The sequence below is a fragment of the Bos javanicus genome, chromosome 11 (assembly GCF_032452875.1).
Source record: "Bos javanicus breed banteng chromosome 11, ARS-OSU_banteng_1.0, whole genome shotgun sequence".
Lineage (NCBI taxonomy): Eukaryota > Metazoa > Chordata > Mammalia > Artiodactyla > Bovidae > Bos > Bos javanicus.
Window position 1 is genome coordinate 45,682,298 of NC_083878.1, and position 257,981 is coordinate 45,940,278.

At 46.1% G+C, this 257,981-nt stretch overlaps 3 protein-coding genes and 1 long non-coding RNA gene across 6 annotated transcripts; 1 reads left to right on the forward strand and 3 right to left on the reverse strand.

Moving 5' to 3' along the window:
• Positions 1-27,342: 27,342 nt before the first annotated feature.
• ECRG4 (ECRG4 augurin precursor) lies at positions 27,343-37,399 on the reverse strand. Its single transcript, XM_061432552.1, has 4 exons — positions 36,570-37,399; positions 31,864-31,911; positions 29,789-29,946; positions 27,343-27,713 (listed from the first exon to the last, which is right to left on the reverse strand). The coding sequence occupies exons 1-4, from the start codon at positions 36,991-36,993 to the stop codon at positions 27,555-27,557; spliced, it is 789 nt and encodes a 262-aa protein (XP_061288536.1). The 5' UTR covers positions 36,994-37,399; the 3' UTR covers positions 27,343-27,554.
• Positions 37,400-51,605: 14,206 nt separating this feature from the next.
• Positions 51,606-77,108, forward strand: LOC133257075 (uncharacterized). Its single transcript, XR_009739394.1, has 3 exons — positions 51,606-51,767; positions 58,148-58,318; positions 74,388-77,108. It is a non-coding gene; the product is annotated as an uncharacterized LOC133257075 (long non-coding RNA).
• Positions 77,109-94,245: 17,137 nt separating this feature from the next.
• Positions 94,246-104,552, reverse strand: LOC133256584 (uncharacterized). Its single transcript, XM_061431375.1, has 6 exons — positions 104,444-104,552; positions 104,066-104,170; positions 97,783-97,868; positions 95,838-96,059; positions 95,432-95,561; positions 94,246-94,984 (listed from the first exon to the last, which is right to left on the reverse strand). Exons 1-6 carry the CDS (start codon positions 104,550-104,552, stop codon positions 94,257-94,259), a joined length of 1,380 nt encoding a protein of 459 aa, XP_061287359.1. The 3' UTR covers positions 94,246-94,256.
• Positions 104,553-117,337: 12,785 nt separating this feature from the next.
• Positions 117,338-232,583, reverse strand: NCK2 (NCK adaptor protein 2). 3 transcript variants are annotated; one of them, XM_061432554.1, is made up of 6 exons: positions 232,356-232,583; positions 166,485-166,665; positions 143,988-144,229; positions 136,970-137,183; positions 130,811-131,520; positions 117,338-118,563 (listed from the first exon to the last, which is right to left on the reverse strand). In XM_061432554.1, exons 3-6 carry the CDS (start codon positions 144,211-144,213, stop codon positions 118,556-118,558), a joined length of 1,158 nt encoding a protein of 385 aa, XP_061288538.1. In that variant the 5' UTR covers positions 144,214-144,229; positions 166,485-166,665; positions 232,356-232,583; the 3' UTR covers positions 117,338-118,555. The 3 variants fall into 3 exon arrangements, with proteins under 3 accessions (XP_061288538.1, XP_061288537.1, XP_061288539.1); XM_061432553.1 differs by lacking the exon at positions 232,356-232,583 and adding an exon at positions 232,019-232,109; XM_061432555.1 differs by lacking the exon at positions 136,970-137,183 and having other exon boundaries at positions 232,356-232,467.
• Positions 232,584-257,981: the final 25,398 nt, after the last annotated feature.

A 257,981-nucleotide genomic window follows, 5' to 3' on the forward strand; every position in this document is an offset into this window, starting at 1 on the left:
CACCTAAAGCAACTAGAAAAGGAAGAAATGAAGAACCCCAGGGTTAGTAAAAGGAAAGAAATCTTAAAAATTAGAGCAGAAATAAATGCAAAAGAAACAAAAGACCATAGCAAAAATCAACAAAGCCAAAAGCTGGTTCTTTGAAAGGATAAATAAAATTGACAAACCATTAGCCAGACTCATCAAGAAACAAAGGGAGAAAAATCAAATCAATAAAATTAGAGATGAAAATGGAAAAATCACAACAGACAACACAGAAATACAAAGGATCATAAGAGACTACTATCAACAATTATATGCCAATAAAATGGACAACGTGGAAGAAATGGACAAATTCTTAGAAAAGTACAACTTTCCAAAACTGGACCAGGAAGAAATAGAAAATCTTAACAGACCCATCACAAGCATGGAAATTGAAACTGTAATCAAAAATCTTCCAGCAAACAAAAGCCCAGGTCCAGACGGCTTCACAGCTGAATTCTACCAAAAATTTAGAGAAGAGCTAACACCTATCCTGCTCAAACTCTTCCAGAAAATTGCAGAGGAAGGTAAACTTCCAAACTCATTCTATGAGGCCACCATCACCCTAATACCAAAACATGACAAAGATCCCACAAAAAAAGAAAACTACAGGCCAATATCACTGATGAACATAGATGCAAAAATCCTTAACAAAATTCTAGCAATCAGAATCCAACAACACATTAAAAAGATCATACACCATGACCAAGTGGGCTTTATCCCAGGGATGCAAGGATTCTTCAATATCCGCAAATCAATCAATGTAATACACCACATTAACACATTGAAAAATAAAAACCATATGATTATCTCAATAGATGAAGAGAAAGCCTTTGACAAAATTCAGCATCCATTTATGATAAAAACTCTCCAGAAAGCAGGAATAGAAGGAACATACCTCAACATAATAAAAGCTATATATGACAAACCCACAGCAAACATTATCCTCAATGGTGAAAAATTGAAAGCATTTCCTCTAAAGTCAGGAACAAGACAAGGGTGCCCACTTTCACCATTACTATTCAACATAGTTTTGGAAGTTTTGGCTACAGCAATCAGAGCCGAAAAAGAAATAAAAGGAATCCAAATTGGAAAAGAAGAAGTAAAACTCTCACTATTTGCAGATGACATGATCCTCTACATAGAAAACCCTAAAGACTCTACCAGAAAATTACTAAAACTAATCAATGATTATAGTAAAGTTGCAGGATATAAAATCAACACACAGAAATCCCTTGCATTCCTATACACTAATAATGAGAAAACAGAAAGATAAATTAAGGAAACAATTCCATTCACCATTGCAACAGAAAGAATGAAATACTTAGGAATATATCTACCTAAAGAAACTAAAGACCTATATATAGAAAACTATAAAACACTGGTGAAAGAAATCAAAGAGGACACTAATAGATGGAGAAATATACCATGTTCATGGATTGGAAGAATCGATATAGTGAAAATGAGTATACTACCCAAAGCAATTTATAGATTCAATGCAATCCCTATCAAGCTGCCAACAGTATTCTTCACAGAGCTAGAACAAATAATTCACAATTTGTATGGAAATACAAAAAACCTCGAATAGCCAAAGCAATCTTGAGAAAGAAGAATGGAACTGGAGGAATCAACCTACCTGACCTCAGGCTGTACTACAAAGCCACAGTCATCAAGACAGTATGGTACTGGCACAAAGACAGAAATATGGAACAATGGAACAAAATAGAAAGCCCAGAGATAAATCCACACACATATGGACACCTTATCTTTGACAAAGGAGGCAAGAATATACAATGGATTAAAGACAATCTGTTTAACAAGTGGTGCTGGGAAAACTGGTCAACCACTTGTAAAAGAATGAAACTAGAACACTTTCTAACACCATACACAAAAATAAATTCAAAATGGATTCAAGATCTCAACGTAAGACCAGAAACTATAAAACAAAACTCCTAGAGGAGAACATAGGCAAAACACTCTCCGACATACATCACAGCAGGATCCTCTATGACCCACCTCCCAGAATATTGGAAATAAAAGCAAAAATAAACAAATGGTACCTAATTAAACTTAAAAGCTTCTGCACAACAAAGGAAACTATAAGCAAGGTGAAAAGACAGCCTTCAGAATGGGAGAAAATAATAGCAAATGAAGCAACTGACAAACAACTAATCTCAAAAATATACAAGCAACTCCTACAGCTCAACTCCAGAAAAATAAATGACCCAATCAAAAAATGGGCCAAAGAACTAAATAGACATTTCTCCAAAGAAGACATACAGATGGCTAACAAACACATGAAAAGATGCTCAACATCACTCATTATCAGAGAAATGCAAATCAAGACCACTATGAGGTACCATTTCATGCCAGTCAGAATGGCTGCAATCCAAAAGTCTACAAGCAATAAATGCTGGAGAGGGTGTGGAGAAAAGGGAACCCTCTTACACTGTTGGTGGGAATGCAAACTAGTACAGCCACTATGGAGAACAGTGTGGAGATTCCTTAAAAAATTGGAAATAGAACTGCCTTATGATCCAGCAATCCCACTGCTGGGCACACACACTGAGGAAACTAGAAGGGAAAGAGACACGTGTACCCCAATGTTCATCGCAGCACTGTTTATAATAGCCAGGACATGGAAGCAACCTAGATGTCCATCAGCAAATGAATGGATAAGAAAGCTGTGGTACATAGACACAATGGAGTATTACTCAGCCATTAAAAAGAATACATTTGAATCAGTTCTAATGAGGTGGATGAAACTGGAGCCTATTATACAGAGTGAAGTAAGCCAGAAAGAAAAACACCAATACAGTATACTAACACATATATATGGAATTTAGAAAGATGATAACAATAACCCTGTATACGAGACAACAAAAGAGACACTGATGTATAGAACAGTCTTTTGGACTCTGTGGGAGAGGGAGAGGGTGGGATGATTTGGGAGAATGGCATTGAAATACGTACAATATCATATATGGAACGAGCCACCAGTCCAGGTTCAATGCACGATACTGGATGCTTGGGGCTGGTGCACTGGGACGACCCAGAGGGATGGTATGGGGAGGGAGGAGGGAGGAGGGTTCAGGATGGGGAACACATGTATACCTGTGGCGGATTCATTTCGATGTTTGGCAAAACCAATACAATATTGTAAAGTTTAAAAATAAAAATTAAATAAAAAAAAATACTACTACTCACAGCTTATTAATTAGTCTTACAACCCTACTTCTTAAGCAATTCAATAATACTCTTAATATTTCATTAGTTTTTTCCTCTGACTCCTTATCTATACCACTACTAATTTTAACAACATAATTATTGCCTCTGATAATAATAGCTAGCCAATATCACCTATTAAAAGAAGCATTAACCCCCCAAATTATATATTACATTAATTCTAGTTAATACCATATTAGTTATACCTACAATTATTTCTAATCATAACTATGCACAAAATTTATTGCTACAGAATTAATTCTCTTCTACATCTTATTTGAAGCAACACTAGTCCCAGCACTTTTTATTATTGCTCGATAAGATAAATAGAACATCTTAACTCAGGCCTCTATTTCTTATTTTATACACTAGTAGGATCCCTCCCCCTTGTAGTAACACTGGTCCCTATCCAAAATACCACAGGGTTCCTGAATTTCTTAATACTTCAATACTGAACCCAAACAATATCCAACTCTTGATCCAATGTTTTTGTATGATTAGCATGCATCATAGCCTTTATGGTAAAAATACCACTACACTGTTTTCATCTTTGATCACCTAAGCACGTGTAGAAACCCCATTGCAGGTTCCACTGTTCTTGCAGCAGTGCTACTAAAACTTGGAGGCTACAGCGTATTATGAATTACAATAATACTAAATTCACTAACAGACTTCATAGGATATCCTTTTATTATATTATCTTCTTGAGGTATAATCGTTACTAGTTCAATTTGCTTACGTCAAACAGACCTAAAATCACCCATCGCATATTCTTCTGACAACCATATAGCACTAGTAATTGTAGCTAGCCTTATCTAAATACCTTGCAGCTATATACGGGGTGAAAATGAAATCATTAATCACAGTTGTGTCCAACTCTTTGCTACCTCATGGACTGTAGCCTCCCAGGCTCATCTATCCATGGGATTTCCACTTAAGAATACTGGAGTGGGTTGCCATTTCCTTCTTCAGAGGATCTTCCTGACCAAGGAATCAAACCAGGGTTTCTTGCATTGCAGGCAGATTCTTTACCATCAGAGCCACAGGGAAGCCCTTATATAGGGGTTACCACTCTAATAACTGTCCACGGCCTTGCACTGTCTATACTATTCTGTTTGGCAAATTCAAATTATGAACAAATTTACAGCCAAACAATAATTCTAGCCCAGGACCTAGAAATATTTCTCTCATTAATAGCAACCTGGTGATTATTATCAAACCTGGCAACCTACCCCTCTACCATTAATTTAACTGGATAATTAATTATAGTAGTATCTTTTTCATGATCAAACATTACAATTATTCTAATATGAGTCAATATAGTAATTACTGCCTTATACTCCCTATACATATTAATCATAACATGGCAAGTTAAATATACACACCATACCAACAATATCTCATCATCCTTTACATGAGAAAATGACCTCATATCACGCCACGTCTTACCCTTCCTACTCCTATCACTAGATCCCAAAATTGTTTTAGGTCCCTATACTGTAAACATAGTTTTTTAAAAATGCTAGATTGTGAATCTAGTAACACAAGATTATCCCCCTTCGAAAAAGTCTGCTAGAACTGCTAACTCATGCCTCCTTGTCTAATAACACGGCTTTTTCAAACTTTTAAAGGATAGTAGTTATCTATTGGTCTTAGGAACTGAAAAATTGGTGCAACTCCAAATAAAAGTGATAAACTTACTCTCCTCTTTCACACTAGCCACTCTATTCACATTAATTATACCAATCATAATGACAAGTAGCAATATCTATAAAACTAACATATACCAATCAAATGTAAAAACCACTATTTCATATGCCTTAATTATTAGCATACTCTTAACAATAATATTTATTCATACAGGCCAAGAAATAATTATTTCAAACTGACACTGAATTACTATCCATCCAAACTCTTAAATTATCACTCAGCTTCAAAAAAGATTATTTCTCAATAATATTAATACCAGTTGCACTGTCACATGATCAATCATAGAATTCTTAATACGATATATGCACTCAGACTCCAATATCAATCAATTCTTTAAGTATCTTCTCCTTATTACAATATTAATTCCTGTTACTGCTAATAACCTCTTCCAGCTCTTCATGGGATGAGAAGGAGTAGGAATTTTTTCTTTCCTACTTATCAGATGATGAAAAAGACAAGCAGATGCAAACACAGCAGCCCTACAAGCAATCTTATATAACTCTATTGGAGATATTGAATTTATCAGAGCAATAGCATGATGCCTATTCAGCAAAAATTCATGGGATTTATAAGTTTTTGTGCTTGACTTAAATAACTCCAGTTTACCTCTGCTAGCTGCAACTGGAAAATCCATTCAATTTGGCCTCTACCCATTACCTTCAGCAGTAGAAGGCACCACCTCAGTCTCAGTCCTACCCCACTCCTGTACCCTAGTAGTAGCTGCTGCTGCTAAGTCACTACAGTCGTGTCTGACTCTGTGGGACCCCATAGACGGCAGCCCATCAGGCCCCGCCATCCCTGGGATTCTCCAGGCAAGAACACTGGAGTGGGTTGCCATTTCCTCCTCCAATGCATGAAAGTGAAAAGTGAAAGTGAAGTCGCTCAGTCGCGTCCGACTCTCAGCGACCCCATGGACTGCAGCCTACCAGGCTCCTCCGTCCATGGGATTTTCCAGGCAAGAGTACTGGAGTGGGGTGCCATTGCCTTAGCAGGTCATCTTTTTTACTCATTCACTTTTATCCTTTGACAGAAAATAACAACTTTACTCAAACAATTATATTATGTTTAGGAGCCATTACCACACTATTTACAGCAATATATACTCTTACCAAAATGATATCCAAAAATCGTTACCTTCTTTACCTCTAGTCATTCAGGCCTTATAATAGTAACAACTGGCATTAACTAACTTTACCTAGCATTTCTTCACATTTGTACTCATACTTTTCTTAAAGTTATATTACTCATAAGCTCTGAATCTATCATCCACAGCCTGAATAATGAATAAGACATCAGAAAAATAGGACATCTATTTAAGGCAATACCATTTACCATGATGCAGGAGATCTGGGTTCAATTCCCTGGGTCGGGAAGATCCCCTGGAGGAGGGCACTGTAACCCACTCTAGTGTTCTTGCCTAGGAAATCCCATGGACAGAGGAAACAGGAGCCTGGTGGGCTACAGTCCATGAGATTTCAAAGAGTCGGACATGACTGAGCGACTAACACTTTTACCACAATAGCCCTCACTATTGGCAGCCTAGCACCAACAGGAGTACCTTTCCTCACTGGATTTTATTCCAAAGACCTAATCATCAAAACCCCCAGCATGTTTTATATTAATGCCTGACCCCTTTTAATAACTCTAATCACTACCTCCCTCACGGCCATCTACAATACCAGCATTATCCTCTTTGAACCTCTAGGGCAACCTTGATTCTCTGCCTTAGCTATCATTAATGAAAACAACCCCGTCCTAATTAATTATATTAGATGCCTACTGATTGGAAGTGTTTTCACTGGTTTTATTATTCTCAACAACATTCCTCCAACAATTCCCCAAATAACTATACCTTCAGTTCAGTTCAATCGCTCAGTTGTGTCCGACTCTTTGCAACCCCATGAACCGCAGCACGCCAGGCCTCCCTGTCCATCACCAACTCCCAGAGTTCACTCAAACCCACCCGAGTTGGCGATGCTCCAGCCATCTCATCCTCTGTCATCCCCTTCTCCTCCTGCCCCCAATCCTTCCCAGCATCAGAGGCTTTTCCAATGAGTCAACTCTTCACATGAGGTGGCCAAAGTACTGGAGTTTTAGCTTTAGCATCAGTCCTTCCAAAGAAATCCCAGGACTGATCTCCTTTAGGATGGACTGGTTGGATCTTCTTGCAATCCAAGGGACTCTCAAGAATCTTCTCCAACACTACAGTTCAAAAGCATCAATTCTTTGGTGTTCAGCTTTCTTCATAGTCCAACTCTCAAATCCATACATGACCACTGGAAAAACCATAGCCTTGACTAGACGGACCTTTGTTGGCAAAGTAATGTCTCTGCTTTTGAATATGCTATCTAGGTTGGCCATAACTTGCCTTCCAAGGAGCAAGTGTCTTTTAATTTCATGGCTGCAGTCACCATCTGCAGTGATTTTGGAGCCCAAAAACATAAAGTCTGACATTGTTTCCACTGTTTCCACATCTATTTCCCATGAAGTGATGGGACCAGATGCCATGATCTTCATTTTCTGGATGTTGAGCTTTAAGCCAACTTTTTCACTCTCCACTTTCACTTTCATCAAGAGGCTTTTTAGTTCCTCTTCATTTTCTGCCATAAGGGTGGTGTCATCTGCATATCTGAGGTTATTGATATTTCTCCCGGCAATCTTGATTCCAGTTTGTGCTTCCTCCAGCCCAGCATTCCTCATGATGTACTCTGCATATAAGTTAAATAAGCAGGGTGACAACATACAGCCTTGACGTACTCCTTTTCCTATTTGGAACCAGTCTGTTGTTCCATGTCCAGTTCTAACTGTTGCTTCCTGACCTGCATATAGGTTTCTCAAGAGGCAGGTCAGGTGGTCTGGTATTCCCATCTCTTTCAGAATTTTCCACAGTTTACTATGATCCACACAGTCAAAGGCTTTGGCATAGTCAATAAAGCAGAAATAGATGTTTCTCTGGAACTCTCTTGCTTTTTCGATGATCCAGTGGATGTTGGCAATTTGATCTCTGGTTCCTCTGCCTTTTCTAAAACCAGCTTGAATATCTGGAAGTTCACGGTTCACATATTGCTAAAGCCTGGCTTGGAGAATTTTGAGCACTACTTTACTAGCGTGTGAGATGAGTACAATTGTGTGATAGTTTGAGCATTCTTTGTCATTGCCTTTTTTGGGATTGGAACTGTACAAAAAAGATCTTCACGACCAAGATAATCATGATGGTGTGATCACTCACTTAGAGCCAGACATCTTGGAATGTGAAGTCATTAGAAAGCATCACTACAAACAAAGCTAGTGGAAGTGATGGCATTCCAGTTGAGCTATTTCAAATCCTGAAAGATGATGCTGTAAAAGTGCTGCACTCAATATGCCAGCAAATTTGGAAAACTGGTCAGGAAGCAACAGTTAGAACTGGACATGGAACAACAGACTGGTTCCAAATAGGAAAAGGAGTACGTCAAGGCTGTATATTGTCACCCTGATTATTTAACTTATATGCAGAGTACATCATGAGAAATGCTGGGCTGGATGAAGCACAAACTGGAATCAAGATTGCCAGGAGAAATATCAATAACCTCAGATATGCAGATGACACCACCCTTGTGGCAGAAAATGAAGGAGAACTAAAGAACCTCTTGATGAAAGTAAAAGAGAAGAGTGAAAAAGTTGGTTTAAAGCTCAACATTCAGAAAACTAAGATCAGGGCATCCGGTCCTATCACTCTATGGCAGATAGATGGGGAAACAGTGGAAGCAGTGGCAGACTTCATTTTTGGGGGCTCCAAAATCACTGCAGATGGTGACTGCAGCCATGAAATTAAAAGACGCTTACTCCTTGGAAGGAAAGTTATGACCAACCTAGACAGCATATCCAAAGGCAGAGACATTACTTTGCCAACAAAGGTCCGTCTAGTCAAGGCTATGGTTTTTCCAGTGGTCATGTATGGATGTGAGAGTTGGACTGTGAAGAAAGCTGAACACCGAAGAATTGATGCTTTTGAACTGTGGTGTTGGAGAAAACTCTTGAGAGTCCCTTGGACTGCAAGGAGATCCAACCAGTCATTTCTGAAGGAGATGAGACTTGGGATTTCTTTGGAAGGACTGATGCTAAAGCTGAAACCCCAGTACTTTGGCCACCTCATGCAAAGAGTTGACTCATTGGAAAAAACTCTGATGCTGGGAGGGATTGGGGGCGGGAGGAGAAGAGGACGACAGAGGATGAGATGGCTGGATGGCATCACCAACTCGATGGACGTGGGTTTGAGTGAACTCTGGGAGTTGGTGACGGACAGGGAGGCCTGCCGTGCTTCAGTTCATGGGGTCACAAAGAGTCGGACACGACTGAGCGACTGAACTAAACTGAACTGACTGATATCTTACTACCTACAATTAATTGCCATTGCTGTAACCATTCTAGGTTTCACTCCAGCACTTGAAATTAATAGCATCACACAAAACCTAAAATCAGTTATCCATCAAATACATTCGAGTTCTTCAATTTCTTAGGATATATCCGCATCATTATTCACTGCCTTGCACCCTATCTAAATCTATCAACAACCAAAAATCAGCATTCACCTTTCTAGATTTAATCTGATTAGAAAATATTTTACCAAAAGCCACCTTCCTTATTCTAATAAAAATCTCCATGTTAGTATTAGATCAGAAAGGCTTTAATTTAAATTATATTTCCTTTCATTCTTCATCACCCTTCTCCTTAGCATGATTCTAATTTATTTCCATGAGTAATTTTCATAATCACCACAACACCAATTAACAATGACTAACCAGTGGCAATCACCAATCATTCCTATAGCTTCTTCACTAAAAAATCCAGAATCTCCTATATCATAAATTACTCAGTCCTCTAAATCATTAAATTTATACACAATCTCCACCTCCTCATTCTTTAAGGCATAGAAAACTATTGAAAATTCCATAGTTAAACCAGGAAGAAATGCCCCCAGTACAGTCTTATGGGAGACCCAAACCTCACCACTAACATCCCCACCAAATAAATTTAAAGTGCTATTAAATGTAAAAATGACCCGCCAAAATTTAATACAATACTACAACCAATACTACCACATACAACCAAAGCAAGCCCACCATAAATAGGTAGTTTTTAAGAGAAACCCACAAAACCAATCACAAAAATAGTACCTAAAATAAATAAATGTATGTTATCATTATTCTTATTAATCTAACTATGACCAATAACATGAAAAATCATCATTATTATTCAACTGCAAGAATACTGATGACCAACATCCAAAGATCACACTCACCAGAAGATAAGGGCTTCCCTGGTTGCTCATTTGGTAAAGAATCTGCTTCCCAGTGCAGGAGATTCAGGTTCAATCCCTGAGTCAGGAAGATTCCCCAGAAGGGAATGGCTACCCACTCCGATATTCTTGCCTGGAGTATCCTATGGTCAGAGGAGCCTGCTGAGCTACAGTCCACGGGGTCACAAAGAGTTGGACATGACTGAGCAACTAACACTACTTACTTTCAGAAGACAATGGCATAATAATAGCGAAATAATTAAGGAAAATGATTGTTGACCCAAATTCTAAGCTCAGGTAAACAATAATCCAATTGAGAGAGCATACTTAGACAATATAAAGGAGAAAGAATTTGCCACTAACTAAACCTCACTCAGAGAAGGCAATGGCACCCCACTCCAGTACTCTTGCCTGGAAAATCCCATGGATGGAGGAGCCTGGTGGGCTGCAGTCCATGGGGTCGCTAAGAGTCGGACACAACTGAGCGACTTCACTTTCACTTTTCACTTTCATGCATTGGAGAAGGAAATGGCAACCCACTGCAGTGTTCTTGCCTGGAGAATCCCAGGGACGGGGGAGCCTGGTGGGCTACCATCTATGGGGTTGCACAGAGTCGGACATGACTGAAGTGACTTAGCAGCAGCAGCAAACCTCAGTAGAAAAATTACTAAAGGATAAACTCCAGAAAGAAGAAATTTCAACTCAGAAGGAACAAATGAGACCAAAAAAAAGAAAAGAGTTGACCAAATAAATCAGCAAATATGTGAACTAATCTAACTATAATCAGTTGTATAAAATTATAATAATGTCTTGAACAGTTTGAAAACAAATTGGAAATAAAATACCATAAAAAAAAGAAAATCACACCCACTACTAAAAATTATTAATAATACATTTATTGACCTCCCAGCTCCATCAAACATCTCTCATCATGATGGAATTTTTATTCTCTGCTAGATATCTGTTTAATTTTATAAATCTTAATAGGCTTGTACCTAGAAATACGCTACACATCAGATAAAATAATCACCTCATCAATCACACACATTTGCCAAAACGTAAATTACAGATGAATTATCTGATATATACATGCAAACAGGGCTCCCCTTTTCTTTATCTGCCTGTTCATCCAGGTAAGACGGCCTATACTATGCCTTCTTAGAAACGTGAAACATTGGGGCTATTCTATTAATACTGGTCACATAGTCACAGCATTTATAGGCTATGTACCACCTTGAGTACAAATTTCATTCTGAAGAGCAATAGTAATTGCTAATCTCCTTTCAGCAATCCCATGTATTGGCACAGTTCTTGTTGAGGGACTCTGAGATGAGTTTTCAGTAGATAAAGCAACTCTTGCACAATTCTTCCTTTGCCTTTCTTTCACTTTATTCTTCCCTTTGTTATTGCAGCACTAGCTGCCATCCACTTAACTATCCCTCCATGAAACAGGATCCAATAATTCAAAAGGAATTTCGTCTGACATAGACAAGAAACCATTTCACCCATATTATACAGTTAAAGCTATTTTAGGTGCCTTGTTACTAGTTCTGATATTAATAATATTAGCCCTATTTTCACCTGACTTATTAGGAGACCCTGATAACTATACCCCAGCAAACACCCTCAATACACTACACCATATTAAACATGAATAGTATTTCTTATTCACATATTCAGTCCTTCGATCGATCCTTAAAAAACTAGGAAGGGTTTTAGCCCTTATCTTTTCTATCCTGATCAGTACTAATATCATTGCTTTGTACATCTAAACAATGAAGCATAACATTCTGACCTCTTGTGCATAGTCGCTCAGTCACGTCTGACTCTTTGTGACCCCATTGACTGTAGCCTGCTAGACTCTTCTGTCCATGGAATTCTCCGGGCAAGAATGTTGGAGTGGGTTGCCATGCCCTCCTCCAGAGGATCTTCCCCACCCAGGAATTGAACCCACGTCTCCTTTGTTTTCTGCATTGCAGGTGGATTCTTTACCTGACCCCTTATCCCATGTCTATTCTGAATTCTAATAGCAGACCTATTAACACTAACAGGAATTGGAGGACAAGCAGCAGAACAGGGTCATCATTATGATCAGACAGTGAGCATCAACCCTGTATTTTTCCCTATTCTAGTACTAACACCAGTAACTAGTATCATGGAAAAAAAGTCTCCTAAAATGAAGAGTCTGCATAGTTTATTTATTACCTCAGTCTTGTAAATCAAAAAAGGGGAAAAATAAATCTCCCTAAGACTCAAGGAAGAAGCTAAAGCTCCATCATCAGCACCAAAGCTGAAATTCTGCTTAAACTATCCCCTGAAATTTTTTTGTAATACATTGTCAAGATTTTTAAGTACTATGTCAGTGTTGAAATAACCTAATTCCTCCAAACCCCTCATGTACTTCATGCATACTTATATTTCCTTCTTCTATTATATATATGTAAAACATATAATTATATATTGTATTATATATAAAATATAGAGAATATAATTATATATAAATACATATATAATTATATTAACTATATATAATTTTATATACTAGTTTTAGCATGCCAGGCTTCCCTGTCTTTTATCATCTCCTGGAGCTTACTCAAACTCATGTCCATTGAGTCAGTGATGCCATCCAAGCATCTCATCCTCTGTCATCCCCTTTTTTCTCCTGCCTTCAATCTTTATTGGCATTGGGGTCTTTTCTAATATATATTAAATATACCTAATTATATTAGCTATATATAAATACATTAACTGTAACATCTGCCTCATACATGGGCTGCTTCTTGGTTTCATTTTTAATTTAATGTTATTTATTTATTTTTGGCTGTGTTGGGTCTTTGTTGCTATGTGGACTTTTCCCTAGTTGTAGAGAGCAAGGGTTTCTCACTGCAGTGGCTTCTCTTGCTATGGCTCCCAGGCTCTGGAGCACAGGCTCAATAGTTGTGGCACAAGGGCCTAGATGCTCCACGGTATGTGGAATCTTCCTGGATCAGGGATTGAACCTGTGTCTCCTGTACTGGCATGCAGGTTCTTTATCACTGAGCCACCAGGGAAGCAAGCCCCTGGTGGTGGCAGCAGTGGTATTTCTGCTCTCTCCCCAGACCAGCTTATATTAGGTGTGATAGGTGCTTGTTCAATGAGAAAAAGAAATGCACATTCCATGGAAAGACAGCTCTCTTTATAAATCTCAGTTCCCTGGGTTTATGCACCTGTTCCTCCCCGCCAAGAAATGCTTCAGCCTGATTGAGAAGCAGATAAATCACCAAACTATTGGGTTGGCCCAAAGGTTCATTCGAGTGTTTCCATAAGATCTTGTGAAAAAACCCAATCGAACTTTTGGGTCAACCCAAAAGTTAGCAACATTAGAAAATTTTAGAAAAGCACTGGCCTGTTGTAAACAAGACTCTTCAACCTTAACTCATTGCTCTGCAGCCTAAATGAGGTGAATTCCTTTGGCCCTAACATTTCCTCCAATATCTAGTCTTGCCTGTGCTCCTTTTGTATGAACACTGTTACAATTTTATCCCAGAGAAACTTTTCATCAGTTTCAGAGGGATCAGGTGCCAGGTCCCTTCACAAAGGCTCTGTAGGGGTGGAGGACAGTGTGTTGCCCATGAAGAATGCCAATGGGTGTCCATCCCGTGACCTCAAACTGTAAGAGATCTTCATTTGCAAGTGCAGAATTTTCAATAAACAATCTTGACAAAGGTTCACGTACTCTTTTGGGGACACTTTCACTCTGTGAAGCAGCCTGTTCCAATTTTGGAATTCTGAGCTAACCTCAGCTTCACTGAGCATCCAGGCATGGGTTCTGGTTGTGCCCTCGGGCTCTCCAAGAACAAGACTCCTTCTCCATACAGCCTTCAGTTGTTTGTAAATGAGTGACCAGGTCACTCTGAGTGTGACATCCCAATCAGGGGTCCCCTGGATGACCTGATCATCTTCTCTCATGTGTCATATTCTCAGAGACTTAGCTTTAAAAATATGAGAAGAGTCAACACCTATTCTGAAACTATTCCCAAAACATGCTGAAGAAGGAACACTTCCAAACTCATTCTATGAGGCCATCATCACCCTGGTATCAAAACCAGACAAAGGTAACACACAAAAAAAGAAAATTATAGGCCAGCATCACTGATGAGCATAGATATAAAAATATTCAAAAAAAATACTAGCAACTCAAATCCAACAATACATTAAAAGGATCATACACCATGATCCAGTAGGATTTATCACAGGAATGCAAGAATTTTTCAATATCCACAAATTAGTGTGAAACACCATATCAACAAATTGAATAAAAACCATATGATCATCTCGATACTTTTGATAAAAACAGTCAACATCTGTTTATGATATCAGCTCTCTAGATAGCAGGTATGGAGGGAACCTACCTCGACGTGATACAGGCCATGTGTAACAAACACTCAGTTAAAATCATACTCTAAACAATGAAAAGCTAAAAGCGTTTTCTCTAAGATCAAGAACAAGACAAGGATGTCCACTCTCACCACATCTACTTAACATAGTTTAGAAAGTGCTATCTACAGAAATCAAAGAAAAAGAAATAAAACGAATCCAAATTGGAAAAGAAGTAAAACTGCCACTGTTTGCAAATGACATGATACTATACACAGAAAATCCTACAGATGCCAACTAGAGCTCAGGAATGAATTCAATAAATTTGTAGAATACAAAGTTAATACACAGAAATCTGGTGCATTTCTATACACTAATGACAAAAGATCAGAAAGAGAAATCAAAGAGATAATCCCATTTGTCATTCCATCAAAAAGAATAAACTACCTAGGAATAAACTTACCCAAGGAGGCAAAAGATCTGTACTCTGAAACCTGTAAGATGCTGATGAAAGAACTCAGAGAAGACACAGATGGAAAGACACACTGTGTTTCTGGATGGGAAGAATCGGTACTGTCAATACTGTCAGAATGACAATACTACCCAAGACAATGCACAGATTCAATACAATCTCTACCAAATAAACAATGGCTTTTTTTTTTTTTTTTTTTACAGAACTAGAACAAAATTCTTTTAATTTGTGTGGAAACACAAAAGACTGACTAGCCAAAGCAATCTTGAGAAAGAAAAACAGTGCTGGAGGAATCAGGCTCCCTGATTCCAGACTATACTCTGTATGTATGTTAGTTACACAGTTGTGTTCGACTCTTTGCGACCCCGTGGACTGTAACCCACTAGGCTCCTCTGTCCATGGAATTCTCCAGGCAAGGATACTGGAGTGGGTAGCCATCCCCTTCAGGGATCAGACTATACTACATAGCTACAAAGTAATCAAAACAGTATGGTACTGTCACAGAACCAGAAATATAGATCAATGGAACAGGACAGAAAACCCAGAAATAAACTCACACAATCTACGATTGACAAAGGAGGCAAGAATATACAACGGAGAAAAAGTCTCTTCAATAAGTGGCACTGGGAAAACTGGACATGCAAAAGAACAAAATTAGAACACTTCCTGACACCATACACAAAAATAAACTCAGAATGGATTAAAGACCTAAATGTAAGACTGGGTAGTTTATAGAAGACAAAAATCAATATCTTTTTGGATCCATTTCCTAGAGAAATGAAAATAAAAATGAAAAACAAATGGGACCTGATTAAACATAAAAGCTTTTGCACAGCAAAAGAAACTGTAAACAAATGAAAAGACAACTACAGAATGTGAGAAAATATTTTCAAAATCATCATTTGCAAATGATGCAACCAACAAGGGATTAATTTCCAAAATATATAAACAGCTCAATTGCAGAAAAAAATAAACAACCCAATCAAAAAGTGGGCAGACGATCTAAAGAGACTTTTATCCAAAGAAGACAAATGAATGGCCAACAGACACATGAAAATAAGCTCAAGATTGCTAATAATTAGAGAAATACAAGTCAAAACTACCATGAGGTATCACCTTACTCCAGTCAGAATGGCCACCATTAAAAAATCTATGAACAACAAATGCTGGAGAGAGCATGGAGATAAGGGAACCCTCCTGCACTATTGATGGGAATGTAAATTAGTGCAGCCTCTATGAAAAACAGTACAGAGTTCCTTAAGAAACTAAAAGCAGAGTTGCCACATGATGCAGCAATCTCACTCCTGGGCCTATATCAGAGAAAAGTCTAATTTGAAAAGACATAAGAACCTCAGTGTTCTTCCATTTACAACAGCCAGGACATGGAAGCAATCTATATGTCCGTATACAGACAAATGGATAAAGAAGATATGGTACATATATAGAAGTGAAATATTACTCAGCCATAAAAAGGAATGAAATATGCCATTTGCCGCAACATTGATGGACCCAGAGATGCTCCTACTAAGTGAAGTAAGTCAGATAAAGACAAATACCATATCACTTACATGTGGAATCTAAAATATGACAAAAAATGAACTTATTTACAAAACAGACTCATAGACATAGAGAACAAACTATGATTACCAAAGGGGAAGGGGGTAGAGGGATAAATTAGGAGTTGGAGATTGACACTCACATATTATTATACATAATATTGATGAGGCTTCCCAGGTGCTGCTCATGGTAAAGAACCTGCCTGCCGATGCAGGAGATGCCTGAGACAAGCGTTCCATCCCTAGGTCAGGGAAAGTACTGCATTATTTGCTTTTGTGTGTATATGCTCAGTTGCTAAGTTGTGTCTGATTCTTTGTGATCCCATGGACTGTAGCCTGCCAGGCTCCTCTGTCAACAGGATTTCCCAGCAAGAATACTGGAGTGGGTTGCCATTTCCTCCTCCAGGGAATATTCCTGACCCAGGGATCGAACTTGCGTCTCCTACATTGCATGCGGTTTCTTTACCCCTGAGCCACCAGGGGAGCCCATTATTTGTTTTTACTAACCCTCAACTCAAATTTAGCTTTTTGTTCATTATAATGGTAGATAACAAACTGCAATAGTATTGGTTCCTACCTGGGAGTTTGTCACCTAGTATACCTGTGGGAATACCAGACCACCTGACCTGCCTCTTGAGAAATCTGTATGCAGGTCAGGAAGCAACAGTTAGAACTGGACATGGAACAACAGACTGGTTCCAAATAAGAAAAGGGGTACGTCAAGGCTGTATATTGTCACCCTGCTTATTTAACTTATATGCAGAGTACATCATGAGGAACGCTGGGCTGGAAGAAACACAAGCTGGAATCAAGACGGCTGGGAGAAATATCAATAACCTCAGATATGCAGATGACACCACCCTTATGGCAGAAAGTGAAGAGGAACTAAAAAGCCTCTTGATGAAAGTGAAAGTGGAGAGTGGAAAAGTTGGCTTAAAGCTCAACATTCAGAAAACAAAGATCATGGCATCCGGTCCCATCACTTCATGAGAAACAGATGGAGAAACAGTGGAAACAGTGTCAGACTTTATTTTTCTGGGCTCCAAAATCACTGCAGATGGTGACTGCAGCCATGAAATTAAAAGACGCTTACTCCTTGGAAGGAAAGTTATGACCAAAACCTAGATAGCATATTCAAAAGCAGAGACATTACTTTGCCAACAAAGGTCCATCTAGTCGAGGCTATGGTTTTTCCAGTGGTCATGTATGGATGTGAGAGTTGGACTGTGAAGAAGGCTGAGCGCCGAAGAATTGATGCTTTTGAAGTGTGGTGTTGGAAAAGACTCTTGAGAGTCCCATGGACTGCAAGGAGATCCAACCAGTCCATTCTGAAGGAGATCAGCCCTGGGATTTCTTTGGAGGGAATGACACTAAAGCTGAAACTCCAGTACTTTGGCCACCTCATGCAAAGAGTTGACTCATTGGAAAAGACTCTGATGCTGGGAGGGATTGGGGGCAGGAGGAGAAGGGGACAACAGAGGATGAGATGGCTGGATGGCATCACTGACTTGATGGACATGAGTCTGAGTGAACTCCGGGAGTTCGTGATGGACAGGGAGGCCTGGCGTGCTGCGATTCATGGGGTCGCAAAGAGTCGGACACAACTGAGCGACTGAACTGAACTGAACTGAATACCTGTCACCTGGGTTTGATCCCTGGGTTGGGAAGATTCACTGGAGGAGGGCATGGCAACCCACTCCAGTATTCTTGCCTGGAGAATCCCCATGGACAGAGGAGCCTGGCAGGCTACAGTCCATGGGGTCACAAAGAGTTGGACACAACTAAGTGACTAAGCACATACCTGTCAGCAGACCTTGTTATTTGTATCATTCAGAAGCACATTTGTTACTATATCACTAATTCATGTTTTAAAGTGTTAATCACTCTTTCAATATAACTGTTTTCATCTGTAATCTTGTACATTTTAGTTTAGGCATTAAAAAGCATTATTTTTAGAAGAGATTTCCCAGACACACAAAAATGGTGAAGACCATAGGATTTTAAGTAAATGGTCAGGGGACATCCCTAGTGGTCCAGTTGTTGAGAATCTGCCTGCCAATGCATAGGACACGGGTTCAATCCCTGGTACTGAAAGATCCCACATGGCTTGGAGCAGCTTGGCTAGTACACCACAACTACTGAGACAGAACTCTGGAGCCCACACACTGCAACTACTGAAGCCCATACGCCTGGAGCCCATGCTCCACAGCAAGAGAAGCCACCACGATAAGAAGCCCATGCACCACCACTAGAGAGTACCCCCACTTACTGAAACTAGAGAAAACCCATGCAGCAATGAAGACCCAGTGCAACCAAAAATAAATAAATATTATTTATTAAGACCTCACCTTCCAATGCAGGGGTGCTCGTTTGATCCCTAGTTAGGGAGCTAAGATCCCACATGCCTGAAAAACATAAAACAGAAGCAACATTGTAACAAATTCAATAAGGACTTTAAAAGTAGTCAACATCAAAAAAAAATTTTTTTTTAAATAAATAGATAATCAACTGGGAGTCTCTAGTGGTAGGGCAGATTACATAACCTGGGCTATCAATGCTTCAATGGGAGCAAATAAATGCTACATATGATTTTTTAAAAATCTTTTCAGAGATTGAATCCATCATACTGAAACGTGCAGTGAGGATGCTCTGGGAGGCGGTGGATGCATGGGTGGGGAGAGGGCATCAGGAGAACAGGAACCACAAGGGGAGGGTCTGCAGATACACACGTGGAGTTAATCTACACTGAGGGGTCCCAGTTAGCAGATGCCCACATTCTAGCCCTGGCACCTGCACTCTGGGCCTCAAGCAACAAGAAATCCAAGTGCTGACTGGAAAAGGCCAACTTAATTCAGGCTTCAGTTATTCATGAACAAAAAAGTTCCAAAAATAATGAGCACATTATGGGTAGAAATCACAGGACATCCAACCAAGTCCAGGAAGCACAGAGAATTCTAGGCAGGATAAACCCAAGGAGGAACACACCAAGACACATAGTAATCAAACCAACAAAGATTAAAGTCAGAGATAAAATATTAAAAGCAGCAAGGAAAAACAACAAATAACATACAAGGGAACTCCCATCAGGCTATCTATCAGCTGATTTCTCAACAGAAACTCTACAAGCCAGAAGGGAATGGCATGATATATTTAAAGTGATGAAAGGAAAGAACCTACAACCAAGAATACTCTACCCAGCAAGACTCTCCTTCAGATTTGATGGAGAAATCAGAAGCCTTTCAGGCAAGCAAAAGTTAAGTGAATTCAGCACCACCACCAAACCAGCTTTACAACAAATGCTAAAGGAACTTCTCTAGGCAGGAAAGAAGAGAGGGAAAAGACTTACCTACAGAAAATAAACCCAAAACGATAAAGAAAATGATAATAAGATTATACATATTGATAATTATTTTAAATGTAAATGGATTAAATGAACCAACCATGAGACATAGACTGGCTGTGGATGGAAGCATGTGTGCACTTCTAGTTACCACATCACTCTGCTTGACCCCCCAAATTGTACGTAATTATTTTATATTGTTAGGTTAATCATGTTCCCATTATGGCTTACAATTGTAATTATCTTTTATTTTTGGTCTGCCTATTGATTATGAAAACTGAGAAACATCTTTCACTATTGTGATTATGTAACCATTACTCACTTAATACCATTGTATCATGATTGGTCAACAGAAAAATTACAGAATTCTATATCATCAAAACTACCATTTAAGAGAAAAAACTGTAATCACTTTTTAAAACCCAGATGTTATCAGAATTATCTTGGAATTTTTTGAGAAATACAAATGTCTAGGTATTACTTTTATTTCACCAGAGATCCAGATATGTTTCTAATGAGCAGCCACATTTACAAACAACTGGATTATATGAGGATCTTTTACTTTTATCTAGTTTGTTTCACTTTTTCTATTTCATATTCAGTGCTGCCATTTTGTTTAGTTTGTTTTACAATTTCTCCATCTCTTTTTTTGATGTTCTTTCTTAAGCCTTTATCAAGTATAGTACAAAAGCTCTTGTATACATATATAAAAATAATATGTATTTTAGAAAAACTTATGAATTTTTGCCTAAAACATTTATGATATTTTGTTTCCACTTGTTTGACTTAGTATGAATAGAATGCTCGATTTCTAATTTTAAAAAATAGACATGCAACTAGCAAACAAATGTTTACTATAGCACAGGGAACTGCAGTCTGTAAGTGTAATAATATATAATGGAAAATAATTTCAAAAATAATATATGTGTATATGTACAACTGAATCACAAAATAAAGAATTCTACTTTTTGAAATTTAGTAATGTTTACCCTTTTGCCAGTTTTACTAAATGCCCTATGGATATCTAACAATGTATGAGATATAAAATTTTTAATATATTTGTGTAGAATATAAGATTAATATAAATAGAAATCTATTATATTTAAATTATTAATGACATAATTCAAGATGCTCCTATTCTTATATTTTCTGCACTTGATAAAATATTCTCAGAGAAATGTTAAGACGTCACTATGATATACTTCTTTCTTTCCCTTATATTTCTTCTGATTTTTGCTTTATGTATCTTTTTTATTGTTGTTGTTAGTTGTTTATGTGTGAATTGTACCTTTTATCATTAAAAATACCCATCTTTGTTTCATTTAAAAATGAATAAATTTAATTTAAAAAAAAGAAATCACATAACACCAAGAAGGTGGGACACTATGAATAAGAAGCAGTGGGGGCAGCCAGAATTGACCTGCAAAGACTTCAGAGGCTGGAATCTGCCTGCAATGAAGGAGACCAGGGTTCAATCCCTTGGTAAGAAAGAACCCCTGGAGAATGGAATGGCAACCCACTCCAGTATTCTTGCCAGGAAATCCCATGGACAGAGCAGCCTGGCAGGCTATAGGGGTTGCAAAGAGTCAGACACGACTAAGTGACTAAAACTTTCACTTCTTTCAAGCATATTTTAAAAAGGGAGCATAGTGAAATTTATAACCTGAATAAAGTTCAAGAAATAATGGAATGGGGGAGAAGTAACATTCAAAGGAATAGAATTTTTCCAAATTTGTTGAAGAACAGCAACCCTGAGATGAAGCCCAATAACCCCAAGCAATACAAAAACGCAGATATAGATGTAAGTAAAAGAGGTGCATCTGTTATATAAGGCAGTGGGGAGGACAAGTGTAGTATAAAAGCTCTTGTATACATATATTAAAAATATGTATAATATATATATTTCAGAACACATACGAATTTTTGCCTAACTAAAATGACAGGTTATGGTGAAACCCTTCACGTAGGATAGTGTCTCCAAAATGCTGATTAACTCAACCAAAACCCTAAACCGAGCAACACAAGGGAACGTGTGGACTTTGGGAATTGCCCGTCGAAGGACCTGCACTAAAGGGATTTGAGGATGGTATTAAAGTCAAATGAAGAGGAGCTCAGATGCAGGGTCTGAGTCTCAAGGAGAGATGGTAAGCCAGGCTGGATATGATATGTGACATCTAATCAAGCTAGTGACTGTAAATGAGGCAAAGGTAACTAACATGGGGACATAAAGCAGACAAGATTTTTATTTATTTATTTAGGCCATGCTAGGTTTTTGTTGCTGCACATGGGCTTTTCTCTAGTTGAGGCAAGCGGGGGCTACTCTTCATCGCAGTACTCAGGCTTCTCATTGCGGTGGCTTCTCTTGTTGTGGCGCACAGGCTCTAGGGCACACAGCCTTCAGTAGCTGCAGCACGTGAACTCATTATCTGTGGTGCCGGGCTTAGTTGCCCCATGGCATGGGGGATCTTCCTGGACAAGGGATTGAATCCATATCCTCTGCTTTGGAAGGCAGATTCTTAACTACTGAGCCACCAGGGAAGTGCCCAGTAGACTAGATTTTAAATGCTGAGTTATTGTAGCTTATAAATTGGGAGAGAAGATCGCAAAATGAAGTATTTGGGGGTCCTTGTATTTTTCCAGGAGATGACTATGGCTATTGACTGCCTATAGCTTGTTAAATATGGATTAAATGGGCAAACACTAATAGAACAGATCCAATATAACCTTCGAAGGAAGTGAAAGGAAAAGAAAGAAGTAAAGGAAAACAAAAGAGTCCAAATGATGGCAAGACAGGAGGAAAAGGGAGGAGAGGACAGGAAAAATGGGACAAGTTCAAAATGTAATGTTATAGACAAAAATCACTAATCCTAATACATGTCAATGAGCTAAATTCTCCTGTTCAGACCTTAAAAGTTATACTCTATTTTAAAAAAAGCAAAAAAGATTTCAGTGATGTACTCTTTACAAAAAACACACCTAAAGCACACAGGAAGATAAAAAGTCAAACTATGGAAAAGAGAGAACAGGCAATTAGTTGTCAACAGCAGGCAAATATTAATAGCAAAAGAGAATTCAGGCAAAAAGCATGATTAGAAATAAGGCAATGTGATGCATAAAAATAAGTGACTCCATTCACTGGAAAAATTTATCATATCCCATGTGAATATGTGTATACATGTTAAGTCACTTCATTCGTGTCCAACTCTTTGCGACCCTATGGACTGTAGCCCACCAGGGTCCTCTGCCCATGGGATTCTCCAGGCAAGAATACTGGAATGGGTCACCATGCCCTCCTCCAAGGAATCTTCCAGACCCAGGGATCGAACCTGCGTCTCTTACGTCCCCTGCATTGGAAGACGGGTTCTTTACCACTAGAACCACCTGGGAAGACCGTAGCTTTCTATGAAGCCAGATTGACAGAAATTAAACAAAAAAACTAGTCAAATCCATCGTTGGATTTCAACATACCTATCAGAATCCGTAGATCAAATGGACTAAAAAAATTAGTAAGAAAATAGAGTATGTGAACAATGTCACAATTGGGCTTGAGCTAATGGCTTGACTACATTTGATGTCTGGGAAACACACATTCCCTTCAGGCACACGGGAACCCTTGCTGGGCTGGCACACACTCAGATGTAAAGCTGGCCTTGGTATACTTCAAAGAATTAGGATCTGACTACATTAAAAACACACACACACAATGCAATTAAGTAGGAAAACAAAGCCAATAAGATAATTAGAAAAATTCATTCACCTGGAAATTTAATAACACTTATAATCAACTCATGGGTCAAAGGAGAAATTATAATTGAAATTAGGTGATTTCATCATCTAGCTTTTCACATCAAACTCATGGAATACAGTTCTTGAAGAGGAAACTTAGAATAGTAAGTATTTGCCTTTGGAAAAAAAATAAACCTCAAAATTGAGCTAAATCAAAGACCCACAGATGCAGAAGAAAGGAAATTGAGTGAACAGAAATTTGTGACATAGATAAACATACAAAAGAGCACAGCAACAAGGCAAAAACCGAATGTTTGAAAAGATTCATTAAAAACAAAGGCACAAATGTTTGAAAAGATGTTTTTAAAGGTACAAATGGAATGAAAAACAACCACAGATGCTACAGAGAAATAAAGATTAAAGGATATTAAGAGCAATTCTCAACACACTTCAAAACTTTCATATAATCAATCACTACCTAGAGAGATAGAATTTTGCAAAACAAATTCAAGGAGAGAAACAAAATTAAAATAATGCTTTACCTGTACAATAAATGCATTCAAATAGTCAAAAATTTTATTAATACCATGAAGAAAACACTCCATCCAAATGGCTTTATCAGAATGCTCCCATTTGGGACAGAGAATTCCATCCTTATATGGAGAAATATCAGAAAATAATTCATTTTAGGAATCCAGCATAAGCCAGACACCCAAACTGACCACAACAGAACCAGAAACAAAACTGCAGGCCAATCTTCCTCATGGACATGGATGAAAAAATTCTGAACTAATATTATCCAACCAGATCCAACAATGAAAAAAATCATGATCAAGTTAGTTTTATTCCACTTTACTGATGACTCAGACAATAAAGAATCTGCCTGCAATGTAGGAGACTTGAGTTCAATCCCTGGGTTGGGAAGATACCCTGGAGAAGGGAATGGCAACCCATTTCAGTATTCTTGCCTGAAGAATCCCATAGAGAGAGGAGCCTGGCCAGCTACAGTCCATGGGGTCACAATTCAATTGCTTAATATTAGAATTCTATTAATTTAATTGTTAATTAACAGATTTTAAAGGATGATTTATCAACAGATAATCTAGGATTCAGCATCCATATGACATTTTAAACTCTTCTTAGCATATTTTTAAAAGAAGAGTAACTTTCTTGAGAAAAGGCATCTACCAAAAACACCCAGCAAACATAATTTATGGAGAAGCACAGCAACATTTAAGATTAGGAATGAAACTAAGACATGCTCTCCATCACTGCCCAGCCCCCTCCCCAACACTGCACTGGGGTTTGAGCAGCACCGTAGTGGTTAAGAAACAGAAGCAAAAGTCTGAATGTAACTCTATTACAGAGTCCAATCTCGTACCTACAGGACAGGCCAGTAAGTCAAGAGACGACTTGCTGGGGCAAAGAATTGCGACTTTATCCAGAAAGCCAGCAGACACAGGAGATGGTGGAGTCATGCCCCAAGAGAACCATCTTGCCTGAGTTAGAGTCAGGCTCCTTTTATATTAAGGGGGGAGGGACTACAGCCAAGCATTTCCGGTTCCACCTCCCCATTCCCCCACCAGTGGCCTCTGGAGGGGGCATGTGAATTTCATCTTCCTGTAGACACTTACAGGTGGGCCTAGTCAGGAGGTTTCCTGGGAGGTAAACAAAGGTGTTTTAGCTTTATGCTTATTATCTGGGAGGCAGGGGTGCCCAAGATGGGCCATTATGTATAATATAGGCTTAAAGGCAACATCCCTTCAGTGACTAACTTGTACAGAACACAAAAGCTCTTTCCTATTACAACTCTTGGGCTTCCCTGATGGTAAATAGCAGAGACATTACTTTGCTAACAAAGGTCCATCTAGTCAAGGCTATAGTTTTTCCAGCAGACATATATGGATGTGAGAGTTGGACTATAAAAGAAAGCTGAGTGCCAAAGAATTGATGTTTTTGAACTGTGGTATTGGAGAAGACTCTTGAGCATCCCCTGGACTGCAAGGAGATCAAACTAGTCAATCCTAAAGGAAATCAGTCCTGAATATTCATTGGAAGGACTGATGCTGAAGCTCCAATAGTTAGGCCACCTGATATGAAGAGCTGATTCATTAGAAAAGATCCTAATGCTGGGAAAGATTGAAGGCAAGAGGAAAAGGGTATGACAGAGGATGAGATGGTTGGACGGCATCACCAACTCAATGGACATGAGTTTGAGCAAGCTCTGGGAGTTGGTGATGGACAGGGAAGCCTGGCATGCTGCAGTCCGTGGGGTCACAAAGAATCGGATATGACTGAGCGACTGAACAGCAAATTACAACTCTTTTATATTAAAATATAAAATAGTACAGCTGATGTGGAAAACAAATGGTGGTTCCTCAAAAAGCAAAACAAATTACTTTATGATCCAATAATTCTACTTCTGGGTATGTGCCCCAAAGTACTGAAAGTGGGGACAGAAAGAGGTATTTACAGACTGTGTTCACAACATTAGTCACACCAGCTGGGAGGTGGAAGGAACCCAGTATCTGTTGGTAGATAAACAAAGAGTGGTCTGCACACAAAATAGAATATTCCTCAGCCTTAAAAAGGGAAGAAACTTGGTATGCTACAAGGGGGATGAAACTTGAGGACATAATGCTCAGTGAAATATTGAGTCAGTAACAAAAGACGAATACTGTATGATTCCACTTACAGGAGGTCCCTAGAGGAGTACAATCCATGCAGACAGAAAGAAGGTGGAGCGGGGCTGGGGACTTACGGTTTCATGGACAGAGTACCTTTTTGGGGAAAATGAGATGGCTCTGGAGATGGAGATTGGTGACAGTTGCACAACAATGTGAATGAACTTAATGCACCTGAACTGTGCACCAAAAAATGCTCAAAACGGGGGATTTTATGTTGTGTGTGTTTTACCACCAATTTTTAAAAGTTGTAGGGATTCCAAAGGATTTTCCAGAAACACTGCTCTCATTAAGCTGGTATCTGCCACCAAGCCCAGGGGTTCATTACCTGCAGCCTGTGAATATCGGGGTGTCTCAGAGATTATGTACAAATCACGTAGCAGTTTTGTGAGAAAGCTTCCAGCAGGCTGTCAGAGTCTGTGAGTACAAGAGCCATGCTGAGGGCCCGTCCCCTCTGCAAGTGTCACCCCCCCCATCTCCCTCCCCTCCCTTCACCCACCCCCACTTTTCCATTCACTCAGGTTGCTTAAACACGATGCAAAGTATATTCTTAAATCTTGGATTCATTAGACAAGGTTCAATTTCTTAAGGTAAGTGAAGCTCTGAAGTCAGCCGAACTTTAGTGGTTTTTATATTACCCATTTTTCCTGCCTAATAATATTAAATAGGTCCGGTTCTGGCTCAGGCCATGGAAGAGCAATCAAACTTGCAAAACCACATCAATGATTAGATCCTCCAAACTGTGTTCTGTGATCTTAAATGATTTCCAATAAATTTTCTTGCTGGGTTTTGCTTGTTTGTTTGCATTTAGTGTGGACTGAATTCTAACACACTGAAGACCCCTGCTCCATCCCATGGCTTGGGATGGTAGGGACTCTTGGAGGGGGTCACACTTGGTGCCTCTGAGAGGTTGAGAAACATCCAGGGAAGGAAAACTCTCGCCAGCTTAAGTTTCATTCAAACTTTCAAACTCAGACTTTTAAACAAAATGCTTTTATTTATAGTTTTAAATGGAATGCAGTGTTAGGAACTTGCATGGACTCTCGAAAGGCCTTTATATTCTCTGTGTTAATGCTTCCTTTCTGGCCATAGAAAGCGAGTAGGGAAGATGGGCCAAGACTAGACATGGCAGACACAGCCCAAGAGCTGTGCGGAGCCCACGGCCTGAACCTGCCCGAAGGGGTGGTCAGTAGTCGTCATAGTTCACGCTGGCTCCGTGACGGAAGCTGTGGGCACTCCGGGGGCCAATGGCCGCGTCCTCATCATAGTGGCGCTGATAGTAATCGTAGTAGTCGTGCCCATTCCGATTTCTATTCAGCCAATAGCTGATGTCATCCTCAAATTTCTGGAGAAGAGGGTGAGAAAGGATGGGATTAAAGACACCACTTCCCAGAGCACATTTTACTGGTGGTGTTTCTCTGGTGTTTTTCTTTAACAATGAATGACCCCTAATAGAAACTCCTGCAACAAGGTCCTACTGTACAGCACAAGGAGGAACTATATTCAATATCCTGTGGTAACTATAAGGGAAAAGAACCCGAAAAATAACATATATATATGTGCGTGTGTATCTGAAACTAACATTAACAACAATCAACTGTTGTTCAGTCACTAAGTCATGTCCAACTCCTTGTGACCCCGTGAACTGCAGCACACCAGGCTTTTCCTGACCTTCACTATCTCCTAGAGCTTGTTCAAAGTCATGTCCATTGAGTCAGTGATACTGTCTAACCATCTCATCCTCTGTTTCCCCCTTCTCCTGCTCTCAATCTTTCCCAGCATCAGGGTCTTTTCTAGTGAGTCATCAGGTGGCCAAAGTACTGGAGCTTCAGCTTCAGCATCAGTCCTTCCAGTGAATATTCTAGGTTAATTTCCTTTAGGATTGACTGGTTTGATCCCCTTGCAGTTCAAGGGACTTTCAAGCGTACTTCAATAAGAGAGTACTTTTCAACTGTACTTCAATAAAAACTAATAAATAGTACTTAAAAAAATAATTACTCCTGCCTACAGCATCCCTGGGCCAGAGGTCAGTTCTAACCAGCAGGAGAGCACTGCTGAAAGCCTAGTCCCCAAAGGCATATACACCCCTTCCCCTGAACCCCTGCCTGCGAGTTCTGAATATACCCCAGACTTCAGCATTCTTCTCTTTTTTGGTAAAGAAAGCGGACATCTGCCCAATGCAGTAACAACTGGGCCTGCCCCCAGCACTAGGGGTCTAGTGTGGCAGACGCTGACCCCCAGTCCTGCCTGGGCTGCTGCACAGGGCTTAGTAAATGGTGGTGAACAGAATCATACTGCAGCCTCAGGGCGTGTCTGGTGGTGACTCTCTCACAACTGTAGTGATGCTCAAACAGATCTGGTGCACCAACTCAGGCCACAAACACTACGTGGGCACAATTCCACCTTCTTCATCTGCTTGGCCTGGGGCTGCGACCTCCACCACCCTTACCACCCCCACCAGTCTCTGCTTTTAAAAGAAGATGGCTTGCTTGACTCACAATACTGCAGTTTGTCACATAGGGTAGTAGCCTCATTCTTTGGTTTTCCTAATTTTATAATCTTGTTTAAGGTTTTGCCTTAAAATAACTTTTTTTCAAAAAACTTAAAAAATATTTTATAAATACAGAAATAATGCAGACTCACATTTTACAAAAGCACGGTGGGAGGGAGACAAAGAGAAAGGGGCTATTTCCACTCCCAATCCCTACTGGTGTCTGGGTGCATGTCCTTCTAGTCCCATCTGTGCATGTTAGAACCTTACTGCATCCTCACATTTACTCACACTCAGATAAAACCATACAGATACGGTCAGAGGGTTCCTAGGAAAATCAGACTCTCCCTGAATCTAAGTCCCAGCCTCTTCAGGCAGGGAAGTCTCTGGAATTCTGCTACGAAACCCTGATGGGAGGGATCCCATTGGGCACAGCGGGGTGGAAAATTCCAGCCAACACCGTATACCTGACGGTCACGTAGTCCAGTGCCTGGCAGCTCTGGCTTTGACTTCAGGGCAAATAACAGAACTTCATTCTCTGCCCGTTTCCCTGCATGCCCTCCCACCATCTGGTGGGAATCCAAGCCTCTCCCCCGCCCCCACCCAACCCTCATCCCCCCAGGGAGAGCCAGGCCTCTGCCCCCCAACCCTGCCCTGTAGAAAGCCAGCCTCCTTTCCCCCCCTCCACCCTCAACCCTCATGGGAATCCAGGCCTCTGCCCCCCAACCCCCATTCCCTCAGGAAGACCCAGGCTTCTGCCCCTCACCTCCACTCTGCCCTGTAGGAAGCCAGCCCTCTGTCCCACCTACCCCCACGGGATCCAGGCCTCTGCCCCCCAACCCTCATCCCCACCAGGGGAAGCCAGGCGTCTGCACCAGCCCCCACTCTCCCAGGCCCACCCCTCCTGCCGAGGGAGCCGGGACACCCACCGCCTCATCGAAGCCCAGGTACAGGAAGTGCTGGTACCATTGCTGCACCTCTGGCCTCGAGCGGTCCCACAGCTGCCGCTTGGGCCTCCTAAGGCTGCTCAGGAACTCCTTGGCTCTGCTCTCCTGGACAGCCACCGGTGTCGTAGTGGGAGCAGGGGCTGAAACAAGGGGTACCCCCACCACCAAGTACAAAGATGATTTCTTTCCTCACTGGGGTGAATTGCTCTTCCACATCCCCTCCCACCCTGCCTGGCAGGAGATGCTCTGTCTGGCATATCCTTCCTGCAGGACACGGATACAGTGGGGGCTCCCTCACTAGGTCCCACCCTGGGCTCTGGGGTAGCCAGCCCTGCCCTCTGGGCACTGCCATATCACAGGCCTGGGGTTGGGGCAGGAACCGAATTCAGCTCCTCCTCTGCAGCCCCTGGCCACACCCAGACCCAGGTCCAGCCCTGGACAGGGGCTGGTGCTTCCTTGTGGGCTCTGCTGTCAGGAAACCACGGTGTATCCAGTGCTGCCTGGTGGGTGTTCACTATCCAAGTAAACAAGAGCCCTCTGGGGCTGCTTAGGAGTCCAGGGGAGAGAGAGCTGGAACAAGGGGCCCTGGGCCAGCCAGCCAGGCAAGTCCAGCAGGGGCTGTGGGGACAAGCGGTGCCACCTGGGGTCCCACTGTGTGACCACTGATGATTGGACTGCCTCTTAATGGGGTGACCCTACCTTTCCCACGGCTTCCCTGAATGCCTTCTCTCATGGGCTCAGTGCTGAAAGGGCCCCACTCCTGCAGATACACTCAGGGAAGCTCTGGGTCCTGGGCTGGCCCTGCTGACTGCCTCTGAGCCCCTGTTCCCTCATCTGTGACGCTGGATGGATGGTCTTTGCCTTGAGGTTGGCATGGAGGTTGCACAGGAAAAGGAAGTCAAGTGCCCTTGTGTCCTTGCTCACATGGGTAAATACCAGCACGTTTGTATTCTCTCCACCTGCTCGTCTGGGCATTTCCCTCTGGGCCTGTCACACTGTTTCACACACAGTAGGTGCTCAGTATATGTTTCTTGTCTTGAGCTGGATAAACGCTGAAGGTATACACAGAGGAGTCCTGATTTTCTCGGTCACTTTCTCTCTGGTATCCCTTGCACAGGTGGCCCTGCCAGAACTCCCATCAGCCCTGGTATCCCTGGGAGATGGCTGCTCAGCCCAGGGAAGGGGCCGTCTGAGGGGCCTGGGAGGTCAGGGGTGGACGAAGGCCTCAGAAGCGGCTGGAAGAGCTGGGGAGATGCTGGGAGTCCCTCTTCATACCGAGAGGAGCCACATGTGCTCAGCAGGTGTGTGTCAGGTGGAGGGGTCACTGCAGACCCCCTGGGAAGTAGCTGCATAAGCACCGGGGCCCCACAGCGGGGAACAGACTTCAAATTCAACCTCCTGGAGCCCCGTTAACTCAGGGAAAAGAATAAGTGGCTAAAAGTTCACCTCAGAAATTTAGTCTTCACTCTAAGGGACAGATCACTTCCTGTTTTCCAGGTGAAGACACATGTTCCGAGGGAGAATGGTGTTGACAGGACCACAGGGTGACGGAACCCGCTGCAGGGGCCAGGACTCACCTGCATGGTTCCCAGACGGTTCATGTGCTACCACCACTCCCTGAGGCATGTTCTTCACAACAGGTGTCAGCAACACAAGTCTTTCTGGTTAACCCTTTCCCAAGGGCCACCTGGATACAGAGGACGCCCACAAGCCCACTCTGCGCTGCCCCAGGACTAAGGCAGTGTGTGCTCCAGACTCAGGCATGTGCTCTAAAGGGCACCAGGGTTCTAAAACAGCCTTCCCTGAACACTGCCGCTCTGTTCCTTTTATTTCTGAATCTACACTGACAGCTTTCAGAGAAGCATTAACTGGCAATAATATTTATCTGATGAAATACCGCACCACATCCCCACAGAACCACCCCTTCTATCTGTTAACCTTTTAAGGAGTAAACACTTTTCATTTTCCAAACACAAGCCTCCAGTGAACACATCAACATCCCCATTTCCCTGCAACCCGCTGAAGAATGCCCCCTTATCCATGTAGGCTGTATTTACCTTCTCGTTTCCGAAGCAGCAACTTGAGTTTGTTTCCACTTATGCCGCCTAAAGGAATGAAGACAGAAATCATTTCAGGATTGTACTGAACCCTTAAATTTCTCACATGCAAAAATCCACATTGGAAAAAACTCACTTCATGCCTCTATCCTGCTTTGGCAACTTGGTATCCAATGCTTGCTGCATTTCCTGTTATGTAGAAAAGGCCATTCAGGCTGCCCGTTGCTCAAACTGGTGACAAGGATTATGGCTGAGGTTTGAGCCACTGGAGACCATCTGAACTGTTCTCCAGGAAAAGTAACATTGTCCTTTGAGCCCTTCTATCATAGTATTCAGGCAGTCACCAGGAGTTAGGCGGAGAAGAGATACATGTGTATTGCATGAATGGCTGAGTCCCTCTGTTGTTCACCTGAAACTATCACAACATTGTTAACTGGCTATGTATACATGCGTGCTCAGTTGTTCAGTCATGTCCGACTCTTTGTGACCCCATGGACTGTAGCCTACCAGGCTCCTCTGTCCATGCGATTCTCTAGGCAAGAATACTGGAGTGAGGAGTTGCCATTTCTTCCTCCAGGAGATCTTCTTCACCCAGGGATTGAACCCTGGATCAAATCCTGCATTGGCAGGCTGAAACTTTATCATTGAGCCACCTGGGAAGCCCATATTCTAGTATAAAACTTTAAAAAAATTAAATAATATTCAGGCAGCTATCTGTCATATGTACCTGCCTGCAGACTTTACTAAATAGTGTCCCCCCAAATTCATAGCACCCAGAACCTCAGCATGGGAACCTATTTGAAAATAAGGTCTTTGCAGATGCAATGAGTTAAGGGTCCGGAGGTAACATGATGCTGGGTTTAGGCTGGGCTCTAAATCCAACGACTGATGTCCTTACAAGAAGAGGTGACACCACACAGATGGCAGTCGTGAGAAGATGAAGGCAGAAGTGGGCTTTCTCTACCACAAGCCGAGGCACGTGCCTCAGTGCTCTCAAAGTTCAGCCCTGTATCGTTACTTGCCCTGACTGTCTTACAATCAGGCATCATGTGTACCATTTACTGTGGTTTGTATTCAGATCTAGAAGTGTTTATAACCTGCCCAATCGTTTAATAGGAAATGATGAGTTTGATCTCATGAAACGTACCCTCTGGCCCGTGAGCTGGTTCGAAGACTGTGGAAGCCTCTGGTCTCTGAGTGCTACTTACAGGAATGAGGCTTGTCCTGTGGAGGGGGAACCAGAGGCTCTGGGACAGAGCACAGCCTTGTAAAGACTGAGCAGAGCATCCTTAGGTGTATGAGCCACAGTCTGGCCCAAGGATGGAGATGCTGAGATGGTGGTATCCATCCTTCAGCAGGTCCTGCCCTCCCCAACTGTGGACCAATTTGCAACTGCAAAGGTGTGGTCTTCTGGGAATAGGAGCCAGAGCTCCAGCCAAACTTTCAGAAGTGTGTGGGGCCCAAAGAAGACTAAGAAACTCTGCTTAAAAAAATTTATTATGTCGTTGGGGAGGAAAAAAACACATTTGTAGCCAAAAGTCACAAATTGGCTGCTCACCGCTAAACATGACCTGCAAGTGTGTTTTCTTAGGTGCCCCATGTTTACGGATTTAGTATTTGAATGTTTCCAGACCCAGGTCACTTGGCAGACCCCGGGGTCTGTAAACAGCACTTTACCTCTCAAGCCCCCCACAGGTGTTTGAATTTGGGTGCCTCCCACCTGCCTTTAGAATAGGGAGCCAGGTCTGGGGGGAACTCTAGGGATCCCACTGCAAGAGGAGAACACAGTGGGGCCACCCTCATGTCTTCAGAGGAGGGCTGGTGTCTCTGGGCGGTGGGCTAAGTGGGCAGTGGTCTGAATTCAGAATTATCATCTACACTTCCAGTCAGTCTACAGAGATGCAGTTGTTTAAAAAGCAGGTACAATTTTAGGCTGTGTAAATAAAAGGAGAGCGTCTTGCAGAAAGGAAATACTTGTCCTGCCTGTGTTTCAGCTTGTCTCTGATCAGCCCACCTCTTTTACTATTTGGTTCAGGTACTAACATGTGACCTTCAGATGGTCACAGAAAAACAGGAGTTCTGGCAAAAGGAAAAAGGTTTAGAAAGAGGAAAAAGTCCAGGAGGAACAAACGGCCTGTGTGTGTGTATGATAACAAATTAAAGTAATTTAGATGTTTAACTGGGGCTTCCCTCGTGGCTCAGACGGTAAAGAATCTGCCTGCCAATGCAGGAGACCCAGGTTCGATCCTTGGGTTGGGAAGATCCCCTGGAGGAGGGCATGGCAACCCACCCCAGTATTCTTGCCTGGAGAATCCCATGGACAGAGGAGCCTGGTGGGCTACAAGGCTGTAGCCCTGTAGAAAGTTGGACATGACTGAGTGACTAACACACACACACACACACAAACACATAGATGTTAAACTAGAGGAAAGAAACTTCTGGGAGCAGAGCGATAGATGGCTCTAAGATGCCACTGTGCCATAAATCTATGGGTGGGCAGCAGGCTGCCAGCACCAGACAGCCACCCACGGCTGGAGCAAATCAACAGAGAAGCTTCCCATCCAGAGTCACTAGAGGTATCAGGGCATCAGTTGTGAGTCAGCACTGGGGAGGCTGCTGCACAGGAGGTTCAGTTACAAGGGGTGGGACCACTTTCAGTCTGTGCTTCCCTCCCAACCTCAAGAGCCAGCGAAGGAATCTACATTTGCCAACATGGACAGAGCACGAATCTGAGCATATTTTAGTATCTTAATATATGTGAGTCTCCAATGACTCAGAGTAGCCTGCCAAATTAAGTACCACCTCTCTGTCTGTATTCTGTAAGAGCACTTTAATACTGATGAATTGAAACAGACATTGGAAAAGTGAAAAGTGTTTGTCGCTCAGTCATGCCCAACTCTTTGCATCCCCTTGGACTGGAGCCTGCCAGGCTCCTGTCTATGGAATTCTCCAGGCAAGAATGTTGGAATGGGTTGCCATGCTCTCCTGCAGGGGATCTTCCTGACCCAGTGATTGAACCTGGCTCTTCCGCATTGCAAGCAGATTCTTTACCATCTGAGTGGCATTTGTGCTAAAGCTGCAATTTCTCCTAGCAAATCTGTGTCACTACTAACCCAGAAAGGTGAGCCTCATCAGATTCAGCTACACAATTGAAAAGGGTGAACAAGTCCTAAAATGATAAATATCAGCGATGCCATGGTGCCAATTACTGCCCACTGAACTGTAAATATCAATGCATGAACGTGGACACCACGCTAACTTTATTTGAAGAAAGGAATAAAGAACGAATGAGCTGCTGTGGGGTTTGTCTTGTAGCATCATGGATTTCTACCCCAACATCACTGGTCACCATTTTTAGGCTGTGCTCATACGCACTCCTGAGTTGATCAAGTTTAGCTCCCTGGCATTCGATCTCCCAGCGGGTTTGGAATTTTAAAATGCCCCCTTTGAAGCTCATGATAAACTGATCAAGAAAGGGCAATGGTCCCTTTCTCCATTAAATGCTTTTGGGTGTCATAAAATCACTCTGGGGACTTTACATAAAGATTTTTATTTGGTGTCATAAGAACTTTCACATTCCAGCTCAATGACCATAATATTTTAACCAACTCCTATCACTGCAATCTTGGTATAAATGAAATAAAATACAAATCCTGAAAACCCAAAAATGGGTTTCTAGCTGATGTCCACTTGCTGTATTCAGTTGTGGTTCTTAAAATGGGAGGAACAAGCGGGAGGTGATAAATCAGGTGATGGGGAGTGATTGACTGGCCTCCCTTGTGGTCCTAAATTAGAAAAGCAGTCACCCCAGCCCCTCTGTTGTGCTAATGCCCCCCAGGGCTCCCATTGCTCCTCTGGCCTATGTTTGCTCTTCCCAACTTGTGCTGACCACACAAAACACAGACGTTCAGCAACCAAGGGGGTCCTGCCTTTCCACTCACCTTGCTTGGCTGCTTTGTGTTGTGAGAAGCTTCAGTCTCAGGTTCTTGAGCAGGTCACCCTCCCACCTTCCAGCCCTTGAATCTTCCCAGTAGACCTGGGGTCACCACCCCACCTCTCACACCCGTAAAGGCACCCCTGCCTGCAGGAGGCCACTCCTGAGCCATAAAGGATGGTAAGAGGGAAGTGAGCACTCAGGGTGAAACCTCCCTACGGTGGGTTCTGTGGGCTCCCAGGGTTCAGAAGTCCACACCCCACCCACTTCATCTGCAGCCTGTGCGTGAATGCGCGCGTTTTCTAGGGAAAGAACTGGGATTGCCAACCCATTCGAGAGGGCCTCCAAGAAGTAGAGATGTTAAAGAATTTCCTTTCAGAGCTTTTCCCCAGCGAGGAGGTGAGGCCCTGCTCCTGCTCGCGCAGATTTGCAGGCCTGGAACTTAACTGAGACGAGGCGCCAGAAAGGGAACACCTGGAAGGGACCCTGGGGATGAAGGCCTTTTGACTCCTCTGAGTTCTGGGTGCCACCTGCCTACAGCGCCCACTGCGCCCTGCCTCTAGCGTTCTGTCCAAGGCTCCTCCGCCTCTTTTCCCAAGGTTGCCGCGAACACCTGAAACCCTGCCCTTGACCCTGAACTCTGCCACTTCCCACCGCGCAAGGGCAGAACCCAAGACCGCTTTCAACTCTTGGCCCTTGCCAGGACTCGGGATGTACGCCTTGGTCTCCGCGCCCTCCTCTCGGCGTTAGCGCCGTGAAATTGCCTCCTTACCTGGGCCCACGCACAGCAGCAGCAGCAGCGCCAGTGCGGTCATGACCAGGAAGGCGGGCCGCGCGGAGGAGGTGGCCATGGTTGCAGCGGATGCGCTGGAGAGAGATGAGCGCGCCTTAGCCACTGCGCGGGAAGGATAAGGAAGGCGCTTGTTCTGGAGGACCCGGCGCCGGCGGACTGCGCTCTGAAGAACTGCGCTCAAGGGTACTGGAAGCGCGGGCGGTCCCCGAGTCCGGGCCGGGGCGGGACCCGGCAGGCTGGCGCTGTGCCGACGGGCCGCGGGCCAAGCGTCCGTGCCAAGTCTCCGCGCCCCTCTCTCCGGCCGCGGCTCCTCCAAGGCTGCGGGGCTGTGGGCGCCTGGGCCGCCAAAGACCGCGGGCGAAGGGCAAGAGAGGTCCGGCTGCCTCGGGAGGGGACGCGGCATCCAGCGGGGGAAGGGCTGGGTGCTCTGAGGGTCCCCGCTCAGGCCTCGGGATCTCGCCGCCACCGGCCCTCCCGACCACAGTCCCCTCCCCTGCGCACCGCGCGCCCTGGTCCCTCCAGCCCGCTCCCTCCCTCCCGCTCAGGCCTTCGGAATGTCCTGGCTTTGCGTCGCAGCTCTAAAGATGCCTTTGGCAGCTCTGTGCTTCGTGCTGTTTAAGTCTCCACGCTCTGGGCTCAGAGCTGCATTCCAGGAAAACATCTCGCTCAAGAGACTCCGACAGACGAGCCTTTCAGTAATCAGGAGAGAATGAGCCCCGCAAGTGTTCACACGTCTCCATCGTGTGCCCCATCCACGCACACTAAAGGGGCACCCGGCACCCGCGTGAGGCCACGGGAGCTGGAGCCGGCCTCCCCTGTCCCTGACCTGTGCACACACGAGGACCCCGCGGGCGGCGCGTCTTCTGGGAACTAACCCCTCTAAGCCCATCTACACTGCGGCTACTTCTCCTTTAACACCTTCGCACCCTGAGCCTGTGCTCACCAGGTAAAGAATCCGCCTGCCAGTGTGGAAGAGACGCGGATTCGATCCCTGGGTTGGGAAGATCCCCTGGAGAAGGAAATTGCAACTGGTTCCAGTATTCTTGTCTGGAGAATCCCATGAACAGAGGGGGCCTAGTGGGCTACAGTCCATGGGGTCGAAAAGAGTCCGACAGGACTAAACAACATAATACAGAAAAGTGTGCAGATCAAATATGTAACTTCACAATAGAGATGTTGCTACCTTCCCACTTCTGCAGGAGCTGATGTTCCTCCCAGCTTCTCACCCCAACATGTAGCTTAACAGTTTAGTTTGAGGCAATCCTCTTGTTTTGAGGGGGGAAGATTATTTAAAGTCTTTACTGAATTTGTAACAGTATTGCTCCTGTTATGTTTTGGGTTTTTTGGCATGGATGCATGTGAAATCTTAGCTCCCCAACCAGGGATCGAACCCCGCTGCATTGAAAGGTGAAGTCTTAACCACTGGACTGCCAGGGCAGTCCCTTAGGTAATCCTCTTTTAAAAACACTTCATTGGTATTTTATTTTCATTTCCTTAAAGAGGAAAAGAACCAACAACAACCTCAAAATAAATACTTTTGGTTACCAGTAGGAAGACACTAATGATTAAAAGGATTAAGAGGATCAGATTCATTACTGTCAATTGAATCCAATTTAATTCAGTTCAATCCTTATCAATATCTGTTTCTCAAGATGTTCAGTGGACATTCCTATAAACAGTCTTCCAGAGTGACATGTCTTTGGCTCCCATGTTCACGTCTGCCTTACACATTATTAGTACCGTTTATCAACATGAGTAACAGCGCACAAAGCCCTGCATCCTCCCCTCTCTCTGTCTTTTGTCTGTTTCCATCTTTTGTCTGTTTCCAGGTCTTTGATTGCTTGGGTCCTACTGACTGGGCTTTCTCTCTCTCTTTCTCTTTCTCCTGCACAAACACAGAAGGCTTCCCTTGTAGAGGAGGGCAGGGGAGGGAAGATGACTTTGATGGCCCCAGGAGCCATAACTGCTGCTTCAGTAAGAGGCTCAGGTGTGATGTGTGATGAAATCCCCCATGTTCATTCACAGGGAGACAGCCCTGTGTCAGCAGCAGAACCCTCTCCCCACTACCACCTTCCTGGGGTCTGCCAAGCTCAAGTGCCCAGCTGGAGATGCTGTGCCTGTTCCAACATCCACCTTCCTTTCTGTTTGTTTACTTGTTCAACTGCACTTGCTTATAAAATGAAGCGCTTCGAAAAGTCCTTTTCTTCCTATTTACTTAAATCCACCATCCCCTTCTTCCCTCTACTGAAGCTGGTCTAGTCCTCATTCCACTGTTTCTCAGATTGGGTCTAAAAGTCCCAAGGTGCTTGTTAAGGCAGGTTCCTGGGCTGCATTCCTTGGGATTCTGATCCACTTTGTCCTGAGTGAAGCTCAAGGGTCTTTGTTTTTCTGGGGGATGCTCATGCAAGCAGTGCTCAGGGTGCGTTATGGGTCCCCATCCCCACCAAAACCCACCTGCCACCTTCAGCCTCTGCTCCACTGACATGCATACATGTGGCCTGTCCAGCATGGGGGCCTTAGGGTAGGGGCAGCAGGGAGGCTCAGGGGTCCCAGAGAGAGCATTCTAAGATCAGCTCTTCCAAAAGACAAGAAGAGGAAGCAGCTGACACCTTAAGGGCTTGGCCTGGAAACTGACCCGCATCAATGCTACCATGCTGTTGATGGGAGCAGTCACAGAGCCCACCACCTGGGGAAATTCTGGGGAGGGTCAAAGGTGCCATTTCTCAGTGGGAGGATGTCAAAGAATGTGTGGCCGTCTTTAATCCACTGTCCTCCCCACTTCTCAAGGCCAAGCCCAGATGCTGCCTCCTCCAGGAAGTCTCTCCTGCTTTCCCCTTGGGGCCAGGAGTATACTACCCTCTGAGTTCCTCCAGGCCTATTTTTCCCCTCAAGGTTTTTTCCTTCTGCTTTATTTCTCTTTGACCTCTTCAAGTTGTTTGTTTTCTTTATTTCCCTGTAAAACTGACACCCAATAAATATTTGGTGAATGAATAAATGTTGCCATCGAGAGGTGAATCTGTAGTTACTCAAGTCTTGTATAAATGAGATCATTTCATATGTTTCTGTCTATTTTAAGTTTGCTATTAAAAAAGTACATGTTACATATAACAAAAACGCATAGCAGCCCAGGAACAGTATAAGGAAAGCCCCCTGAGTAGAGACCCTCCTCCAAGGCCAGCGTAGAAACTGCCAACACCCCAGAACTGGCAAGTGCAGGGTTAATCTGCATACTCAGTGGTGGGTCCTCAAAACTCCCTTCCTGTTTATTAAGCAAATTCCCACATTGGAATTTTAATAACTTTTGCCATTTCAAATAACTAACTGAAGCCAAAGGCAGGGAATGCAGGAAAGTTTCTTTTCAGCCTAAAAAAATACTGAGAAGGACAGAGTCCTTATTATGCACAATTCAGCTCCCAGGAAGGCTCGTTTAGCAGGGTTCTGGAGGGGCCAAGGACCCCACAGACAGACCCTCAATGGGGCCCCTCAGGAGGATGCCCTTAGTGATGGGACCCCTCAGGAGGATATGGTCCTTCGTGATGGGACCCCTCCAATGGACGTGGTCCTTAGTGATGGTGCTCCAAAGGCCACATGGTCCATAGCGATAGGGCCCCTCAGGAGGACATGGACCTTAATGATGGTGCCTCATAGACAGACGTGGTCTTTAGTGATGGGGCCCCTCAGGAGGACATGGACCTTAATGATGGCGCCTCATAAACATACGTGGTATTTAGTAATGGGGCCCCTCAGGAGGATGTGATCTGTAGTGATGGGGCCACTCAGGCCACGTGGTTCTTAGTAAAGATGAACATAGGCGAACGTGGACCTTAGTGATGGGACCCCTTGGGCCACATGGTCCTTAGTGAAGGTGAACCGAGATCCCCAGCTGTGGTATAAAGACAGTCAACATCTTGAAGAAATGGGCTTCAGATCCCTAAGGGGCCTGTGGTGAAAAAGAGATGACGATACTAAAACAGATTTGCACATTAAACGGGGCCAGTTTCCAGTCTCTTCCTACGTTAAATTTGTAGCATTTTAACCAAAGCTGAGGAGACCCCAGAAACCTGGAGCAGATCACTGAGGTGGAGTGTAGCCCAGCTGCCCACGGTGGAGCAAGCCCCCTGCACTTTGCCTGAAGTCCTTTGTCCTGTGGAGAAGGGAGCATGCACGTTCTCAGTATAAAACCAGAGCAGTGGTTCGATGACCTGGAGGCAAAGGATGGTGTCCTTGTGGGGGCATCATCATGGGGGCGAGCTGCTCCAGGCAGGAGGGGTCCCAGCCTTGGGTACCAAGACCGCAGCCAGAGACTTGCTCTTTACACCTGGTCGTGGGGATACCAGGCCTCATAGTGGGTGTCCAGGGACTGGGCACAGATGGGGCAGGGGCCACAGGACCCACAGGGCCATCAGCCAGTGTGACATTCCTTAAGAAATGACTCAAAATAGTCTTATTACCTTCAACAGAGACACCCTGAATCCCAGAGCGATGGGACAAGATCTTGTTGTGGCCTCGCTCCCGTGGTCAGGGGTCAGCAGTGACTGAGCACTGCTGGGGTCTCTTTGGGGCCCAGTTAGAGCATTATCACCACATAGTCCATAGAGCTCCCCCAGGCCGCTTGGGCTCTTCCAGTTTCCTTTTGTTCTTGCTGTTATTTCATTTCATTGTTTGTTGATGCTGTGAATTACTGAGCACAGAATTTTAAGACAGCCGTGTAAGTGCCTTATATGTGTGTGTGTTTAGTCACTCAGTTGTGTCCTACTCTTTGTTACCCTGTGGAAGATAAGATTTCCCAGGCAAGAATACTGCAGTGGGTTGCCATTTCCTCTGTCAGGGGATGTTCCTGATCCAGGGATGGAATGTGTGTCTCCTGTGTCTCCTGTATTGGCAGGTGGATTCTACACCACTGAGCCATCAGGGAAGCCCTAGTGCCTTATGGGTAGATTGAAAATGTGGTTCAAACCAGCTCCCTCCAGCCCCCATGTGAGCATCTGGGATTCATTCCTTCTGCTAAGGCAGCATACTTTCAAGATGCTCTGCTCAAATACAAATATTCTTGATTAGGTTATAGCAGTATGATATCCTCCATTCACAGAGATGGAGAAGTGGCCATGGTACCATCACAGGCAAGCCTCTGTCACCTCCGAGGGTGTAGACACCTGTGAGGCATAAAGGGCTGCCCTTGGAAACAGAACCTACAACTGAACGGTATTTTCCGATTCCCAAGTCCTTCCCAGGACCTGTGGGGCTTGCAGGAGTGACCCTTCCCCCTTTTACAGTTCAGGAACCTGGGTCTCAGAGGCTGTGACTTGCCAATCAGTCAGTTGGCTGACTCAGCCCAGGCTCTGACACTCCTCTGGTCTCTATGCATCCTCAGACGGCCCAGAGACAAGAGGCTGTGCTGGGTGCCCTGCGTGGGGATGTGTAGGGGCAGATTCAAGTCCTCAGGACACTGTCAATCTAGCAAAGGGAGCAGGACACACACTAAAGTGTCAGGAGCAGCGGACTGTAGGTAGATTTTGCAGCTGTTTGAAAGCTATCTCCCAATGGGCATTTTAAGGTCCTCAAACCATCAAGGTTACTATTGTTAGGAACAAGAATGATAAAGCTTTATTTAAGTGATTGATGGTTTATCAACACCTTCACATGGAGTTCTTTATTTTAAACTCATGGTCTGGAGTGAGGGTCAAGTCTTTCTGCCAAATTTTGTCCCTCCATCTTAAGATTCTGCTCAAGAATCTTGTCACCTGAGATATTTACGCGGGAAATTTCCTTTTACCTTTGGCCGGTATAAAGCTGTTTATATCATCTTGGCATGCTAGTTTGAACTCATTTAGCTATTTCCTTTGGGAGATTTGGTCTTTGCTCTATTTTTTCTCCCTTGTGTGTGTGTGTGTATGTGTGGTGCAGACTAGGAGGGAGGCAGCTTAAAGTCATTTTTGTATTTCATTTGTCAGACCCTCCAAGCTGGGGATGTGTATCCTGAGTCACTGTTTACTGCCCAGCAGGACCTGGCCCTTGCAGAGCTGCCTGCATGCGCAGGAAGGGGTGGGGTGGCCCTGAGTGCTGGGGCAGCTCCAGGACTGGGGGGAGGGGAAGGGGCTTGTCACAGGGATGGACCCCAGTTACCCTTATTCACTATTCATGTTTCTCCTTGAAGGGCCCTGCCCCACGTGGGAACAACAAAATTCACAAGGCACAGCCATAAGATGACCCCCTGCAAGACCATGGCAGGTGTGACCATGCTGTGACCTTCCCTCTATCCGGTAGCCCCAGGCACCAGTCAGTGGACATAAAGTCTTTATTAGAGCCCCACTCCCTATCATGCAACCTGAGTTATTTTTAAATATTTTCATTAAAGTACAGTTGACTTGTAAAGTTGTGTTAATTTCTGGTGAACAGCCAAGTGATTCCATTACGCACATACCTCTAATCCATTATTTTTCATATTCTTTTCCATTCTGGTTTATTACAAGCTATTGAATATAGTTCCCTGTGCTATACGGTAGGACCCTGTTGTTTATTTTACACAGTTGTGTATCTGCCATAGCATCATGAATGGACCTAGAGATGATCACGCTAGGTGAACTAAGTCAGAGAAAGACAAATACCTTCTGAGTTACTCACATACAACTTTCCCCTGCTTCCCCTGACTGTCTAAGCCTGAAAACAGAGGCTAATCACATCCATGTTTTCTCCTGACTGCACTAGGGCGAAACTGAAGTCAAAGCAACAGCACACTGTTTAATGTGCAGGTCAAAGGGGTCTCAGGAATGTGTGCAGCTGTGTGTCCGGCACACATCACTCTAGAAAAGACTCTAACCCACTGCCCACTCCTGGGTTCACCAGCTGAGGCCTGAGAGCAGGTCACCTCGGAGGGGAGCACACGTGTTTGACTTGAGGGAGGTAGTTTTAATTCCCACATCAGCCATGTGGAGCATGTGCCTGCAGCCGTGAAGGGAGACAGGGGTGACACACAGGCCCCCACAGCTCAGCTGGGTCCATGACCCTCCTGGGCTTGTGTGATACTGCACCAGTCCAAGCCCTGGCTGAGTTAGGGCTTAAGACCCAAAGTGGCACAATGCACAGAAATTTCCAGAGACAGGCTGCTCCTGATTCAACACGGAACCCTCCCACAGAGCGTTCTCCCTCAGGGTTCACGTAGTTACACTTGGGCCAAAACCACTCTGCACTTCCTCTCTCACCCCCACAAGGCTAGCAACTGAGGATTCCGATGCTCTGACTCCAGGCAGCCGACAGGGCTGAGGCTGCCAGCCAGGGAATGGAGCCTGTCTCATTAGTGAGAGACAACCAGGCTCCTCACTGAATGGTGGGGCCTTCATGTAATTTGAACATTAAAGCATTTTGTGCCTCTCCGGGAAGGGGGACATCTTTCTAGTAACTGTTTTCCTGCCCCTCACATACCCCCAGACCCCTGTTTCCAAGATTGGACTTACACCCTCAAAACTAACACAACATTGCAAATCAACTTTACTCCAATAAATTTTTTTTAAAAATTGGATTTGGCTATAATGATTGGTTCCATCTCTTCTAAGCTCCCAAGGACATGCAGCAGTGGTGATTATACCAAGCATTTTGATTTCTTATATTAGTTGGTTTTTATACAGATCAAGTCATATTTTGCACAGCGTGAAAGAGGGCCAGAAGTATTCCAATACTCTGCAAGAAAATAAAATTCTAGGGGTTAAATGTTTCCTTACAGCTCCAAGCAGCTCAAAGAATGTACAGGTAAAACTGTACATAGTTTCGAGGTCATAGTTTGAAGCTCTTTCAGGGGGTGGGCTTCCCTGGTGGCTAAGTCAGTAAAGAATTCGCCTGCAATGTGGGAGACCCTGGTTTGATCCCTGGGTCAGAAAGATCCCCTGGAGGAGGAAATGGCAACCCACTCCAGTATTCTTGCCTGGAGAATCCCATGGACAGAGGAGGCTGGCGGGCTATAGTCGGAGTCTCGAAAGAGTCAGACACATGATTTCACAACTAAATCATCAAGGTGTGGGGGGACATGTCTGCCTCTGGTATGGAGGGTGACTTAAATAACTTTGGTGAAATTTCAGAGAAAAACACATTGGCCCCAAATTGCTCTGTTTAAAAGAACCTGCTTCAATACCATGAAATCTAATACCTAAACCAACTAGATATTTAGTTGACACAAGATATATTATCAAATATTTTGGTGAAAAGGACTTCAATTAAATACTACTGACAATGGAATTCAAGTGAAACTAATTATCTTTACAAAGCTTAGACGCGCATTTTTTTCTGGGTCAGCTCTTTTTCCTTCATCAAAATTCCTATGATGGCAAACATGCGAAGATACCCAAAAAGAAGATTCAGTCATTCATACTCTGCTCTGCATGTCTCATTGCTTCCAATAAGGCAACCCCTCTCACTTCCTCAAGCCCATTAGATGCTCAAACACTCAGGAGATTACTTAAACATCAATGATTAAAGGTATGCAGGCTATGCTTTGCAGATAAGCCATCTTCCTGCCTGTAGAAGCAGGAGGATTTAAAGTTCGTTCATTGATAGAATCAACTCCAGATCAAAAAAGAATGACAAATTCTTTAGAATGTAAAACAGTCACTTCCAGGACTACTCTTTTTCTGTTGTTGTTTGAATGTTACTCTATTTTTTTTTTTTTTTTTTTTGGCTGAGGGATATGGGATCTTAGTTCTCAGACCAGGGCCTGCGTCCCTTGCATTGGGAGTGTGGGGTCTTAACCACTGCACCACCAGGGAAGTCCCCCAGGACTACTCTTTTAAGCTCTTAAATGTACTGTTAAAGAGACCACTCTCATTCAAGGAAGTCACGTGTCTTTTGATAAATGCCATGGAGCTGACTGTCCTCTGAATCCGTTACCAGGATGAAAAAGGCAGAGATGAAGGAGGAGAAAGAGACCGTCTGGTGAAGATTAGTCCCTTAAACAACTATTTTGCCCCTTCCAGTGCCGAAACGTTGACCAGACTCATTTCCTTGGGCTTCTTGTCCACTGACCCTTCCTGTCCTGTGATGAAACAGCTGGAGGGCCACAGGCTCGGTCACTCTTGGTCATCCCTCTTTAGGACCACTGGTTGTCCATGGTGCGATCAGAGTTTGAAGGAATTGGCTGGAGAGTAGTTGAGCTTGGCTGCCAGGAGCTGGGAAGTCTGTGCAGAAAGGACCTGGCGGGACTTGTTAGGAGCTGTATTAGGAGGGCTGATCCCACCAGGCTGGGGAGCTTATTCTGGTATCCAGCAGGGCGGAGGTCAAGAAACAAGGGTGTCATGGGAGGAGAGCTTGGATGTGTGGGTGGGGCTCCACATACTCCTCTTCTCCAGGACCAGCTCAGGGGAGAAAAACACAAGAGGACTCATGGTGAAGATCAGTGAATAAATAAACTCAGCCAACCTTGAATCTTGTCATCAAGGTAGTGGTTGGGAGCCAAGAGACAAAAACCCACAAAAACAACCAAAGCAGAGACTCAAGAGGAGAAAAGTGGGGACAGGACTATAATCAGTAAATAAACATGGGTGGCAGGGTCATCAAAGCTCCAGCTGGGAGTGAACCAAAGCAGTGCTGCAAACACGGTGACCTTCACCACTGCCAACAGAGCCCAAATGTGGTGGGTGAGGGTGGGAGGGTGAGGGTGGAGGGGGGGCTTCAGCCAGGCTCTTGTTATTACCGGGACTTACTGTAGAAACTGTAGTGCACTTCCACCATGAAGATTCTACTACAAACACACACACAGCCAAAAAGCCCAAAACAACAACAAAAATCTCAACAAGAGACCTCTTTATGGGATGGAAATGAAACCTACAGACTGTGCTAGCAAGTGGACATGGCCTGTGAGAGATGCTCTTCCCATGAGTCTTAAAAGGTATTAAAAAAAGGTGTTTTAAAAAGGTTATTAAAAAAAGGAGTCTTAAAAAAAAGTATTTCTTTAGAAAAATTATTGTATTATTCTTATTGTCATTTTATTTATTTTTATTTTTTGGCTGTGCCACACAGCATGTGGGATCTTAGTTCCCTGACCAAGGATTGAGCCTGTGCTCTCTGCATTGGAAGCATGGAGTCCTAACCACTGAGCCACCAGGGAAGTGCCCCTCATAAGTCTTTTAAGGAATTTAAAGCAATTGTCATGTTCAGAGATGTCATTCTGCACATTTTCAAGTTTGGTTGTGCACATCACAACTTATCCACTATTGTAAAAAGGAATAAATAAATAGAAAGTAAGTTTTAAGAATCACTGCAGCTTCCCTGGTGGCTCAGATGGTAAAGAATCTACCTGCAATACAGGACACCTGGATTTGATACCTGTGTTGGGAAGATTCCCTGGAGGAGGGCATGGCAACCCACTCCAGTATTCTTGCCTGGAGAATCCCATGGACAGAGGAGCCTGATGGGCTACTGTCCACGGGGTCGAAAAGAGTTGGACAAGACTGAGTGAATAAGCACACAGAGGCTTTTGTGTCTTGAATCTCCTGATGAAGACACAGGAGTCTGATCAGGAAGCCCTGAGCTGTTTCAGGTGAGACATGAGGGAGGTAGACGAGGGTAGTGTTGGGAGGGACAGAGAGATGTACACAGACCTCAGAATACCGGATGGAGAATGGACAAGAGTTGGTGATGGGTTGTGGAGGTTGGGATGGAGGGAGGGGCAAGAGGGTGGATGTGCTGAAGTTGAAAGACCTGTGACTCACCCAGCAGGAGTGCCCAGTGGGTAGACAGATCTCCATAGCAGGTGTGGATCTCGAGAAAGAGCAGACTGGAGATGGTTCAGGGGCTGTCAGTATACAGGGGTCTCTGACTCCACATAACTGGAGAGATTTACCCAGGGAGGTGGCCTAAAGTGGGAAGGTGAGTGCCTAAGAGAGAACCTACAAAGAAACTGACATTTAAGGGCACTGTGGTCCTGTAGAAGACTCCTGAGAGTTCCTTGGATGGCAAGACCAAACCAGTCAAAGGTTTGAAAGGAAATCAACCCTGAATATTCAGTGGAAGGACTGATGCTGAAGCTGAAGCTCCAATGCTTTAGCCAGCTGACGCAAAGGGCTGACTCACTGGAAGAGACCCTGATGCGGGGAAAGATTGAGAGCAGGAGGAAAAGAGGGATGATAGAGGATGAGGTGGTTGGATGGCATCACAAACTCAATGGACATGAGTTTGAGCAAACTCCGGGAGATAGTGAAGGACAGGGGAGCCTGGCCTGCTAGGCCATGGGGTCACAAAGAGTTGGATATAAGTTAGCAACTGAACAGCAAACCAAAGAGAAACCTAGAAATGCAATGGAGGTGGAGAGGGTTTGGCTATTTCTAAACATTTAAGTACTCCCAGAAAGGATCAGTTATTAAATTCTCATCCCTTTAGTATAAAGTGAAATATCAACTGTTCTTTTTCCTGAGAGGAAAAGGCATGAACACAGCAATCACTAAAATGAAGAAAGACCCTTGAAAGGGCTGGAAGGAGAAGTCCCAGTTGTCTGCTACTCACAGTGGAACAGCGGCCAACACTTTGCTCATCTGTGGCGTGGGGGCCCTCCCAATGCCCACCCGCTCACCCCAGGGCTGTGGAGAGAAAGGGGGATACGGGAAAATCCTACCTGTGAGCTCTGATCCTCTCAGTGCTGTGTATAGTGTGTGTGTGTGTGTGTGTGTGTGTGTCCCCCTAGGCCTGCTGTAACAAATTACCACAACTCACTGGCTTAATTTAACACACACTTGCTCTCTTACAGTTCTGGGGGCCAGAAGTCTTCAGTTAGTCTCACTGGTTCAATATCAAAGTGTGGGCAGGAACGTGCTCCCCGCAGAGGCTGTGGGGAGAGCCCGGTTCCCAGCCTTTCACAGTGCCCCGAGCTTCATGCCTTGGATTCCTTGGCTCCAGGCTCAATGTTCCATCATCTAATCCATTAACATAGCATCTCACTCTGCGGTCACATCTCTGTGTGATCTTCCGTCTGAGCCCCTCTTGGAAGGACCCTTGAAATCATACCAGGCCCACACCAGGGATTCAGGACAGCAGGCCTCGCCCCCATCTCAAGAACCCTGAGTTAATCACATAGCACTGTCTCTTTTACCAAATAAGAGAACATTCAGAGGATGCAGAGCTTAGGACATGGGCATCTTCAGGACCATTATTCAGGCAAACACACCACATGTGCCTTCCGGGGTGCGGGCGGGGGACTGGCCACATCTCAGGTCAAATCCAGCCCGATGTCCCCAGGCCCCTTTGCGTCCCATGTTCCCGTCTGAATGTGAGACCAGTGGTGCTCCGAGGGTGGTCCCGGGAACTGCAGTATCAGTGTGGGGGAACTCGTTAGGAATGTACCATTTTGACCCCACCCCAGGCTCCTAAGACAGAAGCTCTGAGGTGTTTTACGAGTCCTGCTGAAGGTTCGGATGAAGGCTCTTGGTAGCTCAGGTCTGAGTGGGGTCCAGAAGGAGGAGGGTGGCCAGCTTTTCAGCAAAACCACTCAGAGCTTTAAGCAGGTAACATACTAAGATCATGACATCCGGTCCTGTCATTTCATGGCAAATAGACGGGGAAAAGATGGAGACGATGACAGACTTTATTTTTTCGTCTCTAAAATCACTGCGGACGGTGATTGCAGTCATGAAATTAAAAGATGCTTGCTTCTTGGAAGGAAAGCTATGACAAACCTAGACAGTGTATTAAAAAGTAGATACATCACTTTGCCAACAAAGGCTTGTCTACTCAAAGCTATGGTTTTTCCAGTAGTCATGTACGAATGTAAGACTTGGACTATAAAGGAGGCTGAGCGCCGAAGAATTCATGCTTTCACGTTGTGGTGTTGGAGAAGATTCTTGAGAGTCCCTTGGTCTGCAAGGAGATCAAACCAGTCAATCCTAAAGGAAATCAGTCCTGAATATTCATTGGAAGGACTAATGCTGAAGCTAAAGCTCCAATACTTTGGCCACCTGATGGGAAGAGCCATCGCACTGGAAAAGACCCTGGTGCTGGGAAAAATTGAGGGCTGGAGAAGGAGGTGGTAGAAGATGAGATGGTTGGATGGCATCACTGATTCAGCCGACATGAGTTTGAGCAAACTCTGGGAGATAGTGAAGGACAAGGAAGCCTGGCGTGCTGCAGTCCATGGGGGTTCCTATCTGTTGGACACAACTGAGCAACTGAACAGCAACAACAGATCAGAACCCGAGGGGGAGGTTCTGGTAAGGGGTTAAGTTCCCAAGTGATTCTGAAGGGCACCCACTCCTAGTGCTGGGACCCTACCACAAAACTTAGCCTTGTAAGGAGGAATCAGGGCTTCTAAATCAGGGCTTCTCAAACTTGAGGAGGGTCAGAATCACTGGTGGGCTTGTTGGGACTCAGATTCTGGCCCCCCTTCCTCCCAGGGCTGGGCCAGCAGGTCTAGGCAGACCTGGCTATGTGCATTTCTGACAAGTTCCCAGGCAATGCCCACAGCGCTGGTCAGGACCCCACTTGGAGGATCTCTGCACCAATGTGTGAGAGCACCCCAAATACACTCCCAGCCCTAGTTAAGACTACTGAGTCTAGAAGCATTAGAAGTAAATTTATGAGATAATTCCCTCTCCCCTTTTTTGGGCAATGCCACTTGAACTTAACAATCAAAATTGTGGTAAATGTGACTTAAAGAAGATGAAAGAAATGGGGTGGAAATGGAGTTTAAGGGGGAAGAGAAGGGAGAAGGACATTGGAAACAAGTGGAGGACTTCCCTGGTGGTCTAGTGGCTAAGACTGCACTTCCAATGCAGGGGGCCTGGGTTTGATCCCTGGTCAGGGAAATAGATTTCACATGCTGCAACTAAGACCCAGAGTAGCCAAATAAATAAAGTAAATAAATATATTTTTTTAATGGATGGGATGGAGACTTTCCTGGTGGTCTAATGGCTAAGATTCCACATTCCCAGTGCAGGGGGCTTGGGTTCGATTTCTGGTCAGGGAACTAGATCCCACATAACACAATGAAAATCGGAGGTCCTGTGTGCCACAACTAAGACCTGGCACAGTCAAATAAATAACTAAATAAAATATTTTAAGACTATTTAAAATATATAAAATACATGTTTAAAACATATAATTATTTTTAAATATATAACAATATATTTTTAAATATATAATTATTTTAAAAATATTTTAAATATTTAAAGAATATTTTAAAAATACACAAAAATAGGCGAGATGGAGGAAGAAAACCCCAAATAATTCTAACTGGCTTCTCGAAGTGCCAACACCTTACTGTGGTGTGTGAGTGTGTGTGTGTCTGTGTGTGTGTGACAGGCCAGAACACTGAAAACCGTGAATAACCCTCCAATGTTCAGGGACAGTTCTCTGAGCATAACACATTTAAGATTCCTCCTCCATGTGGTGTGGTTTGAGTGTCTTCTCTTTCAATCTCTGAATGCTATTCCACTGTCTGCATGGACCACGCTCTCTTTATCCATCTCCTACTAAAGAGCATCTTGCTTGTCCACCAGGTTGTATGAATAAAGTTGCTATAAACGTGTGCGCACAGGTTTTGAGTTAAGTTTTCAAATCAGCAGGGTAGATACCTAGGCGTTACTGCAGGATAATGTACTGAGTTTGTCTAGCTTTGTAGAAACTGTCACTGTCTCCTAACGTGGCTGCACCATTTTGCCTCCGGCCCACCTGCCACCCCCAAGCCATGAGCGAGAATTCCTGCTGCTCCATATCCTCCCCAGAAGTTGCTACTGTCGGTGTTCTGGACCCTGATGCTGGGAAAGATTGAGGGCGGGAGAAGAAGGGGGTGACAGAGGATGAGGTTGTTGGATGGCATCACTGACTCAATGGACATGAGTTTGAGCAAACTCCAGGAGATGGTGAAGGACAGGGAAGCCTGGCCTGCTGCAGTTCATGGGGTCACAAAGAGTTGGACACAACTTAGCAACTGAACAACAACAAAAAAATTGTTTACCAGTATTTCATTCTTTTTTTTTCCAATCCACATTGGAGCATGCCCAATTTGGAACATGGAGCAGTTTTCCCCTGGCCTTGGATTTTGTGTTGATTTTTAAAAATCTGTGTTTTGTCAAGGCCAGAGGGCTTAGTGGGAAGCAGCAGCCCTCAGTTCCTCAGCTGAACCTGTGGAGTTTGTATGTCAACAGAAGCATCGACTCGTGTAACGGGGATCTGGGGAGAGATTGGAGGAAAACAGAACACAACCAGGTAAGGTAATTATCCTCCAATTAGAAACAAAAATGAAAAAATTACCCCCTCCTCAAAGTATTGATGGCTACATTCCAAAAAAAGAAAAAGAAAAGAAAGCGACCGCAGTGGAGTGGAACCAGAGTGGCAGCTCTGGTCAGGCAGAAGAATGGCTTTAAATACCCCATCAAAATATGTACAGTTAAATAAATAGCTAAAGAGGTAAAAATGTATCAGCTTAGGTGCTGGTTGAGAGTGGAGTTCTCAGTGTGTCCCCACTGCTCACAACTGTGTGCATGCAGGGCCAGGAAAAGGGAGGCTAACCCCACAGGTGTGTGACCGGTCAGCACCGGGCATGCTACTGTTTGCACTGGGTCTGACTCTCATGCCTGATGACTTCCCCAGGAGCCCCGCACTGAAAGCATGAACACTTCTATCTCAGCCCAAATCTTTCTGTTTTTCCAGTATCTCTGCCTCCTTGGCTCCCTGCTCCTGCCTCACATTTAGCACAGATCTGTTTATGCAATTCTGCTTGTCTCAGAGGGGACTTCACAGCCAGAAAATACTGGAACATCAGACTCCCGCCTGGAGCCGGCGCCTTCTCCTCCCATCTTCCCTCCCCTCCTCCCTCCTCCCCTCATTCTGATCCTTGACGGAATCTTTGAAAGTCCTGGAATCACACCCCACAGCTGATGCCAAGATTGCTGATTCCGGAGGAGACCTCGCTGGACTCTCTGCTGATCTAGAAAATCTCACTGTTCTCTGGTCTATGCCCTGTATCTAATTTTAAAAGACAGCAATATTTTTCTGTTCCTAAATGATCAATTCCAGTTTTTCAAGTCCATCGACAATGATTTGGCTGATTCTCAAAATACTATGTTGTATTGTAATAGAGCAGGACGCTGTGGGACCTTCCCAGAACAGAGCCTCCACTCCACGTCCATGCCTGAGTTTTGTCTGTAGAAAAATTTTAGACAAAGAATACATTTAATTAGAGAAGTGAGAAAATGTAGAAAGGAAAACAAGCAAGACAAAATAATAATATAATAGTTTAGCCATTAAACAAAGTCAAGGACCTTTAGTATGTTATCAAGGACTACAGATAACATCCTGAGCTATGCCCTTTGAGCTGTTTTTCACATACTGAAACCCCCACCAGGTGGGAGAAGTTAACTCTATTCTGCCTACCAGCATGGAGACCCCAGACCAGTTGGAACCAAAAGAGTCATGATGCTGATTCCTGGTGACCTCACCACCAGCCAGTCAGAAGAATATTCACGAGCTGATCAGATACAATCCCCGCCCCCACCTCGGCTTTAAAAACCTTTCATTTCAGCACTAGCTCCCCGGATTCCTTGCTTGGCGCCTGAAATAAACACCACGCTTTACTTCACCACAGTCGGTGTCAGCACACTGGCTTTACTGCAGCTCTGAGGTGTGGAATTTATTCGAACTGAAGGTATCAGTGGTCAGCCATGATTTAGAAAAACGTGTTACTTCTCTCTCTCCACAGAAAGGATGGGAAGTAATGATGCCCCTGAAGCAATAAGCACAGTTAGTGCCCAGATTTTAGTCTAAGAATGAAAGTGTTAGTCGCTCAGTCATGTCCGACTCTTTACAACCCTATGGACTGTGGCCTACCAGGCTCCTCTGTCCATGGAAATCTCCTGGCAAGAATACTGGAGTGGGTTGCCATTTCCTTCTCCAGGAGATCTTCCCGACTCAGGGATCAAACCAGGTCTACCTGCACTGCAGGCAGATCCCTTGCCGTCTGAGCCACTAGTCCAAGAATCCCTCTCCATTAAAACCTTGATTCCTTGGCAAAGCAGCTGATTTGGGCCTGGAGCAGGGGAAACGTGAGATGAGCCTGGAAGCCTCTCAGTTCAGCAGCTACTTGCAGGAGTTTCTCAGTTAGCATGTGAGCCCCTCCAGGAACTGACACCAAAGCTGGCCATCCTGTTCATCTCACTTCCTGTGTTCTCTGTCGTGAGCTCTCATCCTGCAGAATCTGCATATTGGTGTATCTTTAATTTTGAAATTTTTTCCCACTTGTCAAAGCCTTCCTCACCTCATCTTCTCCTTTATGATAAATAAGGTTTTTGTTTGTTTCTGGCCACACTATGAGGCTTTTGGGGTCTCAGTTCCCTGATCAAGGATCCAACCTGGGCCCCCGGCAGTGAGAGTGCCCCAAGTCCTAACCACTGGACCGCCAAGGAATTCTCCAATAAATAAGGCTTTTAAAAAGCCAGTCACAGTCTGCCGGAGGATCTGGGCTTAGGCTCTGAGCTTCCTTTATGTTGTGAAGCCTGCAAAGCTTCCCTGTTAAAACTTTGCGTGAATGTTGAGACCAGAGCTGACTTGGGGCAATGTGTCCTTTTGCAGCCTGTCCTTCCTGTCCCAAGAGTCCCTCCCTCCTTCTTCTCCTGGGAAGGAGCCAATGAGGAGAGAGGGCTGGTGGTGAGGGGAGCAGAAGGAGCAGGAATGGAAAACACACTTTTTCCAATGAATGTTGAACCTGTGATAGAAATGCTTTTGGCAGTGCAAATTGAATTGCATTCCTGACATGGGCTGGAGGCACCTTACACGTATCAAATGCACAGAACCCAAAAACGCATCCCCCAAGATTTTCCAGAATATTCTCAGGACACTACTCCCCCTTAAAATAAAGGGGGGGTCAGGGTCCTTTCCTCAGTATGGGTGCTTTGTTGTTGTCGCTCAGTCATATCTGACTCTTTGTGGTCTTGTAGATTGCAGGCAGCATGCCAGGCTTTCCTGTCCATTACCATCTTCTGGAGCATGCTCAAACTCATGTTCATTGAGTTGGTGATGCCATTCATCCATCTCATCCTCTGTCGTCCCCCTTTCCTCCTGCCTTCAATCTTTCCCAGCATCAATGTCTTTTCCATGGATGCTGTATGGACATCAAACTTTATCTCCAGACCATTATTTTCCATGTGTATCTGCTCTGAGGGTTTTTCCTACTCCCTTGGCACATTCATCTCCATCTAATTCACATCTTATTGCCTGTCTTTGTGCTACAAGCGTTGTCAGGTGCTGTAAGCATTCTGGGGCCCTTGCCGGCTCCCTGGGGTTCCAGGCAGTGGTTACAGCTTTTGTTTTCAGTCCGATGTGATTCAGGATCATGAACAGCTAGCTCATGGCCAGGAAGCTCCTTGCCAGTAGCTCCTAATTTACTGAGTTTGTGCAAACACTGTGACTTGGAAGTGAAGTAAAACCACTGACTTTCTCCCTGCTCTTTCTGGGTCCTCTGCGTCACTGAGCAGCTGAATCAACACTGAGGAGGGTTGTTCCTATCCCCCGAGGCCTGGCAAGGACCCCACAGGCAGTTTCCCTCCCCTGCAGCATGGAGGCCCAAGACAGCCCTGCAGAAATGGCCCCTGTCGTACTTCTCACCCTCTTCCAGACAGCACTTCTCACATGTGAGAAACACATGGGCCATTTAAAGGGGGAAGATCATGCATAGTTGAGGGTCCCACTCAAAGGATGCTCTCTGAACAGCACTGCAGAAAAAACAGCATTTTGTTCCATAAAACTTCTGTTGCAAATTTGCATTTGCAAATTGTTCTACCTGCACATTGTTGTTTAGTCGCTAAGTCCTTATTGTTTAGTCACTAAGTTGTGACTGACTGTTTGAGACCCCATGGACTGCAGCTCACCAGGCTCCTCTGTCCATAGAATTCTCCAGGCAAGAATACTGGAGTGGATTGCCATTCCCTTCTCTAGGGGATCTTGCCAACCCAGGGATGGAACCCACATCTTCTGCATTGGCAGGCGGATTCTTTACTGCTGAGCCACTGGGGAAGCCTTCTATATACAACTGGAGTAATTTAGGACGTGCCTGCAGCCCTGGCAGTTGGGGAATGGATCGTCTTGTTTTTAGAATTGTTCTTCGAGGAGTTAAGAGGATTACACTCTTACCTCCTCTCTCTGCTTCTGTGTGATGGTATCTCATCAAACCTCTGTTGCCCAGCTAGTTTTTGATCCTCACAACCATCCCCAGAGTCCGGAGGGGTACTCTGGGCTTTTCAGTGATGAGGGTGAGGCTCCCCCAGGGTCACAAGAGTGACCACAAGAGGCCAGGCCACGTGCATGGCTGTGTTGGAGGTCAAAGAGACAGGGCAGGCAGCAGACAGAGCCATGGGGTGTCCTGGGGGCAACTTCATGCCATCCACGTCATCCACACCAGACCACCCAGAACAGAGCCAGGCTGCTCCCACCCTATCCAGACCAGAAAGGGAGAGGACAAAGCTGAGCTCTCCCCACCTCCAACCCCCTTGCTGAGCCCTAGAGACACAGGTCAGACCTGCTCCGGAGGAGGAACATTTTGTATCAGGTATGAGATTGTAGTGTTCCCTGGGGACTGAACTATTATTACAACAGGAAGTGACATTTCTCAGGTTGTCATTGATGGAGGCATAACCCAGCTGGAGGAAGAGATTTGATATCACATAGTTGTGTGTATATGTGGGGTGACTGGAGATTTCAAGGCCCTCACATGTCTGTGTTGACAATGAAAACATCGTGATCATGTACTGAAGGATCAAGTCCATGGGATCTGGTGAGCATACTTACCTGGACCTGCATGATCTCATGTTCCAGGTGTCCTCGGCCTGGAATGCAGGTCTGTCCCACTTGGTGGGTGGTCACTGCTGGACATGGGTCTTGATCAATGGCCCTGTCATCAGCCAGGTGACCCACGAGCACACTAAGCTCCATGGTTGACCAGAACCAAACGTTGTCTCTTTAGCCAAATCAGACACTGGCTTGTCCAGAGTCCTTCCTAGAATCAGGCTCTCAGCTCTCCCCCCTCCCCTTTATTTTAACTTTCAAAAAAATGGCTTTAAATGTAGAATTACAGACACATTTTAAAAAATTGGAGCATAATTGCCTTATGATGTTGCGTTAGTTTCTGCTGTGCCACATCAGCTCTATATATGTCCCCTCTATATATATGTCCCCTCCCTCTTGCTTCTCCCCTCTATCCTAACCCCATCCCACTCCTCTAGGTCATCACAGAGCACTGAACTGAGCTCCCTGTGCTAAACAGCAGCTTCCCACTGAGTGAGTGAAAACCGCTCAGTCGTGTTGGACTCTTTGCGACCCCATGGACTGTAGCCTGCCAGGCTCCTCTGTCCATGGAATTCTCCAGGCAAGAATACTGGAGTGGGTTGCCATTCCCTTCTCCAGGGGATCTTCTGGACCTCAGGATCAAACCCAGGTCTCCCTCATTGCAGGCGGATTCTTTACCATCTGAGCCACCAGGGGAACCCAAATCCTAACCCCACCCCATCCCTCTAGGTCATCACAGAGCACCGAGCTGAGCTCCCTGTGCTATACAGCAGCTTTCCACCACGGGATATCTGTTCTACACACTGCAGTGTATATATGTCAGGCTACTCTTCCGATCATCCCACCTTCTCCTTCCCTCACTGTGTCCTCAAGTCCCCTCTGTCTGTCTGTGTCTCCAATCCTGCCCTGTAAATAGGCTCATCCATATCATCTTTCTAGATTCCATATATACACCTTAATATATGATATTTCTTTCCCTTATTTGAATGTAATACTGCACGACAAAGGCATCCACATGCTCAAACGTAAGAGCCAAGCAAACCAGAGTGTGCTTTGTGAGTTAATTCCTGCAGAAGAAACCACACACACAGTCACACCCCACCACCCCCAATTATACTACTGGAACCAAAATAGTGGCGTTTTCAGTGGAGGGGTGGAACTCTAGATGATTTTTCTTCCTTTTTTTTTAAAAATGTGGACCATTTTTAAAAGTTATTATTGAGCCTGCTACAGTACTGCTTTTGTTTTGACTTTTTGGCCATGAGGCATGTGGGCTCTTAGCTCCCCGACTAGGAATTCAACCTGTACCCCCTGCATTGGAAGGTGAAGTCTTAACCACAGGACCACGGGGGAAGTCCCATGCCTTCTTTTTATTAACATATATATTGTCTAATTTTTTATTTAGTGAAATTTTTTTCCTAATAAATGGTATTATTTAATGACATTATTCTCATTAGACCTGGAGGAGAAACTGGCAATCCACTCCATTATTCTTGCCTGGAAAAAAATCTGTGGACAGAGGAGATTGGCGGGGCTACAGTCCATGGGATTGCAAAGAGTCAGACACGACTGAGTGACTGAGCACTTTCCTATTAGAGGAATTTTGTTCACTTTGCCTTGAAAGAGGAGCAGCATTTAAGTCCAACAGATGGATCCCCATGGGGTCAGCAAACCATCCCCTGCAGTGGACATCAGAGGAGATGGATGTTAACCTGAGTTCTGTTAAAGAAGGGTTTAAGGCACCCAGCTAATATTTGGCCCAGGGTACAGAATGCACAATTTTACCACTTCCCTGTGGGTTTGCTTTCTAGGTTTACAGTCATTTCTTGCTGTGAAGTTATGTCTTTACAAGGAAAAATTGCATTAAGATAATATTGAAGATTTCAGTCCATCACCTAAAGTGAACACTGCCTCTTTGTGACATCATAACTGCTCGATGGAGACCCGATTATCATGTCACCAACAGAGGAAGAAGCCCGCAGGTAAGGAGGAAGCTGCAGGAGCAGATGAAGCCCCAGGAAACCAGGATGCCATCTTCATGCAAATGTCCAAGTTAATAAAGGAGAAGCAGGAGAGGGTGACAATTTCACTTTCATGGTATATCTGTCATCCTCACCACATGGGCTCACACTATTTTCTATGCTGCTGCTGCTGCATTTCCATTGATCCCTGGGATGGGATGATCCCCTGGAGGAGGAAATGGCAATCCACTCCAGTATTCTTGCCCGGAAAATCCCATGGACAGAGGAGCCTGCAGGGCTACAGTCCATGGGGCAGCAAAAAGTCAGACACGACTGAGGTACAACAAAGCCAACATGCTCTCCAATGTCTCCATCCTCAATGCAATGATGGAACACACTGGGACCACATCCTCTTTTCTGGTGCAGGGAGTGATGGTGAGGATGGCAGAGGCAGGGGCAGGGACACACGCTTGATGAAGCTGTTAAGGCTATTAGTCAATGTTTAAAGATAAAATGTAACCAGCAATATTTAATTAAGCTACTGTTTCCCCTAGATATAAGAGAGCTTTAAATATTTCGCTGCTGAAAGCAATTTTACTAGTTTTGTTTGTTCTTTTTCCATTATGAAGCATGCCATTTATTTTCTTCCTGTGTAGTATTTGGGTATTGTTAAAAGCACTGCATAAAAGGTAAAACCTCAAATAATGACAAGGCTCAGGGTTTAGGCCGTGGTTTCCAGTTGATGAAATATGCTGGCTCACTGAAGATTAAAATCAAAGACTCTTGTTTTCACCTTTAGGGTTGAGAATATTTTTACAAGTGAAGGTTCTGGGTGGATAAGCTCTGGTTAATTGACACTTTATTATATCTGTCCTTTAGATTAGGTCTAAGACACTTTTTCATTTAAAAGGTCAGATCTTAACAAGGACAGGAAAGGCATGTGGAATGTGAATATTTCTTTATTGTCCAAGAAGCTGGACCAAATGATGCACAAGTTTGCCAGTCACTCATTTCTGAAAGTGTAGGCCTCCTGCGAATAGCATTTTCTTTCATCAAAACTTTGTGCTGCTTCAGAAGGTAATTTCACTGTTGCCCTTCCTGTACACCTAAATTAGCCTAGCCTAGTAGGAGTGGCGAGTGGCCAAAAGGAGATACCCCTCGTCCAAAGTGAGTAGAGGTGGCCATGAGGAGATACTCCACACCCAAGGTAAGGAGCAGAAGCTGCACTTAGCTGGAGCAGCTGTGAAGAGATACCCCACTTCCAAGGTAAGAAAAACCCCAGTAAGATGGTAGGCGCTGGGAGAGAGCATCAAAGGGCAGACAGACTGAAACCACAATCACAGAAAACTAACCAATCTAATCACATGAATTACAGCCTTGTCTAACTCAATGAAACTAAGCCATGCTGTTTAGGGCCACCCAAGATGGACGGGTCATGGTGGAGAGTTCTGACAAAATGTGGTCCACTGGAGAAGGGAATGGCAAACCACTTCAGTATTCTTGCCTTGAGAACCCCATGAACAGTATGAAAAGGCAAAAAGATAGGATACTGAAAGATGAACTCCCCAGGTTGGTAGGTGCCCAATATGCTACTGGAGATACATGGAGAAATAACTCCAGAAACAATGAAGAGATGGAACCAAAGTAAAAACAATACCCAGTTGTGGATGTGACTGGTAATAGAAGCAAAGTCCTAACCCTAACCCTAACCTTAACCCTCTGGAATGTTAGGTCCATGAATCAAGGCAAATTGGAAGTGGTCAAACAGGAGATGGCAAGAGTGAACGTCGACATTTTAGGAATCCATGAACTAAAATGGACTGGAATGGATGAATTTAACTCAGATGACCATTATATCTACTACTGTGGGCAAGAATCCCTTAGAAGAAATGAAGTAGCCATTATAGTCAAAAATTGAGTCCGAAATGCAGTACTTGGATGCAATCTCAAAAATGACAGAATGATCTCTGTTCGTTTCCAAGGCAAGCCATTCAATATCACTGTAATCCAAGTCTATGCCCTGACCAGTAACACTGAAGAAGCTGAAGCTGAACGGTTCTATGAAGACCTACAAGACCTTTTAGAACTAACACCCCAAAAAGATGTCCTTTTCATTATTGGGGACTGGAATGAAAAAGTAGGAAGTCAAGAAATACCTGGAGTAACAGGCAAATTTGGCCTTGGAATATGGAATGAAGCAGGGCAAAGGCTAATAGAGTTTTGCCAAGAGAACGCACTGGTCATAGCAAACACTTTCTTCCAACAACACAAGGGAAGACTCTACACATGGACATCACCAGATGGCCAACACTGAAATCAGATTGATTGTATTCTTTGCAGCCAAAGATGGAGAAGCTCTATACGGTCAGCAAAAACAAGACCGAGAGTTGACTGTGGCTCACATCATGAACTCCTTATTGCCAAATTCAGACTGAAATTGAAGAAAGTAGGGAAAACCACTAGACCATTCAGGTATGACCCAAATCAAATCCCTTACGATTAAACAGTGGAAGTGAGAAATATATTTAAGGGACTAGATCTGATAGATAGAGTGCCTGATGAACTATAGGTGGAGGTTCGTGACATTGTACAAAAGACAGGGATCAAGACCATCCCCAAGACAAAGAAATGCAAAAAAACAAAGGCTCTCTGAGGAGGCCTTACAAATCGCTGTGAAAGGAAGAGAAGTGAAAAGCAGAGAAAAGGGGAGATAGACCCATTTGAATGCAGAGTTCTGAAGAACAGCAAGGAGAGATAAGGAAGCATTCCTCAGTGATCAGTGCAAAGAAATAGAGGAAAACAATAGAATGGGAAAGACTAGAGATCTCTTCAAGAAAATTAGAGATACTAAGGGAACATTTCATGCAAAGATGGGCCCGATAAAGGACAGAAATGGTAGGGACCTAACAGAAGCAGAAGATATTAAAAAGAGCTGGCAGTAATACACAGAAGAACTATACAAAAAAGATCTTCACAACCCAGATAATCATGATGGTGTGATCACTCACCTAGAGCCAGACATCCTAGAATGTGAAGTCAAGTGGACCTTAGGAAGCATCACTATGAACAAAGCTAGTGGAGGTGATGGAATTTCAGTTGAGCTATTTCAAATCCTGAAAGATGATGCTGTGAAAGTGCTGCACTCAATATGCCAGCAACTTTGGAAAACTCAGCAGTGGCCACAGGACTGGAAAAGGTCAGTTTTCATTCCAATCCCAAAGAAAGGCAATGCCAAAGAATGCTCAAAATACCACACAATTGCACTCATCTCACACTCTAGTAAAGTAATGCTCAAAATTCTCCAAGCCAGGCTTCAGCAATATGTGAACCATGAACTTCCAGATGTTCAAGCTGGTTTTAGAAAAGGCAGAGGAACCAGAGATCAAATTGCCAACATCCTTTGGATCATCAAAAAAGCAAGAGAGTTCCAGAAAAACATCTATTTCTGCTTTATTGACTATGCCAAAATGTTTGGATCACAATAAACTGTGGAAAATTCTGAACGAGATGGGATTACCAGACCACCTGACCTGCCTCTTGAGAAACCTATATGCAGGTCAGGAAGCAACAGTTAGAACTGGACATGGAACAACAGACTGGTTCCAAATAGGAAAAGGAGTACGTCAAAGCTGTATATTGTCACCCTGATTATTTAACTTATATGCAGAGTACATCATGAGAAATGCTGGGCTGGAGGAAGCACAAACTGGAATCAAGATTGCCGGGAGAAATATCAATAACTTCAGATATGTAGATGACACCACCCTTATGGCAGAAAATGAGGAGAACTAAAGAGCCTCTTGATGAAAGTAAAAGAGAAGAGTGAAAAAGCTGGTTTAAAGCTCAACATTCAGAAAACTAAGATCATGGCATCCGGTCCCATCACTCTATGGCAGATAGATGGAGAAACAGTGGAAGCAGTGGCAGACTTCATTTTGGGGGGCTCCAAAATCACTGCAGATGGTGATTGCAGCCATGAAATTAAAAGACGCTTACTTCTTGGAAGGAAAGTTATGACCAACCTAGACAGCATATTAAAAAGCAGAGACATTATTTTGCCAACAAAGGTCCATCTAGTCAAGGCTACGGTTTTTCCAGTGGTCATGTATAGATGTGAGAGTTGGACTATAAAGAAAGCTGAGTGCTGAAGAATTGATGCTTTTGAACTGTGGTGTTGGAGAAGACTTTTGAGAGTCCCTTGGACTGCAAGGAGATCCACCCAGTACATCCTAAAGGAGATCAGTCCTGAATATTCATTGGAAGACTGATGGTAAAGTTGAGACTCCAATACTTTGGCCACCTGATGTGAAGAGCTGACTTATTTGAAAAGACCCTGATGCTGAGAAAGATTGAAGGTCGGAGGAAAAGGGCATGACAGAGGATGATCATCTACTCAATGCACATGAGTTTGGGTAAACTCCGGGAGTTGGTGATGGACAGGGAGGCCTGATGTGCCGTGGGCCACGGAGTCCCAAAGAGTCAGACATGACTGAGCAACTGAATTGAACTGAGGTTCATGACATGAAAATAAACAACTCTAAATTTCAGTGGCTTCGAACTTCAGAGTTCATTTCTGGTTCATTCAAAGTCTTTTACTGTCCAGAGGCAGGTGTTGTTGAAGTGAGGTTGAGGGATCAAGACTTTATCAGAATTGCAATCTATCTTCATACAGGCCACTCCCAGCCCCTCCCTGGGAGGCAAGAGATTGACGAACAGATGAGCTTTCCACTGCCCATCACTTCTGGGTATGAATCTGTGGCCAGATCTAGACATGGGGCCCCATCAGACTATAAGATGCTGAGAGGTGTACTTTTCTGTGTTAGCATCAGGTAGGGTGTGGAAACAGACTTGGATACCATCTCTTCTGTATCAGCTGCTTTAGACGTTGTAAGAAGAAAATGTCTTTGCTGAGAAAATCTGAGACTTTGACATATTATTATATGTTCAGTGCTCAGTTGCCCAGTTGTGTCCGACTCTTTACTACCTGGACTGCCACCTACGAGGCTCCTCTGTGCATGGGATTTCCCAGGCAAGAATACTGGAGTGGGTTGCCATTCCGTTCTCCAGGGGATCTTCCCAACCCAGGGATTGAACCCATGACTCTTGCATCTCTTGCATTGGCAGGAAGATTCTTTACCACTAGCATCAGCTTGGAAGCCCATATTATATATATAATTATATATAAATATATACATATTATATAAATAACATAGTACATAGAATATATAATATGAAATATATATTTCAAGGTGTTCCTGAAAAAAAGAGGGGGTTTCCACTGCCAAAGAGGCTGAACAACACTGAATTCTGCCTTTCACACTTGGTTATTCACAAAACACTCTGATGTATAAGGACCATGATCAAAAGCCTTTAGAGGGAGTTCCAGTTATGGGAACTTGAAGATGCCCATAGGTCCTCTAGGGAAGAACATCTGTAAAGCCGCACAGAAGTGTCTGAAATATCCATTTCAGGGTACCAGAAACCAAAGGCAGACAACAAGTTTAGATGCGTTCTTGAAAAAAGTGCTAGAGTTTTGAGAAAGCGTCTGTGGTCTTGTCACCCAGGGGTGGGCTGCTCTCTGACTCTCAAGGACAGCCGCTCTGTTGTCAGGATGTACAATCTCTGGGGGGGTTGGGGGGACTCCTGTGACTACTGGGGGGAATGTACACACTTTGTGGGCTGGGGGACCCCTGTGACTGCTAGTGGGAAGCTGAGGGCTTGGCAGGAGATGAATGAGGAGGGTAGAGACTGTCCTTGACCAGACTCCAGACAGCTTCCCCCAACTCTTCTCCTAATGCGGCCTCATCCTCAGGTCTTGTCCCTATCTCAGGCCTGCAGAGCCCAATTTTAGCAAGAAGCCTTCCATGTCAGGTTGGCACATACCCCCCACCTCCCTTATCTGATCACCCCCAGTATCTGATCAAACTCCTCATTCCCTACCATGTCTGTGGTGATAGCTGATCACTCTGGTTTATCTTCAGCAAGAAATCTGTTAAGTCAGTTTAGCAAAAATTTCCCCCACCCTGGTCTCTCTCAGTAATTTTCCAGCCACTGAGCCCCATAACCTGCCCCTTTCTCATAAAGCCCTGCCTGTCCTTGCTGCTTTTGGAATCGAGCCCAGTTCTATATCAAGGGTTCCTCCCCCCACCCACCTCACCATTGCAATAGCTCCTGAATAAAATCTATTTTTACCACTTTGACTCCTGTCCAGCTCTGGTTTCTTTAGCAAAGGACAGCCTGCAGCTTTAATAGCCTGAAATCAGAGACCTCAGTTAGGGCAAGCAGCAGACTTGTGAGAAATTTAACAAGGAAATTCCAGAAATGAGAGAGCTATAGAAGGGCTGAGGTGAGCCTCTACATACTCCTGAGTGACTGGAAAACTGTCCGGTGCAGAAAAGACTCCAGTGAGCCTGATGAAAAGTGAAACTTGAGACATAGCTGTAACTCGTAATGCATTCTCCAGCCCACACACCGGTCCTTCAGAGAGGACTTGAGTCTCACAGACACGAGGTCTGACGTGTCAGTGACCGCAGAGCTGTGTAGACACAGGAGCTGTGATTAGGACAGGCAGATAAAAAAAAAAAAAAAAACCTTAGTAGCGACATCGACTGAGTATCACAGAGGAGGCAATTCCAGGGTTTCAGTCCAGATGAGGAGGAAGAAGAATCACAATCTGAAGAAAAGTAGAACAGAATCTAGAATTGTTATAACGCATTGCCTAAAATGTCCAGATTCAGTGTAAAACTTTAAGAGACTGAAAAGAAAATAGGAAAGTATGACTCATACTCAGGGAAATTTAAAAAAAAAGGGAATATAAGCTGTCTCTGAACGGGCCCAGATTTGGGGTTTGGCAGACAAAGACTTCAAAGCCCCTTTTATAAATATGTTCAAAGAATTAAAGGAAAATATAACAAAGAATCAAAGAATCTCAATAATGAAGTAGAAACTATGAAAACATTAAAAATTAATCCTAAAGTTGAAAATATTTTAAAAACGAAAGAAATCACCAGGTGGGCCCAGCAGTAGATTTCAGACAGCGAAAAGATGAATCAAAGATTCATCAGTTCAAAGAATCGATGAATTCAAAGATTGCTTAATAGAAACTACCCAATATGAAGAATAGAATAAAAGAGGTTGAAAAAAATGAACAGAATTTTAGCAATCTATAAGGCAAAATCAAGTACACTAGGAGAGAAGAGGAAGAAAAAATAATTGCTGAAAACTTCAGAAATTACTTAGAAACAACCTGTACATTCAAGCTGCTCAATAACCCTCAAACAGGAAAAACAAAGAAATCCCCAAGTAGATCTTCAGACTTACCACTGTAGGCAAAGGAAAAAGAGAAAATTTGAAAGCAGCAAAAGAAGACAACATATAATGAACCATTGTTAAGATTAACATCTGTATTCTCAGACAATGCAAGCCAAAGGCCTTGGAATTGCATATCCAAAGTGCAAAGGTCAGCTGTGGACCAAGAATTCTTTGTGCAATGAAATTCTTCACAAATAAAGATGAAATTAAGATATTCTCAAATAAACAAAAGCTTAGCCCCAATCTACAGGATATTTTTAAACAATCCTTCAGGATGAAAGGAGATCGATACATAGGAATGCATAGAAAATACCAGAAATGGTAAACATGTGGGCAAATATAGGACTCCATAAAGCAGTAATCATAACATTGATCTTTTTTTAGGTAAAGCCTTCTCATATATGACACCAAAGAAGAAAAAATGCATGATAAAAAAACAAATAAATAAATTGGACTTTCTCAAATTCTAAAACTTGTATGCTTCAATGAACACCCTGAAAAAAGTGAAAAGACAGAAATAGAATAGAGACTATGAAAGAAAAATTAGAAAAAATGTAACTTTAAAAATGGCCAAAAGATCATGATAAGAATTTCTCCAAAGAATTTATTGCTGTTGTTTATTCGCTAAGTTGTGTCCAACTCTTTGCTACCCCGTGGATTGCAACACACCAGGCTTCCCTGTCCTTCACTATCTCCCTGAGTTGGCTCAAACTCACGTCCACTGAGTCAGTGATGCCATCTAACAATCTCATCCTGTCGCCTCCTTCTTCTCCTGCTTTCCGAGCATCAGGGTCTTTTCTAGAAATGGCAAATAAGCATAAGAAAAGATGCTCAACACCATTTGCCATCAGAGAAACTCAACTCAAAATCACACCAAGATACCACTTCACACTTGTTAGAATGGCATAATTAAAAAGACAGTTCTAACAAGTGCTGACAAGGACGTCAGAGATGGGAGCCCTCATACACTGTTGATGAGAATGTAGAATGGTGCAGCCACGGTCGAAAATAGTCTGGAAAACAGTTTCGCAAAAGTTTGAACATGGAATTACCACACGGCCCAGCAATTCTACTGCCCAAATTGTTCCCACCTCAGATCGACCCTAAAGGAATGAAAACATATCTCCACACAAAAATGTATACATAAATACTCATAGCAGAATCATAACAGTGAAGATGACTCAAACTGAGGAGTGGTTAAGTACAACATGTGGCATCTACAAAGGAGAATATTATTTAACAATAAAAAGAGTACTATTTAGCAATAAAAAGCACTATAGCATGGGTGAAATTTGAAAACATGCTCAGTGAAAGAAACCAGTTATAGATGACCACATGTGGTATTATTTCCTGGGTATGAAATGTTCACAGCAGGCAAATCCAAAGAGAGAAGGCATGTAGTGATTGCCTGGGCTGGGGAAGGGGGAACTGGGCTGGAATAGGGAGTGATTCTCAGTGGGGCTGCATTTTTGGGTGGGGGGTAAAGAAGACATTGGGGGGCTCCCCAGGTGGCTCAGTGGTGAAGAGTCTGCCTGCCAATGCAGGAGACACAGGAGACATGGGTTTGATCCCTGGGTCGAGAAGATCTCGTGGAGAAGGAAATGGCAATCAGTATTCTTGCCTGGAGAAATCCCATGGACTGAGGAGCCTGGCGGGCTACAGTCCATGGGCTCACAAAGAGTAAGACACAACTGAGCACATACGCAGGAAGACATCCTAAAAGTGATTGTGATGACTGTCGCACAACTCTAAATGCACTAAAAATTATTGCATTGTTAAAAAGAAAAGCCAAGTGAGTACCTAGATGTGGTGTACATTTCACACTCTAATCGGTGGTATAGGGTCTAACTACTGAGCTCCAGATGTCCATACAGTGCACTAGGAGATAAGGACAGATAGACAGCCTTGTCCTTCGAAGAGCCCAGAGCCGGGCTTAGCACACGACAGGCAGGCAATCAAATTGACCGTGGACAAGTTTCAAAATAGAGAATTTAAAACAGAACAAATCCCATGCTTTCCTCGTGCTTCATTCTATCTCTTGTCTGTTCACTGATTGATGAAGACATTTCAGAATTCTTCTGCCCTCTGAAGTTAATTGTATGAACTACATGAAGCCAAGGTTTCCAGGTGCTAGAACCCACGTACCACAGGGAACCTGTAATGAGCAAGACCTATCTGTCCAGGTGTGGAGGATTTTTCAACTCCCCAGGGAGTATTTTGGCTTGGATATTCTGGGTTGCTTTATGCATTTTCCAGATTGCATTGACCATAAATTACCATTGGCTTGGAGCGGTTCCCATTCTCCTCGGCAGGCTGCTGATCTAGATCGTAAATGCGCCAGCCTGACCTGAACTCACCGGCCACTGAAAACACAGCTGCTCACAAATGTGCCAACAGGCTGTGGCCACAGCAGGGGCCAAACCATGGGTCTAATCTCCATCAATTGCTCTTTCTGTGTCAGCTTGGAAGATGGTTTCCTCTGATCTGTTCCCTGTTTACCTGACTGCTCCCCGCTTCTCTCATCTAGGAGCCTTGACTAGGTCTTCAACAAAACCTCTTTCAACACTCATGCCTTCTTCTCATACAACTGCAAGGTTCTTTAGGAAGAGATGCCTCCCTTTAGCACTTCCCAAGTAGCTCAAATGGTTAAAAAAAAAAAAAAAAAAAAACCTGCCTGCCAATGCAGGAAACACAGGTTCGGTCCCTGGGTCAGGAAGATGCCCTGAAGAAGGAAATGGCAATCCATTCCAGTATTCTTGCCAGGACAATCCCATGAACAGAGGAGCCTGGTGGGCTACAGTCTGTGGGGTTGCAGAGAGTCGGAGCTGACTGCAGGTCTCTCATTATATGTTTCTGTACTGAGACTCACACAGCACTTTCTATACAATGAGCACAGGCAATGTAACTCTTGGTATAGCTACCACCAAGACACTAATTGGGACTTTAGAAAACAAAATGGACTTTTCCTGCCAACTATATCTGATAAGGCTTAGTGGTAAAGAATCTGCCTGCCAACACAGGAGACTTGAGTTACGTCCCTTGGTCAGGAAGATCCCCAGGAGAAGGAAATGGCAACCCACTCCAGTATTCTTGCCTAGAGAATCCCATGGACAGTGGAGCTTGGCATGTGAAAAGTCCATGGGGTCACAAAGAGTTAGACATGACTTAGCGACTGAGTATACACATTGCTGGTAAAAGTAGATTGTAATAACCAAAAGGACTGTGGGAGGAATTAAAAAAAAAGATTTCATAAAAAAAAAAAAAAAAAAAGAAACCTTCTGGGATGTGTCCAGGATGAATAGAAGTGATCCTTAGGTTTGGACAGGAGTGGAAATGTGCCACATTTTCTTGAAATTTCACCCCTAGAAATTCATCTTTTAGTTGAACACTTTTCCTACTGTGAAAATGTAAATTCACACAAGATAGTGAGTACACTGAAGTCACATGGTTTTTACTATCGTAGTGTGGATTAGTTGACTGGTTTCTCACGTGACAGCTCACAACTCCTGAGAATTCGTTTTTGAAGGAGACACAAAGACATGGCCCACAAGTTTGTTGTGGAGGCAGGTAAGCAGACCCAGCTGTGCAGCGATGGTGTAGGTGTGGGGTCCGCAAGTGGGCTGGGGTGCTGGCAACCCGTCGGAGGAAATAAGGGAAACAAGTGTCTCTCAGGAGAGGAGGCAAAGCGAGAAAAGGGGGGAGCGGGTGCTGAAAGGAAGGAGGAGGTACCCATCCCACAGCACGTGCGGAGAGGCCCGGGGCTGCTGGAGCACACGCTGTTTGGGAAACACTCCACTGTATACCTGGCTGGCACGGCAGCCAAGGCTGCTGCCAGGTGTCTGATCCTGCTCACGGTGGCCCTGTCCTGCTGAGAGGTTCCTTCTTCAAGCTGTTAGAGTTTCCTTGAAGTTGGCTGAGGTGTCCTCCATGTCCCCAACCCTTTCTCCCCGCCAGTCCCTACCTACATGACAGAACTTCACTTTTCCCCCACATCCACAGCACCCCGCTTTCAGGACTCCGCCCTCCACTGTCTCTGCCTCTCCAGCAACCCGTCCCCTAATCAGACCACGAGGGCCTGGTGACAAAGCACTCATCTTCACAGACTCTGTGGCCAGCAGAGAGGAGACCCTCAAAAAATAACAACAAAAACAATTTTCTTAACAAACGAATACTATGTTTGTTTGAATTACAGTACTATGCTTACAAAAATACAGCTATGAATCAGTATTTCTCTGAGTAAATAAACCACTGAGCTTGAGAAAATTGTTCTCTCTCAAGGGCTTTGCCCCAGATGGGTTCCTCTCAGGGGTAGAGAGTGATTTATGAAAGCAGGGGATTTCCACCAGGGGTAGGATCCCACTCTGTCTGCACGAATGCTCCACCAGGCCAAGAGGAAGAAGTGGGGATGTACGTGTTGCCCGGGTGACGGATAAAGCAACTGGGAGAAAGGACACTGAAACGTACTCAACACGCACACCTGACCATGAGGGACCTGGAGTTCTTCACAGAAGAGGCAGAGCCTGGGCAGGTGCTCAGCACCCACCACGACCCACCTGCGACCAGCATCCTCTGGTGATAGGGGCATAGCAGGGTGGGATGCAGAGAGCCAGGGGGAGGGGTGATGGAGGACACACAGAAATTGCACTTTCTGCTGTAAAGGGCCTTGGAAGTGAGATATTCCTGCCCCCCGCTCCCCCAGCCTCCCTGCCACCCTATTCTCCTAGAGAGTTCAGAGTCCCTACACACAGACATTCTCAATTTCCAAAGCACTCAAGCGAGACACAATAGATCTTTCCCATCTGTAGTTTCATGGACGAATGATTCACGAAGCTGAAGGGCTCTTTGCCCAGCGCTTTGAAGAGGTTCCTTCTGTTCTTTGCCATACAACTGAAAATAAGGGCAGATCCACAGCTCTGCAGTGTACCTCGTGGGTCAGATGATGCTCGGCATTTCGGTCCTCTGGGCCCTTTCCATGTGAAACGGTTCTTGGCTAACACAGACAGATGAACTGTGGGCTCGGGGCTTGGTCTGGCAGCACTGTAGTCTCAAGGAACAGGGCACCGAGGCTGGATTCCTCCTGTGTCTTCCCTGTGAGGCTGGGGGGGTCATCCAGCTGGGAGCCATGGACCCGTGAGAAGGCCAAATCTCTCCTGAAACCAGGCTCCCCTGGGCTAATGGAGGGCCCTGTCTCTGAGACAAGCCTTTTCTGTAGGGGTTCCCTGCCCTGTCCAGTCTGGGAAAATCAAACCACACACTAGCAGACTACGGCACTAATAATATAGAGTGAAGGATTTCCAAATCTCCAAGGATAATATCCTATCAGGGATCATGAATAATTCATCCTTTTTTTGGAATGATTTTTAAGCTTGAAAACCTCTTAGATTTTTTTTTAATAGGATGAAATGATATAAAAGCAAATAAATAGGTACACAAACTGGAAAAAGTCATTTTTGCATAAGGATTCCAATCCTGTATAATTTTTGTTTGTTCAGTCACTCAGTTGTGTCTGACTTTGTGACCGCATGGACTACAGCATGCCAGGCTTCCCTGTCCTTTACGATCTGGAGTTTGCTCACATTCATGTCCATTCAGTCAGTGATAATATCTAACCACCTCATCCTCTGCCACCTTGTTCCTCTATGCACAAACCAGTTTACGAGAACTCTAAATTAGCTAGAATTTTTAATATCCCGATATGTATATATAATCATGTGTCATTAATTTTGGTCTGTCTACATCTTTATCTAAAATGTGACAATGGCTGAATTTCTATAGCCCTCCATTTTAGAAACGTGGGATTCACTGATAAATTTACTATAAGCATCTTTTTCTTTGAACTAATCCATTTAAAAATAGCTTATACACATATTTAAAAATAGCATATACATGCTTTTTTTTTTAACAAAATAGCTTATATGTACCCCTACTAAGGGAAGTTTGATGGAAACAGCCACGTTTAGAAGGTGTGCAACACCGCAATGCAGTGCTCACACTGAACAGGCAGAGTGAGCACAGACTTCAGACTTAAGAAGACTCTCTCCACTTCAGACACCAGCCACAAGTTCCAGTGCTCCCAGGCCCCCCGCGCTTCTGACCAACAGGCTACAAAGACTCACAGCCCTCTCAGGTTCAATAACTCCCTGGCACAACTCACAAAATTTGGGAAAACATGATACCCGTGATGCCTGATTACTATAAAGAGCACAAATCAGAACCCGCCACAGCAAGGGACCCCTGGGGTGAGGTCTGGGAAGGTTCCAGTCAAGGAGCTTTGTAGAATTAAGGTGCACTACTGAAAGTAGTAGGCTTCCCTGGTGGCTCAGACGGTAAAAGCGTCTGCCTCAATGCTGGAGACCCAGGTTCAATCCCTGCATCAGGAAGATCCCCTGGAGAAGGAAATGGCAACCCACTCCAGTACTCTTGCCTGGAGAATTCCTTGGATGGAGGAGCCTGGTGGGCTACAGTCCATGGGGCCTCAGAGTCGGACACGACTGAGCAACTTCACTGTTTCATTTTCACTGAAAGTAGCCACGAAGTTAAAAGACACTTGCTGCTTGGAAGAAAAGCTCTGACAAACCTGGACAAGCATATTAAAAAGCAGAGACATCACTTTGCTGACATAGGTCAGTCTAGTCAAAGCTATGGTTTTTCCAGTAGTCAGGTACGGATGTGAGAGTTGGACCATAAAGAAGGCTGAGCACCAAAGAACTGATGCTTTCAAATTGTGGTGCTGGAGAAGATTTTTGAGAGTTCCTTGGACTGCAAGGAGATCAAACCAGTCAATCCTAAAGGAAATCAAACCTGAATATTCACTGGAAGAACTAATGCTAAAACTGAAGCTCCAATACCTTGGCCATCTGATGCAAAAAGCCAACTCTTTTTGGAAAAGACCCTGATGCTGGGAAAGATTGAAGGCAGGAGGAGAAGGGGACAACAGAGGATGAGATGGTTGGATGGCATCACCGACTCAATGGACATGAGTTTGAGAAAACTCTGGGAGATAGTGAAGGAACAGGAAAACTGGCATGCTGTAGTCCATGGGGTTCCAAAGAGTCGGACACAACTCAGCAACTGAACAATAATAAACAACCCTCCTGGCACACTGATGAATGGTCACCAATTAAGAAGCTGAACGAAGCTTGTCCAGAGTATTTATTCTGATTTCATTACATAGGCATGATTCCTTAAATGATTGATCCCAATCAGCCCCCTTGTCTGAACTGTGATTTCTACTTGAGGAATATACCCTGGGGGACAAGCCAAATATCTCACTGGCCCATGTGAAAGATGAGAACATTTACTTTTATCTCATTTTTTCATTTTGGTTTGGTAGTTTTTTTATGGTGTGCAGAAGATATCTATGTAGAGTACATTCACATATGTATAATGGAGCGATATACTCAGACACTTTAAATAATAAAAATTGTGTCCTACATCAGATGAAGAGCACTATTTTAGAGCTGGAGAAAGTAAGATCTCTCCAGGCTAAACTCATACATTTGGTTCCTCCTAATGAACTCTGATGTATTCCTCTCTAAACAGATGTACATCAAAACATACTTGTTTTGTTTTAACAAGGACCTCAGATCTTGAGAATAACATCAGGCTTAGCACTCATATCTTAGTGTTTAATGTTCATCCATACACTTGGAAAAAGAAGTTCTTTTTTCCCCACTCTGCTGTAGCAGTTTCCATGCTGGCGGATGCCGTCATACCATGTAATCTTTCCAGGAGGGAGGACCAAGACCGTTGATCAGGCTGGTCAGCACCTTGCTTTCTTCTCCTCTTGTTTTGGGGGCAGCAGTCAGTGTCTACACCCTGGGCACCCCAAGGAGATCCCAGAGTTGTCCTCAGGAAGCCGACAGGTGGTGCTGTGGTCCCGTGCTCGGGATGGGGCCTGGGCTGCAGTCAGAGCTTGTTCCCACAGGGAGGACAGAGGACACTGGTCACCCCTCTACCTGTGCACATCAGGAAAGGATGCTCTGCTTCACTGCATGGCGGAAATAACAGCAGTTCTCAAAGGCAGCCTCCACAGCTAGTAGAGATCAAGAAAACACTTTCATTTCCCCTTCAATGATTGACAGTAGCTTTCTTTTTGACTGGAATGCAGGGTTGGAAGTTACCAAAATTCCTAAGCCTGCAGGGCACAGCTGGCCACGGGGGAGGCCCCAGCTGGTAACTGCTGATGGTTACCTGGAGCTGTGCCTGCCATGATGACCTGGTAAATGGTCCAAGGGTCACTGGCCGTCCAGACAGCCCTGAGGTCCATCTCATTGGCAGCTCTCCCATCCCAGCCCCTCCCACCCCAGAGACACCACTAGAATCTCTCCTTCCTCCATCTACACACTAAAAATGTACCTTTCCACGGCCTATTTGTCTCCAGTAATTGTAAAGTATTTGAATGAAGACTCCCAGAAACAAATTTTCCATGAAATTGAAAACCTTTTATCAACTTCAGTTTCTCTAAAGCTGAAATGTCTGTTAAGGTGTGTGTGGGGGGCTAGATGGGGGTACTGAAGGGTAGAGGGCACTTGGGCTTCCATAAAACCATTGGTTTTCCACCCTGGCTACACAGCAGAATCACCTGGGAAGATTTCTATGTCTGATGCCACAGGGACCCGCACCACGGCCACATTATGATTTTTGTGGGCCCTGCCTTCATAAAAATTATTGAAAATCATATTTTTACAACTGTGTTGGTATAAAGACAAATATGTTAATGTTTCAGGTTAAAAGCTTTCCTATGATCTAAAAGTTCATTTTGAAAAAATGTTTGTAGGTCCCTGGAAATGCAAGGAGATCAAATCAGTCAATCCTAAAGGACATCAATGCTGAATATTCATTGGAAGGACTGATGCTGAAGCTCCAATACTTAGGCCACTTAATGTGAAGAGTCAACTCACTGGAAAAGACTCTGATGCTGGGAAAGATTGAAGGCAAGAAGTGAAGGGGATGACAGAAGATGAGATGGTTGGATGGTATCACTGACTCAATGGACACGAGTCTGAGTAAACTCTGGGAGATAGTAAAGGACAGGGAAACCTTGTGTGCTGCAGTCCATGGGGTTGCAAAGAGTTGGACACGACTGAGTGACTGAACAACAACAACAAGTGTCGTGGGCCCACGCACAGTGCCTTCTGTGTCCAATGGGTTAGTCAGTCCTGCCAGGAAGCAGACTTTCTCAGGGGAACTAAGGCTACAGTGTTTTCCTAATGTTCCAGCTTTTCCAGAGAAAAGCCAAGAAAGACACTCACTTCCAACCACTGGGGAAGGAATGCCTACTCACTGAATGGGTGACCAAGAGACCAGTTTCCTCTGGTCCCCACAGAACACAGTCAGCCAAGGTCAGCCTGAAAAAAATCTGGCAGAATAAAGCATCACTAACTCCATCATCATCCTGCCTCTGGGATTCTGACCCCACCTGCCTAATGAGACAGCCCCAAATCTTAGAGCAGAAGAGCAGGAAGCCATGTCCATCCGTCTCATTTCCGGATTAGGAACAGCCCTGTTGCTAAAGGCCTGGACCAAGGTCATGGAGCTGCTGGAGCCAGAGCATGCCTCCACATCTCCCTGCAGGCCTAGAGGGCAGAACCTGAGCTGCAGGCCAAGTGTGCTGAGGATGGAACCGACCCATCACTGTGCCCTGAGGCTCACTGGACCTGGCATCTCATCACACGTGCCGTTCGAGCTGAGTTTGAATAAAGGTTCCTGGGTTGCCATGAAGATGAGTTTGGGGGCTGAGAGGGCACATGTGTGGAATTGGAAGGGAGTTCGTGTCCTGCAGAGCCATTTATTTAAGTGTTTTCCATTAGGAATTAGAGCATTAATTAATTGAAAACACCTAGTCACTTTCTTGGCACCCTTTGTGCAAAGGCGGCCGGAAGGCAGGGCTGAGTGCTTCACAGGCTTTTCCCTTCTGTGTGCACCCCCTGAAAGCCACTTACGATTCTTGTCCACAAGACCTGCATTCCTAGTTTCCTCATAGTCATCAAGTTAAACACTGGGGTTGGGGCATAGATAAGACAGAGCTGGAAATGGAAGCAGCCAAGAAAGTGCAGGAAAGGGCTGTGTGGGAAGTAAAGCTTACAAGTTGATGACAATGTATGTTTTCCTTGGTAGGGGTCACTTCTGAGCACTGGAATCAGTACAGCTTGGACCAGCCACTCAGAGCCCAATACTGTTTGCTGGTTATTATGGTTTCTCACCAAAGCTATGCCCAGCCACATACAGCACAGAAATATTTTAAAAGCCCTTTATCTCTTTGATATCTTGCATTACTATTTTAAATCACTGCTTAGAGGAATATTGAAGAGAAATATACCAAAATGTTAACAGGATTTGTGCCTGAGTGATGGGATTTTTAATAGTTTATCTCTCATATTTTCAACTTTTTATTTTGAATTAGATTCACAAGAAGTTGGAAAAATAATACAGTGTATCCTTCACCCAGCTTCCCCCAACAGTTACATCTTACATCATAACCATAGTTACAGTCACCAAAACCAGAAAGTTAACTACAGATCTTAGAAGATTTCACCATTCTCTAACACATGCCCTTGTGTGTGTGTTTCTATGCAAATTCATCACACAGAATTGTGTTCTCTTGTTTTAAAAACTTTTTATAATGAAAAATGTATTTGTCTTGTTATAAAGAGAAAGGTTTTACTTTTAAATCTGTTTCTGGGAATCCCAGAAAAAAACTCAATATGTAAATTGCTAGGCACAAAAATGTTTCCTGTTAAATTATTTATAAACAAATTTAAACCACTTACATGTCCAACTTGACATAACTGAATTGATTTAACTGGAGTACATTTGCTTAATGGATATGGTGCAACCATATGCACTGTTTATGAAAAAGGATGTGATGACAAGCAGGTGTCTGCTGCTGAAAAGGAGCAGGAGCCTATGGTCCTTCCCTCCCATATCCTCTTCCTGCCTTTTTTCTGTAGAAAAACTTTAGCCAAAGCATAAGTTTCATCAGAGAAGAAAATACAGAAGCAAAATAAACCAGCAAGCAGGACAAAATAATAATAGTTTAGTCCTTAAACATAGTCAAGGACCTTTAGTTCCTCCTCAAGGGTTATAGATAATATTCTGAGCCATGTCCTGTGAGTTGTCTTACAGATACTGAAACCCTGACCAGATGGGAGAAGTTAATCACATGAAGGCCAGACTGCATCCATGACATAAGCTGCCGCAATTCTGAGAGCTGGCCTCAAGGAAATGGAAACAAGCAGCTTGGAATTGAAGACTAACTGTACCTAAAGCATTCAAGGTGACATTGATCAGACCACCAACGACCAGTTTCAAGATGACAGTCAGAGCTGACGGTGGTGTTTCTGCCTGGAGCCCCCTCCCTCCACCTATGAAAGCCCTTGCCCCTTGCTTATCAGTTGGGGAGGAGAGTTGGCCTTTGGACAGATGTCCACCCTCCCCCTCCCACCTTCCCGTACCCTCGGGTTGCCAGCATCCAAAATAAAGCAAATTTTCTTTTCTACCAACTTGGACTCTTTATTGGCTTTTGAGCGACCAGCAGCTGGACTCCACTTTCAATAACAATGAGGTTGAATGAAAGCAAGATATTAATACAAAACTGTTCAACTGGATGATAACTGTGGAAAGAGATCAATGCACCAGAAGTGGGGGAGGATGGTCAGGGGGATGGGAGGCCAACATAGTAAAATGGTTCCTGTCCATTTTCCTCTATTTTCCAGACTTTCCTTCTTGTGAAGGACTTTCAAATATTGCACCAGTGTGCATCACTGGTGACCTTACTAAAATACAGATTCTGATTCAGTTGGCAGGGCCAAGCTGCAAGCATGGCCTAACGTATTAGTTTCTAACAAGCTCCCAGGTGATGTTGATCCTGCTGTTCTGTAAGCCACGCTGTTCAGTGATGGATTATAAGAAACCAAGCCCTTCAGATATAAAGTGCTTATATTCAAAACTGACCTCGAATGCCAAAGCATACCAAAAAAAAAAAAAAAATCAACAAAATCTCCAGATTCCACTTGGATTTCAAGTAACAAATGCAGGCATTGCTTTGCCCAGCCCCCAATGGTGAGATTATTCTTTGTTCTGAGTTGCCCGATTTTATTTTTTTTCCTGGCTGTGGCATGAAGGATCTTAGTTTCCTGACCAGAGATCGAACCCACACCCTCTGCACTGGAATCGCAGCGTCTTGACCACTGGATCGCTAGGGAAGCCCTCGAGTTACCATATTTTACTGGAGGTGGGAGCAGAGGTTTTTTTACCTACTCTCAACTATACATGCTTCAATCCAGGGCTTGAGCCTTGTTGACACATTGCTTCCTTGGGAAACCTTTTCTGTCTCCTTATGATGATGCCCGAGGACCTAGGACCACACACAAAGTGGGAAAATGGGGCTCTCACTCCCCCTCCTTGGGTCCCACAACCACCTGTCTGTTTAAGAAAAGTAACTTGAGGAACCTGGGTGCGCCTTATCTCTTAGTGGCCTAAACCATGAAGCACTTTTTTCTTTCAACCTTTCAGCAGAGGCTGTTTGTTCTTTGGTAGCCAAATTAGATTACTGTATAAAACTTTCTATTTTTAGTGACAGAATGCAGCAGAGTTATTTCTTGTGGGTCAATACAGCAACATACGACTCCCTTTCTTTGTTATTCATAGATTCAAGCGCTCTATGAATAGTACTTGACTTTTGTAATATATTCTTATTACCTGCATGTTCTGTGCAGAATATACGGACTTTTAAAAATGTAGGACTTCCCCCGTGGTCCAGTGGTTGAGAATCTGCCTTGCAATGCAGGGCACAGGGTTGACCCCTGATCCAGGCAGATCCCACATGCCTTGGGGCAACTAAGCCCATGTGTGTGCTGCAACTACTGAACCTGTGCTCGAGAGCCCGTGCTCCACAAGAGAAACCACCCCAATGAGAACCCCGTGTACCATAACTAGAGAAAGCCTGCGCACCGGAGCAAAGACCTAATAAATAGATTAAAAAAAAAATAAACTGCCCAAGCTTACAGGAGGGTGTGTTTTTTTTTTTTTCCACTTTGCTTGTTTCTAGTTTTGCCTGGATATAACATGCACGACTCTTTCTGAAGTTGTTACCATATGTGTCAAGTTGTGTCATATCTGCTTTATCTTACTTGATCCTCAGCAGCTTCTGGAGGAGCTGGGTGGATGTTACAACTCCAGGTCATCTGACTGGCTCACCATGTGATGGTTATTCCACCATGGACCCAGAGGCTCTTGAAGCTGCTCCTTTTCAGCCTGGTCTGTCACCTCTCTGGGGACACTCCCTGAAGACCAGTCACAGCCTAAACTGCTCTGCTAATGTATCAACAAAACAGACTAATGCAGGAGGGGCAAGCTGCTCCTAAACATTAGTTGGATGAAATGGAATTTATGGAGCACTCCCATCTTGGAAGAGGTGGCTGCAGTGTACAAGATGGTTTCCATCTTTTACTGAGTCCAAGTTTATTCTGCTCACCACAGGCCAAAAATTTGAGAGATGAATTGTTGGGGCAAGGAACAGTGACTTTATTCTGAAATCCAGTAGACAAAGAAGATGGTGGACCTGTGCCCCAAAGGACCATCTTGCCTGAGTTAGGATTCAGGCTCTTTTTATCTTAGAGGGGAGGGACTACAGCATTTTTGGGTCCCTGTCAGCCTCTAGAGGGAATGTGTGAACTTCTTCCACCTGTAGCTACTCAGAGCTGGGCCTGGCCAGGAGGTTTCTCCTGTTGTTCTCTGTTGAACACTTTAAAAACACCATCTATCAATTGAGAAGTGTTCATTCCAAATGCACCATCTAATTTTTACAACTTATCACCTATTTATCTAAGGCACTTTACCCCCAAAATCAAGTTTACCACTAGAATATGTGCAGGGGCCTTGGGATCTGCATTAGTACAATGTCTGATAAATCCTTTCCAAAAATTCAGCAGGTTCTTCACTTCTGGGGCTTTTTTTTTTTTTTTTTTTTGCTGAACTCCTGGAATTCTGTTCAAACCCTTTTGCTTTGGTTCCCTTTCCAAAATCATGCTGAGATACACTGATGTGTGTGTGCTCAGTCGTTGCTCAGTCATGACCAACTCTGCAACCTCATGGAGCCTGTCAGGCTCCTCTGTCCATGGGATTCTCCCCAGGAATACTGGAGTGGGTTGCCATTTCCTGTTCCATGGGATCTTCCTGACCCAGGGATCGAACCTGGGTCTCCTGTGTTTCCTGCAATGGCAGGCAGGTATTTTACCACTAGTGCCATCTGGAAAGTATGACTCAGGGAACTCAAACCGGTGCTCTGTAACAATCTAGAGGGGTGGGAAGGGGTGGGAGGTAGGAGGGAGGTTCAAGAGAGAAGGGACATAAGTATACCTGTGGCTGATTCATGCTGATATATGGCAGAAACCAACACAATATTGTAAAGCAATTATTCAATTAAAAATAAATGATTTCTTTAAAAAAAACAAACACAACACTGTAAAACCACAGGTACCAAGGGATCATCTCTAACCATTAAAATGACGACTTTCCGCTTTGGCATCAACCAACCAGGCTGAATTGTAGGGTTTTTGGAGATTGTAGGAACCAAGTGGAACCTTTCTCTTGTCCTCGGGAAGAGAACATCCTGCTCTTGGACAAGAATAGACAGGATTTTTTCTTTTGGTTCCTTTCTTTCATGGGACATCAGGAAAAGTTTTAAATATCACAAGGTTGACTTGGCTGTAAATGGAGAAACAGTACCAAGCATAATGAAACAAACAAACAAAAAACCCAGGGGACAAATAGAATCCTAAGTAAACCCTCAAGTTTGTTTTGGGGTTGTACATATACCAAGAACACAAAGCAGGAGACCATACATGACGTAATTAAAACAAGCGGAACAGCACGTGGTGCACAGGACCCCAGGATGACGCTGACTGCCTAAACCCCCAGTGGAGACCCTTTCAGGACTGTGTCCACACATTGTCACAATAAGACACCATCTCCTCTCACTCACAGGTTTATGGCTGTAAGCAGACTACATATCCAAAATAAGCCTCAGGGAACTTTCTTTAGGGATAGTTGTAACATTCCCTGTTTCTAAAGACAAACTCAAGACAAATGAAGCAAGCTGCCCACAGCAGTGCTAGCAGCCAAAGAAGCAAGTGAACCACTTCCCAAATCAGGTGAAAGTCCAACAACTCTTTCTTCTCTCCAACAGTGTGCCCCATTCAGAGATTTTAAAAATTGACTTATTCCAGTGAAGAAGAGCCAAATGGAGAGAAATGCAACTCTTTATATCGGGGGGGCACCCCAAACACATTGATTTATTCCAGAGAAAAGACCCCAAATGGAGAGGAAGTAAATTCCCAGCTGTTAAATGCCGGGGAGACTTATTCTGTGGGCCCCTCGGCTCCCAAGTGTAGATTTCTTGCTCCAACTGCCATTGGGGTGGCTGGTGTCACTTCAGGGAACTTTGAAGGGCAGACCCTCAGGACAAGTGGTCTTGGGGGCTGCTAGGGCCTTACCCGGAGAAGGCAATGGCACCCCACTCCAGTACTCCTGGAAAACTCAATGGACGGAGGAGCCTGGTAGGCTGCAGTCCATGAGGTCGCTAAGAGTCGGACACGACTGAGTGACTTCACTGTCACTTTTCACTTTCATGCATTGGAGAAGGAAATGGTAACCCACTCCAGTGTTCTTGCCTGGAGAATCCCAGGGACGGAGGAGCCTAGTGGGCTGCCGTCTATGGGGTCACACAGAGTCGGACACGACTGAAACGACTTAGCAGCAGCAGCAGCAGGGCCTTTCCAGAAAATTTCTCCAATCAGGGCCACCTGGTCATGAGCAGCAAGGCTCCTGGTTTTTTGCACCAAATTCATTAGCAAGTCCAAGCTCACATTGCTTGCCACACCACAGGATAATAAATTGAGATGAGTTGTTAGGGTAAAGAATAGTGACTTTATCCAGAAAGCCAGCTGACCAAGAACATGGTGCGCTCATACCCCTCAAAGAACCATCTTGTCTGACTTAGAATTCAGGCTCCTTCTATACTGAAAGGGAGGGAGTATATAAAGCCAAGCATTTCCCAGCAGCCTCTGAAGGGAGTGTGTTACTGTCTACCTCCACTCACAGGTGGGCCTGGTCAGGAGGTCTCCTGGGATCTAAACAAAGGTATTTTAGCTTAATGCTCATTACCTCGGAAACAGTGGTCCCAGAGGTGGGCCATTGTGTAGAATTTAGGCTGACGCTTTTAAAGTGATTAACTTGCAACAGAATACAAAGCTTCTTCCCTTTAACACACCCAACCTAGAAAATGACACTAATAAGGAGCGTGTTAACACCAAGTCTCTGATAAACCAGCTGTGGTCTTCGTACATAGTGAAGTTCTGTGATCTGAGAAGAAATGTTCTCCAGCCACAGGCAACAGTATGAATTGATGGGTCTGTCAACAATATGAATCGATGTGTCTGTAAACAGAATAGTCAGTAAAAGAAGCTAGGGACAAAAAAATACACCCTGCATGGTTGCATTTACATAAAGTGCAAACACAGGCAAAAGGAATCCATGGTGTCAGAGGTTGGGAGAGGGGTCCCACTTGGGAGTGTGGTGACTGGGAGTGGTGGGCAGGAGGCAGGATTCTGGAAGCCCTGATAACATCTTTTTTTTTGCTGTAGAAAACAGACTTTCTGAAAAACCACTTTATTAAGTTATGATTGGCATGCATAAGTCTACTTGTATTTAATGTATAAAGCTTGATGAGTTTGGACATAAGTATTCACATGTTTTGGGGCTTCCCAGGTGGCTCAGTGGGTAAAGAACCTGCCTGCAATGCAGGAGACACAGGCAGACTTGAGTTTGATCCCTAAGAGTTGACTTTTTCAGACTCCATGGTCATGCAGTGTTTGTCTTTCTGTGTCTGACTTATTTTACTTGGTTTAATACTCTCACTGGAAAAGACCCAGATGCTGGGAAAGATTGAGGGTGGGAGAAGATTGAGGGCAACAGAGGATGGAATAGTTGGATGGCATCACCAGCTCAATGGACATGAGTTTGAGCAAACTCCAGAAGATAGTGAAGGACAGGGAAGCCTGGCTTACTGTGGTCCATGGGGTCACAAAGAGTCGGACATGATGTAGTGACAGGACAACAATAGTGTTTTCCAGGTTCATCCGTGTTATCACAAATGGCAGGATCTTTTCCTTTTTTAAGGCAGAATAATATTCAACTATATATTTACTTCCCTGGGGTAATGGAGGATGCTGCTTGGCCCTGCCCAACTTGAATCCAAGTTGGGGGGGATGCAAGGTCTTCCCAAAGTGCCTGTCTGTGCTGTCCCAAGCCCAACTGCACACAGTGGACAGAGAAGCTGTCCCGTTTCTCAGCCCTGCTCAGTCCACGGGAATATCACCCTCCTGCTTTTATTCCTTCAGACCTCAAAACACCTGAGCCTAACTGGGCAGGGCCAGTGGCAGGCCTAACCATACAGAAGGGAGAGCTGGTGACCATCTGGTAAGAATTTGATTAGCATCCCTCAGAGAGGAAGAAAAGCTGGAGCTGGATGGCAAGTTTTATCCAGATACTTTCAGTTTTGCCAGGGACAACAGTGGCTGCCATGGGGATCCAAGTGGGTTCTTCCTGGCCCCTCAGAGGGTGGAGACCCCCCTGCTGTCTCCCTGTGTCTCCCCACCCCCTCCACCCACTTGTTGTACCAGGTGCTCCAGGGAAAATCTCCACACTTACTGCCCATGTTCAGAAGGCTGGGAAGTAGTGGCAGCAGAGACACAGCCTCACACCAGACTGTAAACCCAGTGTATGGGATGTGTACAGAGCATGGGCCTTGCTGTGAATTACAGCCCAAGGGCAGGTTGTCTGGAAGCCCTCACTCTTTGGGAGGATGCAGCTCATTTGAAACAAATTTTTCCAGGTGGTGTGAAAGAAGTTCTCACTGGAGTGCGAGTAGAGACAGGGATGAATGGGCAGTGCTGTCAGGGGACAGGAGGTGCTTGTCAGCGAGGCGGAGAGTGAAGTCATGAGCCTTGCAACCTCTTCCAAGTCTAACATCCCCTGTTTGTAGACTCTGTTATGAGGGAAAATAGGATCAAAAGTTCCAAAGGACATCTGCTCCTTCACTCATCCGATTCACAGAGGACTGTCTGTGTAGAGGAAAAATTAAAAGTGAATAAAGTAAGCTGAGACTGTTTAAAGGTAGAGTTGAGCAACCTAAAACCTAGGAAATTATTTTAGGAGATGAATTCAGACTAAGTAGGAGCTGATGGGCAGAGAAGATGTGCAGAACTAAGAGCCCTGAGGGAGGGCAGCCCGAGGACACCAGATGCATAAAGAAGTCAGGTGCAGGGACACTTGGTGGCTCCATGAATGTGTCAGGATCTGCTCTGTCATGTCAGGTGGGTCCCATCCTCCTGGTCCAGAGGTGGACACTTCAGCCACTTGAGCCACTTCAGCCAACATCTAGGAAGAGAGAGAGTGCCGGCCTCATGGAAAGCAATTTCCTGCGAGTCCCTCAGGCAGGTCTGATGGCACCTCATTACCTAGGACATCCATCTGCAGCCTCTGTAGCTGCAGGGCAGGCTGGGATGTCTTTTGGTTGCAGGAATGCAGATTCTGTTATTTTGAGAGAAGGGAAGAATGGCCACTTTTGTCTGCCACAAAGTTAATGTAGAAAAGTCCAGGTACACAAAACAGTTAAGACAGGTGATGATTCTCCCCGCAAGTGACCTGCTTGACCTCCACATCAAAAGCCATGCCTTCAGCTCTGCATCTGAGACCCTTTCTGACTCCTATTTCCTGTCTCCTTCTACCCTCCCTGCCCACACTCACCTCCTTGCCGCCCCCTGGGCAGCCCCAAGCTTCTGCTACACGAGAGATCCCCAAGTTCTGAGTCTCTGCTCTCTTCGTCCCAGCTTGAAGTTCAACTCACACACAAGAAGCCATGTAAAACCATTGTGTTGGCCTTCCCTGGTGGCGCAGTGGATAAGAATCTGCTTGCCAATGCAGGAGACATGGGTTTAAGCCTTGATTCAGGAAGAATCCACATGTTTTGGAGCAACTAAGCCCATTCACCACAACTACTGAACCTGTGCTCTAGAGACTGGGAGCTGCAACTACTGAAGCCCATGTGCCCTAGAGCCTGTGCTCTGCAACAAGAGAAGCGACTGCAATGAGAAGCCAGCACACCATAACTAGAGAGTAGCCCCCGCACCCTGCCACTAGAGAAAAGCCTATGCAGAAAAGACCCAGCACACTCATATTAAAACAAATAAATAAATGAAAAAATGAAACAGGAAACCGGGAGATCCAGCAGGGAGGAAAGCCTAGGCCTCCATGAGATGACAGGAAAGACACTGATTTTCACCAATACAGTATCCACATACCATGCAGCTTCATCAAATTCTGTGCCTTTTCAGGCTGCACTCATGACCTGGGACTAGATGAAAAAAATGTTAAGTAGACAGTGTGAAAAGCCATTCTCACATCAACACAGCATAGAGGATATGAAGGCCTGCATCCTTCAAATGTCCACAGCCCAGGAAGAGGTCCCAAAGCTACAGTGAACAATAGGTCATGGGAATCAGAAGAGATTTGTTTACTTATAGGACGTGATGTTGTTCTTGTGGTCACCCCCTAAATATTCAGTGCACACGTATCTTAAGAAAAACTACCTAAAACTTGGAAATAAGGAGTTGGGGACAGCTGGTCCTTTCAGTGTCATATGGTGGCATTAACAAGCCTGCCCAAGGGGGTTTTGAATCTCTAGGAGAATAAACCTGCCCGATGTTGCTGGCCACTGGTGTGGGCCCAGGCTGGGATGTCACCTTTCCACTTCTCTTCACTGGAGAAGCTGTGATTCCCTCATCCTGTGGAGCATTAACCGCTGTTTACAGACAGGATGGACAATCTTATTCTGTGTTCTGTTCTTCAAAATGTCTATAGATACCCGACTCCTTCGATTACTTTCTGAACCACCTTTTTTATTACATGTATTCTCGTATCAATGATCTAATAGATCTTTGACCCATATTTATTCAAGATTAAGATGACACTGTAGTTTTGATTTTTTGAAGTTACCCTCTATGCTATCAAAGACGTGCAAGAATAACAGCAGGAAATCAGAAGAGAATAATGACTTAGGGCCAGAAACTTTATTGTTGTTGTTCAGTTGCTCAGTCGTGTCCAACTTTTTGCGACCTCATGGACTGCAACTTGCCAGGCTTCCCCGTCCTCCACTATCTCCCAGAGTTTGCTCAAATTCATGTCCGTTGACTTGCTGTTGTCATCCAACCATCTCATCCTCTGCTGCCCCTTCTCCTGTTCCCTTCAATCTTTCCCAGCATCAGGTTCTTTTCCAAAGAGTCAAAACATTCCAGGTCCCTATGCAATATTGTTCTTTACAGCATCAGATTTTACTGTTACCACCAGACACACCCACAACTGGCTGCTGTTTCTGCTTTGGCTCAGATACTTCATTCTTTCTGGAGCTATTAGTAATTGCCCTCTGCTAAATTCTTAAACAGATGGGAATATCAGACCACCTTACGGGCTTCCTGAGAAACCTGTATGCTGGTCAAGAAGCAATAGTTAGAACCGGACATGAACAATAGACTGGTTCCAGATTGGGAAAGGAATACGTCAAGGCTGTATATTGTCACCCTGCTTATTTAACTTCTATGCAGAGGTCATCATGCAAAATACCAGGCTGGATGAAACACAAGCTGGAATCAAGATCGCTGCGAGAAATATCAACAACCCTCAGATATGCAGATGACACCACCCTTATGGCAGAAAGCAAAAAGGAACTGAAGAGCCTGTTGATGAAAGTGAAAGAGGAGAGTGAAAAAGTTGGCTTAAAACTCAACATTCAAAAAACAAAGATCATGGCATCTGGTCCCATCACTTCATGGGAAATAGATGGGGAAACAGTGACAGGCTTTATTTTCTTGGTCTCCAAAATCAATGCAGATGGTGACTACAGCCATGAAATTAAAAGATGTTTGCTCCTTAGAAGAAAAGCTATGACCAACCTAGACAGCATATTAAAAGGCAGAGACATTACTTTGCCAACAAAGGTCCATCTAGTCAAAGCTATTGTTTTTCCAATAGTCATGTATGGATGTGAGAGTTGGACTATAAAGAAAGCTGAGCGCCAAAGAATTGATGTTTTAAACTGTGGTGTTGGAGAAGACTCTTGAGAGTCCCTCAGAAAGCAAGGAGATTAAACCAGTCAATCCCAAAGGAAATCAGCCTGAATATTTATTGGAAGGACTGATGCTGAAGTTGAAGCTCCAATACTTTGGCCACCTAATGCGAAGAACAGACTCATTGGAAAAGACCCTGATGCTGGGAAAGATTGAAGGCAGGAGGAGAAGGGGATGACAGAGGATGAGATGGTTGGATGGCATCACTGATTCAATGGACATGAGTTTGAACAATCTCTGGGAGTTGGTGATGGACAAGAAAGCCTGGCGTGCTGCAGTCCATGGGGTCGCAAAGAGTTGGACATGACTGAGTGATTGAACTGAACTTCCCCAGTAACATATTGGACACTTTCCAACCTGGTGGGCTCATCTTTTGGTGTCCTATCTTTTCGCCCTTTCATACTGTTCATGGAGTTCTTGTGGCAAGAATGCTGAAGTGGTTTGCCATTCCCTTCTCCAGTGGACCACATTTTGTCAGAATTCTCCACCATGACCTGTCCATCTTGAGTGACCCTGCACAGCATGGCTCATAGCTTCATTGAGTTATGCAAGCATCTTTGCATAACTGGACAAGACTGGAAACTTTGGGAACCTTTAAGAAAGCAGGGGTGTCCAAAGAGCCTAGGCAGTGGGGAGAGGCAGGGCCATCATCTCCTTGTGCTTTGGGATATTTAATTCCATCTCTCTTACTTGTGTCTCTTTGTCTTTCTTTTCTTTCTTTTACTTTTTAAATCCCTAGACCCTCTCATCCCCACTCATCCTTTTCTGTTTCCGTTTCTTGGCCCCCAACCCCTTTCTTAGGGAAATCAGGCAGCGGCGCCTCCCACAGACATGGAGCTGAGCACGGCTTTCAGCAAATTGCGAGCTTTGCTGTCGGCTGGAGCTCATTTTAAGGCAAAAGCCCTGAGGTATTAGAGGATAAAAACCAAGGCCAAGGAGCTGGGTGATCTGCATTTATTTAAAATGGTTTCGTGGAGTTGGCCGTTCCCTTTAATAGGCAATTTAAAACAATATCAATATTCATGTGGCATTGCTACAGCAGGGACGAATACTGCCGACACTTCCATCCTGAGGCATGGAGGATTATAAAGGCCTTGTGGGTCTGAGCCTTCGGATGAGCTGAGCAAATTGCTCCCTGGAGCTGAGATCATTCTTCCAGGGCATGGGGAGGGCCTTATACAGCCCAGAAAGAAGAGTTGTGCTCAGCAGTCCCAAGAGCCCCCAACACTGGCCCCTAACCCATTCAGGCTCAGCATCCCTCCTATCAGCCAGGATCTGGATCAATCAACCAGTCAGAGCACAGTGGTCCCCAGCTGTTCTGCGTTGTTGTTGTTTAGTCACTAAGTCGTGTCTGACTCTGCGACCCTATGGACTGCAGCATGCCAGGCTTCCCAGCCAGAAGGAAGGAGCAGAGACCACCCCTTTCATTTCACAGACCCAAGGCATCTTGCCTGACTGAGTCTATCCAAAAATGGGTGACAGCAATGAGAACCAGGACCCCAGCTTCAACCCAGCTCACACTGCACACACGTGTTGGCTCCTGGGGCCAGAACACGAACTGCAGGCGCCCCTGGGTCTCCGTATGTGGACCTGAGCAAAAGGCTTTCTCTCAACAACTCGACTTTCCCGTGGAAGGAACGGCGGCCCTCTCCCACTTGGAAACGCCTCTTGTTAAAATTCCTTTTTCTGGAGAGACTGAAAGCCTAACTCTATCCACAAGTGGCTGGGCAGAGGGGCTGTGATGTAGACACAGTCGTCCTCTCCAGGTGACAGAGGTTCAGTATCTCCAACTTGCTTCCAGTGACACCAAGAAAACCTGAGTTGGTTCCAAAAGATGTTGCCTCCGGGACAACAAGACACCCCACTGTCCCTGATCTGCAGGGTCCCTGGAAGCTTCTGATCTGCTGAACACCAGCTCCTGACCTAGTTGGAATCTGCACCCATGGAAACCGTGTGGAGTCTTATAGAATCAGGGTCTGGATAACAACAGTAACAAGCGCTGCTCGGGTCAGGGAGGAGGGCCTTTGCTGTAACTGACACCAGGGCCAGGGACCCAGGCTTTTGTCTGAGGACAATCCTACCAAGGAACCAAGGGGCCTTTTGATGTTTGAAGGCTGGAAATGAAGCTAATTGTAGAGAAAAGGCAAGGAAACAAAAAGGGGAGGCAGAGACTTGGGGAGAGGGGGTCAGAGGGAGGAAGGCTGGGTTGAAAGCAGGATGAGACTTCAGAAGAGGGGCTGCCCATAGCAGAGGCTGGTCTCTGACAACCTATCTCCTCGGAGCTGCAAACCAGCTGCCTATCTGGCCAGAGATGGTTTCTTTGTTCATTAGACTGAGCACATCAGAATGATCAAGATCACAGTAGTATCTGGGTTCTGTGTTCCCTCCAGATCAGGATCATCAGGGCTCCCATCTCCCTCCTACAACAATCCCTGTGCTTCTGAAGACAGCTTCTCCCTGCCTTCCCTCCTTTCCAAAATGTGAGCAGCCGGAGGCACCCTCAACACACCATGCTTAGTTTAGCCCGCCTTTTAGTTCAGCTAGTGGGATGAATACTGAGATGTGCCCACATGGTTGCAAACACAACACTGGTTTATATCAGGGACCTGAGCATCCGCGCACATTCAGGAACAACCATGTATCTTGACCCTGTTTTTGGGTTGCCCCTTGCAAATCCTCTTGGCATCTCGAGCTTTTGGTTTCCCCTTGAAAATCTTCCCTGGGCCCTGGTAACGTTTGGTATCTGAATGCCGAGCCCTTGAATCAACTCAGCTTCTGCACAGGCCTCCGCACAAGAGTCCCTGCCCGCTCTGCTGAGCTGTCCTTCTGGGAACTGAGGCTCTTCCTGCCTCCCAGCACTCCCCAGTCCGCTGAGTAGAGATGCACCCAGGGGATGCCTGCAGCTGGTACGGAGGAGGTAGTTGTGTCCTCCTGTGTGCCTGCTGAGTCATTTCAGTAGTGTCTGACTCTTTTGTGACCCCATGGACTGTAATCCACCATGCTCCTCTGTCCATGGGGTTTTCCAGGTAAGAATACTGGAGTGGGTTGCCACGCCCTTTTCCAGGGGATCTTCCCAACCTAGGGATCAAACCGAGGTCTCCTACACTGCAGGTGGATTCTCAAACACTCACATCTCTTTCCCAATAGGAGAGAAAGTCGAGGCTCACTGGACACCTTGGCATCAAACCCAACAGATACTCTTTCTTCCTTTTTCTCAAGAAAGTGATTCCTAAGTGAGTGTCCATCTCTGTGAAGCAATCTGTGAAGCTGATGAGGGTGGTTTTAGGGTTACTCTTCCTTTTCCCAAAACTCAGCATTTATTGATGGGGCAGGTCATAGCTGAGGGAAAACGATGAGCAGCAGAGTAATTGTGGAACCCAGAGTGATGGCGGAAGAGGAAAAGAAAACTGGTCTCAATGCTCTTCCTCTGCAAGAGGACATCATGCTGTGAGAAGGCAGTCCTCTTGCCCTCGGGGCAGGACTGGCCCTGACCGTGCAGTAAAGCTTAGAAGGACCTCATCTAACCCAACTCTTTTGACCAAAGAGGAGCAGAGTCCTGGTTTGGGGGGGCTGATCCCCTTGGTTTGTGGAGGACACTGATGACCAGAGAGGTCAAGTGCCTCACCCAATGACACACAGAGCTTCTGTCCTTGGTTGGCTCCCCTCAACCACAACTATTTTTGGCTAATTATGCCTATGTTGCTTATTTGGCAATGTTTTCATGAGTTTAAAATTTTTGGTTTCAGAGCCAACTGAATTGTTTGAAAGAAAATTGGTTGAACATCAAGGTTTTCTACTACATAGGTAACTTCTCATTTCACTGTGTGTTATTTTAAAGTGTTTAAAATTCACTTTAAAACATTTTTCTTATTTATGTTTAGAAATTTTAGATACTTAAAAAATCATGGTAAGATATACATCATCTACACAAGATGAGATTTAGCATTTTAATTATTTCATGTGTACAGCACAGGCAGAGGCTCCAGAGAGCAAACAGAAACAGCAAGGCACTCTCAGGCTTGATCTCAGGGTCGGCACAGCATCACTTCAATTCACTGGCCAAAGCAGGTTACATGGCCAACAATTAGGGAGGGAAATGTATTCTTCTTGGGAGAAAACTGTAAATTCACATGGCAAAGATTCAGGCATAGAAGGGCTGAAGAATTGTGGCACCAGTGGTAAAGAATCCACTTGCCAGTGTAGGAGACAAAAGAGACTTGGGTTCAATCTCTGGGTCAGGAAGATTCCCTGCAGGAGGGCATGGCAACCCACTCCAGTATCCTTGCCTGGGAAATCCCATGTACAGAGGAGCCTGGCAGGCTACAGTCCATAGAGTCCCAAACAGTCAGACACGACTGAGTGACTGAGGACAGACAGGACAGAGACAGGACAGAGCAGTGCACCCTCCAAATCCAGCCATGGAGAAACACCCAAGAACAACTCGGTCTTCCCAGAGAGGCAGCAGCAATCAGGTAGCATTCAAATGAGATTGGTCAGCACCTCAGTGAGGACCCCAGCAGGATGCAGCCAGACCCCAGGGGACATGAAAGAAAGGCCCACGTTCCTGCTCCTTTCAGGGCACTCTCTGGAGCTACCATCAGCCAAGAGTGCCTTCCCTACTTAGGTGCAAACTCTCAGATTCTCTCCATAGATTCTCATCCTCAGAACCTTCATTACATGGCAAAACCAGCTTCTGACTGTTGAAGGCAAAAGGAGAAGGGGGCAGCAGAGGAGGAGATGGTTAGATGGCATCAGTGACTCAATGGACATGAGTTTGAGCCAACTCCAGGAGATGGTAAAGGATAGGGAAGCCTGGCATGCTACAGTCCATGGGATTGCAGAGAGTTGGACAAAACTGAACGACTGAACAACAACAAACAGTAAACCCTACTCTCTCCTCCAAGAGAAAAAAAAAAAAGGTGTAACTTCTTCTGTGCATGTGATTCTTCCATGATGCAAGGCCTGCTGATGTCAGAGGCTATTTGGATGGCTTTGTTTTCTGGCAGCTGGAGGTAAGCCCCTGGCATGAGCTCAAAAGCAAACAGCAAGGCCCCTCCTGATACTGGCTCTGGATCCAGGTGTGGGGCCAGATAATTAGAGCAACATTCCTGTGGTTCATCTCCTGTGGCAAGGAGCTCTCATCAAAACCAGACACACTGGAACAGAGTACCAGTCAGGCTGGGCTCCTTTCAAGATGCCAAGTTCTGTGGCCAGGGTATGTCTGGGGGGCCCCAGGTCCCTTGCTGTCCGGGTCTGGTCACAACAGGAAGAGTCGGGGACACAGGAGGCACAGATGCCCAGGGCTCCTCTGCCCAGCTGCTAGTTTCAGAAGGGCCAGCCAAGGGCACTCCTCATGTCCTGAACACTCACCCCAGAGCTCTTCCTCTGTCACCAGGATCTGAGAGACTCTTTACTCAGAGAATGTCTAGGGAGCCAGGGCTCTGGGAGGGAGCGTTTATGTCATAAAGACGATTGAGGTTGGAGGTGACGTGATGAAAATGGATGTCAGGGAACAACAGGAGGGAGCCCTCTCTGTGGATCTGTCTAGAAAAGAGACAATAAGCATTTCCATTCCTAATCCCAGGTGGACATGACAGACTTTTCCATTTTACCAGACTGCGTTGCGGAGGACAGACAGATGCTGAAAAACCTGCCCCCAAACTCTTGAAATGTAAAACTAACTCAGACCTTGTGTCCTAGGCTGTGAAGACAATGGGGCCATTTCTCTGCCGACTCTGATGTCCTGGTGAGCACACAGGGTGGTAGGGTGAGGTCTAGGGGGCATGATTCGCACCATTTCAGAAGACAGGAAACTGGCAGTCAAAGTCTTGGTGGGTGCCCTTGACACAGGCAAGAGAAGCCTTCGGTGGCGCAGTGGTAAAGCATCCGCCTGCCAATGCAGGAGACAGCAGAGACTCAGATTCGATTCCTGGGTCGGGAAGATCCCCTGGAGAAGGAAATGGCAACCCATTCCAGTATTCTTGCCTGGGAAATCCCATGGATAGAGGAGCCTGGTGGGGCATAGTCCATGGGGTTGCAAAGAGTCGGACATGACAGAGCATCTGAGCACACACACGCACACACACTCGACACAGGCAAAAGAAGACCTAGGTGCAATTCTGAAAGGTTTGACAAACACAAATGAAACCTTCCAGAGGCTGGCCACGAATTTTGGGTGGAGGGAGAAAAAAAAATTTTTTTATCAAATACATGAAACTGGTTGAGAGGAGCAGATCTGTTACTATGAGTTGCAGTTAATCACTTAGCCATCATTTCCTGAGGACACCTAAAGCCTCTGCTTACAGGTTAGAGATGCACAGATCACCGACCTCAGGAGGAAATGCTGATTCAGGGTAGATTCAGTCTAAGTTGATTCTGAGTAACTCCAAGATCCAAGGGCATTTTAAACACCACATTTGCGTCACTAGCTACTTAATAACTTTCTACCCTTTCTCTAAGGTCATCAGGGAAAACCCTCTGGATTCTGAAAGCTCACGTTGGAAAGCCAGCCTGTGGTGCTAGTCCAGTCTCCAGGTGCAAGACCCACACAGCCAGGCAGCGGGAAGGCCAGATGCCCTCACAGTCTCTCTGCTTGACCCTGTGCCTCGGGGGGCCCTTCATCCCAGCGTCAGTGTGAGGTGAGGATGGTCCATCCTGATGCCTGACCAGTACCCACAAATGTTCTTGGGCCTGATCAAACTACCTGTGCTTTCCTGAAAGGCAGAGACCAACTTCCACTCAGGGACCCCAGAGGTGAAGCAGGAGCCTGGTGGGGTGTCCTATGAGTAGTGTTGTATGCAGACAGCATTTTCCTAGCTTTCTGATTCTAAATAATCCTTATACTATTGAACAAATGATTAGGCATTTTTCACATCTCAGGATATAAGACCAATATTGTTAAATGGGGTCACAAAGAGTTGGACAAGACTGAGCGACTGAACTGAACTGAACTGAACAAACTAGACAATTTTTTTTTTCCGGTTACCTTGGAGTTTATTTAAACTAAGAGAAATAGGTCATAATGTTTTCATGCAATACATACTTCATTCTTTAAATAACAATTGTGACAAATAACAGAAATTATTAAGGAATGTTGCACTTGTGATCCATACAAAACACCAACATTTTGGGTTGTACACAATTTAAAGAAATGTCCTGAACACTTTCGAAATACTGTAATAGCCAATACATACAGGCATGCCTTAGGTGGCCACAGGAATGCAGTTTAAAAAATGAAGAAAAAAAAAATCACACTGGAACTACTTAATTTCTTCAAAACCACTGAGCAAGAAAAGCAACATTGAACTTCCATACTGATTTTATATAATGTCTATACAGTACCTTGACTTAAATCCAAGAGTAAAAGTTAAGACTCTCCTCCTTTATTTTTGGTAAACAACTGCATGGTAAACTTAGATGACTTTTTCCCCTAGATTTTACCTGGGAGTGGCCTTTTTAATTTTTTATTTAAAAGAGGGTAGGTTTGGCACTTTTATACTGATGTCACCAATGTTAATATTTCTTGGGATCTCAGGAAGATTCATACTCTTTACAGCTGATACAGCAGGGGCTGGAGCTCCTGCTAAGCCAGCCTCAGATTTCTCCAGTTTATTCTGTGCGTCAATTTGTGTAACAATCTCATTCATGTTGGTCTCCAGTACCATTCTCCCCATCACCATTTCTGCAAGAATATTGTGAACCTTGTCTACATGGAAAATTAAATCCAGTTCACAGACGTTTTCAAAACACTTGTCTAATGTTTCCACAAATACTTGAATTAGATCTAAAATGCCAAGTTCACTTTCTGAAGAATCCACACAGAAGACAAAATATAATGTTGCATAATGTCTATAAATCAGTTTGTTGTCGGATCCTCCAATTAATAATCCTCCTTCTAGGAAATTACAAACATTTTCATCTCTCTTAGATACCAAATGGAATGTCTCCCTGATGATTTGCTGTTGTGTATCTTCACTGTAGGGCTGGTAGAACTTGGAGAGCCGCGGCTTCCCGTGGTTGTTAAAGATGAGGATCGCCTTGATCGTGGCTGAGCCGGGCGGACTGGGTGGGAGCTGGGGGCCAGGGCGTGGGCAGGCGCGCGAGCTTAGCTTGGGGATCTCGCCGGCTGTCTTTCCCCACCCGCCCCCTCCCGCACAGGCGCGCGCGCACGCGCGCGCGCCCCCCCCCCAAACTAGACAATTTAAAAACTATCCTGGGACTTCCCGGTGGTCCAGTGGTTAAGACTTCCCCTTCCAGTGCACGGGGTGCAGGTCTGATCCCTTGTGGGGGAGCTAAGATCCGAATGCCTCAAGGCCAAAAAACCAAAACATAAAAAAACAGAAGTAATATCATAACAAATTCAAACAAGACTTGAAAAATGGTCCACATCAAAAAAATTTAAGAAAAAAGGCCTCTCCTGGAACCTCTAATTTTCTTAGTTCCTTCTTATGGATCCAGCATTCCAGAATTTGTCTAGAATTGTTAAAGCAGATGAATCTGTGAGCACATTGCACCTCATAGACAGGCCAGCAGATGTGGATGGAGAGGTGGGGCTGTTCTGTGTTCCTCTGTGCCCCTCGCTCGCCCCGAGTGTTCACCCAAAACCAGGCACCAGCCACGCACAGCCTAGAATCGCTACATCCTGCATCTTCTCCTTGTGGGGTGATGGAGACCCCCATTGTCCTCCCAGCTTCACAAGTTCTGGAATGTCTGTCCCCAGGCCGCTCCCTGCAGACCAGAGCGGGAGGTTGGTGCTGTTCCTCATCTCCCTTCCCAGAGCATAAGTGTCAGAGGGAAGGAGGTCTGGAGTCTAGCCCTGTCCACGTCATGTTCTGAGTCCCAGTGCTCAGCCTGGCCAGGTATTCAGTCAACATTCTAGAGTAGTGTTCAGATGACCTGCCACCCCTTCCCCCACTACTGCTCCATCCAGGCGTCTTTCCTGAGCTCCTTAGCACATCTCCAAGTCCAGGAAATAAAGAACAACTTCCGTATTTCCATTGTCACCAGATAAATCCGTCTATCCTTCTGCTCCTCATCTGAGTCACCTCCATCCTCAAGGTGAGGATGGGCACATCTGGCAACTCTGGAAAGTGAGCCCCCTGGAGTCCCTGAGGCTGGGTCCAGTCAAAGCCCACAACTCGGGGTTTCCTAGTTTCTTCGGGACAAATCAGGATCTGGAAAAGCCCTTCTTGTTCTCCTGCAGTCTCTCCAACCTTGACCTTGCTCACCAGATCCAGGGGCTGGTCGCCCTTGGCATCTTGTACTTCCTGCTCAGGGTGTTTCCATTCTGTCTTCCAGAATACCCGGCCTTGTTCCTTCCATTTTTGTTTGTTTGTTTGTTTTGTTTTGTTTTTAAAGCGTTCTTGACCTTACCCTTGCTTTCCAGCAACATTCCCATAGAGCTTAGATTGGGAGCTTGCAGATCACATGGTCCTGTGGCGACATCAGCAGGTGCCTGGGTCTGTGGGAACCTGGGACATGCTGACACTATGTCAGCCCCGGGGAAGCAGGAAGGAGCACAGAGATGGACACAGCTAGCTTGGAGCAGGAGGAAGGGGAAAGGATGAGACCCGCTTTTCGGGCCACGTGCTCCTCCAGGATGTAAAGTCAGGGGAGGGAAGGGAGGTGATGCTCTGGGATGAGGACTGAAAGATGCAGGAGCCAGTCTGGCCCCTCGTGTGGGGAGTCACAGGCTTTCCCTCCCTGCAGTGAGCAGGTGGCTGGGTCTCCCCTCTGAGCCTCCCTACCTGCACCCAGCAAGGCTCTGTTTGCAGAGACAAGGGCCCCTGTGAATCCTCGAAGTAAGAGTGGAGAGGGGGCCTGAGGATCCTTGCTCAACCCGAGGTTTGTGCAGCTTAGCTATGGATCCAGGCCTTGACCCAACCAGGCAGAGTCGGTGCTCATTAAGGTGAGGGGGCAGCTCCTCAACCCCACATTCTCAGAAGACAGGAAGTCACAGAATGCTGGATATTGTGTTTAAAAACCCCCATGGAAATAGCAACCTGTCATATCGAAAGCATGAGTGTTTGATGAGAAGATAAGACAGATAGTGGAGGGTGGGGGCCTCAGCTGCCATCTCCCCACTCCACTCAGCCTCTCACCAGTCACCAGCGGGCTGCCCCCCAAAAAGGCACGGAGCCCCCTTCCAGGGTCCAGCAGGACTTTGACTCATCTAAGTCCACTTCCGCTGAAATACAGGTGTTTTTTTTTTGTTTTTTTTTTTTCAGATGTTAATTTGAGACTTGTCACCTAGCAATCTCTTTAAGCCTGTCAGACGGCAGCCGTGATGCTGGGTCGCCCTTGCCTCCTTTTCCTCAGACTCCTTTGAGAAGGCTCAAAAAAAACCCCAACAGAATAAGGAAAAGTGGTAAATGAGGCGGGGTATGAGCAGAGGGGGCAGCCTGGGGCTCATATGCCTGGGGCAAAGCAAGCAGGAGGACCAGGCTCTCAGGGCTCTGGGGACCCATCCGTGAGCTGCAAATGTTCTCGGTGCTTTGAAGTCCCTGGACAGTGGTGGATCCTGGTGCCTTGGTGGGGAACCAGATCACTTAGCAAGTCGAGCTCAGACTTGTGGGAGCTCAGAACCGTAGGTGCCTGGTTGGGCTTCTCCAGCTGCTTGGACAGCTGGCCTTGTAAAGGGAACACCTTTAAGGCCATCCCATGGCACTTTAGGGCTTCCAAGGTGGCACTGTGGTAAAAAGTCCGCATGCCAGTGCAGGAGACCCAGGAGACGCAGGTTCCATTCTTGGGTTGGGAAGATCCCCTGGAGGAAGGCATGGTAACCCACTCCAGTATTCTTGCTTGGAAAATCCCATGGACAGAGGAGCGTGGCAGGCTATAGTTCAGGGGGTGGGAGAGTCAGACACGACTGAGCATGCGCACATGGGGCTTTCATTCTGGAACACAGAGCAGGAAGGGCTCCTTGGAGGTCTTGCAGCTGGGACCTCACTGCTCAGGTCATGATACCTGCCATCAGGCCTGGCCTGATACCTGCCGTCCCACACTGCCCTGAAGTGACTTCTTCTGGATCTTCACACGTTTTTCTCCAGACAGCCCTGGAAGGTTGGGAACTTCTGCTGCAAAAGGAAATCAAGATAAATTGATCAGCAGCTTGGTCTTGTAGGGTCTTGGGGGAGGGGGTGTCCCAGTGAAAATGACAAAGAGCAGTGGGTGGGGAATGAGGAGTGTGGCTGGGTGACCATCCCCTGGCTCCTAAGACCTCCAGCCCCTGGGAGGAGACAGTGAGTGGGAAGAAGGCAGAAATACAGAAAGAGGGGTGAGGGCAGCTCTGATTCTTTTCTTTTATAGGTTATTACAAGATATTGAGTATGGTTCCCTGTGCTGTACGGCAGGTCCTTGTTGGTTATTTATTTCATATATAGTAGTGTATATCTGTTAATCCCAACCTAATTTATCCCTCCCCTGATCCCCTTTGGTAACCATAAATTCGCTCTCTGTGTTTCTATTTTTGTAAGTAAGTTCATTTGTATCATTTTTTTAAGATCCCACATATATATGATATCATATGGTATTTGTCTTCCTCTGTCTGATTTACTTCACTTAGTATGATCATCTCTAGGTCCATCTGTGTTGCTGTAAATGGCATTATTTCATTACTTTCTATGGCTGAGTGGTATTCCATTGTATACATGTACCACATCTTCTTGTCCATTCGTCTGTTGATATGCTGCTTCCATCCTTGACTATTGTAAAGAATGCTGCTATAAACACCGAGGAGCATGTATCTCTTTAAATTAGAGCTTTGTCTTTCCCAGATATGTGCCCAGGAGAAGGACTGCTGGATCACATGGTAGCTCTGGTTTCAGTTTCTTAAGGAACCTCCTTCCTGTTCTCCCTAGTGGCTGCACCAATTTACACTCCCACTAACAGGATAAGAGGATTCCCTTTTCTTCACAGCCTCTCCAGCATTTATTGTCTGTAGATTTTTTTGATGATGGCCATTCTGACCAGAGTGCGATGGTACCTCACTGTAGTTTTGACTTTACAGATTTAGATTTTAACATATTCTGGAAACACCCTCACAGACACACCCAGAAATGATGTTTGACCAGCTAGCGAGGCTTCCCCCAACCCAGTCAAATTGAAACAAAATTAACCATCTAAGAGAGGAAATCAAAATTGAACTCAATATTTCCGCAGGTCAGGGTAAGCCTGGAGCCTGGCTTCCTTTCTCTTGCAAGGGCTGAGCTTGGCAATCCAGGGCTGGGCTGTCTCATCCAGAACCATCACCACCCAAGACCATGGAGCTCTTGGAGCGAGTCTGGTCTGACCTGAGGTGTGTTTGAGGGTCAAATATACCCTGGATTATGAAGATAATTTTTATTTAGAAAATTTCAAAACAAGAAAATATCAGGGATTTCCTTGGTGGTCCAATGGTTAAGACTCTTTGCTTCCAATGTAGGGATTGTTAGTTCAATCCCTGGTCAGAGAACTAAGATCCCACATGCTGCCAAAAAGTAAAATAAAGAAATAAATTAATTTAAAAAATAAAAAGAAACTGCTGCTGCTGCTGCTAAGTCTCTTCAGTTGTGTCCGACTCTGTGCGACCCCATGGACTGCAGCCTACCAAGCTTCTCCGCCCATGGGATTCTCCAGGCAAGAACACTGGAGTGGGTTGCCATTTCCTTCTCCAATGCATGAAAGTGGAACGTGAAAGTGAAGTCGCTCAGTCATGTCTGACTCTTAGCGACCCCATGGACTGCAGCCTACCAGGCTCCTCCATCCATGGGATTTTCTGGGCAACAGTACTGGAGTGGGGTGCCATTGCCTTCTCCCATAAAGAAACTAGGTTTTAAAAAAGAAAATATTTCAATAATAATTTTTGACTACATGTTGAGATAAAATTATATTGGTCTATTGTGTTAAATATATTGTTAAAATTAATGTCAAATGCACATGGCTACTGGGAAATTTAATATGACATCTGTGAATTGCACTGTTGTCTATTGAACTGGCCCTGATCTAGAAGGAAACCGAAGATCCCCATTCACACCTTTTTTGAATCTAAGACTCCAGCAAGGAAAGGCCCTGGGGGGCTTCCAGAGTTTCCACTGGAAATGTCAGGTCCTCCTGGTTGTCCAGAGTCAGAGACACCCAAGCAGGTGCTCCTCGACTCAAAAATGTGCCTCCCACAAGGGGCCTTCTCAGAAGGGCCTTGGATAAGGCCCCCTCACAAAGCCCCAAGCCTGCCTTCCAGTGCCTGGTTCTCCTTGTACTCTGTGGTGTATCCTGAAAAACCTTGCTCGCAAGTTCCGAGGGGGCTTTTCCTGGTGCAGGAGTCCTCAGGGCTTTTGTCCATCCACTGTTATTGTTGTTCAGTCTTTGAGTTTCGTCCAATTCTTTGTGACCCTATGGACCGCAACACAGCAGGCTCCCCTGTCCTTCAGTATCTGAGTTTGCTCAAACTCATGTCCATTGAATCCGTGATGCCATCCAACTATCTCATCCTCTGTCACTCCCTTCTCCTCCTGCCTTCAATCTTTCCCAGCATCAGGGTCTTTTCCAATGAGTCCGCTCTTCACATCAGGTGGCCAAAGTATTGGAGCTTCAGCTTCAGCATCAGTCCGTCCAGTGAATATCCAGGGTTGATTTCCTTTAGGACTGACTGGTTTGATCTCCTTGCTCTCTGAGGGACTCTCAAGAGTCTTCTCCAGCACCACAGTTTGAAAGCATCAATTCTTCAGTGCTCACCCTCCTTTATGGTCCAACTCTCACATCCGTATATGACTACTGGAAAAACCATAGCTTCGACTATATGGACCTTTGTTAACAAAGTAGTGTCTCTGCTTTTTAAAATGCTGCCCAGGTTTGTCATAGCTTTTCTTCCAAGTGTCCTTTAATTTCATGGCCACAGTCACTGTGCTCACCAGGACATCAGAGTCGGCAGAGAAATGGCCCCATTGTCCTCACAGCCTGGGACACAAGGTCTGAGTTAGTTTTACATTTCAAGATTTTGGGGGCAGATTTTTCAGCATCTGTCTGTCCTCAGCAATGCACTCTGGTAAAATGGAAAAGTCTGTCATGTCCACCTGGGATTAGGAATGGAAATACTTATTGTCTCTTTTCTAGACTGATCCACAGAGAGGGCTCCCTCCTGTTGTTCCCCAACATCCATTTTCATCACGTCACCTCCAACCTCGATCGTAATAAAAGTCTGACAGTGTTTCCCCATCTATTTGCTGTGAAGTGATGGGACCGGATGCCATGATCTTTGTTTTTTGAATGTTGAGTTTTAAGCCAACTTTTTCACTCTCCTCTTTCACTTTCATGAAGAGGCTCTTTAGTTCCTCTTCTCTTTCTGCCATTAGGGTGGTGTCATCTGTGTATCTGAGGTTGTTAATATTTCTTCAGCAACCTTGATTCCAGCTTGAGCTTCATCCAGCCTGGCATTTCACATGATGTACTCTGCATAGAAGTTGAATAAGCAGGGTGACAATATACAGCCAAGATGTTCATGATCATGGGAGATCTCAAAAAATATGTGTAATTTGTGTACTGGGAGTACGAGAGGGAGCCTTTTAGCAAGAGGCCTAATTCATTTAACTCAGGGAAAATAAAATCAATTTTCAATAGGCAGCTTTAAGACTTGCAAAGTGTTGGATTGAGGATCTTACTCAGTAATCATCTGTATTATGTCATATCCTGGCTCTGGGCCTTCCAGAGTTGGGGGGTGGGGAGGATAAGGTCTGTGGCTGGTGGCAGGCGGCTGCCAGTGGACTGGGGCTGTTCGGCTGGAAGGGAGCCAAGAAGTTCATTTCCTTCCATCCATTTTGCTAACAGTGGCTGCTATGATGTTCCACCCGAGTCCCTGCCCTCTGCACCTCCTACCACTCAGATCCCTCCTAGAGGCTCCATTTGGGCTCATAGATGCTTACAGCTTCTGCTCCCAGCTTCTGTCATCAGGATTCCATATCTGGCCCATTTTTACAAAAAACAAATGCCACCGATAGGCTGGCCTTGCCACCCCAGGCATTTTGTTACTCTTACTTTGTTACTCTCAGCTTTGGTTTCATCATCACTTAACAATCATTTATTAAAAGAGCAGGCACAGTCTGCATCCACTCCAGCGTTCTTGCCTGGAAAATCCCATGGACTGAGGAGCCTGGCGGGCTACAGTCCATGGGGTCACACAGAGTCGGAAACGACTGAAGCGACTTGGCACGCACAATCTGCACTTGCCTTCTGAGATGGCCCACACTATAAATATGCTTCTCACCTAAAAAAATAAATAAATAAAATAAAAGAGCAGGTACATGCGCCAGGCTTAGGGCTAAGTGTGGACCAGGAAGGCAAGCTTTTTCTGGGTCTGCACATGTAGACAAAATTGGTTGATTTGGATTTTTAATAAAAGCCCTCATTGGTTGAATTCATTGTTCCTTTTTGTTTCTTTCATCTTCATGATAACTGAGTGCAAGTCCAGTCCTAATATTCATGCTGGACCTCATCTGCCTTCAGCACCACATTGCTTTGGAATCTTCCCCCATGGTCCTGAGATGGCGGCACCCGGCCTTAGAGGGTCTGCCCTTCCTTCTCCTTGGTGTCCCGTCCCAGAGCAGGGCCATGGCCAGACACGCAGTTTCCTCCACCTCTGAGCGGGCCTGTGGCCGTGTGGATACAGCAGAGACCCAGTTTCAGCTGACAGTCTCACTCTGCAGGGCAGGAAACAAAAGAGTGATTCAGTTCTTGCGAAAACCGGTCAGATTTCCACCCAATCGTTTTCCTTCTTGAAACCACTTTTCATGTTTCCATCCCAGAAATGAATTAGAAGGAAAATGAGTTGTTGCGGATGTGCTTGGCATGGCTGGTCCCCCACAAGTGAGTGCGTTCTTGCGTGAAGCTGTTGATTTCAGTTTCTAGGGTTTTTGGATGTAAAACAAATGTTTGATGTATTGTGTATTATCTGCCCTGTTATAATTAAACAGCCTCTCCCTGCTTTATTTGGAGAAGTACTTCATGGATTGGTATATATAGGGTCCTTGGAAAGCTGCTTTTACGTAAGTTTAACACAAGAGAAAATGGTCATGAGCCTTCGTTTGGATTTCTTGATGCCTGTTCCTCCCTGCAAGTTCCAGAAACTGCTGCTTCTTGCTGGCTTTTAGGTGATGGCCACGTCCAGTGATGGCCCAGTGCACATGGGCATCAAGATGAGTCTCCAATTTGGATAAAATAGCAGACTCCACTCTGTTCTTCTGTAACACCATCCTGGGCACAATTGACTAAGAGCCACATATGTACCAGAAGCTGGTCACAGTGTTTAACATGTGACTTCCTGTAATTCTAAATATGTTTTCTATCATCTACTTCTTTCTTTTTAACGTTTTATTTTATACTGGAGTATAGCAGATGGGGCTTCCCAGGTGGCGCTGGTGGTAAAGAATCTGTCTGCCAATGAAGGAAACATAAGCAACACGGGTTTGATCCCTGGGTCACGAAGATCTCCTGGAGGAGGGCATGGCAACCCACTCCAGTATTCTTGCCTGGAGAATCCCAAGGACAGAAGAGCCTGGTAGGCTACAGTCTATAGGGTCGCAAAGAGTGGGACACGACTGAAGCAACTGAGCCCTCATGCACGCATAACTGATTTACAATGTTGTGATAGTTTAGATGGACAGCAAAGGGACTCAGTCATAAATATATGTGTACTGATTCTCCCCCAAAAGGCCCCTCCCATCCAGGCTTCCACATAACACTGAGCAGAGTTCTGTGTGCTATACAGCAGGTCCTTGTTGGTTATCCATTTTAAATACAGCAGAGTGTACATGTCCATCCCAAACTCCCTAAGTATTCCTTCCCCACATCATTCTCCCATGGCAACCATAAATTCATTCTCTGTGAGTCTGCATCTGTTTTGTAAGTAAGTTCATTTGTATTATTTCTTTTTATATTCCCCATATAAAGGATGTCATATGGTATTTCTCCTTCTGACTTACTTCACTCAGTATGACTCTCTCTAGGTTCATCCACGGCGCTACAAATGGCATTATTTCATTCTTTTTAGTGGCTGAGTAGTATTTCATTGTATATATGCACCATCCACTTTCTTCTGCTGCAAAGTGGGGATGGATGCTGGATTCTGGCCAGGCCTAACCACCTAGAATTCACTCTTCACGCAGCTCAGAGGGGCCTAATTCATGCTTTTTGCCCAAATGTTGGTCCATCCAGGCCCATGTTTACCAGGACCCCAGGTTAGGCCAGGCCTGAGCTGGGACACCTCTGCAGTCAGCATCCCACTGCCCCTCTGGTCTAGCCTCACCACTCAGCTGCATCTGGACATCAGCTTCTGCCTTTGCTTTCCAAGACAATGCCGATGCTGCAGTCATATTCCTCAGGGTTTGCTGCGAGACAGAGCCCACATGAGCTGGTTGAAGCAAAAGGGGGTTATGACAGGCTGTAAGGTGGCTTTCAGGATGCTAGGGAGAGCAGGAGCAGACTCCAGGAGGAGCAGACCTCCAGAGCTGCCCAGCAGACCCAGCTGCACCCACGGTGACCAGGTGGGGCTGCAGGGCCTGTGCTCAGCCCGCACCTGCTGCTCCCAGTCCACACACCCACTCTTCTCACACAGCCACGCAGGCGTTGTGGCCACATGACTGGTTCCAGATGAAATCTCCCCACTCTGCATCAGAGGGTGGACCTGAAGTGATGCCAGCTTCTGGCCGGATGTGGCCAACAGGAGGCACTGGGGGAGGCAGAGGAAGGAGCCCCAGGCCTGCCTCCAGCAGCAGCTTCACCCGCTCTGTCATCACCTCCTAGTAGCCTGCCAGGTGAGCGCAGCCCCCTCGTTCTGTAACACCTCCTCCTCTTAGATCCCAGATAATGGAATTGTCTCACTAAAAAACCTGATGGGATTCACAAAAAAGCTGTTAGAATTGATGAGTTTAGAGAAGCTGCAGCATACAAAATCCAGACACAAAAATCTTACATACCTATATCCTCGGAACAAACGATTGGAAATTGAAATGAAAATCAATTTCATTTAATATCACATCAGCTATATTAAGTACTTACCAATACATCTGACTGAAGATGCAAAAGATCCGTGCCCTGAAAACTGCAAAACCTTGCTGAGGGAAATCAAAGAAGATTTAAATTGATGGAAATATAGACCTTATTCATAGGCTGGAAGGCTTGATTATTTTCAATTGATCTATACATCCAAAACAGACCCAATCAAAATCCAAACAAACCTTTTTTTTATTTTTGTAGAAGTTAACCAGCTGTTTCTAAAATGTGAATGGAAACACAAAGGACCTAGAATAGGCAGAACAACTTAGAACAAACAGAGAATTAATGCCACTGCGCTGTGCTTAGTCACTCAGTCATGTGACCCCATGGTCTGTAGCCCACCCGGCTCCTCTGTCCATGCGGATTCTCCACGTGAGAATACTGGAGTGGATTGTCATGCCCTCTTCCAGGGCATTGTCATGCCCAACCCAGGGATCGAACCCAGGTCTCCTGCATTGCAGGCAGATTCTTTACTGTCTGAGCCACCAGGGAAGCCCAAGAATGGAGTGGGTAGCCTATCCCTTCTCCAGGGGATCTTCCCAACTCAGGAATCGAACCGGGGTTTCCTGCACTGCAGGCGGATTCTCTACCAGCTGAGCTACCAGGAAAGCCAGACTAATGCTACCTGGTGTCAAAAATTATTACAGAGCTACTACATCCCCTGGAGGAGGAAACTGCATCCCACTCCAGTATTCTAGCCTGGAGAATTCCATGGATGTAGGAGCCTGGTGGGCTATAGTCCGCAGGGTCACAAAGAGTTAGACATGACTGAGCACAGAGCACAGCACAGCATACTAATTACTATACTAATTATTATAGAGACAGTGTGTTACTGGCATAAACATTAGCAAACAGAATAGAGTTCAGAATAGACCCACCATATATAGACACCTTATTAATAATCTTGACAAAGGGACAGAGACAACCTACATTAACGTGGTTATAAATTATAACCCAGCTCGGAAAATGCTGACAAACTTCTTTTGAGAAACGGAAATTCCTTTTTAATGGAGTTGCATTTGTCTACTATTTACCTTAAGATTTCCACATTTTACAAATTTTTTTCCAGCTCAAATTCACAAAAATATAGTTTAAGGCATCCTCTAAAAGCTTTGCCTTTCACATTTTTGTCTTTATTTTGCCTGGGATTGTATCTCCTGTTACAAGAAAGGAAAAGGGGTCTGGGGTGGTGGGCTGGCTGGTCTGTCCCCTTCTTGGATTTGCAGTGCCCCCTCCATCTTCTCTCCAGACGAGAACCTAGCAGCTCTTCTGGACCTAATATCCACATAAATGTGGTAAGACTGGGAGAAGGCAATGGCACCCCACTCCAGTACTCTTGCCTGGAAAATCCCATGGACGGAGGAGCCTGGTAGGCTGCAGTCCATGGGGTGGCTAAGAGTCGGACACGACTGAGCGACTTCACTTTCACTTTTCACTTTCATGCATTGGAGGAGGAAATGGCAACCCACTCCAGTCTTCTTGCCTGGAGAATCCCAGGGACGGCAGGGCCTGGTGGGCTGCCGTCTAGGGGTCACACAGAGTCGGACGTGACTGAAGTGACTTAGCAGCAGCAGCAGTGGTAAGACTGCTCTATTCTGGGTATTCAGTTTTTGACATTTTCTATCAACTTCCTGTGGCAACAGACCAGCACCCTCTCCTCCACCTCCCTGAACTTGGGGCCTTTTCTCTCCCCTTTTCATAGCTTACTGCTAGTTCCTCTCATACATCCTATAGTTTTCTTACCTCTTTTCTCCATTCTAGAAGATTTTCTCAAACTACTGCCCAATTCCTCTGATAAATTTATTAATAAGGGTGCCTCATTTTTTACTTTCCAGGAGCTTTGTTGTTTTCTCTCCATTCCTGCTCTGGAGCGTCCTGTCCCTGTCAAGGCCACACTTCACTCTGAGGACAGAATTGTTCAGGAGTGAGAGTGGGGCAGTGGCTGGAAGGAGACAGAGGGACCCAGCTGGGGGACCTGGGGAATTCAGGCAGATAAACAGCTCAGAGCAACTCTGTCCCATAAGATACAATGCGACCCAATTATGTCATTTTAAATTCTTTCATAGATACAGTTTAAAAGGGGAAAAGGAAAGAGGTTGGAATTTACTTCAATACAGCATTTTCTTTAACCCACTAAATCCAATACATTTCATTTCAACATATTATAATATTACCTAGACAGAATTTCAACATATATTATCAGTATAGAAACATATTAATGAGCTTTTTTCCATTTCTCAGTGTGTCTTCACTACTGGGTGTGTAATTTATACTTCAGCTCACCTGGACTCGCCACATTTCTTTTGTTTTAAACTTTTTATTTTATATTGGTGTACAGCTGATTAACAATGTTGTGATCGTTTCAGGTGTATAGCAAAGGGACTCAGCCATACATATACATGTATCCATTCTCCCCCAAACCCTCCTCCCATCCAGGCTGCTACATGACATTGAGCAGAGCTCCCTGTGGAATACAGTAGGTCCTTGTTGTCACCCATTTTAAATATAGCAGTGTGCACATGTCCATCCCAAACTCCCTAGCTATCCCTTCCCTCCATCATCCCCCCGGGAACCATAAGTTCATTCACTACGTCTGTGTAGACTCATCACATTTCCAGTGCCCAGAAGCTGCACAAGGCTAGTTCGGGCCGGGATTGGCCGCTCAGGTCAGCTGCAGGCTCACTTCAAAGTTGCCCTGGATCCCCCAGAATGCCGTCCTGTCTTTGTGGAACTTACCCCCAGCTCTGACCACCCTCCTGGACTATCACTCCTTCCCAGATCCCTGTCAGTTGGGCCTGCCGGCCTTGCCTTGGACACCAAATATACCAGTGCATTTGCTCTGTATTTAAACCCTTTGAAGGCGCTGGTTCCCCAGGGCTCACCCAGTCTGTCTCTTTACCAGGTCTGGTTCCGATTGTCATCCTTGGGTTCCCTGTACACCCCAGCCTCACTGCCCCAGCCTCCAGACCCTGGGCTGCTGCACAGCTGCCCAGTTGCTCAATCTGGCTAGAAATGCTGTGGCCTGAAGTTTTCAGGAAGGGCCAGACGGGGCTTAGCCCTAACATTCTGAGTCTGGACCTGGCAGGTGACCAGGTTCTGCCCAGCCTCTAACTCTGGTGTGGGGCCTCCCAATTCTGGTCACAACTGGCTCAAGAACTGGGGTGGGCTGGAGGCTGTTGTGTCCAGGGCCAGCACTCTGCCCCTCAGTGCTGGTGGAGAGAAGGCAGAGTCTGGAGGAAAGTGGCAGCAGGAGGCGGGAGACGTGGCCCCAGGCCAGGCATCCAGAAAGCCCCGCCCACCCAAGCTCTGAGGGAGGGGCCAGGCAGGTGTGCCTGGTGACTCAGCCCTGGGCCCCACTGCCCTCTGGATGACTTACAGCTCACACAATAGACTGATTGTGTCGCTGCCTTTAACTGCGACTTCCATTGCTACCCAGGGACTCAGCCCAGGGACCTCGAGGGACAGAGAGACGGCTGTGAGAGAAGCCTTTGTGTAAATCTGTCCTCAGGAAGGACCCGGGGTCATGGAGAGCAGGGAGGCGGGGAGGAAGAGAAGTGGGTCTGACGGCTGGTCTGTGGGTGTCCAAAGTGACCGGGAAAGCTCATCCAGTCGGTGTGGATCGGCTGTACCTTTTAACTGGGTTTTCAGACAAAGGACCTTGAAATCTGAAGTCTAAGAGGGGGTTAGCAAGGTCCCAAGATACTGCAATGATTTTTAACCTAGTGGATAATTTGAATGTATTTCCCGTTTTTATCCCCCATTGTCATGTGCAAAGACCTACTTGAGACTGCCCCTGGGAAACCCTGCAGGGTCTTGCTCTGTTTAAATTTTTTTCAATTTTTAAACTTCTAATTTTGTATTGAGATACAGCCGATTAACAATGCTGTGGTAGTTTCAGGTGAACAGCGAAGGGACACAACCTATACATATGCATGTATCCATTCTCTCCCACACTTTGCTCCCATCCAGGCTGCCACATAACATGGACCAGAATTCCCTGTGCTGTAAGTAGGTCCTTGTTAGTTATCCATTTTGAATATTTGCCCTGTAGGCTTAAAAAGAGTCGGACATAACTGAGCGACTGAACGCAAGCACAAGGTACAAGATGCCCATTTAAGGCTGTGGCCCTGGCAGGACGCGTGTGGGAAGAAGCCCTGCAGAGCGGGCCACCTTGGAGGCTGGCAGTATCTAATGAGGTGGAAACCACTACAGGCCTGCAGGAGCAGAGAAACAGCCAGTGGGCCCCTGGAGTCCATAGGCACTGCCTGGAAGGGGACAGCGGCACAGCAGAGGCGGAGCTTAGAGCCGTCCACCCTCGGAGGCGGTCTCAGCTGGAACCTAGTTGGTGGATGTCTGGGCCGGGACCTCCCCCATCATAAAAATCCCCCAGTCCAAACGGTGAACCCAGATTCCTCTTAGGAAAGTTATGGCAGCATTCTTGGGGATGACAACAATTTCTTTTCTTAAGCCTAGGAAGATTTTTGAATTAAATATGTATATTTGTTTATTTTTATTTATTTTGGCTGTGCTGAGTCTTCATTGCTGCACACAGGCTTTCTCTAGTTGGGTGAGCGGGGACTGCTCTTCATTGCAGTGCACAGGCTTCTCATTTCGGTGGCTACTTTTGTTCCAGAGCATGGGCTCTAGGTCAGCAGGCTCAGTGTTGTGACTCACGGGCTTAGTTACCGTGCAGCATGTGGGATCCTCCTGGACCAGGGATCGAACCTGTGTCTCCTGCATTGGCAGGCTGACTCCCAACCACTAGACCACCAGAGAAGCCCAAATATATAGCCGTTTAATTGAATTAAATTATAGCATTACTATTTTTGAAATAAAATCTGTACATATTGGGTTAATGTATTTACAAAATTTGAGAATTTGGCCTGTTGATTTAAAATGTATAATTGATTTTAAACTTTTGAATTTAGTTGGAGTCAGTAAATATATAAACAGCATTTAAGACAGCTGAGGGCTTAACCATAGTTAATTAGATTTTCAAGGATTACTTAAGTACTTGGAAAGGTTTGCTAATTATATAACTTAAGCACTTAAAAAAGGAAATTTGATTAATAAATATATAAATGCAATTTTAAATACTTAAAGTTTATTTAATTCAATTTTTTTAATGAAAATAGACATTAATCAAAGTAATTAAAAGGAATTGCTCAATGTTGAGTTTGAAAATAGAATAAGATTTGTAAGTTGGATTTTAAAATTTAAGGAAGAACCAGGATTTGGTAACTATTTTTTTTAACTGAACTAACTTCCTTTTGAATAATCTTTCTTTTCTATATTCAAAAGCCTTAAGAACACAAAAATATCCCGCTGTGAGCCTCATACTTCTTAGGGAGACGGGAGCCACCATGCAGATATCCTACCGCTATTTGGGTCACCAAATCTATGTACCAGCTGTATCCACCGTTCCCTTCTCTTTTCAGGTACCAACAGAGTCTGGTTCCCTCATCATTGTACAGTCCCCCTCCCCTGCTCTCTTTACCCTGTCTCCACTGGGGGGCCTTCCCCACACAACCAGCTCTGCGCTAATCTGCACACAAGCCAGCACAGGGGCCAGCATGCAATAATTGGTAAAAATGTATTCTATGCATTACACCTGTGGATTAAGATACATAAAAATTAATCTTTCAAGATAGTACAGTGCTGAGTGTTCTTGTAATTGCCAATGAGGATATGTGGACACTGAAATGTAAGCTTCCACAGGCAGTTGTGGACGTGAGACCAAGTTCTAATGGTGTGGCATTTTCTCCAAGCCTTATAAAAGTGTTACAACTGCCATATGGATTAGGATGGCTGCTATCAGAAAACTACAAGTGTTACGAGAATGTGGAGAAATAGAAAGACTTCTCCCCTGCTGATGAGAATATAAAATGGTACAGCCACTGTGGAAATAGTATGGAGGTTCCCTGCCAAATTAAAAATAGAAAACTATCTGACCACATGATCTGACAGTTTCATATCTGGGTATGTGCCCCAGAGAATTAAAAGTGGGATACTGCACACCCATGTTCATAGCAGCACTATTCACAATACACCAAAGGTGGAAGCCACCCAAGTATCCATCAACTGATAAACAAATAAAATACAGTATATACACACAGTGGAATATTGTTGCTACTCGTGTCCGACTCTTTGCGACCCCATGGACTGCAGCACGCCAGGCTTCCCTGTCCTTCACTATCTCCTGGAGTTTGCTTAAATTCATGTCCATTCAGTCGGTGATGCTATTATGCAGCCTTAAAAAGGAAGGAATTTCTGACACCTGCTACAAGATTGATGAATTTTGAGGACATTATGCCGAGCAAAATAAGCTCACAAAAGGACAAATACAGCATGATTTCATTCTTATGAGGTCCCCAGGGGAATCAAATACAAAGAGACAGAAAGTAGATGGTAGGGGCCAGGGGCTGGGGGAGAGTTTCAATTTTATATGAAAAAGAAGTTTTGGAGATGATGGTGGGAATGACTGTACAACAATGTGAATTTATTTAGTGTCACTGAGCCAAACACTTAAAAATAGTGAGGCTGGTAAAGTTATCAGTATTTTACCACAATTTTTAAAAAAACTCACAATGGTCACAGGCCACATTTAGTGCCTAGTTTAAAGGATTTTTCGGGGCTTCCCTGGTGGCTCAGATGCCAAAGAATCTGCCCACAATGCAGGAGATTCGGGTTCCATCCCTGGGTCGGGAAGATCCCCTAGAGAAAGGAATGAGAACCCACTCCAGTATTCTTGCCTGAAGAATTCGGTGGACAGAGCCTGGGGGGCGACAGTCCATAGGGTCACAAAGAGTCAGACACGACTGAGTGACTAAGATACACTTAAAGAATTTTCCAGAGATTCTGTGGAGATTAGACAGATATGAAATAATAGCTTTACTGAACGAGACCCTAGCTCATTCCCAGATGACATGTGATCTTATCAGAGATGGAGACACAGGGGCCTGATGGTCTGTCCCATTCAAAGTATGCATGAAATCAAAGTACCCCTGGGACCAAGAATATACTCTCTAGCCAGCAAGTGACTGTGCCAAGGCCTCCCTTAGAGTGTTTTTAAGGTGTGTTTGGTTTAACTCTCATTACACCAGAGAGAAGGATGTGACCTTTGTATTTTATTCTTGTCGTTCAGTAGCTAGGTCCTGTCTGACTCTTTGAGATCCCATGGACTGCAGCATGCCAGGCTTCCCTGTCCTTCATTATCTCCCGGAGCTGGCTCAAACTCATGTCCATTGTATTTTATAGGTTCTCTTTCTCTGTTGTTAATCAGTCAACAGATATTTGCTAAGAACCCATGACATACAAGGAGCACAGTGCTAAGAACTTTGAGAAAAGTTTTTAGGTTGAACCTTAAGACACTGCCAACATTCAACCATTTGACCTGTGGGGAAGAAAGGCAATTTCATATTGTTCAACCTAAACTAGTCTGATGGAAAAGAACTGATACAGAGACACAGAAATGCTGGCTAGCAGCCCGCACAGACAAACCTGAGGTCCTCCGAGAGAGGCTTTTTGACGAGGAAACCAGGTGAGCTTGGGACATGGGTCTGATGGGCAGAGTCACTTGAGTTACAAAAAATGGTCGCAGAGGGAGGCAGAGTGCCAGGTACAGGCTGTGTGTGGAATTGTGAGAACGCAGTTTGGATCAGGAGATGCTGAGGAGCAGAGAGTCGAGGGCAGTGGGAGCACGCCTGGATCTAGAGTCTGGACAGCCACGGCTCCATGGGGAGGAGGGAGTGGATGGATCTAGGAGTGAAGTGAGGACATGGAAGCCCATGTCCAGGAAGGATGAGCGGTTGAGGGAAGGAATTAGGGAAGTCAGAGAGGCTAGCAGTTCCCACTTAGTGCAGCAGAGCACAGGGGGAATAGGGAGCAGAGCATCATGTACCAAGGGTAGGGGAGAAAGAGATGGTGCGAACTGGAGTGGGGGTGGCGTACTGCCCGAGAAAGGCAGGAGCAAGTGATTCAAGTGAGGAGGAGAAGGATGGGAACAGATGGAGGTAGGGCTGGGTTGTGCTCAGTCACTCAGTCGTGTCCAACTTTTACCACTGAGCCACCAATGTCCTCTTTCATTAGGACCATTTAGCAGGTTATACAAGGCTCTAAGCATTTTACATTATTGTGCAAAGCAGCTCACCTTCTCTACATGAACGATGTTTATCAGGTCTAAGATTGTCCCTAAATGACTGGCAGCAGCTCTGCATGCATGCATCTGAGGCCGTGAAGGTGCAAAAATTTCAGGACTCGGCAAAGATCACACCACTGGAGAGATATGGGTCAGGCCCAGGCTTACATCCAGTGTGGACACCAAGGTCGCAGGGTTCGAAGAGCAGAGAGGGAGCACCACTTCTTCCTTGGCCTTGAGGCTTCCACAGGTCCTGACCTGTTCTTGGAAAGCCCCAGGTCCTCAACCATCAGTGGGAGCTCAAGTACAAGGCTCTGGTCCTCTGGTTCCCAACTTTGTTGTAGAACCCAGTCCCCAAGCTGAGGTGACTTAGTTACTCAGTTGTGTCTGACTCTGTGATTCCATGGACTGTAGCCCACCAGGCTTTTCAAATGGCCATCCCTGGCCAAGGAGGCCATGCATTTTAAGACACTGTCACAGTGAGCTTTTATATTACTGTGGGGCTCATCCATCTTCAGCAGTGACTTATAGTCAAGTCACAGGATCCCTCAAGGAAGGAACACGGACTCTCCAGTTCGTTTGTGAAGCTCAGAGCTGAGCTGGAGAAATGCAAGTGAAGGTGCAGGCAAAGAGAATTTTTTTTTTTAAAGCTCATTCTCGAGTCCTCTGGCCTAATCATGGGCCATGGCTTCTGCCAACTGTCCTCACTGGACTGATCAGGCATCCATCCCAGGGGGTGTATAGGAAAAGCATATCAGAACTTCTATTTTTTAATTACACAAAAAGAAAAACTTAATTGTACTAATATTTAGTGTTGTTTGCTATTTTTACCAATATTATTCAATATTCTACAATACATATAAATGTGTAAATAAATATACAGTTAAAAGAAAAAGCCCATTCTAGTCCTGATGATCGGACGTTTCTCTCTAGACGACCCAAGAAAGGGCAGGCTGTAAGGCAGCAGGTGTGCACACAGGGGCGGGGGTCAGGACAGTACCTGCCCTGCAAGGCCCCACCGCCTGGGAAGGTCCAGGAACCCCTGCCCTCCAGGTTGGAACCTGAGCTCTTGAGAAGCCTGTTCTCCTGGCTGGAGCTATCACCCTCCAGGTCTGAGTCACTATATCTGGCCAGGGATACTGTCTGCTAGGAGAAGGTGCATCACCCCACCTTTTATGGTGGCTCAGATGGTAAAGATCTGCCTGCAATGTGGGAGACCCAGGTTTGATTCCGGGTCAGGAAGATCCTGGAGAAGGAAATGGCAACCCACTCCCATATTCTTGCATGGAGAATTCCACGGACAGAGGAGCCTCTGGGGGGCTACACTCCATGGGGTCGCCAAGAGTCGGACATGAGTGAGCAACTAACACTTTCCACTTTCAAGTTAACATCTACCCCCATGTGATGGTGTCAGGAGGGTAGAGCCCTCATGAGCACCCTCGTCAGAACAGCCTAGGAAAAGCCGGCTCTCTCTGCCATTGCAGGGTTCAGGGTGGATGTCTGCAAATGGACAGGCCCTGGCCGCAGCCTGACCACGAGACCTGGTGACCTCAGACCTCCAGTCTCCAGAACTGTCAGGAATAAATCCGACGTTTCTAAGCCGCTTGGCTACAGTATTTTGTCACAGTGACAGGAGCTGAGACTCAGCATAAGTCTTCAGGACGTTAGTTTCAACTTTTGCCTGACCCTTGATGGCTATTGGTGCTATCAGCTCAGGCTGAGAAGGGTGGGGGGCTTCATTCCACATAACACAGAGAGAACAAAGGGGCTCAGGAGAGGGTGACTTCCAAGGGTGTGGGCTTGCCAGTCAGCCGAGGTGAGGACGCAGGGTGAGGTCGGGATCAAGCGTGGCTCCTGGGCAGGAGAGGCGGTGGCTCCAGGATGCAGAGTCAGCTGGAACCTCCTTGAACACCGGAGGAGGCTGAGTTCTAAGCCGGGATGGGCTGGCTCCGAAACCATGGAGTGAGGACTATGCTCCAGAGGGCCTCCTGGATCCAGGGCTCTGGATGGGGCTCCCGAGGAAGCCGACGGGGATGAGGACGAGCACAGTGTCATGTGGACCACTTGACACAAGGAAGCCTGACTGGCATCTCCCGTGGTCCTACGCACACGGGACGACCCTGTCCCGAGCGCCACGCATCAATCCCGCACAACCCTGTGAACTACAGAGGTGAAAGCAGCCCTCCTGACTCGTGAGCCAACACTCAGAATGGCTGGATAATGTGCTTGAGGTCACGGGGCCAGTAAGGATGGCCTGGCCCTTCCCGGGACAGCAGATGGCACCTGGGCCAGGCGTTAGAGCAGAAATACTAAATACACGAGACACACACTTGCTGATGAAAAACACTGGATTCTAGGGAGCAGCTGGCCAAAGTGAAGTGAAGTCGCTCAGTCGTGTCCGACTCTTAGCGACCCCATGGACTACAGCCTACCAGGCTCCTCCGTCCCTGGGATTCTCCAGGCAAGGACACTGGAGTGGGTTGCCATTGCCTTCTCCGAAACCAGACCCATATTTATTGAAAAGTAGAATTTTAAAAGAAAACTTTCCAACTCTGTTACACTCTCCATCTGAACTTTGGTCTTACTATTTTGGCATTCTGGTGCTGGGTGGGAGGAATGGTGAATGATCAGATCACGAACCAGTCAGCACATGGAAACCAAAGACACAGCAATACGGCACCACAAATGCTTTGGAAACGGCATATCTTCAGGAGATATCAAGGAAGGGAACTGCAAGACGTGTCCAGTTAAGAGTTTCCTTTGAGAGGCACTTTGGGAGAGCAGATGGACAGCTTGAGTGCCCAAGAAACATGAGTTTGTGGCATTCTGCAGAAGCCACATGTGGGGATCCTGACGGCTCTAAACTGTAAATCACAGGCTCTTCCTGGAAAATGAAGGCACATTTAACACAAACATATGAGCAGTCACACAGACCACAAACCACCAGGTGTTACTGTCCTCCAATGTCTGTGCAAAGAAGGGAACTGCAAGACTTGTCCAGGGAACCTCTGGGTGTGCAGAAAGGTGACAGCACAAGTGTACCTGGATGGACTGCTGGTGATTCACACTTCAAACCACACAGGGACCCTGCTGGACACCCCTAACCCCTCCTCATGGAACCTCATAGATGCAAATTCTGATCGACCCCAGGGAGCTAGAGATCCCCTCCTCAGTTGTCTGAGATTAAAAATGTCAATTACAACCATAAGCCTTAAAGAGGCTCCTTAAGCCAAAACATGTGTTTGTAATGTGTCCTTTATTTCTTCCTGAATGGCTGTATCAGTTATTTTGGTGTCCAGGCACTCTCAGTATAGAGGGACTCCTGCATGAGGTCCAGGTGGAACTCACAACAGGAAGATCTGAAAGTTGGGAGGAAGTGGGATTTCCATGACAAGGCCCAGGATCTACCTGTTTTGTCTAAGGTGATGGTCTGCCTCACTCACCTAGAGGTCCACTCTTATGTAACTGGGTGCCCCCAACCTCAGATTGTTTAGTTCCTAAGTCGTGTCCGACTCTTTTGAGACCCCATGGACTGTAGCCCGCCAGGCTCTGTCCACGGGATTTCCCAGGCAAGAACACTGCAGTGGGTTGTCACTTCCTTCTCAAAGAGATCTTCCTGACCAAGGATTGAACCCACATCTCCTGCACTGGCAGGCAGATTCTCTATCATTGAGTCACATAAGCCCCATCAATTTCAGGTACCAGACACCAAATTTCTAATTTATCATCAAACGTATAACAAAGGCAACTAAAGATACAATGAACTCGCAGAGAGGAGCCTCCCAAGGCTGGCATTGTTGGGGGGAGGTGTGGTCCTGAAGCCAGACCCTGGGCTTGCCACCTGCTCCAGGAGGCAGCAGCCACACCCTTATGCAATCATCTGGTGACTCACCTTCTCCATCTGTGTGATGGGTATGATCACAGAACCACCTCAAGAAGCTGGGACAAGGATGCTGAGTCCAGCAAAGAGGGGGTGATGAGCACATGTCTGCTGCAAGCTAGTGCTCTCTGGCTCTGTATTCCCAGTGCCCAGCACTCAGAGGGGCTGGACAATGGCTTCCCCAGTGCATGAAAGGCAGGCAGGAGATGGGAAAGGAAAGCTAGAGGAGAGAAGGCTAGCTGATAACAGGCTGGTGACGTATATAATTTCCAAAGAGTAATTTTAAGACCAAACTTGAGATTCTGGTTTCTCTTGGAGTCATGCTAATTAAAATTGATTATTTCAAGATACAAAAATGTGGTCGAAGAAAAAGAAAACACACAAGTAATAAGTTTATTAGAAGTCCTCCTCAAAGCGCTCCCCTGGGGGCACTGAATGCTCAAGCTTATAGGAACCCCTTACCCACTGCTCAGTCCAGGCTTGGCAAAAGATGAACACACACAGGGTCTCGTCATAATACTTTTTTATTACAATATCCAAAAAACTGAGTATGCAGTTTAGGAGGTCTCAAGACCCCTTCCTCAACTGTAGGAATGTGCCATCTCAAGACTGTATATTGGAACTATAAAGGAGTTCAGATGTAAAGAGAAAAGAAAATGCAATTTCTTCATAAACATTCTGTGTCTCTTACTACCAATCACATATCCTTTTGTAAACCCTGAAAAATTTCCCTGTAAAGCAAATACTATATATATATATATATATTTTGTGTGTGCGTGTGTGGGGGTGTGTGTGTGTATGTGTGTGTGTGTGTGTGAAGTGTGGGTTGCTCCCCTCCCCAAAGATCACCTGTTTTCCTTAATCATCTGCATTAGTGTCAACAAATGGCTACAGGTACTTATGACTTTGAGAATTAAATACATCACTGTGAACTTGAAACGAGCCGAAGGGCAAGAGGAAAGAGCACTCTGCTGATGGCACGTTGGGGGGAAATTTCCAAAACCACCGTCTCCCCCAGTCTCTGGCCCCTCTTCTGCAAACCGGCATTCCAGGACCTCTTTTCTTTATTGCAAGTGCAGCCCCAAAGGCACTGGACAGCATCTTCCCTCCCGTCTTGCCCGGTGGTTCCAGTATTGCTAACAGCGCCCAGGGTTGTCCCCGGAGAGCCTGGGAGCCGTGGGAGCGCAAACAACACGGATGGAGGGCTGCTGGGGTCAGGACTGGGGGTCCCCAGGCAGGTGCCGCCTGCTCTGTGGCTCATGGACATAAGGGCAGCTCTGGTGCATCCACACGGCGCCCGAGGTCTGTAAGGGGATCTGCTGGCGCGAGCGGTGTGAATGAACTAAGGCTGTCTCCCACGGAGGAGGAATAAAGTGAACCGACTCGCTCTGTCCACCTCTCATCACGAAAACCAGCCGGGAGGGCCCGGGATGGCAAAGAGTGGGGCGGTGGCAAATAACCGACCTGGACAAAGAGGGGACCAGGCGGAGAGAACAGGGCCTGCAGGAGAGCCCAGCCAGGGCGCCTTCCCGGGGCATCACTGCAGCGCCCGGACGAGGTAGAGCTTCTCCCCGTGCTCGCTGGTGAAGATGGGGGCCTTCTTATAGTGCTCCACCAGCTCGTCCATGGTGTGGAAGCGCCGCTGCCCAATGCAGTAGACGTTGTCCACCAGCTGAACCTTGAAATGCTTGTTCTTCCCTGATGCTTTGAGAGACACGGAGAAGTCACTGGGCTGTGGGGGAAAGAGAACACACACAGGTTACCACTGGGCTCCGTGCACCGGCTGGGGAGCCTGGGCTCCGGTCCACACCCAGGGCAGCCACCTCCTGATCTTTAGAACCACCCGGAGGCTGGTGAGATGCTCGTGCTCTGGATCGAAGAAAAGTGACACTGAACTTAGTACTTTCGGTGCAAAATGTACTTTCGCTATTTGAAAACGGAGACTTGTTCTGAAACGTACAGTACCGATGCTAACCAATGCACGTTTTTCATTTCCCTAGCTAGTTCTTGGATTTGTAGAAACTGGTCTGTACATAGGCAGTGGCTAGAAATACACTTCCTCTGGCTTCTACCACTATTAGGAGCTCAGCCAACAGCATGGTGCTGGCCCGAGTACAGGCACCAAGGTCAATGGAACAGACAGATGAATGAATACAGAAACTGTGGTGTATATATATGCAATTGGAAATGTTACTCAGCTATAAAAGAAAAAGAATGCGTGTGAATGAGTCCTAATGAGGTGGATGAACCTAGAGCCTATTATACAAAGTGAAGTCAGAAAAAGAAAGACAAATATTGTGTATTAACATGTGTATGGAATCTAGGAAGATGGTACTCATGAACCTATCTGCAGGGCAGCAGTAGAGACAGAGAGAGAGAACAGACCTTTGGGCACACTGGGGGAAGGAGAGAGTGGGACGAACTGAGAGGATAGCATGGAAACATATATATTACCATATGTGTACGGGAGCCAGTGGGAGCTCAACCCAGTGCTCTGTGACAACCTAGAGGGGTGGGATGCAGAGAGAAACAGGACGGGGCTTCAGAAGGGAGGGGACATATGTACACCTGTGGGTGATTCATGTTGATGTGCAGCAGAGACCAACACAATACTGTAGGGTAGTTATCCTCCAATAATTGTATTTTGTTCTATACTTCTCTATATTGTACAATTATAATCTTTGATTTAAAAAAAAGTCAATGGAACAGAATAGAGAGCCCAGAAATAAATCCACACTTTCGGGGTCAATTACTCTGTGACAAAGGAGGCAAGAATATACAACAGAAAAAAGATGGTCCCTTCAATAAGCAGTGCTAGGAAAGGTGGATACTACAAGGAATGAGACTGGAACATGATGGGTGACACAGACCCGACCAATGCGATGGAAGGAATGTCCCCCCCTGCCCCCGTCTCACTGTCACTCCTGTTCTTGCCGTTTCTGAGCCACCCCTTGTCCCTCTCCCTGCTCAACCATTCCTGAGCGTCTCAGAGCACAGAATGGCCACGTGGAGATGCCTCTGCATCCCCAGACTGGATAAGCTCCATTCTCCTTGGCTTTGTTGTTATTGTCGCTCAGTTGTGTCTGACTCTTCGAGACCCCATGGACTATAGCCCACCAGGCTCCTCTATCCATGGGATTCTCCAGGCAAGAACACTGGAGTGGGTTGTCATTTCCTTCTCCAGGGAACTGTCCCAACCCAGGGATCAAATCCACATCTCCTGCATTGCTACATGGATTTGTTTTCACTGAAAACACCTCCTTGGCTACTGTCCAGCAGAAGACATTCTGACACATCTGTGGGTCAGGGCTGCGTCTAATCCACGGCTGTGTCCACAGAGAGCCCAACAGATAGTGGGAGCTGTATGATCCAGGTCTAAAGTGAATTCTGAGCCCAGACTTTCACCCTTCCCCAAACCAGGAACTCACTGCTGGTGATGACCCATCAACCCAGCCCCTGCTCACATGTCTCCCACCAGGACAAAACCAACAAGCATCCCTTCACTGGTTTTTACACTGACTCTGCAAATGTCTGATCAAAAGTGAACAGATCTTGCAAAATGAGAGACAACTCTATATAAACTAATGACAACTCAGGGAAAGGGGTGTCTAGGAGAACCCAGATCTGGGGTGGGCCACTGGTCCCCAACAGTCACAACTGTCAGCATCACAATATTGTAATTATCCTCCAATTAAAATAAATAAATTTAAAAACAGTATCACAGAGATAGACATATTCAATTAGTTAGTAACTGTGTGTCCCTTTGCCCAAAATAGACCAAATAAATCTTTGAGGGGAAAACCTCATCTTATCTCTATACTAAACTCAGGGCCCAATGCCTTGGGGGAAACCCAGAAAACACTGGGGGGATAAAAGTTCAGGAAGAGATAGGAAGCTTTAGATCCAATTAGGCTTTGGGTTGTATGTTATTTCCAGAATCACAGCCATTAGAGGATTAAGGGTAGATGTGGGATACAGGGAGAAGGCAACGGCACCCCACTCCCATGCTCTTGCCTGGAAAATCCCATGGACAGAGGAGCCTGGTAGGCTGCAGTCCATGGGGTCGCTGAGTATCGGACACGACTGAGTGACTTCACTTTCACTTTTCACTTTCATGCATTGGAGAAGGAAATGGCAACCCACTCCAGTGTTCTTGCCTGGAGAATCCCAGGGATGGGGAGCCTGGTGGGCTGCAGTCTATGGGGTCGCACAGAGTCGGACATGACTGAAGTGACTTAGCAGCAGGAGGACATAGAACTTGAAAATTATTTCCCCAACTTGATCTCTTATGCCCCTTCCCCAAAAAAGAAATGAGTCATCATGAATGATTCATCGGATCAACCAGCCATCAGCGTGCACACTGCTATATTTAAAACAGATAACCAACAAGGACATACTGTATAAAACAAGAAACTCTGCTCAGTGTTATGTGGCAGCCTGGATGGGAGGGGAGTTTGGAGGAAAACGGATACATGTATATGTATGGCTGAGTTCCCCTGCCATGCACCCGAAACTATCACAACATTGTTAATTGGCCACTGTTGTTTAGTGGCTAACTCATGTCCGACTCTTCGTGATCCCAGGGACTGTAGCCTACCAGGCTCCTCTGTCCATGGGATTCTCAGTCAAGAATACTGAAATGGGTTGCCATATCCTCCTCCAGGGGATTTTCTTGACCCAGGGATCGAACCTGAGTCTCCTGCATCTCCTGAATCGGCAGGTGGATTCTTTACCACTGAGCCACCAGGAAAGCCTCATTAATTGGCCATACTTTAATACAAAAAATTTAAAATAGTATAAAAGCAAGAGAGTTCCAGAAAAACATCTATTTCTGCTTTATTGACTATGCCAAAGCCTTTGACTGTGTGGATCACAATAAACTGTGGAAAATTCTGAAAGAGATGGGAATACCAGACCACCTGACCTGCCTCTTGAGAAATCTGTATGCAGGTCAGGAACCAACAGTTAGAACTGGACATGGAACAACAGACTGGTTCCAAATAGGAAAAGGAGTATGTCAAGGGTGTATATTGTCACCCTGCTTATTCAACTTCTATGCAGAGTACATCATGAGAAACACTGGGCTGGAAGAAGCACAAGCTGGAATCAATATTGCCGGGAGAAATATCAATAACCTCAGACATGCAGATGACACCACCCTTATGGCAGAAAGTGAAGAGGAACTAAAAAGCCTCCTGATGAAAGTGAAAGTAGAGAGTGAAAAAGTTGGCTTAAAGCTCAACATTCAGAAAACGAAGATCATGGCATCTGGTCCCATCACTTCATGGGAAATAGATGGAGATACAGTGGAAACAGTGTCAGACTTTATTTTTTTGGGCTCCAAAATCACTGCAGATGGTGACTGCAGCCATGAAATTAAAAGATGCTTACTCCTTGGAAGGAAAGTTATGACCAACCTAGATAGCATATTCAAAAGCAGAGACATTACTTTGCCAACAAAAGTCCGTCTAGTCAAGGCTATGGTTTTTCCTGTGGTCATGTATGGATGTGAGAGCTGGACTGTGAAGAAGGCTGAGCGCCAAAGAATTGATGCTTTTGAAGTGTGGTGTTGGAGAAGACTCTTGAGAGTCCCTTGGACTGCAAGGAGATCCAACCAGTCCATTCTGTAGGAGATCAGCCCTGGGATTTCTTTGGAAGGAATGACACTAAAGCTGAAACTCCAGTACTTTGGCCACCTCATGCGAAGAGTTGACTCATTGGAAAAGACTCTGATGCTGGGAGGGATTGGGGGCAGGAGGAGAAGGGGACAACAGAGGATGAGATGGCTGGATGGCATCACTGACTTGATGGACGTGAGTTTGGGTGAACTCCGGGAGTTGGTGATGGACAGGGAGGCCTGGCGTGCTGCAGTTCATGGGGTCGCAAAGAGTCGGACATGACTGAGCGACTGAACTGAACTGAACTCAAACGGCACAGAAGGACATTTTAAGTAATCAACTGCACTATTCTCACTTCTATTTTCACATTTACACAAGACTGATCAAGATGAATGTGAGCTGGCCTCAGTGTTATGAGTATTCCCACCCAAGCTGGATGCTGTATATGGTTCTGAAAACAGAACAAAGTAAACAGGTACCGCCTGACACGTGCTCTGCACAGGACGGCCTGAGCATTAGCCCCTTGGACCCTGTCACGTTGCAGTCAGTTCTGGTGGGTGAAGACTTGAGCAGTCACCATGCCCTGTGTCCAGCAGTATATACACGTTAGCAGTATATACATGCTCAGCTCTCTCTTGGGGTTTCCGGTTTTCAAGAAGCAATGTGTACTTTCAAGATCTGTTCATTTTTAGAAGCATATATGTTCTGTGCCAAAAGCCTGTGCCTTCTGATAAAGATAGAAGGTGACTTCAGTTTTACGTTTAGGACCAGCCGGGCACTGAGCTAGTTTTAGAGACTCTTTAATCAGTTCATAGACAAAGCAGCATCGTACGGAGGGAGTGCGTGAGACGGCGTGCGTGAGACGGGGTCACTATGTGATAGATTCAATTTTACTTATGCCCCACAATCAGCAGATGACTTTCTGAATTTGCTTTTCATTTAAGCACCTTAATTTAGCCTCCTGATATGTCTCCTGTACATATGTATTACGGCAGTAAAACTGGTCGCTGTAGCAGAGACAGTAATTTTAATTTTGTGGGCTCCTGAGCAGGAGGCTTGAACTTAAGGACATGGGAGGAATTAAGTTTATACCAAGCAGGGGGTGCCGAACCTTCGGAGAACTCTCATTCCAGCATCTCTGTGCTTCTGATCTATGTACTAAAGTGCACTGTTACACGTCACCAAGTTCTAAAGGAAGCCTGAGGATGAACTGGGCCAGGGCATCTCAGTTTGTGCTCCCAAGTCCAGTAGCATCACCTGGGTGCTTGTCAGAAAAAGCGAATTCTCAGGCCCCACCGCAGACCCCCTGAATGAGCAGCTCAGGGGCAGGGCCGTCCAGGGGCTTCAGATGCAGTTTGAGATGAGGTCTGAGTGAACCACACACAGTGCTTTCAAGCAGTCAGGGCCATGAGAACAAGACAGGAATGTGATTCATGTGCTAAGACGCACCTTGGAGGAGGTGGCTCCATGACAAAGCCCACCCCCAGGCTGGGGAAGCCTGTCTGACTCTGTCCTGAGGGGTTTGACCTTGCTCTAGATACTCCCTGCAGGGGCCCCCCTGGGTGGCACAGCCAGCATTCTCTTCCCTTCTCAAGAAGCCAGCCCCCTGGATCTGAGTCGAAAAGGGGCTGCTCCAGAGGTGGGGGTAGGGGGTGGGGAGCGGATCCCTGAGAAGTGGGGGCCATCAGTCTTGGTTCTTACAGACTAAATTAATTTAGCCACACTGGTCTGCACTGGCCATGGGCACTGGGCAGGAAGACTCAGCAACACTCTGAAGCTAAGCATGTCACAGAAACTTGACTGCTGGCTCAACCACACTGAGAAGAGGACTGAAGCCCACGAGCCCAGCATCTGGGGTGGGACTGACTTGCAGTCACTGGCCCCTAGAGGTCGGTGAGATGCCTCAGACACCATCTCCTGTGGGCAAGTACTTTCCTCGCTCGCATCTTGAGACCAAAATGTAAACACTTCTTGCAGAATTTCTCCTGCAAGTCGAGAAGGAGCTGTTTTCAAAGGACAGGCAGTAAAGACTCCTGGCAGTTGAGAGAAGAGGTGGGCTTGCCGGCCTCCAGGAAAGAAATATTTACGGAGAGCCGAGCAGAGCAGAATGCAAACCCTCCTCCCTCCATCTGGGCTCCTCAGCTCATCTCATCGGACAAGGTGTTTCCCCTTCACTGGCTGAGAAACCACAGAAAATTGAAGTCATGTCCGATTCTTTGTGACCTCATGGACTGTAACCTGCCAGGTTTCTCCGTCCATGGGATTTTCCAGGCAAGAATACTGGAGTAGGTTGCCATTTCCTTCTCCAGGGGATCTTCCCAACTCAGGGATTGAACCTGGGTCTCTCACACTGCAGGCAGACTCTTTACCATCTGAGCCACCAGGGAAGCCCCCGAGAAACCACAATCAGGGCAGAAAACGTTCGCTGGGAGGGCCGGAGTGTGCCTACTGGGGCTGCGGGCCCCCCACCCCTCGCTCTGGGTCTGCCAGTGCCTGAGTGCTCTTAAAAACAAGGGATACAGTTCAAAGAAACCCTAGCAATTTCTATGTTCTTTTCTCCTCGCTAAGTGACTGCAGTGATCAGCAGATTACTGGGAGCAAAGCCTGAATTACCTCTCTTCTGTAAATGAAAATGGAGCCCTCCAGCCTAGGACACTAACCTGTTCACAGTCCTTCTGCATTTATGGCTAACAAGAAATGGAGTAGGAAGACAGAAAGGTTTACACTGGTGCTATTAATACATGTGCCAGCTGTACATACCTTTCTCATATATTAAAATTTATTAGACCCATTTCTTTTTTTTTTTTAATATTATTTGGCTGCTCTGGGTCTTAGTTGCAGCATGCAGGATCTAGTTCCCTGACCAGCAATTGAACCTGGGTCCCCCACATTGTGAGCTCGGAGTCTTAGCCACTAGACCACTAGGGAAGTCCCAAGATACAGTTTTTTTTTTTTTTTTTTAATTTCCACTACAGCTTTTAATTCTTGGAGGGAATCATTTCTAACAGGTACTTGTGAATTTACATGCGAGCAGTATATCCATAAAGAAGGCTGAGCATCAAAGAATTGATGCTTTCGAACAGTGGTGCTGGAGGGACTCTTGAGAGTCCCTTGGACTGCAAGGAGAACAAATCAGTGAATCCTAAAGGAAACCATCCCAGAATATTCATTGGAAGGACTGATGCTGAGGCTCCAATACTTTGGGCCCTTGAAGTGAAGAGCTGACTCATTAGAAAAGACCCTGATGCTGGGAAAGATTGAGAACAGGAGAAGAAGAAGGTGACAGAGGATGAGATGGTTGGATGGCATCATCAACTCAACAGACATGAGTTTGAGCATGCTCCAGGAGATGGTGAAGGATAGGGAAGCCTGGCATGCTGCAGTCCATGAGGTCGCAAAGAGTCAGGCACAACTGAGCGACTAAACAGCAGCAGCAAGTATATCAATAAACATTTACATCAAGGGAGCTAATGATCTGGGGGTTTTTATGAAAATGTTTCTGAATACTGTTACAGATGAAGTATTTGACAGAGTTTTCAGGTGGCTCAGTGGTAAAGAATCAGCCTGCCAATGCAGGAGATGAGATGCAGGTTCGATCCCTGGATTGGGAAGATCCCCTGGAGTAGGAAATAGCAACCCACTCCAGCATTCTTGCCTGGGAAATTTCACCAGAGAAGCCTGGTGGGCTACAGTCCATGAGGTTGAACAGGACTGAGCTACTGAGCATGCACACACTCACACTTGCACTCTAGTTTGAAAGAGCTGTTTTTCAGTTCTCACTGATTTACTGGACACTCATCTCTCTTCATGTTACACTTGCAGCCTGAAGAGAGGTTGTCTGGACCCCTGGTGGCAGCAATCCTGAGCCAGAGGCTACCAAGTCTGACCCGAGTTCACAAGCCCAGGGGTCATTGAGCACAGAGGAAGGGCTGGGCATGCTGGCACCTCCTCTGGCTGCTGCTGGCTCCCAGTCACTCTGAATCTACACACACATGCTGGACAATTCCATCATCAGTGAATGTGGAGAATATTTTCTACGGTCTCACGCAGTGCTGGGATTCAACAGCCGACAGGATGACATACCATGCACTCCAGTGCCGACCTGGCTGCCATGGGGGCAGCACAGCCACGAATGAAGGCGGTTACACCTGTGAGCACAGGCCCCGTCATGGGACCCAGGAGCACGGCTCATAGAGGCTTCCCAGATGGAAAGGAGGAGGAGTGAGGTGTGAATGGTGTGTGTGCCCAGACTGGGCAGGGAGGGGGTACTGGGGGAATGGGGGCAGCTGTACTCTACAATTTTCCAGATGTATGCAAAGGTCCACAGGAGGAGAGAGCAGAGTCTGAGCAGCATGCAGGAGAGAGCAATGGGAGGTCTCCTCCCATTGTGGACTAGGAGGAGCCACTGAGCCGCCCTCGGCCACGTGACTGGGATCCCCCCAGGGCACTCAATGACACAGCCCAGCCGCCTGCACCGCCTCCTTCTGCTCTCACCACAAATCAGGTTTCAGGTAACAAGCAGCCCTCTGTTCCACTTTCTACAGCATCTCCCTCCAAAAAAAGGGGATTCAGCACTCTTCACCTTCTTTTACACATAATACAGCAGAGATAAAACTCCATCCAAAGCCCTTCGTAATAAATGACACAAAAACATAGGGACACAAAATACAGGGAAATAGATGATCTCTTTGGGATCTTTAACATCTTACAGAGAAAAACGGCTTCCTACACCACAGGCTGATGCTTTGCAGACCTCAACCTAGTTGTAAGCTGCCACTTTCTACAGCAACTGAAAAAATAAAACACTGACAGTTTACAGAGTACACAGAAATTTAGTTACTGGTTATTCTTCACTGTAATACAGTTTTCTAGCCGTATCCACAGAATAAGTCTGAACAAATACATAAGGATTTACGATGAGCATTAGATGAGAAGGCAGGTAGGAATTTTGAATTTTCTAGATTTAATGAGATATGGATGGAATATAATGATTAAATACAAAGAAACTGACACTGTTCCATCTTTAGCTGCTAAAGGTAAATGACAATTAGAGGCGAGGAATGAGAGCAAGAGAGGGGGAGAGAGAAAACTCGATATTGAGATGAAAGATAGAAAAGGGCCAAAGCAGGGTCATCTGGTTCATTCACTGGCTGATAAACCATGTCTAACACACGCCTTTGAAATACCCACACATCACTGACCCTGGATATCGTAGGATATGCCAATGCTTTGCTTGTTGTTCTGAAATATATGTCCACCCCTCCCGCCCTCCACCCAAGCACAGATTTCCCAGAACTCAGATCTTTTTACTTTTCAATACAGAAAAATACAGAATATTTTTAAATGCAAAGTATCAAGCAAGAATCTTGCTCATTTATACTGAAATTGCTCAGGATATTTAAAAAAATGAAATGCATCTTGAAGAGGCACTCTAAAAAAGCAGCTATGCTTACTGAGGAATCACAGGTCCTGCAGTGACCAAAGGTGAGCCCTGAGCACAGACACCTAGAGGAAGGAAAAGGAAACTGAATGGGGATGCCTGTGGGTCCTGCAGAAACGGGACCCCGAAGCTGGGTCAGGCTGTGGAGCTCCAGGATCACGCAGCTTTGAACGGTAGGCTCTCACCTTAGAGATGCCAGAGTGAACAGGGAAAAAGACAACAGGCAGAAAGAAGATGGGAAGGTGCTGGCAGGAAGCAGAGGCAGTGGAGGCAGAAAATGGATAAGCGATGGACTTGTCCATCTGAACGGCTCCTCACGGTTGCAGATGACAGGTGGGCAAACACCTAGTTACAAGCATGAAGACAGCGCAGCCCGCTCGCCCTGCCATCAGGAGAAGAGCAGCAGCATGCCTGAGAGTCCCTGGGTATCTCTTTGGCACAAGACAGGTGTGCACACAGCAGACAGCGCCACGTGTAACAGCGGGTTCCAGCCAGACAAGCAGTCCAGCACACCCTTGGGCCACATGGCAGCCTTCAGGCCTAGCTGGGGCCATGGCAGGGGCAGAGCTAAGCAAGTCCCAGACAGCCTCTCCCCCATCCCGAAAGCCAGTGGCCCAGCACACGATGAGCTGTCGTAGTGCAGTTTTCTAAATTAAAACAGAAGGAACAAAATGTGGAAAGGCTCCCCCCGCCCCCAATGGTTAAAATAAACAAGCAATACTTTAGTTATTTAGAAAAGGCTTTCTCCTCTCATAACCCGAGACAAATGTAACACTGCTGCTTCTTCAAGTTCCTGGGAGTGGAGTGTAGATGAGAAAATTACCTTCCTCTACCTCTAAAAGGACCTTGTCCCAAGGTCTGACAGTGACCATGGCCTGTATGTGCTTGTCTCATGGACAAGTCACAGGTTTTCTCTAAGCCAGTGATACTATCTGCCTCCTGCTAAAGACTTTTCCCTTCCCCAGCCCCATAGAGAAGAACCTGGGGGCACTGTCTCCACTCCGGGGACTGCTTTTACCCCTCTCCTTTCTAAGAAGCCTCTTCAAACCCAACGTTCCTAAATCAGGATAAGAACGAGACTCCTTGACTCTGAATCATCCTTGTCCCTCGATCACCTCCTACTGTGACGGGTTTCTGGTGCTTTCTTTGAGTTTCTGCTTAGGGGGGTTGCAAGTGCTCTGGACCCGATTCTCTGGAGCCTCCTGATCTGTGCACGGAGCAGACTTCATATGAGAACAACTTAATGTGATGTCCTGCCAGAAACCATTGACTGGATGAGAAAAGCTCATTGCCCGGATTTCAGATGCAGCTACTGTCTAAGTCCCATGTGCTTGCCACCACGAGCTGCTGCCACCACTGGGGGGCCGGTTTCCATCCCATCACAGCTGCCCCCCTGTCTGAAGGGAAACCACTTCTGTGGGCTTGAACTCCCTCTAGATCAGTCAATAGGAATCTTGACTGTGCACTTAGTAATCGTAGTATCAACATTTGCAGGGGACAATTACAGTACATAGCATGGGCTGACTAGTCTTACGGGTTGCATTTATACAATTAAACTGAAGTCTATAGGAACCAACAGAAAATGATCATACTGGACTCTATCCTCAAAACTCACACTGGACTCCATCCTCAAAACTTTTGCTTCACTTAAATACACATGGCAGGTGTATTTAAAAGGACTGAAAAACCAGCTTAGGACCTCCACAATGAAAACACAAAAAGGTACCTGGAATGACAGCCCAGTTCCCCCAGACAGACTTGGCCACACACCTGAAACACAGACCCCAAATCTGTGCTGGAAACAGGTATGCTCCAAGTCGAGAGGCCTCATACCGCTGACTCAACTTGTACACACAAACCCCTCTCTTAACAATTGTCCTTTTCCTTTTTTAGTTCTGTTCCTGAGTGCTTCAAAAGCTTTTCAGAGATAAACTCAGTGGTGCCTGTGGCAGAGACGTACTGAGGATTACACATTTTAAAAAGAAAAACATACCAACCAACAAAAGATTGTGTCAGAAACAGGGTGTCTGCCTTGCTGAGAATATCTGATGCATCTCAGACCCAGAGAGGAAACAAGGTTGGGTCATCAACAGGGAAACCATGGGAGAAAATGATGTTTGGGTCTGCAGGACAGAACAGGGGTGACCCCACTCAAGAGGCAGCAAAATCTCCAGAAGCTGAGACACTCTGTACTTGCCATCTCACCTACAAGAACGCACCTTGCGGAGTAGAGATACAGCCAAGGCTGGGCAGTCCAAGTGGATGTCAGCATAAGGTGGGGCTGGGGCCTCAGGACACAAGCTGTATAGAGCATCTGTGTTCATCTTGCTTAACATGAGCCCCACATAACCCTGCTGTCTGAGGCTATTCACACACCTCCACACACTTTCATGCTCTCTGCTTCCTTCCTGTGCGCCACCCACCCACCGAGGGTTCTCTGCCCTGAGGAGGAAGCCGTCCTGCACGGCCAGAGCATACCCACACATATGTACATGCCTAGATGTGTGTATACATGCACACCCAGATGTGCACATGCACACACATGCACACCTCTCCACCCACCCCGCCCCACACTCACTGAGCACTCTGTCCTGACAAGAAAGTTGCACACATGCACACACTCTGAGATGCACATCTGTTTACACCCAGACACGTGTACACACCCCTTCACCCACCCTGCCCCACACTCATTAATGACTCTGTCTTGATGAGAAAGTCGCCCTGCACACCTGGTACACAGGTACAGAGATGCACACACACATGCACACCCCTTCACCCACCAACCCTGTACTCACTGGGGACTTGCTGTTAAGCAGGAAGAAGTTGCCCTATATGCCTGGTGCACACACAGAGATGCCCACATATGTGTACACCCAGACACATACACACCCCTCTGCCCACCCACCCCATCTTGCACTCACCGAGGACTCGCTGTCCCGCACAAGGAAGTCGCCCTGAACTCCCCGCGCATTGAGTGCGCACTCGGCCTGGTGGCGAGTCACGTTCCCGTAGTACCACTCGCGGCCTGCGAACCGGCCAGCACGAGCAGGCCCTGCGGGTCCGGAGCCAGCGTGAGGGGCCGGGCCCTCGCTCAGCACTACCACGTAGTTCTTGGGCACCAGGCCGACCTGGCCACGCGCATTGCGGCAGCGCCACCACTCGGGGTCGTTCTCGGGCTTCTCGATCACCTCCATGGTCTCGCCCTTGTCGAAGTTGAGCTCCTCCTCGGTGACCGAGCTGAAAGGGTACAGCGTCTGCACCACCTGCAGCGCCCGCGCGCCCTGCCCATTGCTGAGCGTGGCACCGGGCCGCAGGCTTGAGCCCCCGGGCGCGTCGCCGGCTGCTTCGTCCAGCTCCTCCAGCACATAGTTGGACGGGAACCAGCCCACCTGGCCATTGTAGCTGCCCCGCCACCAGCCGTCGCTGCACTTCTCCATGACGGTGACGCGTGAGCCCTTCACCAGCGACAGCTCGTCCTCGCGCTCTGCTGCATACGCGAACTTGACCACGGCGGGGATGCTGAGGTCGTAGATGCGGTCGGCGCCGCCCCCATTGGCGGGGAACTCCGCGTCCGTGCTGGGCGTGGGGGAGGCATCGCGTGCGCTCGTCTTCCGGCGGGTCCTTCCGAGGCCTGTAGAGAAACAGCAAAGCTCAGCGCAGGGACCAGGTTCAGCTGAGTGGGACCCTGCAAGGGCTCCACGCAGGGCCCCAGCCGAGGGGCAGCGCCTGCACACTGATGCAGAACGGACCTGGCCCCCTGGCTGGTGACCAGCCAGTCACCAACAGAAGTAACAGTGGCCAAATGCCTGAAAGCTGGGAATTACCATATCTCATCTCTGCTTTCCTTTAAAAAAAAAAAAAAGAAAAAAGCCAGAGCACCAGCAAACCATGAGGATAAAACAGTGTAAAGTCTGAAAATGATGAGAGCAGCCATATGCCACTAGGAGGAAAACAAAACAAAAAGGCATCGGTACACAAATATCTTCTGCATCAGGACAGAGGTATCTTCTGTGTTGTGGGTGGGAAATTGGACCAAATGACCTTGAAGACCTTCCATGGCTCTCAGACCCCTCAAGCCCGTCCTGCTCTGCCAGCCACCACCTGTCCTCCACTCTGGGGATACTCGGCACCCTCCCAGGGTGGCAACCCTGGGGAGAAACCCATACCCTTCTCCTTCCTTCCCGTCTTTCAAAACTGCACAGATTTAGCACAAGCAGTGATGAGTGATTTAGAAAAAACAGCGCATGCAGTAAATTTAAGGCAGACTTTTTTCATATTCTGGTGGCAAACCCACAAGTGGATCAGAAAATCAGTTTAAGGGGGTCTGAGCAGCCTGTGTGTATGCACTGTCTTCTTTTTAAAAGGAAACAAAACAGAAGATGTCAGAGTGCATCAAACATAGAACAGCTGCTTCGGTTACATGTGTGAGTCAGGGCCAAGCTGTCACCTGAAACATCACTTCCTGTGCATGAGGTGTAACACAGCTTGAAAAGCCCTAGGGTAAAAATGATTTAACCTGCTTAAAATGCACAGAATCCTGCAACCTTGTAGAAGCGAGCCTAGGAAGGAAGGCACGATGCCTGAGTTGGGGACGTGCCCCTGGACTGCGGGGTTGGCTGTGCTTCTTGGGCTTTCCTGAGAGGTGGCCACTTGCCCACCATGCCTCCGAGCTACACCAGCATGGGAGCTTCCACAGTAGGGAAACTGTGGCCACTGGCAGATCTTTGTTTTTTTCCCAGAAGGACAACAGTGCACTTCTATGGATAGCTTGTACTTCTTTCTCCCTTAATTCTCTGCAGTAAAGACAGTGTGGGCTTCCCTGGTGGCTCAGTGGTAAAGAACCCACCTCCCAATGCAGGAGACTTAGATCCCTGGGTCGGGAAGATCCTCTGGAAGAAGAAATGGCAATCCACCCAGTATTCTTCCCTGGGAAATTCCACAGACAGAGGAACCTGGCAGGCTACAGTCCATGGAGTCGCACAGAGTCAGGCATGACTGAGGGACCAAACAGCACACAGCTTGGTTCTGAGAATTTCCTTTGTTCCTACTCCCCTGTTGGGTGGGGAGATCAAAGGAATAAGAGGAGCTGTCATGATGGCCTGGACCATGGGGAGCTGGGCACTGGCTTCCAGAGTGGACCCACCCAGGCTGGCATTCTCTGCCCCAGACACATACTCAGCTCAGCACCACTGTCACTCACTCGCTAGGTGCCTTCCCTCCAGAGGAAAATGGGGCTTGATCCCTGGATGTGCTCAGCACCAGACCCATCAAAAACATGAGCAGCACTGTGAGGTCCTCCTCATGGGCGACTGGGGCCCCCAGGCCTGCGGAGCACACACCCACCTGCCCAGCGCCCTCTCCCTTTGCCGCACTCATCTTCCCAGGGCCTGGGGCCTGGTTCAGGGCGGGCATTCAACTAACGTTTGCCAGTTTAACAAGCTCCATTTTCTATCTCACCATCACAAGTTTGTCTGCCTCATCAGTCCTTGCAGACTGATCTCTTCAGGGATACACACCTGGGCTGCCAGGAGAGCTCAGGTTAATTAGGAGCAGCCTGATACCCACCCCTGCCCCCCACCCCTAAGTACGCACTGCTGACCCCTCCATATGCCTTGAGATCCTCCCCTGTCCAGGCACCACATGTCTGTAAGCCAGCAACTCCACGGCCAGGGCAGGAGGCCCTACTCTAGCCAGGCTATGTTCCCGGAACCTGAGGGCACCATTTCCTGACCCACCCTCTGTGCCCCCACTCTCCCAAGTTGCAGTAAACCCAGGAGATTTTACTTTTTTTATTCCTAGGCATGTGCACCTTAGGCTTACACCTTACCCTGCAATGAAATATGCTATTATATGCCATACGGAGCCCCAAGTTCAGGGAGGGGATGTCTAGGACCGGAGGGAGGAAGGAGAAATGGATGGCTGTTGGATGGATGGGACCTCCCATCCCTGTGGCAAACCCACATGGCCTGGGTCGAGCTGACAGGACAAAGGAGCAAGTCACCATCCATGTGCCCAGATGGTCCCCTTTCCTGTGGGCAGACTTGCCAGAAGCTGGCACAGAGGGAGATGTGTTGGGGCAAAGTACACCATCAATGGATCCACGAGTCCAGAAGCAGAACTTCCATTCCTGCTCCTAAGAGAGCCCGTTTCCCCATGAGCAGGCAGTCAAATAACATAACTGAATGTGTAAGCCTGGAAAAAAAAAAAAACTGGTTCAGAAGCATAGGATTTTCTACCAAATGTGAAAGTCAAATGGTAGCACAGATGCCAGGGTAAAGAATTTTTGAAAGGTTTTCATTATAAATTGTAATTAAAAATACATATTTAGTACCTCTCAACACATATACCCGATCCATCAGCACAAGCATCTCTGAATGTGATGTGCCTGGGGGGGTGGGGCGGTGGTTGGGAGGTGGCAAGCATTCACTATGACCTTCTGAAGCATCACTTAGCGTCTGTCACTGGCAGAGGCTCACAAGAGCAACTTTTTGAGCCCACACCTGCTCGGTAAAATGAAATACAATAACGAAGAACAGAGTGCACACAGGGTCAACACATTTGTGGGGTGACTGGCTGGCAGACAACTGAACCCCAGCTCTGACCAGGCTCCAAGCTCAGCTCCTGCCCCACTGGCTTGTGGCCTGGCGGTTCTGCACTCTCTCTACTGGGTTTCTGCATCTGTAGCACGAGGATGTCAGTGGCCCTGCAGGGGTAGGTGGGGCAACCGTGAGAGTCCGAAGCCTGAGGAAAGGATGTGTGCAGTGTCCAGCGCACAGCAGGAGCTGTACAACTGTGGCTGTGGTGCTATTATCAGTCCATACGTTGTTTTCCTTTCTGGGTGAGGACAAAGGTCCAGTGGAGAAAACAACAGATGGTGCTTTCTCCAGAGATGTGCATGTGTCTGTTTTTCCCTAAAATGCTCCTGTGGGACTGGGTGGTGGGGGGTGCACAGCTGACCAGTCCTGCCTGCTGGGTTGGGAGCTGCTGAGACACGAGGGCCCCTCTGAAGTGTCCCAGGAGAAGATGCTCCTCAGTGCAAAGTGGGCCTTCAGGGAGGGAGTAAAAGAGATACTCCATCTCCCAAGGCTCTAGGACCACATGCCACTCTGGACGAGGCACACGCTGGTGACGAGGCACATGCAGGCTCCAAGAGAGGTCTTAAGGGGCTGGGCTCCAGACCCCAACTCCCGCCACCCACCCTGGCCCTGGGCTGCTCCCAGCTGTGCCACGAAGCACTTTGTTACCCGGGACAAGTATGTCAACCTGCCTGATGGTCACAGAAGAGCTCTGGGCCAGGTCATCTCCAGGGTCTTGCCAGGATTCTACAGAGACACCAAGCTGTCAAATGAACCTCACTTTTCAAACTCAACTGTACATACTAGGCTATAAGAAACAACCACAGAAGAACTGTAAGTGGTCCATCTGGTTCTTACAGCCAACTCTTGTCACTAGAGTTTGGCTGAACACATGGGCTAATATGACAGGACCATTACCTCACATCACTGCAGAAAGACACCTCGACCACTTCACCACCAATTCACGCTCCACTATAAATGCCCACTTGTAAATTTCCCAAGGCAGACCCTCAACTGTTTTGCTTCTGTTTTGCTCCTGAAAAATCAAAAATACAAAATAGATGAAGGTTCCCTGCCAGCAGCTACTCCAGGACAGCTGGCTTCCAGGAGGAAACGTAGGCACAGCCCCAGCTTGAACACTCCCCAAGATGTGACCTCCAGAGGCTTCCCAGCTGTGAGAACCACTGGGACAATCCAGACGCTCACAGAATCCATGAGTTCAGAAGCAGAGAAAGGAAGCTGAGAGTTGAGAAAAAGCGACAGCAGCCTGGAGAGATCAGGGAATGACTTGGAGACAAAGATGATGTGAACAAGTGCTCGGTGAGGAGCAAAGGAACATCCCGCCTACCCAAAATCACTGATGCCTGACAGTCAGACCCTGGCCAGCTCAGGTCAGCAGGAGCTCTCCAGATGCCCACTTGCCCTCCTGTACCTAGAGCTGTGGTGGGCATAGGGTGGGGGTGCAGGAGAGAAGGAGCCTGCTTGGCCAGCAGCCTGAGGGGCTCTGCAGTCAGCTCCATGGCACCCACCCTGAACAATGTTCCCCGCACCCACACTGGCTCCTGGGAACAGGCGTGAATGTGTAATCGGGGAAAGGAACGTTTGAGACATATGCATGGGGTCTAAAAATGAGCCAGGCCATATGGGGAAGCACAGTTAGAAACACGGCAAGAAGGCTTTACTTAAACTCTCAGCATTTTTAGTCTACGTTTCTTCTATAACTGAAGGCTCCCACTTGAGTAACTTGAGTCAAGAAAGGGTGTTCTGTAGAAAAATGATTATTTTAATAAGAAGCAACTTAGGTGCCAGTTGCTGGGAAATACCTTACCTGCTGTCCTCGTCCTTCCTTGGGGCACAAGGGGCCAGGGGATGACGCATCTGGTTTCACAATCCCCATGTCACCGCACACCTGCTTCTCCCCGGCTTCTCGAGGGGGCAGCCCCTCCTCCTTCCCATGGCCCCTCCTGGCTTTTCTCCCATTAGCATTCTTCTGAACAATCTGTCTCTATTTTCTCTCTAATTATCCACCCACTGATCTGTTGTGAGTTGTTTTACATTTTTTGTTCTAAATACTTGGACGCTCATGATATACGGAAACAAATCCAAGTTTATTTTGGGTGCTGGCACCACAGTTTCTGTAGACGTCTCCACTGTCTGTGGGCACTGCATTTGGCAGGTCGTCTGTACTGTGAATGATCTCGTGAGACAGAAAGCTAGAGAGTTCTAAATTATGGCATGTTATATGTAATTCAGGTTCGCACAACTGTATAGATTATACGGCAGAGACTGAAGAGGTAAACCTCAAGTGTTAAAAGTGGCTCTGAAAACCCAGAGTCCTTGCTATAACATGGTAAAGAGATAATTAGAGAAGCTGGATGTTTAAAATCAAACTGATCTCTCTCAATATTCTTTGCATGCGCTACATACAAACTCAGGGGGTGGCTTGTTGTTGTTCAGTCCCTCAGTCATGTCTGACTCTTTGTGACCCCATGAACATCAGCATACCAGACTCCCCTGTCCTTCACCATCTCCCGGAGCTTGCTCAAACTCATGTGCATTGAGTCTGTGATGCCATCCAACCATCTCATCCTCTGTCGCCCTCTTCTTCTTTTGCCTTCAATCTTCCCCAGATTGAGGGTCTTTTCCAATGAGTCGGCTCTTTGCATCAGGTGGCCAAAGTAGTGGAGCTTCAGCATCAGGGGAGTGGTTTGGTTTTGTACTTTTTTGAAATGAAAAAAAAAAAAAAAAGTACTTTTTTGTACTGGTTCCTTAGATGGTGACTTCATTTAGGAAGTTATGTTTAAATGACATGTAGAAAGACTATCAGTAATTTTCTTATCCTTTATGGACATTCAACCTAGAAAACCAAACTACGTATAAGACAAATGTAAAGAATGAGCTTCTCCTCTTAGGTTGTTTATAGAAAATACAAAAACACTGAGCATCCTGACCACTGACCAAGCAAGGAGACCAAACTCATATAGTAAACCTCCTTTCTAGCATGTGTTGAAATCAGGCTTTGGCAGAAAGGGCAGATACTTGAGCACCAACTGCCTGGTGACAGCCGGTACTGACTCCAGCAGGAAGTCCCCTCCGCAATCTTATTCTGATTCTACATGTATACTGAGCCAACAAATGGAAACGCCAAAAGTCATTACTTCTGGGTGATAAGATCACAGGTGATTTCTGTTTTATCCTATTTTCCAAAAATTTTTAAAATAAGTATGCCTTCCTTCAATGAACAGTTTGATAAAAGACAGGCTTTCAAAGAGATGACAATTCTGAGGGCTACCTGAGTACAGAAATCATGTCATACCAAAAGCCTATGAATGGCAAAGACAAGAGAATGTGCTTGCTGCCAAAGAGACTGCTGCCAAAATGGAAATCAATTTACAGAAAGGGAAGAGGTGTACTCCTGGGACATTTGGCTTCTCAATCATTTTCATTAACAGCTCCCGCTCCCCTCAACATTAAAGGAACCGGGTTAGTTATTGATAAGTGAGTCCCTCGGGGCCAAGAGTAAAGGATGCTCATGAAGTAGCTAGTCCTCTACAGTCCCAGGGCACAGCACGGGTGGGAGAAAACCAACACAGCCTTGCAGGTGGGGCCAGGAGTGACTGGATGCACCAATGCTTCTAGAAGGATAAAAGAGGAGCCGAGGGGCACTGTCCAGTCCTTTCCAGTGGCCCACGGGGGACAGCACCACTGTTCCAATGAGCCCCACGCATCCGGGCCAGGGTAGCTCCTCTGGTCCACCCACACTCAAGACCCAGGGGCTGAGCGCTACCCCTTCTTCCGTCCCACTGGGCTTCACTCCCGACATGCACAAGGACACAGGGCTGGTCCCACAGCACAACGACACTCATCTCAAAGCCTTGGGCTATTGTTCCCAGAGGTGACTCAGCAGGAATCAAGGAGCTTAGAGGGACTTCCAAGGGACAGAGAAGGAGGAACAACTCCAGATCAGCCTGAGATAATCACGGACCGTGGCATTCCTTGCCCTGGGCTCATCTGGACAGATTGCCTGCTGCCTGCCCTGCTCAGACCTGCCGTGGATGTTTGTGACTACAGCAGAGACCCACAGACCTGTGGGGCCTGAAAGGGCAGCCCAAGGCCGCAGCATCACAGAGGTGGGGCCCCGAGGTGCTTTCTGACCGTCTTTCTCTCCCGTCTCTGTTGTAACAAAGATGTGTTTATTGAACTGGCTGAGGCAGCCTGGACTGATCCAGCAAAAAGCAAGATTTGCTCCCCTGCCTGCTGCAGACCCACAAAGGACTGCTGGATGATTACAGAAAGTCCTGAGCCACGGCCTGGGGATGTTCTGGGGAAGATTCAGTTGGCATGTTCACGCCCAGTGGCAGCCTCATTTTCAGGTCTGATCTCAGCAGGTGCTCGGTGATCCTCTGATCTCTGAATGGTGATGGTGGTGGTTTAGTCACTCAGTCATGTCCAACTCACTCTTGCGACCCATGGACTGCAGCCTGCCAGGCTCCTCTGTCCATGGGGTTTTCCAGGCAAGAATACTGGAGTGAGCTGCCATTTCCTTCTCCAGGGGATCTTCCGGACCCAGGAATAGAACCTAGGCCACTATGTCTGTCCATTTGGTTTAATGTTTGGTAAAGTTGTAAGAACAGCACAAAGGATATCTGTTTCCCTGAGCTGTCTGAGAGCAAGCTCCCGATGTCCTGTCCCATTACCTCAATACCTGGTGTGCATTTCCACACACACAGACAGCCTCCTCAACACAACTCTGCCATCAAAACCAGGGCCTTAACACCAACACATGTTCACTGTCATACTCACACACCACTCAAGCTTTATGAATAAGACCCTGGTTTTTCATCTCTAAAATAGAGAACCTCATACCACTAGAATATCCTTTTAACATCCTAGCTGCCTATCTTTGCTATAAAGTCCTGTCAAATGCCCACCCAGTTAAATCCTGATATTCGAGTTGGTTAAACAAACAAACAAACAAACAAATTTACCTACATACAGCACAGAGAACTCTACTCAATGTTATGTGGCAGCTTGGATGGGAGGAGAGTTAGGAGGAGAATGCATACATGTACATGTACGACTGAGTCCCACTGCTCTTCACCTGAAACTACCACAACATTGTTAATCTGTTATACTCCAATATAAAATAAAAAAGTTTTTAAAAAAAATCCCAAGTTGTCCCATCTGTGCCTTTTCTTGCAGAAGTAAGTCGCTCAGTCAACCCCACATGGATACACTTTGAGGAACCTGGGAATTTCACTCCCGGGACCAGTCCCTGTCCAACCACAAGCCTCAACCCAGACAGCACAAGGTGTACTTCAGAGAGTGAGCAGTGGTCCTTCAGCAGCCTCTCTCTGCTCCCGGGTCTGGCATGAACTCAGAGAGGTGGAGTCTTGGTGCTAACCACCGGCAGGTGACTAACTGGCCTCAGGTCAGGTCACATAGAGGCCAAGGCTAAGGAACAGCCCTGGTGGCAGCCCACTGCTGGTTCAAGACACCGTGGGAGGTAGTCAGCAGTGGACATGTGGGCCTTGGAGCCAACCTTCCACTGGTGGCTACTAACACGTTATAATGGAGCCGTGGTTCTATAGGCAGCCTGGTCAGTACCTGGGCCTAAGGTGACCACTGAGAAGACAGCTAACCTTTGGGACTGCAGCAGGGTCCAGCTACTCTCGAGAAGTAGCAAGAAAGATAGCTCTTCGATAAAATACCTCCCCAGCCAAGAAGATTTAGCACATGGCTTGACAACACCTCACCTGCATGGTTTTATGAGTCAGGTCATGGAAATACCAAGGCCAGGTCGGAGCCCAGGGATGTGCTGAGCCTTTAAAACATTACCTGCACTCTGCCAGGAGAAGCAATTCATAAGGACGGCTCCTTGTTATCAGTGGAAAAGTTCTCTTTGACTGTTCATGATCATGAGCTGAATACGAGAGATCTATGGCTGCATGTATGCATCAATGCACTGCCTGTATGCAAAGAAGTGCTCATGTTGTTCTACTTAACTATAAATTATTAAAAGAAAAGAAAGAATGTTATCTGTTTCCTAACAGAGAGCTCTTCGGGGGGAAGGCTCTGCTTTTTGTCTAGGGGCTTCCCAAGTGGCACTAATGGTAAAGAGTCTGCCTGCCAATGAAGGAGACAGAAGAGACTCAGGTTTGATCCCTGGGTCGGGAAGATCCCCTGAAGGAGGGCGTGGCAACCTAGTATTCTTGCCTGGAAAATGCCATGGACAGAGGAGCCTGGCAGGCTACAGTCCATGGGTTGCAAAGACTGGACACGACTGAGCATGCCTACACACACTGCTTTCTGCCTAACAAAGGATGAGAAGCGACTGAATTAAAGTGGTGACCAACCTCAACCCAGTGTGGGAATGTTAAAAAGCCAGAGAGGCTCTGTGGATCAGTTGTCTGCAACCAGAGATGTCACCACGCATGTGGTACACAGGGACTTTGCTGGGAAGTCTGTGCTGTTTTGTGCCAAGCCAGGTGTCTGCCGGGGAAATCTTAATCTGGCTTTAACCATAGCAGGAGAATCACAAACATGGATGATGTCATGAGTAGCTATTAGAAGGTTGACACATGTGGTGTGGTTTCTGAGCCTGTTTTCACTATTTCTGATGCATGGTGGAGAGAAAATCCACTGGCTCTGTAATCCATCTAGGATCACACTGGAATTCCGACAGCACGCAGGTCACAGCGATTTAAACTGGAAGCCTTGGAAGGCTTAGCTCCAAAGACCAGCGGGAGGCAGGAGAGGATGGGGAAAGTCTTCGCACCTTCCTTCTCAACACTGATGCCACGTCAGGTCTGATGATGGAGAGATAAGTCACTCCGCCTCTTGTCGGGCGCCTCCCTTTTCAGTGACACTGCTTGAGGGGCCGATGGAGGACTCAAGCCAAGACAACAAGGTCTCTTTGTCCAAGAAAAGCAAGGCTTTGGGTGAGCAGGGTAAACACATCAAAACGAAAAAGACCAACCACGAAGTGGGGCGTTTCTCCCAGGCGATGGGAATACTGAACCCCATGAGCCTTTAGAGCGGGGGTGCCCAATCTCAGGTATCTAACGTCTAATGATCTGAGGTGGAGATGATGTAAGAATGACAGAAATAAAGTGCACAATAAATGTAATGTGTTCGAATCATCCTGGAACCATCCTCACCCCTCCAGTCGGTGGAAAAACTGTCTTCCACGAAAACAGTCCCTGGTGCCAAAAAGGTTGAGGACCACTGCTTAGACTATAAACATTAACTGCTGTGGATTGATACGGATGTTCAGAACATAACTTTGTTGGTGTTTCTACAGTAAATAACGGTTGGCGCAAACGTTTCCAAGGCCTGACGGGGGAGGAAGGGTGGAGAAGGGTGGTCAGTCCCCAGAAAAGGAGCACGGTTCCCCAGCACAGCTCTCGAGTGTCAAGGAGAGCTGCACGGAGAGAGTTACAGAGGAGCGAATGTTGATTCTATTTAAGGAAGAGCTTTCTAGCAATCTGTGTTCTCCCAAAATGGAACTGGCTGGCTCCGTGGAAGGAGACATGAGCCTGCAGAGCTGGGTGGCCATCTGTTGGGGCGGGGGAGAAAACCTGGCACTCCACACGTGGACAAGCTGGCTGAGTGATGCCCCCTGAGTCCTGGGAGTCCCAGAGACTGACCACGGCTCCTGAAAAATTGAACCCGAGCACAGATGTGCTTCACAGCTCAGCTGTCTTCTTGTTCTAAAAGCTGAAGGGAGGAAGGACAAGCTGTTCAAGGGGATTTGTGGGTAACTTGGAGGGCTACCTTCACCTTATTTCACTCCCCAGCAATCCATCCCATTTCTGGATGTTTCATTCTTTATTGCACTTCCCCTATGGCTCAGCGGTAAAGAATCCACCTGCAAATGCAGGAGATACAAGTTTGATCCCTGGGTCGGGAAGATTCCCTGGAGGAGGAAAAGGCAACCTATTCCAGTATTCTTGCCTGGAAAATCCCATGGACAGATGAGCCTGGCAGGCTACAGTCCATGGGGTCACAAAGAGTCAAACATGACTTAGTGACTAAACAACATCATTCTTTACTAGAATCTTCAGAATATATTTTTTAAAAAGTATAAGAAAGAAGACAAAACAAATCAACAATGTTGAGCATCTCCAAAAAAAAGGGACTTGAGTGGATGAGGAAAAGAAAAAATAAAACCAAGTTCAGGGCACTCCTAAAGTATTTACCTACTCATGCTTTCCGAAATTCTAGGTCACAGTTAATGGAGAGTTATACACACAGGACAACAGTCTTTCTTTCAAGTGACAAGCTTGGAAAAAAAGACAAACGGGTGTCACTTTCATGGAAAAGTGATGCAGTCACTTTCATGGAAAAGAATCAGATTGCTCATGAAAAGTGGAATTTCTCCATTGGGCACAGTCTACAGTAGCTGATATGATCCACACACAGGCCAGTGTCTCATTTCTCTTCCAGAGTCATGGAAATAACCTAACCCATGACACAAAATTACTCTCCAGTGGGTGAAGGCTTCACATGGTTTCAAAGAAAGTCAGTGGACTCTTTAAGATTGCAGAAAATGAAAGATGAATACTTTGCAACACTTACCACACTCAGAGCTTAATTTTCCTTTCAGTTTCCCTACCTGTTCCCCTCCCTCAAATGAAACTAATTCTCAAGTTAGAAATAAAAAGGAAAACTTCAAGGACATGTAACGTGGGTGATAACACTGACCTATTTCAAGAGCAAACTCTTCCGTGACAGCCAGTGGTCTCAGGGGTCACTATATGGTGCTCACGGAAGGAGATATCACAGACCTGACCTTCAGGAAGTAACTCTTACTCCCTCTGCAGCCGTGACTATTGCAAGGAAGCCTGATGCCCACACGAAGGCGAGACTGGACACCATCAACTCCAGTGGACCCAGGTGGCCTCTCTCATGTCCAGACACCAGGGAAGGGGACAGGTGCATGGGAAGAAAGCCAGGTGCCCAGCTGGCCCCCTGTGAGTCACCGCAGCGGCCTCGGCATCATACCACCCCCTCCGAGTCCCCACCTTAGCTGCCACCATGAGCAATTGTGGTATGAAATGCCGCCAATTCAACAGGGGGAAACAATTCACCAGGTTCCAGGTGCTTTTCACCATCTCCTCTACTCACAAAGGCCCCATGCACAGGATTTAGTGGGAAAAAAGACTGGATGGAATGACCCGGGTGGAGCTGTGGACGTGCCTGGAGGGGCTAATTCCCATCTCAGGCCCCTCCAGAACACTGATGCCAGGAGACTGAGATGTAAAGGGGGGGGAGGTGGAGGTTCAAAACACACAGAAGGGTCAGCTTACAGAATCCTCCAAACTTGAACATCTTGAGGAAATGACAGGCTATTTCTGCACTGCATCTCAAAGTCCAGAGACTTTTAAAAAAGACAAGTAGAAAGATGCCTTTTTTTCCTCAAACACAAATGAAAAAGACAACGCCTCCCACCCCCTGCCCTGAGGGTGCTCCCCCTCTGGGCTGGGGTACAGCCCAGGGGCCCACTACGCCCACCACTCACCAAGCGTGTCCTTGATGTTCTTCACCAGCGAGCCCTTCTTCAGGCTGTTTTTCCTCTCCACGTAGTTGGATGGCACATAGCCTGTCCGGTTGGCTGCGTTGCGCACCCGCCACCACGTCTTGGAGTCGTCCAGTAGCCACAGGCGCTCGTTCTTCTTGATGTCCAGCTCCTGATCCTGCTGGGCTGTGTAATCCCACTTGGCTATGACGATGACCTCCTCTGTCATCTTTCATGGAGTACTTCTGCCAGCAAAACATTTGAAGAGAGTCATTAGAGCCCTGGCCATACACCACTGCATCCACTTGGAAAACTACACCCTGACAGCTTTTATTACAACTTGGCAACCATCAAAAAGAATGAAGTGATGCCATTTGCAGCAACATGGATGGACCTAGAGATATCATACGAACTGAGGCAAGTCAGACAGAGAAGGGGAAACTGTATGACATCCCCTACATGTGCACTCTCAAAGGACACAGTACAAATGAATCTTACTTACAAAACAGAAACACACTCAGACACTTAAGAGAACAAACTTACGGTGGCCAGGGGAAAGGCTGGGGGAAGGGATAGTTAGGGAGTGTGGGATGGACATGTACACACTGCTATACTTAAAATGGATAACCAACAAGGACTTACTGTAGTGCACTGGAAACTCTGCCCAATATCATGTGGCAGCCTGGATGGGAGGGGAGTTTGGGGGAGAATGGATACATGTATATGTATGGCTGAGTCCCTTTGCTGTTCACCTGAAACTATCACAACATTGTTAAGCAGCTATACTCCAATACAAAATAAAAGGATTTAAAAAACAAGTTGGCAACTGGCTGTCTCTGGGGTCTTGAAAAAACCTTAAGATGACCTTCCTTCAACAAGCTTTAGTATTTTGTTTAGAAAGGACAAAATGCTTGACCTTATCAAGCAAATCTTAATTTTGCACAGTGGGAACTCTGTATGCTTTGCTTAAAACAACAAAAGCCTTCCAAAATCTTCTACATAAAATAACCGTACCATAATTAAATATGTTCAGTTCAGTCACTCAGTCGTGTCTGACTCTTTATGACCCCATGGATTGCAACACGCCAGGCCCCCCGTTCATCACCACCTTCTGTAGTTTACTCAAATTCATGTCCATTGAGTCAGTGATGCCATCCAACCACTTCATCTTCTGTTCATTGGTTAAGTAATACCAGATTCTTATAGCTGACATCGTTACATCCATCCATTTTCTCAGGATAAGCTGAATTTTCTGAACATATTTAATGACTGTGACACACTCAAACTGAAGTAGTATCTTGGACTGAATCCTCAAATATGAAAATAGTGAAATCCAAGTGAAGTCTGGGGCTTCCCTGGTGACTCAGAGGTGAAGAATCTGCCTGCCAATGCAGGAGACATGGGTTTGATCCCTGGGTTGAGAAGATCCCCTGGAGGAGGAAAGGGCAACCCACTCTAGTATTCTTGCCTGGGAAATTCCATGGACAGAGGAGCCTGGTAGGCTACAGGCCACAGGGTCACAAAGAGTCAGACATGACTGAGTGACTAAATAACAACAGCAACAAAGTGAAGTTACTCAATAGTTTACCACTAACCAACTCTTACTTCTGACAAATGTCCCTGGTCAGGCAAGATGTTAGCACTTAGGAAACCGAGTGGGGGATATTTGGAATGCTTTGCACTATCTTTGCAGCTTTTCCATAAATATAAAATTATTCTTGGAACCTGAAACACAGATGTTTATAGTGGCTTCATTCATAACTGCCAAGATTTGGGAGTCATCCAGCTGTCCATCAGGAGGTGATGGGTAAATCAACTACGGTCCAGACAAATAATGGAATGTTATTGATTGTTGTTGTTTAGTTCCTGAGTTGTGTCTGACTCACTGAGACCTGCGAGGCTACTCTGTCCGTGAGATTTTCCCAGACAAGAATACTGGAATGGGTTGCCATTTCCTTCTCCAGGGGATATTCCCAATCCAAAGATTGAACCTGCGTCTCCTGCACTGGCAGGCAGATTCTTTACAACTGAGCCAGCAGGGAAGCCCCAGTGAAATATTACTCAGTGATAAAAAGAAATGAGCTGTCAAGCCATGAAAAGACATGGAGGAACTTCAGATGCATATAAGACTACGTGGAAGAAGCCTACCCGAGAAGGCTGCAGACTGCGATTCTCACAAAGACTCTTTCCGTGACCAAACTTGAGTCAGACTCCTCTGAATTCTCTGCGCAGACTAGGCATCAACTCTCTGCATTCTATCAAGAATCCTGAGGTGACGCCTCTTCTTAGGAGGTATCCTGTGAGGTCAGTACAGCCAGAAACGCCCTCTCACCTCTGACGCTTCCTCTCTGTGCTCCCTACCTCCTCACTCCTGGACTACAAACTCCCTCCCTCTTCCCTCCTGTAGGTGGATGTGAGCCCAGTCTCGCTCAACTATGGCAAAAGTCCCTCAAAGTACTTCCCTGAGCAAAATCAGCTAAATCATGCTTTAAAAAGTGTCATGTTTTCTTCAATAAATCCAAGAACATAACATTCCAGAAATGGCAAAACTATGGAGACATTGCAAAGATCAGCGACAGAGGGAAGGATGACTGGGTGGAACACAGGGATTTTTAGAGCAGTCTGACAATTTTGCATGATACAGTCCACTATTGTGGACACATGTCATGACACATTTGTCAAGACCCACAAATGTGCAATACCAAGAGTGAACCGTAACACAAAATGACTCCAAAACTAAAAGTTTATCAAAACAACAAAGAATTCAGTATATTACATACCTCAGAAAGTCAGTTCTCGAAGTAACAAATAGTAAAAGTGTATCTGAATGACTACAATAACTATGGTTACTGTTTAGTTCTTCAGTCATATCCAACTCTTTGTGACCCCCATGAACCACAGCCCACCAGGCTCCTCTGTCCACGTAATTCTCCAGGCAAGAATATTGGAGTGGGTTGCCATTTCCTCCTCCAGGGGATCTTCCCAACCCAAGGATCGAACCTACATCTCCTGCATTGGCAGGAAGATTTTTTACCACTCAGCCACCGGGGAAGCTCCACAATGACTATAGTTATGAGCTATTTCCTAACTTCTCAGGTAGAAGATGGGCCAGTATGTTTGCAACAGAAAAATTCAACATTCAGTCCTTTAAATGACTACACATTTACTCAAAACTAGGAAGACATGAATAATGGAAAGGCTCTTGACTCAAACCCTCTCCTTTTCTGACAGGGAGGAGTTCTCATTATTTACAGGGGCTACTTCAGGATGACAGAGGGGACCTAGCGCACTGACTCCACAGAAGAATGAATCCCATTTTTAAATAACATGACACTCTCTGCTGCTAGATGCTAAAGACACTTATAAATAATACATGTTCTCCTCCTTCATGAATTAACTTCCAGACTTACAGATAACAAACCTTTGGGGACGGAGGAGATGATTAATAAACTTTATGCATAATGTACACAATATCCAGGGAGACAGTTTACACAAAGCTCATTTCCAAACTGTAGGCAATACTGTTATCTACCTTCAGAAAATCTCAAGTCCATGGGTGTCTCCACATGTACTGAACTCACTGTCAGGTTTGATTTTTGAAGGTCATGGAGGTCATTTCTCTTTTTTCAGTCGTGAGGGGAGGGGCCTGAGCAGTAAAAGGAATGGGGTTCAGACAGTATTTTATTGGGGTACCAGGTTTGTGTCTTAAATTACAGTTGTTTTAAAGAGAGATTTTAACAAGAACAGCACATCACTCAAGACCAGTCAAAGCAATCTATAAATTTTCTGTACAATTTAACTGCGTGAAAAAGCTGGTAAGTTAGGCTCTGGCTGGCATGGTAGGTTTCAGTGCAGGTTGACAATCACAGGGAAAGGAGCCTAGAACATGCTGTGCCTGGCTCTACCCTCATCGGTCACCTGGGACCCCTAGGAGCGGGGGCTGAACATCCCTAGGGTATCACAGGCCTCAGGTGACTCTGACAGCCCTCCTTGAAGGTGCTCCTCCTGGGTCCGGAGCAGGGAGTGTTGGAAGTGAGTGCTCAGTCTAGGGGAGGACATTGGTGTGCACAGGGTGCTCATTTAATCTCCAAACACCCACCTCTTGGGGAAGTGTGAACTTTAAAGAGAGACGATCAGAGATTCAGTGACTTGCTGAACAACAGAGCCAGGACTTGACCCCAGGGTTGTGCTCCTGTGCTCACTTCTTGGGTGAGTGATCACAGCCCACCATCAACCACCACCTCACCCTAGCAATCACAGCGCTCCATCAACCACCTCACCCCAATGACCACACTCCCCCATCAACAACTACAACAATAACCACACCCCCCATCAACAACCAATCACAGTCAGTGCACAGGTCTACCCACCCCGCCTACCAGCACCCAGGCCACAGACCCCACTCTGTCTTCCCTTGGCCATTCAGGCTGTAGAGGCTGCTGGCTGGTTGGCATCCTGGAGGAAGCTGTTAGTAAGGATAGGGGGGCGAGAGTGGGGGTTCCACCCAAGGTCCTGGGAAACTGCTCCAGGAGGCCAAGAGGAGCCAGTCCTTCCAGTGATGAGAAGTCTGATATGAGTGTAGGATGAACTGTGAAATAAGAAGAGGCTGGCGCTGAAATAAGATTATTCCCCAATATAAACCAGATGTACAAATGGACTTAAATTCCTAATACGGAAAAGCCGTAACAGAAGGAAGTCTGAGGAAGTACCTTCTAACTGACTACAGAAATTTTATGTCAGAAATGGGACTCTGATGTGGTCTAGGACTTACTGAGGTCAGATACAAAGCGTAGTGTACATTTACCCCTCTAGCTTGGGCAGGTCAAGAAAATCAAATTTTTGCCTTCATTCACTAAGCTAGTATTCACCTACCTATAGCCAACAGAAAGAAGAGCCACAAAGTTAAGATTTTGCAGCCAGATCATGTTTCATGTCATGCGACCAGTCATACAATTTTAAGAGTTAGTGATACAGATTAGCAAGAAAAACCCTATTTTATACTGAATTAAAGAAACTCAGAAAATCTAACATGCTAAGCTGCTTTTTCAAGTCTTGGGTGGAAAAAGATTAAAAAAAAAAAAAAAAAAAAACCCAAACAGACTGGAATAGTTATAAAACTTTCTTGGCCCTGCAGTTGTCACTAACTCCTAAAATAATATCAATCCTATTCTGGGACTCTCTAAAAAGGAGCCTGTTAACTTCAGCTTGCTGCTTTAGGGCTGGGTTACATAATTCTCAGAACAACCAACACCCCAAAATGCTCATGAACACTCCCAAAGGGGTCTCGGGGGCCAAGCTGAACCACTTGGACATAACTGCAAACAAAAAATCTGAATAAAGAGTCTGGGGTTCAGGATTTCCTAGGTGGTCCAGTGGCTAAGATTTCTTGCCCACTGTGCAAGGGGTCTGGGTTTGATCGCTGCATGGGGAGCTAGATCCTATATGCAGCAACCCTGAGTTCACATGCTGCAACTAAAAACCCCACCTGCCACAATGAAGATCAAAGACCTCACAACTAAGACCCAGCACAGCCAAGCAAATAAAAATTAACATAAAAAACAATAATCTGGGATCATGTGCTTAGCTGGGCCTTCTGTGCATCCCCCTGGCCTTCCTCTCATTCTATAGGACAAGACAGCAGTATCTGCCTCGCTCCAGGAGGTACCCAGACCCCCGGAAGCAGCCCAGTGATGTCGTGATTAAGGGTCGAGGTTTCATGTCATACAAGCCTGGGTTGGAGTCGGCTGTGCACCTCAGCCCAGCTGCCCTTCTGTCGTGTGGGGCAAGAAGACCACCTCCTCCAGGAGTTTGTGAAAACAGCTCTGAGCCCCGTGCCCACACACAGAACGGGAATCACAGTCAGCATGAAAGCACGATGCATGCTATCACACTGATGGTTAGTGTCAGGGGGCCAGACTGCCAAAATCTCCTGCCCAGTACTAGCATGTAAGAGAGGACAGTGGGGGACGCTCAGGCTTTGGGATGAGACCCTTCTCGTGGGTTTGAATCCTGGCTCAGGCACTTTCCAGCCTGTGGATGTGAGCAGGTTATCTTACATCTCTAAGCCCCAGTTTCATCATTCATTCAGTGTCTCTGTAGATCCATCGTTTCTGCTTCACAGGGTGACTGCAGACCTGGGATGAGCTCACAGTCAGGAAACAGCCCCATGGGCACCAGGGGGATGCTAGTAGCTCCTCCTATGACTGGGCTTCCCTGGTGACTTGGCAGTAAAGAATTCGCCTGCCAAGGCAGGAGACGTGGGTTCTGATCCCTGGGTCAGGAAGATCCCCTGGAGGAGGAAATAGCAACCTACTCCACTGTTCTTGCCTGGAGAATCCCATGGACAGAGGAGTCTGTCCATGGCAGGCTACGCTGCATGGGGTTGCAAAGTTGGACACAATTTAGCAACTAAATACAATCTTTGACCGTGTGCCCGTCCCCATGGAGGAAGGTGTGCCAAGCCCGTTCTGTTGTTTATTTTCTCCTTTACATGTAGTGTATTTTTGTGCCTTAGGGAAGCAGTAATACCTTGACTCGCATCATGGCTTAATTAACTTGCTGAGAGCTGGAGCAACATGAGATTCTATATCGTGTCCTACTTGAAGTTGAAGTCTAGCAGCTGCAATTAGTGATACGCTTGCAGAAAGCCACCAACTGGCCTTTCTGTTCCCCTCAGGGCATCACAGGCTCCTGCCAACTCCTGTAAAATGAGTTGGCATCTGGCAAGTCTTATCTACCACGCAACCTGAAACTTTAATAAAGAATTTATTAGGTCTTTAAAAGTTGCTTCTGACACCGTTTCCCTGACTGAGTCTCCTTAAAGCAAGTGTACTATTTTAAAGTATTTGCAAAATAAACAAAGGGGGGAAAACAGTGTGATAAATGAGAGAAAACAATGAAAGTGTTATTTTTGTTTGGGCTGACCTTGGCATGGTTACTTGTGGCATTCTTTTTCCGTGGGCTGCTGTAGGCACTTGCATAGACTTAGTGGCCTGAAACAGCCCAAGTTCATTCCCTTACAGTTCTGTGGGGCAGAAGTCCCAGCTGGGTCTCACTGGAGCTGAGTCAAGGTATGGGCAGGGCCATGTCCCTTCTGGAGAGTTCAGAGAAGAATGGTCCTTATGTCTTCCAGCTTCTGGGCACTGCCCTGGTCCAGGCAGGCTCCTCTCTTATTCTTCTGCCTCCTCTCCTGCTCACAGGGCCTCTGTGGTCACAAAGGCCTACAAGGGTGTTCCCTCAAGATAAGCTGATCAGTAACCTCCTTCCCCCCATGTTTCCCCACATAGCCTAACATATTCACAGGTTTCCAAGGAGGAAGATGTGGACATCTTTGGGGGCCAGGCTAATATTCTTCCTACTTGTTTAGTTGCTAAGTCGTGTCTGACTTTGTGACCCCATGGACTGTAGCCCTCCAGGCTCCTCTGTCCATGGGATTCTCTAGCAAAGTATACTGGAGTGGGTTGTCATACTGAAAACCTCTATTTGAGTGAATTTCTATAATTGATTGACTGCAATGAAAGCATGAGCTCTTATAAAGAAAAAGCCTTAAGACCCATATTGAAGTAGATTACCTTATTGGACTAATTCAGAATGTATGTTGAAAATCAAGGTAAGGATGACTTTTCCCCCCCATGTCGTCAGTCTCTTTTCTTACCGGTTGCTCTCTAAACCAATTATCTGCGCATAGCTCTATATTTGGATACGTCTATATCTACGTGTGTACACAGGTATTCTTCTGAAATTACAGGTTAATATGCTAGAGGTAAAATATTACACTCGTTTTGTTGGTCCTTTTGTCTCTGTTTTGAATTGAATTCAATAAATCATATTTCATCCATGTAAGGTTTATATTACAAATGGGACTGGCAACATTTTAAAGCTGTTTATGACCCTGGTCTTCTTTGAGGCTGGCTAGATCAGTCATTCTGTAGAAGGGTGATGAGGCAGGTGCATATTAACCTTGAATCATCAGTGCCTTTCCTTGACCTTCCCATTAGGCCGGGTGGCTGCAGCCGCTGTCAGCACATAACGGGCTCTCCCACACAGTGAACAGGTGAACAGGTAACCTCAGGTGACGCAGGGGATCCTGGGGAAGGAAAGCCTCATCTACGCTGAATGGGGCCCACCCTGCTCTTCAAGAAGGAACCCGTCCTGTGGTCACTGCCATTTCTCTTGGCTAGGTCATTCTTCTCTCTCCTGGATTGTCTTTCCTGCCTGCTGACAGCAGACACTGTCCATTAGCCATTGAAGGGCTGCCCTCTGCTCCACTGCCTGGAGCACCCAGCCCTACTTCACTTTCTCTCCTCCTCTTTCACAGGCCCCTCCTCAAGCTTCTGACCTAGGCTGTCTGGGGGGCCTCGACTCTATCCTTTTGCTCCCTCTCTAAACAAGCTGCTCCCAAGTGCAGCTTCCAGCCCTGCCCCCCAAGACGTGGACCCCTCCCCCACCTCTGAGACACCTCCAACTGTTCTCCAACTCACCCAAACGGAACTCTTCACCATCTACACCAAACCACAGCAAAAGAAAACCAATCAAAGAGTGACCACAAAATCCACCCCCCCTGTCTCCCCAGGCCCCCTCTGAGTCCATGAGCATAAGATGAACATCCGTCCACGTGCCCAAAAGGCAAAAATCTTGGCACGTCTCGCAGAATACATGCGCCCCATTCATTTCATTTCAGTTCAGTTCACCTTCAAAATACTTCTCAAATTTTACCACCGTCAGACCCTCCACTGCCCAGCTCCAAGCCAGCCCCACCTGGACCCAGACCATACAGTTTTTTCTCCCCAACTGGGTCAGTCTCCACCCTCGCAGTCTGCCTCCCCAGCAGTGGCCTGTGATGCTCCTAAACGGACAAACGGTAGGTTGTGTCTCCTCCGTTCAAGCCTCGTGCCCTTCCCACCACAGGAGAACACAGCTCTTCCTCCAAGCTCACACTCTCTGCTCCTCTTGCCTCCCCTGCCCCCTCCCCCCTCCCCAAATTCACAGCCCACCCTGATGAAACCAAGTGTCCGCCCAGCTCATCTGAAAGAACCGCTGCACCCACAGCTGCTCCCCCACAACACACACACATTTTCCTGTTCTGCTTTCTCTCTCCCAGGCACTTACTGGGATCTCACGTACATTTTTATTGTCTGTTTTCTCGCTGAATAAGATTCCTCGCAAACAAGGATTGTGTCTCCTCATAAACCGAGCACTTGTAAGGGCCTGAGCCTGTGTACCCAGAGAGCACATGAACAGCAGCATGGGTGCTCTTTGCCAGCAGCTGTGTGGCCTCCACCACCAGAACTCTCATGGACACAAGACACTGAGATGCTGCTTCCTGTGCTCAAGTCCTGATGTACAGCCAGAATCACAATTAAGGAACTTTATTTAAAACAATCTCACCTTAGATAGGGGCTTCCCTGGTGGCTCGGTGGTAAAGAATCTGCCTGCAATGCAGGAGACGCAGGTCTGATTCCTGGGTAGGGAAGATCCCCTGGAGAAGGGGATGGCAACCCACTCCAGTATTCTTGCCTGGGAAATCCCATGGAGAGAGGAGCTTGGTGGACTACACAGTCCATGGGGGTTGCAGAGAGTCAGACACAACTGAATCGCTAACACATACTTTCGCATTCACCTTTGATACCGTCATTGTTATTCTACATAATAAGGGCTCTTCATTCATGAGGGAAGCCATGGAATAATTTCAATTAAAATTTAAAATTTTGTGTCATTCAGCTACTTTGAGAAAAAGGGGGAAAATACACAGAATATACATAAATATTCATGAAATACAGATCAATAAGGAAGGGCAAAATTCCAACTTTTTCTGACAACTGATAAGAGCAGCAACAGAAAAGGAAAGATGAAAGTTCAGCAAAGCTCATTAAACTACTGAGGAAGCGCTGTCTCAGACCTGGAGACATACCTGTCAATAAAATGATTTGAAAACTTTGCATTTATCTTTAACAGTCCCCAAATTTAAAAACAGGATGTTGAACACTGAAGCAATACAAAGCACACACATAATCCTTATAGCAGAGCTGTAAGAATATAAGACTCCCTTTTATAGGAAAGCATTAAAGTATATAAATAGTGGTATGCATAGCTGACACAGTAAAAAATCATTCTAGTTCAAATAAATCTCGATTCTCTAATGGGAATTACCAATCCTCCCAGATCAAAATATGATGAAACTGGCAATTTGTATGGAAACACAAAAGATCCTGAACAGCCAAAGCAATCTTGAGAAAGAATGGAGCAGGAGGAATCAACCTTCCTGATTCAGACTATACTACAAAGTTACAGTCATCAGTATGTAACACACGGACAGTATGGTACTGGCACAAAAACAGAAATATAGACCAACGGAAGAAGACAGAAAGCCCAGGGATAAACCCACACACCTATGGATACCACCTTATCTTTGACAAAGGAGGCAAGAATGTACAATGGGGCAAAGACAGCCTCTTCAATAAGTGGTGCTGGGAAAACTGGACAGCTACGTATAAAAGAATGAAATTAGAATACTTTCTCAAAGATAAACTCAAAATGGATTAAAGACCTAAATGTAAGGCCAGAAACTATAAGACTCTTAGAGGAAAACATAGAACACTCTCTGACATAAATCACAGCAAGATCCTCTATGACCCACCTCCTAGACTAATGGAAATTATAACAAAAATAAACAAACGGGACCTAATTAAACTTAAAAGCTTTTGCACAGCAAAAGAAACTATAAACAAGGTGAAAAGGCATCCCTCAGAATAGGAGAAAATGATAGCAAATGGAACTGACAAAGAATTAGTCTCCAAAATATATAAGCATCTCATGCAGCTCAATACCAGAAAAACAAACAACCCAATCAAAAAGTGGGCAGATGATCTAAATAGACATTTCTCCAAAGAAGACATACAGATGGCTAATGAACACTTGAAAAGATGCTCAGCATCATTCATTATTAGAGAAAAGCAAATCAAAACTACAATGAGGTTATCACTTTGTTCCGGTCAGAATGGCCATCACCAAAAAAATCTACAAATGAATGCTGGAGAGGGTGTGGAGAAAAGGGAACCCTCTTGCACTGTTTGTGGGAATGCAAATTGATACAGCCACTATGGATGTTAGATTGGAGGAGATTCCTTAAAAAAACTAGGAATAAAACTACCATATGACCCAGCAATCCCACTACTAGACATACCCTGCTGCTGCTGCTAAGTCACTTCAGTTGTGTCTGACTGTGTGTGACCCCATAGACGGCAGCCCACCACGCTCCCCCGTCCCTGGGATTCTCCAGGCAAGAACACTGGAGTGGGTTGCCATTTTCTTCTCCAATGCATGAAAGTGAAAGTGAAAGTGAAGTCGCTCAACCATGTCTGACCCTCAGCGACCCCATGGACTGCAGCCTACCAGGCTCCTCCATCCATGGGATTTTCCAGGCAAGAGTACTGGAGTGGGGTGCCATTGCGTTCTCCGGCACATACCCTGAGGAAACCATAATTGAAAAAGACACATGTATCTTAAAGTTCACTGAAGCACTGTTTACAATACCTAGGACAAGGAAGCAACCTGATGTCCATCAACAGATGAATGGATAAAGAAGTAGTGGTATGCATATATACAATGGAATATTAGCTATAAAAAGGAACACATTTGAGTCAATTTTAATGAAGTAGATGAACCGAGAGCCTATTATACAGAGTGAAATAAGTCAGAAAGATAAAAAAAAATATCGTACATTAACCCATATATATGGACTCTAGAAAGATGGCACTGATGAGCCTATTTGCAGGGCAGCAAGGGAGACACAGACACAGAGAACAGACTTGTGGACACAGTGGGGGAAGGAGAGGGTGGGACGAACTGAAAGGGTAGCATGGAAACGTATACACCCCACACGTAAAACAGACAGCCAGCGGGAATGTGCTATGTGACTCAGGGAGCTCCATCCCGTGTTCTGTGACCATCTACAGGGGTGGGATGGGGACGGAGGTGGGACAGAGGCTCAAGGGGGAGGGGATAAATGGATTCCTATGGCTGATTCACACTGACGTGTGGCAGAAACCAACACAACGTTGTAAAGCAATTATCCTCTAACTAAAAATAAAGAAATAGAAAAAATATGATGAAATTGAGACTTCCTTGATGGTCCAGTGGTTAAGATTTCACTTTCTAATGCAGGGGGTACAGGTTTGATCCCTAGTTGGAGAACTAAGATTCCCACATGCCTCTGAGGCCAAAAAAACCAAAACATAAAACAGAAGCAATATTGTAGCAAATTCAATAAAGACTTCAAAGAACGTCAAAAAATATTTTAAAAATAGGATACTTGTAAAGTAACCAGTATATATAATGACAAAAGACCAGTTCCCAGAATATATAAAGAGTCCTGCAGTTCAAGAAGCAACAGAACAACAACTCAATTGAAAGCAAATGGAGACAAAGTCATTCATTGTCCAGAAGGACAGCATAGATGATGAATCAACTCAGAAAAGCTCACTGTGTCCATGATCCGATACCACAGGGGCAATGCCTTTTAACACTAGATGGACAGAAATGGGCCAGGCTGATGATGTGAGCATCAGGGAGGCTGGGAGGCAGTGGAGATCCTCCTATTGTGCCAGAACAGGAGGAAGGCAGTTCTGCCTGGGAAGATGATGTGGGGTTGGATGGAAAGCTGGATGCTGACACAGTACCAGGAGGCATCTCCACGCCTCATCCGCAGCACAGAAATTGCGCTCGGTCCAGAGCAACCCTGCTTCTGACAGTTAAAGAGGGGCTTTGAAAAAGTGCAAGTGTCAGTCGCTCTGTCGTGTCTGTCTCTTTGCAACCCCATGGACTGAAGCTAGCTGGGCTCCTCTGTCCATAGCATTTTCCAGGCAAGAGAACTGGAGTAGGTAGTCATTCCCTTCTCCAGGGGATTGTCCCGACCCAGGGATTGAACCCAAGTCTCCTGCACTGGCAGACGATTCTTTACCGTCTGAACCACCAGAGAAGCCCACCACATCTGGGAGTGGGTGCCAAATATCCATTTTGATCTTTGGTCCCTGTTTTTCTTGGGTAATATGTATTTTTGATACTGAGTTGCTTGTTGCTGTTATTGTTTAGGAATTAAGTCCATGGGGTCGCAAAGAGTCGGACGACTTAGTCACTTATGTCCACTGAGTCGGTGATGCCATCCAACCATCCTCTGCTGTGCCCTTCTCCTCCTGCATTCAATCGTTCCCAGCATCAGGGTCTTTTCCAATGAGTCAGCTCCTCCTGTCAGGTGACCAAAGTACTGGAGTTTAGCATCAGTCCTCCCAATGAATATTCAGAGCTGATTTCCTGTAGGATTGACTGGTTTGATCGCCTTGATGACCAAGGGACTCTCAAGGGTCTTCTCCAGAACCACAGTTCAAAACTGTCAGTTCTTCAGCACTCAGCTTTCTCTATGGCCCAAGTGTCACATCTGTACACAACCCCTGGAAAAACCATTAGCTTTGACTATCTAGACCTTGGTTGGCAAACTGTTATCTCTGTATGCGTCACAAAATCTACTGTAAGAACTCAGGTTAAGAGCACAGGCTCTTCATGCCCAATCCCTCCAACCAAAGCGAGGCTGACTGGGGGCCGGAGTAGGGTGGTCCTCAGATTCCCTGCATTTCCCACTCATTCCCCGAGTCCTGGACTGCGGGGTGGGGGGCGCCAGAAAGAAAGCAGCATTCTACAGAAATGCCCCCTGTGGATGAAGCATTCCACTTCCCCCAGTGAGCTGGGGGCTGCCCTGGGCTGCCCCTGACCATGGCCTGCCCACTTATGCCTGGGGAGGTCTGCACACAGGTGGGAGAGCCAGGGCAGGCCAGAGAGCCTCCAACTCCATCAATTCACATGTCAATGTGACTGTTGGTCAAAGTCGACTCCAAGAGGCTCAGAAGGCAGATGTCATTTCACAGTGAGATGCAGGGTTGGCCCCCACTTGGGGACCAGCAGGTAGACACGGTCACCCCCCTCAGCAAGCACTGAGGGCCACTGGCCTCCATTCAAAACTGCTTCTGCTACTGTCTTGCTCGTTAACACAGCACCAAAAACTGCTCCCCTTAAACTGATCTTTCATGGTTTCAGTTATTCATACCTTTCATATCAGTTACTCATTCAATTCATACCGTACTACTCAATATGATTTTATAACCATCTCAACATCTTGAAATCAAATAGTTTCCATAATAGCCAACAGCAAAGTTAATTCTTATCAGCAGAAACCTAAAACTCAAGGTGCTTTTCCACTCTCTGCACTGAGACAGGCTCGCAACAGGAGAAGGTAGGACCCCCGGAGCCACCAGTGACCCTCCAACTGTGTTCCTGGACCACCAGGCTGCTCATTGCGGTTTTCTACACTTCAGAAAAAGTGTAGGCAAAAAAAAAAAAAAACCTCCAGACTGGCACACACTGCAGTGGGTCCATACAGGAACTCTCATCCGGCCATGGATGGGCTCAGCATTTCTCAGCTTTACTGACGTACACTTAGAAGGGACATGTATTAAATGTGTATAGATGGATGAGTTTGGACATATGCATATACCCTTGATCCCCAAAACAAGGTAATAAATACACCCATTACCTCCAAAAAATTTACCCATTTGAGGTCTAGTTTGCTTTTGAAAAGCTGACACCCCTACCCGGCAACACACACAGACACAGGACGAATATGTTTTTGCTTTTCTGGAGGAAGGATGCCAAGAAGAACTCTTCATCTCTCCTAATTTTGGAACCTCAAGTGCAGCAGCGCTCTATTTAAAGCTCCAAGTGGCTGGAGTGGCCTGTTTCTTAGAATTGTACACACGCGGTCCAGGGATGCTGAGACCAGCACAGCGTCTGTGTGGTCAGCACCCCCATAGCCCCCATGCAGCCCTGAGTCAGGCATCACCATCTGCTGGGCCGTCCTGGCAAATAAAGTGAACTCTTCAGGCTCTTTTCCACCTTTTATAAAATGGGGGGGAGATAGCCACATCACCTGATCTTAGAATTTATAAGAAAATTCATTTGCAAACTAAAAGGTACAATTCAGAGAGTAGTGAAGACATGACTGTAAAGCTATGAATTCATTTCTATAATCTTTCCTAAGGAAAAGAATGGGGGTGGCAGGGGCAAGGGTTTGCTTTTTGTGTTTTTAATTTGGCCACCTTTGATGTGAAGAGCTGACTCACTGGAAACAACCCTGATGGTGAGAAAGATGGAGGGCAAGAGGAAAAGGGGGCAGCAGAGGATGAGATGGTTGGATGGTATCACTGACTCAACGGATGTGAGTTTGAGCAAACTCCGGGAGACGGTGGAAGACAGAGAAGCCTGGCGAGATGCAGTCCATGGAGCTGCAAAGAGTCGGATATGATTTAGAGACTGAACAGCAACAATCTGTGTCCAGCCTTCAAGCAAGTCACACTGATGGGGCATGTTGGCTGTGACAGAAAAGGGAAATGCTTACCTAAGCTTTGACCATCACCTCAACCAGCAGAAAAGGATGATTTTGTGGCTGCACAAAGAAACGATCAATCTTGATTTTCTGTGGCTTTGCTCTTGACACAGGTACTATGGAAAACGCAGGGGACACAAGGGATGATCACGCACACAGGAAGGGTAGGAGGTCCCTCTGCCTCCACAAATGACTTCTCTCAGAGGTCAGACGGTCAACTGGGGGCCACAAACACACAGTGACCCCTGAGACAGATACAAGTGCAGGTCCGAAGACTACTGAGCTGGCGCTGGGGTCTCGGGAGGAACGAAGCCTCTGGGGGATTCAGGTCTCGGCTCCCATCCTCAACCCCTTCCAAAGGCTTCCTTCATGCATTCCTTGAGATTCCAAAGGGACTGGTTTCCAAACCAACCTTTGTTGCTGGAGATTTTGCAAGGGAAAATAAATAAAATTCACTGTCGAGCAAGAATGAAAGGCTTTGGGTCAGAAAGATGTGGGTGCACAACCCACTTTGTCCTACGAGCACTGGGTTGTGGCCAAGTTGTTTCATCTCTCAGAGTGGTGAGGAGTCCCTGGTTTAAGGAAGGCACTCCGATACCAGTCTCCGCCATGTCACTTCTGTGGGATGTCAGAGACAGGAAGCAGAAGGAATACCAGCTTGGAAGCAGTGGACGGGCAGGGCAGAATGCTGCTGTGTGAGTTCCACTCTGAGACCCTGGGAACCATCTTCGCTCAGTGTCTCTGCCTATGCAATAGGGGGTAGTAAGACCTGTATTTCAGCCACAGATAGTGTCCTGGAGGGGTCAAGCCTGAGTCAAGCCCCTGGTAAGTGCCTGGTACTTTACATCTGCCTCCACTGATTCACAAGTAGGTTAACTGTGGCAGAATCAACACTACTTTTTTTTTTTAAGCAACATTCAGTACTTACTGGGCAATTATTTAAACCAATTATTGCAGCTCTAGCCACTACATCTACTAGAACATCAAAGGCTACAGCCAACCCTAGACACTGAGTAACCCCTGATGCTTTCAAATTGTCATGCTAGAGAAGATTCTTGAGAGTCCCTTGGACTGCAAGGAGATCAAACCAGTCAGTCCTAAAGGAAATCAACCTTGAATATTCATTGAAAGGACTGATGCTGTAGCTGAAGCTCCAATACCTCAGCCCCTGATTCCAAGAGTCAACTCATTGCAAAAGACTCTGATGCTGGGAAAGATTGAGGGCAACAGGAGAAGGAGGCAACGGAGAATGAGATGGTCAGATGGCATCACGGACTCAATGGACATGAATTTGAGCAGATTCCGGGAGATAGTGAAAGACAGAGAAGTTTGGAGTGCTACAGTCCATGGGGTCACAAAGAGCTGGACATGACTTAGTGACTGAACAACAACAAATATTTCAAGCAAATATTAGCAGACCTAAAGGGAGAAATAGACAACAATACAGTAATAGTAGGGCACTTCAATATACCACTTTCAACAATGGATAGATCATCCAGGCAGAAAATCAATAAGAAAATTTGTACTTAAACTACACACTAGACCAGATGGACTTGACATTGACAAAGCATTTCATCCAATAGGGGCAGGCAGAACACATATTTTTATAAAGCACACATGGAACATTCTCCAGGATATACAGTATCATATGTTAGGCCAGAAACAAGTATTAATAAAATTAAGAATGAAATTACATCTCTTCCCATCACAATAATCAGTTATAAGAAGAAAATTGGAAAATTCATAAATATATGAAAATTAAATAGCATGTTACTGAACAACCAATGGGTCAAAGAAGAAATAAAAAAATATATGAGACATTAAGAGACACAAACTACCATGAATAAGCAACAAGGATGTATTCTAAAGCACAAGAGAATATAGCCATTATTTTGCAATGATTTTAAATGGAGTACAATGTATAAAGGGCTCCCCTGATAGCTCAGTTGGTAAAGAACCCGCCTGCAACGCAGGGGACCCTGGTTTGATTCCTGCGTCAGGAAGATCCCCTGAAGAAGGGATAGGCTACCCACTCCAGCATTCTTGGGCTTCCCTTGTGGCTCAGCTGGTAAAGAATCTGCCTGCAATGTGGGAGACCTGGGTTCGATCCCTGGGTTGGGAAGATTCCCCTGGAGAAGGGAATGGCCACCCACTCCAATATTCTGGCCTGGAGAATTCCATGGACTTTATAGTCCATGGGGGTCGCAAAGAGTTGGACCAACTGAGCAACTTTTGCTTTCACTTTCACAATGCATAAAAAACCCTGATCACTACATTGTACGTGTGAAACGAATATAACATTGTAAATCAAGTCTATTTCAATAACAAAACTATCTTGAGACAAATTAAAATGGAAACACAATAGACCAAAACTAATGGGATGCATTAAAAGTAGTTCTAGCAGGGAAGTTCAGAGTGATAAAAACCCACGTTAAAAAAAAACTGAGATCCAAATAAAGAAAACTTTACACCCCAAGGAACCAGAAAAAGAAGACCAAGTGAAGCCCATAGTTAGTAGAAGGAAGGATAGTAATCAGAGAAAAAATAAATGAAATAAAGACTAAAAAGATAACAGAAAAGGTCATTACAATGATGCCTATGCTAACATTTACACCTTGGGTATTCACATCAGCAACTGCCACAGCATGAAATCCAGTCTGGATTATTTTTCTGTGCCCATATGTCTTGTCATCTACGCACCGTCTTCCTGTATAACACCCACGTCCTTCCACCTATTAGACTGCTCTCCTGAAAAAGTCCTCAAGCAGATTTTCAAACAATCTTCAGCACAACATACGAACTATTCACATCCTCCATCTCCAGGAAATACCAGCCAGCCTCCAACAATAGTGAGTCACTGTCAATGCTGAGTTATCCAGGGAATAATTAAGGGCAGACTCTACATTGTTAAGTTCACTCCAGTACAAATGGAAGGGGCTTGTCTCCATGCTCCTCCCATGATCTCCACTCCCCTCAAATCAGGCAAAGTCAAGGCCGGGGAGTTCTCAGGACCTGGCTCCTTAATTTCAACATGGGAGGGATGGTCAGGGGAGAAAAGAATGCAGCGCAGGGACTACAGGCCTGGATACAGGGGGCTCGGGGGCCCCTCAGGTCACCCAGAGATGCAGCTGACATCCCTCAAGACTGCTCCCCTCAAGACAGCCCCAGAGACGGCTAGCTGAGACAGCACCAACTTGGGGTGCCCAGTAACGTGGAAATGTTTCCGAGGCTGACTCCTCACTTAGCACCTTACCAGGCTGGCACTGTTTTCTTTCTCTCCAGGACAAGGCAAGTGACAGGCTGACCAAACCGTCACCTTTCCCGTGGGCACATCAAAGACCACTGGCCCAATAGCATATGCCAGTCCCCACCTGTTACTGCTTAAATGATGTGCAGACTGATTACCACGGGCTTCTCAGGTGGCTCAAGGGTAAAGAATTTGCCTGCCATGCAACTGGGCTTGAACCTTGAGTCAGAAGATCCAGAAGTAGGAAATGGCAGCCCACTCCAATATTCTTGCCTGGAGAAGCCCATGGACAGAGGAGCTTGGCAGGCTACAGTCCACGGGGTTCCAGAGTCCAACATGACTTAGCAACTAATCAGCAGCAGCAGCAGCCCTGTGCCTTAAGACCCATGATGCTCCTGCTCCAAGTCCCCTTCTTTAAAATTCACTCAGTTTCCCTGCCTCGGGCACTCGAGACTTGCTCTAAGAACCTGACATAGCGGTAATCCGGAAACCAGAGCTGTCAGGGTCACACCCTATCCCACAAGGCCACGAGAAAAAGAGTCTGGAACAACTGTATTCCATCTATTTTTGTAGCTGCTAAAACAGTCACAGCAGGAAGAGTAGCCTAGAATCCAGCTGTGCTCACAGTCAATATTTATTACGTGAAAGGACAGATCTACTGATTTTCCCACTGGACAGTTTTCAAAACCACAAAAGCAATTCTTAATAAGAAAATCATGGTTTCGCTGTGTCTGTCATAAACTTAAAAGTCTATTTAAAATTACATGCATACAAATATTTTTCTAAGTATCTTTGCATGATAATCTGCATATAACTGTCCACCGGGCATCACCTCTTGTTTGCATGATGATAACAGACTCTCGCTGGGCACTTATGCAGAACACATCAACACTTCCTCAATTAAGCCTGTGATTTCCCCCTGACTTATGACCTTCTGGAAGAGGACCCTGACAGTCACTTAGAGTCTGCTAATGTCACCCATGACCGAGCTTCTAAAGAAGTCATGCCAAGACTCTATTACTGATGAATCACTAATGAATTCTGTTGACTAGATTCAAGGATTTACACTAATTTCTAGCTTATATTCGCATGAAATCTAATAAACCGATTGATATATGACTATACTTACAAATGAGCAAGTTTTAATAGGTTTCCCTTCAACGACTATTTAAAAAATTGAGTGGTCACAGCTAAGATTTTTTTATGAAAAGGAAACCTCCCAGGATTGGACATGAAACACCCAATGCCGTGCACTCACACAAGGTCTGGAAGAGAAACCTGGGAGTGGCTGTTCACTGCCCAGAAGCACGTAAAGCCAGAGAGAGCCAGCAACGTCCTGTGGGGAAAAGGCAGTCTCGGGGTCACTTACGGGGACACAGAGAGGAGGAGGGCTTGGATCAGCTGCTGAGATGAGCTCCAGGTTCTCAATTCCAAATCAGGACCTGACCTGGAAATCACAATGGATGCCCCGCCTCTTCCCCAAACAGGTGGGAAGAGTGTCGCTTGCTCCAAGGAAATAGTAAAGCAGAATTCACCATCGTACTCTAAGAAACAGGACATATTGACTCCATGACCTTCTCCTGGCCACACATAACTGAAATCCAGGTGGTTCAAAAACAAAAAGGGGGTTGAGGAGAAAAACCTGATTTACAAAAAGTTTAGTAGTAGTTTTAGACCAAACAAAAGAAAACTCTAATTTATATTAAAGTAAGAAATCTACAACATTCAAACCAAGAGATTTTGTAGTCCGAAGTCACGGGTTCAAGAATAGTTTAAAGCCAGATTTATGATTACCAAAGAGGAAAGGTCAGGGGGAGAAATAAATTAGGAGTTTGGGGTTGACATGCATAGACTACTTAATATAAAAATAGATAATTAACAAGGACCTACTGTATAGCACAGGGAACTTTATACTCAATATTCTGTAATAACCTAAAAAGGAAAAGAATTTGAAAAAATGTATGTGTGTATTTATATAAGACTGAATCACTTTGCTGTACACCTGAAACACAACATTGCAAAGCAATTATATTCTCTGCTGCTAAGTCACTTCAGTCGTGTCCGACTCTGTCCAACCCCATAGACAGCAGACCACCAGATTCTGCTGTCCCTGGGATTCTCCAGGCAAGAACACTGGAGTGGGTTGCCATTTCCTCCTCCAATGCAGGAAAGTGAAAAAGTGAAAGTGAAGTCGCTCAGTCGTGTCCAACTCTTCGAGACCCCGTGGAATCCAGCCTACTAGGCTTCTCCATCCATGGGGATTTTCCAGGCAAGAGTACTGGAGTAGGGTGCCACTGCCTTCTCCGAATTATATTCTCTATTGTAAAACAAAAAAAAAAAATTTTTTAAAGAATAGTATAAAGGAATTTGTGAATAATAGAAGCAAAATAAGCCTTGAAAGGAAAGCTCATAAATTGGGTGTTATTCCTCCACAAACCTAGACAGTGTGTTAAAAAGCAGAGACATCAGTTTGCTGACAAAGGTCTGTACTGTCGAAGCTATGGTTTTCCCAGTAGTCATGTATGGATGTGAGCATTGGACCACAGAGAAGGCTGAGCACTGCAGAACTGATGCTTTCAAACTGTGGTGCTAGAGAAGGCTCTCGAGAGCCCCTTGGACAGCAAGGAGATCAAAGTAGTCAATCCTGTGCTGTGCTTAGTCACTTCAGTTATGTTCAACTGGAATGGGTTGCCATGCGCTCCTCCAGGGGATCTTCCCAATCCAGGGATTGAACCCAGGTCTCCTGTACTGCAGGCAGATTCTTTACCATCTAGGCCACCAGGGAAGCCCACTCAAGCCTAAAGAAAATCAATTCTGAATATTCACTGGAAGGACTGATGCTGAAGCTTAAACTCCAATATTTTGGCCACCTGATGAGGAAAGCCAACTCACTGGAAAAGACTCTGATGCTGGGAAAGATGGAAGGCAAAAGAAGAGGGTGACAAAGGATGAGATGGTTGGATGGTATCACCAACTCAACAGACATGAGTTTAAGCAAATTCCGGGAGATGGTGAAAGACAGGGAAGCCTGGTGTGCTGCAATCCACAGGGTTGCAAACAGTTGGACACGACAGTGAGTGAACAACAAACCTCCACTTAGGAGACAACACTCTGAAGATGAATTGGACCTTCTCATAAAGCACTTTATTGCCCAGTCAGAGCCAGGACCCCAGAGGAACTGACTGCCAGCCAGCATCTTGTATCATCTAAATCAAATGGTCCAAAATCATGTTAGGGCTGAGAAATGCCTATTGTAGAGACATTCTTTTGTCCAGTACCTGTTATTCCAGGAGCCTTGAATCTCAAGCCATATGCTGTGTCACAAGTACAATTTTAACACACGAGAACATTTCTCATAGGAAAACATAAACCCTCCCTCGGAATCCTTATCCATTTGATGTTGTGATGCAACCTTATCTTCCCAGCATCCAAGCTAGGATGAAGCCTCACAAGATGGAGCTCACCCTGAAGACAGCTCCTACGTATTCTGGACACCCATCCCACACGACATAGAGAAGGCCCATCTCCCATAGACACAAGCTACCTGTCCAGCCAGGAGCTCAGGCGCCGGGCATCTCACAGGTTGGAGGCACCCACGGTCCTGCCTCCTAGCTTACCTGCTGCCACCATGCACCAAAGCAGGAACAGTGAGTCTAACTTCTGAACCACATCCCTTGGCAACTTACATTTTATAAGGCTCAACAAATCAGAGCTACATTTATTGCCATTTTACTAACGTAAAGCGTACGCCCAGTGCAACGTGGGCATCTAAGGCGAAAGCAGTCACTCCTCCTGCCTGTCTCAGGCGGAAAGCCACACTCACCTTCGGCACCCAGTTACGAGAGGTGACACACAACACAGAGCTCCTCAAAGGCTGAGTTCCTCAGCTGACTGCACCTGAAGTCACCAAGCTGCTGGAGTTCTCCAAATTCTCCTATCCAATTCAAATCTCAGCAGAGAGTGACAATCCAGGAAATTGCTCGAAGAAAAGGAACGTAGGAAATCTGAAAAGAGACAGAAGACACCATTTATCAGGGCAGCTTGCTTGCTGGATTTTAAGTTACTGCTTGAAAAATAACTGATTATTTGTTTACCTGAAACCAATATTTTACTTGTCGTTGTTGTTTAGTCACTCAGTTGTGTCCAACTCCTTGTGACCCATGGACTGTAGCCTGTTAGGCTCCTCTGTCCATGGGATTCCTCAGGCAAGAATAATGGAGTGGGTTGCCGTTTCCTTCTCCAAATATTTTTAATAGACCCCAGGAAAAAATGTGCTTTATATTTACTGACCTCGACCCAAACAAAAACTCCTTTGCCCTGCTCTATTTTCCAGACCCTGGGTCAACGTGGAGGCAGAGGGTAGGTGGGGACCCCCTTGGGGATAACCGAGGGACCCAAGCTCCCAGATCTCTTCCAGCCCCCTCCCCACAATACCGCTGCCCACACCCTCCAAGCCTGCTGAAAACAAAAGAGCAGCTGCCAAGTGGAAATTCAAAAAGCCCGTCTGGGAGCCTAATTAGGGAGAAGAATTGCAGAGAATGGATATCATGTAGAGATTTCATCTCCTGCTCGGACCATTCACTGAGAAAGGCCCCGCCAGACCCACAGCTTCGTCCTTATCGGGATGAACACACACACACACTCTCTCTCTCTCTCACTACTATATATCAAATAGATAGCTAACAAGGACCTACTGTATAGCACAAGGAACTCTACTCAATACTCTAATGACATATATGGGAAAAGAATGTGAAAAAGAGAGGCTATACTGTATGTATATGTCATGTGTATGACTGAGTCACTTTGCTGTACAATGGAAACTAACAAAACATTGTACATCAGCTAGACTCCAATAAAAATTTTTAAAAAGAAAATATCGCTACAGGAATCTGAAGACAGCATCCTGAAATTACAGAGGAGGAGCCGACAGAGGATCCTGCAACCCCCTCCCTCCCGGCTGTGGGACTTGGCCTTATGGCCCCTGACACCTGGGTACCTATTTTCAGTCCTGATTTGTCCTTTGAGGGGACCCTGAGGCACTGTGGACTCCAAGAGGGTTCACTGGCATCTTTAATTATGCTTCAAAGCCTGAAGGGATCTGTCCTGACCATTCACTTGTACAAGATCTATTAATTCATCAAACCATGATGATGACTCACAACATTATTAAACACCCCACAGAAGAGTCGAGTTTTATTTTAGTCAAATAGAAAAGGATAATTCAGGGAAGGCTTTAAGGCAAGTTCATAAATGTTGATTAAAAAATGAATTCATTTATGCATTCTCTGGTATTATTTTAAGGGCTTGGATGATTTTTGTTTAGTTTTGTTTGAATGTATGATTTAACACAAGGGAAAGGTGCTGGGCAGACACACCAGGGATATGAGACCTGGACGAGATCTTAGACGCGCACCAGGATGGAGGCCTTCTCTCTGCCGTGTGTTTTCAGAAACAAGACAGAAAACAGACGCTTTGCTATCTAGACTCCAGGCCTGACCAAGGATTCCGATTTCTCACTGTGGGCCTGACACATGCCACTTACTGGAGAAACCCACTAGCTAAATACTGCTGTGTCTGCAAACACCACTTCTGTATTAGTATTTTCAGGGGTTCTTCTGGACATAAGTTGTAGCTTTAAAATTTTCATTGGAAAGTGAATGTGCCTGGAGTCAGAGCTCAAGCCAAGGCCCTTGGGCGTCTGCGGGGCTGTCTGAGTTGCCCCCTGTACGCACGGTGCGCTCATGGTGTGTGTATACGTGTGTGTGATTTAATCCTCCCAATAACCTCCTGGGATAGATACTAATATTCACTTTGCCACAGGACTTAATGTTCTCATAGAGGCAGAGATTCTCCTTAGCAGGCTTGGAGTGAGGAACGCAAGCCTCTAAAGCTGAACCTACCACACCAGCAGCAAGCCTAGTGCCAGAGAATTTATCTTCCTTCCCAGTTCACCAGCGCCACGGCCTGGGTCTGGAAGTCTTGTCCTCTGACACTCGCTGTGGCCATCCAGGTGGATGCCCAGGATCTGAGCCAATGACAAGGTTCCAACCAGAGCCTCCCTGGGAAAGACCAAGGGCAGGAGGAGAAGGGGGTAGCAGAGGATGAGATGGTTGGATGGCATCACTGACTCAATGGACATGAATCTGAGCCAACTCCGGGAGACAGAGAAGGAGCCTGCAATGCTGCAGTCCATGGGGTCGCAAAGAGTCGGACGCAGCTGAACAACAACAAAGATGGCCTAGGCACCTGCGATCCAACTGTGTGAGACGGAGGGGTGGTGTTTTCTTCAAGAAAAGCATCTCACTGACCAAGCGTCAGTGCACGAACCACACACCTTCCTCAGAAGTGAACACAGAGACTAAGCTGTTCCCTTGGTGGGTTTCCATGAAGTCCACCCACTGCCACTTTTAACGTGGACTATTCAAAGCCTCTGTTAAGGACGAGCACTTCAGATCAGGTCTTCAGTACAACCTGTGATAGAATCCACCAGAAAAGCATACACTTTGTAGAAAACCACCTCTGACTGGCAACACTGCCAGGTTTAAGGTCACTGGGGCCAAGGTGGTCACTGGAGAACATTTCACAGCCTGCTCAGGCAGGAGGGGACAGTGCATGCTTGTCTTTACAGGCGTTTCCCCACAAGCACCACTTGCATCTCCCCATAGGAATTAAAGCGATGAGGACAGAGTAAAGGATATTAACACAAATACTAAATGCACCCCTTTCTCCACAATGATCTGGACCCCGATCATTCTACCACGGCAAAACCAAAGGACTATCTGAATTCTCTGCAATACTGAGGTTTTCTTTTTCTTGACTGTGTTTTGAAAAGCCTGGGCACAACCTGGGGTTCTCCCTGGTCTCGGGGGGCATTTAGCCAGAACACCAGTGAAGGTGCTCAGGTCAGGTGGCTGCCAACCAGCAGCCCTGCCTGTCCCCACGGGCCTGGCCTCCAGACACCCAAACCATCTGTCCCAGCCCCACCTGAACTCCAGGTGCCCCACGGAGCCTGTCCTGGCTGCTTTTCTGGGCCATCTGGGCGGTTTCCTCTGAACCTCAGTGGGCTGGCCATTCAGGGCTGGTGTCCGTCACTGACAGACTTCCCTGCAGTACAGTCTTCAGGATTAATGAGAGGCTCATGACCTTCCATTGAGGCCAAAGGCTGGAGCCCCCCGACTCTTTGGGCAGGATGGACATGCAGTCCTGCCTACTGCCCAGATGACATGAATCCCCTAAAGGCTCCCCATAAAGACCAGCACTCCACCGCCCAACCCACAGAAGCAGAGAAGCAACTGGACAGGTCCCAGGGACACTGTGTTGGTGGCTCCACCTTCACAGCAACCCAGGAGACACAACTCATCGTCGGCTCAGGAACCAAACCACCAGACCCTCAGGCCCAGAGCCAGGATTCAAACCCAGGCCCACCTGACTGCAGAGCCCCACTGGACTCTTTCTCCCCACATGGATCACCACTAAAGGGCCAGAACCTCCAGACCTGGGCAAAGGTCATCTGTCACCGCCATCAGTCTGGAGTGTCTGCCACAATAGGAGCCCGGCTTCTGCCTCTCAAATCAGGGAAGGACAGTATCATAGTTTCTAAGACGCAAGTCCATGACCACACATGCCACCTTAATCTGAGAACAAACTTGTGGTTACCAAGGGGTGGGATCGGGGTGGCTGGGGAGGTTGGGGTTAGCAGATATAAGCTATTATCTATAGGATGGATAAACAACAAGGTCCTACTGTATAACACAGGGAATTATATTCAACATCCTGTGATTCAGACTTAGAGAATGAACTTATGGTTGCTAGAGGGAGGGATGAGGGGAAGGGATAGGTAGGGAGTTTGGGATGGAAATGAACACATTGCTGTATTTAAAATGGATAACTAACAAGGACCTACTGTATAGTACAGGAAACTCTGCTCGGTGTTATGTGGCAGCCTGGATGGGAGGGGACTTTGGGGGAGAATGGATACATGTGTATGTATGGCTGAGTCCCTTCACTGTTCACCTGAAACTATCACAACATTGTTAATCAGCTCTACTCCAATATAAAATAAAAAGTTAAAAAAAACCCTATGATAAACCATAATGGAAATGAATATAAAAAATAACATATATATGTGTATAACTCAGTCACTTTGCTATACAGCAGAAATTAACACATCGTTAAACTTAATAAAGTATATACATAAATAAAAACAAAGGCACTATTTCTCTTAGATGTCAATGCAGAAAAAAATTACTGAGTTACACTGTTTGACTGTTGAACACTGCACATAAGCTCAAGACTCTTGGATTATGCCAGATGAGTATCATGACCAAATAGTACATGAGTATGAAATAAACATGCAAGACACACGCAGTGAACTGCCCAGACCCCTCATCTGCAGGACAAGCTAAAGGCAATTATCTTTTTTCTTTTACTAAAAAGAAAAAAACAACACTAAAGCTTCCAGGGACAGGACCCCACTTGCTTCTTACTACCCTGTGCGCAGTGCTGACAGTCAGATGCGGGGTCCACATTTCAGAAAGGCCCACCAAATTTGGACTTTTACTCAAGATAAAACTGTCCTGAAAAGGAAACCACCAGATTTTTCTGCCATGGGCTGGAATCAATTTAAATGATAACACTGGTTATCAGCGGACTGCATCTGTGTGAGGATCACAAGTTGATTAATGAAAATGGGGCAGAAAGAGCATGAGTTTCTAACTCTGAACAGCCTCAAGGAGATGTGGCTGGGGAGGTGTGGGGAGCAGGATCACTGGTCAGATGCTGAGCTCTGAGGGTTCTGTGTTCTGAAATAATGCACACATCTGCCTTCAAGTCTTCTAGAACTTCTCAGAGAACAAAACTGCCGGCAGTGGGTTGACCACACACGCCATGACCAAAAGACGTGGCAGGAGCCGTGGGCCCCAGACCTGCTCTGCCCCCACATGCCCCTCCCTCCTTGGTCCTGTTCCTCCACGTCCTCAGTTGTGACGAGGTCTCGACGCCCCTAATCTGTAGCTGTGAGCTCAGCACACGGGAGTGGATGTGAGAATTACCCAAAATTGATGATGTGGGACCAAAATGCATTAATACATTTATCTAAAGTACCATGACAAGGAAGTCATAAGGCAAATCTTAATATGGACTTAAATTTTACGGTCGCTGCCTCAGAATTCTAGCAGATAGGAATAACATTAGTAACACCTGTTCTAATGCTTTATAAGATTCTGTGTATATATTTGATGCTAGCCTCTTAATACAACAGTCCCCATCCTCCAAAAGGCATCATAGGTGTTTCTCTGAACCTATTTCCACTGACCCAAATCACAGTTTTCAGAATCAGCATACATGTAGGTGTGTGTATACAACCCTATATACACATACCTGTGTATATATACACATCTCAATGCCATAACTGGATAGTCCAAGTACACAAAATATTTTGCAAAGGGTCACCTGCATTCTTTACGAAGTGTCCACAGGATTTCATTGTTGTCCAGGTAATTACACCACAAATAAAAAGCATGCTGACCAAGATAAACCTTAAACATGAAAACACACTATTGAATAAAACCTCTTTTGTTGAAAAAGACAGAAGGAAGGGAAGACAGGAAAGAAAGAAGATATAGACACTGAATTCTCATCTGAGATAACTTATACACACAGGTGATCTAAATGACATTTCTAACTGTATGTGGCTAATGGTTAAAAAAAATACTTTCAGAGAACAAACTCATGATCATGCCAATTGAATATGAATTTTAATATCATTGTGTTTTTAAAGTATATTTAGCTGCTTTTGAATATTCTGAAAAATGGTCAATATGACTCACCCACATTTTCCCCAAATGCCAGATACTTTCCTACTTTTGTGCCTTTATGTCCATTTCTTCCACCATTCAGGAAGAGATTCACACCCGCAGCTTCCTAAAACTACTGTCCAGCCAAAACCAACTCATCGTCCAGGAGGAATGAACCCAAAGGTCCCCTCTTCTGGAACATTCTACAGGAACGTCCTTCATTCCTGCAGCGATTGCTCTTTTATAACCAAACCGCCCCCATTCAAAGGCAACACAAGCGCCTCCAGCAAGGGACCTCCACATGCTGCCATCCATATGGTTCAGCCACATGGCAGGCTCTCGACAGAATGACTCTTAGCAGACATTCATCATCCAATAAACTTACACTTCCTCAGTGATTTCTATAGAATCTGCCACAATGGTACAAAAACCTAAGATCATGGCATCCAGTTCCAGTACTTCAGGGCAAATAGATGGAGATAAAGTGGAAACAGTGACAGACTACTTTCTTGGGCTCCAAAATCTCTGCAGCCATGAAGACACTTGCTCCTTGGCAAGAAAGCTGCGACAAACCTAGACAGCATATTAAAAAGCAGAGACATGACTTTGCCCTCAAAGGTCTGTACAGTCAAAGCTACAGTTTTTCCAGTAGTCATGTACAGATGTGAAAGTCGGACCTTAAAGAAGACTGAGCACCAAAAACTTGATGCTTTCAAACTGTGGTGCTGGAGAAGACTCTTGAGAGTCCCTTGGACTGCAAGGAAATCAAACCTGTCAAACCTAAAGGAAATCAACCCTGAATATTCATTGGAAGGACTGACGCTGAAGCTCAATACTTTGGTCACCTGATGCGAAGAGCCAAGAGCCAACTCACTGGAAAATACTGATTCTGGGAAATACTGAAGACAAAAGGAGAAGGGGGCAGCATAGGATGAGATTGCTGGATGGCGTCACTGACTCAACAGACATGAATTTAAGCAAACTCTGGGAGATAGTGAAGGACAGCGAAGCCTGGCATGCTGCAGTGCATGGGGCTGCAGAGTCAGACATGACTTAGCAACTGAACAACAATGGCACCATTCAGTGCTCCAGGGTTTAGAATCCTCTTCTCCCAAATTTCAACCCAAGAGACCCTGAATTCCTTACACACAGCCTGATCCAACTCTTGGGTGTCAACACGGAGCCTTCATCACAAATCAGTGCACCCGTGCCAAAACCGAATGATGGTTCTGCTAACGAACCATATGTCTTCATTTTATTGCCATAAATTTATTTTTCTTGAGTATGTCATTGATCAAATAAACTAGCAAGAAGCCAGTGAAAGAGACTGAATGAATCAAAGAGGACTTCTAAACTTTCAAGCTCAAAAATGTATAGATGACTTCCCATGGCAACGGCCCAATTAATGCCATCCATAAAGCCATTCATATGCTGTGTCTGGGCTGAAATCCAATTAAGTCATTTCTGTCCGAATATCTCCAAAGAGCCTCCCGCTGAGCTCCAAGTGGAAATAAACATAAAAGCCAGATTAGCTGTGTAAGCACTTTCAGAGCTAAAACACGACAAGAGCATGAAAATCTACATGCCCAGCCTTTCAACTGGGCACAGAGGAAACACATTTCAACGGCCACCTGACAAAAAGAAAACCCACTTCCTCATGCAGCCAGGTTTCCTCCAACAACCCTCATCCACTGTACACATCAAAGAAAACCTGAGATCCATTCACTTACATGCACAGAGAAACGACAAACTGGGCTCCACGATGCCATTCTGTGCAGAGGAAACACTCAGGACATGATTTCAAGCCCTCTCAGAATTCAGTGTTTCCCTGGCCTACTCCTTAAGGAGGATGCTTTGAAATCAGTAAATCCTGAAATTCACCACGGTCTCCAAGCATGTAACTTGTTCCGTGAAAACATGAACACAAAGACAGAAGAAAGTTAGGGAACGAGTTAAACCTCCTCTGCACCTTGTGATTCATTATTCAAATTTACAGCAACAGAGACACCACTTTGCTGACACAAGTCAGTATAGTCAAAGCTATGGTTTTTCCAGTAGTCATGTACAGATGTGAGAACTGAATCATAAAGAAGGCTGAGCACCAACGAATTGATGCTTTTGATCTGTGGTGCTGGAGAAGATTCTTGAAAGTCCCTTGGACAACAAGGAGGTCAAACCAGTCAGTCCTAAAGGAAATCAACCCTGAATAGTCAACAGAAGGACTGATCTTGAAGCTCCAATACTTTGGCCACTTGATGCCAAGAGTCGACTCACTGGAAAAAGACCCTGATGCTGAGAAAGACTGAGGGCAGGATGGCATCACCGACTCAATGGACCATGAATCTGAGCCAACCCTGGGAGACAGTGGAAGACAGAGGAGCCTGGAGTGCTACAGTATATGGGGCCACAAAAAGTCAGACATGACCTAATGACTGAACAAAAAGACAAAAATTATCTTCGGATGATGTGTAAGAGCTGAAATAGGAGTGTTCTAACCACACATTTCAGAAATGGAAGGGTTCCCCTTCCCTACTGCCTGTTCATTGCACACAGAACCACTGAGACCTGCTGAATCAGACCACCTGCAGCTGGTTATGACATCAGCCCCAGGTAAGAACAAAGGGATGCAAAGGGAAGAAGAGAAAGTGAGAAGGACAGAATCAAGAACATTTATCTCCAAACCCTCAGCATCTGAACACCAGGCCTGTCTGAAAGAAGGGGCACGCAGGTGATGAGGCTGGCCACACCTTCACCCGTGACAAAGGACACAAAGACTCTCTTCCAGGGGACGCTCAGCCCAGTGCACATCTTAGCAGCTGGGCACTGTGCGTGCATGCTTAGTCACATCAGTCGTGTCCAATTCTCTGCGACCCCACGGACCATGGCCCGCCAGGCTCCTCTGTCCACGGGATTCTCCGGGCAAGAATACTGGAGTAGATTGCCATTTCCTTCTCCGGTGATAAAGTATGAAGTGAGTGAAGTGAAGCCGCTCAGTCGTGTCCGACTTTTGCGACCCCATGGACTGTAGCCTACCAGGCTCCTCCATCCATGGGATTTTCCAGGCAAGAATACTGGAGTGGGTTGCCATTTCCTTCTCCAGCTGGGCACTGTAGAGACTGCCATTTAGCCTCAGACATCGGGTTTCCTTGGAGAGAGTATCAGTCACCTCATTGCTATAAATAAATGGAAGTCACACTTATTCAATGGAAATGTGACACATATCTGCTCTGTGCAGACACGGTATGTAAATAAAGCACAATACAGATGCCATCCTTCTTAGGGGATTCAGTCCAGTGAGGGACCGAAGTCAGACATGAGGTGATATGGCAGTGCTGCTTTATCTGCTGCAAGAAAACTTGCCTAAAAAAAATTCAGTTCAACTTTTCTAGATAACTTCTAAAATAGATGTGTCCCATCCAAAGTACCCATTAGTATCTGAGCAGAATTTTAAAATCTCTAAAGGAGACAAGTGAGCAGTGTCTTATATGAACATAATAGTTTTACATAAAGGTGGTTTATGATGGACTAGAAAGCAGGTCTCATCTGTCCTTCCTGAGACTAACCTCCCAACAGTGAGAGGAGCTGCAAGGTCCTTTAGGGCCTCTTCAGCAAGCAAATCCTTCCTGAGTCAAAAAATGACAAGTTTCCTAAAAGTTCTCTCTTCTGGACAGACTTCAAGACAAGTCACTCCGCAAGTATTTCTGAAGCCTTCTGAATACTATGCGGGGTGCTGGACATATAACAGACAAGACAGACGTAGGCTTCACCCCCACAAAGCAGACAGACAGAGGAGTGGGCCCAAGCGGGGACCTCAGGCCCCTGTGGGTCACCCCCCATCGTCTCTGCACATGGTATGTGGCCTCAGCAGGGATGTCCACTGCAGAGACTGGGTATGCCGATGATGCTTTGCACGTGAGAACACTGACTGAGTCTGCGTCCCCCACAGGCAGCCTCACACCTGCACAGCCCATCTGGCCCCTCACACTACACTTGGCAGGTGGCTTTCTGAGAGGAAGCAGAGACATGTGCCCCTGGTGACCCTCCTGGTCCACTCCTCCACACCACCTGCAGTCCAACGCTGCAGGTTCTCAAGAGTTCTCATTCTGCTTCAGGCCTGGACAACCTGCCCCCCTCCATCCACTCCTCACCTGCAAACCCCACACACCTGTCTCCAGGCCACCATCCACGCTGTGGTACAGACCATGGCCAAGGGCAGGACCCACCTGACACTTTACTTGGGGAGAATCAAACTAACAGCCCACACTCTGGGGACACCTGTACTCCCAGCCATCACTCCCCACAATGGTCCTCCACCCAAGTGGACGGGCATGGCTCTACAGCGAATGCAGGCAGGACATGTCAAAATGGACAGAAAGGACATGGCTGAGATGCTATCGGAGAGGAACAGCTTGATTAAACAGCACCAGACACTGAATGACAGGGAAGTCCCAGGTGGCTCAATGGTAAAGAATCTGCCTGCCAATGCATTAGATGCCAAGAGACACAGGTTCCCTGGGTCGTGAAGATCCCCTGGAGAAGGGAATGGCAACCCACTCCAGAATCCCATGGACAGAGGAGCCTGGTGGGCTACAGTCCATGGGGTCACAAAGAGTCGGATAAGACTGAGTGAACACACATTGAAAACTATCCACTTGTAAAACAAGACAGATGTCTCTAGGTTCTAAAGAGACAGGACTTCAAACTTACATTCTCAACTCCGAAAAGTAAGGTAAGGACATTTCAGATTCTTTTCCACATATGTATTTATCTATGAAGAAGCTTAACTACCATTTTGCTGCCTGGTTAAGCTGCCTGCAATTACCGACCTGCTGTTCACCCTCCTCACGCTGAGATTCATCACCCCAGTGAACTTAACTATGTTCAGGAACCTTGGCAGGCTCATCACAGGCTCCTCCTTCTAAATGCTCCATAAAAATATGTTTTTAACCCAAGCTGCAAAGATCTTTGGGGAACCTCTGTAGTCACCTCTGACGACATAAAGATGAAAGTATTCCACTCTTCATCTTTTCTCTTCAAATCAGTCCCCAGACTCTAAGGTTACTTTTTATTAAATTGAAATGCAATTCACAGACCATAAAAATTCACCAACTAAAGTGTACGATTCAATGACTTTATTTTTTAAAAGTAAGTAAAGGAGAGATGTCTTTGTATTACAAGAAAGTGAAATGACCTGAGTAAAGCTGGTAGTTGGGTATCCCTAGTGGCTCAGATTCGGAGAAGGCAATGGCACCCCACTCCAGTACTCTTGCCTGGAAAATCCCATGGATGGAGGGGCCTGGTAGGCTGCAGTCCTTGGGGTCGCTAGGAGTTGGACACAACTGAGCAACTTCACTTTCACTTTTCACTTTCATGCATTGGATCAGGAAATGGCAACCCACTCCAGTGTTTTTGCCTGGAGAATCTTAGGGACGGGGGAGCCTGGTGGGCTGCCGTCTACAGGGTCACACAGAGTCAGACACGACTGAAGTGACTTAGCAGCAGCAGCAGCAGCAGTGGCTCAGATGGTGAAGAATTTGCCTGCAATGCAGGAGACCTGGGTTCGATCCCTGGGTCTGGAAGATCCCCTGGAGAAGGGAACAGCAAGCCACTTCTGTATTCTTCCCTGGAAAATCCCATGGACAGAGGAGCTGAAGTTAAGCTGGTAGTTAGCTATTTCCAGAACAGTAGCTGTACACACAAGAAGCAGTGGTCTTGCTCCAATGAAGTCATGTGGGTGCCTGAGACAGGAGGAAGGCTTCCCCTGATGTTAGAGGTTTCAGTTGTCTTTTGAAAAAAATACATGCAGTAAAAATTTTCCAACAAAATAATAACAGTAAATAGAAGAAAACAAAACTTAACAACGAGCTAACTTTCACCCCTTTGTCTTTCATAGAATATGAAAATCCCACAGATACTTAAGTTCAAACATACATCTTCTGGAGGTAAGCGATAATTTAATCCTGGCTCTGAAATAGATGGATTACGACCGTAAATTAGTGAAAATGGGGTTGTAATTGGTTCTCCTAGGAAATGAACTGAATCAGATGAACACAACTAGTCACCCTGCAGTCAGCCCCGACTGAGGGCGATGAAACCACTTGGAAACCTGCAGTTAACGCCAGAACCTTTAGCCAGTTATAAAACCATAAACTAGCGAGTCCACACTACAACACTGAAAGGTTTTCAGTGCCAGATTTCCGAACTGGTTTTCTTTTCTAGAAGCATCCTGTTTCTTTCTTGTCGTGTTGTTCTGTTTTGGTGGGGGGAGCTACTCTTCACTGCAGTACTCAGGCTTCTCATTTCGGTGGCTTCTCTCGTTGTGGAGCATGGGCTCTAGGGCACAGTCAGTGGTTGTACAGGCTTAGTTGCTCAACGGCATGTGGGATCCTCTCAGACCAGGGATCAACCCGGAGTCCCCTGCATTGGCAGGCAGATTCTTATCCACTGCACCACCAGGTAAGTCCCAGAAGCATCTTGTTTCTACGAGAAGGCAGACACCAACAGAATTCTGCAGTTTACAGCCCTTTGCTTTGTCTTAACTGATTATGGTTACAAAAGGCTTGGCACTTGCCCGTAAGTCTGATCACAGGAGGCTGATGGTGAACCCATGATGTCTTCCTTCACTGCTAGGAGATGCCTCCCCCACCGCTGGGCAGGAATCCTGCAAGGCCAGGACCACCACCCCTGTCAATCCTGAAGCCCAAGAGGCTAGCTGCCCAGAGCGTGACCGCCCACACCTGCCCAGGAATGGTTAAGAACTGCCTCCCACCTGTCCCCATCAGAAGGTCATCTGCCACTAGAGGTGCCTGCTTCTCCTCTTTAGAAAGACATGGAAACCACTTTGCCCTACACCCTGAGTTCAATATCCACCACTCAAAAATAGCACAAACCATTTATTTCTGTGCCGAAAAAATAAAAAAAATGAACCAAGGCTTCAGACCCTTGTCAATATTTAAGGGCTTCCCCCAGAATTAGTAGAAATGCTGAAACAGAAGTGAGCCCTTCAGGTTCTCAGTGTCCAAGGCTTATAAGGCTATCCTTGGGAGGCAGGGGAAACGCTGAACGAGGAGGGGAGGTGGTATAAGACTCCAGTCAAGGGCCTAAAGGACAATAAATATTGTATCTTTGGACCATAAAGTTAAAATCAAAAGGAATTTTGGTGACTTGGGCTATTTCTGCAGGACCACCCCATAACCACAACAGGGTGCTCTCCACCCCCACGGGTCCCCTCAAAGCAGTCTCAAGAGTTGAAGTTCACAGGCAAATGTTTAACAAAACGATCAGATAAACCCAGCTCCCCAGGGCTAAAAACCAGTGGGCTGTCACCTTAGCGGCTAACTTTCCTAAAGACACCTCTTTCTTTCCACAGAAGCAACCTGTACTGTGCTCTCTTATGCCACAGACACATGCCGACTAGTGACTTGTGCAGCTGGGTGAACTGACCTGCTGGAGTGTGGGTGGTACCTGGGGAAGAGCAGTGATGTAGAAACTAGAGGAAGGGCACCACCCACCTGCCTCCTCCATCACCACAGGCAGAAGGGATGCTAAGATCCGAGGCCAGCAAGCCCATCCCTGGACCAGACACTACTGCCTCCAATACCTGCTTCCAATGCCCTGTGATCACACTCCAGGCGCCCCACTCTGGTAATGATTGGGGGCAACCAGGCACCTTGTTGATACTTCTCAGGGTCCCCAGTGTGAGAAAAGGAGTGAGCCCCCCATCCACATCATATTAAACCACACAGAGATAGGACCACTCACCCTCTTTGTTAGTTGAAAATGAGCATCTCATAGGACTCTGGCATGGAAAGTCCAGAGATGAGAAAGCGACCCCCAGAGGAATGCAGAATGTTGTCAATGACAAGAGAATGTCCTAAGAGGCACAGAACTGCCAGCTGCCCACTGCTGCCCACACCCACATGTGCCTCTGAACGGTCATCTTTCTAAGTGAGCAGCACGTCAGGATCCACTGTGAAGCCACAGTGCTGTCAGCACATCACAACCTCAACTTCAAGCACTACTGTCCTACAGGTGGTGGTCCATGTGCTCGCACCAAACAAGACATCCGTCTTCCTGAGACCCATCCTGAAGCAGAATCAGCTTCCCTCAAAGCACGCAGTCGCACATGGGATTTACACCAGGGTGAACTGAACAGGGCTTCCTGTGCTGGACTCTCTGCACACGAGGTGGTAAAGCACAGTTGCTGGTGTCCTTCTGGCTTGTCTTTGTAAATGGTTTTCCTATACTCCTAGTCGTAAAAATCTACTTTTACTGGAAAAGAAGAGAGAAAGGGGAGGAAAAGGAAGAGAGGCGGGGAAGAGGGGAGGGAAGGGGGAAGGGAGGAGGAAAGGGATGAGGGACAGAGAGAGGGAGGGAGGGAAGGGGGTGACCCAAAGTCTCAAGGCCCCTTCCATCGTGCAGGGCTCTGACCAGAGGCAAATACAGGGCTGATACTTCTTGGCTGGGGGAGCTCCCTATTCACTGCAGGAGCTGAGGGCTCCCCCCGCCTGAAGTTACAATGATCAAAAACATCCCCAGACATCTGAGATGCTGCCACACGTCCCCCGGGGATGAAATCACTGGGCCGAGACCCACTGAACTAGAATATATGTAAATTAAACAGACCAAGTTTCCTTTTTTTTTTTCCAACAGCAAAAACAAGACAGAAATATTCATGTATTTTCTAACTATTAATATTTTGGAATGTGATTAGAATGTTCAGGCGGCAGTTGCTGTAACTGTGTATGCTCAGTCGGTTAGTCATGTCCAGCTCTTTTTGTGACCCCATAGACTGCAGCCCGCCAGGCTCCTCTGTCCACGGGATTCTCCAGGCAAGAACACTGGAGTGGGTTACCATTTCATTTTCCAGGGGATCTTTTCCACTCAGGGATCGAACATGCATTTCTAGTGTCTCCAGCATTGGTAGGCAGATTCTTTACCACTGAGCCACCTGGGAAGCCCTAGTTGCTGTAATTACCCACTCCAAAATAACTGAATCGACAGGTATACTCAGTTTAACTCAAGGTCATGATTAACTAAGCTACAACTTGCCTCATCATTAGAAGACAATCTTCCAGTTCTAGTTTGGGGTAAGTGTGTAGACTGTGCTATTGTTTATCTAAGAAAACATTAAGTATTAAAAATAAACACTATTGATACTATGTATAAAATAAATAACTAATAAGAACCTTACTATAGACACAGAGCAATCAAGTCTGCTCTGCGGTGACCTCAATGGGAAGGAAATTCAAAACAGAGGGTTTATATGTATACCTGATTCACAGCTGATTCACAGCTGATTCACTTTGCTGTACAGTAGAAACAGAACACTGTAAAGCAACTAAACACCAATAAAAATTTAAAAACAAATATCTAACTTATGAAGACATGTATGTACTTTGCATTACAAGGCTATAAATAAAAGGAGAGAAAGAAAAATAACCCTTTTAAAAATAGTGATGGAAGGAGTAAGAAGAGAAGACAGAAACACAAAGCAGACCTCTCTGCAGACACCTCTTTGGCTCTGGAACCATGAAAATGGTTTACATAATTATAAACTGATAGTAATTTTTTAAGTTCTAAAAATCAAAAGCAAAATGGAAACAAATTAACCAAATTATATACTGAAGTGGTGGCATGAACACACAGGGGAATTGTTCCGGAAGACTCTGAAACACAGTCATTTGGCTGCAGTTTCCTAGTGGGATAAATCCTGAGGACAAAAACATCTTCAGCTGTTTTCACTACTCACAGTGTGAGTAACAATATTGGTGGAGCTATTCTAAACATTTCTATGGGTTGTGTATAAATAAAGTGAGATAATCAAGCAAATAGGTAATTATGTTCATGTTCCCAGGGATAAGAATTTTCAGCATAAGAGAAAAGAGATATAAATATAAAATCAAAGAACTAAAACACCTTGTAATTCTAATTCTGAACTAGAAATACTGTGAATTTACAATAGATTATGTTTTAAAAAAAAAAAAAAAAACAAGTAAATGAAACCACCTTTGAGAAATTTAAGTATTTCCTGCCATATCAGTAAACCAGGATGTCACAGCCACCAGCAATTCTAGCCCTCCAAATGCGAATTCCTGAGCCTGGAGGGTGCCCAGAAAGGAGGACAATACCTGGTATCCAGCAGCTACCAGGCTTGCAGCCACTCCCTACGAGGAGCTCTGAAGAACCAGGTTGGATGCAGGATACAGGATGCTTGGGGCTGGTGCGCTGGGATGACCCAGAGGGATGGTATGGGGAGGGAGGTGGGAGGGGGTTCAGGAGTGGGAACACGTGCACACCCGTGGCGGATTCATGTTGATGTATGGCAAAACCAATACAATATTGTAAAGTAATTAGCCTCCAATTAAAATAAAAAAAAGAAAGAAAGAAAAATGAAGGAAGCTGGCCCCAGATAGCTGAGATGCATATGAAAGGAAAGATTTCAGGGAGCCCAGAATCTTACATCCTCCCATACACAGAAAAGCACTAAATTCCTTAACATGAGATACCTGGTTTTCTTTAATTCACAAAAAATAGTTTTGATGTTCAGACTACCTGCCCTTTGTTGCAAACTTCTATATAACCTGACTCCTACCCCATCTCCTTGGAGCAGTTCCCTCGGGGTCACTTGAGGTGCTGTCTCCTGAAGTTCTAAAAACTCCCCCCAGAATAAAACATAACTCTCAACTTGTACGTTGTGACTATTTTTTAAGTCTACACCTTTAGCCACTGAAAAGGCCCAGATTAAATGCTCACGAGTACTGAGCATCCATGTCTCCTGGACTAGGGTCCCCAAATTCCATCTTCTGATGAAGGGAGCACAGCTAGGAGGGGAGGCACTAGTGGAAGGGGCCCGGAGCCCCTCAACTCCTACCCCACCAACCCTGGGCAGTGGGTACTGGCCACGGCTGGGTGTTTCCCATAATAGCAAGGAGGTCAGCTCCTGAAATCACAGCTCCTGATTTCTCTAAAACCAAACAGAAACCTCGCTCATGACAGTCCTGGGGAAGCAACACCACTTGTGAACACTGTCAAATAAAGGGCCAACCTCCCTGCAAAACAGGCCCCTAGGCACAGCCCTAGGCTGGTATGCATGCATGGGAGTCTGGGCTGAGCGCCAGCATCCCACGGGAATGATGAACCATGGATTGAGCCCAGACCGCCACACCTGCCCTCTCCCATATGCCCCTGATACCCAGCAGGACCCTGCGGAACTCCTGGGCAGGAAAGCCCTCTGTGTCCCCCGCTTTCTTGATTCTTGATTACAGGAAATAGGCTTCATTCAGCCTCCAGGTCTCCCTGAGTTCCAATGGGCAAGCTCAACAGTTGCTAATCAGGGAAGGGAGGGGATGCAGAGACAAGGGAGGAGCAGTCAAGAAACAATAGTGTAGCCTTGGGGCAGGTCCTGGTTCCCCTCAAGGGACACATACAACAATACCTTAGAGCTTTTCTGCAGACACTGAAACCCCCACCGACTGGGAGAGGTTAACTGTCTGCTGCCCACAAGCAAGGACAGCCCAGACCTGTTGGAACCACAAGGCTGACGATGCTGATTCCTACTTACCTCTCCACCTGCTAATCAGAAGAATGTCCAGAGCTGACCATGCCCTCTTTGAACCAGGATTACAACACTCCTCATTACCTGCTCCAGGGCAGGACACACAGTTTTGCAGACTTTAACCCGCTATGGCCCTCTTTGCCTGGTAAGGCAATAAAGCTATTTTTTCCTACTTCACCCAAAACTCTGTCTTAAGATTTAACTCGGTATCATGGTACAGAGGCCAGATTCAGCTTCACTCCAACAGGAGCACACACAACATCACAGAGTCATCTTGCCAAAATCGGATCTCCATTGTGGCTAGCAGTTTCCAGGACACAAGGACACACAGGAGAACACTAACCAGGGGCCTCTATGCCAAACCACAGGTAGGAAACCCAAAGTGGGGACAAAAGACCTGTTTTCCCCAACCAATCAAACCACAATGAAAAAAAAAAAAAAAATCAGAGGGCAGAGAAGTCAATAAATAATTCCACTGTAATCTATGGACATGAACGCCGAAGAATTGATGCTTTTGAATTGTGGTGCTGGAGAAGACTCTTGAGAGTCCCTTGGATGGCAAGATCAGACCAGTCAATCCTAAAGGAAATAAACTCTGAATACTCACTGGAAGGACTGACGCTGAAGCTGAAGCTCCACGAGAAGAGCCGACTCATTGGAAAAGACGTTATGCTGGGAAAGATTGAAGGCAAAAGGAGAAGAGGGCAGCAGAGGATGAGATGGCTGGATGGCATCACCAATTCAATGGACATGAACTTCAACAAACTCCAGAAGATAGTAGGGGACAGGAAGGCCTGGTGTGCTGCAGTCCAGTTGCAAAGAGTTGGACACAATTTAGTGACTGAACAACAATGAAGATTTATAGACCTTATTTGGATCTTGGTTTGAACAAGCAAATTTTCAATAAAATATTTGAGATAGCCAGAAAATTTGAACACCAACTTGGTATGATTAAGGAATTTTTACTAGTGGAATATTTGCTATATTTTCAGATGAAAGGATATTTAGGGTCTGCTTTAAATAAAAGTCGCTGGAGAGGGTGGCAGTTTAGATGAAAGGAGACTAGCAATTAACTGATGAGTCCTGAAGCTGACATATTCATGATTCCCTCTTTGATTCTACCTTCAGAAAACGACACTGAATTGATTATCCTGTTAACTAAGAAATCCCATTCTGCAATGAGAGAATGAAGAGAATCTGAAAATGCGAGAGCTTGAAGGGCCTGCAGAAACTTCCAGGCCACTCTCTATACACAAAGGCCCTCAAAGCTCTGGGACAGAGTGTGCTGCTGGTGGCACGAGGGGAACCTCCTCTCCCTCCAGGTGTCAAGGCCTCACTGGGTAGAGGAAGAGGCTGCAGAGGAATCTCAGAGCCTTGCACACACTTGGAAGCTTGCTGTTTACAGTCAACTGCTAAGACACTAAGGCCTTTCTGTCAGCTGCTGAACATACTTCCAAAAAAAAAATGTCTTTTTAACAGGTTGAAAGTGAAATTAGTTCATTCAACAGCCTTAAGAATTTACTCAAAGGTTGAATATACAACAGATATTAAAACATCTAGTTAACAGGACATAGGAACAACCTAGATGTCCATCGACAGAGGAATGGATAACGAAATTGTGGTACATATATACAATGGAATAGTTCTCAGCCATAAAAAGAATAAATCTGAGTTAGTTCTAGTGAGGTGAATGAACCTAGAGCCCGTTCTGCAGAGTGAAGTAAGTCAAAAAGAGAAAAACAAATATCATATATTAATACATGTATGTGGAATTTAGAAAGAAGGTACAGATGAACCCATCTGCAGAGCAGCAATAGAGACAAAGACATGTAGACACAGTAAGGCAAGGAGTGTGTGTGTGTTAGTCGCTCAGTTGTGTCCGACTCTTTGCGACCCCATGGGACTGTAGCCTGCCAGGCTCTTCTGTCTATGGATTCTGTCTATGAATTCTCCAGGCAAGAATACTGGAGAATTCCCTTCTCCAAGGGATCTTCCCAACCCAGGGATCAAAGCCCCGTCTCCTGCGTTGCAGACAGATCCTTTACAACTGAGCCACCAAGGAAACCCAGGGGAAGGCGAGGGTGGGACGAATTGAGGGAGTCGCACGAAACGTATACACTACCGTATGTAAATTACATAGCCAGTGGTAACTGGCTATGTGACACAGGGAATTCAACCTGGTGTTCTGTGACAACCCAGAGGGGTGGGATGGGATAGAAGTGGGAGGGGGGCTCCAGAAGGAGGGAACATACATGCACCTATGGCTGATTCATGTTGATGTATGGCAGAAACCAACACAACACTGTAAAGCAATTACCCTCCAATTAAAAAAAAATTTTTTTAAGCATTTAGTGTCCTATGAAAACAGTGACTAACAGCAGCTGTGTCACGTTCACACCGATCAGACTCTGCATGCTCCTCCCAGTCACAGGCTGCAGGAAGGATACCAGGCACTGATTTCTCTGAATCATAAAATTATAAGATGAAAACCTACATGAAGCCCTTCCTTACAGAGGTCACTGTGATCAGCTCAGACATTAAGTGAACCAATCACACATGCTCCTTACTCTGGAGACGTTCACCTTATAAAACAAAGCGATATAAACATACGCTAAACAACACACACGATTGTACAAGTAAAGTGTAAGGACATCCCAGGGACTCAAGATCCCACTACTGGAAACGCTCGCTGGTAAGGACATGAGAAGGATAAAGTGCATTCTTTAAGCCCACACCCCACACACCCTCAACCCCTGCCAGTCCCTCAGGACAGGCATCCTGAAGTCCACATAGCTTGCTACTAGTCCAGGGTGCGAAGGCAGACGAGGTTACAGGGAGGAGAGGAAAAATGGCCAATTCCTTACAGTGTGGCTGTAACTGACATTACTTCCCCAGGCTCCTCCAGATGAAGTCAACGTTCTCTTACAAATTGTGCATGTGTGTGTGTGCTCAGTCACTCAGTCGTGTCTGACTCTTTGTGATCCCGTGGACTATAGCCCACCAGGCTCCTCTGTTCATGGGATTTCCCAGGCAAGAATACTGGAGTAGGTTGCCATTTCTTCCGCCGGGGATCTTCCTGACCCAGGGATGGAATCAGTGTCTCTTGCATGTCCCGTATTGACAGGTGAATTCTTTACCACTGAGCCATCACTCTTACAAATTACTAGATTTAAATCCTAAAGGAAAGGATGAAAACTCTTCTGCTCTAAGCCTTTCTTTTAACCAAGGAGAAAAGGTAGGTGCAGGACAGGTGAGCCCCAGGCCACAGGTTTTCAGGGTGGCTCACACAGTATCAAGTACCTTCCAGTTATGGTCACTTTGGTCCAGTATATTTCCAGAGCCCCAGGGTGTCCTGAGCTAGAGGGGCAGCACCAAGGCAGAGTCCTTCACCTCCTGCCAAGCTCCAGTGACAAGAGAACCATCCTCAGGTTCATATCTGTATTGATGCAAAAGCAGGACTGTTGGGTTCTAGCTGATTCTTTGTGAATCCCTGTGGATACATGGGCACGGGCTAGCTGGCTAGACCCCTCCTGGGGCACGACTCAAGAGGCCAAAGCTGGAGGGCCAATCCTCCAACCATGCCCTGACTACATACCAGCTGGTAGCACAAGCCACCTGGACTTACAGAAAGGGGCCAAGCAACTGAAGACAAACTCCACCTGGCTCTACCTCCATCAGCTGCACCCAGAACAGAGGCCAAAGGTGCCTCCAGCCCACGTGGTGCTGAGCTGTCCCCTAAGAGTGAAGACAGGCTGGAGGGCAGCAAGACCCCCATCAATGGCGAGACACTCCATGCAGCCTTGCCCTGAAACAGGGGCCCCAGAGGGCTCCTCTGGGTGGTGGCCTGGGTTGGCGGGAGCAATAAGGGGTCAGCGGAAGTGGTGGGGCTCCCAGGCCCCCTGCCCAGGGATCCACTTTCCAGCAGGCCAGCCCCCGGCCTCACCCGCCTAAGAGCCCAGCCCCCTGCAGACAGGGCACTGAGAAGCAGAGCCTGGCATCAGTTCCCATTTTGAGTCAGCAATGCCACTAAAAATAGGAGGTAAGCGATTATACAAGCTGCAGGAAGTGAGGAGACAAGAGCCTGTCACTGTCATAGGATCAACCAGTTTTCATGACAGAGCAGTTTCCTAATGGCTACTTTTATCAATCCATGCAGGCCCTCCTGTGGGCTCCAAGGAAGGAGAACTGGGTGCCATGTATTTAGCTCACAAATCAACTCTTAACTCCTCCCACCGCACCAACAGGAGATAACCCTTCATGCAGCAAAAGCAATAAATGCCAAGGTGTCTGAAGGCCAGCCAGTTCTGTTTCTGTGCATTTAAGGGACGCCAGAGGATGTTATGATTTAGACTCCGAGCAGACACTCCCCCCATCAGAGCAGGGAGAAGTCAGAGCCGACAGCCACCTGTGCAAAGTTGGCTCTTCCTCCTCATCTAGGGGCTCCACCCATGCCCTGACCAGTAGCAGCAGCAGCAGCAGCATCACCTGGAAGCTTCTTAGAAATGCAAATAACTGAGGCCACTCTGGACTCCTGAGACAGAAACCAAGCGGGGTGGGGGTTGAAGAGTGGCTTTCTGTCTTAAAAAGCTCTCTGGTTAAATTGGGACAAATTTAAGAACCTCAGAGCCTGATCCTCCTAAGAGACTGATGGGCAATAATGCTTTACTCATTGTCTCTCAGACCCTTCTACTGGCCATATTAATAGGATGGTATTAACAAATTCTGGCAGGAGAATCATCTTCATCAGCCTGACCCTGGGAAACTTCTTCAGTGGAAAAGAACTCTCTTATCTGAATCGAAAGAAATATTAATAGGTCAATTTTTTTTTAATGAAAGAAGTTACTGAACACTTGGGATCAAGTGCACCCTTGGCTTGGTCATCACCCCATACAGGGTTGGGGGGCTGGGGGGTCCCGGTCAATCAGCTGATGAAGGGGGACAATTTCAATTCTTGGACCAGCCCAAGCACAGGAGCCTGAAGGCCTGGAGGAGGGGCAGATGGTCAGAGAACATGCATTAAATAGTTCACATTCATCATATACTAAGTAGGAATTTGTCTCTATCCACTGAAAATTCTGAAATGATGAAATGCAACTTGAACACACTTTAAAGAACGCAAACCAGTAACCAAGAGATCCACGGGCTCCCCCGCTCCTCCTCCTCCGTCAAACACACACAGAATTAGTACAGATGGTTTTTGTCTCAAAGCACAGAGCACTGAATGGCAATGGTTTATGACTGATGTAAGCTACTTTAGAACAAAGAGGAGGAAATGGGAAACTAGTGGGGGGAAAGTATGCATTTTATGGGAAAAGAATATCGAAAGACAGACTTCCCTGGTGGTCCAGTGGTTAAGACTTTGCCTTCCTTTGCGGGGTTTGGGTTCGATCCCTGGTTGGGAAGCTAAGTTCCCACATGCCTCGGGGCCCAAAAAAAAACCCCAAAATAAAACAGAATTAATATCGTAACAAATTCAGTAAAGACTGAAAAAATGACCCACATCAAAAAATATCTTTAAAAAAAGAACATTGAAAGACAACAAAAAGAAGAAAGTCCTAGAAGAACACACTTGGGGGAGGTTGGTAGGCTCTGCATTGGTCAACAGAAGAGTCTGACACAAGCTACACAAACTGTGATACATGCTGCAGCTATTTAAATACATAGAAATGTGAAACAGTATGCTCCTGCTCTTACTCGACAAGAGATGAGGACTAGCAACAGTAGTTGCATCCTTTTAAGGGTAGTTTTATTCCTGTTAAGGAGAAAAGTTAATCCAGGGAGACAGCATGCACAGGGCAGCAGGCAGGTGCCAGGTGCTTTGCAAGGTTTAATGAACTTTCACTAAACTTACCTGAGCAGGAGGAACCCCCGAGAACCTCATGTCCAGAGAGGAGCAGGAGTGGCCCGCAGTCAGAGAAGCCCCGGTGGCTTCCACATCACCAGTGCTGTGGCCAGTCTGACCTCTCCCCTGGGCTGGGCAGGAAAAGCCACTTGGGTCTGTGCAGAGCATGAGCAAAACTAAAGCCCAGCTCTCCCCCAGCTGCCTTTTGACTTGAGTCCCTTCCATCTTTTGGGATAATAGAAATTACACCCCCTATGTCTCTCCCCATGACCACACCATGACTGCTTTCTCCCAGAACATCTCAGGAGAAAAAAACTTCTCATCAGGGAAGCCCACCATCTGGGAAACAGAAGCTGGAAGGGGCCAGGAGGGATCGACGGCCCGACAGGTCACAGAGGGAGTGCTAGCACAGTTTCCCTTGTCTTCAGACACCTACTGTGTGGTACTTTGTTGCCAAGGTCCCAGGAAAATCATACACTTAGTACCTGGGAACTCAGGGATACCTCCAAGACCAGACTGCGGCCATCCTTCTGAAAGGCTCCAGCTTTGGGACTTCCCTGGTAGTCCAGTGGTTAAGACTCCACCTTCCAATGTAGGGCATATGGGCTTGATCCCTGGTTGGGGAGCTAAATCCCACATGCCTCGTGGACAAAAAACATAAAACAGAAACAATACTGTAACAAATTCAAAAAGACTTTAAAAATGGTCCACATTTAAAAAAAAAAAAAAAAAACCCTTCAATTCAGTTCAGTCACTTAGTCATGTCCAACTCTTCGCAACCCCATGGACTGCAGCATGCCAGGCTTCCCTGTCCATCACCAACTCCTGGAGCTTACTCAAACTCATGTCCATTGAGTCAGTGATGCCATCCAACTATCTCATCCTCTGTCGCCCCCTTCTCCTGCCTTCAATCTTTCCCAACATCAGGGTCTTTTCTAATATGTCAGTACTTCATATCAGGTGGCCAAAGTATTGGAGCTTCAGCTTCAGTCCCTCCAATGAATATTCAGGACTGATTTCCTTTAGGATGGACTGGTTGGATCTCCTTGCAGTCCAAGGGATTCTCAAGAGTCTTCTCCAACACCACAGTTCAAAAGCATCAATTCTTTGGCACTCGGTTTTCTTTATGGTCCAGCTCTCACATCTATACATGACTACTGGAAAAATCATAGTTTTGACTAGACGGACCTTTGTCAGCAAAGTAATGTCTCTGCTTTTCAATATGCTGTCTAGGTTGGTCACAGCTTTTCTTCCAAGGAGCAAGCGTCTTTTAATTTCATGGCTGCAGTCACCATCTGCAGTGATATTGGAGCCCAAGAAAATAAAGTCTCTCACTGTTTCCATTATTCCCCCATCCATTTGCCATGAAGTGATGTGACTGGATTGCCATGATCTTAGTTTTCTGAATGCAAGTTTTAAGCCAGCTTTTTCACTCTCCTCTTTCGCTTTCAGCAAGAGGCTCTTTAGTTCTTCTCTTTCTGCTATTAGGGTGGTGTCATCTGCATATCTGAGGTGATTGATATTTCTCCTGGCAATCTTGATTCCAGTTTGTGCTTCTTCCAGCCCAGCATTTCTCATGATGTACTCTGCATTAAAGTTAAATAAGCAGGGTGACAATATATAGCCTTGACGTACTCCTTTCCCAATTTGGAACCCGTCTGTTTGTCCATGTTCAGTTCTAACTGTTACTTTTTGACCTGTACACAGATTTCTCAGGAGACAGGTCAGGTGGTCTGGTATTCCCATCTCTTTCAGAATTTTCCAGTTTGTTGTGATCCATACAGTCAAAGGCTTTAGCACAGTCAATGAGGCAGATGTTTTTTTTGCAACTCTCTTGCTTTTTCTATGATCCAATGGATGTTGGCAACTTGATCTCTGGTTCCTCCAGCTTTTCTAAGTCCAGCTTGAACATCTGGAAGTTCATGGTTCACATACTGTTGAAGCCTGGCTTGGAGAATATTTGAGCATTACTTTGCTAGCGTGTGAGATGAGTACAGTTGTGTGGTAGTTTGAACATTCTTTGGCATTGCCTTTCTTTGGGATTGGAATGAAAACTGACCTTTTCCAGTCCTGTGGCCACTGTTGAATTTTCCAAATTTCCTGGCCTACTGAGTATAGCACTTTCAAGGCATCATCTTTTAGGATTTGAAATAGCTCAGCTGGAGTTTTTTATGGACTTCCCTGGTGGCTCAGATTTATATATTTACTTTAAATAAAACAAATTTTAATAAATTTTATTTTAAATAAATAAATCATGGAATTCCAGGCTCGATGGCTGACACCCCACAGTCCAGTGACAACTAAGTGGCACCGAGGAGCCAAATTCCATAAAGAACCAAATGATTTTCTCTTCAAGTTTAATAATTTGAGGGCTCTGAATGGCTGTAAGGGACTTTCCTGGCGGTCCAGTGGTTTAAGAGTCTGCCTTACAATGCAGGTGACATGGGTTTGATCCCTGGTTGGGAAACTAAGATCCCACATGCCTTGGAGCAATTAAGTCTGTGCTGCAAGGAAATATCCCAAGTGACAGAACTAAGACTGGAAGCAGCCAAATAAATAAATAGTGTAAAAAAAAAAGCTGTAAAGCCATACATAAAACACGAAGCATTCTCTTTTAGAGATGGATCAAAGAAATTAAAAACACCTGGGACCAGACAGCAATCTCAAATTTATCCAAGGAAAGAAAGAAACTGCAATAACCACTCAACTCAGTGACCACAAAAAAAAAGCTCTTTGGAATTTATAATGCTCTGAGGCAACACCAGAAGAAGTGTTTGATCATTCACTCCCACAAAATAAAAGCTTTAATAGGAATGAGTCCAGAAAAGCACCTCCAGGGGGTACGCATGAAAAACCAGATATCAACACTGACCAAACAGTAATGTTGCCAGGACCAGCAGTTACTAACCTGCATCATCTTCTTTTTTTTTTTTTTTTCTCGGAGCCGGCTGCAAGCCGCTCCGGGGCTGGAGGCGGGGTGCGCGCGCGCTCATGCACGTGCGCGCCTCGGGCCAGTTCCTCGCGCGCCCGCGCCACCTCTGCCTGCAGCTAACCTGCATCTTCTTATACACCCAGCAGACAGAAAACAAAGCACTTCACGGATTATCAAGCACCCTTCAGAAGTGATCAGGGTTCAGGCAAACCCCATGCCCCAGCGGTCCTGAACTAACATCAGCCAACAGGATCATAGGGGACGCTGTGTTCTTCCCCTTCCTGTCTGAGCCATCTCCACCCACCTGTGGGAGAAGAGATGCCCGTGGGGAGGGAGACATCCCAGGATGATGCGGATCTTATTTTACCATCTCCCACTGCCTCCATCCTTGGCAGACAGAAACGTACCCGCACGCGCCTCCTCCTTAAACAGTAACAAGATGTTCTCATAAAACACAAACTCAGGCTCTCAGTTTAGAAAGGATCTGAGTCCCCGCACAGTTGATCCCAGCAGTGACCACTGGCATTTTTGAGCACAGCCTCCCTGGAGCAGGGGCTGACCAGGAGCTGGTGATGCTGTATGCCATGCCATCCATGCCCCTGGACTTGGGACACCCTTGTTCGTTCACAACAAACCCACTTGCAAGAAGGGACTTAGGGAAGCCTTCTCCAGTGAATGACAAAGCACAGGCTCCCCGGGGAGGGGTGGGGGGGTGGGCAGGAACTGGGGGCCAGCCAGGCTCAGGCAGCTGACAGAGAACCCTGGAGGCTTCTAAACAGCACTCGACACATTCTCGCCACCCTGCTTGTTCTTTCTCAAAGAACACAGTTGAAAGAGAGCCCAGGACATCCCTGGTGGTGCAGTGGATTAAAATCCACATGCCAGTGCAGGAGACACGGGTTTAATCTCTGGTCTGGGAACATCCCACATGCCATGGAGCGACTAAGCCCACGCACAACTGCGGAGCCTGTGCTCCCCCAACAAGAGAAGCCACCGCAATGAGAAGCCTGCACATCATAGCTAGAGAACATTCCCTACTTATCATGACTAGAGAAAGCCAGTGCCCAGCAACGAAAAGCCAGTGCAACCAAAAATAAATAAATAAAAATTATAAAAAATTTGAAGAACTAAGAGAGCCCCATGTGAAGACTTGTTGTCTTTTGGGTCCAAGTTCAGCAGCCACCGAGATCCAGGCTTATCCTTCCTAGGGTGCGTCAGGGAAGATCCCAGAAGGGTGACAACCACCTCAAGGTTCTGCCTTCCACTGACCCTCACTGGCCAACAAGACTCAGGAAGGCAACTTCCCTTCCATGGATCAGAGGCACCCACCACAGGGCCTGCCCTGGAGCAGCTCGCTGCCTGTGCTCATGGATCAGTTGCAAGTGGGGCTTGTTATGTCTTGAAATAAAGGGGCAGCTTATACCCCACCCATGAATGCAGCACAGCAGTCAGCATTACTGCCCCATCTCCCATGGAAAACAGCCTTCTAATCAGGAATGTCAGGGATGCTGTGTTAGCCCAGATGACCTGAGGTCAGCTCTGGGGACGCCTGCTCTGTGGCCACTAGTGCTGAAAAGAGGCATGACTTGTACACCCCACCCCCACCCCCACCAACCCCGAGCCCTGGCTTCTCCACAGACAGGACAGCTGCAGCCAGACAATTTCAATGGGCAGGATCCTGCAACACTAAGAAGTTACCAGGTTTTAACATTAGACATCATATGAGTTGAGCTAAATTGGCCATGAAAATGAAACTATTCTAAGGAAGTAAAAAGAAAGAGAAGTATGGAAAGCAGACACTACCTACTAATAAAGTCAGGAGTGGGCAGTCAGGAACATGGGATGTTACATGCAGCAGGCACTGCCTAGGAAGATTGTGAGTAGGAGTTGCATTAAGTTCAATAGTTAGGAAAAGACTGCTTTTTTCTTCCTGAGTCCTCAAGAAGCCTTCTTTCCAACCATCACCTGAGCGGGAGACGTGGCACCAGGAACCCGGGTGGCAGAGAAACTGGCCCCTCCTGGCTGTGGCTGGGGAGCCGAGCAGGAGGGCCCAGCACAAGCCCCCAGGTGCGTCCAGCCTGCCTGCCCATGACCAGTGCGGGAAGGCAACCTTCCCACTCAAACTATCCCAAACCAGTGATGCATCACCGGATCCCTGTGCTGTACACCTGAAACCACCCAACACTGTAAACCAACTATATTCCAATTTTTTAAATTAAATTTGTAAGAAATGTTGATGAGGGAGGCAGAGGAAGAGACCATCAAGTGGGACCCCCACAGCAGCCCATCCCCAGCTCACAGCTCACTCTCTATATCGGATGAGGCTCTTCCTTACAAGCCAGTCATGCCACTGGCTGGCATGTGGTCATCCTTCCCTGCCCCTCCCACTCCTGCCCCCAGCTTCCAGGACATAGGACACAAGGAGAAGGGGACAGATGTCCAACCTGGGAAAGCAGCTCTCTGTCTCGTCAGAAACCCTCCCTCCACTCAAGGGATCAGGTGGCCTCAAGTCTTCAGGTCACTCAGATATGCTCACATCCATAGCTGCACATGTGGAATTGCAACTCAAGGTATTTGCAGTAAGAAACAAGCCGGGAATAATATACATGTACGTATATATATATGGGGCTTCCCAGGTGGCACAGTGGTAAAGAACCCGCCTGGCAATGAAGGAGATAAGGGTTTGAATCCTGAGCCGGAAAGATCCCCTGGAGGAGGAAATGGCAACCCGTTCCAGTATTCTTGCCTGGGAAATCCCATGGACAGAGGAGCCTGGTGTGCTACAGTCCATGGGGTCTCAAAACAGACACGACTGAGTGACGAAACTATATATAAAACATGCACACTCACAAAGTGACTCGGCAAAGCCTTCGAGCCTGATGATGCTCCCAGAGCCTCTACACTCACACAGACAGCAGCTGGAGAAACAAATATGTAGGACGAGCGCTGCAGAGAGGGCACGGCCACCGCTGGCCACGGACAGCACCGACTGCAGGGTTACTGCCTGCCGAGCAGCAGGCTCTCTGAGGCCCTGCTCTGTACAAACCTCACAACTATCCCAGGAACTAACTACTACTATCGTCCCCGTTTCTCAGGTGAGAAAACTGAGGCACTAAGAGCCTTACCAGCCCAAAGTCAGTGCCAAGAGGAGGGCCAGGATCCAGGTCAGGGGACCAGGCTCTCAGCACACCGGTGCCCACTTCCCAGGAGACGGACTGGGGGAATTAGGAGATGACGTGTATTAACCGGAGAAGGAAGGCCCGGGGGTCATGCAGAGCCTTCGAAGGGGAGATGCCATTCTAGGCCCACAAGGCGGCAGTGGAGGTGGGCAAGGCGTCGGGAACTGCACCTGCAGAGGTCGGGGTGGGCAGACGCTTCCTGGCTGGGAATGACCACTGTGGAACCCCACCATACAGGGGCTACCCAGTGGATGATCAGGCAGAATCAGATGTGTAAGGAGCCCCTTGACTTGGGGACCTGTGAAGTAAGTCTATGTATCAGAAGGTCGACCCCAGTGAAGAGGCGGATGAGAGGGAGAGAGGTCTGGAGCAGGAAGACACGAACACACAGCTGGCAAGAGACAGAGGCCCTGCGTGGACGACGGGAAGGGAGCACCCGGCTGCTCAAGACTCTGGTGACCTCAGCCACCTCTGCTCTGCAGCTGCAGGCTCAGCACCTTCCACTCTCAAAGGGGTCCCCATGTAGACAGAAACATGGTCATCTTATCCATCCCATCTGGATAGGTTGAGGGGCACGGGAGAAGCAGGATATGTGGATGGACACAGGAATTTAAAGCCAGAGACCAAATGAAAATAAGGGTATGTGTGCATGCATGTGTGTGTGCGCGCGCCATCCTTTACACAAATTCACACATATGAAGCCAAAGTACAAAACCACGGTGATGGATATCTATATGTTTATGACATCAGGCCCCAACTTATCCTAGAGGTTGAGAAGCAATGGTTTAAATACTGAAAATTTCACTTCTGAAACTTATCAAATAGTCTACTACAGTAAAACTCATTCTTCTTGATTAATCATGCAATCAGAACATTTTTCCTATTAAAAAACATATACCTCAAAAAAAAAGTACGCCTCGTTTCTCGTGCATTCAAAACATGCTTGGTTAAAATAACGTCATGTCATATAGGAAAGGCAAAAGTAAATAAACAGGAGGAGGAGTCACTTATGAAAGTCAGAGTAGAACTGAATTAAATCATTTCAGGATAGCAAACACACAAAGCCCAGAGACTTCTCAAGCACCAAGTGTGTGGGTACACGTGTGATATGAGGCGGCAAGGGGGTCTAATCACACACGGTCCCCTGGACGGTAGTTCTCATGTGCTGTTTTTCTCACATCAGTTCCTCATTTTCTATAGCAAAGAAAATTAACCCCATCATACAGACATACGAGCTCCCTGAAATCAACATTCTGCCCAGGATGTGTGTGTGTGTGAGTGTGTGTTTTACTTCATGGACTCATCAATAGATTTGGAGCCAAAGTTGGTTCATGCTCATGCTCACTCAAGTCGTGTCTGACTCTGTGACCCCATGTACTACATACAGCCCTCCAGGCTCCTCTGTCCATGGGATTTCCCAGGCGAGAATACTAGAATGGTGGCCATTTCCTTCTCCAGGGGACATTTTCAATCCAAGGATTGAACCCAAGTCTGCTGCATTGGCAGGTGGGTTCTCTACTGCTGAGCCAGCAGGGAAGCCCATCAAACCTGGTTAGTAAGATAAATCAGAGTCCTCTGCCTTCTTCCTCCTGCATCCCTCCTCCCCTGGGGTGGGGATAAAATTCCCCTCCTGCCCTCTCCCACCCCCACCCCACCCCCGCCTCCTCCATTGCAAGCTGGGTGACAGCTCACAGCATGTCCTCCACAGTTGTCTGGACTCTGAGACGGAACTCTGTCCAGGATGCCCAGTTGGGCTGTGACGCTGCATCCTCCCCTGGCAGGGGGTAGAGGAGATGCTGCCACACTCTGACAAAGGACGATACAGTGATTAGAAGAGAACTATCCTAAAGCAGGCTCCTCTGGTGGCTCAGCAGTAAAGAATCCAGCTGCCAATGCAGGAAAGGAGGGTTCAGTCCCTGGGTTGAGAAAATCCCATGGGGAAGGAAATGGCAACCTACTCTCTTATTCTTGCCTGGAGAATCCCTTGGACAGAGGAGCCTGGCAGGCTATGGTCCATGGGGCCACAAAAAGTTGGACATGACTCAAGCAACTTAACACTAGCAAAGATGAAAAAGTCCTGAATGCTGGCATTTTTGTCTCTTCAGGAGGTATTCTTATAAACACTAACTGTTCCTAATAAAATTATTCCCCAAAGTTGCTCAATTCAAATATTCTAAAACCAGACTTCCACATTTAGAAGACTATATTCTTAGAGCATATTCGTAAAGCTCTTTTAAAAATAATCTTTATCCCAGTTTATGTGCACAACCAGTTACAAGGGCATCCTTCCTTCCCTCCCATCCAGCAGTAGGGTACAAGGACTCTAGCCAAGCTTGGAGACACCACCAGGAGGCTGCCCGAGCCCACGCTGCCCCCTGCCCTGTGCTGCTCTTCCCCCGTCCCCTGCACATGGTTATGACCTGGGCAACCATCCGGTCAGACTGCACTCTCCACCCTGAGGGGGATGGTCTACTGACTGCCCTGCCTGAGAGGCAGGCTTCAGAGCAGGGTCAATGCCAGACACACACCCCTCGTGGCCAGCGGAGGCCACTTCCCACCATGCATACTGGGAGGGGGACTGAGGCAGGGGCTTACTTCGCCCTTATAAGCCCTGCCCTGCACTGGGTCCCCTGCCAACATCCCTTCACAAGACACCTGCCCCCTGACAACTTCCTGTCTTGCTCAGGGAGCTGGAGAAGGCGGCTGTCATCTCCCTGAGCTTGCTGGGGAAGACAGAGGTACAGGTGCCCACAAGCTGTGAGCCTCACAGTCTGGCCTGAAACGAGCCAGCTCCTCAGGTCACATGGGACCCAGAGGTAGATGGAAGAGCAAAGCCCCCTGCCCTGGTTTGACCCTCATGACCCCTCACCCCAACCCCTTCCCCTGGGGACTCAGCATCCTCTGGGCACCTGAAGCTGTTTCCTGTCTGTCGCTGGTGAACTGTCTGCACCAGAGCTTCAAAGACAAGCTTGTCCCTCTACCCATCATGTGACATGCCAGGGAAACCACAGGGCCCCGAGTCCTCACACTTGGCACCCGGATGAGAAACATGCACACCGGCGCCCACGACCTGCTCCCCAAGCCCAGCCACACTGGAGCAGCGTGCAGTCACCTGTCAGCCCAGGCCGACTGTGACAGCCCTGCTTTGGCTCACGACTCCACACCAGCTGGTGAGCAGGGTCTGCAGATGAGTGGACCCTCCACCATCTCTGCTGACCCCATAGGGGAGACACACGGCAGCTACCACCCTCGCCCACCGCAGGCAGGTGGCTCACTAGCTCCGCTAGCACCTCAAGTGTCCCCCCAGCCACGCGTGGCCTGCTGGTGTCAGGATGCAGGCACTGGCCACACTCTGTGCTGCCAGAAAAGAAAACCAGAAAGCTGTGTTCCCCAGGTCCCTGCCAGCCGAATTCTGGTTAGTTCTGCAGGACAGCAGTCCTGGTGCAACACAGCCAGAGGAAGGGCACGTTTGCTGTCCCCACCCCCGCCGCCACTTAGGGAGGCTCCAGCTGCTTCCAGGGCTGGGGGCATGGGGGCTGAGTGGCCCACAGCTCTGCTTCCTGCTTGGTGACCCAGGGCAGGGGTCCTGGACTTGCTCCCAGACCAGGGACAGCAGCAGTTTCTGGTTTCCATCTCTGGGTGACTCTTCCTACCCCATGGCTGCTGCGATCCTTTACACATTTCATACACATTCCCTGTCCAAAATACCCAAGAGATTCTCGTTTCCTAAGAGAACCCCCAAGGAAGAACCCCATGGCCTGGGTAGAGCAGAGATCACCTGGGAAAGGGAGACAGCAATGGTGACTCCCAGTGGACTTGAAACAGAAAGAGGCCAGGAAGGTGTGTCACTCTGCACCTGTCACCTGTGATTTGATGGCTAAGATCTCTGGAAACTGGGAAAAGCTGATGTCACCCTGCAGGACAGGGGTACCATAACCAGCTTGTGAAGCAGAGGGGCCGTGAAAGGTAGGCAGGCAAACTGCATCAGTCACTCAGTGGGCAAACATGGAGAAAATTCGCAAGTTCCCTTCCCTAGTCAAGTTCCAAGTATCAAAGTTTCCTCTTTGGGCCAGAGGACAGCAAGGACACTCACATGCTCTGTGGGTGGGGAGGGGAGGGGAGGCACAGGAAGCAGCTGGCGACCACAGCTGGCTGGCCCTGCCCCGGCCATAGGAATGGCCCACCAGCCAAATGCCCAGTGAAGTGACAAACGATCCTGACCCGCCCCCAAAATTTCTTTGGCTGCTTCCAGAGGACGTTGAAATTGCAAGATATTTGGAATGCTTACAGAAAGAAGGGGAAACAGTAGGAAGGGAGTTTGTTACAGAAAATCCAGGAGGTGTGGCCGTTATAGCTGGAACAGAAGCAGGGCGTCTCCCACTCCCACCCAGGACAGGAAGGGGAAGTGAGAGCTACGGGTCACACCAGACACCAGTGCAGACCCTGGGCTCCCAGGGGAGGTGGGCCACATGTGGCCTCCTCCCCCACACCCACCTTGCCCGGGGTCAGGGACACCCACAGTGCTGTGCCAAATAGGCCAAAGCAAAACACCACGGGCCCTCAAACTCCACTCTCCTCAAACCACGTCCTGAGTGGCTGTCATCAACTCCCTAAGCAACGTGGGATGGTGGGGGGGAATCATGCCTCATACTGGTTTTTGTTGTTGTAACCACAAAACCAAATGGGAACTCTGACAACCAGCGAGCCCACCTCATTCACAGATGAGGAGATTATGAGCATGACAAGCGTACAAAGAAAAAACATTCACATTAAAGAGTCCCAGTGAATCAGTGCAGCCCATGAAGCTCATACATGGGGAGGGGGCGGTGCTCTGGTTAGGCCAACGAGGCATGGGGGTCACAGAGGGAAAAGAACTAATTTTCAACAGGGTATAATTAACTGATTATTCTTCAGATGAAAGGTAGCCTGAGATACAAAAGAAGCTTTTAAATTAAGCCGTAAACCCATAAATAATGTTTAAAACCCAAAGGAGACAATGAAGAACATAATATCAAGGGACCATCCTGACATGTGAGAAGAATAAACAAGTGGGAGGAAACAGAATTAATTTCAAACAAACCAATTTGAAATTAAAAATTACAGTCTGGTTAAAAATGTATCAATAAATGATATGTGCCTGGAGTCCACTTTACAAGTAACAGGAACATGATGGTCGGGAGGGGCACAAGGCAGCAAAGATGGGACAAGATTGGTCCCCAGAAGATGACCACTGGGGCTGAGTGATTGCTGGGATTTACCACGCTCTGTAGTTCAAAACTATCTCTTAGGAATCTAAAAACCAACCAAATTCTCGTCAACTGTGTGCCCCTGCTCCCCGCACCTGAACATCACTGATTAGTATTTTCACGAAAAATAGTCAAGTCAAAAGCAGACCACAGGATATTGGGACAATGGGACGTTACTTAATTTCTTAACAGTTCCATCTGGTAGCAATTTTAGAAAGTACTTTTTTCAATTACACATCATATAAAACTTTGTAACCGTGTTACATTAGATAATCACACAATTCCAAAGAAAAGTTGCTTTACTGATGATATACTGTGTATCAATCATGGGGTTTCCAGGCTGGCTCAGCCATAAAGAATCCACCTGCAATGACGGAGACTTGGGATCGATCCCTGGGTTGGAAAGATCTCCTGGAGCAGGAAATGGCCGCCCACTCCAGTACTCCTGCTTGGAGAATTCCATGGACAGAGGAGCCTGGCAGGCTGTTGTCCATGGGGGTCACAAAGAGTTTGACTCAACTGAGCAACTAAACACACACACATAGGATCAAATAAGTAAAGTGCTTGGCTTGTACCCAGCATTAAGCAAGACTCAATACATTCTTGGAGAAGGCAATGGCACCCCACTCCAGTACTCTTGCCTGGAAAATCCCATGGACAGAGGAGCCTGGTAGGCTGGAGTCCATGGGGTCGCTAGGAGTCGGACACGACTGAGCGACTTCACTTTCACTTTTCACTTTCATGCATTGGAGAAGGAAATGGCAACCCACTCCAGTGTTCTTGCCTGGAGAATCCCAGGGACAGGGGAGCCTGGTGGGCTGCCGTCTATGGGGTCGCACAGAGTCGGACACGTCTGAAGTGACTTAGCAGCAATACATTCTAGGGATTCCCTGGTGGCTCACAGGGTAAAGTGTCTGCCTGCAACACAGGAGACCGGAGTTCAATCCCTGGGTTGCGAAGATCCCCTGGAGAAGGAAATAGCAACTCACTCCAGTAATCTTGCCTGGAAAATCCCAAGGACAGAGGAGCATGGTAAGCCCCACTCCATGGGGTTGCAAAGAGTGGGACATGACTGAGCGACTTCACTTTCACTTTCAATACATCCTACCCAGACAGGCCACCAGATTCTGATTCATCGTCAGCCTTATTTTTGCTCAAACAGAAAAGACTGAGTGTCGGTCAGAACATCTCCACACAGGGCAAACGGAGGGCTGCTGTGGGGAGGACCCCACACCTGAAGCCTCCTTCACGCAGACACCTGTCAGTCAGGGTTCCTGGACGTGGAGTTCATTTCGGGTCTCTGGTACTTTTCTTATGATACAAATCAGGGTTCTTTTTCCTAAACAAATTGAACTAGTTAAACAAATGACCATCGAACTACCCAGAGAAGTCCACACCACCACTCACCCTCAGAGGAGCTGGGCGCAGGCCTGGGGAGCAAAGCATCTCCTCCCCTTACAGGACACCAGAGCCTAGAACAGTGCTCAGCAGAGAGCAGATGCTCGCATACGTGTCCAACAGGACACTGAAGCACGAAATCTTTCAAGGGAGAGATAACCACACGCTCAGAAGCCACAGTATATGATTCATGAACCCTGATGTGCCCCCCAAATTCCTGTGCGGAACTCCTTACCCTCAAGGTGATGGGACTTGGTGGGGGATGGGGGGTTCTGGGAGGCAGTCAGGTGGTGAGTGTGGAGCCTCATGAAGGGGTTTAGTGCCTTAAAAGAAGGCCCCAAGGGCTGCTGGCGCCTGCCACCAAGTGGACACAAGGCGAGACCCTTGTGGACCAGCTGGCCCCGGGATCTCAGATGTGCAGCCCCCAAGACTGTGCGAAGTAAACGCCCGTGTTTATAAGCACCCAATGTGTGGCATCTCATGATACCTGTATGAGCTGAGCCAGACACTGTGGTTGGGGTGCTATTATAGGACCAGGAAGCGGGGGAGCTGTAGGTGTGACAGGGCACAGATCTTTCCATTGAACCTGGCTGCACACACCTGCTCTGCAGGCTGCACACACATCACAGGGGGTCATGAGCAGAGCACCAGAGACGAGGGGCAGCGGTCCAAGGAGGGGTGGAGTGAGTGAAGCAGGATGGGTCCTGGCCGTTCCCCAGACATGGGGGACGCAAGGACTGAGTGAATCCCTGGAGAAGGACATGCAGAATGAAAGCTGTTTCAGGGGGTCAGGGGGCCCAGAAATGGAGGTCCAGAGAAGGGAGGCTATGCCCCCAAGATGACCTCTCTGTGACCACGGGAGAGGCCAGGAAGCTGACTCCAGAAAGGAGGACTCAGACAACAGAACTCAGAGGCCCCACAGCTGTGCTGCCTCCTGCTGTGTCCTCTGCAGGGAGGGCCCCAAGTGGAGCCCCCAGCAACACATCCAGGCTCAGGGTGGCTGGGCATCGAGGCTGGCCCTGAGCTGGGGTGGGTGGTCCACGCCTGGAGATCAGGCCCTCCTGGAAAGTCTGGGATGGATGGCTGAGTGCATGACGGATACAACTGAGAACCACAACGCTGCCCACACTCACAGGAGAGAGCAGGACACCTTCCTGTTTCTAGGCTTCATGCTCATCGACCACGGACAGATGGGTGGGACACAGTTGTGTTCATGTCAACAGACCAAAGGTTCTCTCTGGGGATTAAGCAGAGTGTTTGCTGGGCCTTCAGAACATTAAAATCAACAGTCTCACTCAAGGTTCTCCAACCTGGGGCCAGAAAAGACAAGCATCCCCAACAGGCTGAGGAGAAACTGCTCTATAAGCCCCATTAGCATTCCCAGCAGGACACCTCCCCACCAGACACCTGCTGCAGGTGAGTAGGGCTTCCAGGTGAGGCTTCAAACAGGGGATGGTGCACCTGCTTGATCTCCCCAAGGCTTCAAGCTGAAGTCCTGGATGCTTCCACAGCAGCGGGTATCTGGACAGTGGCAGGGAGGGGATGGAAAATTAGGCCCTCCAGCTGCCCCAGGAGGGAGCGAGTCTGCCAGAAACCCTGGCAACAGCTGCAGGAGAGGCACAGAGTTGAGAGGGTGGGTGGGCCTCACAGGAGAAGGGAGTCTCTGACAGCAGAAGGGCTTTCACTTGAGATGGAAGAAAGTAACGTTAGGAGCAGTGGCAAACTGTGTTAAACCAAGTGTGTAAAGTGTTAGTCACTCAGTTGTATCTGACTCTTTGTGACCTCATGGACTGTAGCCCCGCCAGGCTCCTCTGTCCATGGAATTTGCCAGACAAGAATACTGGAGTGGGTGGCCATTTCCTTCTCCAGGGTATCTTCCTGACCCAGGGATCAAAGCTGAGTCTCTCACATTGCAGGCAGATTCTTTACCATCTGAGCCATGTCTGGCTTTTGTTAAAGAAGGCCCATGCTTTTTGTAGAAAGGGTTATGAAGTCACAGCAAGTCTCAGTAGCTCCTGTTAAGACTGAATGTTTGTGTCTCCCCAAAATGCAAACACTGAAGACCTAAGCACCAGGGTGATGGCGTGTGGAGGTGATTCCAGGTCTAGCTGAGGTCATGAGGGGGAGGCCCCTGACGGGATAAATGTTCTCAGAGGAAGGGGATGAGGCCAAAGCCCTCCCTCCACCTTAGGAGGACACAGCAAAAAGGAAGCGACTACCCTGGTGGCTCAGACAGTAAAGTATTTGCTTGCAATGCAGGAGATGCGGGTTTGATCCCAGCTGGTGGAGATGATGGAATTCCAGTTGAGCTATTTCAAATCCTAAAAGATGATGCTGTGAAAGTGCTGCACTCAATATGCCAGTATATTTGGAAAACTCAGCAGTGGCCATAGGACTGGAAAAGGTCAGTTTTCATTCCAATCCCAAAGAAAAACAATGTCAAAGAATGCTCAAACTACCACACAATTGCACTCATCTCACATGCTAGTAAAGTAATGCTCAAAATTCTCCAAGCCAGGCTTCAAGAGTGAACCAAGGACTTTCAGATGTTCAAGCTGGATTTAGAAAATGCAGAGGAACCAGAGCTCAAATTGCCAACATCCACTGGATCACAGGAAAAGCAAGAAAATTCCAGAAAAATATCTACTTCTGCTTTATTGACTACGCCAAAGCCTTGACTGTGTGGGTGACAACAAACTGTGGAAAATTCTGAAAGAGATGGGAATACCAGACCACCTTGCTGCCTCCCGATAGGTCTGTATGCAGGTCAGGAAGCAGCACTTAGAACCGGACGTGGAACAATAGACTGGTTCCAAATTGGGAAAGGAGTACGTCAAGGCTATATATTGTCACTCTGCTTATTTAACTTATATGCAGAGTACATGATGTGAAATGCCAGGCTGGATGAAGCACAAGCTGGAATCAAGGTTGCCGGGAGAAATATTAATAACCTCAGATATGCAGATGGCAGATGACACCACCCTAATAGCAAAAAGCAAAGAAGAACTAAAGAGTCTCTTGATGAAAGTGAAAGAGGACAGTGAAAAAGCTGGCTTAAAACTCAACATTCAAAAACCTAAGATCATGGCATCCAGCCCCATCGCTTCATGGCAAATAGATGGGGAAACAATGGAAACAGTGACAGACTATTTTTGGGCTCCAAAATCACTTCAGATGGTGATTGCAACCATGAAATTAAAAGACACTTGCTCCTTGGAAGATAAGCTATGACCAACCTAGAGAGCATATTAAAAAGCAGAAATATTACTTTGCCAGTGAAGGTCCATACAGTCAAAGCTATGGTTTTTCCAGTAGTTATGTATGGATGTGAGAGTTGGGCCATAAAGAAAGCTGAGTGCCAAAGAATTGATGCTTTTGAACTGTGGTGTTGGAGAAGACTCTTGAGAGTTCCTTGGACTGCAAGGAGATCCAACCAGTCAATCCTAAAGGAAATCAGTCCTGAATATTCATTGGAAGGACTGATGCTGAAGCTGAAGCTCCAATACTTTGGCCATCTGATATAAAGTACTGACTCATTTGAAAAAACCCTTATGTTGGGAAAAATTGAAGGCAGGAGGAGAAGGGGGCGACAGAGGTAAGATGGTTGGATGACATCACCGACTTGATGGACATGAGTTTGAGCACGCTTGGGGAGTGGGTGATGGACAGGGAAGCCTGGCGTGCTGCAGTCCATGGGGTTGCAAAGAGTCAGACACGACTGAGCGACTGACTGAACTGTGTCAGGAAGATCCCCTAGAGGAGGAAATGGCAACACACTCTAGTGTTCTTGCCGGGAGAATCCCCATGGACAGAGGAGCCTGGCGGGCTACAGTCCATTGGGTTGCAAACAGTCGAACAGGACTTAGCAACAAACACTTTCACTTTTCACAGACCAGGAAGTGGGTCCCACCAGGAGTTAAATCTGCTGTTCCCTTGACTGTGGTTTCCAGTCTCCTTCCAGAAGGGCGAGAAACAAAGGTCCGCTGCTTAAGCATCCCCCTCCCCGAATCTGTGGTATTTTGTAATAGCTGTTCCAGCTAAGACAGCCGCTATTTAAGAAACACTAGCTTTTAAGAAATTTATCCTTGCCTCACAAGAAAATAACATTTAAAATAAATCACCAAAGCCATGTGATGAGAAAGAATGGGAAACAGCTCTTAAAATATCCGCCCGAAATATAACTCAGTTTTGTGTTTCTTCCTATAGAGTCAGAACGAAAACTGTGGAGGAGGATAGAGACAGTGAGATTAACAGCAGGACTGTCAACACAGAAAACCCAAATTATCAGCCATCTAAAAACCTACTTAAGACACTATGGTTTCGCTATTGCTGTTCAGTCCCGAAGTCATGTCTGATTCTTTGCGACCCCATGGATTGCAGCACGCCAGGCTTCCCTGTCCTTCACTACCTCCCAGAGTTTGCTGAAATTCAAGTCCATTGAGTCAGTGTTGCCATCCAAGCATCGGGTGCTTCAGACAGTAAAGAATCTGCCTGCAATGCAGGAGGCACAGGTTCAATCCCTGGGTTGGGAAGATCCCCTGGAGAAGCAAATGGCAACGCACTCCAGTATTCTTGCCTGGAGAAGCCCATGGACAGAGGAGCCTGCTGGGCCATGGGGTAGCAAAGGGTCAGACACGACTGAGTGACGAGCACTATAGCTTACTTCCCCAAAATGACTTTCTTGAATATCTGAACAAATAAAAAGGCTAAAAATATGTTCTTCAAACATATTTTTCTTGACCTGTTAAAAGTAAGATGTCTGAATGTAAAATAACGAACTCAGACTCCTAAATATCAATATCCATATCCTAGGCAGGCAGCCCTCTGTGACGTGACAGATGATTCAAACAGTAAAGCAGGTCTTCCTCATTTTACCAATCAACAGCCCTTGTTTCTGGAGCACACTCTTTGGAAATAGACATTCTGTAGCCTTCTATCAACAAGGAAATTATTTTAGCTGTGATTTTGATCACACACATACATTTTACAGTCAGTTTCAGTACTTCTTAGCTATGGAAAAACACTGTATTTGATCACTGATGTAGCTGTAATTCTCAGAAAAATAAAAGCCAGATACAAATACCACTCTTTAAAGATCTTCAACATTAGAGCTTAGAACTAGGTCCACTTCTAACTCAAGCTCCAATAACAGAAATTTTAATCATGCCCTTTAGGCTTAAGGAATTTCACCCAAGTCACATGTAAAATATTACATTTTTTTTAGTGCTGATTCTTAGAAATTTCTTTAGCAATTGTGTTCAACTCACACAGCTCCTGGACTTCCGCTTTTACTCATTTTGCCTCATTTTCATCTCCACAACAACCCATATTCCAGTGCAGGCAACAGAGGCTTCGAGAGGCAAGACCACAGGCCTGAGACACGGTCCTCCCGGGAGCCCAAGATATGAACTGTTTCCCGAACCCTGGATTTAAAAGCCTTAAGGAAGAGCTAAGAAGTAAACGTTAAGAATGCAGACACGTCACACAAGGAAGGCAGACCGAAGCCTACGTGAGGAATAAAAATCCCAGCTTTCCTCTGCTTTTCCTCCTAAACCAGTTTTCCTGGCAGTGCCTCTGTGCACATGGTCCTCCCACCCAGGGAGGAGCCTGACTGCCCAGCTCCTGGGACAGGAGCTGCCCGGACTGAGATCTAATTGACCCCGGGGTTCCACACACAGCGGAAGGCGTGGCAGCTTTTCCATACCTCCCATGTCTCAGAAAAGCTGCAGCCACAGCCCCTCCACAGTTTAATGATTCTTCAAGTTATTAGAAGCAGAGTCACAATTTCTGTGTTGCACTTATCTCTGAGCTTCCCTAGAAATGTTACTATATTTTTTCTTGCGTCTGCTTCCTGAGAACCAAGAACAGGGGGGGTGAGAGGCACGGTTAGTTCAAGGGGTGGAGAGGAATGTGACATAAGCCATGTCAGCTGTTCCACAGAGGAGGGGTGTTCTCCAAGGGGACACGGCCCCGGGGAGGAGGGACGGGAAGCAGCGCGGGGCATCCTCACATCGCTCAAATGCATGCGTGGCCTGGTCCCAGCACGGACCCCCTGAAGGTGGGCATGTCCTCAGTCATGGGGGTGTCTCTGGTTACTGATAACCAGCTCCTATGCCACACCCAAGCTGATGCTGATGAAGTGGCCCAAGGCTGCCCTCTCCCACCACCCATAGTTGAGCATGGGGCCTGGCCAGGAAAAACCAACCTTGAGATTGGAAGGTGGGACACCAGGGTGAGGAGGGGGCTGGAGACTGGGCTATGAATATTCCAGAACCAGATCTAGGTGCCCATGGGTTGGCCAACACCCTGCTGTGCTGGGAGGGCTGTGTGCCCAGAGAGGGTGCCTACACTCTGCCTCACCATCACTGACCCCCAGCCAGCACCACAACACCTGGCTCTGTGCCCCTCTTCCCTCTGGCTGCTGCTGAGATGTATTTTTGCAATAAACCATTGACAATAAAGTGCCTCCCTGACCCTGTGTCATTATAATAAATTCTCAAACCTGAAGAGGAGGGTCATGGGAACCCCGAAATTATAGCTAGTGGGTCAGAAGCATAGCAGGGTCCAGACTCAACCCCTGCCATCTACTAAGCCCTTCATCTATAGGGTCGACCTATAAATTGAAGAAAGTAGGGAAAACATTAGATCATTCAGATATGACCTAAATCAAATCCCTTACAATTATACAGTGGAAATGACAAATAGATTCAAGGGATTAGATCTGATAGACAGAGTGACTGAAGAACTATGGACAGAGGTTTGTACAAGAGGCCAAAATCAAAACCATCCCCAAGACAAAGAAATGCAAAATGATTGTCTGAGGAGGCCTTACAAATAGCTGAGAAAAGAAGATAAGCTAAAGGCAAAGGAGAAAAGGAAAGATATACCCATATGAATGCAGAGTTCCAAAGAATAACAAGACGAGATAAGAAAGCCTTCCTCAGTGATCAGTGCAAAGAAATAGAGGAAAACAATAGAATGGGAAAGGCTAGAGATCTATTTAAAAAAACTAGAGACACCAAGGGAACATTTCACGCAAAGATGGGCTCAATAAAGGACAGAAATGGTATGGACCTAACAGAAGCAGAAGAGATTAAGAAGAGGTGGCAAAAACACACAGAACTATACAAAAAAGATTACTGACCCAGACAACCATGATGGTACAATCACTCACCAAAGGCATACATCCTGGAGCGTGAGGTCAAGTAGGCCTTAGGAAGCATCACTACAAACAAAGCTAGTGGAGGTGATGGAATTCCAGTTGAATGATTTCAAATCCTAAAAGATGATACTGTAAGTGCTGCACTCAATATGCCAGCAAATTTGGAAAACTCAAAAGAGGCCACAGGACTGGAAAAGGTCAATTTTCATTCCAATCCCAAAGAAAAGCAATGCCAAGGCATGTTCAAACTACCACACAACTGCACTCATCTCACATGCTAGCAAGGTAATGCTCAAAATTCTCCAAGCTAGCTTTCAACAGAACATGAACCAACAACTTCCAGATGTTCAAGCTAGATTTAGAAAAGGCAGAATAACCAGAGATCAAATTGCCAACATCCACTGGATCATAGAAAAAGCAAGAAAATTCCAGAAAAACATCTATTTCTCCTTCATTGACTACTTTAAGGCCTTTGACTATGGATCACCACAAACTGTGGAAAATTCTTCAAGAGATGGGAATACCAGACCACCTTACCTGCCTCCTGAGAAATCTGTATGCAGGTCAAGAAGCAAGAGTTAGAACTGAACATGGAAAAACAGACATGGAACAACAGACTGGTTTCAAATTGGCAAAGGAGTACATCAAGGCTGTATACTGTCATCCTGTTTACTTAACTTATATGCAGAGTACATGATGTGAAATGCCGGGCTGGATGAAGCACAAGCTGGAATCAAGGCTGCCGGGAGAAACGTCAATAACTCAGATATGCAGATGACACCACCCTTATGGCACAGAGCAAAGAAGAACTGAAGAGCCTCTTGCTGAAAGCGAAAGAGGAGAGTGAAAAAGCTGGCTTAAAATTCAACATTCAAAAACTAAGATCATGGCATCCATCTCCATCACTTCATGGCAAATAGATGGGGAAACAATGGAAACAGCGATACACTTTATTTTCTTGGGCTCCAAAATCACTGCAAATGGTGAGTGCGGCCATGAAATTAAAAGACATTTACTCCTTGGAAGAAAAGCTATGACCAACCTAGACAGCATATTAAAGAGCAGAAACATTACTTTTCCAGCAAAGGTCCATACAGTCAAAGCTATAGTTTTTCCAGTAATCATGTATGGATGTGAGAGTTGGACCATAAAGAAAGCTGAGTGCCGAAGAATTGATGCTTTTAAACTGTTGGAGAAGACTCTTGAGAGTCCCTTGGACTGCAAGGAGATCCAACCAGTCCATCCTAACGGAAATCAGTCCTGACTATTCATTGGAAGGACTGATGTTGAAGCTGAAGCTTCAACTTTGGCCACCTGATGAGAAGAACTGACTCACTGGAAAAGACCCTGATGCTGGGAAAAACTGAAGGCAGGAGGAGAGGGGGCAACAGAGGATGAGATGGTTGGATGGCATCACCGACATGACGGACATGAGTTTGAGCAAGCTCCAGGAATTGGTGATGGACAGAGAAGCCTGGCATGCTTTATGGGATCGTAGAGTCAGACATGACTGAGTGAGTGAACTGAACTGATAGCACCAACCTCTATTGGCTGGTATCAGAATTCAACTAAATTACAGAACACACAGCTGGTATCAGAAAACATGAGACCCATCCATTCTCTAGCCTCTGGTCATATGGCCACTGAACGCTAAGATGCAGTCAGTCTGCCGTGTCCTGCTCTAGGGTCTCACCAGGTCCCAGAGACGAGACTGAAAAAGAAAAACACACACACACGCACACAATAATGTAAAAATCACCAATCCCACTAGCCATTTTTATAAGCTAAAATGATACTGTGCTAGCTAAATTAATACATTACAAAAATTAATATCTTTCTGCTTTCTTAATGGGATTACTAAAAATTTAAAGTTCCCAGGTGGCACAGTCATAAAGAACCCACTTTCCAATGCAGGAGATGCAAGAGACCTGAGTTCCATTCCTAAATTGGGAAGATACCCTAGAGAAGGCAGTGGCACCCCACTCCAGTACTCTTGCCTGGAAAATCCCATGGACAGAGGAGCCTGGTGGGCTACAGTCCATGGGATTGTAAAGAGTCGGACATGACTGAGCACAGGTACTTAGCTCATGTTTGCAGCTTATATTACAGTTCTAGTGAATGACTGACTGAGTGAGAGTGAGTGAGTGAGTGAGTGAGAGTGTGTGTGTGTGTGTGTGTGTGTGTGTGTGTGTGGCGCTATTTTTAAATGCCTTCATTTCTGAAAATTCAGAGCCTGGAATCCTCTAGGAATCTCCAATCTTAACATGTAGAAAGAAAGTGGCTACCAGGATGGGAGGCTCTGGGTAACATAGGGAGAGGTGCTGATATGGATTCAGTGTTTGTAGGTGATGTGCTGGAACCCCCCAGGCTTGTGGGGCAGTTTCACCCCAACCCCACTCCCCCAACCCCTCCACATCCCTACCCTACCACCCCCCACAGTGACAAGCATCCCTGTCTCTTATCACAGGAAAAAGCGCTGGGCTCCTACCAGCAAAGTGACAGAGGAAGACCTCCAATCTCACCTCACCTCCCTGTCTCCTGGTACACAGGGTGGGTGGACTTTTTCTGGAAAAGGACCAGATAAATATCTCAGGCTTTGGGAGTTAGTTTCTAAGGCAATGACTCAGCCCTGCCTGGAATCAGGAAGACAACCACAGACCACGTGTAAATGGCCGAGCCGGGGCAGGTCCTAATATGACCACTCACAAGACCAGGTGGGGAGTGGGTTTGGCGCCAGGGTCAGAGTTTGCCAACCCCTGCTCTATGCTATTAAAAACAAGAGCATGGTCCTGAAGTGGAATCACCTAGTGTAAGCCCCACATCACCAAGTGGAGACTTAATACAGTTTCCACTCTCCCACAAACAGAATCTGAACTCAGTCCATCAGGGATCATGTGACCAGCACTAGTGAGGTCACCTGACTGGCAGACCCCTGCTGTCCGTTCCACACAGGAAATAACCAACCTGTGACCTTAATAACCTTAATAATTAATAATGACCTTAATAACCAACCCACTCTGTCCAAATTGACCTCCTGGTCTCTGCTCCCTTTTGCCCATAAAGTCCTTCATTCTGTCCAGCTCCCCAGGACTCCTCTGTCTACTGATGGAAAGCTGCCTGACACATGAATCAGGGAATAAAGCCAATAGGATCATTAACACTTGTTGCTGCTGTTGTTCATCATGTCCAATTCCTTGCGACTCCACGGACTGACACACGCCAGACTCCCCTGTCCTTCACTATCTCTCAAAGTTTGTTTAAACTCATGTCCATTGTGTAGATGATGCCATCATCCAACCATCTCATCCTCTGTCACCCTCTTCTACTACCCTCAGTCTTTCCCAGCAACAGGGTCTTTTCCAATGAGTCGGCTCTTCACATCAGGTAGCCAAAGAAATGGGGCTTCAGCTTCTGTCCTTCCAATGAACATTCAGGGTTGATTTCCTTTAGGGTTGACTGGTTTGATCTTCTTACAGTCCAAGGGACTCTCAAGAGTCTTCTCCAGCACCACAGTTTGAAAGCATCAATTCTTTGGCACTTAACTATTATGGTCCAACTTTTACATTTGTATATTCGTTCACGACTAAACGGACCTTTGTCAGCAAAGTGATGTGTCTGATTTTTAATCTACCATCTAGGTTTGCCAAAACTTTCCTTCCAAGGAGCAGATGTTTTTTAATTTCATAGCTGCAGGCACCATCTGGAGTGATTTTGGAGCCCAAGAAATGCAGGGCCTGGGTTCAATTCCTGGTCAGGGAACTAGATCCCATATACTGCAATTAAAGAGCTCGTGTCCCACAACTAAGACCCAGCACAGCCAAATAAAAAAATGAAAACAATTTTTTTAAGAAGAGTTAGCATGTTGCCTTGATTAATAAAAGAAATCCCACAAAAAAGAGGAGTACCAGAAAAGATAAGTCTCCGAATACCAGGTCTTACTCAGCATGTGTGTGTTCAGCCTGCACTTTCAGACTGTTACCTGTCAGTGTCACAAATCCCCCTGGGGAGACCAGAGCAACTGACCATGATCATCCAGCTCCCAGGGAGGGGGGCAGCCAGGAGCTGGAGGCACAGCAGGATGGCGCCCTCAGGGATGTGGTCCTGGCAGCCCACAGCCCACCAAGCCCTGGGGGTGCATCAGAGATGCAGACGTTTGCCCCCAACTCACCTGTCCAGCAAAGACACCCAGCCAGCCACTGCCAAGGGCCACCACACACAAGTTCACGTATAACACACCCACACAGAAAAATGCTCCAGAGAGTCTGCCAGGACTGCACTTGGATAAACTCCCTGTTTACACAGGGATGAGGCAGCCCGCAGGGGCGCAGAGAAGATCAGATCAGACGCAGCAGATGGAACGTTAGGTAAATATCAGTGGTTGTCACTGCCTTGTTCAGGCTTGAGGAAGGTTCCTCCACACCACCCAGCAGCTGGCATTTACAGCTCCATGTTCCAACTCTTTTCCCCAACTATTTCTAATTTTGTAACATGAAAGTTAAAGTGTTCATTGCACAGTCGTGTCCCACTCTTTGCAACTCTATGGGCTGTAGTCTACAGAATCCTCTGTCCATGAATTCTTCAGGCAAGAATACTGACGTAGCCATTCCCTTCTTCAGAGGATCTTCCCGACCCAGGATTGAACCCAGGTCTCCTGCATTGCAGGCAGATCCTTTGCTGTCTGAGCCACCAGGGAAGCCCAAACCTTTCCCAAAATATTTCTAATTTTATAAAATATTTCTTCTAAATACAAGGTCAAAAACTCCAAGGACCATTTTGCTGTAACCCCTGAGAACCAGAAAGTCCAACTCTTTCATGCAAGAGATTTTTAAAAGTCAGTGACATTTTCCTGATACCAGAAGTTACTACAAATCTCTAAGTCCCAAATCCACAATGCAAACCAAACACTAGAATAGTAAATCAACATAAACCTCACAACACTAGTTACTTTAGCTTTTTTAGATAATAAACTGATATATACCTTCCCACTATAACAATTTAAATAAATTTACAAAAGCAACGATTAGGCTTTTTATTGAATTTAAAATTATTTTTGGATTTTTCTTATAGGCAAGGGATTTTATGACATGCACTGAGGGGGAGATAGAACCCGCATCTCCTGCATTGCAGGCAGATTCTAGATATGCACTCCATGACTAGAGGGAGTTCCATGAGGCAGTAAAATTAAATTACATTCTACAATGCCTGTGTGGACCATCTCTGGCCCAAGGCCTAGGTCCCAGCAGTTCCAACATCAGACAAGACAGCACCCAAGACCCATCAGCCTGGCCCCTCCCCCTGCCACACACCCCATCCCACATCAGGAGAGGAGGCTCAGGCCCTCCTTCTCAGGATGCTTTGAAATGGTTTTCATTTTATGCAACTGTATTAAAAGACAGTTACTGAAGTATTATTTAAAAAGAAGAACTGGAGACATAGAAACACATGCGTGCGGGCTTAGTCGCGTCTGACTCTTTGCAACCCCACGGACCGTAGCCCACCAGGGTCCTCTGTTCATGGGATTCTCCAGGCAAGAATACTAGAGTGGGTTGTCATCCCCTTGACCAGGATATCTTCCCAACCCAGGATTGAACCTCCATCTCCTGCATTGCAGGCAGATTCTTTACCACTGAGTCATTAGGGAAGCCCTTATAGTAACATGTGCTCCTTTATTAATACACTGACCCAGAGGGTCTGGCAGGTGTAATAAAGGACGATGAGAGCAGCCTGAATCCCAACCTGTCTGCACCCACCACAAGGTGATAGAAAAGCCCCAGTTCTTTCTCTGAAGGCCGTGAATTGAGGTTGTGCTGTGTACAATCCAAATGGAAGGAAACACAATTTCAGCTAATAGCCAATGAAGATAGAAATGTGAGTTTTTCACCCCAAGGTCATAGGCTTCCTAAAGTCCATCCTCTCTGGGCAGGGCCCCTGGGTTAAGAACGACTTTGGAGAACCACTCAGAATGTCACAGGATGTCGTGAACTGGGGCGGTCAGATTCAACAAATTCCTAGATTTCAGACTCAGGTGGGGCTGCAGAGGGACCCATCAGAGCTGAGGCCCCTGTGCTGCTGTAACAGGAGGTGCGGAGGCAGCTGGACCAGCCCCCTGGGGCCGACGCTCTGCCACCCACCTGCTGCCTGCTTCCGGAATCTGGCAAGGCTTCTTCCACCAAGCGGAAGAGATCACCTTGTGCACCCCTGCTCTTACACAGGAAGGATGCTTCCAGCAGACTTGCCAGGAAGAAAACCAAGACCAGCCAGTTCCTTAAATGCTTCCAACAAAGTGGGAGCCCTCATGGTCATGATTCTTCTGCGCACAAACGCCGACACTCACAGAAACAATGTCGGTCAAAGCAAAAACTCAGAAAAAGGGTTTAAAAAATTTTCAGAAACCCACAGGTCAAAATGGAAATTGTAAATTATACTTTAACACAGAGGCATGGACTTAAAGAAAATAACACCCAAAAAGGTCACTGTAGATGCTTATTTGCAGTCAATTTTAATGAACAAAATGCACCAATATAGGTTATATTTATGCGAATAAATGTAAGTGATTCTCTCTAATCAGAGTAGCTCTAGGGAGGGCAGAAGGGTAAGTCGAGTCCCCACAAGGGGCCTTCCACCACCCCTACCCAGAATCATACCATCACTAGGGGGCAGGGGAGGGACAAACAGGAAAGTGAACTAGGCTGCTGCCTTTAACCCTGACCTGTTCTGTACCCAAGAGAAAGGTCATTCCCCTGATCAGCCCTCCCCAAGCCAGCTCCCAGGCCCACACCTACTGGCACGCACACCTGGAGCTGTGCCAGGGCAACTGGGCAGGTGGTAGGGGCCACCCGAGAGGCTGAATCCTCAGAGGGAGCACACCTGCTCTGGGCTGAGATCTCAGCGGGAGCACCATCACCACAGAGCACTTCCTCCCTCAGAAGAATGATCTCAGGCCCCCATCCTACCAGGGGTCCGCCTGAGCACAGGATGGCTCCAAAGGACCCAAGAGTCCGTCTCAGAGCACCAAGGATCGGGCGTGTGCCGAAACCAGGAAGATCTGCTGGTTTTTATTTGCCCAAACTGGACAAAGTCCACAGACATTCTGTCACACACTCTCACTTGCTCTTACACATGTGCAGGGAGCTCAGCCTGGTGCTCTGTGGCAACCTAGAGGAGTGGGATGGGGGAACGGAGGGTGCTCAAGAGGGAATATATGTTTAATTATGGCTGGTTCATATTGTCATACGCCAGAAACCACAACATTGTAAAGCAATTTTCCTCTAATAATAAAAAACAAAATATCTATTACAATAACATGGAAAAAGAAAACATTTCAGATGAACCTGGCCCAAAGGACTTCCCTCTTCTGGTCCTGACTGACATGTCCAGGGCAGGGTTCATGGATGTGACCCCATTTCCCTCCACCGGACCTCCGAGGGCATCAGGCTTCCTTCCCAAGACTTCAATATAGACAGGGAAGTACCCGGTCACCCCTCAGAGGACCCACAGTAGACAGCCTGGCAGACACAACCTCAGCCGGGGGTTCAGGGTCAGTGGGGATAAGCCTCGATGATACCATGCAGCCTGACAAGATGCAACAGCCCATAGCCCAGTTCAATCATGAGAAAAACACTGGACAGACCCCAACTGAGGAGCATTCCACAAAACACCTGACTGGTCCTCCTCAGCACTGAAAAGGCCATCAGAACAAGCAAAATCTAGAAACTGTCACAGCCAAGGGAGCCTCAGGACACACCACGAGTAAAAGCAGTGTGGTTTCCACGATGGGATTCTGGGGCACAAGAGAAGAACATTAAGGAAAAATTAAGAAAATCCAAAAAAGTATGGACTTTGGTTAACAACCAATGTACCAGAATAATGGAAGATGCTATTTACAGTGGGGACGGGATGGTGGTTGTGGAAACTCTGTACTCTCTTTGGAATTTTTCTATAAATCTAAGTCTTTTCTAAAATTAAAGGTTTATTTTTAAATATATATGTACTGTACATATTACTGGAGAAGGAAATGGCAATCCACTCCAGTATTTTTGCCTGGAAAATCCCCTGGACAGAGGAGCCTGGCGGGCTACAGTCCATGGGGTTGTAAAGAGTCAGACACAACTGAGCAACTAAACAACTATACATACTATATATAAATCCATACATGCAAAGCATAATGTGAATACCTTTGAACAATTACAAAGTGTACTTTGGAAAAGTTAAAAAAAACTGTACTCAACAGAAGGAGATACACACACTTGTTGCTGCTGCTATTGCTGCTAAGTCGCTTCAGACGTGTCTGACTCTGTGCGACCCCATAGACGGCAGCCGACCAGGCTCCCCTGACCCTGGGATTCTCCAGGCAAGAACACTGGAGTGGGTTGCCACTTCCTTCTCCAATGAATGAAAATGAAAAGTGAAAGTAAAGTCGCTCATTCGTGTCCAACTCTTAGAGACCCCATGGACTGCAGTCAACCAGGCTCCTCTGTCCATGGGATTTTCCAGGCAAGAGTACTGGAGTGGGGTGCCACTGCCTTCTCCGTAAACACACTTACTGATTAGCTTAACACAATAGAATAATTATATGGTTGAATTTTTGTACAACTCTTGTTCTTCAGAGAATACCTGTGTGTGCTTCTATAAATAAAACAATAAATGTACTACAAAGTGTAAAATAATAAATACACAAACTGATAAACAAAAGATCTTGCTCCCTTGAACAAGACCCAAGAAAAATTATTTGGCATGCATTAAATTCTCTCCTGTTAAGGTCTCTGAGAGCCAGGAATCAATATATTCCAATCAATTTTTAAAATTGCAACATAAAATCTGTATTGCAAATTAAATTCTCTTTATTCTCAAATTACATTTATTTAAACACTAAGCATTAATTACAGTGTATCACAAATTAATTACAGTATATCACAAAAACTATTTTACACTAATCCACCTCATCAGAAGCGAAAGGAACTGTAAACAGGTTCAGTGTGAAACAAAAAGACAAATCACTAATTGTGACTTGAATTGTTTTGAATGCTAAGGATTCAAGTATTTCCAGATGCTAAACATACACACAGAAACTGGTCTACCACCTTACCGTCAACAGGGCACAACAATCTGGTACTAGATGTAGCAGAGGTCGACAAATAGAAACACTGCATTTGAAAAAGATTTAAAAAAAATCTATAAGGAAGTAAAATACAGTTTACATTTCAAAAGAAACAAACTAAAGAAACACTTTGAACAGACTATCAGGATAAAAAACAAGCCTGCAAAATGCCTGATCCGGGCTGACTTACAGTATTCATTACGAATCCAGGCAAAGGAGTTATTTGACTAAATAAATCTTTCCTAGGTTAAAATGTAATGGCATACTGCATTTACAACATTATCAACTTAAAAAAGGGAACTGGAAGTATCAGTGGGCTTCCTGACCCCAGCATTCCACTAAAAGCAGCAATAAGTAGTTTTGCTATTTTTTTAGATAAAAGTCTTCAGCAAATAAATCACACGTAAACAGGGTTTATATAATCTGCAAATTATGGACTAGTTGACTCCAAAACCATCTGTTTATCCTAAGTAAACCGACAGCATGGCCTCAAGCAGACTCTGGATGACAGCACTATCCTAGTAAGGGTGGATGGAGAGGGGTGGTCGGTGGAGGACAGGGTGCTGACCAGCTACAGCAACCACAGAGCTTTACCACGGGCAAGTGAAACAATCCCTGCTCAGCAGACACCCTATGGTCTCAGGGTTGTCTCACTCCCCCTGAAATATTTGATGTTTTATTTAAAAAAAAATTTTTTTTTTTTAAATTTTTCTGCTGCGCTTTGAGACATGTGAGGTCTTAGTTCCCCTACCGTTGATTGAACCCACAATCCTTGCAGTGGAAGCATGGAGCCTTAACCACTGGACCACCAGGGAAGTCCCTCCCTGGGGTATCTGAAATGAATATTAACTGGCCTGGGGACTTTGCATGGGTATTCCTCGCACCTCCCACAGAACCCCACACAGAGGCATGACACTCATCTTGGAAACGTGTTAACTGAGATGAGAGTCAATCATGAACGGGTAAAGTTACCCAGGCTGGGCTGACAAGCTCCCTGAGAGCAGGTCTGTATGGTCCCCCTGTGTGTTTCGGCAGCTCCTGCCACAGCTCCTCTCCAGCCACCACTCAACAACTTAGTGACAACAAACTGGGGGGTAATCTGATCTGTGAGTCAGAGTAGGATGCAGAAGCCAGCTTTGTCCTCAACACACGCGGTCCTCCAGCCAGATTCACAAAAAAGGAACAGCATCTTCAGTTTACCACGCAGGCTGGCTGCTCTGAAGACCCTTCTTGAAAAAGGAACTGCACAGTTGCAATTCCTAAACAGGGTATACAGAGGCGCGCGCACACACACACACACACACACACAAATCAGAATTAAGCTTCTGCTTCCCAGAACACAAAACAGAGGTGGAGAGGAGTCAGAAATGAGCTGTGCACCTTGGACAAGCCAGCAGTGTGTGTAGGGGGGGCGAGCAGCTTCCCTGATGGTCCAGTAGTTAAGTATTCGAGGGGACAGGGGTTCAATCCCTGATGGAGGAACTAAGATCCGACATGCCGAGGGGTACCAAAGCCCATGCAGCACCACAGCTAGGGTCTGTGCACCACAGTGAAAGATCCTGAGTCCCACAACTGAGACCCGATACAGCCAAATTAATTTAAAAAAAAAAAACTACTAGCAGGTGGAAAAGAGCATGCGTACCTCTACTGCTCACGGGAAGCCAGACCTTTCAAGTTCACATTTAGACCAGCTATTTATGAAGTTCAGGATGAGGCTGGCTGTTTTAATCCAGCCCCTGTTATAATTGGGCTTCCCAGGTGGTGCTAGTGGTAAAGAACCTGCCTGCCAAAGCAGGAGACCTAGGAGACACAGGTTTGATCCCTGGGTCAGGAAAATCCCCTGGAGGAGGGCATGGCAACCCACTCCAGTATTCTTGTTTGGAGAATCCCAAGGACAGAGAAGCCTGGTGGGCTACAGTCCATAGAGTCAGATACCACTAAAGCGACTTGGCACACACTTATAATTAAAAGTCAAGACGTTACTGCATTCAGGCCAATGGTTTATTTTGAGGAAGGAGGGGATTTCAATACTGTAAATGCAAAGCCCTACAAAAGTCCTGCATCTGTAGTTCCAGAGCTGGGGCATCACCTGGCAGCAGGGCTCCTGCAGCCAACCCCTGTCCCCTGTGCCCCTCAGCTGCCCCTCTCCACGGTGGCCAAGTAACACTTGCTCCCTCCACCAGTGTCAGAAGTGAATGATACAATGACACACAACAATTAGAAACACACAGTGTTACCCAGCCCGCCAGCACACCACTGCCAAATTTCCAAGCTTGTCCAAAGACTTATTACTATGACTGTCTAAGAGGTCTTTCCAAAGAGTTACTACGACGCTCTCAGAGGTCTTTCTCAGTGCCCGCGAGGATGGGAGGCTAAGGAAAGAAAAGACTCATTGTACCTTAACCACCTCCACCAAGAAAAGTTCAAAAACGCCCTGAGTGCTGATTCTGTGTTTATCCTGGTAACAGAACAGGAAGAGAGCAGATAAGAGGCGACCAAGCAAAAAGGAAGAGCAAGGCAACAGGAAATGATTTACAGAAAACAGATCAAGATTAAGCCAAGAAAACTTCTAACTGGCCGCCCTCTGGATATCTAGGCTTCTCTGACTTTCTCAAGTCAGGACCTGCTCATAAGAGAAAAAAGAAAACGTACACAGAATATCACAGTCCAGACCAGGCAGCTAACAAGCAGCTCTGCCCTGAGCCAGACCCTGAGACTCAGAAACTAACAGCCAAATTATCATTTTTCCCTTCCTTTTCCCTGGATAACGTCTAATTTGTGATATTTTCATTCTCTCTCCCCTGAAGGGTTTATTTTAGACCTTACAAAAAAGGAAATAAAGCATTCAAAAGCTAACAGATGTGACTCGCTCAAAGAAGAGTAGGCTAAACCTAGAACCTAATAAACTTTAGTAATAACAAAGGAATTTTTTCTCTGTAGACCATCACCAATTGTAAGGATGCTGAGCCTAAGTAAATAGATGTATTTCACCAAACCAAACTCTGAAAATCAATTACTTACTACAAGCAATTGATAAGGGACCCCATCACTTTCCTGTTAGTGGATATTCTAAGGAGAATGTGTTGTCACCACAGTTCAGCTAGATTTCCTAATGCGTCCTACAAAATCAGCATTTCATATTTCTATGGTCCAAACGGAAGTAGAAAATTTAAAGAACAATGCATGCCCTACTTTTCCACCAACAGATAAACCATGATATGTCAGTTAAAGTTTCTCCTTTTTATATTTAACTGCAGAGATACATAAATACTTTTCAGCTTTCTGTTGTTGTTCAATTGGGAAGTTGTGTCTGACTTTTTGCGACCCCATAAACTGCAGCACGCCAGGCTTCCCTGTCCTTCATTATCTCCCAGCATTTGCTGAAATTCATGTCTGTTGAGTCAATGATGCTATCTGTCCATCTCTTCTTCTGCCACCCCCTTTCCCTTTTGCCTTCAGCTTTCTAAATAGGCATTATTTTTCATGTTTATAAAAATTCTGGGGATGACGGGATAGGGATGATCTCCAAGAGGGCAACTGTATGAAAGAATACATGAGCCATTAACTGAAAGGTTTAAGCCAAGTACAGCAGTACTCACTTAAAATAAGGCTGCTGAAATACTGACATCGTTGGGCAGTTAACCCTTTGAAGTTGGGAATGTAATGTGCATTGCCAAGATGGGCCAGTATCCCTGGCCTTGACCCACTGGACACCAGGACCACTCTCAAGTCTGGACAACTGGAAAATGTCCCCAGACACTGCCAATTGTCCAGAAGGGCAGAACCACCCCCAGCTGAGAACCACTAATTTATATACAAGAGTAGTGGGTCAAGTCTCAAGTTTCTTTTTTTAATATCAACATTTGAAAAGGTATTTTTACTTTGTATTTGCAAAAGTGAATCGCTTATTTCTCAATTCAAACCTAACAGTGAGGAAAATCCAAACACAGGTGGGAATTTGCACTATGTTGCACTGTGGGAAGATGCACTATGCGGAAACATTTTCTGCTCTTGATGATAACAACCCTCTGTGATCTGAGACGTGAAGAAAAAGAGGATCTCCTTCCTCCAGAAAGCGGGGCACCCTTCCCTCCCCTCCCCCCCCCCTCAGCCCTGAGCTTGGGGGTGCAAGGCACAGACAAGTTCAAGCAGCAACAATTAAACACCAGAGTCCTCACCTGGGATCCTCAACAGAGCCTCAGTTCCACGCAGGCCCCCCTCAGCGTGACAATGACAACAGCAGAGGGTCTGCTGTCCTTCCCCTACTTTTTTTTTTGAAAGAGGATAATTTCTTTATAGTCACTTCTGAGTCTTATCTCCTGAACCACATGAAACAGACCTATGAAGGAGACTCCAAGAAGGGAAATGAAGCAGCAGAGATGGCTGAATAAAAGAAGGAGAGCTTGTACACACAAGCCAGGCTGGTCCATGGACGGCGGTAACTGTACTCCTAAAGAAAAACCACCTGAGTGCAGATAGGAAGGCAGGTGACTGAAGTCGCACCATCAGGGTGGGGAAGTCATACACAAACATGAAATACACAGAAAAGAATCAAAAGAAAGGAAAAGTCTTTTTTTATATCTGTCTTGCTAGATTCTGTTCCTAAATATGTTCCTTAAAAAAAAGCAGTTTGATGAAAACTCACTATTCACCTAGATCCAATGTCCAGAAACTGTTTCTAAAGTAACTCCCTGAATCCCTTGATATTTCTTGGTCTCTTAAAAATACTCAAGCAGCTTGTGGTTTTTAATACCCATGTCTCCAAACTGATTCCCATCACTCAGAGCAACAAGAGAGCTCATCATCACCAATCCAGCGTGTCCCCTCCCCCAACACACACACATTTGAAAACAGGGACATGAGCTTTTAAAGGGACTGTCCTTAAAATGAACACAGCTAGTGTTCTAATGAAGCATAATATATATTTTACTAGAAACATTTTTCTAATGAAAATGAGTACTTTTCATGTATCATATTTTATAATGTTACATAACTGGTAGGGTATTGATTTGTATAACTTCGGTCTGTATCCAGTGACCTTATTAAACTCTTGTATTAATTCTTAAAAAAAAAAGTCCAACAACAACAAAAACAAACCCAGCTGGAAAGAGGGATGGAGAACTGTTCTTTTCTTCTTTAGCCAGGCTCACAAGTAACATCATTAAAATACCTGTTGACTTGCAGACATCCTTAAATGCTCAGCCAAAACTCACAGGCTTACAAAACTAAGGCACATCCTTTAAGCAAGATGGATGCAGATGCTGAAGGGCTTGTCCAAGGAGTCAGCCACTGGCGCCTTACTAAGCATCTCAGGCCCATCTCTCCCTCTTGGAAGGTTCCTCCCCAGCTGGCCGCCCCCACCGCAGCTGGGAGAATTATTAAGCTTGTTTAAGTAAATAAATCTTTGCTGCTACTCCTCCTGGAACATGCCACAGGATCAGCAGCTGGACTGCAAATCTAAGCCTGTGAATTCAGAGCACCTGCCTGCCCTACAGCCCATTGGAGACCGTGGCCTTTCTGACCTGCTAATATGCAAAGAACCAGACTCTCAGTTATACCTCAGTTCCATCTGCCCTTAAGGGAGGCTGCCCAGCACAGAGGGCCACAAGGGTCCTCTGACGACAGAAGGGGAAGTTTAGGATGGTCTGGTACTACAAGCCTCGCCTAAGATGACAGTCAATGTCAAGGTTCCTACCGAGACCTTGGAGCAACAGTCTTCCAAAACTCCAGAGCACCTGAGAACTCATGAGAAAAGCAAATTCTCAGGCACCCCTGAAGACGCTCTGTGGGGTGGGTCCAGCCATCTGAGTTGGAAGCTTTCTGAGCTGGGGTGGGTGGCGGAACAGCTGAGACCCAGCTCTGAGCTGGGTCCGTCTGGGGCTCCCTGGCCTGTGGTTCTCAGGAGGCAGGCTGGGGGAGGAGCAGCAAGGCCGGGGATGCTCTCCGCTGCACGACCTCCAGAGCACACCCACCAGGACCACTGGAGCAGCCGAGGTTGCTCATACGTCCTTCCAGAGTCCAGGGCTGATAAGAGGTCCAGAATGAGTGACGCCCAAGCTCCACCCACTGTTGTGATTCTCCATCATGTTTCTCCAGTCCTACACCATCATATAAGTTTACAGCTCTGTTTATGTCTTTTCTTTTAATGAAGAGATGGTGGTCTGGCTTAGGGGATAAAAGCAGAGCCTCAGCAATCAGACAGGTTTGAATTCCAGATCTGCTGACCAGCTCTGGAACCTTATGCAGCCTAACCTGCTAGGTCTCTCTACTCTCATCTCTGAAGAGAAACACAGCAACTAACCACACTCAACTTCTGTGAGCACTGAATGAGCTAATATTGTGTGTAATATGGTTAGTACCATCACTACAATGTGTGTGATGTGTGTGTGTTAGGGAAGAACCCAATGATCCCTAAAGTACTATGATTTTAGGACGTCCCTGGTGGCTCGGTGGTGAAGGGTCCACCTGCCAATGCAGGAGACGTGGGTTCGATCTCTGGTCTGGGAAGATCCCACATGTCTCAGAACAACTAAGCCCATGAGCCACAACTACTGAGCCTGTGCTCTAGAGCCCAGGAGCTGCAATTACTGAGCCCACGTGCTGCAACTACTAAGTCCCAGAGCCCTAGAGCCCGTGCTTTGCAACAAGAGAAGATGCTGCAATGAGAAACCCTTGCACCAAAGACAGAGAAAGCTGGAGAAGCAACACGGACCCAGGACAGCCAAAAATAAATACATAAAAAAATATTAAAAAAACAAAAACAAAAACTATGACTTTAGATTCTGTACTTAGAAATTAAGTATTTGACATATATCAGAGGTACACTGAAAACTAACACCCCAAAACAGTTATTTCACATTGGTAATTTAACCTCTAGAATTCAAAATACATTTTAAAACGTTTGTAAAATATACAAGCATTCTGATTATAGGTAAGCAAATCAGGTTCTAGTATTCTAAACTTGCATGAGTACATGGAATATTACAGTCTTCCTTAGCATGACAGAGATTATACCTTTCCGCTAAAGAATAATAATTACCATGATTATGATTCCAGGTTGCTCTCACTATGTCTTCTTAGCTATCTCAACTTAGGAAAACCCAGACTAAATGAAGCTTGAATTATGAAAGTGTACAGACCTGTGCTCTCCCACACAGTCACCGGTCTCAGGGGGCCAGTGAACACCCCAATGTGGGGAGGGAACAGGCATGCCACAGATGAAGAATGCACACAGGCTTTCACAGGCTGCACATGAACAGAAGAATATGCATCATCTCATTAACAGGGTTTTACGTTGAACACTGGGAATAAAAGTATTGTGGCTCTACTGGGTAACAGAATACATTGTGAAAATTAATTTTGCTTGTTTCTTCCTACATCTTTAATGTGGTTACTGTTGTTGTTTATTCACTCATTCATGTCCCACTCTTTGCGATCCCATGGACTGTCCCAGGGTCCTCTGTCCATGGGATTCTCTAGGCAAGAATACTGGAGTGGGTTGCCATTTCCTTCTCTAGGGAATCTTCCAAACCCAGGGATCCATCCCCTGTCTCCTGTACTGGCAGGCAGATTCTTTCCCACTGAGCCACCTGGGGAGTCCAGTGTGGCTACCAGACATTTAAAATCCCATCTGTGACTCACATGTGTATATTTGAAGGGGACAGCACTGCTCTTAACAATTGATTTCTTCAAGGGGTGTTTGCAGGAAATACCCCATGTTAAAAAAGACATAGCATTTTTGGCACCAGCTTCTCCTCCTTCCTTAAGGGTCCAGCACAGTTTTGGGGTACAAAGCTTCTGTGTGTCACGAGGCTGTTATTACAAGGGTAGCAATGAATCAGCCCCGAAGTACACAAGTCTTTAAAAATAAGCTGACAATAAACGCTGGTATTCTGTTATCACAACTAGCAGGCTTTCACTCACTGTGTACAGGGGTGGGAGGTATACGTAGAGGCTGGGGGAGCAGGGAGGAGCCCATGGTGCAGGCCCATGCTGAGCACTGGTGACACTGACCCGAGGGCAATGGAGAGCCAATGCTGGGACCTCAGCCAGGTTTGGGTACCAGGGTGCAGTGATCAGGCGAGTGTGGTAAACAGAGGGGTCTGCCAGTGCCAGTGAGAGAGGATTAAGTACCTCAGGCTCAGATGGAAGAGATCTTCAGAGGTAAAACTGATAAGATGTGGGATCTGGGAAGTGAGGGAGAATCCAGGATGACACAGTGAGGCAATGCTAGGGACATTAACCCAGGCAGGCAGGTCAGGAGATAGTACTCCCAGCCAAGATGTTCAGAGTTTCCGGTGGAAATGAGTGGGGAGAAGTCGCATGATTCGCCTGAATGACCGAGTGAGTCATGAATGGACAGGTTTGCAATTGTGGTCACACAGGTGACCACCTGGAACAGCTCACGCTCGCCCTGGCCAGAAACACACATGTGATCGGAGTGAACATTACCAAACCCGCCTGTACCTGCCTGGCTCCTGGCGAACCCACAGTCACAGGGCAGTCCCAGTGATACTCAGGGCTGTGGGTTCCATTCACAGGAAACGCCTTCGTCTCCACACAAAATTCAATACTTGCATATAGCTCCTATTTGATGCTGATCCTGGTCCCAAAACCATGCTGCAGCTGAGCCAACACGGGCTAAGGGGAAATGTCCACAAAGGGCATCGGTCAGGGCTGTCCTCTCTCAAGACCTGAAGCATCTGGGCCCGGCACCCACCTGCCACAGCAGTATGAGGCTTTGTGAGGGAAACTGATCTGTCACCCCCCTCTCCCGCCCCAGTGGTGTCTTCAAGCACTTGGGAGACAGAAGCCATGAAATGCCTTAAATCATCAGCCTGGTTTTGAAGAGTGACTGTCGTGGACAGAACTGTCCCCATACTCAAGTGTTGAAGCTCCCACCACCCAAGTGACTCATCTAGAGACAGAACCTCTGCAGCAACTGAAGTTCAACAAGGTCAGAAGGGTGGGGCCCTAACCCAAGAGAAGCAGTGACCTCCTAGGAAGAGGGACAAACACACAAGGCACCTGAGGACACAAAGTGAAGGCGGCCAACGGAGCCTCACTGAGAACCTAGTCTGCCCGAACTCTGATGATCACTTTGCAGCCTCCAGAATGGCAAGAAATCAGCTTCCTTTTGATGCTGTCTGTGGATCTGTGAGGACAGTCTGAGTGGACGTGCATACGCTAAACCGGGACAAGCGCGCTTCAACCCACAGAGACCATCCAGGCCGACGAGGCTCAGACACTGAAACCAGGACATGAGGTCACCTACTGACCCTGGTCCCACGAGCAGCCAGGCAGGGGCCACACACTTGGCCTCGTTGGGACCTGCCGGCAGATCCACAGCCTCCCCAGGACCACCTCACCCAGCACTTTTTGGGGTTACCTCCTCCTCCTGAGCAGGGCAGGGGGCTCTGTCACACTGCCACTGTCCCTGGGCTCCAGGGTCCTCACACTGACGTCAGGGCCAGAGCCCAGGTCCCCAAGTTCTCTTAATACTAAATATGGTGGTGAATGGGAAAGTAATTGGTAAACTGTAATCTATCATCGGAACATGAGCATCTATTATTTTTATCCGACTTTGGCATTTCAGGTTTACGTTAACCACCGACCAGCAAAAACATCCCACTTTCCAAAACTGTCTCAAAAAGAGAAACTGCAATATTTCCCTTCTGAGTGCACTTGAAGCTTCTTTTCTTAAAAACATTTAAAAACACAAACGGTATAAAAAGAAAAGGACACTAAATGACCAGCTTCCCGCGGTCAGGATAACAAATGCTCTGCCCAGAGTTTCCAGTTCAGGTTAACATGCACAGACACTCTATTGAAAAAGTTAAATATTCAGTCATCCCACCAGGGGGTTATGCAGTTGGGTTTGTTTTTCATCTTGCCTTTTCTCTTTTTTTTTTAGTTTTAGGTTCAGGACTATAAATGATTCATTGGACAGAGAACTTCTCAAACAGAGAGGCCTCCAGACCAAATTCCCCCATTGTCTGGACCTAGATGCACTGTGGACAAAACCTTATGAACCTAGAGCCTTAATGACTGACAGACTCAGAATTCAAAATCACGAGCTCAATCAGTATTTTCTGGAAAGAACACAAAGAACCCACAGGGCCGACTATGACAAATGCCTGTGTGTGTGTTGTTAGGGCAGGGAGAGGGAAGCAGTTATAATTGACGAACGTCAATTACACCTTCAGAAACTGACATACTTTGGGATCCATTCAAAGTGAAATGCAGGAGAAGAAAACAGTCTAATTTTCAAAACAATGCCACTAACATGGCCTAAAGAAATAAACTGTTTTTACTTTGGCTGCATGCTTTTAAAACTGTTAAAAGGCTGTCCTGTCCTTCTAAGCTGCCTTAAGCATTTAACAATATCATCACAGTATCACTTTGAGCCTCTGAAAACATGGGGTTTCCATCACTCATTTGAGGAAAGAGAAACCATTTGGAAGTGCCATTTGCCACTCATCTGGATGGGAAAATTAATTTCGCAAGCTGTGGGGAGTTTCCTGTCCATTTTTGAAAAGTCAGCTTACTAGATTTCCAAGCATGGTCCACTGCCCTGCCATGCAGTTCTAGGGAGCAGCCTTCAGTTCCATTCTTCGTGTGGGACAAACACGTGTGGCCCTCGCCCTCGGCTCACACTGTTGGCCATGCTGGGTAGTTACAAGCATGCATGTGTCCTGGAGAATGGTGTAACACAGCCTCATCCAGTTGGGGCAACTGACGTGACCAAGGAAGAGAATCTGGTCATTCCAGACAATCAAGAAGACTTTAGGGTATTTTATCCAGGGCTTCCCTGGTGGTTTAGAGGTAAAGAGTCTGCCTGCCAATGTAGGAGACACGGGTTTGATCCCTGGTTCAGGAAGACCCTACATGCCGTGGAGCAACTAAGCTCACGTGCCACAACTACTGAGCCTGTGCTCTACACCCCAGGAGCAGCAACTGAATGAGGAGCCCACATACAGTAACTACTGAAGCCTGTGTGCCTAGAGCCCATGCTCTGCAACAAGAGGAAGCAGTGGGTGACAAGAGAGACCCAGAGCAATGAAAAATTAAAAAAAAAAAAAAAGTTATTCAGTTTGTATACACACAAGAAAGATTTTGGGTATGTTTAACATGGATAATAGTGCACTTCTCAAATACTGTGTACATATGATGCGTTTGCTGGAAAATCTCAGTCATTGCCTGATGCAAACAACAGAGGCTGGGAAACATCACAGCTTCCAAGAGATGAGAGATGGAGAGACCTGAAGTGCAAGGCATGTGATAAAGAAAACCTCAGAGCCTGACAAGTGAGCACAGCTACTTGAAATCACCTTAATCAGGCCCCACCTTAAGTGGGGAGAGAAGGTGCTGGGTCAGTCTGTTCTCTGGATGCAATTCACCACCCAACTTCATCCCATTTTCCAGGACCAATCCCGCAATGTGTCTAGGAACAGCTGAGAAGCTTGGAGCCCAGATGAGGCCTCTTTGTTACCACCAGCTTACCACTGCTTTAAGTTTCCAATTTCAGCCTCAGCTAGCTGCAGCCAGAGGACCACTAAGATCTGGCCACTTTCTTCAATCAATACTGCTGCTAAGTCCCTTCAATTGTGTCTGACTGTGCAACCCCATAGACAGCAGCCCACCAGGTTCCTCTGTCCCTGGGATTCTCCAGGCAAGAGTATTGGAGTGGGTTGCCATTGCCTTCTCCGTCAATCAATACTACATCTAATCAACCTGGAGAGGAGAAACATCAATGTAGGATTTTCCCTCCTGGTCACTGCTTCAGAATCATGGTTAACACCCACATCTGGGGAAATCCCTGTTCAGACCATCTAAAAACCTACATGGACAGCTCAGTCTTGCAGTTGAACTCACTTCATCTCCTGTTCACCACTGCCCTCCTATTTACTAAACCCTTGGCCCAGGCTCGATTCCTGTTATTAATTTACCCGTTTATTAATCTCTGGGGACACCGGGTAAATGAATTAAGGGCAGTGTTTGGAAACAAAGTTTAGATCTGCTGTGATAATTCAAAGCACCCAGATTGATTTCATTTTCAGTCGCTTTTAGCCTTGAAAAGCCCTGTTGCCAACGATACCTGATGTAGAGGGACAAAACACGCCCCAAATTACTCTCATTCCTGCCAAATCCCTTCGGCGAAGCCGAGGAGGAAGCCGGGCCGGGACCAGGCGGGACTCCCCTACCTTTGGGTTCCCCATCCCCAGGCCACACCCCGTAGCCTCTCGGGGGTTCACTTTCTGTGGGGTCAAGGGCAGGAGTGGGCCTGCGCGGGCCCAACGCTGAGGCCTGCTCATCCCCTGCGCATACCCAAACTTGCCAGGCTCAGCCCCAAACCTGTTGGCAAAATAAACAAAGGCAAACACAGGGGACCCGACCTAGCCTGAGTGCCAGAGGTCGCCCCGCGCCGGCTCCCCCTTTGTCCCCACGCGGACGAGCTGCCAGTGAGCCCCAGAGCCCCGGCACACGCGCAACCCTTTCAGGGCGACCGCCTCGGTCCACACACGAAAGCGCTTTGCAATCACGCCCCCCACTCGCTCCACGCCGAATGCTCTCACGAGGGAGTTACCGTCTACGCCTACAATCACACACCGAATTCTTCCAGAACCGCTGGGTGGTTCGATCGCCCAGAATAATCTACCAGGGCAGCGCGATCGTGAGAAACTTTGTTTCCGGGGCCGGCGATCCCCGGTCGGACGCGGAGCCGGGCACGAAGCGCCCCGGGCCGCGGGAAGCCTCCCGGACGCCAAGTGACAGCAGCTCCGCGCGGGGTCGCCAACAGTCCCGATCCCAGAAGTTGTGCGGGCCGCGCTCGCCTCCCGGTCCTGCCTGCGCGGGGCCGGCGATCCACGCGGTTCTTACTGGAGGCGCGCCCGGCCTCCCCGGTCCCCGCTCCGGGACCACCGCACAGGCCTGCCCCACCCGCCCGACCCGGGGAGGGGGCGAGCCGGAGGTGCCGGCGGCCGCGAGGCCAGGCCGCGCAAGGGACCCGGCCCCCAGCCCCGGCTCCGGCACCGGCGCGCCCCGCCCCGGCTGCCCCGCAACTCCGCGAGCCGCCCAAGTTGGCGGCCTCCGCCCGGGCCACAGCCCCCGAGCCCCGACCCCCGGGCCCCGGCCCCTGGCCCCTGCTTACCTCGCGCGCCGCCCGCCGAGGCCGGGGCAACAGCGCGGGTCCCGGGCGGCTGCCGCCCTGCGCCCGCCCAGGCGCCGCTCTTTGTCTGCGCCGCTCGCTCCTCCCGCCGCTCGGCCGACGCTCCGGCCCGGGCGGACCCCGCGGGCCCGGCCGACCCCGCCGCCGAGCCCCGCGCCCGCCGGCCCGCTCGGCTCCGGCCTCGCTCCCGCCGCGGCGCCCCCGCCCCTCCCGGCTGCGCCCGCCGCGCGCCCTTCCTCCTCCTCCTCGTCCTCCTCCGCTCCGCCCAGTGACGCCGCCGGGGCCGCCCAGGCCCGCGCGCCCGCCGCCCGGGACCCACCTGGGCGCGCACGGCGGCCCGGCTCGGGCGGCGCCGGGACTGGCTCGAGGCTCAAACGCGGGCGCCGCCCGGCCCAGAGGACCCTGCGCTGGGCCGGGCCGGGCCGTGCCGGGCGCCGAGGGGAGGGGAGGCCCGGCTCCGACCCTGCGCGCCCGGGAGCGAATAGGAAGACGGGAGAGGCGAGAACAGCAGCAACCCGGCCTCGAAGGACCGACGGGTGGTCGGTCCATCCCCTTTTTGTTTGATTTTCTTATCAGGACGCCCTGGGGCTTGGCCACCGCCCCCTCTCCCGGAAGCCTTCCCACGACACCCTCGGCGGAGCAGGCCTGCGGTCCATCAGAAAAGTGACTTACAGAAAAATGTCACTTCCTCTGTGTAGTTGCTTCTGGGCATTTTTATTTATTTTCCTCGTATCTATTTACTTTCCCAACCAGACACTTTTTGACTCCCTCATTATCTTCGGAAGCAGTTCTTAAAAGCAGAAGAGGAAACCACAATGTGCCTGCCTCTGTGTCCAGCTCGAACCCGCCCACGGGGCGAAATCCTGGGTGGAACTGCAGGAATGTAGGTCCCAAGAGTTGTCATTGGTGGTGGGACCGTCCGGCCACCTGGCCACATGCTTACCTGTAAACACACTTGGAAGACTGAAACCCAAGAGGAGGGGCAAGACACAGGGTTCCTTAAACAGGCACATGTATCCAGATGTCTGTCATCAATCTCCCCCCATGTGGCTTCCCCAAAGGAAATACTACTATTCAAATGATTCTGATATCCTGGTGTAATAGCCCGGATCCATATTAATGAGGGTCTTCCTTAGGCTCCTGGCCTCTCATTATATTAAAGCAATCGTAATTTACCCCAGGTGACAAGGTGATGTCACTGAATGAATGCCTCTTCCCCAACACAAGTACCCAAGGAGGGTCCTGGAACCAGTATAGCTTTGAAGTCCCAGTTGAGTGTTTGACTGTCTGCTTCTTTAACTGTGGAACAAGGGTTTCTTACCCTATCGAAAATCTATCCAACATGGAGATAATATTTGCCCAGCTCCTCTGGAAGTCCCTGGCATACTTGCAGGCAGTAGGAAGCACTCAGTGGTCAGTGGCTGAGGGGGATCAGGGCACTGAGCCACCATCAGTCCAAGGTCAGGGTATCAGAGACAGCCACCTGTTCTACATCTTTGAGAAAGAAGCTCCCTCAGTCTGTTGTTTTGTGAAAACTTTGTCTTCCTAAGAAGGAAAGCAGAGTTTATAGTAAATGGTCTGGCCCAGTTCTAAATTAGTTTACTCAAAATAGGTATAACAACATTGACCCAGTTTTTTTGCTACTCCTCTGCTTTGTAACCTTCACTGAATCGAGAGTTGAACTCCTCTTCCTTCTCTGGGTCTCTGTAAACTCACCAAGGACATTCTCTGTCTGAAACCCAACATCTCTTTCTCAGTCTTTATCTGGCACAGTTTTCTATGCACATGGCATTTCTGCTGTTTCCTGAAATGCAGTCATCTATCTGTTCATTTATCTAACATCACTATCTTTCTGACTTGCCCACATCTGTTCTTATCTGGCATGTTCTCCTAACCTCCAACAGTCATATACCTGAAACAATATTGGCCCGTTTGTTTTCATTAATGTCTACCTTTCTTTTTAGAGAGGCTCAATCATTTTTTGTATATTTCCGGTCTGATGTTCGGGGATTAACTCTCAAACCTGCAGCCTCAGGGAGCTCCCAGCTCATCTGCCATTCCTCTAGGAAACTCAATTTCTTGAGTTTAATCAGGTTCAAAATGAAACTTCCCAATGGAGCTCCTCCTCCAATGATCACAGGCAACAAAAGGCCATCAGGCATCTCAGCTCCAGAGAGAAACCTTGTTGCAATTCGACTTCTTCCTTCCCTCTCCCCAAGCTTGTCGTTGGCAAGACCTAGCGTGGGCTCTGTCTTCAGGGTTCTAAGCTCCAGAGCAGCAGGAATTAAGTGTGGGCATCATTGTGGTGGCGGGATAACTCATTTGGTGTCTTTGCCAAAAAATGCTGAGCTGTCAGAAGTTTACAACACTTAAAAAAAATTTTTTTAATAAAAATAGAAGTTTGGAAGTTAGAAAGGTAATAACTCAAACTGGGATGGTGTGACTGGATGGGAACAGGTCTAGAAAAGTTGAGAGGAGAAGCTCAAAAGGAATGGACAGTACTGGATGTGGGGGCAGAAAAGAACAGGCTTCCAGTGTCGCCGAGGGATTTGGATGTGAGTATCGGCAAAGAAAAAGTGCCCATATCAGAAACAGAAAAGTTGGGTAAATTGGTTTGTGTGGGATAAACAATTCTATTTTTGGTCATTCGGTTACATTTAATTAATATTTATTGCCGACTTACTAAATGGGAGAGTACTCCACAGGAAGCCAGAAATGAGCAAGTCATAGTATTTGCCCTCAAGTGACTTTTGGCTATAAAACTAGCATTAGTGCTGTGAGTCTTCCACCTGTATAAAGAGCTTTATTGCCCTTGAATTGTGTTATCCCTCTTGACTCAGATGTAAACAGCCTGAGGGCAGGACCATGTCAGATTCTCTTCTGTGGCTCCAGCACCTTTTCCTACAGACCCAGGACAAGGCAGACACTTAATACATCTTTAATGATGGATGGAAACTCCAAACCTTCATGAGTTTGCCAAGAACAGAGGGCTGTGAGCATTAGCAAAGAGGACTGAAAAGAGGCCTTTATATCAATAACCTCAGATATGCAGATGACACCACCCTTATGGCAGAAAGTGAAAAAGAACTAAAGAGCCTCTTGATGAAAGTGAAAGAGGAGAGTGAAAAAGTTGGCTTAAAGCTCAACATTCAGAAAACAAAGATCATGGCATCCGGTCCCATCACTTCATGGCAAATAGATGGGGAAACAGTGGGAACAGTGTCAGACTTTATTTTGGGGGGCTCCAAAATCACTGCAAATGGTGATTGCAGCCATGAAATTAAAAGACACTTACTCCTTGGAAGGAAAGTTATGACAAACCTAGATAGCATATTAAAAAGCAGAGACATTACTTTGTCAACAAAGGTCCATCTAGTCAAGGCTATGGTTTTTGCAGTAGTCATGTTTGGATGTGAGAGTTGGATAAAGAAAGAAAGCTGAGTGCCGAAGAATTGATGCTTTTGAACTGTGGTGTTGGAAAAGACTTTTGAGAGTCCCTTGGACTGCAAGGAGATCCAACCAGTCCATCCTAAAGGAGATCAGTCCTGGGTGTTCATTGGAAGGACTGATGTTGAAGTTGAAACTCCAATACTTTGGCCACCTAATGTGAAGATCTGACTCATTTGAAAAGACCCTGATGCTGGGAAAGATTGAGGGCAGGAGGAGAAGGGGATGACAGAGGATGAGATGGTTGGATGGCATCACCGACTCAATGGACATGGGTTTGAGTAGACTCCGGGAGGTGGTGATGAACTGGGAGGCCTGACGTGCCGCAGTTCACGGGGTCGCAAAGAGTCAGACACAACTGAGTGACTGAACTGGAACTAGATGAACTCACTATCAGAATTTCAGGAACTTCCCTGGTCATCTGGTGGTTAAGACTTACCTTCCAGTGCAAGGGGTATGAGTTCAATCTCTGGTCATCCCTGGTTGGAGAGCTAGGGTCCCACATGCCTCCTGGCCAATAAACCAAAGCAGAAGCAATGTTGTAACAAATTCAATAAAGAGTTTTTTTTTTAATGGTCCAGGTAAAAAAAAATCTTAAAAAAAAAAGGAGTTTCAAAATAAATGCTGATGGAATTTCAGATTTCAGTGCTTCATTTTATCCACATTTTGTCTATTTCTCACCAAAACTCCCAAGTACATCTCCATTACCTCTTCAGATTCAAGAAAGAATTGGCTGGAAACCCATGAAATCCATCTCTTAGGGACAGACAGGATTAAGCTTTAAAAACACACACACACAAATACAGAGTCAATTTCATACAAACCAAATAAAGTAAGCTGTATTCCCCATCTGATCAATATAATTCTCCTGCTTCTAGCTTTGAATTATGGTCAGGACTTCAGGAAACAGATACGCATTATCCAATTGTTTAAAGAAAAACAGAGAAAACAACACCATAAAGTCGACTGCAATTTAGGGTTAAAATAAATTAGAGGAAAGTTAGTGTGCTGTGCAATCTTTTTTTTTTTTTTTTTGGACTATAATTTATGTACAATTTTTTCAGATTCTGCATAGAAGTGATATCATATGATATTTGTCCTTCTCTGACTTCTCTCTGTATGACGATCTCTGGGTCCATCCATGTTGCTGTAAATGGCATTTTTTATGACTGAGTAGTATTCCTTTGTATATATGTACCACATTTTCTTTATGCATTCCTCCATCAATGGATGTGTTTTGCCAAGGAATACTTCCTGTGGTTATAAACACACAGATCAGAACTTTAAAACTTGAAGCATGCTTCCTTTGAGATAGAAAAGTGATCACACTTCAAAAAAACTTTTTTTTGTTATTAGCAGCAGAGTGGAATTAATTTTAGATAGGAAAAATTTTAACAGGAGCTCCATAACTTCAGAAAAACTAAGAGGATTTTACTGACATTTCCATTTTGAAATCTGCCTTTAGGTGAACGAACATCACACATGAAACATTTCTGTATTTCATAATAAAACCTCAGTTAATCAGGGTGCCTCAGGAATAGGGCTGTTCTGCTAAATTAAATTTCATTTTGGGTAAGGATTAACCAGAAAGCCCCTTTAGCTGGAACATAAGTTGAAATTTTAAAAAATACATATTGCAAGTTGATATCTCCTCTTTAAAATGCACTATAGTAAATGAAGGGGCTTCCTGGTGGCTCAGATGGTAAAGAAGCCACCTGCAAAGCAGGAGACGGAGTTAGCGACTCAGCGACTGAACAACAACAAATTTGGAAATAGTGTTTTTTTAAATGTAATATATGTTTAGCTATTTATATTGCTTAAGTTATTGATGCTGTAGTTGCTCATTCATTGTATTCTTACCACTTGCCAAGTCCTTTGTCTGATCCTCACAACCCGCTGAGGGAAGCCCAGTGGATGCATGTCTAAGGCAGCACCGTGGTAGGCCTTTCAGGGCCCTCCTCCCAGGGCCCCCTTTGAGACTGAGGCTTGCCTTCACCCAGGAGCCACTGTGGTGGGTCCCTGACCCGCATGCTCTCCCCACCTACCATCTGAGAAAACTCCCCTCTTGCGCAGTCATTATTACCTGCTATTTTTCAAGTACATGCAGATGCCATCATGAGGAATAAAGCACAAATTTTGTGATATTACTGAATTCACTGTAGCTTTTAGTCCCATGGTTGGCTAATCATATTTAAACTACTGTCACTAACACATGAAAATATTTGAAAAGAAATATGTTTATGTTTAAAGGTATCCTCCCACTCAAAATTTTGGAGTCACTGTTCTAATCTGTAACAGAAAGACAGTTTTGACACGGCCGAAGCTCTGTGGACAGGGACTCAGGAGAGAGTCTGCCATTTGCTTCCTGTTCACAGCCCTTCATCCTCTGCAGAGTCCCTTCAACTGGATTCACACCAGGGTTCTTTGCTCTGTTCTTCTTGGCCTCTGCTTCTCTATCTTGCTCTCATCTTCTGCCTATGTTTTATTTTTAAATTAATTTTTATTGGAGTATAATTGCTTTACAATGTTGTGTTAGTTTCTACTGTTCAGCAAAGTGAATCGGTTATACGTATGCATCTATCACTTTTTTTTTTTCATTTCCTTCCCGTTTAGGTCACCACAGAGCATTGAGTAGAGTTCCCTGTGCTATACAGTAGGTTCTCATTGGTTCAGTTGCTAAGTCACATCCGACTTTTACCACCGCATGGACTATAGCCCGCCTGGCTCCTCTGTCCATGGGATTTCCCATGCAAGAATACTGGAATAGGTTGCCATTTTCTTCTCCAGGGGATCTTCCTGACTCAGGGGTCAAATCTGGGTCTCCTGCATTGCAGGTGGTCTGCTCCTTTGAAGGTGGATTCTTTACTGACCGAACCACCAGGAAAACCACCAGGGTCTCATTAGTTATCTATTTTATACACAGTATCAATACTGTATATATGTCAATCCCAATCTCCCAATTCATCCCACTCCTCCTACCTATATTTTTAATTATTTTCAGGTAGGCAAGAATACACAGACGAACAGTACAAAAAAGATCTTCACAACCCAGATAATCACAGTGGTGTGATCACTCACCAAGAGCCAGACATCCTGGAATGTGAAGTCAAGTGGGCTTAGAAAGCATCACTACAAACAGAGCTAGTGGAGGTGATAGAATTCCAGTTGAGCTGTTTCAAATCCTGAAAGATGATGCTGTGAAAGTGCTGCACTCAATGTGCCAGCAAATTTGGAAAACTCAGCAGTGGCCACAGGACTGGAAAAGGTTGCTTTTCATTCCAATCCTAAAGAAAGGCAACGCCAAAGAATGCTCAAACTACCACACAATTGCACTCATCTCACACGCTAGTAAAGTAATGCTCAAAATTCTCCAAGCCAGGCCTGGAGAACTTCCAGATGTTCAAGCTAGTTTTAGAAAAGGCAGAGGAACCAGAGATCAAATTGCCAACATCCGCTGGATCATCGAAAAAGGAAGAGAGTTCCAGAAAAACATCTATTTCTGCTTCATTGACTATGCCAAAGCCTTTGACTGTGTGGATCACAATAAACTGTGGAAAATTCTGAAAGAGATGGGAATACCAGACCACCTGACCTGCCGCTTGAGAAACCTGTATGCAGGTCAAGAAGGAATAGTTAGAACCAGGCATGGAACAACAGACTGTTTCCAAATAGGAAAAGGAGTACGTCAAGGATGTGTATTGTCACCCTGCTTATTTAACTTATATGCAGAGTACATCATGAGAAATGCTGGGCTGGAAAAAGCACAAGCGGAATCAAGATTGCCAAGAGAAATATCAATAACCTCAGATATGCAGATGACACCACCCTTATGGCAGAAAATGAAGAGGAACTAAAAAGCCTCTTGATGAAAGTAAAAGTGGAGAGTGAAAAAGTTGGCTTAAAGCTCAACATCCAAAAAATGAAAATCATTGCATCTGGTCCCATCACTTCATGGAGATAGATGGGGAAACAGTGGAAACAGTGTCAGACTTTATTTTGGGGGCTCCAAAATCACTGCAGATGGTGACTGCAGCCATGAAATTAAAAGACGCTCACTCCTTGGAAGAAAAGTTGTGACCAACCTAGATAGCATATTCAAAAGCAGAGACATTACTTTGCCAACTAAGGTCCATCTAGTCAAGGCTATGGTTTTTCCAGTGGTCATGTATGGATGTGAGAGTTGGACTATAAAGAAAGCTGAGCACAGAAGAATTGATGCTTTTGAACTGTGGTGTTGGAGAAGACTCTTGAGAGTCCCTTGGACTACAAGGAGATCCAACCAGTCCATTCTGAAGGAGATCAGCCCTGGGGTTTCTTTGGAAGGAATGATGCTAAAGCTGAAACTCCAGTACTTTGGCTACCTCAAGCGAAGAGTTGACTCATTGGAAAAGACTCTGATGCTGGGAGGGATTGGGGGCAGGAGGAAAGAGGGATGACAGAGGATGAGATGGCTGGATGGCATCACTGACTCTATGGACATGAGTCTGAGTAAACTCCGGGAGTTGTTGATGGACAGGGAGGCCTGGCGTGCTGTGATTCATGCGGTCGCAAAGAGTCGGACACAACTGAGCAACTGAACTGAACTGAACTGAGGCATTCCCTCCTCACCTTGATCAGCACTTTCTGTATTCTTTAATCCTTTCCTGTTATCATCATCTACCACTCTCCCTATCAGATTTGAGGAACTTACCCCAATGCAGAGATGGAGAGTTAGACTAGAGCAGATGCACACAGGTGCATACTATCCATGAAGGCTGGCTGTGCTGAGGGTAGCAGACACAGCTGGCATCCACTCACATCCAGGAAAGCACCCTGTCCCTGCCTGTGGACCCCGCTTCTGCAGCCAGCGGCATGGTGCTCCAGGCTCTCCCTGGCTCAGAGTCTGTTCTCTCCAAGTGAAGGTTAGAGGTACTAGGATAGGACACCTCCCAGAGTCCTCCAGTCACTGACTGATGGAAACTGTCTGCCAAACAGACCAGCTCCGTCTTCCCTTGGGTGGGATAGCCAGAGCGTGTGTTCCACTGGCTCACAGGGTTCCTAGTGCGATGACCCTCCAGGTGTCCGCAGTAGTAACTTGCTTCATAAAAAAACCTTCTGTCATCCCTTCCTTCTGCTGCTCCCCTGATAATGTTTCCTGGGCCCCACTCCCAAATAACCTTGTGCTGTAATCCCAATCTCAGACATTGCTTATGGGGAACTCCAAGTTAAGTCCTTTGGCCCTAATAAAGGGAAGTCATTTGCCCTAATACCTTTTAAACAATCTGTTTCTAAATTAAAGAAAAGGGTATTTGGCTGTCATCTAGTACTGCTTAGATTTATATTAATTATTCCATTACCTGGATTGACACTTACATAGTTGTGACCAAACAAGCCACTTAACTTCATGCCTCAGCTCCCTTATTGTATTGTATTGGTTTGGCCAAAAAGTTAATTCAGGTTTTTCCGTAAGATGTTATGGAATAAGGGTCTGAACTGGAGAAGCAATTCTCAAAGTACAGAATTCCCCTGATGTACTTTAAAAATTCTCCAGATACCCAGACAAAACTGAAATGTGAATACAAAAAGGTGCCCTCAGAGTCATTCAAGTTAAATGACAGAAATATCAGGAGAAGAACTGACAGAGGAAGAACTCACTGGCTGTTGGGCACTGGGAGGTGGTTATGGGTCTCTCGTGTTTCTGCTCATCCTGCAACCAGAGGCTCTGACCACCTTTATTCCAGACTGTCCTTTCAAAGCTGTTGTATGGCAAAGAGCCTTGGGAAACACAGGTAGTATCTTCTAACAGGCCAGTGGGCAGGTCTGTTTACTGTCTAATGTAACAAGGACTATGAACAGGGCAGTGGGTGAGCAGATTTGATGGCTTGCTGCCCGTAGTAAGAAGCTCAAGTTCCCTGAGCTCTAGGGTTTTCAGTCCAGATAAAAGCCCACACCTCTTGCTCTCTGGGAGCACTAAACCCTTTGTCTCTGACCCAAGAATCTTGTATCTTCTGGTGGCATTCTTGAGTCTATGCAAGGTAACTTATTACCTCACAGGTCAGGTAAAGTCTCAGACCCTTTGCAGTACTTAACTTTTGAAAGAAAAAAAAAATGCTGCTGAATCCTGTACTATTGGTGTTAGTAATGAGATTCAGGCTGGTAGAAGAGTTTGTACCATAAGTTGACTATCACTGTCCAAGGACAGGGTCTAAAGTAGAACCTGAGAACACACACAGGTCCAAGGTTCTGAAGCCATCGGCTTGGAGAGTGAGACAAGCAAAATCTTTATATTGCGAATTGGCAAGTATATGGATGTTGGTGGTTTCTCCATGTTTATGGTTTTGTATGTATTCTTGCAGCAAACAAGAAGCTATTTATCATTTTATTAAACACTCACCACTGACATTTTAGGAGAAGGGAGCTGTAACTGCTTAGAACACCAATAACACACCACAGATAACCTTATAAAAAGGTGGCAGTGTCTGTGTAATGAGTGATAGCAGTGGAGGAAAACTGCTCCCATAAAAATTATTGCCAATAGATGTGCTAGTGTTTGTATAACAGGCCTTGGTTGTTACCAAGAAAGTAACTTTTTTTTTTTGGTGTTGGGTAGCATCATACAAATTGAAAGCTTTTATTAAAGGATTGTCTTCCCACTGCGAGCTTCTCAGATATTTATGGTGATAAATGTGGTGAATTGCAGAATTTTCTCTTCATACTGAAGTCACGGGTTACACTGAGAGGCACCATTACTATTATGTAACAGGAGTATCTTTAGCTAAAATCCTCAAACCTAGCAGGCCTGTGCTGTTTGCACATCTTGCTGATATTTTTAAAGAACTAAATTTGGCAACTGAGGGCCCCCTATGCTAGCATGCCTTAAATTATAATTACAATGTCAGGATTGAAACTGAGAGCTTAAGTTTGGACTCAGCATGCAAAACAAAGCAGATCATGGTATTTAGAAACTTCAAATGACCATCTGACAAAGGACTCTGCATTTCTGTGTCTGATTTTTTCAAATTAATATAATTTTATATTGTTCAAGGTTACATTTGAAAAGTATTTCCTTCCCAGTGATCATTAACATGAGCTGAAGTGTTTGATCAACCACCATCAAATTAAACAACTATCAGTTAAGAACTAACAGCACTTCTCTGATATTGTTAGATAAAAAATGCCTTACTATTTCTCCATCAAGTTTCTGAATTGGCTTAATGGATATGTATCCTCACTTGCTAAAAAGTTGTGTTTAAAATGTTTACCATTTGAAACTACTTGTCTTTGTGAATTATCATCATTTGAATTCTGTTCAGCTATACTGAAAGGGCATACTGCCTCTGAGACCCATAGGTCCTAATCCTAAACTCTGTATTCATTCTATAGATCTCAGTGATTGATTTTATGAGTCAGTGTTATGGATTTGAATGTGTAAGTGTCTGACTCCGCAACCCCATGGACTGACTGTAGCGTGCCAGGCTTCCCTGTCCTTCACCATTTCCTGGAGTTTGCTCAAATTCATGTGTCTTGAGTTGGTGATGCCATCCAACCATCTTATCCTCTGTCATCCCCTTCTTCTTTTGTCTTCAATCTTTCCCAGCATCAGAGTCTTTTCCAATGTGTAAATAAATTTATGTTAACAAAATACCATATTTTTTGTTTAACATATTAGAGTTTACTTAAGATTTTATCTTTGTAAGATACTTCTGGGGGAAAATATTTTGAAATCCTTAGACTAACTGGGTTTTTAAAATTTTTTTATTTTTAATTGAAGCATAATTGCTTTACAATATTGTGTTGGTTTCTGTGGCTTCCCAGGTGTCTCAGTGGTAAAGAATTCACCTGCCAAGCAGGAGATGCAAAAGACTCAGTTTCAATCCTTGGGTTGGGAAGATCCCCTGGAGGAGAAAATGGCAACCCACTCTAGTATTCTTGCCTAGGAAATCCGATGGACAGAGGAGCTTGGCAGGCTACAGTTCAAACGGTTGCAAAGAGTTGGAAATGACTGAGCATGAACACAATTGATTTTTAATTGATTTTTCCTCAATTCTAAAGACTCTGTTCCTCTAATTTGAACTTGAACCTCTCAATTTTCCAAAATTATTAAACAAGAAGACAGAAATGTTACCCAAATGGACATATATACCAAACACACACACAAACTCTTGTCTTACTGTCCCAGCTTTGCTTTACCTAGCGGGATCTAGTTGCATTATTCAGTCACTGTCTGAATCAGACCTGCCAACTTTTCTGATTATTCACTTTGTATGAATAAGTCCCCATGTCTCTTTCCTCAAGCTGCTTTTGCTCTGGTTCTCTGATGATTGTCTACTTCTACCAAAGGGTGGGTAGAATATGAACAACAACAGCAACAAAAAGGAAAGCGGGTCATCTGGGGATGGTTTGTTAATTAATAAAAAGCTTTTAGTGGAGTAAATTATTAGAATTATTAAGTGGGATAATAGTTGAGTCTTCCGTGCTGCCCTGTGAAATATCTGTAGGATGAATTCTGGGCAAACCTTGTATCACACAATTGAAATTTTTCTATCTCCGATCAGGGTGCTGTGCCCCAGGCTACGTATCAGTTATCTCTTGTTGTGTGACAAATTACCCCCAAACGTAACACTTAGAGTGACATGCACAGGTGAAATCACACTTTCTGTGGATGAGCACCTGGAACGGTTTCCTGGGTGCATCTGAGCCAGGTCTCTCCTGAGGGCATGGTCATGCAGCCATCCAGGGCTGTGGTCTCATCTGATGGGGTACAAGGTTCAGTCTCCCAGTTTCCATATTGACCAGCATGGTTGGTGGGATTCAGCCGCACAGGCTGTTGAGTTGAGAGTTCAAACTCCTCACTGGCTATTGGCTGGAGGCTTCCCTCAGTTCCTTCCCACATGGACTACTTCTTGGTCAGCTTACATCATGGCCCATGACTCCCCTCAGCATGGACAGAAGGACCATGCAGAAGAGCGTACCCAAGACAAAGACCACAGCCTTTCTGTAACCTAATCTTGAACATGACATCACTTTTCCCATATTCTCTCTCTTTTTTTTTTTTTTTGGATGTGGACCATTTTTTACAAGTCCTTATTGAATTTGTTACATATTGCTTCTGTTTTATGTTTTGGTGTTTTGGCCTAGGTCCCCAACCAGGGATTGAACCTGCATGCCCTGCAACGGAAGGTAAAATCTGAACCACTGGACTACCAGGAAAGTCCCACCCCATATTCTCTTTATTAGGAGCAAGGGACTAGGTCCATTGTCCCCTCAAAAGGAGGCTATTACAAGGGCTTTAACATCAGGAGGTAAATGTCACTGAGCACAGAGACTGCCTCCTGCAGGGTAAGATGCAGAATCCTTGGTCTTCTCTGATGGTCCCCACTATCCAAGCAAATCCAGCTCCTACCTGCAGACAGCAACCTGGGGGAGGAAGCCACATTGCACAGTATGTTGTCTGTGTGGCTGACACTACTCTGTTCAGAAGAGAAAAGGAAACAATGGCTTCCTGTCTTCATCTTGCCAGAACTTTGTAACTGCCTGAGTCAGAACATGGGTATGGAGGACGACAACCTCTCCCAGCATCACAGACCCCAAGATCCTTTCAAGACGCTCCCCTCCCCCCATCCAGCTGGAGACAGCAAGCCCAACGGCTCCCTGTGGAAACGGCAGGGCACGCGGTACTAGAGGGCCAATCCTGCTCTGTAATCAGATCTTGTCCCCACCTGTCAGAATGTTACCATGCCTCACTGCATACAAAGTGACTTTTTAAGGTTAAAAGAATTCCTGTGCCAAATCAAGGTTGACGTGCAGCAGGTCTGCTGCACCTGAGCCTGTGCTGTCCCACCCGGCTGCATGGCAGTTTCCAGAGCTTGCTAATCGGTGTATGCCCAGGTTTCGGGACCAGGCTTGCTCCAGCGCCACAGAAGTGGCATCTGACAGTGCTGAGATCTCTGTGCACCGGTTTCCTGCCTCATCCCTTAGCAGAAACTGCACTGAGAGCCACCTGGGCGAAGCTCGGTTACCTGTCAGCTGCCACTGCTAAAATAGCATCTGTGTGATGCAGTTAAATGGCTTCCCTGGTGGCTTGGCAGAAAAGAATCTGCCTATGAGGAGACACAGGTTTGATCCCTGGGTCAGGAAGATCCCCTGGAGGAGGGCATAGCAGCCCACTCCAGTATTCCTGCCTGGGGAATCTAATGGACAGAGGAGACTGGCAGGCTACAGTCCATGATGTCACAAAAAGTCAGACAGGACTGAAGCAACTGAGCACGCACCCACATGCAGTTAAATAAAACCCTGGATACATGTGTGGAAACCGTGTATCAACACGGAAGAACCTGTGTGATGAGTTCACTCACATCCTGAAATGCAGAGTAGATGAGAGGAGATAAGAGTCTCAATTTGGGGACCATGTGGTGTATCACTCCTCTGAACACTCCTGGAGCATGACATGGAAATGAGCGAGGAACACCCTGGCTTCATCAATTTGCATTAAAACTCAAAGCCTATATGGTTCCAGATGACCCAGGAGCAGATCTATCTTTGCTCAAAATTCCATTGGAATTGCAGTCTTTACCGGCCGGTCTGGACCCGACTGCTGGGCCACTGGGATCCTGCAGGACTGGCTGGTGATCACAGTGGCCAGAGCAATTGGATCCCCTGAGGTTTCAGCTGCTCTACCTCTCAATGCAGAGTGAAGGGACAGGGCAGGGAGGAGGGAGGGAGGAGGGGGAAGGTGTCAGGCCAGCAGCTATTTTAAGGCTTATACATGAACTAAAGAGGGGCATGTATTTTTAGCCCAAATTTATAAATGTTTATTACCTTCAACCCAAGACAGATGATGGGAGGAAGTTGGTGTTTCCTTCTCTTACATCTTAAGCCTTCTTTTTAAGTCTTTAGAAGTCACTCCTGACCTAGAATGCAGGGGGTTCTGAATTATGGTAATCAGCTGTTTATCATGCAAATGATTGGCAACATATCCTCCATCAGACCCTCAAGATGAAGCATCAGAGATTTAGAATTCTTCTCCAGGCAGTTCTTCAAACAGGCGTGATTTTTGGCTTGTAAACTTCGCCAGTGCTTTAGAGACACTCAGCTCTTCTGTTCCTGAGTTGTAAGCTCAGGGGGTGTATCTTCCACTTGGAATGAAGGCTGGCCAACACAAGCCCAAGGAAGAAGCCTAGAGGTAAACCAAGGAGAGAATTCAAAAGCAGACCGGTGACAAAGGGAGCCAGGTGGTCTGAGAGGCAGACAGAGTGTGGACAGGCTTCTTGCATCTGGGTGCCCAAAATCATTCCTAAGTGTCTCCATTTGCCATGTTCAGATTGCAAAGTGTTATAATAAATAAACAATAAAAGCACAGAAGTTTTGCATTTAATACAATTGCACTCCTCTTAAATGTGATGTGTTAAACTTCAAATTTTCAGGATTGACAAAATAAGGAATTGTTTAAAACTGACACCTCTGATTTGAATCATTTTCAGGGTGTCAGCTATTACATGCTTGCATATGTTGTTTTCTTCCCCACCAAATGTCTTCCACTTTATTTCTAAAGACTTGGAAACATATCTCTGGCTTTTTGACAGAAATAAATGAATAAATCGTTGTTGTTATTTAGACACTAAGTTGCGTCCAACTCTGTAGTTGAGTTAGACTGTTCTGTGGTTGAGTTATACTGTTTGAGCAACAAAAAATTTTCAAAGTCTATTATTTTTCTTTTTTTCAAAATTAATTGTGAAAAGTTAACTGTAAAAGTAACATATGGGTGTTGGCTTTTCAGTTTGTTTTGTGAGTATGTTTTTGTTTGTTTTGGCTGAACCACTTGGTGGCTGGTGGAATTTTAGTTCCCCCAACAAGAGATTGAACCTGGGCCCTCAGCAGTGAGAGGGCAGAGTCCTAACCACTGGACCACCAGGGAATTCCCTGGCTTTCCAGTTGACGTGCAACTGCTGGTGACGCTTTGTCATAAAAAGTCCAGCTGTGATGCCTTCCTGTCTTGACTTACATGCTTGTGATTTAATTTTTTATTGCATTTGAAATGAGCCAGTTCGTGAGCTAATCCAAAATGACAGCAGGGCATTTTCTGCCAAGCAAGAACTCCAATTAAGACAGGGAGCTTGGTTCCCAGCCAAGCTAGGGAGGGCATGACCACATTGGGCTCTGGGCACAAAGTGAGAAGTGCGGGCTGGACCTTGAGTGTGAGACACTACCAAAGGAAATGGACAGAACTTCAAGGCAGAGAGAACAGGCATCCTGGCTCAAATTCTTGCCTCTGTGAACCCAGACACATATTTTTACACCTCTGTTTATTTACAACCAGGAATAATGAAAACATTGTCCTAAGGCTTAGTGTGTGTGTAAGGTCTGTGGAAGCTTGGGACACACGTGTGCCTGCGGTGCTGTGCGCTCAGTCAGTGTTAATTTCCCTTCTCCTTTTTGCTGGGCTGTGATAACATTCGAGGTGTCATGGATTTAATGAATCCACACGCTGAGAGGGTTCATAAAGAGTTTGTGGATATCTGAGATGCCTGAACATTTACTGTGCTTCTCAAATAATCAGACTGCATATTTATATAACAAGAGACTGGCCAACAGTTTCAGAGCATCAGCCAGGCCTGCAGGCACTGGAGGGGTTGTTTACACAACAGTCTTTCAGAGAGAAACAAACCTCAAGATTGGGGGAGGCCCCACCCCCCAGGTCTGGTCAGTAACCAGAGAGGCGGGTTTTGACCAGTGACCTGGTTCTAAGCATTGCACCTCCCCGGCTCTGCAGGTTTATCTGGTCTAAGTAGAGTGTGAACGTCCCTGTCCCGTCAAGGCTTCTGCATCCTAAATGCACAGGCAGCTCCTGCTAAGTCAGTTGTATTGCCCAGTTTCAAAGACCCTAATTCACTATGACTCCATCTCAGCTCTTCTCAGCCTTCCTGCATGATGACAGTGCTACAGTGACTTTGGCGAGCATGTGATGCGAAATGAAACAAAACGTTCCTGGAAGCTAGATCTAGCTTCCTCTCATCTCCCCTCCAGGAAGCCCCCAGTCCCCAGGAGGGAGTCCAGAAAACACCCTCCTTCCAGACTCACCCCTGACACTCTCTGCCGACCATCTCACCAGCTCATGTCCAAGCCCTTCCACTCACTCACTGAATTCTTCCACAGATAGAGGCTGTAGGGTGTCACGGTGGGTCATTTCATGTGCAAGGGTGTTCCTTCTCCATGTGATCGTGTAAGGACCACCATCATATCTTCAGAGCTTTGAAATGTCAAGTCACCATATACATCTATTTTACCTCTGTTGACATCTGACTGACTGAAAATTGCCATTGAATCTCGTTCAGACAGTTGAACCCTGCATCTCATTGCTTCTGGTCCCCAAGAGACGATCAGGAAATGGCACAAATCCGATGGTTGGGGGGTAAATTCCTGGGCATCTGTCTTCTGCTTTGCTAGGAATCTGCCCCAAATTCCATGTGTAGAAAGAACTAAAATTTGTGTCCAAAATTTCCAATGCACATGAGCACAGGAAAAGGTGGTCGGGTGGGGGAGGGGAGAGGTATCAGCTGATGACGAAATGGACATTCCTCAGAGATGGAAGGTGTTGTCTATTCAATAAATGCTGGATGCCTGAGGTCAGTCAATGCAGGAAGCAACAGCTGGGGTGTGGAGGGAGGAGGGTCATTGGCTAAATTAAAATTTAGAGTTAGCACTGCCCTTTAGGTGACCTAAAGCTCTTTGGGATCAAAATACTGCCAGGCTGTGTTGGAATTTCACTACCCATCACCTTTCCCTGGGTTCCCAGCCCATCGCCTCTGTTACCTGGAGGGTGTGGAGGGACTGAGCATCCACCGCTCCCCCAACAGAGCCTCCTGGGTCAGGGCTCCCACACTTGAGAGGACAGGAGGATCCCTTAGTAGGGGCGAGGCGGGGGGCGCTTCATAAAGCACAGAGTGCCTGGACCACCTCCAGAGTGTCAGAGTCAAAACTCGAGGGTGGGCCTGGAGAGAAGCAGCTCTAACATTTCCAGGTGGTGCTGACACTGCTGGTCCGTGGACCACACTTTTGAGAATCACTGGTGTATATGATATGAATTGTGAATTGTTCCTAATTTCTATAAATCCGGTGGAGCTCAATTAAAGGTGGGAGTGGAGCTGGTTTGGGATTCAGCTGAGTCCCAGCTCCACCAATCACCAGCTGCGTGAACCCAGAGAAATCCCAAGACCAGCATCCTTCCCTGCAAGACGATGCTACAGTGACATTGGCAAGCATGTGATGCGAAATGAAATGAAACATTCCTGGAAGCTGGATCTAGCTTCCTCTCATCTCCCCTCCAGGAAGCCCCTATCCCTCAGAAGGGAGTCCAGAAAACACCCTGATGAGCAGACCTTGAATGAAGGTTCCCCAAGACAATTCCCTCCCACAATTATTCCCAAGAAAGAACACGGACCAAGCTAATGATGAGTCAATTGCAGTGACTAAGACCAGAGGCTTGGGAACGTGGCTGAGCCCCTCCCAGTAGTCCTGTGAGTTCAGTCACTCCGTGTCCCATTTGGTTCAACACTAATCACTCAAGGTTTCTATTTTAAAATATTATTCAAATTCTTACCTATCTTTATTCAAAACTCAAGTGGCATGTTCATAGCAACATTATTTACAAAAATCACGAAAAGAAGCAACCCAAGGGTCCAACAGCAGGTGCATGAACAAACAAAATGTGGCCTTAAAGACACAGGAGTAGGAACTTCCCTGGCAGTTCAACGGTTAAGACTTTACCTTCCAATGCTAGCAATTCAGGTTCAATCCCTGGTCAGGGGCTAAGACTTCACATGCCTTGCGGTCAAAAAACCAAAGCATAAAACAGAAGCAAAATTGTAACACATTCAATAAAGTTTGTAAAATTCAACAAAGATTGTAAAAATGGTCCACATTAAAAAAAAACAAAAAACAAAAAAAGACAGTGGAGTATTAGCCTTAAAAAGGAAAGACATTGTACCACATGCTACAACATGGAGAACCTGTCCTCAAAGAAGCCACTCGCAAAAGGACAAATGCCGTGTGATTCTCCTTACATGAGGTGCTTAGAGGACTCAGGTTCATAGAGACAGAAAGTAGATGGTGGGGGCCAGGGGCAGGGAGCAGGGGGAGGAGTGAGTGTTTAATGGGCAGAGTTTCAGTTTGGGACGATGAGAAAGTTCTGGAAGTGGATGGTGGTGAAAGTTGCAGGACAGCATGAATGTTCTTACTGACACTAAACTGTACACTCAAAGATAGTTAGAACTGTACATTTCCTGCTATTTATATTTTGAAAGTATGAAAATATGTTAGTTGCTCAGTCACGTCCAGCTCTTTGCAACCTCATGGATTGTAGCCTGCCAGGCTCCTCTGTCCTTGGGATTTCCCAGGTAAGAATACTGGAGTGGGTAGCCATTCCCTTCTCCAGGGGCTCTTCCTGATCCAGGGATTAAACACCAGTCTCCTGCATTGCAGGCAGATTCTTTACCATCGGAGCCACCAGGGAAACCCCTATGTATATTTTACTGCAATTAAAAAAAAATAACATACAACTCAGTGAGTTCAGCTCACCGTTGGGTGTGTCACTAGGTAATTTCTGAGGACAGGAGAAGTCTGGTTCCATCAGCTTCTAAGTTCCATCTTCAACAGGAGGGTTAATCCATTGAGAGGTCTGGAGGCAGTCTGCACTCCCTTGAAATCCATTTTACCAGCAAATAGCAGGAGGAAATAACTTACACGAGGGAACAATAATAATCTGATGAATCAGATAGGCTTATAACACAGGTGTGTCACGTAAGAGCCCAGAAACAGAAGGAAGCCATTGAAAGGTGGTAGGATTGAAATCTTTTATTTCCCTGTACAGCTCAGCTACACTTTTCTTACATCCATCGGCCAATTCTATTCCCTATAGTTGAATCTCTTGGGGAGTCTTTGGACATTCTAGAAAATGACTTTTACTGATAAATTCATTTTGTAAAAGCAGTGGAGGAAGAGTCTATGGCCAATTCTATAGCTCATTCAAAGATAGCCTTAAGCCCTTAGAGAATTGCACAGGTGGGACAAGGCACTGGATCAGGTGGTGGGGGCGGGGGTGGGGGACAGTTATGAGTATGTAGCTCCCTGATGCTATTCATAGACTTTTCTCCTGTGTTCCTCACAACTTTATGTATTGGTGTTATGCTTATATTATAGCTGAATAAGTGAAGACTCAGAGAAGGCAATGGCAACCCACTCCAGTACTCTTGCCTGGAAAATCCCATGGACGGAGGAGCCTGGTAGGCTATAGTCCATGGGATCATGAAGAGTTGGACACGACTGAGCGACTTCACTTTCACTTTTCACTTTCATGCATTGGAGAAGGAAATGGCAACCCACTCCAGTGTTCTTGCCTGGAGAATCCCAGGGACGGGGGAGCCTGCTGCGCTGCTGTCTCTGGGGTCGCACAGAGTCGGACACTACTGAAGCGATTTAGCAGCAGCAGCAGCAGGAAAGTTTAAGCAATCTAAATCAGATCCTAAAGCTGGTAAGTAGACAAAGTAGAACTTGAAATTCTATCCTTTGCATTTTCATTACCACAAATGAAAAACAAACCAATGACCGATCTTCGGTTTCCCTTTGTAATCTCTGATATATTTATTCCTTTAAAGTCAGGAAGAATCAAGAATGTTTACTAACACTTTTTCTAGTCCCTGTTGTACTTGAAGTCTCAGTGCAATAAGAAAAATAACAAAAATAAGGATTTAAAATTACCATACTTGAGGTCTTCTAGTGTTTTTCAATGAGAGAATTGTATAAAAGTCAATTACCTCGGTTTATTCAGTTTAATGGCACTTAAGACATAATGATTTTGCTTTTCTTTTTAATTTTTATTTATTTGACTGCACCAGGTCTTAGTTGCAACATGCAAACTCTTAGTTGTGGCATGTGGAATCTAGTTCCCAGACCAGGGATCAAACCTGCGCCCCCTGTATTGGGAGCTTGGAGTCTTAACCACTAGACCATCAGGAAGTCCCAAGACCAAGTGGTTGTTGCAAGGAAAGATTCTGGCCCACAGGTGGTTTGTGCTTGAGCATCACTGCAGAGGAAACCCAATGACTCAGAGAGCTACTTGTAAAATGTGCATGCATGCTAAGTCGCTTTGGCTGTGTCCAGCTCCTTGCAACACTATGGACTGTAGCCTGCCAAGCTCCCCTGTCCATGTGATTCACAAAACTAATCAAAACAAAAAGTCTAAAGGATATGGGCTGTCACAGCATTCATGTATCAACCATCTATTTTGTCAAATATGTATCACAAATGAACTCTTTGCATGAGCCCTGGAAGTCAGGCATTTTAATCACATTTTATATGTTAGAAAACTAAGACCTGGCCAAGTTCTACTTGCTAGACCCCAAAGAAAGCTCAGCTCTCATGGTCCCTTGGCATAAGGGTCCTGGGGTGGATGGTGAGTGGGCTCATCATCCACAGGTCCCCAGGGCAGGTGACCAGAAGTGCCACTCCTATCTGTGTGGCCTGGCCTTTCCACCCCACAGCTGCCCCAGTAGCTTCCTCCTCCCGTTCAAGGTGGCTCCCAGCCCCCACACCTCCCCAGGTGACCTTTATCTGGATCTCCTGTTTTTCCATTCAGTTTGTGGAGGCAAACTCGAGACCTTAATCTTCCTAGGCCTTCGCTTTTGAGTCTCAAGAATCTTTTCTTAACCAAAAGCTGACACTTGTAAATCAGAAACTCTGGCTTTCAAAATGATCACTTCTGATGTCAGCTTCCAGAACTTATTTTAGAGATCAAAAAATTATGTCGGCTGTTTCTTGCTCTTTCCATTCCTGCTACAGCCATCTTCAATTCTAATTTACCTCTTAGCAATCTGAAGACCACTAAATGAAACTTGGAGAAACACGCATATAAAAAACTTTAAGAAAGAAAAATGCAAAGATTAATATTCCACAGTATTATCTTCCAGCATACGTAGCAAGATTTTTTCCCCCAGAATGAAATATGTTAAAGTTTATTTTCTCCTGCTCACAGTATTCAAGGTACCAGACTATACAAGGGGAATGAACCAGACCCAACTTCTCTGATGGTCCTTCTAGAGCTTGTATTCCAGTTGGAGCCGTAGACCAAGAGCTAGTTAATGAAATAATAGCTTAATGACAGTTACAAAGCATGCTTCCTAGAAGACTCACAGAATGTAGCCAGTGTGAGATATGGGCAGGGGGAGGGGGAAGAGAGGCTTTCCTATGTCTTCTGGACTTTTTTTCTGGATTTTCAGTGAGGAAACTGAGATCTCAGAGAAGAGCAGAGTCAGGATGGAGAAAAGGGCAAAGGGAAAATTTCTTATCAACCAACACTTTGTGTCACTTGATTTTAAATGACTGAATAGTGTTTCTCTCTTTTATTGAGGGCTTCCCCAGTGGCTCAAATGGTAAAGAATCTGCCTGTGATGCAGGAGACCTGGGTTCAATCCCTGAGTCGGGAAGATTCCCTGGAGAAAGGAATGGCTACCCACTCCAGCATTCCCAGCTGGAGAATACCAGGAACAGAGGAACCTGGTGGGCTACAGTCCAGGGAGTCACAAAGAGTTGGACATGACTGAACAACTAACACTTTCACACAGAATTTATTGAAGAATTAAAAAAATTTTTTTTTGATGTAGACCATTTTTCGAGTCTTCATTGACTTTGTTATAGTATTGCTTCTGTTTTTCGTTTTGTTTTTTTGGCCCCAAGGCATGTGGGATCTTAACTCCCCAACCAGGGATGGAACCCACGCACCCTGCTTTGGAAGGCGAAGTCTTAATCATTGGATGACCAGGAAAGTCCCTATTGTTGCAAGTTTGAATCATTTCCTTTTCACCCTTCTATTATCAACATCGTTCCAAAGTAGGCAAATATCTGAGTATATATATATTTAATTCCTCAGGATAGATTTCTAGAAGAGAAACTCTTTTGTTAGAGGGGATGCAAAGATTGGGATGTCTGATACATACTGTTAAAATATGCTCAAGAAAGTGTGTACAAGTTACATCCCCATCAATATGGCATCGAAAATTCATTTTCACATATCTGATGATAATTATTACCATGTTTAAAAATCTTGCCAATTTTATAGTGTACACATAGTATATACTTATTTTACTTACATTGTGTGATGAATGTTGACACATATTCATACGTTTTTTTTAAAACTGGAGGATAATTGCTTTACAATGTTGTGTTGGTTTCTGCCGTACAACAATGTGAATCAGTCATAATTATAGTATATATATCCCCTCCCTCTTAAGGCTCCCTCCCTCATCCCATTCTACTCCTCTTGGTCATCACAGAGCACCAGCTGGGCTCCCTGTGTTATATAGCAGGTATTTCAATTTCTTCTTTAATTAACTGAACTTATATTCTTTGCCCATTTTTATAATATGGAGTTTTTTCCTTGATTAAATTTTAGGGCTCTTCATATATTAAGAATAATAATCTTTTTCAGCACATTGTAATTGGTTTTCTACTTTTCTTTCTGGTGTTTTTTTTTTTTTCCACATACACAGACCTGAATATTTCCATATTAGTAGGTATGTATCGGAGAAGGCGATGGCACCCCACTCCAGTACTCTTGCCTGGCAAATCCCATGGATGGAGGAGCCTGGTAGGCTGCAGTCCATGGGGTCGCTAAGAGTCGGACACGATGGAGTGACTTCACTTTCACTTTTCACCTTCATGCATTGGAGAAGGAAATGGCAACCCACTCCAGTGCTCTTGCCTGGAGAATCCCAGGGTTGGGGGAGCCTAGTGGGCTGCCGTCTATGGGGTCACACAGAGTCGGACACGACTGAAGCGACTTAGCAGCAGCAGCAGCAGGTATGTATACACACACATGTGAATGCGTGCTAAGTCCTTTCAGTCATGTCTGACTCTTTGCGACCCCATGGACTGTAGCCTGCCAGGTTCCTCTGTCCATGGGATTTTCCAGGCAAAAATACTGGATTGGGTTGCCATGCCCTCCTCCAGGAGATCTTCCCGACCCAGGGATTGAACCCACATCTCTCCTGACTCCTGCATTGGTAGGCAGGTCCTTCACCACCAGCAACATCTGGGAAGCCTATACACACGCATATCTGTGCAATCGTGTCAGTATATCTGTAACATAAATTCCTGTAAGAAAACGCAAGTAAAACTACTGGGTTGAAAAGTAGGTGCATTTATTAAGTAAAATGCTGATGGCTGTTCCTGGGGACTTCCCTGGAGGTCCAATGGTTAAGATTCTACACTGTACTTCCAATGCAAGGGGCATGGGTTCAATCCCTGGTTGGGGAACTAAGAGCCCATATGCTGTGAGGTATGGCCAAATAATTCAAAAACATTTTTAAAATAAATCAACAAAATGTTTGTGGCTGTTCCTAATTACCCAGCTTGTTTGATGGTCACAGCAACACTGAGATTGTTACTTTAATACAAGGCTCTGGTGGCAACTTGCTCAAAGGCAATCAGCTAGGAATTGAAGAGCCCAGAACAGAGGCCAGGTTTCTGCTTCTTACCCCTGTGTGTACTGTCTCTGATTTTCTCCAAGGACAAAAAGAAGGACTTGATTTTCAAGTTCTCAAACATTTCCTCTACCAGAAATTAGGATCATAGAGACCAAATGAAACAGTTTATTTTAAACATCAAAAGAGAACATGACCTCAGCTAGGAAAGGGAAATCTAAATTTACTGCCAAGTGATGGTCTCAGCCCTCGAGCCTCCTCCAACATTGAATGTGTTGTTTTGCTGAGAATAGACATCTGGTTCTATTTTCACAGGGGATGGCCCTTCATGTCACAGTAAATACACCCCTACATCCTTAGTAGTATTTATTAAGATCTGAGTCTTCTAGAACTGGTGAGAAATCCGCCCCCCAAAAAAATTGCAGACATTGAAAATAATAGATTTTCTATTTTATTCTGCACAGTAAAAAAAAAAAAAGTTTAGATGAAAGCAATTGAATCTAAAAAATGATTTCAGCTTGTAACATGAGAATATATGTGATACTATTCATTACTCTTTTTCAACTGAGAAACATCGTGGCGTTTCAAAAGGGGATCACGTAATGAACTTTTCTGTCACAGGAAATAACTTCAGTTACTGCCATGGAAGTCACTGAGGAGTTCAGAAAAGGCTCCCAGAAGAGCTGATGGAGTACCACTGAACTTGACTCTTAAAGAGACCATGTCTTCAAGCTCCTGGACTCTGCTACAGCTACACAATAAAAGCGCCTTGTGCCAAATGAAAAACTCCCTTCTTACGGAATGGTAATGACTGGAGACTCCCACGAACAGAGGAGCCTGGCGAGCTATAGCCCATGGGGTCGCAAAGAGTCGGACATGACTGAGCAATTAACACAATGCCTCTTTGGGTGCAAAGTAACCCAATAAATTATACAAGAGGAGGAGCAAGGTGACGTGGCCACTATTAAGGATCCCGGACCTAGGATCCAGAATCCACTCGGGACAACCACGGGAGGTGAAAATGGAGTCAATGTGCAACTCCCAGGGAGGAAGCAAGGATGAACTGGATCTCCCCACCTCAGAGGTCCTAGAACACATATCTTTTGATGTTTTCAGGCGCAGGTGGCTGGTCAATGGCATCTTACATGGACAGCTCGCCCATTTACTTGTCCCAGATCTTTCATCCTTAGTGGTGCAGAGAATGGTGTATCTTCTGTCCCCTGGTACCCTAAGTTCGTGGAGGTAGGAATACTGACATCCAGACCAGCAAGACATGGAGAACCTTACAAAGGAGCAAATGGTCGTTTTCCACATCCCTGGTTTTCCGTTTATTGTAGTTACAGTATCAGGGACCAATACATAAGACTTTAGAGCACAGCTACAGGGATTAGAGCATTTGGGGAGGAGAGGAAGGTAAGAAAGGATGATAGAGCTGCTCATTCACTGTTCAACTGAAACCACTGCCCGAGCCCAGTGAGAGAAACCAGCAAAAGACCTCATCTCCCAGAAGCAAAGTATGTGTTAGTCTCTCAGTTGTGTCTGACTCTGCAACCCAGTAGGCTGTAGCCTGCCAGGCTCCTCTGTCCATGGGATTCTCCAGGCAAGAGTACTGGAGTGGGTTGCCATGCCCTCCTCCAGGGGATCTTCCTGACACAGGGATCGAACCCAGGTCTCCTGTATTGCAGGTGGATTCCTAACCATCTGAGCCACCAGGGAAGCCCCCAAAGTGTAGCAGCTTATTCTTTAAAAGTGTATTTCATGTAGTAAACTTAGAAACTGAAATCTAAGTCAATCAGGGTTTTTTTATCGAAAAAATTGGGTTGTATTTGTAGCTATGGATTGTCATTTGTAGCAGTTAATTAATACTCAGATGTAATATCTGAACAACATGCTTCTGTTCTACAACGTGATTATAGAATTGATTTTCTACAAAACATTTCATTTTATTTATTTATTTTGGCCATGCAGTGCTGCCTGTGGAATCTTAGTTTCCAGACAGAGCTTGAACCCATGCCTCCTGCAGTGGGAGCGCAGAGCCTTCACCACTG

Coding starts and splice junctions, on each gene's coding strand:
- ECRG4 (XM_061432552.1), bottom strand. CDS start 36,993: ATGCCGCGTCCCCTCCCGAGGCAGCCGGACCTCTCTTGCCCTTCGCCC. Junction 29,947..31,863: donor GCTGCTTCGGAAACGAGAAG/GTAAATACAGCC, acceptor CCCTTGTTTCAG/CCCCTGCTCCCACTACGACA. Junction 27,714..29,788: donor ACCTGGGCTTCGATGAGGCG/GTGGGTGTCCCG, acceptor CCTCTTCTCCAG/AAATTTGAGGATGACATCAG.
- LOC133256584 (XM_061431375.1), bottom strand. CDS start 104,552: ATGACAGAGCGGGTGAAGCTGCTGCTGGAGGCAGGCCTGGGGCTCCTT. Junction 97,869..104,065: donor TGTCCAGATGCAGCTGAGTG/GTGAGGCTAGAC, acceptor TTCCTTTTGCAG/CAGAAGTTCCCAACCTTCCA. Junction 96,060..97,782: donor AGGGCAGTGTGGGACGGCAG/GTATCAGGCCAG, acceptor CACCCTGAGCAG/GAAGTACAAGATGCCAAGGG.
- NCK2 (XM_061432554.1), bottom strand. CDS start 144,213: ATGACAGAGGAGGTCATCGTCATAGCCAAGTGGGATTACACAGCCCAG. Junction 137,184..143,987: donor GAACATCAAGGACACGCTTG/GTGAGTGGTGGG, acceptor ATTTCAAAAAAG/TACAAAACCAAACCACTCCC. Junction 131,521..136,969: donor GTGAAGGACAGGGGAGTCTG/GTATGCTGATGT, acceptor GTTTCTCTACAG/GCCTCGGAAGGACCCGCCGG.